The sequence below is a fragment of the Emydura macquarii genome, unplaced genomic scaffold (genome assembly GCF_026122565.2).
Source record: "Emydura macquarii macquarii isolate MOO-44397 ecotype Brisbane River unplaced genomic scaffold, CSIRO-AGI_Emac_v2 contig_499, whole genome shotgun sequence".
Lineage (NCBI taxonomy): Eukaryota > Metazoa > Chordata > Testudines > Chelidae > Emydura > Emydura macquarii.
In genome coordinates, this window is record NW_027130636.1 from 14,409,956 (window position 1) to 14,698,313 (window position 288,358).

General features: G+C 42.2%; 4 protein-coding genes and 1 long non-coding RNA gene across 6 annotated transcripts; 2 read left to right on the top strand and 3 right to left on the bottom strand.

The window, feature by feature from the left end:
- Positions 1–17,706: 17,706 nt before the first annotated feature.
- On the bottom strand, positions 17,707–21,581 carry RNF228 (ring finger protein 228; the record flags this gene model as incomplete). The annotated part of the gene is made up of 1 exon (XM_067538675.1): positions 17,707–21,581. A coding segment is annotated over one exon (897 nt), but the record flags the coding sequence as incomplete, so codon positions are not given.
- Positions 21,582–21,654: 73 nt separating this feature from the next.
- On the bottom strand, positions 21,655–39,707 carry LOC137147141 (uncharacterized). The gene is made up of 2 exons (XR_010918157.1): positions 39,227–39,707; positions 21,655–22,266 (listed from the first exon to the last, which is right to left on the bottom strand). It is a non-coding gene; the product is annotated as an uncharacterized lncRNA (long non-coding RNA).
- Positions 39,708–52,197: 12,490 nt separating this feature from the next.
- SGPP2 (sphingosine-1-phosphate phosphatase 2) lies at positions 52,198–122,807 on the top strand. The gene is made up of 5 exons (XM_067538965.1): positions 52,198–52,536; positions 80,918–81,076; positions 107,191–107,364; positions 109,852–109,941; positions 119,573–122,807. The coding sequence occupies exons 1-5, from the start codon at positions 52,294–52,296 to the stop codon at positions 120,113–120,115; spliced, it is 1,209 nt and encodes a 402-aa protein (XP_067395066.1). The 5' UTR covers positions 52,198–52,293; the 3' UTR covers positions 120,116–122,807.
- Positions 122,808–130,994: 8,187 nt separating this feature from the next.
- FARSB (phenylalanyl-tRNA synthetase subunit beta) lies at positions 130,995–193,410 on the bottom strand. 2 transcript variants are annotated; one of them, XM_067538966.1, is made up of 17 exons: positions 192,778–193,399; positions 190,603–190,658; positions 189,540–189,694; positions 188,661–188,733; positions 188,033–188,148; positions 187,358–187,508; positions 184,789–184,897; positions 181,132–181,202; positions 178,919–178,980; positions 178,780–178,831; positions 177,048–177,109; positions 176,425–176,632; positions 175,925–176,005; positions 165,483–165,575; positions 162,803–162,920; positions 153,050–153,202; positions 130,995–132,145 (listed from the first exon to the last, which is right to left on the bottom strand). In XM_067538966.1, the coding sequence occupies exons 1-17, from the start codon at positions 192,833–192,835 to the stop codon at positions 131,994–131,996; spliced, it is 1,770 nt and encodes a 589-aa protein (XP_067395067.1). In that variant the 5' UTR covers positions 192,836–193,399; the 3' UTR covers positions 130,995–131,993. The 2 variants fall into 2 exon arrangements, with proteins under 2 accessions (XP_067395067.1, XP_067395068.1); XM_067538967.1 differs by lacking the exon at positions 153,050–153,202 and having other exon boundaries at positions 192,778–193,410.
- Positions 193,411–202,508: 9,098 nt separating this feature from the next.
- Positions 202,509–234,442, top strand: MOGAT1 (monoacylglycerol O-acyltransferase 1). The gene is made up of 6 exons (XM_067538655.1): positions 202,509–202,904; positions 215,328–215,506; positions 220,425–220,629; positions 225,334–225,508; positions 229,644–229,843; positions 233,474–234,442. Exons 1-6 carry the CDS (start codon positions 202,811–202,813, stop codon positions 233,626–233,628), a joined length of 1,008 nt encoding a protein of 335 aa, XP_067394756.1. The 5' UTR covers positions 202,509–202,810; the 3' UTR covers positions 233,629–234,442.
- Positions 234,443–288,358: the final 53,916 nt, after the last annotated feature.

Here is a 288,358-nt window from a genome sequence, read left to right on the forward strand (position 1 = left end):
AAGATGTGGCAAAATATATTTGTGCGTGTGTGTGCGTGTGTCAAAGTAAATCTTCCTAACACACATTTGTTCCCAGGAATTTATTGTAGTATTCAAACTAAACTGCTGGAAAAAATAAAAGAAGTAAAGGCTGAGTAGGAGCTGAAGTGACCACAGCAGGATATGACGCCAGGAGTGTTGTAAAGACTGTCTGTCCTTAAAGAAGGTACTATTGTGCATGTCCTTTTATTTATAACTTGGTAAGTGCCAGCAAACTCGCCTCCTTTACACTCTGAAGTGCCAGCCCAGCTTTCCACAGTCCTCTTTATTTGCAATAGTCTATTCAGTAACTGTCACTCTCGAGCCTCAAGTTATTCAAGACCTTAATCAATCAAAAGGATGAGAATCGTTCAGGTTTTTCCCCCTTTGAAATAAAGGAAACAATGAGTTCTAGGCTTAAAGTCCCCCCTTTCCCTTTACGATTTTGGGAATTTTTCTATTGCGCATTCCATTCTCTTTGAGGATTAATGTTAGTTTAAAAAATGTATAACGACTCAGATGAATCAGCCTGCAAAATAAAAATAAACAAAAAAAGAAGCCGTTACAGGTCTCAGACTTTACCCAGTGAAAAATAAAGAGCACAGTAAAAAAGAGTTTTGCGCAGCAAAATGAAGATAGTTTAGAGTGGTAGGTTTGAAGAAAGAACCCTGCACAATAACTTAAAACTAGAGTCGCGCAAATGACATAATGATGAGTTATCTGTCTCCTAGATGTTTACGAAGTTCCAGGCTGTTGATTCTGCGCTCTCAGACCCTGCCTATATCAGAAATAAAATAAAACAAACTAGATCATTTTTAAAATGCATCATATAAAATTAATAAACCCTTTGGACACCGACATTTGGGAACAGAGCCGGTAGGAAAAACTTTTCTTTTTTAAAAAAAACAGGTTAATAATAAAAGTTTACATAATAAAAACTATTTTATATATTTTTCTACTGTGAAAGTATTATTATTTAAGTATTATTTATTTCTACTTAAATACTGAGAGGAAAACTGCAGCTGTATCTGAAAAAATACGGAGAAATATTGTTTATCAAATTATTCTGGTTTTTTCTTAGGTATCTATATTCCCCATACATTGCAGTACTCCTTGTGGTCATATTTTTAATGCACACCCTGATATAAAGATGTTTTTTGAAAGTGATATGTGTAGCTTTTCTAGAAAGTTTCCAAAAGCTTAATTTAGACCACATAATTTGCCATTTAATTTTAGATTCATAGAATGGATATGGGGCAAACATTAAGTTTTGTTTTAAAAGCTGAATCATGCTTTCAAAAAATCTAGAGCTAAAAGTGTGTGCATGAGGATTAAGATAGTCAATAGTAAATAGATTCCAATATTTCATAATAGTAAGGATTTCAGTATATTGGCCTCACTAATTGTACATTACAGAGAACTGAAATGGGAAAGGGCATACAGATATTATTTCCACATTGCTGATGAAGTACAGCACAATAATTTCACAACACCTGAATCTGGAACCTAAGTTTGCAGTATGATATAAGGATGCAGATATACACACTATATAATATGGTACCACTCTCCGTTTTATAAATAAGACGGTGGGAACTCAATGAAACTAGCTCCACTGCACTGGAAGGTGTTCAATGTATGAACTACATTTTTTTCACTTTCCCCACAGTATATCTTTTTCCTTTTGTCACAGTGTATATATGGACTTACCGGTGGGGCGTGATAGCTGTACAGCTGTTATCAGGAGACAGAATCTCATGCCATTTTAGGCCGGTCGGGATGAATTTGCTGAAAGTCATTGCTTCGGTAAAATCTACAATGACCAGGGGCCGATTTTGCTCCCCTTCAAATCAACGGGATTTTTACCATTGACTTCAAAACCAGTAGGATTAGCCCTCAGAAGTGTGAACTTCCATTTACCGCATACAACCCTCGCCCATGATGTTGTGTTAATGTAGCAACTAGCTCATCTCACTACCCTTCTGTGTGCAAGTTGCGGGTGCAAAAGGAATTGGTTATTAGACCAAACCCATTGCTAGTAAATCGCTCGATGTTCTCTCTACCGACAACTTAAATAATCGCTATCCATCTATATCATCAGATGCCTTTCCTGGCTTGTAAAACTGTCACTATTCATGGCAAACTAAACTGGGCTGTATACCCACCCAGCCACTTCAAGTATCACATGATAAAACTCTCCTCTCATTTTCCCTGCCCAGGCAGGCCGCATCTGCCAGTTACAGGATGGAGCCTTTTCTAGCAAGGAAACTAGTTGCTGTGTTGCTGTTGTGCCAATTTCTGGGCTTCTGTACCAGAAACGTTAGTCCCCTTCTCTCCGCAATGTCAAGGCTCCGCTTACGTGAGTCTGAACCCAACAGCTACAGGAAACAGAGAGAGGCTGGCTGGAGTTGGAGCTTAGAACTGGAAAACTAGTATCCCATTAGGGCCCACAGACTTAAAAAGTGATCTCCAGTGAGCAACATTGCCCCAAGCCTGCATGCAGCTTCAAGCCTCTGCCAGCTGAAGTCCCAGCAGAGTTTTCCAACGAACAGACTGATTTGCTAGAAATGGGGGGAGGAGGTGGGAAGAAATAGATCTTAATGCGTTTTGCACCTCCTGGTCATATGGCTGTGTGTTTTCCCATGGTACGAAACAGCCCCAACCTCCCATATCAGGCATGGAAAATTGTTGAATATACTTGTCTTTCTTATTCAGTCTGACGCTCCTTTCATAGACCACAATTAAATGGGTTCACGGGGATTCCGAAACCAGAAAGTTACGAAATAGAAAGGAAAAGAGGAATAACAAGACACACCATTCATGTGAAATAAAGGCAATAAAACATTTCCAGGGTAAGGTACATGCTGTCTTTTTACTTGCTAGAGTCCCTCCCTGGTGGCTTTTTTTCATTCAGAAATAATATGGCCAAATGTCCAAATAAAATGTGGAGCCTCCCCTCCCCTCCCCCACCACACACACCGCATATAACAACCGTTTGCTTTGTGGGAGGGTAATGAATATGTTTCATTGACTTGGGGCCCGATCCTGCGGCCACTAAAATCCGTGGCAGTGCTCCATGGGTTGAATGGGAACAGAATCGGGCCCTTCCCCATATTGTATAGGCACCACGTTCTATCTGCTTCCCACTCACGACAATATACAAATGCCCATTGACTCGAGTGGGGCAGGGTCAAATCTACGGAGTGTGAAAATTATTTTAAAAACCACTTGCCCTGGGAGTTTTGCCTGAATGTGCAGACTCCGGCTCCTGGATATTAATGCCACAAAAGAGGAAATAGTCCCTCATCTTCCGCTGCACATGAACTGTTCAAATTCCAGGCAAAATGATTAGACATGAATGCCTAGCAGCCCTCATATTAGAGTCTTTTAGTCCAGCAGAGAGGATTTCACGGTTTTCTAGTGGAAATAGCTAAAAATACTCCGACTAATTACAGAGCCCTTCCAGGCCAGGTGCACTTTTAATTGGATTAGTAACTGCTCTATATTAAACCTGCAGCACATCAAATGGGTAGTGAAAATTAGAGCTATTAGGAACAGAGGCAATTATTTATGAATGATAACAGTACTGTTTTCTCTTCTATTAGAAAAAATCAATTATAATGTTTTCGGGGCACTGCAAATGCAGTGTGAATTTTTATTATTCTTATTTCTCAGGAAGATTGTTTAGCATAAATTCACCATACAACTACTTCCAGGGCGGTAAAATTTATCTTAAGTGTAAATTAAATTTGAAGCAAGTTTTGGGAAGGAAGGAAGGAAGTCCCCTTGGTAGATTTCATTTTGTACTCTGTGCATAGTTGATTTTTTTAACAATATATTCGATTGCAAAGCAGGAAATAATTTCTAGAGACAAATTCATATTTGGAATTGTAGTTCTAAATTGCCCATAAAAGATCAAGACAACTTTCTGTCCGGATGATTTTGAATTTGGCTACTTTTTTCATAAAAAGGAATTTGCTGGCTTTTCCTTTCCCTGTTGCCTGAAGATTTTGTTGTTGGTGATGGTTTTGTTGTTCGATTTTTACTAAGAAAGAGAGTCCTGTGCACTCCCCTCCACCCCCCATATGCCCGTTGTTTTGTTCTTTTTGTATATCTAGTAATAACAGACAAAATAAAAGAAAACATAATTCTGGACACAGAGGATGCTTTGTTTCCAGCTAGGGAACTTCTGCTTTGGAAGTTTTCAACCACAAATCTTGGATAAAGGATGCACCTTCTTCTTGATTTGAGGATGTTCCAAACCAGGCGTTGAGGATTGTCTGTGGTTAGCAAAAGAGATGCTAAGGTTCACAGAGAAAAGGATGCCTTTGATCCTGGACATCATTCTGATACATTAAGAATTAGAAATCCAGATTTAAAGTGTTTGCTTTTGGTAAAGGGAATATATTTTACCAGATAAAATCTGGTATTTTTGTGCTGTAACAAATCAGAAGCAAGCTCCACTGAACAAATATCGACCCTGTTGGAATAGAATTAGCGACATATTAGTGCGAGCTATAAAAAGTTACTGAAGATAAACTTCAAAGAGAGACCAGTAAATTGGGATTGGGATTGTAAGAATGTTCACAATTTCCTAGGTTTAGACTTTGAACTAGATACATTTCCATCACATATAAATGAAGTGTAGAATAGCCAGATTTGGATTAGATTAGATTAGATTAGATAGATAGATAGATAGATAGATATTATATGATTTATGACGTGGAAATTAAGAAATTTCTGCAATCCACCAGCAAATTTCACTAACACACCAGCTAAAACTATTAATAATCCAGTCCCTTCCCTTAAACTGCAGCAAGTTGTGTGCAACAGATGTTGCTATTAACAGACAAAAAAGGAGCAAGATTCTGACGCCCTTCCTCGCATGTGAATAAGAGCTTACTTTGCAAATGGTCTCATTGATATCTATGGGGCTACTTGTGGAGTAAAGTACTATTCAAGGTAAGAAAATGTGGCAGAATTTGGTCCTTAGTGAGAAAAAAAAAAGGTCCTCAGGGAAAGATAAATGCTATCCTATGCAGAAGGTAATGATTAGTGAACTATAGAATGAAATAGGAAATGTAGGACTTTCCTCTGGTTCTAGAATTAGGCAATTTCCATAGCCAATTTACACACATCAGGGTATCTGTATTTTATAGACTTCAGGCAATAACTCCATGACGCTAATCAAACGAGTATCCATAACAGTGGGCAGGAAAAATTAAACAAGGAAGCATCTTTTAGATTGACAATTGGGCTGAAAAGAATCCAAAGTCTTGACCGATTTTCCAGTTTTCGAGAAGCAAATAAATCTTACAAAAACCCAACAGTTCCAACCACCAACAACACCGCCACCGTTAATCTACACTGTCCGAAGGACTGAACTGGAAAGCCCGTCGTTGTGAATGAAGTGTGTGTATGTTCAAAAGTATTGCTCTTATCTGCTCAAGACAATGCAAAGCAGCGGGAGAAAGTTGCAAGAGACAACATGTCTGTGAAAGAATTATCAAGTGACATGTTCCCTTTGGAATGGTTGGGTTTGGTCCGGTTTAAAAACCCATGCTGGGTTAACAGCTTCACTAAAGTTTAGTAAAATACCAAGCATAGAAAGATTACCTCTGTGGTATCCACTGGAGGACACACTGTCCCCCCTTTGCTTCGTCCTGTCTGGTAGAAACGTGACCAAAAAGGGGGACCCAAACTCCAGAGATCCTTCTTGCATTTAACCTTAGTAAATATTTAGAGACAAGTAGCCTAAAGATTAATTGTTTGAAGGGCTTTTTCCCCCCCCGAAACATAATACTATTTGGAGAAAAACATTAACAGCAAAGGGCCAGGAAGATTAACATTTGGAAACTTATGAAATGTAATCTGCATATCTAATTGATTCCCAGCATATCAGTTTAAAGGATAAAGATGTATATCTACGTGATGGATATTGCATTAATAGGCACATAAATGAAGGTTGAAAAGTCACCATTGAAGCCTTTGAAGTTTATTCCATCGCTTTTATGTCGCATCCACACGTCTCAGCGCCGTCTTTGCTCCAGTTTTTCAGTTAGTTGGTTTCACAACTTTTAAAAGTGTTTGTAAAATAGCAAGTTAGTTTGTGAAGAAAGAGCTATCAAACACTCACCTGTGGGCGACGGGAGGGGGCGAAGCTGCGGTAGGTGTACAAAGAGATCGGCACATGGAGTGGGGTGAAACTACACTCAGAACGGCCCTGCAGTTGTGAGGCAGAGTGCGTTTTGGAAATGGAATGATCAGCTGTTTGTAAAAAGGAAATAGTTTCATACTGGGCTGAGGAATCTATGTGTGCGCGTGGGGTGGGGGTAGGGACTGAATGTATACCGAGAGCACCTTTAATTCAATTTAAAATCGAGCCCATCTGAATCAGTGGCAGCTGTTTCCAGAAGGGAATGCTAGATGGATGTGTTTTATTTATTTATTTATTGTGATGGTGGGGGAAGGCAGTGTATTTTTTCCATCTGTAGAGCTCCATACAATATGGCAACATGGAGTGAGCTATTTTGGACAAAATCCAGGGTTTACACTTTTACCATGAAAAGGAGGAAATAAAATAAAAGCCGACTGAATAGTTGTCTAAATTCTCAGTTGAAGTAATATGATTCTATTATCATTGCTAGGTGGAGAGGAGTTGGATTCATCAGGATATCCATTTGTGTCTTTATGCTAGATATGGTCAACTTTCTGTTCTCAGGGACACTGGGAAGTAACTCCATTGAATCTGGCTCACACTTTCACTGCTTAATAATAAACAGTGAAAATAATAAAAAATAAAAGCTAATCGGAGGAGAGAGAAGAATTATTGTAGCTTTAAGTTATCTGAGGACCCTTTCGTTCTTGCTGCCTGCCTGGAACAATGACTGAAACTGTACGATTCTGGGAGGCGATTCCTTGTCAATATTTCTGTCTTCATTGTGAAACCCGATTCCACGTTGCTGAGAGGGATTACCATTATTGAAAGGGCCCTGAAACACTTAACCCTACAAATGACAGGACCAATCTCTTTCTAGCATCTCTTTTTTTTAAATAACTGCAATAAATGCAACATGTATTTCACTAACTCCTCACCTTTCTGATTACTACCAGATCCTCCAGTAAATGATACTACAGCTGCCACTTAATAATAATAATAAATGCCTTCTGGGGTGAGTACAGAGGTGCATCTATGATCTTATTGCTGATAGGTACGGGTAGAAAGTAGTGTATGTGCTTAATATGCCCTCCATTTAAAATCTATTAAGAGAGAGCACGTTTCTGCTTAGGCTGTAATGGGATCCATGCGCTGGAAACCCTGAAATTGCTGTCCAAACTCTCTCTCTTTTAAAGGATCTTATTTTATTGCTTCTGCAATCTGGACTGGAGGAAAGGCTTGCTCCAAAAAGCACCTTCCGAAGAAATCGAATTGATCTATAGTTTGCGTGTATTTTTTGCAGATAGAAAAACACGTTCAACGAAACCTGATTTCTTCCAAGCCAGTATTAAAGGGCAGGATGTTGAAAGAAAAACCTGTTGCGCTTTTGTTATTTATTTCAACTGCACCGGCGTCGCACTTGGTGGGAGGAAAGGCAACCTTTGGACAAACAGCAGAAACATAGCAAAACCTTACCATCTACTGGTACTGATGGCATTCTTCATGGAGGTGAAGCTGCAGGGTAAACCCAGCAGTTTTGTTTCAGCCAGGAAAATAAAAGGAGGACTTCTCTTATTTTTTGCAAATAAATCGGAGGAATAAGCATTTTACAAAAAAGGGAGTTGAAGTTGAACTCAGAGGGAAAAAAGTGAGCCGTGAGGAAATCAAAGACATTTTCATTTCATACTGCATGTATGTCCCAGAATAGATTACCACAGCAACCTTATATCTGTAGCTGGCAAATAGGATTTCGTCGATACAGAAGAGAAATGCGTGGACGAGAAATGTTAATCAACCTCCACGTGAAATTGTAACAGGGGCATTTTGAAATGATCTTTCTAATTCTCGTTAGTTCCTTTCCTATTCGTTGTAACACCAGGAATGGCAATTCATTCCTTCGGAATCACAATAGACTTCCATAGGGTTTTATTGCAACAAAACAAAGGAACCACTAGGGTTTTATTAACTCGAGGCTCGGATTGATCAAATGCGTTTGTATTCCGAACGAGGGATTTTCATAGAAGCGAAAGAAACACGAGGCATACATCTGGCTCTTTTTACCTATGCCTAACTTAGTTGAAATCCATGCCTAGGCATTCCGGGTTTTCCAGCAGGTAATAGGAACAAAAGAGTTTCTGACCCCTAATCTGAAAGAGTTGCTGCCATGCTATACGGATACAGCAATGCTTTTTCTATGATCCAACACGGCGCAGGCAGAAATTTGAAGGGGAAAGCAGTTTTTCTAGCACAGTCATTGAATTCATGTATCTGTACGTCGCCTTCAGCTATACGATTTCACCGCGTATTTTTTTAAAGACGAACTAGATTAAAATCGATTTAGAACAGAAAAAGAAAAGATCTCTTCGAGACGAAGGATTACGACGGCTTTTCTGCAGTTCTACACCGCACACACAGAGCTGAGTGTTACCGCCGCTCTTTGGGAGTGGGGAGTTTAGGGGCTGCAGGAGACACCAATATAAACGAGGGAGCAAAGCAGCTGGGATTCTTAGGGCCAAGTCCTCGTCTGGTCTAAGTCAGTCAATGGAGCCATAACGATTCACTCCAGATGAAGCTATTGGCCCGTTCAGTTGTTCCACAGGTGTTTGGCAAAGGCGAGGAATACCGGGCAGAGCTGATCGAATTTCTGCCGCTTGAAAAATGCTGGGTTCACGCCGATGTAACTGAGATCAGAATCTGACCCTATATGGACTGGCATTTATGCGTAACTGAAAGGAGCTTTCGGCCTGTTGGGTGAATTCTTGGGCCTATTGAAGTCAATGGGAATTTTGCCATTAACTTCAGGGGGGCCCAGACTGTCACCCCTAACTGCAGCTGGCCCTGGGATTTCTTCAGCTACATATTGCAAAATGACTACGCAGACTAGCAGCTAGAAGTCTGATTCCTTTTTTATGGGAACCTTTCAGTACGACCATACATGGATCACTATTGACAGCGTTTAAGAATCCAAATGCAGAATATATTCTCTGAAGCAAAGAAAGCAAGCTGCTCATTAATTTCTGTTAGCTTTGCTGTTTGAGTCTCTCTCTGCAGGAATTCACATAGCTAAAAATAAATTTAAAAAAAAATCTAGATTGGGGTCGTGGACCCTAAATCACGAAATAATTGAAAATGTTCACTTTAGTACAACTAAAAGGGAGACCACAAAAAAAAAAAAGAAGAGGTAACAGACAGTCATCACGAAAGGGATTTTTTTGGGCAGACCAAAAGCTAAAGAAAAAGCCTGGCTCACAAGAAAACCACTCACTTGTATTCTTTCTATAGGTCCTATTCCCAAATGAATAGCGGTGAAAGGATCAAGTAAGAAGTCCTCCTTTCTCTGCTAAACAGATCTCACTCACTCCTCTTGTTCTAACTCACTAACAAGTCCTAATTGTCATCATACCTATTTCCCTCCGCAACAGATTAAGACCGTTTTAGCTGGAACAAAGGGAAAGAGAAGGCCACCTGATATGAGGAAGAAACCCCCTCCTACCAAAAATTACTCTGAAGAGCCAGTTTGGACTGACCGAACTGAGACGGTTGAATCATGATTGCACTGGAGCAATTGATTTCAATTGCCCAGCATCGGGCTCCGATTTCTCCTCTGCTGAAGGAACATCTATGTCCATCTGAAAAGAATGTTGGTTGCTCGTTGTAAAAGAGACCTTAGTTTTTCATGTTGCCCTTTAAAACCAGAATTGTAGGGAACAGTAGTAACCCCATAAATGAACACAGAGGTTTTGTTCTCTCCTCTTCTCTTGGTTATTTAGAGACTTAATTTATCATGGGCATCACAGATACACACTATTTATATGGCCAAGGAATATTTTCAGAGCCATAAAAAAGTGTCACTTAAAGTAATACCTTCTGTGGTTGTTTTAGAATGTATAATGCACTTCAGAATATCTAATATGTGCTACATAGATTGTAATAGTTATTAGAGGAGCTCACTCCCCACCAAAACTAATTGCAATAGCATAAGAGACCATTTTTATAGCTTTAATATTAATATAGAAAACAAATAATGTTTTGATCATAGTAAAAGTTCAACACAAGGTATTTGAGAATGGGGAGAATTTTTTTCTTGCATACTTATAGTATCCTTCTGTTTTGTGGGCAGCACACGTTTTAAAGGCTTAATTCTGTAATTCATACAACTGGATTTTTGTTGCTCGACTTTCTACTTCCTGAGCTGATTGGATCAGATTTGCTCACGTTTGTGATTTCAGCTTTCCATAGAAGACAATCCCCTCAGCTAATTTAAAAACAATCCTGAAGCTACAGCTGTATTTCTGATCTCATTTTCACTTCAGATTTCAGGACATACCTTCTTCCCTGTGGAAGAAGTTTGAAATTTAAACATAGTACTTTTCCCCACTTCTCAGCTGTTTTATCCAGAGAGTAGGGTTGTTTTTTTAAAAGTAAGAGTAAAGATAACCTAATTTTTTTCGGAGGGGGGACGGGAGGGTGATTCTGAACCCACGAAAATAAGTGGCAAAATCCCAGAGGCTGGAGGATTGGGCCAAATGTTGTGGAATATTGTTTTATTTATGAATTGGCCAGCAGAGACCATGCTGGCAGCATCTATTCAGAATTCATTGTTAGTTACTCCACATATTTACTTCATTAGTAACTTTGGATGAATCCGTGACCACCTCTCTCTCCCCTTCCCCTCTTGGCTGAAAAAGAGACACTAATGATGCAAAGTGCTTGCTTTCAGAAGTCATGTGTGGAGGTGGACTGGCCTCTGTTTTGAACCTATTGGACACCACATATACTATACAGGCAGCAAGACTTCTCTTCCTTATATAATACACCTCAGTTATTCTTTTTCAAGGTTGTGGCTAGGGAGTTCTGAATTTTATATGGAATTAAGGACTTGATCCTGCAAGATGCTAAGCATAAGCTGTAAGTAGGTAACTTCAGTGGTACTTAAACAGGTGCTTAAGTGCTTTGTTGAGTGGGGATGGATTTCAGTTTGTGCTTAAGTGTTTTGATGACTCGTGCCCTACTATTGCTTGAGTGAGTCAAGAATAATATGAACAGATGCAATACAAGATTCCTAACACAGCTCTCTTGGCAAAGGCCCTTCCATCCTGACTGACTCATTTGCTAGTTCTTGAGCCAAAGATGCCAGTTTTGATGAACTATATAATGGTTTTATAAGATGCATACTTCTATTTAGATTTTAACACTCTCCTCATCCCCAGGATCTGAGTGTCTATTCAGGCTATCACCTTCAGACTTAATTTAACATGGCAGCATATGATCCAAAGATTCCCAAGGTAAAGGTATTAATTTATTACTCAGACTCTCAGGATATGGGCCAAGCCCTGATGTACTTAATCCTTTCTCAAGCAAAACTCCCACTGATATCAATAGCAAAACTCTCATTGCCTGAGTAAAAACTGAGTAAGAACTTCAGGATTTTGCTGCATCGGTTTTTAAACAATATTGCAGAGTGAAGATAAAAGATACACACCTGACCTGGTATTGCTGGAACATGACTAAATTACTATCCTTAAAAATACCTTTATTGATCTTAACCTAAACAATTCTCCTTCTCTTCCCTCTCTTTCAGAAGTGAAAAAGAAAATCATTTCAAGTATCGCTAGCATGGAACACATTTCCTGTTTCATTTGTCTATTGCAATAATATGTAAGAGAGGATGTGGATGTAAATGGGTATTGAAAATGTAACCATGTTTAACTACCTGGGTAGAGGTAAGAGTAAGGTTTTTATTACATTTATTTCAAGTGATTTCACCCAATTTTTTTTAAATTAGTTTCCAAATGATACAAGAGAAATAATTTGTCATGGACTAATTACTACTGCTAGCTAATCAAAAAGGTTTTATTTAAAATGTGGTGCTAAAGCTAATTTAACTTTACTTTCACACTTTTGTAACTCATAAAGGGCCTAATTATACCCTCAAAATTTAAATAGAACTCTTCATATGCAAGTGTAGAGTTTTGCTTGCTTGAGATTCCCCCAAATGAACATTTTTTGCAAATTTCAACTGTTGTAAACAACAAAGAAAATAAAACCTAAAAATTGTACTGTAGGTGTACTGGGGTTTCACTGGATTAAAGAGTTAAAGAAAAAAGAAACAAATTTTTAAAAACTTTTTTGTTTTGCTACCCAATATGCTAAATAGGAGAGAAAGATGGGCTGAAGAGGTGCTGCATCTGAACTTACATCTAAAAAATAATCCTGGATCCAATTCTGAATCAAAGTCGCAGGAGCAGTTTCAAATCTCGGTATTGTAATATGAAACACACACCACACAGAGGCTCAGTTTTGGGCTCTCTCTTTAAAACAAACAAGTGAATATCACTGTGCATCAAGGATTAAAAGTCATACATGCCTACATGATTCTTCCTAGATACATACAGAGAGCTATGGGTTTCTGGTTGTGACCACCTCTTCTAAATATTGGCAATTTCTAAATGGCTCAAGTACAACAGAGAGAAGGAGAATCTGCAGCGCCATCACAGGCATAACAACAAACACAGCTGTCGGAACTCAGTTATAATCAAGACCCAATCTGCACTATAATTTGCAACCCTGTTGTACATAACTAGGCTAATGTTTTGGGCCACTAAAGTCCCAACACCACTACAGATTGTGGCAATGATGTAACTGGGTGAAGGGACAATTACATTGAAACCACAGCCTTACTCATTCGTATTTGTAGCCGGAGAGGGATCTGTATGTAGTTGGTGTGACTGTGCGCTTTTATTATGTAATACTGCAGCTTACCTGTAGGGACCTGCTCATGTCTTGGGTGAAGTGATTTCAGGTTAATAAAAATATGTATTTAGGTGTCTTGTGGCAATCAATTATTTTAGCAATGTATATTGACTTTCCATGAGATAGAATATATTTGCTATAGGTCAGCAAAAGGGATCTGGGCAATATTCTTCTGTATGTATATTGGCGAAGCTCTCACTGATTTCAATAAGAGGTTAGTCAGAATCAAGAGGCCTGGGAAAGCACCTTAATTTGTATTTCTGAGAGTTTAATTAAGGTGGTTGTATATGTGAATGTGGCTCTGTATCTTTTTGATCACTTGTCACAGATACCGTAATTTCAATCTGCAGAAATTTTATACTGGTTTATACAAAATAAGGGTTCAATCTGCAGTGCTTCCACTGGGAATTTTGACTTTCGGACCAAACTGAGAGCTACTTGCTGACAAAGGACAACATGGACATTAAAATAAGAAAGAACACTGATGTGAGAGTCAAGTGGATTTATAACATACACTTATGACTTAAAATATATAAACAAGAAGTTATATCAGTAGAAGGAGATGATAACCGGTTGTGTTGAAAGGTGAACTATCAGACTGAAGGGAGGTTACTAGTAGAGCTCCTCAAAGATAGGTCTTGGGACTGATCTTATTTAATATTTTCATTAATGACCAAGGTGCAAAAAGTAGGAGTGTGCTAGTGAAATAATTTGCTAATGACACAAAGTTGGGAGGCATCAACAATACAGTGAAGGGACAGAATATTATATAGCAAAAACTGGATGACTTTGAGGACTGGATTAATAGAAGTGGGATGAAATTTTAGTACCAAGTGCAAGGTAACACATTTAATCAGAAGAACATGTACCCCTGGCTGAGAATCATTGGTACAAGGCCCTGGTGAGACCTCATCTGGAATACTGTGTACAATTCTGGCCGTCCATGCTCAGGAAAGATTAATTCAGATAGGAACAGGTGCAGAGAATGCTACTAGGATGATCAAGGAAACAGAAAACCTCCTTTATCAGAAGAAACTGGACTAGCATGGGTTATTTAGCCTAGTCAAACAAAGGTTAAGAGGATTATGATTGCTCTCTATAAATACACCCAGGTGTAAACACGAAGGTGGGGGAAAAAGCTATGTCCGATGCTCCTAAAGGGGCCTGATTTTCAGAGGGTGAGTAAGTAAACACTTTGGGCTAGATCCACAAAAGTACTTGTGATTCTAACTGCCACATTAGGTCCCACATTTAGGCACCACAGAGATCCTCAAAACCCCTATTCAGCTGCTGCTTAACCCTGGAAGCCCTAAAATTCCCAGATGCCGAAGTTTTTGTGTTCTATGGTTTCTAGGCACCAAGTTTCTGCCAGTGAGCATGCACACAGCTGCCTTAGCCTAGGTACCTGAGCACCTACCTCACCCCTAAGTGGGATCATCACACTAGGAGTTCCCCTGCCTTGCTCACCTGTGGGGTCCAATCCTGTAGGCACTTTCAGAGGATGCTTAAACTCACATAAAATGGTGGAGGTGAATGAGGGGAAAGCCAGGAAGAGGAAGCAGTCTTCCTTAGAACCTTTAGCCTGGTGGTTAGGGCTCTCACCCATGCTGCAGGACACGAGGTTCAGTCCCCCCGCTGTGGAATAAACAGCTGAACTTGGGGTTCCCCTTTCTCAGGTGAGAGCTGTAATTACTGGAGCATGGGATAGGCTGGTGTGGGTCTCAATCTCTCCTCAAGCTGTTCTACTGTATAGAAATAATTAAATATGCACAAGGCCCAAAAACATGATAATGACAATGTAGTGAAGTTAAGCCCTTCTCCTTAGCATTTCTTATTGGCTAAATTATGTATCATGTTCCAGTTATAGAGAAAAAGTAGATGAGCCCTGAGCGTCAAGTGCTTGCTTTAATTTAAACAGTAGAGAGAAGTAAATGAGCCAGCCGAGGTAATCCCTGCAAGTAGTAAGGGGCCTGGCCTCCCTGTAATTTGAGCACTGCTTATGCAGCTCCCCACTCAGCTTGCTGCCCTTTTTGGATCCTGTTCTTATGCCCCTAACTCTTCCCTAGGGGTCTAAGAAGCCTAGGGGCCTGACTCAGGCCTGTGTTTTCCAGTGGGTGGCAAGGCACCTAAAAGTTAGCTGTTGCAATGCTGAAGGACCTTTGTAGATCTAGCACTTTCTGAAAATCAGACCCCTTTAAGGTACCGCAAATTGGGCAAATAAAGGCACTATATTGCTAGAGCCCTTTGGAAAAGCAGGCCATTAATTTATGTTCTAAAGCAATGTTGCTTTTTTATAAGCAACCTTTTTTATAAGTGTACCTTGGTAGACCACGCCCTTGCTTGATAGCCACTTTTTAAATGTTGAGCATTTTTAATTTTCATGAATACAAGAGTAACTACCAAGGGTTCTTAACATCTCTGATATCACTCAAAAAGCAACATGAGCAAAGGAATAGAAAATTAGTTCAGTAAGTAGATTTTAGAGGTTTAGAAATAGAATAGATAATTAAAGGCATTTATCCTTTCCATACATTTATGAAATCTTCCACGGTTTTCTAACAAACATGTCTTCTAGAATATTCATATCTGCAATTAAGTAATTAACATTGTGTGACTATATTCTAATGTCAGGCTACTGATGTGAAGATCACATTTAAAAATTTAATTTCTCCCCTGCAATATGGTGGTTTATAGTCAGAATATTTTCAGGCCCTTTCAAAGAAGGAAGCAAAGGCAATTGAAAGTTTCTAGCTGTTAGGAGTACTACTGAACGTGCACAAGTGTTATGGTGTTTTAAGTAAAGAGGGATGCTAGAATGCAATTATTTTGAAAGGTGCAAATGAAAAGCAACTCTATGACATGACGTGCAAGTGTTAATCCAGTCCCCCAAAACTAATACAGCTAAGGAAACAGCTAAACAGCTAATACAGCTAAGGAAACAGCATCCAAGAAGTTTAGCTTGTAAATTTAACATGTAACATGCATCACTTTCCAGTTTTTTAAAAAAATACTGTTTACTTGAGGAGACAGTCCTGCATCCCCACTGACTTCAGTGAGAGTTTTTCATATGTAACGACTGTAGCATATACCTTAGATAGGACAAGAAGAAGGCAAAATCAACACCTTTTACAACATTTTATCAAACCAATTGGCCTCTTGCTGTGTTGACCAAAAAGAAATATGGTATATTAACTCCCTGCCTTACACATCTATGGGCCAGCTTCTGCTCTCAGAGACACTGGTTTTACTCTGGAGTAAATCAAACTAAAATAAATCAACTGATTTACTCCAAATCATCTGTGTAAAAATCTGACCCATACTGTTTAATTATTTTGGGTTTGGAGCACCCCCTCTCAGGGTAAAATCATTAAAAGAAAAATCATTACAAGTTCAAGGAAAACTAGGAGGAAATCCTCATGGAGAGCCCACTATGTCAGGGAAAGGGGAGGGATTTATCCCAGGCAGAACAATAGGCCATGAGGTCTGACCAGAAACTCGAAGATCTTTCGGGATCTATGTAGCCCAGAAACTTGTAGAAGGTCAGAGCCTTTCAAAATGAACCCCCATGATTTTGCTGAACCCTTGTGCTTTGCTCTGATCCTTGGCCATGACTGACCTTCCCTCCCACACCCTCTTTAAAATGTGATCTCCACAGCGGAGGGTTTCCATAGACCATACAATACTGCCCAGCCTGTATTTCTTGTGACTTTCCCTAGGGCCTAAAGAGGGAATAATAAGCCCACCTACTCCTGTCTCATGCTGATCTCTGGAGTCTGGGATCCATGAAGATAGAGTCACAGAGGCAATTCCCTTATCCTCCTATATTTAACATTTTAAAAACACTAAAAAAAACATGAGTTGTGAGATTGAAACAGTTAAAGTAAAATACACTTCAGTTCGGTCACATGGGTTTTCTTTAGTAACAATTTTACGTGACTTTTTTATTCTAATTGATATACGATCAAGGTTAGATTTAACATAAGTGATATGTACTTTCAAGAGAATCCGACAGACAAACATAGTGCTGGGATTCTATAGAATTCAGAGACTTATACAGATGAATTCTGCTCTTAGCTATGGTGGTGTAAATCCAGAGTAATCCTATTGAAATCAGTAAGTTATTCTAAATTCATATAGATCTGGTCTATTGTCTGTATTTCAAATACAATTTTAATTTGGCTTTGAAATATTTTCAAATATATAGATAGAAAAAATCATGAAAAGAACTATGTAAGTGTATAATTTTATGAAAGGAAAAGAAAATACATAGATGAAGTGTATGCTTCCACCTGGGAGAAAATGACACTGTTTAAAACTGCAAATTACTGGCACTTCATTAATAAAAATACTGATAAACGAGTGCTATATTTGCATTAGAAACATATACAATTAAATTATAAATTAATGGATACGGTATCCTTAAGAACGTATATATTTTAAAATATTTATTTTTTCTTAGTAAACATTACTGGGAATTATATGTCAGCTAATTTATATACATTTATTCTTGCTATTATAAATAACACTTTACAGTCCTATAGCATCTTCCATTTGAGGACCTCAAATTGTTTAAAACTTTATACAGCCTTAGAATTTACCTGTGAGGGAGGTTATCCAATTTTACATGGATTAACTGAGGGACTGAGAGGTTAAGGCCAAAGTTTTCAAATGTTGCACTTGAAGCTGGGTATCTCAATTATCATACAGAAACTTAAATAAAAGTGGTCAGATTTCCTTAAGAGCAGAATATCCATACCTACTACTCAAGTCAATGCTAATGCTCAGTTTTCAAAGATATATTTTTATTTAGCTGCTTAATTTATTAATCCAATTTTGAAAATACATGAATAAACCTGACCAAAGTCACACAGATCCAGAACAGAATCCAGTAATTTATCTCCCCATAGCATTTATATTATCTGTTGTGTTAAAAGGCTGGCGCAGATTTATATATTTATGAACGTAAGTGACACAAAGATCACATAGTTTTCATCAAATACTTTCATTATAATAGATCTTTGTACAAATACTACATTTTTTACAGGTTTGTGATCATCAAGACAATGCACACTACACATCACTTGTGCAGTCATAAAACACATCACTACTTAAAACAAATCTTCAGTTGCTGTCTTTCTGCTCCTAAATAGTCAATACATTTCTTTTCACTTATCATAGATAGAAGTGGTCAAGTAAGGGTCTATTAATAGAATACTTGTCAGGATATCATGCAGATAGCTTGCATAAATACACAGGGAATAATATACAACCACCTTTAAATTCTCCAATTTTGTTAAGCACAGAAATAATCATTTCATTCTAATACAGTACTGCGTAGAAATATGAAATAAGAAGCAGTCTCTCATTCCAGAGATAAAGAGATTATAACTAATTAAGTTATATATTTTTTTAAAAATTTAGGCACCAAACAAATTATTCTGCAACATACAATAGTACTTATATAGAATGCTTTCCTTGGTACATTACAAAACCAATTATATGGCATTATTTTTCATCTCATTATGAGTACCTCACCATATATGAAATGTATTAAAGTCCCAACCTGACGTATACAAAAAGTGTTCTACTGGCCTTCTGAGAAACTCATAATACAGAAATGAAACATATCAGGAAGGGGAAAAAACACTTTCTAGCTGTAACTATCCTGATAGCTAATTAGCAATATGCAAATGATACTATTATATTCCACTTTTACTCTGCTGTTGAAAATCACTATTTTTAACATGGGATTTCTTTCACTGTATGAAAGTTTAAATTAATGGCCAATCAGTCAGTCATTATTCTGTGCCACAGAAATCTCTCATCCCAGTTTTAGAGCTATATTCTATTAACTAAACCAGTACATTGTTTTAAATGCACAAAACTGTGTTTAAGTTTCCCACAGTTAAACAATGAGCTCTAAAAAAAAAAAAAAAAGAAAAGAAAGGAAGAAACAGGCAAGCCTATTTTAAACAACCACTGGGTCTGGAAAAAATCAGTTGCTTTATAGAGGTTGTCTTCTTATACAGGTGGAACAAAGGTGTGCTCAATACATGTGGGGATACTTTGGTGCCATCTCTTTAAGACAGGAGGTTGTTTAAGACAGCTCCTTTGTACACGTACTGTAGTTCATTTTTAAGGTTAAGAAGGAAAAAGTACAAAATACAATCAGAGTAACATTACGGTGTTAATTGTAACAACAATGCATCTCTTCAATTATCTTCCAGGTGGGGGCAACAGTAAGCCAGTTTTCTTTGATAAATGGCTTCATCCCCTCTCCATTAGCAAGCACAGAAACAAGGATATGCTGATAATAAAAGAGGGGAAATGGCATGTAACCCTTCCCTGCACCTTGACTATTCCTGATTTCCCAAGATGCCAGGCTACTGTATAGCTGTTGGAGAAATGTATCTTACCCTCCAGTTAGCAAGAAGATAGTGGATAGATCTTCTTAATTATCCTGCCTTCATTGCCTTCTTCCATCATACACACATCGGGCCCCTTATACATACACACAATGCATTCATGTCAAACTCATTTATTGTCCATAATAGAGCTGAGGTATCATTCCCTCTATTATCCTCCATTCCTTGATGTAGTGAAAAATAAATAATAAATAATACTTAGCACTTATATAGTACTTTACATTTTCAAAGTGCTTTACAAACATTAATGCCATCACAACATGCCTTTGAAATAGGTAAATAAGAATTAGTATTCCCATTTTACAGAGGAGGAAACCAAGATGCAGAAAGGCTAAATCACTTTCCCAAGGCCACCTATCAGATCTGTAGCAAAATATGAATTAGAATTCAGAATTAGAATTAAGGATTAGAATTCAGAAATTCCTGGCTCTCAGACTGTGCTCTAGCCACTCGACCACACTGCCACTCAAAATGATGGCCCTGCATCCCCATCCACTGAACGAGATCTTATTCATCCAGAGAAGGATTTGCCCTTCAGGATTGAATACCAAAATAACCATCCCTCTCCTCCAATTCTCCCACCCATGGTCTTTCCTCTTAGGCTAGGAATAGAAGGGAGAGGGAGGTAAGGAGTGTGCAGATGTGGGTGAGTAGCAAGGAACAGTTGAAGTGAATTTGGAAAAACATTTCACCTCCCTCCATTACAAGGTCTTTCCTCCCACCCACAGAATGGGATCAAGGACTGTGTGCGTGACTTTGTGAAGGAAGTAGCAGGACAAGTGCATTGAGGTACATTGGTCCCACTTCCTCAAGACCCCTAATAGGGTCTTTCCTTGCATCCTCAAATCTGGAGCACACAAAGGAGGAGGTGTGCCCCGGGTGTGTAGGAATGAGGGCAAGTGCACTGAGGTGCACTAGTCCCACTTGCTCCAAGCCTCTTGCCTGGTCCTTCGTCGAGGGCGGAGCACAGACAATGTAAGGCGCGCCCTCACGTGCAGAATATGCAGAGAGGAAGCCAAGTAGGCGGCGGGCCAGCAGGTCCCCCCGGCCCCGGTGGCCCCCTTGTAGCCCCCCAGTGGAAGCCGAATGGCACAAGCTGTGCAGGGCAGGGGGTGTGGAAGGGAAGGGACCAGGCCAAATGCATGGAGGCGCAGTGGTCCCCGTTCCTCTAACACCTCCCCTCCGCCCCGCCTGCGCCCCCCGGGAGCGGGGGGAGGGCGGCGAGCGCGCCGGTGGAAACGCCCGGGCAGAGTCCCCCGGGGCCCGCCGCCCGACCGCCCAGTCTCAGGCGGCGGCGGCAGCAACAGCAGCAGGCGGCGACCGCGGCCCCGGAGTTACGTGTGGCTCCTCCTGCCAGCAGCTGCCCGAGCCCGCCCCCTGGGGGTCCCGCTCCCCGGGGCCGCCCCGGCCCCAGCCACCGCCTCGGGTCGGTACTTGAGCCAGCAGATGAGCCAGGTGACCACGACGGAGAAGAGGGCGAGGATGCTGGCGACCGAGAGGCAGATGGGCCCCACGGGGGAGGGCGAGGCCGGGCCGCCGGGCCCCGGCTCCCCCCCGTACTGGTTGACGAAGATGAGGCCGGTGAAGAGCAGCACCACCATGGAGAGGAAGGAGAACACTACGCACACGCAGCCCGCGCTCAGCGCCGCCCGCTTGCAGCTCTGGCAGCTCTCGTAGCCGCCGCCCGAGGAGCGGGGCCCGGGGCGCTGCGGCCGCGCGGCTGGGCCCGCCTCGGCCGGCGTGCGGGGCGGGGGGCCGGCGGCGGGGCGCGGGGCGGGCGGCAGGCTGTCCTGGGGCAGCGGGTCGCGGGCCCGCAGCTGCAGGGGGAAGGCCTCGGCCAGCTTGGTGTTGACGGGCAGGCCGTGCACGCGCTGGCCGGGAAGGGTGGTGCGGTGGCGGCACACCGGGCAGCAGATGGCGCCGCTGGCCCCAGGCCGCCATGGCGCGGCGCCGGGCGGGCCGGGTGGCGGGCGCTGGGCGGCCCGCAGGTGCAGCTGGCTCAGGCACTCCTGGCAGAAGGTGTGCAGGCACTCCAGCAGCTTGGGCGCGCGCCGCTCCAGGTCGAAGTAATTGTAGCAGATCTTGCACTCGTAGTCCTCGTAGCTCTGGGGCTTGGCTGCCGCCGCCTCCTCCCCCGACCCCCCGCTGCCCGCCGCCCCATCCTGCTGCAGCCCGCCCGCCGTCCCTAGGCTGCCGCTGCCCTTCTCCGCCAGCTCGGCTATAACATCTTCTCAGCCTGAGGGAGCGCCACCCAGAAAGAAAGGCTCGACCCTCCCCCACCGGCCTCGCTCCGTTCAGCCCGACAGCTGGAGCCCCCGGCCCTGCCGGGGGTGCAGGCACCGTCGCATCGGAGGATGCTGAAGGGAGAGGCGGCTGGACGGCGGGATTGGTCTCCCTCCTCCTTGCCTTAGCCCCCCCTTTAATGCATGTCTCGTAACTCTTGCATCCTTCTCTAGCCGCGGGATTCGAGCCTCTGCTGCGTGCGCGGTCGTCCCTCCGCAGCAGCCTCCTCGCCCTTTGGGCTCTTGAGCCTTTCCCCTCTCACCATCAGCAGCAGCCCCCAGGAGTCGCCGCCTTGCTCCTTTCCTCCCCGGGAGCGTAGCGAGCGAGCGAGCCTGTGATGTAATGCGGGGTTCCTGCTCCGAGCAGGCTCCGTCTCGGGCGGCAGGGGAGACACACGCACACCAGCGGCTGCTCCTGCAGCCCTTCCCTTCATGATCAGCTGTGAACTCCGTTCTGTGTTCAAGGACGAAAGCCATTGATCACAAGGCCAGCTTAACCTTTTGCTTGTAATTAGGAAGCCAGGGGCCAGGCTGGAGCCGTTACGAGAATTTTTTTTTCCTGTTTTTGAAAATAATCTCTTACACATGCTCTTACACACTGCTGCTGGAGGTGTGTTTCTTTGTTAGAATTGATCTGAAATATAATGAATAGATCAGCCCTGAGCCTTGATGTGCGTCTATTTCAGAGTCAGAACAGGCATTGGTTACCACATTAGAGACGTATTTAAACCATTTTGTGCTCTCCCTGTATTCAATTACGTTTTAGAAATTCAGTTATGGGGTCATTCCCATTGAAGTCAATGGGATTTTTGTTATTGATTTAATTCAGAACAGAATTAGACCCCCTACATAGGATTTTTTCCCCAAAGCACATTACTAGCCTTTCCATTTACTGGTGCCTTTAGTGGGGATCCACTACCATAAGTGTGATTTGTTTGTGGGTGTGGGTCTGGTTCAAGGATAGGTTCAGCTTGTTATGCTGCCCAATATTTATTTTCAGATCAATGGCAGTAGATTGCATCCATTCTTCACATAGTTTTCTGCCCAGACCAAATATGGGACTAACTCCTCTTCAGCATGTTCCTGTGAATGTAATACCATAGATTTAATTTATGAGACTTGGACCATGTTCAGCTAAAGGAAGCAGTGCTGTTATTTTTTAAAGTTTGTGTTTTGTACTGACTTAAAAAATCATATTTTGGGAATCTTATATGCAGTCATGAGTATTTACATTTATCATATGTGGATTTCATGTAAGTAACAAGCCATTTAGCAACTTTACAAATACGATCTTTTTACCCCTAATTTTGCTTTTTTTGTGCTTGTATCTAGCTCTGTTGTTCCTCCAATGTACCTCCCATCAGCTTTCAAAATACCAAATGGACTGCCTGGTCTTTTCTTTACTAACAATAACCATCTTACTAACTTTGCATAGCATTATGTGAAGAATAAATCAGTGGTCCTTTGAAACTCAAGGGTTAATCTAAAAACATTAATTGATGGGGGAATCCTGGATAAATTCTCCCAATCTTTAATTGTGTTAATGGTGTATTGATTCCATCAAAGATACTTCCACTAGGAGTATAATTTAGGATTAGTAGTTGGGATCTGATTTTCTACCCAACATTAATTATTCTTTGACTAATGCTATCCACTGCTAGTATGATGTTGAGTATAGTTGCAGATACACATTTGTTCTGCCACATAGCACTTGTTAGCAGTATCTAATGTTTTCTTTTGGGGGAGCTGCAAGGAACAGTGTGATTGACCTTCCTTATGAGTGCTGGAAATGCAAGGTATTTCATGTATCATGGAATCTGGAGATGGAAGTAGCTTTAAAGGTTACCTTTTTCCACACTCTGCCATTGCATTACAGCATCAAATACTTTGTCTAGTCTCATTTAAAATGACCCAAACCATGATGCTTTTGCTACTTCCAATGAGACTATATTCCACAGTGTAATACGTCTCACTAAACTAAATTTTAGTGTATTACTTTTGTATAAATCTGGACTAACTCCACTGACTTCAAATATTATATTATGGACAGGGCCCATTAATTCCCTCTGTGTGGCTCTAGTGAGAATGCACAATGCTGCTTGTAGTTCTTGACATTTTAGTACCAAAAAGGTTTGGACAATTTGGAGGGAATTGAAGGAGGTAAATACATTGTTAGTTGTTCAGAGGGATTGATTTGTCAGAATATTAAAACAAAAAGGTAGATATTATTTGCTAAATAATAAGGGCAGATTTGAAAACTCTACATCTATCTAAATGGTGAAACAGAAAAATTTGTTTACAGAAGGTAGTCGTAGCAATCTGAAGTAATGGGCTAAAATTTAGTAGAGGAAAGTGAAGACTGAATATAAGGAACGAGGCAGTGTAGTCTAGTGGATAGAATACTGGACTGGTACTCAGGACATCTGGGTTTATAGATTCCAAGGCCAGAAGGGATGATTGTGATCATCTGACCTGACGTGCTGTATAATACAGGCCATAGAACGCTGCCAAAATAATTCCTCGTGAAGTAGAGCATTGTTTTTTTTAAATCGAGCTTTGATTTAAAAGTTACAAGTGAGAGAGAATCTACCACACACTTGGTAAATTGTTCCAATGGTTAGTTACCTTTCTTGTAAAAAATTTACACCTTATTGCTAGTCTGAATTTGTCTAGCTTCAATTTCCAGCCCTTAGATCTCGTTATATCTTTGTCGACTAGATTGAAGAGCCCATTATCAAGTATTAGGGCAGGTCTACACTACCTCTTAAGTTGATCTAATTTACATTGCTCAGGGGTGTGAAAAAGACACCCTGGAGCAATGTAAGTTACAGCAACCTAAGCACTATCCACACTGATCCTTCCGCCTCTCATGGAGGTGGAATAATTATACAGACGGGAGAGTGCTCCCAATCAGCATACAGCTTCTTCACCAGATGCACTGCAGCTGTGCTGATGTAGTGCTTCTAGTGTAGACCTGCCCTCAGTTCCCCATGTAGGTATTTATAGATTGTAATCAAGTCAATTAATTTGATTTGAACGCCTCAAGTCCATCACTACAAGGCATGTTTTCTAAAAACCTTTAACCTCTGTCATTCTGTTTCTATTGCTGGCTGTGGCTGTGTGGGTGACCTTTGACAAATTGTTTTGCCTCTGTCTGTTCTCCATTGGTAAAATGGGAATAATGATGCTGATCTTTGTAAAATGCTTGGAGATCTGCTAATGAAAGGAGCAATACAAGAGTTACGTATTATTCTCCAAATAGTGAGCCATATTTTTCTTATTTACCTCAAGATATAAATTCAAAGACACTCTACTGAATTCTGTAGACCAGTAGGTTTAGTCTCCCTTCTCTAATACAGAGAAAGACTATTGCTTTCATGGTCCAGTGTGCTATTTCTACATCATCCCAACAATCACACTTTTAAAAAATGCCATATTGATTTGCAGGCCCATAGCTAATCTGCCATCCACAATCACCTTCACGTCTTTTTCAATATTATTGTTTTGCCGGTACTGCATCTCTCTCCTAAAAAAATATATGTTTTGGATTATTTTCCCTCAGATGCCTTGGCTTAAAATATTTGCTGTAAGAAAAAATGTATTTCCTGTACATCTTTATTCTTATGGTTTCCTCATATACTTTTTTCTACCTCCCAGTTTAGTATTATCTGCACATTCAAGTAGTGCATTGTTTCAGTCTTCCAGAGCTTTAATGCAGCTATAAATAAAATCATCCTTGACACCACCAACTTGATATTATTGTCATTTTGCATTACTCCATGTCTCAGTTAATTTTCAAGCCATCTGAAAGTGTTCAAACCCAAGTCACTTTGAATTAATTTTTCACATAAGGTTTTTTTGAAGCACTGTATCAAATGCTTTAATGAAGTCCAGATCTATCTACTGCATTCTCTTGTTTTAACTGTTTGGCCTTTATCTGTATGTCATGATTTCTTGTATCTGATTTACATCTGCTTTGAGGTCAACTGAAGCCACACCTAATAAGGATATGCAAGCTAAAATTCAGGAAAGCCTGTTATAACTCTGGCTTGAAAAAACACATGGAACAAATTGAAAAATTTTAGCATAATAAGATCAACAGAAAGAAAGTAATTAGCCAAATGACAATATGTAACAGATAAAATTCACATTTTGATAAAACTGAATGCATGAAAAGAGGCATTCAATGAGTAAAAGCTTCTTCACCTTAGCTACGGTGATTGCTGGTGTGAACACTATGATGTGTAGCCACATTCTACGTCAGCAATGCTTATTGTGACATGCTCTTTCACAGATCATTAGAGTATTAAAAATGTAAGCAACATGGAGAATCACACTAGCCACTGATTTCTCTGTGTACAAGCTATGGGATATTCCTTCATATATGGAGGAATGCAAGTTGTTAATCACCTTTACCCATATAACCCACACTAGTTAATGTCCTTCTCCTGTATGGTGATTCATACAGTCACAGAGGCTCACAAGGTAACTACTTAAATATTACATTAGAATATGGAACACAGATATTACAAGAAAGATTAATGCATGCATCAGTTCACAACAATTCAATAGTGTCTAAACACTTTATAATTCTAATACCTGCTTTATCAATATTAACCCACAAGGGAACAAGAGATTCTAACTATGCATCTAGCAATGTTCAGTTGAAATATGGGGACCTTGGCATTAGCTGGCACGTGACCTGCCAACAGCCCAGTCACAATAACTAGTACATATGTTAATCTGAACAACAAGTATAACATGCCAGGCCTTCCTCAAAGGCCCCTGATGGCAGGAAAGGGCCCAAAGGCATCCAATCTCAATTTTTTCCCCTCTCAGAATCCCTCCAAACACTGTCTTGGGCTGACAGGACCCATGTCACAGGGTAATTTATTATACATATCCCAAAGGAATAAACTAAAGTCCCATATCATAACTCAAAACACTTTTAGATCTGCTGTCTTTTATCACCCTTAACTCTTCTTTAGTCCCACTCTTCCTTCAAAAAGGAAGTATCCCCATGCACTTCAATATAGCTAAGAGGCTCAGATGAATTACACAGTGTCCACCCATTCCAGCCTTAATGAAGAATTACATCCCTCCTGGCTTCTTTCCTAGCTGCCTGCCCTTGGACAGGATAGTGGTCACAAGACTGTTCCCCTGGGTGTTCCTTCTGTACATAGAGACTTGCAGGAAACTTCCCCTTCACTGCTCTGCAGCCACTTGGCTTCCTTCAGCTTTGGTTTTCTCCTAGTTCTCTACACCTTATACAGGACCATGGCCACAGAACCACTCCTTGGGCTGGCTTCAGCTTCTCCACCATCCAGGTCTTCTTGGTTCTGGCTTGTCTCTCCTTCTCTCTGACCAAGACTCCTTATATAATCTCCTAGCCCCAGGTTCTACCCTGCGCCCTAATCAGAAGGCACCTGTTCACTCTTCCTTAAAGGGGCTCAGTCACCCTATGACAGTAGGTAATTAACGTAGACCGTTGCAAAACTGCCATTTGCCTTGTTCTTCTGCTTCACATTGTTTTGGCTGATTCTAAGTTCAATACTTGTATAAATGTAAAAGATGTTTACTGTGTATCCACATTACATATAATCCCCAAAGACTTTATAAATTAGGACTCCAGTCCTCCAGACACTCACACGCTTTAGTGCCACACTAATGAGAGCCCCACTGAAATCAATGAGGACACACACACACAAAGATATGTATGAGCAAATATTTGCAAGATTAAGGATTATATGCACATACCGAACTACAGGGTAAAGAAAAAAAATGGCACACAGGAACACTGCAATTCAGATATTTATCAAGCTGGTTTCTTACTCACGCATCTAGTCTTCACCATCCTTGCACCTCGCAGACATTCATGGATTTTATCTTCACAACTCCACTATGAGGTAGAGAAGTGCTATTCCCAGATTAATAGGGAAATGAGACAGGATAGATTAAGGTCAAACAAGACTTCTGTTGCTGAGTCAGGAACTGAGTTGAGGGATGAAAATCCTGACTCTACTGAAATTAACAGCAAAACTCCCATTGACTTTGAGGAAGTCAAGATTTCACTCCACATCTCTTGAGGCCAAGTCTAGTGCCCCTCCTTGTATACATAGCAATATTCTGGTCCAGGACAACCCATGGGAAATCTTTTTTTTATTTCTCGTGACCCTCCAAAAAATGGCTGTATCCCTCTATCCACTGATGAACTTGATTACTTTTTCTAGGTTAATATTTCTTTAATTTTTGAACATGACTTTTCTAGATGCTTCTATTGCTATTTCATGGATATAGCCAAAGAAAGGGGGTTGTTGGGGTCAAACCAATCATGAATAATCTCTCACAAAATTGTAAAGATCCATAAATACCTTGCCTTCCATAGTGTTTTTTCTGAACAATAGTTAAAGTGTTTCAGATTTTGCACTACGAGAACCTCTCTTCCTAAAGAGTTGGATCTGTCCCCCACTCTTTTACTGTTTCACTTATAGTGTGTATCTATTTTTTTTTATTTGGGCTTTCAGCTTGTTCAGACCAGTTCTTGGGGCAAAATATATTAATTGAAGAAAAAAATCAAAATTTAAATATCTACAGGAAAGGACGAGTTGACTTTTGGCTGAACCAGTGTCTAAGGCTTTGGATGCTAGTCAACCTAAGTCTTGTTATCAATTCTGAGCAAAAGTGGCAAACAACTTTTAATGAAATACAGATTGTTCACTTTGCAATAATCTTTAATATTTTTCATCCTGAAGCTTGGATGAACTGAATTGTAATGTTGGGCCTGATTCGCCAGTGCATTGCTCCAGTTTTATGCTGACATAACTCCATTGATCTGAGTGGAGTTACACTGGTGTAAAATGAAGTAAAGCATTCGGTGAAACAGTCCCAAAATGTAATAAAAGTAGTGACATTTTTCACCCAGCCTGTGTGACATAAATCCCCACATTGAACTGTTTCAGCTATACACAGTCTCCATGTTGTTGTACTATAGACATATTAAAATACATTAGGTTTGAGATCTTGCTTATTTTTATTTTCTATATGAAGGAAGCAAATGCTAGCTGATAAACACATGACCCAGGAACGGACCTGATCCAGTCCAGACACAGATCAATCTCCGCTGAGATCCATCCATGTGTTAAGACTGTAGCATCAAGCCCAGTATGGTGTATATATAGAGAGATTGCTATTTGCCCTCATATTGAATTGTGAAGACAATCTGCTTTGGATAAGGCCCTTAATGATTAAAAATTCTTTCCAGTGACATCAAAAGTGCACAGATGACATTTTAGTATCAAGGGGAAAACATTTTTACGGTATTCCTTTGTCTACATCTCTAGGCTGCATTAAGTAACTAAACCCAGGGCTCACACAGTAAATATTTAACGAAGAACTCTTCTTCTCTTCCATCTTTTCACTCAACTAATTCATTAACATTAGCAAGACGACCTGAATTTCCCCTTCCTATCCAATTCCTTCTGGCTTGAGGATTGACTAAAACCATGTATTGTTTTTCATGATGTCTTTCTATCACAAGTTTTAAGAGATCAGCTCTGCTTTCTTCATGGTAAGATTTTATTTTATACTTTGTAGTTTTTAATAATTTATTGTTAAAGTGCCTTCTTACTTTTCCCCCCTTGGAGCAGTTGCAAAAACTAGTATAAATGCTTCATACTGAATACAGTATGCCAGAAAAGAATTTGAATTTCCAATAATGTTTGCACTCTATGGTGGGAAGGCAAAGAAAGAAAGGTCACATTTATAACTAATCTAATAGATTTCAGAGTTTAAGGCCAGAAGGGACCATTAGATCATCTGGTCTGACCTTATGTATATTACAGGCCATTAATTTTCACCCAGTTCCCCTATTTGGCATTTAAAGTCTGAGGTTGAAATTTTAATTGCAGTGTAAGTGATTTAGACACATCCTCTATTGCGATCAGTGGAAGGCAAGTGTCTAAGGGCCTAATTCAGTCTCACTTCATGCCTAACTTTAAGCATAGAAATAGTCCCATTATAGTAAATCCTCTTTTATAGAATCTAAGGCCAAAAAGGGCCATTATAATGCACATTTTAAAATCAAAATGCCACATGGTATTAATGCCTTGGAGAAATCCCAGTTTATTATGACAGCACTGTTACCTTTATCAACCTCACCTGTAAACTTCTAAAAAACCCCAAAGCAAACAGTTTGACAAGACCTACCTTCCACGAGCCCATACTGACTGGCATTAATTATATTTTTATTATTATATCACATTAGCCTCTAATTTTTTGTTGATAGAGTACTGAAATAATGGTTTGGTTATTTTACCTGGGACTGACATCAGGGTAACCAATTTATAGTTGCCTGGGTCATCCCCTTTACCCCTTTTAAATATTGGAACTACACTGGAATTTCCCCAGTTTTCCAAGATTTGTGAAAAAATTAATATTTGTGGTCCCCTTAGTGATTCTTCAATTCAATAAATAGTCAAGAACAGTTCCTGCCCTGCCTGATCCTTACCCCACAGCTGTGTATTGCATTGTAGCTGCTCAGTATGGCTCTGTTTCAATTGTCTCACAAACAGAATAAAAGATCCAAACTTTACTTAAAGCTAAATTGGCTGTTTTTGGAAGCAGGCTGTTCCCTCAAAATTTGTGTATGCAGCCAAATAAATACCCATTTGTACATGCAGTAACCTGGGTTGTATGTACAAATATGGGTTTGCCAGTGCAACAGGTGCAGGTAAAACCTAAGTGTCAAAATTTGACATCTTGGCTCTTTATTTCAAAGTATGATTGGCTCCAGTGTTTCAGTCATGACAGACTGTTTTAAGGATAGCGACAGATCCTGAGCTGAGTTCTGAATTTCTCAAAATTGGACAGTTCTCAAAGACAGAGTTTTGGCTTGGGCCTGTGTCTAGCTGAAGAGTCATCACATTCATGAACTTTGAAAAATTCCTAGTTTTAACACTAGGAGAAGAGGTGATCTTTTAATCTGTCTAGTCTAGGTCTACACTACAATCTAGGGGTGTGATTCCCCTGCTTGTGTACACATATTTGCACTAGATCTCAATGAGCTAGCACAAATATAAATAGTGTAGCTGCCTAGGTTGGGGTGGAGAGAAGATCTGCAAGATGCATTGCACTGTCTTATGTCACACAACTCAAGGAGTTAATATGACCCTAAGCATTGTTTTGCCTGTACATTTTTATTAGTAGTTCCCTGAGGCAAGGGACCATGCTATTCAGTTTTTGGACATTTAACTAAACCTGTAGAAAAAACAATTTAGTTACATTGATATAACTCTCTAACAGATGCAGTTATACTAACAAATGCATTGACATCAGTATAGCTTTTACTGAAAAAACTATACTGATTGAAATCACATTGGAGGTTGCATTGATTTATTTAAGTCATTTTAAACAATTTAGTTAAAAAGGTGCAAAATTTGAGTGTAGGCAAGCCCTTTGTTTTGTATACCACTGAGGATGCTGTCAGCACTAAAATAAAATAAATAAATAAATAATAATAAGTCAGTGTGGCTTAGTGGATAAAGCACTGGACAGTGACTTAGGAGACCTGGGGTCTAATTCCTGGCTCTGCCAGTGGCCTATTGGGTGACTTTGGGCAAGTCATGTCACCTGTCTGTGCCTCAGTTTCCCTATCTGTAAAGTGGGGATCAAGATATTGACCTCCTTTGAAAAGCACTTTGAAGATCTGATGAAAAGTGCTAGATAAGAGCTAGGAATCATTATAACACCCATTTTCAACTTGGGTGCCTGAATTTTTAGGTATTTAAGTGTCCACTTTGGTACCGATTTAGGCCTGATCCTTCAGGGCTTAAATTGGCACACACCGATGTCAATGGCAAAGCTTCATTCACTTTGATGGTGCAGGATCAGCACCACAGTGCTCTTCAAACAGGCACATGTGCTGGTCTTCATGGCACACACTGCGGGATCAGGACCTTTAGAGGCTAATTTCCACCCGAGATACTCCCTACATTTTGCTACTGCAGGAGGCTATTCTCTAGGTAATGACAGAGTAGTTTGTTTGGCACTGGTGGGGGGAGGGTTTGCTTGAAAGGCCCTATATAAATGTCAGTTGTTATTAGCATCATCACTGTCCGTCATTTGCACTGTTGAATGAAGATAAGAATTATATTTGAGGTGAAATCCTGCCCCACTGAAGTCAATGGGAGTCTGGCCATTCACTTCGGTGTGGCCAGGATGTCACTCAAGATATTTATAAAGACAGAGTTATTTTTTAAAACAGTTTTTAAAGACTTTCTTTGGTCCAGTCAGACCACCATATTACATACACATGTTCATTCAGATTTTGGCCAAGAGAGAGAAAATATTGAAGGATTCAGGTGTTTTTGCACTCTGACTATCACATCCATTCAGGCATTAAAATTACAATTGCTGTGTTTTGAGCTGAAATGACAGTTTGTGGGGTTTTTTTAAATTGAAAACTTTCATATCCACCCACCAAAAACCACAAATGTGTTAAAAAATACCAGATTTAAAAATCACTTTAAACAGATTAAGCACAGAGTGCAGGATCTAAAGCCCATTGAAATCTATGGGCGTCTTTCCTTTGAGTGTGATGGACTTTGGGTCAGCCTCTGAGAACCTATTTTGTACTCTAGAAGTGTCTGCATAGAGAAAAAACTCTCAAGTTTGACCTGGGTGCGTTTCTTTCTGATTCTTCAGCTGTGAGGTAAGATGTGAACATAGAATTTGCCTCACCTCCAAAATGTCGGAGTACGTGCCCCACCTCCAAATCTTCAGGTTTTAGTGGACCTGCCAAAGGCAAGTGTTGAAGTCTCTCCACTGCCATGCCATATCCCTGCAGCCCATGGATAGTATAGCTCCTTGCACCAAGTATGCCCTCCTGCCTCACTGTGGCTGTTCCTGGATTATCTTGAGGGGAAGCTGTTCAAGTTTCTTTTGACAGTCTACAGTTACTTCGGATGTGTTGCCCCATTGGTTTAGGGCTGTGGAGTACTTGAGTAGAGCATTGCCAATACCCTGGGCTTTCCCCCTCTCAAATCAGAGCAGGCATTCACAGAGTACCCATGTAGAGACTTGCAGGGGATTTGAGGTCAAAAGGGAGGATGGCAACGCCTATGCCCCCACCAACACCCTCCACAGGGGCTGACTCCCTTCTGCTCCCACATGTAAAGGGAAGCATGGGGGCTCTAGAAAATAGCTCACAAAATAATTATGGGGAGGTTAGCTAAGTGAGGCCTGTTCTGAAGTGCTTTATTTAACACATTTTAGTGATCACAAAAAGGGAAAGATGGTCAACCATGAAGAGTAAAATCCCATCTATCCAAAGAGGAGAGAGACAATAGGCAGTGCCAGTGCTGGGTTCTGTACGCCCTAGCATGGAGGGACTAGAGATAACAGAGCATTCATGCTCTCTGCCCACTCCATCCTTAGCCTCAGCTGAGATGGCCAAGAGTGCCATTAAGTATCAGTTATGGTGATGCTGGTGTGGAAACTTCACCATTAAAATTTCATCTATGCCTGTAAGCAAATCTTTAAGGTATGCCTTCACTGCATAGTGAACCAGGGTGATAGGCAACCAGGCCTGAGCACCTGGGTTAGCCTAGCTTAGATGTAAGCATCCCCACAACAAAACCCTACCTGCATTATACATAGTCTTCATGGTTTTTGCAGTCACTCATGAGAGTCTGGGGGTGTATCCCATAGGCTGAGGCACGACGGGTATTTCTACACAGCAACCCCCCACCCTCCTACAGCAGCAAGTCTCGGAGCCTGGGTCAACTGACTTGGGCTTGTGGGGCTAAAAATAGCAATGCTGCTGTTCAGGCTCAGGCTGAAGCCTGGGCTCCAAGATCCTCCCCCTCATTGGGTTGCAGAGCCCAGGCTCCATCCTGGGCCCCAACAGCTACACAGCTATTTTTAGCTGCACGGCTCGAGCACAAGTCTGTTGAGCTGGGCTCAGACTTGCTGCCAAGGGTCTTTTTTGATGGGTAGATATACCCTTGCCTTCTTTCCCAGTCAGTTGTGGGAGAACTTGTCTGTCCTTTGGGAGGGAGAACTGTGGGAACAGCACTGGAAGAACAGCACCCGTGTGATTTAACCTGCATTCTTACTGCAAAGAGGGAAGGTTCCAGCTCAAGTTAAACCAGAGCTCATGTTCTAACCCACACACCCTCAACCTGGCTGACTTAAAGCCTCTTCAAACCTGCATCAGAGGTATTTGTGTCTGCATGGTAGAGGGCTTGGACTAAACCGCAGGTAAAAGCCTGGGTTAACTGTGCAGCAAAGACATACCCTCTGCCACTACCACCTTGGTCTGGATCAAGCAACTACTACCACCACCAAGCTCTTATATTGTCCTTTTCATCAGTGGAGGATAATGGCTTAATATAACTGTATTAATCCCCTGGTTACTACTCCTGAAATATCGCAAGAGGCCAGCAGGAGGAGCTCTATAAACCATTTATTGTCAAGGTATTCTAGAGTGGTTGGTCTTAAATGATTATTATTATGATAAAACAGAACTCAACTGAGATCAGAGGCCCATGGTGCTAAGCACTGTACAAACAGTTCTGTTAGACAATCTCTGCCCCAAAGAGCTCTAGTAGAAAGTGACAAAGTGGGAGTGGAAGCAGAGGCTCAGAGAGGTGAAATGACGTGCCCAAGTTTAAGCAGCTAGTCAGTGTCAGAGCTGTGACTAGAACCCATATCTCTAGACTCCCTGTCCACTGGGCAATTCACCAGACCATGCTGTCTCCCATAAAAGGTAACTATTAACAAATCACTGCTTTACCCCTTTGTCCCTGGCTCCCCCAGTTTTCAGCAATTCTATTAATGTTTAACTCAGAACTGCCCACCTGGGCCTGACAGTCCACAAAATAAATCAAAAGTCTCTCGCTGACCTAAATGCCAAGTGCACTCAGGCTGTGATCAGACCTGGCTCCCTGGGCTATGGCAAAGGGAAGGCCCTTCCTGCCCAGTCCCAGTTTCACCCAGAACTGCCATTTGATAGAAGCAGCCAGACCTTTTTATCTGGTTTGACCTCTGGCTGTACCCAGCCATTCTAGTCACTGGAGGACCAAGTGTCACAACTGACCATGGAAGGCCTTTCTAGGTAACCTTTGGAGGTCCAAACTTGCTGCCCTTCTCCTTAAAGGGATGCTTCCTGGGGTCAGGATGCAGCAAGGCAATTGAGTTTCTGGCAGGAGGCAACGAAGGTCTAGTGCATCCTGTAGCACTCTTACAGAAGTGTATGACTTTATGGAAGTTACTAATTTAACCTTATAAAACCAAGACATGTTCAGCAAGAACAATGAACTTCTGATTCTATTAGACAAGCCTAGCAACTCTAACATAGCTAACAAAACCCCCAACATTATAAGGGGCTGAAAATTGCCAGAATAAATGTCAGAACAACTTTTCAATCTTCCCAAGCCAAGAATGACTATAATACTAGATGGAGAAAGACATCTAATCAGAGACTTGGCGTACATTCCTTGCATACTCTGCTAGAATAGCTCACTAAATTTCACATCTGAAATGAAGAACAGGAACTTATTTCTATCGGCTTGATAGGATATTAAATACCCCAACACAAACCAAATTAAGTAACAGTTGGAATGACTTTCTTATGGGAGTGAGAACTAAGGTTTCTAAAATTACAAAGAAAAATTCTCCAGTGATTAGCAAAAGATGTAGCTCCAGCAGAGTCAGCAAGAAGCTCCTTCACCCCAGACTTGAATGATAAATTATTTTCTTTAAAAAGTATTTAGTCCCTAAGTTCTATAAAAATCCTACCACAAAGCACTTGACATTTTGGGAGTGCAAATAACTGCACAGACATTTTAGGTAATTATGCCACTAATGACATGAGTTGTGTCCACCACTGTTTGGCCCACAAAAATTCCCTTGATGTCACTGGAGTTACTCTCAGAGGTGAGAATCTAGAGTTTAGAAATTGGCCATGCACTGAAATTTTTCTCCACTTGAGAAACTGCGAGAAAATAGTGGAAGGCCAGGTTGAAGTACTAAGATTAGGATTAATATGTAGATAGTAAAACTAACAGAAAACAAATCTGGCACAGCATTGATTTAAAAAAAAAAAAAAAAAACACCTTTAGACAATTTTTCTCTTTAGTATTGTGATGCCTCTGAGCCTGAATGCGTTAAACTTGAGTTACCTCTACATCTGAGCCTGCTTAAACCTGATGAGTCATCCCTGAACCAGAGGTTGTGATGAGTCATCAGAGGTAATTACCTGCAGGTCTTGTGATAGGCCCCATGCCAGGCAACCAGGGTTCAGCCAATCCACAGGTGAGGACCCTCTAAGTGATCCCAAGTCAAGTATACAGGCTCCTAAGGGAAGTAGTCTCTCTAGTCTGCTCAGCATCATCTCCATTGGCCATAATGTCAAACAGTGCTTCTGCTCTTGCTCTAGCCCAAGTCTGTTTCCACACTAGCCAGTCCCTATTTTAGCCAGCATATGCTCCTGCCTCGGTTAGCCACCTGGTGACTCTAATGAGGCTGTGATGTCTGATCTTTAGACTGAGAGGAAATTACCAAATTTGGGGAAATTATTCCTTATGACCATCTAAAGGTGTTGGAAGCTATCCTTCTTCTCAGCCCCTTTCAGTCTACCCTTTTTCATCATCTGCCACAAGATCCCATGTAGCACTCTAAGTCTGAAGCCATGCCTCCTCTAAAATTTCAGCAAGAGAGATAATTTTAGACAAAGATATTGACCCAGTGCATTTCAGTGTTCATGTATTTTTACAAACTGGTCTGATCTATTTGAACATCTGAAATTTCAGATAAGATTCCAGAAAATTTGCCCAAAACTGTTTGAAATTCAAAAGGGGCTTGCTATTTTCATTATAACAGAAATCTGGACCTTGAGTCTCAGTCATTATTTGACTTTGTGCCGGGTACATCATTTGTTTAAGCCCATCTCCCTGGGGGCAAGATGACTGCTCTCCAGCCACTAAAAGGAACCAGCCAAGGGCCACTTCTATCAATGCCCTGCCCACCTGGTGGCTGGTGAGCAATCATGTTCAAAGCTTTGCTCACTTTCCAGGTGCTGCTACTGTGTACAGGTGTACCTGCAACTACAATAGATTTAGTTGTCTTCCATATACCAATCAACAGACACCCAAGCCCTTTGTTTTCATGTCATATCAACATACCAGGTGTGTAATGAAAAACACACTGGGAAGCACAGTTCTGAATAGGCAATAGCTCTGTAAATTTAGTAGAGCTAGCATGAGAATGAGCAATCCAACTTCTTCAGCTTGGGTGCATGGTCGAATTGTCTGGGTCACTCACAGGCCAGGATGCAATACTATACGCACTGGACCAGCACACTCATCTACTCCCTGGTAAAAGCAGATGACCATTCATTTTCCTTTTTTAAAAGGATGAAACAGCTTCCTTTATTCCAGATTTGGAAAAGTAAATTGCCCCTTGGCAGAGACCTGATACACCAAATTTTGATTCAGAGAAAATAGTTTTGCTAAGATGATCAAAAATAAAGATAATTACTGAAATGTTGATACCATTTAACTATGGATAGCATTTATACATTATAGAGGTGATAAGCTCCGGTAAGCGGAAGCTGCAAGTATTTTTTTTAATCCAGAAAATACCATAAAAATACTTGCCATTTGATGAAATCGAACGCATTCTAAAGGCAAAACATTTGCTCCTTGGAAGTATCTTTATGAACCAAGAATAGCAAACAACCCTCACAGGGCCAGTTATCGGGGGTCGGGGGGAATGGATAGAGGCTACTTCCCTCATTTTACTTCAAACATTAATTACAGGGGTATGAAAAATGCCATTAGTCTAGAAAAGTGTGGTTAGAAAAGGGAGAGAATAACTTGGGCCTCGTCTACTTGAGAATTTGCCCTAATTCCAGCAACCAACGTACCTGAAGGAGGTACACAGGTGCAATCCCAATGCAGGTAAGAAAAGCCGCAGCTTGCAACACTGACACTTATGCTGCTTTCATTCTTGATACTGATGAAAAAAATCACAGCTTTTCTTGTTTACATATGGGGGCTGCACCAGTCCAGCTACACTGTGAGTTGGCTATCATTTGCTGCAATCAGGGCAAATTCCTAATGTAGACAAGGTTTACTGTGTTGTATAGTTCATTTGATATTTTATTGTGATCAAATTGGGTGATCTACATTATTCCTAATGGATGAGGACTGACATTTTTAGACTTGCTAATGACCAGTTCTACCAACAATACCTTCCTTACATATAAGGTGAAAAAGTTTTATCCTCATGGGTTTTACTGCCAGTCTATCAGCGTTCAAGAAATATATGACAGGATATTTTTCCCTCTTCCCACAGGATCAGTGGCATTGAGGAGGATTTTTTTTTCCTCCCCTCCCCCCCAAAAAGTCCAAATGTTGCAAATAACAGAAAGCTGAAAGTCATTAGCCATGGGCTGTTTTAAGATGACATCTGTAATGTGGGCGGACGCAGAGCTGCCTGGTTTTCTGAGAATGGAAAAGTCAAGAGAGTTTTGAGATTCTCTCTCATTTAAATGAATCAGTGAAATGTTTGGGTTTTTTTGGTTGCTTTAAAATATATTAGTTATATTAATCTCATGTGTGCAAACAAAAAATAAAATATGAATTACAGTATTGCTGGTGAAAGATTTTCAGAACAAATGAAAATGTGAGTCATGAACATTTAAAAAATATTAGTTACAAATAAAAATAAGAACATCTTTAGTATTCCAAAAAACAGGATATGTAAAATGTATAATAGAAACAAAAGCTGGAGTAAAAGAATTGTTCAACAGCCCAGTCAGTTTATGGACTCAGTCCTGCCTTTATGAGGATTATACAAGGATAAATGGGCAAATTTGCAGGCTAGTAGGTCCCAAACTTGAAAAAAAAAATATCGTCACTTCTTTTTCCTAATTAAATTAGCTGTTGGAAGCAGTGACTATTTCAGTGGTGAACTGAGGGAGGGGTTTGGAGAGGGCCAGGCCACCGGAGAAACCACCCCGCTGACATCCTTGGGAGCCACAGCGATCCAGCCCCTCTGCTTCCCATCCTCCTGGCCCCTCCACCCCTGAGCTGGGCTCAACAAGGGAGCCGCAGGGACCCTGGCCATGCAATGGCGAGGCAGCCCCCCCGCCTGGCAGGGGGGAAGTGGGGGAGAGCATGAAATAGGTCTGCAGATGCCCATCCTCCCCCACAGGGTGCTGCTGCCACTGCCACCAACGGGGAGGGGGCAAATACAAGTATTGGCCCCTGGGCACCAAGACCCGTGGTACACCACTGCTCTGTTTTATGTTTGTACAACATGTACAGTGGGACCCCAATCTTGGCTAAGTTCTGGTCTCACCTGTAATACAAATAAGTCAATGATGTGTCAGTGACACTTGCCAAGTCCTGTGATTGGTCAATCACTGTTCAAAAGTAGTCAGCCAGATAGGTTTTTGTGTGAGGGCTTCTATTTCTACCTTGCTTGCTACACAGTGAAAGGAAAATAAAGCAGGTTATTGTTTGGGAGATTGTCTCTGTGGGTCTGATTCTCATTTACACCAAGAGCTTGTCATGGGGTGTGCCACTCACTGCTGGGCTGGCGCCTCCTCTTGGTACTCTGGGGATTAGCTTGAGGCTAACACTCCCTCACTCACAGTTTACACACAGTTACTCCATTCACCCACAACTCATCTTGCAGCCTCAGTGTCCTCTTCATGACTCATCTCTCCAGCCATAGCACCATCAGTGTGTGTTCCCCCCTCCAGGAGGAGGTTGAGTTCCTCAGTAGTCCTAGGTAGTTTTTCTGCTTACTGCCTTGGTGCCACTTGTCCTCCGGCTCATAGGGGAACCTGGGCCCACTCTCTTCTCCAGGTTCCAGCCCAGAGACCCTCAGCTCAGAAGTCTGGGCTACCTCTCTCTAATCTCACTGCTTTATTCGTGAGCTTATTCCTACTACTGGTTCCCCTTCTCTTCCTGGGCCAACCAGTCCCTCTTTTCAAGAAGTGACTACAGTCTCCATTCACTTCTCTCTTTCTCCTAGGAGTATCTGCCTTTTCTTAGCAACCTCTGCTGCTTTCAGCTCCTGGGCTTTATAGACCCTGCCTATTCCAGCCCAGCTGTGCCTCTTTAATCAGCTGCCTAAATGGGTTAATTGGGCCTTCTGGCTGCACTGAACCCTGCAGGGTGAGTGTAGAGAGTCACCCCATCACAGAACCCTTTATATTACTCTGGCAGAGAGTAAAGATCAGGCTCTGTAAGCCTATGGCATCTTGCAAAGAGTGCTGTATGGATGGATGAATGCCTACAATCACATGGAGTCCCATTAAAGTCAATGAGACTCCATGTAGAACTTTTTGCAGGATCAGGGCTTTTTTCAACAAAAGTTTACTGTACAGCATTCATATCTGCAATCCGCTTGGGCAACCTGGTGTCATGCTGTACCCCATTAACCATATAGAAATCAAGCACCCTGAGGTTTGCCAAGGCACTTTGCAAAGATTCAGCATTATTCATTATTGTTTATTACAATTTTATGTGTATTATAGAAGAACCTAGGAACATCAATCAAGGATTGGGGCCCCATTGTGATAGGTCTCATACAAAGAAGATTGTCTCTGCCCCGGAGAGCTAACAGTCTAGGTGTCCGACAGGACACATCTGGGGTGGTCAAACAGACAAACAGGTTGAAGAGATGTAGGGGAAGGAGGGTGACATAATTAAGCAGAGTTTACCACAGAATTAGAAGTGTCAGCTAAGAAATGCTTGACAACAGTGATTCACAGCAGAGATAGATTTTAAGTAGGGATTTTAAAACAGGTAATGTACCAGCTATATGATGTTGACAGAAAATTTTCCCCAAGCCCAAGAGGCAGCATAAAAGAAAACATGGAGCTGCCTGAGGGAGAAGTAGACAAGCCTGTGTCTTCGAAACATTGTATCTTCAGAATAGTAATGCAACCTCAGCTTCACATGCTTTAATGAACTATGGAAGATTCTGAAACCCAATGGAGGCCTTAGGAAACTGACTTCCCCACGGCAAAATAAATTCCCACTGCTTCAGGTGAGGTAATATCTGTAGATGATCAACCTATTTCTGTTGTGGATATCATATGCTTTGGGAGGCTCATGAAAGTACTGGATCTTAATTAACAGCTCCCTTCCCACAAATTTTGTGCTAGCAATGTTTTATCTTTGATATCTTTCACACACAAAATGCTATTTCTTTACTTTTTGGCATATGCACACAAAACAACACTGGCCTTTCCAGGATTTCACAGCATTCTGGAAAGACAAAGAGCTCATAAGAAGACAAGAGGTGCTGCATTTTGAGTCTTTCAATAGCAGCTGCCCAGGAACTGTCACTTTGTAGGCATTTCTCAGCATGCTGAATACATGGCTGTTTACCAGCATCTATGTGGCGCTCAGAGAGAATGGAGCCAACAGAACAAACGCGTGTGCAGCTTGAGTTCCTTCACTCACACACTGCAATTCTGTGTTAATGGTGCAGTATCAGAACCACCATCCATGGGAACTTGATTATGATTAGCTGGAAGCTGTTCCCCATTTCAAGAACTCATTTTCCAATATTCTCTAACTGCACAGCAAACAAAGGGAATTAGTCCAAGCAGCTACACAGCCAATTCTGGTTGATCTGGTGAAATTCCACTGTTTTTATACCATCCTACTGCTTCCATCCCACAAGAGTCTCACAGAGTGTAATCCAAGTCCTGAAGCTATTGAAGGAGCTAATGCAGGAGATCAGCCCTGATCAAGACAGCATTTCTGTGGTAATATCTGCAGTTAGAGTGCTGACAGGTTGCCTAAGCAGTGTAATGCCAAATGACAACACCAGAGTCACTAAAAGAAAGATTCTAAAACCCATTTCACATGATTCCAAACATACCAAGACAAAAGTCGCCACTGGCTGCTGTCTGAAGAAGGGCAATGTGAGTGCCACGGCAGTCACCCAGGAGGAGGCTGCAATAATCAGTGCAGGGGATGGTCAGGAAATGAATGAGAGTTTTAGCTATTGAGAAAGATGTTGTGTAGGGAGAAGGAGCATGATTTGGACCCCACTTGAACGTGTGAGGAGAACGAAAGAGGAAAATTGGAGATGATCCTCTGGTTACAAGTCAGGGAGATGGTGGTGCTAACAACAGCAATGGAGAAAGGAAGAAGAGAAAAGGACATAGGTGGAAAAATAACAAGCTCAGTTTTAGCTCAAGTTGCACTTAAATTGTTATTGAGACATCCAGAAAGAGATTTCTGAGATACAAGTTAGGATATGGGATTGGACAGAAACTGGAAAGAAATCAGATGGTGTAGCTGTTACAGATATTTCTAAAAGCATAAAATTATCTGTATTGCTCTTGGAGGATAAGATAATAATTACTTATTACATTGTCATTAAATTCATCCCCGTTATTTCTCACAAACACTGAGCACAGCCATAATATTGAACAGCCTCTGAATAGCTGTACATTCTTAGAAAACATGTAGGAATTTCTGTACTAGCGTAATGTGAAACTGAACCATCCTAACTTTCTTGTAAAATTAAAATCATTTGGTGAAGAGCAATTATTTAAATGGTATGCTAATCATCAATGGAAATTAGCAATCCCATTTTAAGTAATGCAAATCATAAGCAATTACATGGCATTATCTGGTTACTTACACTACAAACAGTAAAGTTAATTACTTCTACCCAAGACAGATACATTTGCAGCAGGCAGAAGCTTTGACGCATGCTCTGTTAGCAATTTGTGAAGGTGCTTTCATCTCACTACATTCTATAATTCACTCTGGTTTTGGACCTACATTACCTAAAAATAAAATTCTGAACCAAATATATAATGTGTGATTATAATAAAATGACATCAAGAATTATTATACTCAGGGCCAGATTAAAGCACAGGCAACCTAAGTATATGCCTAGGTCACAATGCCATTCCCTCAAATTTGAATCATGATGGAGAGGTGGCAGGGCCAAACCTGAGACGGCAGCGGGGAGGTGTGACTTTAACAGCCCTTTTATACCCACTGGCAAAGGATGCACCCAATGCGCTATTGTCAGAATATTTAGCCAAAGAGTGTCTTGTAAGGTATCATATGGTAACTGGTGACTCGCTGGTCATGAATATTGTGATATATTATGAGTTGTGTACAAAGTGACATTTGTGTGCTGGAAAGATCTTCTTAAAATATGGTCTGAAAGCAGCTAACAAACAAGCCTGCCCTAGATAAAGGAATTTGGATTTACCTGTCTGCATGGATCAAGCTAACAGGCAGATGAGAAAAGAGCATGGCTTGATTACAAGCAAAGGACAATGAAAGTACATTTGCATCTAAGGTTAACAAAAGATCAAGTCAATAAAGAAAGAGGATGAAGAACGGGTTTGGAGCCTGCACCTTCAAAATCAAGCAGCAGGGGAGAGCACCATTGTCTGGGCTTACTTATCAAAGGATACATTTCAAAGGCTTTCTGGGCTTTAAAAGGGAAGAAAGGGGACTCATTTGTTATCCATCTCTGAGGGAACAAAGGGATCAGCGCCCTCAGATTCTGCGAATGGTGGATCCTCCAACCTAACAGGCTAGAGATGCTGATAGCTTGATGTGAGAACGGTTCTTAGGAAAAGACTGCAGCTTGTTGACATTAAGTTTTAGATACTAGAAAGCATGTTATTTTTGTTTTGTTTGTAACCTTACCTGTCTCTTTTTTCTCTTGTTCAGTATTGCTTAAATCTATATTCTTTATTAGTAACTTATTCTTAGTTTTTCTATAGACCTGTGTTTCTTAGCGACCGGTCTGTGGACTGGCGCCAGTCACCGAGATCTCTCTGACACAGTTTAGGAAGGCAACAAGCCAGTCTCTGGTATATAAAAGGTTGAGTAATACTGCTATACACCATCTCAGTGCTGCGTATTAAAGTAAGGTTTAGGTCTTTAGCTAAACGAAGAGACTGGTCTGTGCACTATCTTTTTGGAGGCAGTGGATTTAGTAATTTCTGTGAGCGTCCAGTGATAGGGATTAGATACTGCAGAAAGATGTCTCTGGGAAACAACAGAGCTGGGGATTACTGAATCTTACATGCAAGGCAAGATTTAGGTGTGATGTACAGAATACATATTTATTTCCTGTTTACCTTTAAAATCTTTAAGGACTCTGTTTTCTGCAAAGACAGTCAGCCACTTTGTGTTTAGTTCATTGCAGATCGTTATAGGAGAGACATACACTCTATTGCTCAGTCATGGCAATTTTAGTTGATTCAAAAGATTCAAAAACAATGAGTGGGGCTCTGAAATACAGAATTGGTGAGGAGAGAGAAAAGAAATGATACAAAGCTCAGAGAGAAAATTTGTTTTAATTTGTTGTGATGGAGTGCATACATCCCTCAGAATGCTCATTCATGAGGGGACCAAACTCTTTCTCCAGAATAAGGGGAAAGAACTTTCTGCTCCCTCCAGATATTGCCTTGGCTTGCAGGATTGGGAATAAGTTTCATCAGATGGTGAAGCAGAGGAGTTGCTAGCTGAACAGAGCTTGCAGCACTGCACTCCCGACACCAGCAAGCTGTTATTGATGTAGTCAAGAAAGCATGAAGTGAACTCCAACTAGCAGTCCTATAATAACAGGACATTGCAGATACAGGCCAGTGAGACTGCTTGGCCTTTGACTCAGGGTAAGAGTGAATGATCTTTAGGCAGGGTCAAAAACTCTGAGAACTAGGTCTGTGGTGCCCATGCTAGTGCACTTTAGTTCCATATTGCCAAATTTTCCACAGCATACTGGGCATGAGAGGAAAGACATAAAAGAGACATTTTCCCTAGTGCTAAACAAAGACATCTGATATGCATTGTTCATCTAGGGCTGCTCTCAAGCACGTCAGCTGATTGTTGCTCTATTTGTAGCACACATGTTCATGTCCATATGAACCCCAGGTGTTTTGTGTTATTTATTTTGGAAAACTACAGTTCTACTGTTCTGTGCATAATTAATACAGGTACCCTTTTTTGATCTAAGCAGTTAGCCATGATTCGGGTTGTTTAGTTAGAAGAAACTGATGTTGGAGTAAAGTATATCTTTGAAGCAATCCTGCTTATTTATAAAGTCTTGTTTCCCTGAACACAGCATAAATAAAACAGCAGGAAACAGTTTCTTTGCTCAGAGTTCCAAGCCCTTTTCCAGCCAGCATTTAGCCCAAAAAGCTTTCTTTCTGGGCTATCCACAGAGTCAAGTTCCCAGTGTTGTTCTGGCTGTATCCTGGGCTTTCTGCTGTTTCTTGTGCTTCTGCCATGCTTTTCCCACAGACACACAGCCCTCTACTATAATCAATGCCCTAGCCTCTGCATTTGCCACATCAGTCCCCAAGGAAACTTCTTTGGCCGCATGGTTCAGCTTCTACTCAAGCCATGCCACATGTCTGTGTTTTGGGCAGAGCTCCTATTGTTTTAACTAACTAAGTCCATAAAGGAGCTCAACAGCTTCTTATAAATATCTTAAATGAAGGGCTGTTATGCTCACCAGCTTCAGTGAGATTTCACCCAACCCAAAACAATAGGCCTGCTCTTGAATTCAGAGAACATGGTGCTGGTCGGATTGGGTGCTGGCTGATATAATTTATAATAAAGGACCATCGTCTCTAGTAAAACAGTTACTGTCTGAAATTTGACTCCACAAATGGCATCTTGGCATCCATATTTGTTCTCCCTGAAATATTGTGGGTTTGTTAGTTTACAAGTCAAAACAAGACTTGCCTAACTGCCAGGACTGCAAGTTCAAGCTGGTATTTGAAAATTGAGCTGAATTCTTGCATCATTATCCGCCCCCAGTTCTGGAATTTGTACTAAGCTGTTAGCTTTGTTGATGCTGGAGGCAAAATTATATAGCATCACAGTAATGACACTACCTATAGTTAAGGAAGTAGTTTCATTGTAAGCCACTGTTTTCAGGGGCTGAAAGGTTATCCTTTGAGTTCTAATCTCAAATCTCATCTGAAATTCTAATCTCTAATCTCATGCTTATTCTCAGCCCCAGGTGATTTTTACTTGTGAATATTTAGTCAAACTCTATCTGGCCATTTATGTGTTATTCAGGTAGTAAAAAGAGGTCGTTTCTCCAGTTTTAAAAGTTTTCTTTGCATCCGGATAATACATCAATAGCTTCTCTTTAAAACTTCAAACTTGCCATGGATGTTGTCCTCCATAATGACATTGTTTTTAATACATTTGAAGAAAGTTTCATTACTAAATACAGGAAAATCTTGTACTATACATGTGAAGTATGGGCCAAATCTTAAAGTTTTTTCTAAACTTATTCACTCAATTTATTCAGTGCTGCGTATCTTCGGCTGCCATTGATGACAATGGGAATTGGAGGAGTTCAGCAGGAACTTAGCAGCAATCAGGCTTTTGCCTGAATAAGGAGAAAGGATCCCTTCTTTTGCATTGAACAAGAATAAATAAAAGGAGTAAAAACAAGAGCAAATCTTAGTGATGAAGCAATAACTTTCAGTGCTCCTGCAAAAGAGCTCTATGTACAAACTTCCAGTCAGAATGATTCTGTCAATTCAGGAATCCCATCTACATTAGAAATATTTATCAAAAATTTCTCACTGGTGTAATGACATTGGGGGCCATTGTGTGTACAGGCCACTGGTTTCCACCACCAGTTTAACCACCATAGGCCAGGTATTTATAAAGATATTTAGTTGCTTAAATATGCAGATAGGTGCAAAGGAGGATTTTCAAAAGTCTTAAGCAGGTTAGGTGCATAACCAGCTCATATTAGTTCTCGTAATATTGCTTGGACAGTGTAGAGGCTACTGAATACATTATGTGCCTCCATGATGTCCTGTTCTAAGCTAAATCTGCTGTGTTATGGAGTAGAATGCCTGTGAGAGACAGCTATCTGTTGATGCCATCCACAGACATCATGTTTTAGGTCTTCCAAGGGGGGCTTTTCTATCCTGCTTTCCTTGGGTCTAAGTCAAAGATGATTCTCACAGGGAAGTTGGTAGGCATTTGGAGCAGATGACTATAACACCTTGGAGAGCATTGGGCAAACATATGAGAGTGGGACTTGTTTATTTAGAAAGTGGATTTCTTCATTCATCTTGAATTCGTACCATGTGATGTTTTTGATCTTTTGGTGATGCTTCATTTGAATGGCGTCCAACTTTTTTTCAATCTTGACAATGAGAGGACACGTTTCGGGGAGCTACTGGCCATTGAAGCATTATATATCCTCAGCTTCATCTCTCTATTTCTCAGGATGTTTGATTTGCAAAAAACATTCATGATGAGGCACCCCATTATTGACAACACTTTTGCAATGCAGGCTTCAGGTTCTTTCTCAATGCAGCTCATCTTATCAAAATCAGAGCTGAGGTAGGTGAAATCACTGACTGGATGGTCCCCACTTCTCTCCATTCCCCCACCTCACCCGGGGGAAGGCCTGGCTTGTATGTACGTATATATGTATGTATCTATCTATCTATCTGGGGTCTTATATGGTGCCCATCACTATGGCTTCTGCAGTGATGCTTCTTCACTACTCCTTGGGAAATGAGGCCACTCTCAGAGTAGCTCCTGTTCCCCTCCTATCTATCCACCCACTTCCTGAAAGGGAAGGGGGGGAGGGGAAAAGCAATGGTGCCTCTTTGCATCCACTCCACCTCTTATGAGCATCTCTTGGCAGCATCATAGAATCATAGAATCATAGAATATTAGAGTTGGAAGGGACCTCAGGAGGTCATCTAGTCCAACCCCCTGCTCAAAGCAGGACTAACCTCAGCTATATCATCCCAACCAGGGCTTTGTCAAGCCTCAGCTTAAAAACCTCTAAGGATGGAGATTCCACCACCTCCCTAGGTAACTTATTCCAGTGCTTCACCACCCTCCTAGTAAAAAACTTTTTCCTAATGTCCAACCTAGACCTCCCGCCCTGCAACTTGAGACCGTTGCTCCTTGTTCTGTCATCTGCCACCACCGAGAACAGCCTAGCCCCATCCTCCCTGGAACCCCCTTTCAGGTAGTTAAAGGCCGCTATCAAATCCCCCCTCACTCTTCTCTTTTGCAGACTAAACAAGCCCAGTTCCCTCAGCCTCTCCTCATAAGTCCTGTGCTCCAGCCCCCTAATCATTTTTGTTGCCCTCCGCTGGACTCTCTCCAACTTGTTCACATCCTTTTTGTAGCGGGGAGCCCAAAACTGGACACAATATTCTAAATGCGGCCTCACCAATGCCGAATAGAGGGGAATAATCACTTCCTGTGACCTGCTGGCAATGCCCCTCCTAATGCAACCCAATATGCCATTAGCCTTCTTGACAACCAGGGCACACTGCTGACTCATATCCAGCTTTTTATCCACCGTTACCCCCAGGTCCCTTTCTGCAGAGCTGCTGCCCAGTTCGTTGGTCCCCAGTCTATAGCTGTGCATGGGATTCTTCCTTCCTAAGTGGAGGACTCTGCACTTATCTTTGTTGAACCTCATCAGCACCTCTCCTCTTTGTAGTCCACTACCAGAGGTGCTCCTGCTGAGCACCACAGGCCCATGAATTCTTCAGCATGCATGAAATGTTTGTGTGGGTCACAAACAATCGAGTGAAAATAATGACTAGCAACAAAACGTTGAATCCATTATAATTCTAAAGTAATGGAAACATCACTTTTAACAGAGTTTTTGAAAATTCCCCTACTCCCAATCTAAATCTTAGGCCTGATTTTAGTTGCTAGTCTTCCTTTACAGCCTTAGGCCACTGCAAGCACAATTTTACACTTACAGTTGCATTTAGGTGTAAAATTATTGTTGCAGTTAGCTATACTTCTATTTTATACTATAGCCGGCACCCAAGGGAAAGAGGATGGGTGATGTCTTGTTTTAAAACAGTCAAAAATGAAATAGACAAAATTCGCTGCTTGCAAAAGTAGGTGCACCTGAGGAGGGTAGATTTTCATTTACTTACACCAGTAGTAAACTTGATCATGAAATTTCCAGAGGTTTGATGCGAACTTTCTTGGAGAACTGTAGTGAGGAGTGGGCAAACAAAGACACTGAATAAAGTTTATGCTGAAAAGGTAGAAAGGAAATAAATGCAGCCCCTCCCCACCCCAAAACAAAAAAAGACATTTTCCTTAGTGAATCTTTGGTTTGTTTTCCCAGTGCCTGCCAGGATCTTCAACAGCCAGTGCTTTCTGTAGTTTCCCCAAAAATGTATTTTCCAATTTTTCTTTATTAATTTTTGTCAGTTCTCCAGTTATATTTCTTGAAGATATATTTGTTTGCACTGGCATTATGTAACCACTTTTCAGGCTGCCTAATTCGTCCTACTGCTACTTAGCCAAACACAACCATCCAGAGAAGAAAGAAAAACGTCTAAACAAATACAAAATAAAGCTGGAATTCCCACAAGCACAAACATCCAGCAATCCATGGGTTCCTTCTAGCTGGAAATACTGTAACAATAGTCTTTCTTGCAGTATTTTAGTTAAAACTAAAAGTGCATGATAAATAATATATATTTTTAAGTAAATAAATATTCATCCAATATTTTTTAGCCCTCCAGGTTAGGTTCAAGGGTGGGATGCAAGTTTGGGGGCAATTCTTATATGAGCTAATTCACTCATCCTTAATTTAATGGGTCAAATCTTACTGTCTGTCTTCTGGCAAACCTCTCATTGATTTCAGTGGGCAGTTTATCAAATAAGTACTGAACAAAAATTGGGTAAGAATTTCAGGATTATTATTTCTATTTGAAAATAATTGGGAGGCATTCACATATTATGATGCTAGGGACAATATAAGTATCTACATAGGCAGATCAGATAGATATATTAAAAAAAAATCTGTCCAGAACTGTCCCACCAACCTCATGCTTTCACACTGAAAACTATTTTGTCATCTTTCTGTCATTGCACTTTTTCCTACTTTCCACTGAAGGCTGTGTGTGATATTCTGGCCTCACTGAAGTCAATGGCAAAACTTCCATTCACTTTATTGTGGCTGAGAACCCACCCTTTGAAACCAATATGGTTACAACTTTTCACATACTTTTTCATACTGATGGATAAAATGGGAATGGAGTGTGCTGGGAGATATTTCTTGTAATACAAAGAAGCAGCCATAAAGAACATATGAGGCAAGTTCATCTCTGGTGCAAATTTATGGCAATCATTCCAGGGATGAATTTGGCCCTATAGCTGGATTTGAGCAATATGCACGTATTTCTTTTGTTAAATATTCCATCCCTTGCAGGTTTCCTGAGTCCTAGAGAGCACAAAGGCAGAGCAAAAGTTTTCCCAAGTATTTATGAAAGCATCTGAAGTATTATGCAGCCTCAAAGCTCATTTCATAAAAATAATTTGCATAACACCTGCTTTTACAGATAATACAGCCTGAATGGATGTCCTGAACCCTAATGCTTGGTGAACCAGTTCTGCATGAAGCAAGAGAAACTCCATCCTGTCTTGCAAGGAGAAATCATGCCGACAAACAAGCTGAACTCTTTAATCATGAGAGCAGATGAGATGGGTACACACAAACTATTTAAAATGCAGTTCTACTGGAAAAGTGACTTCAACCACAGTTGTGGTGGATCAGCACCTCTCAATGTCAGACCCTAGATGTCTCAGTTTTGGGGACCCAAAATAGTGACCCTTTTTGAAAATGTATGCCTAAATTATTTGACCAAGGCCACAAATATCCACAAAAGGATTTAGGTGCCTAATTGCCACTTTAGGTGATTTGCTTAGGCCTCACCTCTCCTCAAAATTTCCTTTGGCTTGTAAGGGGAATAGGCAGACCTAGGTGTGACGATGGTGATGTTATACTGGTGCAGAGCAGTGGGGAGGGTGCATACACCTGTTTGAGGGAGGATATGCTGAGGCTGGAATGTGGTGCATACACATATACAGAGAAGGGTGAATGCTGGTGGTGGGGAGGTGCTAGGATTGCTGAGGGGTGGAGTATGGCTATATCTTTGTGAGGCAGACACACTGGGGTTGACTAAACACTGGGCCAAAGTGTGGCATGGGGCTCTCTCACACAGAGAGCTATCTATCTAGATCTTTCCTCTAACTTTTCTTTTCCCATCACTAAGTACATTTCAGGTAAATTCCTTAGTGAAATGCAAAGCAGTTCACGTGCTTCTTTCTTCCCTAGATAAGGAGGCTCTGCTTGGGTCCTGTATGTGACATGTCATGGTGGAAATGCTTTGTCAACAATGAAGCTTTTGAGAGTGCTCTGAAAGTGGTCAGGGTCTAGATTAGTCCAATCCCCTCTAGAAACTTGATCTACCGCCAAACTCCCTTGAACAAAAATATTTTATCTCCAGCTAACAAGCTAGAGCTTTGTAAACTGCACAGTCCCAGAGGAGCACAGCTGTCTTGGCAGGTTATGATTAGAAGTATGGACACAGGTGTATCTCAGTCCTCAACCTTTGCTTTGAAGATCAGGGCCAAAACTTTTGCTGGGCAATGGAAATAGTCTGGGCGCTTGAAAGGAATAAGAGCACAGGGGTGATGTGCTCACAGCAGCTTGTACCACCGATAATGCAGACACTACATCCCATACAAGTTGCAGCCTCTGCATTGTATCCTGGTTCAGTCACAGACAGAGCGAGTGTCAATAATCTAGTCTGGACATACCAAAAGCATGGATTGTGATGGCCAGGTCCTCATCCAGTAAGAAAGGGTAGATTTTCTAGCAAGTTACAGACAGAAGAAGGCTCCCCCCCCCCTTCCCCCACTATTGATGCTATTTGATCATCAAGGCTGAAGGATGAATCAACCAGAACAGAAGATTCAGTTTTGGCACAGTTGCCCATAACCACTCCCCAAATCCTCAGATTCAGAGAGTGGCTATGGGCAACTATTTATCTTTGTCTTCACAGGCTCACACCTCTGGGGGGAGGCAGCCTATCTCCCTCCCTTGTCAGCCTCAACATTAGGTCTCTCAGGCAGGTGGAGAGATTCCAAGGCTTCACTGCCCCTCTGCAACATTGATACTAGCTGTATCTCCACTTTGCCCTCTGGGAGATCTCACAGCACCTTCAGGAGACTAGCTTCTAGCTGGAGAGCAGCTCTAATAAACCCAAGGTAACACTGAGACACCAGTGGTCTAAAGGGGAAATGGTTTGAAAAGCCAAGATTGTCTTGCTCTGACATGAAGGGGGGGGAGGGGAGTTGGGGGTGTCTCACCTGGGTGGGGGAGAGGTGAGGAGTGAAGATCAGCAGGGATGGAAGTGAGAGAAGGGCAAGGGCGCAGGAAGGGAGGCCGTGGGGCGGAGAGAGCCGTGTGTGGGAGGAGAGGCGCTGGGAGTCAGGGGCGCACACACCTGTGCACGAAGGGAATTACTGGGGTTCTGAGGGGCGAACCCACCCGTGGCGGGAGCAGGGGGATTCCGAGGGGCGCACCCGCCCGTGGCTGGGGGGACGCGGGCACCCGCGGAGCCAGGCGGCGCTGGCACACCGCAAGCAGCCGTGTAGGTGGGGCGGGGGAGGCCTAGCCGCGCGGGGCGGGGCGGGGCGCGGCGGGGCGGAGCTCGGGCCGCGGCTGGCGGCTGCACCTGTTCTGTTGCCCGCGGCCGCCGGCCTGGGGCGCTGCCTGTGCCGGGGCTCCCGGAGCGCGCAGACGGTTCGGGCGCTCGCCTCCCTGGAGTATGGCCCGAGTGCTCCGCAGCCTCCGCGGCTCCCAGCTGGTCGCCCGCTTCCAGCGCGGCTGCGGGCTCTTTCCCGTTGTGGAGGAAGGAGCCGGCGCTGGGCTGGCGCGGACCGTGGACGGCGCGGCCCAGCCCCCGGCCCGGGACACCTGCAGCGGGGGCAGCCCCGCCAGGCAGCGGCTGCCGGCTGACCCCAGCAAGCACGGCCACAGCAACGGTGTGAAGAGCAGCCCCCAGCCGCAGGTAACCCAACCCAGCCCCCGCGCCCCGCACGGCCCCTGCCCCGCAGCCCGGGGATGGCGGCATCGTTCTCATCCCAGCTCTGCCCCCGCTTAATGGGTAAATGGCGGCGGGGGGCCATTATTCCCCCTTTTGCTGGTACATCAGTGGCTTGGGGAGAAATAGGGGGTTTCCATCCTCCCTTCCCCCCCGCCCTGGCCGCCTCATTCCTCTTCCCATAGTAAGTGTGGGTGTTTCAATGATCTTGTCCTAGGCTTTCCTCCTCTCCTCTGACTCAGCCGTGCTGTGTGTGTGTGTGTGTGTGTGTGGTGGGAGGGGTGAGTGAGTGTGCACCCCTAGGGGAGTTCCCTAATAACCTGGTGCTGTTAGAGGATGCTTTACTCTCCGATACCTGGCTGCGGAAATTCATCATGATTTACAAGGGTGACGCTTGACTGGGAACTTTGGAAAGAGGAACCGAGGGACCCGGACTGTATGGGAGGGTGGGAGGGAGCGTCACTTAACACAAGAGCTAGTCGGAAAGTCAGAAAACGAAATTTCAAGTGAAAAATTAAAGAGATTCTGGTTATTTTCCCCTTATCGGACCAGTTCTATTTTACACACGTTGATTGAAAAAAGGGTGCAATCCCTTTAAATCCTGCAGTCAGATTCACTCTGGCAGCCCCCCCCCCTCCGTTTTGAAATCAGAGGGGCTCTGGGTGGGCATATGGGCTGCTCCTGTGGCTCCAGTTATTGGATCAGGAATTAAGATTGCCATTGTTACTGTTTAAAAAAAAAATCAGAACTTTTGTACCCTTCCTATACACTTACCTGGAGAAACAGGAGGCACATTTGCAAGTGGATGGGAAAAGATTTGAGATAAATCACATCTGTTCATGCATGCATAAATCAAAGAGAGTCACCTGGGAAGATTCTTAATTTCCAGGTACAGACACCCTTCGGAAGACCCTGCAGCCTTTACCTAGGCACAGCTGCAATGAATTCAATGGGAGTTATGCTTGGCTGAGGCCTGCAGGATTTGGTCCTTTGTATAACAACTGAACTTTGCTTTTTATTGTTTTTCACTGACTTAGTCTATTAGGTACTAGGTGTACAGTATCATTTCTTGACCCTTGTAAAGTCACTAGCTATGCAACCACATGTACATAGTAAACATTGTATAATTGTTACTAACTACTTTCTAAACCAAAATACACTCTCTTAGAATTTCTGTTTGCTAGGTCTGTTTATGCTAGTGACTTTCAAAAACAAGCATGAATAAATGAATTTCACATCTGAAATTGTCTGGTCAGATTCTCATTTGATTCCTGCCTAGTGTTTAGCTTTGATACCATTATTTGCTTTCTTGCATCTATGCTGTTTGTTGCCATGGACGGGGCTAATGTTATAGTAAGACAAACTGATCAAAGACAGCAGTGACTTTTGTATACAGCTGAAACTAGAAAATGAGACCAGTGCAGTCTGTGTATAGACTGCAAAACAGATGGGGCACTGGCTGATAACATGTATGAACAAATAAAGACTTGTGGCATTTGGTTATGGTGAGGTATCCTCTTGAGGAATGCTCAAATATGGAAAAGTAGAAGGATGTATTAAGATGTAAAAGAACTTCCTCAGAAGTGGCATGAATGTTTGCTGAAATTAAGATGGTGACAGTTTCCATGCTTAGATCAGAAATGAGGGGGTTATTGAGGAATCAAACTTCAAATCACCTAAGGATGCCGCATTTATAAAACTTTTCTGATTTTCATTTTCTCTGTTTTTTTTAAACACATGGAAAAATATGATCTAAGGAGCATGACCAAGATTGTCCGTTTATAAGAGAATGTCAGAAGAGGGAAGGGTGCACGAGAAAGAAAAGCATTGGGGATATTGTAGAGAAAAAACTGGCATTTGGGAAGGAGATAAATATAGCTGGTTTCTGTCTAGGAGTTAGATAACATGGTCCAGATCCTCTGCTGGTGTGAACTGGCATAACTTCATTGAAGTTAATGGAGTGACACAAACTTACATGGCTGGGGATGTGACCCCATAACTCAAAGGCTGTATAACAGGTCAAAGCCACAATTGGAGAGAGATGATAATTGTTAAGCATCTGGGGGTGGTGCGGAGGAAAGAACAGAATAAGAAGTGAATAAAGGCTTGATCTAAACACAGTGTTGCACCAGTTTAACTGAAGGGATGATTTTTAAACATTTAGCTAAATCAAGCAACTTTGTGTACTCACACATCAGTCTACATCTGGTTTATATCTGTTTTGCTTGTTCCTGTAAATTCATGAGCCACCTAAATTGATACCAATTTTAAAATTGGTTGAAAGCATATCAGCACAGGGATTTGCACCATCATAATTACATTGGCTTAATTAAACTGGTGCAAATTTGTGTGTATACAATCCCTAGTAGTGATAGTCAGGAAGGAAACTAAAGAGCTGGAGTGGGGATAGATGATGAATTATAGAGGAGAATTTTTAAGGGAAAATCAGAGTGAAGATATCTTAGTTAAAAATAGAGCCTGGGTCAACGAGGTGCACAGCAATAACCTGGGATACTAATTCAAGAAATTATTCATAAATTCTTATTCCAATTCTAAATTAAAAATAAGTGTCTTGAGTGATGTCTGAGTTACCTCTACATTTTTAAGAAGACTATTCTCTCCCTCCAACTATTTTTATTATCACTGAGAGATGTTGATACCCCTGTCACTTCTAGACTCCATTCTAGATTGCAACCAGCAAGAACATCCTAAGGTCACTGAGCAAGACTGATATAACTCATGTATACTAGGTTTCCATTAGTGTAGCTACCCCAATGCTGCTAACCCCCAATTGTGGTTGGTCTACCTTAATCTGCTCTGACTATTGCCATTATGGCTGTATACAGGTAGTGGCATCCCTCACTTTTCCTTCCTTTATCTGGTCTTGACCGAGCAGGCTATTGCCATTTACAGTGCTCATATTTAATCTTATAAATTTGTATTATCACATACACAAAAATGCAGGAAGGGCATGGTGCAGTGTGCGTGTACTTGCTTATCTCCCATTGCACCAAATTGGATTGATTACAAATCATCCAGGAAAGGGCTGGGATTGGGGTGTGTACAGAAGGAGAGGTAGTGGTAATTCAAACTCAGATCACAAAATAAGCTCACCCACATCAAATTGTGCAAGTGTTCCAAGTATGCTCATGTATGCTCTTAGTTCTTTGGGCTTAGCTCCATTTACTTGGGTTCTATATACACGGGCTCTGTTGTTTCTCCCTGCGTGGCTTTTCTTCCTAGAAGCTTCCTGAGCTCAGCTCCCCTTTGGAGGTCATCAGATCCTTCTTGATTAGAGGATCAGGAAGACTCACTCATGGTATTCTTCTGAGTCTGCTAATTTGTAGTGCCAAAATGATCTACAGTCACAGTAAATTATGCAGAGCTTCATAAAAGGATCCTCCTGTCCAAAAATAGTTAATACAGAGAAATAGTTAATACTTTGTCAACATTGTTACAACTGGTTTTCTGAGTTAGTAGGCACTGAAATGAATGGGTCAGTTCACACCTCTGACTTATTGTTTCAGATTCTGCAAACAAAGGCAGAGGAAGGATAACATAGTGGTTAGGTGCTATCCTAAAATTCAGAAGACTAGTGTTCAGTTTCCTGCTTTGCTACAGTCTTTGTGTGACTTTGGGCACATCTCTTTTTTTTTGTACCATCTGTAAAATGGGGTGAATAGTACTTCCTAGCCTCACAGTAAAGTTGTGAGGATAAATACCTAAAGATTAAAGTGCTCTTTGGAAGAGGAGCTGAGAAGCCTTAGAAATAGAGATGATTATACACTTCCTAGTCTTTAAACCAACAACCTTTAATACTTCCTGATTTACTGCACTTCTTTGTGATTTTAGCATAACAGACTAATTGGGGATTCATTTCTGACATTTTTTCCTTTTAGTGAGTTTAGTTATGAGTCTTTCTAAAGTCCCTGGGAGTTGAACACACAGACATTAGACAATCCTCTGTAAGTAACATGGGACAAGAAGTGTTCGGATTCCAAATCAAATGGAAGCTCTAGACAAAAACTACAAGTACATTTTTAAAACAAGATTCCCCTTGCTTACCCTGGGTGTCCTGATTTCTGGATGATTTTCTTCTATAGCTGATAAGCTCAAATAAAATCTTCCTAAAGTTTTTAAAGTTATCATAACAATAATTTACAGATCTGTGAGGAACATAAATGTCCCCAAATAAATGGTTTGAGTGAATGTTTTCTTAACTTTGATGTCTTAACATTTCAACAAATGTTCAAGGGTGTCATTGAGCTATGGAAGGATATCTATATTTACTCTGTAGATACAAATTGTCTAAAGGAATCCTGACTGGTGTAATGTTTCCATACTGGTAGCTGCCTGTATTTTTTTTAAGTGAATGTATAATGCTGATCTTTGATAAAGATGTACTCTTGGTAGGGGTCCTGTAAGTTGGCCTGAATATGGCCTGATAATTAGAAGTCTGTCCATAACTAGAATGGGCTGGCAGGAATTGCCCATCTGTTAATTCTAGATGTATTTCAGTCACATAAATGCAGTAATCAATGACTGACTACCTGCGGACTAAGATATTGCTTAATGTAAGGATGGCTGGATTGTGTTTTGGAATCTGAAATGCTTTGATTTTTTTTTTTTTAACAATAGATTTTTAGCTTCTGTCCTGCCCCTATATACTTCCTTACCCTTTTAAAATTCAGACATAGATGCTTTGCTATATAAGGGTCTAATTTCATGTTGGGCTTTCAGGTCTCAAACTTGGCACTTTTTCTAGCTCTATCAGCAAAACAAGTGCAAAAGAAAACTCCCCTAGCTGGGTGGTGTACTTATTATTATAGTGCCAGCAAGCAATACACCCATGTAGCTTTTGTTATTGGAACCATTGTTATTGCCAATGCTCTGTGTACTTTAAATTTGACCTAAACTCTGAAACAAGACCCCTCAATTCTGTGGCACTCCAGTGCAGCAGAATGGAGATTCTGCACCAGCTTCTGAAATTAAAAAATGGAGGTTTCTTATTAGATAAAAATATTACCACTATTGGTAAAGCTGCACCTTCTGTTTAATTTATTTTACTTGGTCATTCAGGATTGGTTTGACAGTAGCTGAGAAAGAAAGGACCAGCAGATGGTACAAAGAGACCTTGACTATAAAATAAACCCATAAGCCTCATTAAGAGAACTAGAACTAAGATATTTTCAGCCAGAAAGGCAAAGAGATACTGCTACTGTAATTTAGGCCACATTTTTCAAAACTAGCCTCAGATTTGAGTGTGCTGTTGGAAAGACTTTGGGTCTGATTTTTTTTCAGAGGGGCTGCTGAGCACCTGCATATCAGCACTACTAAAAATCAGGGGCCCAAGCTGTCTGTTCATCCTTTCCTTTCTTAGCTATTGTCAACCCACTGTGTCTGCTTAGGAAACTCGTCCCTCTGGTATGTATCCAATTTTTGCTCTCACCTCAAGGTTAGGAGTTCCATTGTTTCTGTGGAAGGCAGCTATTATAGGAAGTCTTAATCATGCAGAATGAGGAGGTCCCTCAGGTAACTTGGGCCAGTCCTATAGAGAATTTGAAAATGGGGATTGAAGTCTTGAATTTCATCCAAGATTCATCAAGGGGAATGTCTGACAACCCTTCCAGGGGTTGTTACACAGTGGGCACTGAACTCAGGACTTCTAGTTCCAAAGCACAGACCTCTGGGACTTAAGCTAAAAGACTAAATTCGTTAGTTGGGAACAGCCATAGGTTGCTATCCTCTGTCTGACTTCATGGCTGGTCCACATACATTTGTTACCAGTGTTTGGTGATCTTAAACCTAAATCATGGATGGGCTCATCATAATCCACCAGGGCCACTGTTTTAGCCCCATCTTCTCTCCTGTCCTTCAAGGTAATTGTCTTCATTCTAAAACCACATCTGTAGTTCTGGAATCCTAGCAACTATTACTGCAGGCATCACTACTGGAGGAGGTAAATTGCTTGATTTGTGTAATTTTACTGAATGTCTTAAGCTTTTATACTTACGTTTACTGCCTTGCAGCTGAGCTAATGGTTTCTCATATGTCATTCTACCCCCATACTCCAGAGATTCACAGAAGTGGATTATATAGGATGGGTCTAGAGGAAAAAGGGTCTTCCTGGAAAAGTCCTCTGGCCCAGCAAGTTACTTTTTTCTTCCTGCCATATGTGGTGATGGTCCCTGCAAGACACTTACTGCTCATCTGAGCTTTGGGAAAGGATTACTGAGTGCTGGAGTTTCACCTGCTGGTAAGTGTGAGCTCTAGGATTTCTTAGGGGTGGGAGATAGCTTTGCATAGGTTTTGTTTACACATGCACAAGTTGCACCATGCTTAATTAAAATCTTTTTAGAACAATTTAGCTTAAACTGGTGCAACATCCATGTGGAAACCTGTTAAAATGGTTCTGTGTAGCTTGCATATTTAAACCTATCTACACAAGCTAAATCGAAGCCCAGTTTTAAATCTAAATAAAAGTTACACATGGGGTTTTGCGCTGGTTTAAAAATAGTTTAGTTTATCTGGAGAAACTCTCTGTAGGTCATTGTTTAGTGACCATTTTATTGTTTGTCTCACTGGAGGTCAGCTATGTTCCTTCTGTTTTTTCTCAAAGCTGTTTGGGATGTGTAAATTGCTGCAAAGTCAGTTCCCTGAAGTCTACCAAGCCTGATTTGCATTAAGATAAGTTTTAATGCTGCAATATCAAATTACATTGTTCTCTCCTTCCCTGCCCTCTGCTGTGTAATATGTAAAAGGAGTCTAATCAATGTCATCTTTCATTTTACAGGAGAAGACAGTACCATGGCTTTCACCAGTTCAATTATATTGTATTAAAATATATATTAAACATTTGTATTGTATTCAGTGGTCTGTTTCCAATAAGCACTGTTCAGTAATGACAAAGTTCCTCCTTGGTTAGGATTAGTCCTGTTTAAAAGGGGAAAGGAGATGCTGTATAGAGAAGAGGGTACAACGTTCTAAGCTCTAAGCATTGTGAGAGAGAGCTGGAAGGATCAGTTACAACCATGCAACTACAATACCAGTTTTCCTCGAGCCTGGCAGCATGCTGATGTATCGTGAACTGGTGTATTGTTAAGGCCTGATCAAGAAAGCACTCCTGACATTGGCAGAACTGTGTAGTTAGGAGCACTCATGTATGTGGAGTGTAGCCACCTTGCAGTTGCCTGAATTTGTGGTTCCAATGGCTTCTCTTCAGTGTTGATAGATCATTACGGTCTCTTTATAGTGGGAAGCTGACTCAAGCCTGACAATGGATGCTAACTACTGCTCTCCCGGCATTCAAGGACACTTCCTGTAACTTTTTGAATGAGTTTGGCCTGGTGTACAGTAGCAACTAAGGAGTGAAATGAGGACTTGCTGTCTGCAACTATCATCACTCTCCCAGGGCAGAGGAAATTAAGGCACATCAATGCTACTGTCACAGTTACAATTACAGCAGTGTCCACTAAGCTGGTTATAACATGGCTTTGTCTACCTGTGACCATGATTATCTTAAGTCATGCTAAAGTTTTACTTAGCCCAGGCTTAGAAAAATATTGACTTTTTAAAATCTAGCAGCAAAGGAAACCAATATTTCCCTCGCCCCATCTATGAACTTACAAAATGGGTTGCACTGCACTGGAGGAAAGTGGAACTGTGTGACTATCAAATTTTGCTTTGCCAGTTCTCTGAAATCCTTCTGCCATGTGCCACTCAATTTCAAATTGCCATGAAAATAGAAACCTTGTCTAATAGGCAAAGAAACAGTATTAATTGAGCCACATGATAAATATACATCACAGGTGGTAGCAAATGACAAACTTTCATAGTGAAATTTCAAACTTATAGTTTACGCCTCAAGCCAAACATTAGGTTGAGAAAACTTTCTATATTTTTTAAAATAAACACCACCAAAACCTTTGCCTTCCATGTTGGTTTTACTACCAGTGAATGATGATCCTCTTACACACTTGCCCTGTGTCTTCCATAAAAAGCCAGCAAACTCAGAAATAGCAAACACCTGGACATATCAGAAAAAGTGAGCATATGTATTCCTCCTCAGGCTCTCCTGAGGTAACTTGTAGCCTTACAGTTCTCCACAACATGCCCGTGAACTTCCCCCTAAATCCCTGCCAAAATAAAAACCAAAGAGGTGGTGAGATGAGGGGAATTGAAGAGTGGAGGGGGAGTCTTGCTAGAGAACAGATTGAGAACCACTGGTCTAAAGCAAGAACTTTTCCTGTCCAAATATGCTGCTGGTGACCTTTTAATTTTAGTTGTCAAATATAAATAATAGTTGATGTCTGGAGCACAACTGAGTTAAAAAAGTTTCTTCTAATGGCCATATCTTGAAATCAGGAGGATGGGGATTTGAGTCTAATTCTATAATCTCTCTCCCAATGTCTTAAATTTTCACCATCTAATTTTTTCTTAAAGCAGGATTTTTTTCCATTCCTCAGATGTTTTGGCTCTTCTAATAGAAATGGTATGTTGAGGAATGAGGAAAACACAACTTACTAAAACATTTCACATGTAGGATCCTAGGTTCACCTCAGACTATGGGACAAACCTGTTTTTCCTCTCTAATGAAAATAGGGAGGAATAGTTTTTTCTGTAATAAGGAAGTAACAAGGCAACTTAGGAGCAAAGAAACCATCCAACTCCTTTCCATTCTCTTATTCCTTCCAAAACAAGCACCAACTGGCTAGACAGATGCTTAAGAATGTGGAAAGCCCCCGCTTTGCTATGGTATTTCCTACAGTCTAACAAGGTTGTTCAAATTTTGTGACCCTGAACACCACATCGGATACCTCCTAGGAGGCTGAGGGATGCCGCTTTCTTAATCAGTAATAAAAAAAACCCTAAAATATTGAATAGATTTGTTTTCACACTGCAGTTTCAGGGAAGAGGTGACTGGGGGGGAGTGGGTGAGAGGGAGAGAAATATTCCTAGTTGCACAGGCTGTGTCCTTGGCCTGACACATGACCTGGTAGAAGAGACAGTTGGTATGATTATAGACTTCTCCAAATCTGGTTTTTATGTTAGAAAATTGTCCGTTGATCCTGCTAAATGAACTCTGCTGAGTATTATTGAAGGCCTGAGTTTTGTGGCACAAAACTTTTTTTTTTGTTGGGACCAGAAATGAAGGAAAATCTTAGAACTGATTAAGCATAGAAAATATTACATACTGAAAAGTAGAAATGATGTGGGGAATGGAAGAGTTAGGCTGAAGCAACTCAGCCACCTGGACAGAACAGGGTTTAATAAAGTTCCCTTGTTCATTTGAACCTGTATTCAGCTTCACTCTGAATGAAACATGGTCATACTGTCTGAACTCTTAGTTCTCTGAAGTGCAGTAGCTGTCAGCATGAGCCATGGAACTTGATCTAAAGTCTTCTAGAGCCCTGGATTTTGCAAACACAAACCTTAGCCCAGTGATAGACCCTAGTTGAGGGGTTAAAGCTGTAGACCTGGCCATTCTGGAAGATGACAACAGCAGGAAAGTAAAACTGTTACATTGCTGTACTGGGGAACAAGGCAGAGAGGTCTGTACCACTCTGGGGCTCATCACTGTCTCAAGCCTCAGTTCTAGGAGCCCTGGGAATCTGTTGCTTCCCAAAGCAGAACAAAACTGTAGAATGACAAGTTTTTCACTAGACACCAATCCAAAGGGATAGACTCTTATGCACAGTGACTGCTAAATACAATTTTGGGGACTTAGACTCCCTAATTTTGGACTGAATAGTCTGCAGCACTTATCACCACCTGATGAAAGCAGCTACTCCAGGAAGGTAATCTCACTTTAGACAGATGGTTAGACAATAGGCATGTAGCAGAAGCCTCGAGAGAGGATGAAAGCCCTGGGAGGCACAACCCTCCCGCCCCCAGAAGTACATGCAGTGAGACAACAGCAAAGGAAAGCAGGTGGCCAGGGTTCCATAACCATTGTGAGATGCATTTACTTTGGGAGTCAGATGAGCAAGTAAATAAGTGCCCCACCAGGACAGCATTGCCAAGTGAACCAATGTGGCCAGCTGAACCATTTAAGCACCGTGTGCAAGAGTAGAGTTTCAGTTAGACTCGTGTCACCGTGCTCTCGTACATCAGTCAGTATTATGACATCATGACTCAAGTCCAACAGCATATCAGGTTCAGATTGTTGGGACAGGAAAGCAACAAGGGACAATACTAACATCTCTGTATGAAGCAATGTTAATAGGGAAACACCCTGTGCAATTTCAGGTGGATAGAACAGCCTCGTGCAATTTGATTCCTTGGGGTAAATTGGAATACACACACACGAAAAGACAGTCACAGTCTAATAATGTACAAGGGGAGCATAATGTAGCTGGTAGGAAAATAGTAACTAACCTGAAAAATAAGACTGTCTACTTAAGTTTGTGGTGGTGGATGGTAAGCACCATAAATACTTCTTGGGGAATAGTCATACAAGCCATGAATCTGATCAGGGTGCAGTGTTAGAAGCAAGTGCAAGAAGCAAAAAGGGGAGTCCCATGGACAACAGAGATAATTTTAAATTCATGTGGAGATGTTTTCAAAGGTGATGGTTGCCTTGAAGGAAACCTGTGACTGGATATAGCCCCTAGAGTGGAATCTGTATGCTTACTACAGAATAAAATTCCACTGGCATACCAGTAATCTATTACACAAGGATTGCGAAAGTCTGCAAAGCTGAAGTATTGTAGTACCTATAGAGGGGAGCACAGCTTAGGTAAGTAACATGATGGTAGTAAAGAAGCCATCAGGTAAGTTACATATCTGTCTAGATCCAAAGTCATTGAATGGACTTCAAAAAGATACTGTTATCCACTGCCCACAAGTGATGGCATCTTGCCAGAATTTTTATGTCCTGTGAAGTGAAGGAATGGGCATACAAGTGTGGATAAAGAGTCCAGCATGTTGACTATCTTTGCAACAACATTTGGTTGCTACAGATGGCTGGGCATGCTGATGTGCATAAGCCCAGCATGAGAAGTGTTTCAGAAAAGACTCACTCAAGTGCTGAAAGGACTGTCTGTGACGAAAAGAATTGTATACGATATCCCTCTTGTAATCAAAGGGATCTATGATACAGAAGTAGAACAAGACCATGACACAAAACGACAAGCTTTTGTACTGCAATGCAAGGACAAAAACAAATCTCAATCCAGAAAAAATGCAGTTCAGTGTGAGGTGACATACATTGGACATGTACTTACAGCAGAGGGACTGAAAGGAGATCCCTACAAGACAAAGGCAGTCAGAGATATGCCATTTCCGGTGTCGGTGAAAGAGGTACAGCACTTCACTGGAATGATAAATTTTCTGTCCAAGTTTGGTCAACACCTGGCTGCAGTAGCGGAACCCATACATCAGCTCACAAGGTAGGATGTTAATGGGGACTGGGCAGGTCCCCAACCACCAGCATTTGACAAATAATGAATGCCCCTGTCCTGAAGTATTGCCTGCCAGGAAAGCCACTAACACTCCATGATGCATTGGAGAAAGAACTGGTGTAGGTCTTCTGCAGGAGCAGCTGGTCACTTATGCCAACAAAGCCCTGTCAGAGATTGAACAGCGGTACTATGGTATTCAGAGAGGAGTGATTCCATTAATACACCCAGTAATAGTACAATCAGACCACAAACCCCTGGAGACAATCATGGCAAAGCCCCTTCTTAGTGCTCCAAAGAGATTGCAGCACATGAGCTGCCAGGTGAAGATCAGATATTGTCCAAGACGATTACTGGTGTTGGTCGACACCCTGAGCAAAGCACATATACTCAGCATCCGTGAGTTGTGGGAAGGAGATCAGGACACAGAATCCATTAACATGCTGCATTATTGCCCAGTTTCAACAGCAAAGCTGATGTAAGTAAAAGAGGTTATGGAAAGGGACATCCAACTATAGGCAGTCAAGACAGTGATACTGTGTGGCCAGCAGACAACAGCCACACACCAGCAGGAACAGAACCATATTTTCAAAGTAAAGATGAGCAGAGCATGCAGGATGGAATCATATTTTGAGGACAGAGAGCTGTTGTCTCTGACGCATTATATAAGGAGATAATACAAAAAAAAATACAAGCCTCACTCCTGGCCATTGTCTTATGTGGGCTCAAGTGTGTGTTTATAGGCCAGGAATGAGTACACAGCTCCACTCCTGGATAGAAGGACGTGACACCTGCTAGTTGTGTGATAACCACCAGCAGAAAGACTTACCACATGAGCTGCCCACCTGATCATGGGAAAAGGTGAGAGTGGACTTATTTACCTTCAGCGAAAAGCAGTACTTGATTGTGGTGGACGACTATTCAAAATGTTGGGAAGTTGATGACCTGCCTGATACAAGAAGAAGGTCTACGTTTTGGAAACTGAAGACCCACGGAAAGAGAGAGCATTCTGGACACAGTATTAACCCACAATAGACCCCAATTTGCCTTGAAATAATTCAAGGAATTTGCATGAAAATAGGAGTTTGGCCACCACACCTCCTCCCCAGCATATTCACAGAGTAATGGCAAGGTGAAATCAGCAGTGAAAACAACTAAGAGTGTTACACAAGGCTGTTTCTTCGGATTCAGATCTCTTGTGAGCATCTTTGGCACATAGGAATATCCCTTCACAGGAGTGCCAAAACAGCCCAGTGCTGGCAGTGATGGGACAAAGGCCCAAAACCCTGCTACGAATGAGGCGGCCTGTTGCAATCAGAAGGATGGAGAGGAGATAGAGAACAATCAGAGGAGGCAAGCACTAAAGTACAACAGGTCAGCCAATGACCTACTGGCTATGCAGACAGGAGCTCCTTTCTGTGAGGATCCAGCTATTGAAAAAACACTAGGAGGAGTGAACCAAAGGAGTCATGAGGGGTGCAGTGGCACCCAGGTCTCATGAGGTAACTGTGCAAGAGGGACAAGTAAGTGTCTCCTGTTCCTTCACAAACCAGCAGACAACATCCAGAGAAAGCTACATTGATCATTACAGAGCAGAGACACAGGGAATCATCTGGAGACCAACTCCACAGAGAGGGAAGAGACTCCACAGAGAGAGTTTGCAAGAGTGGGAGACAAAAAACCATACCATCTCAAATACTTTAACCAGCTGCGTCAGTGGTAAAGACTAGACTTCAACTCAGCTTGTGCTAGCAGCCTCTGGCCAAAGGGACATGTAAGGGGGGAGAGGTGGGGTCTGGGCATCAATTATTTGTTTTAATGTTTGTATTAAAATGTCTAGACTAGGGAAGATGACTCATTAGTGGAACTAGAATCAGAGGGCCCATGTTCCTTGAAGGGATCGTTATTGAGGGGACACCCGTGGAACAGGGAATGCAGGGAGTTAGGCTGAAAGTAACACCATCATGATCAGAATAGCCCACAAGGTTTAATAAAATTCCACTTATTCAATTTAACCTGCATTCAGCTTCACTCTTTCCTAATGAAAGAGAGAGAACCAAATTAAGGTTGAACAGGAAGCTTTAATTCTGGCATTTCCTATCTTGAGTGCCTCTCTTTGCAATCTTAATATTTTAATGTGGGGTTTATTTAATTAATGTCCTATTTTTAAAAATACTAAAATAGGAATTCCATTGCCTGGAATACGAACCTGGGTCAACAGCTGTTTGGATCTTTACATCCACAGTACCAACCTCTGCCTCTTGTGCTAACATAGTAATTGGGAGCAGTAGTAGGCTGACTGCGGGGTAGATGCAGCACTAAGGGGGAAGAGATACATGCACGAAAGCTTGTTGGGAATTTTTCAACTTTTTCATTGGAAAATACTCATTTGTCAAAACAAATTTTTTAGACATTTCTATTTTGACAAAACTCTTGTCAGGAAGGCTTCAGTTGGCTCGAATTTTGAGAAAGGGGGAGAGAACCACCGATACACAGCAGAGACTTGCACCCAGGTGAATGCCCTGACCACTGGGCTATTGGCTGTGCTGGGTGGTCTGTGTCTGTGTGACCAGGCATGCCATCCTGGACCTGGGAAGCCTTCCTGTTGAAACAGATTATTTATGTGAAAAGTTTCAGTTTAGACAAACCAGTCTAGTTTAATTTTTCATTGAAATGAAAAGTGTTGAAACCTCAGTTCTTCACAAAACTGCATTTTTGTTTTCTGGTCAGCCCTAACACACACTCCCAGGGGGTTTTACAGTTATCTGCTGACACAGCAGGGGAATGTAGAGACTCAAGACCTTGGGCTAAATTCTGGGTTTTGGTAGTGAGTGTGCTCTAATGGTTAGTCCTTTCTGCTTCTGTTTTTCCCTTTTCCAGTCTCCTCCTAGCCACCCTCTCACTTCTTGTCTCCCTCCTCTTTACCCTCTCCCATGTCCTTCTCCCCACTTTCACTGGGAAGCACAGAGTGCAGGAGAGAGAGTCTCCTCCTATGGTACCGTAGCACCCTGTGCAACTAGAAAGAGCAATTTCAGGGAAATTTTGCTCAATCCACACTTTTTGGGATTGAAACATGCCCAATGCATATGGAATCTTTTTAAAAAATTAGTTGCTGAACTCTAACAAGCCTCTACTGACCATGTGAGAACTGAGTTCTTTCAAGAGCTTATAACTTGGCCAAATTTAGGCAAATTTTCATGGGACGTGAAAAGATACATCCCTGACATATTCTCCTCAACACCTTTTCAGTTCTTGCTTCAATGCATGGAGGTTCTTGACCCTGTCCAAAGAAATGTTGTGTAAGAATTTAACCCAGGATAACACTTCCCCCTAGTCTCATTCTCTGAAACAGATAAACCATTTTAGCAGAAAAATACCAAAAAACATTCAGCCAAAGGCAGACACCCAGCATGGGAAACTTCAGCCTGAATGGTTAAAGTCTGGCAAATTTATAAACAACTGCAGTGGGGTCTTATAATGGGAACTGTTAGGCAAACATAATTATAAGTTATGATACTAGCTCCACATATAGTAAGCCTTTCAGCTGTCTAGCATCTTTCTTGGCATTAGATATTTGGTTTCAATACCCTAAACAGCAAATGCTTCTGTAATCTACATTGTGATTTATGCTTTTGAGCTGAAAGTCCTGACTTTCGTAGCTCTAGCAATAGAGTCTCCTTAGATCCAGAGGTCTGGGGTTTGATCCCAGCTGCAGGTGGCCTACCCAATGTCACTTCATTACACTTTCATGGACATCACAGTGACTCGAATCTCATATTGTAGGGGAGAGGATGAAACTGATTTGTCTCTACATTTCTGTATAAAATGATTAAATTGATAAATGGCCACAGTCCTCTTGTAGGAAGCCCAAAGCAAGGGCTTGCTATAAGGTAGGTTCAAAATTATTACAGTTAATGTTATCGCTAGTCAAAGGATGAAGTCATGTAACAAATGCTAACTAAGCATCTGAAAATCCTTTATGCAAATTCCTAGCAATGTCTCCCTAAGGCTTCAGTGTAAAGAATAAGTTGTCCTTCAATGTTGTTGACCTTCAGACCGGACATCCTAAATTTTAATCATACAAAGTACTCAGCAGACCCCAGCTAGGTCATTTAAATTATACTTCTATCAAATATGTTTCCAGGATTTCAAACATCTCACAGCAAGTATAGTAAATGGAACGCTTTATGTGATCTAAAAAATTTAAGTCAATTGCATACAACAGCACTGGGAGCTGCATTCAGTTCACTATTCAGTGTTTCTCCTCCCCACCCTAAGATATCATTTGCACACAGAACTTCAGCATTGGCTGGTGAGCAAAGGAGGAATTGACTTTTTACATTTGTCTTAAAATGACTGGCTTTTAAGTCCTAAACATTCTGATAACAGTTGAATTTTTAATTTGAAAAGAACTTTTAAATTGTTACAAATAAAATGATGCTTTAACATCTTGGGCACATCTAGATCCAAACCGAAGTATGTTCCAGTAGAGTTCACAGCTTTAGCAGGCTGGCCAGACCATGCGGTGTAAGTGTGTGAGAGCCTACAGCACAACCCTGATTTTTTCTGAACCATGTGGTTAACCATGAATGATGGTTATGTGCACTTCATTTGTGCTGACTGAATTTTCGTCTCAAGGAATGCAACGCCTTTTCAGCTTAGTGGAGGAATCTGCTTCACACAGGCATCAATGATTCTGAATCAGAATTGCTCAATTTAGAAGAAAAATATTTATTTCTTACTGTTAACGCAAACTCACCTGGAAATCAAACTCTATTTTTTCCCCTGCTCATACATAATTACCCATAACCCTAACACCTGGATTAGAAGTATTTTAGGTGAGCAGCTACATTACATCTTCTGACATCCTCGGTAAATCTTTGCCTCATGGACACTCACCAGACTGCTATGTTTGAGGACCCATGCACTTTTAGGATTCTTGAGACTGAGCAGAGTCCAAGAACTGCCTGTTGCTTGGGGTTGCTAGGCACCCACTCAGGGGACAGATCCTCTGTCTAGTACTCCCTTCAGAGAGAGCTGAGACCCCACAGTTCTACTCCCTAAGCTCTGGGACTAGGATTCCCCAGACTCCCCAGGAGCATAAGTATACCCTTTCCTAGAGATCCAACATTTTGGGTTTACCAGTTACCTTTCCAGCGATATGTGATAGTTGAAGCATATAACACACAGATTTTGTAAAGGCCCTACCACAGTTAACACAATAAATATACTGATCTAGATAAAACATCTGTATGCATTTGTCTCAGTTTCCTCACCACCCTTGACCATTCTTTGGGCTCATCTCAGGAGTCTTTAAAAGAATCCAACATCTTTTATCTCATTCATCCCTCCTGCATGTAGCTTCTCCTTTGGAACATGTAATCTCCTCTCATTCCTGTAGCCAGCTTTCTGCTTCTGGTCTCTTCTCCCTCTCTTTCTAAAATGGCTACTAAGAGACCGCTTTCTCTTATAACTGCCAGTCCCCTTTGTCAGGTGACCTGCTGATCAGCTTTTTCAGATGATCAGTCCCCATCAGGTGATTTGTTGCTTCATTACCAGCTCACCTTAGCAGACTGGTTTTTCTCGGTGATAGCCAACTTTTTGTCCAAGGAGGCTTCTTTGTGAATAGAGGATCATCAACATTTAGCAACCCTCCATCGTTAGTCCTGTATCACTACTCCTTGGAATGTCAGTCCACCATAGAGATTAAAAGATGAGAGATGGTAGACAAGCTCACTATCAGTCTACAGACTCCATTTTGAGTAAAGATATATAGGCAGAGTTCAGAATCCCCAATTGGAATTCATGTTGTACATGGACAAATTCTCCAAATCATGACACACCTTAATAAACTAGATCTATAATACATTTCAGCTGGGTTACAGTCACAGATAGACATTTTTTGCCCCCAGGAAAGAAGACTTTTTATTTTGAGTAGGGAAATGATAAAATTGTCATTATAATAAAATTATAACTGCCTTCATTTCATCCATAATCCTTTCAGTTAGGGAGAAAATATAAACTAACAGGGATAAAGAATATTTGATCTGTAATTATGGACTACTGATATATTTTCCCATTTGCATGTGAGTGTGTCCTGATAGCCTATAATAATGGTTTGAGTAGGGCTCTGCTGGAATTTGTTTTGCCACTTATCCTTTCACTGCAGGCTTCTGCCACAGTTTCTGGGCAACAGAAGAATTTAGTAACATTATACTGAAAGGTAGATGTTCCACTGGAACATCAGCATATCTGGTGTTGCATTACACCCAGAAATAGATGTACATCTTCCCCACTCCTACCTGCTAGTGAATTAGGAAGGACACAAGTGGTTAACTGGTTTCTATCTAAATACTCTAAGAATGTGGTTAACTTAACCAGCTTCATATTCAGAAAACACTGAATCTTATGAAAGTGGAATTTTGTTTTTGGAGTTGATATTTTTCAAGCTATTTATGGTGGTCACCAGATGGAACTAAATGTCTTCTGTGTATGTAAATGTCCTGTGGTTTACACACAAACCATTTCCAAAAATTCCCATTTCCACTATGCTCTTGCACATGGTGTTGTAACTTAGCTGGATGCGTCTCCCTCTCTGAGCTGAGCAGGCTAAATTATTAAACATACCTCATAGAACATTAAAGATATCAAATCACTTCAGTAGGTTAAATACAAACAATTTTAGACAATCTCAAGAGACTCACAAATTATTTAAATGAGCTATTCTTTGGATGGATAAACTGAACATGAGAGAATGACATGTTCACACAAATTAATTTCAATAACTTTCTGCATAAAGTAGTGATTCAACAGCTTCAGTTGTCTTAAAATGTGATTAACTTCCACAGAAATCCCATGCCACGGTTAAAGTGGGAGTAAAAAGGGGACTGTACTCTACCAAAGCTCCTGCCATGATCCCAGCTTTATTCTGAAATGATTGTCTAAGAAATAGTAAATGTCACTATAAAGTGTTCAGGGTTACCATCCTATGGAAATGAATGTGAGAAGGTTCCACCTCTTAAAGGGACCGATCTAATTTTTCTTATGGGCCTCCCGTGCTCAGAGTATTTCATAACCATAAGGGTTAGAAACAGTTTTTTTGAAAAAGGTTATTCTATGCTGAAACTGCTGGGGCCACCAGAGAAGTGCTGATAAAGTATTAATAAAGTGATACATTGCTGATAAAGCTTGAAACTTGTTCAATTCTACTATGTAATCTTATAACAGATCATGTTACTGTAAGCCAGTGTTTCTCAATTGGTGTTCCGCAGAACCCTGGGGTTCTGCGGGAACACTGTTAGGGTTCCGCAAGAAAGTGGCATTGCGCCGCCGAGAGCAGCTGTTCTCCGCGCCGCCGTAAAAGGGAAGATGTCCCGTATTTTTCGGCGGAGGGTATCGAGTATGAGTGTAGTTTCCCCGCAGAGCCTAAAGAGTTCCGCAGGGAAATTTAATTGAGAAATACTACTATAAGCTATCATTTCCCTAGGAAGCAAATAGATGTGGATGCCAGAACTATCACACCACACTGTGAAAAATGTGCTAGTGGCATCAATTAATGTTGGATCAGGTCAGTATGAGCCAGCTGAATAGTCCTCATGAATCTTCAAGGATTCCAAAGTAGCAGTTTCAAGCAAGAACTTTTTTCTTAAAATGTTATCTAAATAAAGGAAGGTAACAAATAATCCATACATGAATAAACCTCCAGAATAACAAGTTCCCAAGCCCTATGCTACTCTATCTTAAAGCATGTTAGGTAGAGATCAAATGATGTAATAAATACCTGAAGCAGATTTTGTTTGTGTATGGTGCCCATGCTTTGAGGCTATTTGAATTACTGATATTGGGAAATTAATTTAGTTTTTGAAAGTGGATGAGGGGGAAGGGACAAGAGGAAGAAAGAAGAAAAGACGATATTGGGGAGGAGGAAATAATAATACAAGAAAATCCCCAGACCTCCCAGAAGGGTCCAGATCAAATTCTGAAAAGTCAATAAAACCAACATTTTTCACAAAACTTTCCATATTTTGGCCAGTTCTATTTTTAAATAATAACTTATAATTACAACAGTCTTTATATGATTTCTTAAGAATAGAATAATTGACCATGGGTGTATGCTGCTCATTTTCTATTTCAGACACTTGGGCACACAATTCCTAACATATCAAAAAGACTGTTGCTTAATTGGAGAATTAGCACATTAAGGAGTGAGCATTCTCTTGGGATAAGCCTAAGTATTTCCAAATACGGTATAATGATAGCACTATAGTTGCTAATAAGTCCATGGTGTGTTCTAGTCTCAAGATATTTAGCATGATTCTGCCTTAATTCATTTAGTGCTGCAGTACTGCTAAATTTACTTATAGAGATGTCTGTTACTAATATATGATCTATAATATTAATATGTGGGGGAATAAGCCCATCACATTGGTGTTTCAAGAAAACTGACTTCCTCTTTTATGTCTTTTGTCTATCTAAAGTGAATTTAAATAAATGACCTTTTCATAAGCTAGGTGAATGGATGTGGCTCCTTTTGGTGTCTTGCTACTATCATCTTCATGCAATTACTGAAAGAATTAAGGCTGCATGACATTCCAGGGTGCAATCCAGACCAGTGAGGGGCTGAGTCATCACTTGCCCTGCAACCTGGGGTGCATCCCAATACTTTGCTACTGTAGCTCCCAACCTGGATTCCTCACAAACTTCATGCAGGTTGCACCCTGAGTGTCTATGTACAGCCACAGCCTGTTCCAGAAGCTCTGACCCTAGCAGCCTGTCAGCAAACACCAACCACACTCTGGCTTCCAGCAGTCTTGATTACTACTTGCAGGGTGACCTTGGCACACTCCCAGTCCCAAATTTCCCCCAAAAAACGTGCTTTGCACTGTCCATCCCTCTCCAGGACAGTCCAGTTATATTAACTCTGTTACCCCTTTAAGAGGATCAATGTACAACAACGTACTACTTTAAATTAAGTGACCTGAACAAGTCACAATACTGGATTAGTTTTAATGACAGACTAAAAGAAGTTGATTTACTTACAGAGAGAGATTTTAAATGAGTATAAGTAATGAGATATTAAAGTCAGAAATGGTTACAAGGAAAATAAAGATAAAACTCTTTCTAAACTTAAACTAGACTTGGTTCAGGGTGAAGTCCCTTACCACATGTTGCCAGTAACATTGCTGACCAAACTCTCAGGCTAGGATCTGCTCCCAAAGTTTAACAACTGCTCCTTAGGAGAAAATAGAGAGAGGGACAGGGAGAGAGAACTTGGGGTAGTTTTGCCCCTCACTTTCCAAAAGGTTACCCCACAAAGCAAAGTTTATTCAAACAGTAAAGGAGGTGACATGGTGCCTGGTAGTGAAAGAGGATGCACCCTGTTTCTTGTCACCTGTTTCCTGAAATGCAGATTTTCCTTGTCTCCTGTCTTTCTCCTCTCGCTGTCTGAGGACCCTGTTTGCAATTTATATGTAAACTGAGGTAAACACACACTCCCTTGTTTAAGACCTGCTTGACCAGTTCTGCCTCATTGGGGCTATGTGGGTTTGAACATGTGCCACCAACATCATTCAGGGGGAATTCATAACTTTACATATAACATTGCTACACATATTTCATCATCATGTTATTGATCAGTGAGTTAATTAGTTTCCAAAAGACAACTCACAAGGCATATTTTGCACAAAGATTATTACAATAGTGTCTTGGGTGTGTATACCAGGGTGCATTTGGTCACAGGCTGCTATTTTCAAAGCAGATTAAGGGATTTGGCCGCCTAATTCCCTTTTAAAATTAATGGAAATTGGGTGTCCAGATTCCCTAGAAGCTTTGAAAATCTCAGCCAAAACACTATCAAGAAGGTGCAGTTTTGCTGGAGTTGACTTTGAACTGCTCCCTAGTTTCCAGTTGCTTATTCTGTGGGGTCTTGCTATTGCTATGGTATAGGCTTGTAACCTAAACTACTTGCTGTCCACTAGTATCTTCTTCCATAAACAATCTGTGCCCCAAAAACCTCTCACACAGAGTAGGGGCATAGTGATTACAGGTATCTCCTGAATCTGGCATGTACTTTCTAGTTCACCAAAGAGGGTCATGTAAGGTCTCTAAAAAATCTTGTCATACTAATTCTCGTAATCATTGTGTGATATATGTATGGATGATATTTGAGTTGTGTATATATATGGAAAATATTCTTTAAAGTCTCTCACGAGCCACAGAGAAAAACGGGTTTCTTCCAGATAGGAAGTAAAAGGCATAGCTCTCTGTCAAATGTAAAGTAAGCTTTGTAAAGTAACACAATGGGGACTCATACTCATTTACATACAAAGTCAGCAGTAGGATATGAAATCCACAGGAAAAATGAGTGATGGGTTCTGCTGTCGCTGAGGACAGACCGCGAAATCTGAGGATAAAAGCAGAAAGCAAGGAGACACTCCTTAATCCTGCACCAACGAAGGAAATGGATAGTGCATTTACATTCATGATAATGGGATCCCAACCAGCCTTAGTTGGAAACACTACAAAGGGCATTTGGGAAGAGATACACTTCTTTAGACAGACAATTTGCCTATTAAAGAAAAGCTTAGTCTCTAAGAAACGTGCTATCATTTTGTTTTATATGTAACCCTTCTGTTTCCATTATCTGTACCCCTTAGGTCTTAACTCTTAATCTTTAGTAATAAACTTATAAATATAACTCAGTACTGATCCTGAATTGAATCATTCAAGCTGGTGTGTACATGGTTCCCTTGAGGGCAGCTGACCGGGTAAATCTTTGAGTGTTCAGTAGATGAGAAGCTGAATACTATGGGAGAATGCTTCAAAGAGACTTAGGTGACTGCGTGCACCTATTGTTAACCTGCAAGGCAAAATAGGGGCTGGCAAAGCCCTGAGGAGAGTGGTTAGGTGGCTGACAGACTAGAGGGCCAGGAGCTGACATCCAGTTAAACACAAGCAATTCTCTTTTCTCTCTAGTGGCAGGGAAGGTGACTCACACCCCTGGATACCCTAAGAACCATCATAACATCACAATCCTTTCTCAACTCCTTTCCTTATAAAGTTCTCCCTAACTTTCCATCTTTTTCCAGTCTTCCCTTTCCCCACCTGAAATGTTTGGAGAATGTAGCCTATTTGAGAGAGCTGTGTGAGGAATAGTTTTCTTGTCCTGCCAAAATTAAAAACAAACAAAAAAAATTAAAAATTGAGATTTCAAAAATTTTCCTGGGTCACAATGGGAGAAAACTGAGACTTTTTGACAATTCCACAAGAAATAGTATGGTAGTAAGGGCACTCACCTAGGATATGGAAAACCCAGGTTCAAATCTGTGCTCTATCTGACTTAGAGAAAAGATTGGCACTCACATCTCCCCTTTCCCCGATGAGTCTGTCTAACAAAAACTCTCCTGTTAGAGCTCTTCCACTGTGTATAAATAATTATTCACTGAGCCAAAGAGAGAGGCTGACTCTTTAGTCCAGTGACCAGGACACACGTGAGATGTGGGAGACCTAAGTTTCATAAAATGAATATTTATTTATAGAAAGTGGAACAGCTCCAAACAGGAGAGATTGAGCGAGACCTACCCCAGAAAAGCCAATAGGTTATGCCTCCGATGAGTGCTCAAACCACTGGGCTATTGCCTCTTCTGGGATGGGTCTTTTGTCTTTCTCCATCCTTGTACCTGAAAAACCTTTCCCTATGAAAGTTGCTCTGAAACAAGTATGTTTCTGCAAAATCTTTGCTTTTGACAAATCAGCATTTTCTGATGAAAAACCATTTCACTGGAAATCTCCCAACCAATTCTACTATTGAAAAATGATATTGTCACAGTCAGAAAATTGCATCTCATAAAATTTCAAAACCACAAGGATTTCTAAGTCTACTTTGTGTAGGTGGCGGATGGCTGTTCTCAGATATAATTGATCAATTTAACATTAAATTGATCAGTTTAACATAAACTGAGTCCAGCAGCATAGATATAGCATCTACTCCTTTGTCCAACGACACTTACACAACGTCTAGTAACTTGACTTAATCTTAATAGATAAAAGACACACACACACCCAGACATGATCTCCTTTCTGAAATCTAATTTCACTGGAGTCAGGAATGAGATTTTTTAATCCAGCTATGCATGTCTGCCTGCTCAGCCTGCATTTCCCTGACATACCTTATCTAAAAATGTCACCCACATCGGACACTTCACCATTATTCTGCTTAAATGAATTTGTGCATCCATCTCTTGTTTTGTGCAAATTCGCTCCTTTACCAGTCCTAAGTTTCCAAACTACACTGTCTACTGTCTATTACCAGAGTTTTCTAGCATGGCTACTTTGTGAGTTGCCCATAGAGGTAGGGGTGAGAGACATCATGTACTGAGTTTGAGGAAGTAGCAGGGGCTTCCTCTAGTGGATCTCTCGCTTCCAGGTAGATTGTATCTTCGTGCTGTAGTGGGAATGGTGTGACTATTTCAGATCCACTCATAGATCATCAGTTTAGTCCTCAGCATGCTTTTTGGCAGCTAGTTTTGGTGACAAACGTCAGTGGATTTGGATGCTAAGTGTGACAGATGTGATGCTTTGGGAATGTGAAATATTCAGAGATTATTACGTAGAGAGCTGTGACAAATGTTTTAGTCAAAGACTACTTATCAAATTTATAAAAGTTGTGTGACTTTATGGGCTTGTCAGGGGTTGTATTCCTAGCTCAGTGGGTGAGCTAAAGTTAAAAACAATGCTTCTGTAGGAACTAAAGATAACGGAATAATTAATGCAAATCCCAAATGCAGAAACAATACAGGTAACACAGTTGTGGAAGTTTTACACGCAGGGCAAATAGCATATACTGGTTTGATCTGGCTCAAAAGGCTGGGCAGATAAAGGCCTAGAAACTGTATCGAGTGATGTCCCTGACCTAGGGAGGGAGGTCATTTACACTCAATCCAAGAACTGACATAAGATTGTGATAGGGTCATCCCTTGGAAGATGGGTGACGGCTTGGTAAACTAGACCTACATGTTAGCTATTTATTGTTTTATTATACCTTTTCTCTGTAATGCTTTTGTTCTGAATAAATAGTACTTTGCTTTATGAAGGCTGATTGGTTACCCCTGCCACTGTCCCTAAGAAAATGGGATTGCAGGTGATGAAATAAAGTCAGACCTGTTGAGATAATCTCAATGAATTGCAGGAGTCTGCAGCCTAAGTCTATAAATCTGGAGGGAGAGAATTGCAGAATCCCGCCCCTAGAAAGGTGAGGGCCAGAGACCTGACACCTAAGTGAGATGCTTTCAAAGTGGGCACCAAGGGATCAGAGGTGCAGTTAGCTCCAGAACTGTGACAACATGTACATGATTCCTCCTGCCTCCATCCAGGCAGACAGAGGCACCCTGCCTATGGCACCAACACACATACCTGCATCTGAGCTGAGATGTCATGCATACAGTTGTGGATGGCTAGAGGTATTTGCCTGCAGTCCTGCCTTTTGACTGCCAGAGGCCCCTATAGTGCCTGATGAGCTGGCAGCCAGAGGTAGCCTCTCCCTGCAGGCTCAAGGCTGGGAATGAGTAGCTGGGAAGTGGCAGCAGCGACAGCAGCACAAAGTGAGAGGCTGGTTGCTTGTAGCAAGCTGCCGGCAGACCCTGCACACACTGCCCCCAGCATGGTCTACCCCCAAGAACCCTCAGCCATCCCTTGCCCCTAGCAGTACCAACAGCCCCAGTAGCCACCTGCCCAGTTACTCCTAGCTTCCCACTCAGATTCTCCTTTCTCACCCCACTGTCCTGGCCCCAGGCACACACCCTTCAATAGCTGTCCCACCAAGAACTGCCAAAGTTTGTGCAGCTCCATGTCCTACTCTGCCACTGTTTGGGGCAGAGTGTACTGGTCGTAACTATACATTTATGGATATATGCAAATTAGTTCATTTAATAATTTGCATAAATTGTCACCTGGAGCAGGCCAACATGTGCAGGTATGCACCATGCCTTGTGGTTTGAATCCTTAAGGTAAGAGGCTATGCTCAAAACACAGACAGATTGGAGCATCAATTAGAGAGCTGCACATAAATATTTTTGGATACACACATGGATCTCATTTGCCATCAGTTTTTTGGGTTTTTTGTTTGTTTGTTTTTTGCCAACAACTTTAGTAGTAGTTATATGCTAGTAGTGCCCATTGTGTTAGACATAGTACAAATACATAGTCTCTGCCCTGCACAGTTTAAGCCAAGATGCAACAAGTAGTTGTAGGGAAAAAATCAGAAGTACAATGGAGGAAGGGGAGGGTAACTATAAAAGGAAACACAGCCTTAACCAAATTAGCTGTGTATAAAACAGAGTTTAGTAATTGGTGTTCAGATGTTTTTAAGGGACACCTAGCACATCTTTGGATGCTTAGAAAATAATGCCACCCCCAGGAAAGTAAGGAACTAAGAGAATTCAGTAACCCCATGTACCCACGATATGGTCTTTTGTGTTCACACTACCTCATGGTCAACAGTATCAAAGAATGTTGCTCCCAGAACATCACTGGTTTCCAGCAGTTGTGCTTGGTGTGTCCTTTCCCTACCAGTAAGTTATTTTGTTGTTTTTATTTAAATAGGAACCAAAACGGCTCTGTCTGAGGTAGTTGCTGCAATACGTTGTTTCCATTAAAACTCAAAGCTTCTGATTTCACCAAGGTTTCTGGGTTTTCCCCTTCTCCTTAGAGCAGTTTGGGGCAGTCTGAGTGCTGCAGTGGTGTGTCAAGCCCTCCTTACCCATCTGCATTGATAAGCTAGACCATTAGCTGCCTCAAGTCCCCTTTGGAACTGTTTATTTCACCTTGCTGCATTGCATTGTTGTGCACTAGGCTTCAGCCACTTCACTTGGCTTCTAGGTACCAGCACTAGCTCAGGGCTTTGAACCTAGGAAGCTCTTGCCAGATTCAGGTGCATTCCCATGGATTCCAGGAATGATAGTGCATTAATGAGCATTTGGTAGGAGCAGCTTCACAAGCAGCCAAAGCATGGACTTCTGCACTGGGAAAAAGGGGGCAAAATGGGGCCCAATTGGGCTTAGGAACTGTTTTAGCTATAGACAAACTAGCCAGCTGCCTAGGGCAGCAGATTTCCATCCAGTTGCCATGGGCAGCAGATTTGCCCCAGCTATCATGACAGAGGGGCATCCGGGTTTAAATTGAATGGTGCTGTGACCCAGTGTGTCAGGTCACACCACCACTCACGCAAATTTGGCTCAGCCACCCCACCATCATGATGGAGGGATGGCTGAATCAAGTCCTGCCCTAGGCCTGGGGGGAGGGGAATGGCACACTGATGTCTTGCCTAGGGCAGTAGATGGCCTTGAGCAGCCACGTCTCAGGCATCAGCCTCCTGCCCCAGAGCTATGCAGTGGAGACTCCTTTGGGGAAACTAGCAGGCAGGGGATACTACTACTACTCTTCTCCCCTCCTCTCCCACCATGTGGCCTTAGAAGAAAAACTGCAGAGAGGAGCCAGCCAGAGACTCCAGCAGGTATGAATAGCTGCACAAGCAACCAAAGCAGGAACCTTTGGACATTCAGAGCACTTCAGTTCTGACGGGATATTCTCCGCCCTGCATTGATTAGCTGTTTACTCCAACTCTTTCCCCCACCCCCACAATAGTCTCTTCACCTCAGCTTCACCCCCCTGCTCCTCTGCTCTCCCACCATGCTCTCAGCTCCCGTCCCTTCAGTGTCCCTTCTCCACTTTTCTTTCCATTTAACGGAGCCCCTCCTCACTAAACATACTGTCCCCCCTGGAAAAAAGTGATGGAACGAATATGAACCTTGCCATCACATTGTTCACTCTGCTCATCTGTTCTAGCCCTTCTCCCACCCTGTTTTCTCTCTGGTCTAGTTAGATTGTGGGGCCATAGGCACTACCGCAGTAAACAAACATTCAAGATGCACATCTTCAAAGGGCAGTTACAGGTAAATCTGTGATCAGAGATGGGTGCTCTGAAATGTCTTGTTCTGTAGAATCCTGCTGCCTACTGACATACAAAAAGTAGGAGAGGGATGAAAAATAGGTAGCATTAAAGCACTTAGTTCTTCTAGTGCTATTTCTTACCCCTGGTTCGCTGATAACCACCTCCTTTTGCAATCTGTTCATGCAGCCCTTTTCAAAGTTGAATCTAGTTGAATTTAAGCAATTTAGCTAATAAATTACCTCTGTCATGAAGCATAGCATTTATTGAGTTTTTAAAAGTTTATGTCAGTCTTCTTGTCCCACTGCAGTAACTTGGCAGCACCTCCCATGGTGGAGAGGATATGCTGTTTCCAGCGTTGCGGAATCCTCATGTTGAGCTAAAGGCAGAGTTTGTGGCCGCCTCGATAAGAGAATTAGAAACAATGGAGGTTTAAAGTAAAAAATGGTTTAGAAAGGAGGGATGAAGAAAATGACATGCCACTTGCTATCCTAGGGGGCAAATTTCAGGGTATATAAAGGCAACTGTTAATCCAATCTCCTTAGCTAGAGGCAAAGCTCAAAACACTAGTTGTTTATTTTACTATTCCATTTGATTTTTGGGGTTTGCTTTGTCTCCATCACATTGTTCTGTCAAGAGCAATGGTTCTTCCTTTTATCTAAAGCTGTGTAAACTCCACCGTAAGGGTCAGGGCCAGGGCCCAGGAAGGTTCCACCTCTGAGCCGCCAAAACAGAGACTAGTCTAGGACTGAACCTCTTCACTGTGTGTGTGTGTGATTGGGGAAGGAGGGGAGACATTTCATCTATGCATCAGTTAGTTATAAAATTCACTTTTGTATGAAAAACTAAACCTTCAGTTCTTGAGTTTCACTTCAGCAAATTACTGTTTGAATCAAACGGGTTTGTGGAATTCGGAGCTGTAGCCACACTTGTTTAAATTGCACTGCTAGTTTCTTAACTTTATTCAATAAGCTTACTGAAACTTGCTAAAACATTTCTCTTTCAGGATTGTGAACAGAAGTATGTTGTGAAGAACTATTTCTACTACTATCTATTCAAGTTTTCATCTGCTTTGGGTGAAGAGATTTTTTATATCACCTTCCTTCCATTCACCTACTGGAACATCAGTCACTATGTGGGGAGGCGGCTAATAATGATGTGGTCTGTAAGTATTGCTGTGATTATTAAAACATTTATTATTTCCATTACTGAAACACCATAATAATTGACTTTTTCTGGCATGACTGTCTTGTTTTTATTGAAAACTAAAGGAAGATGAATTGTGTTTCTAGAAGCACAAGTATAATTTTTCAAACTAGTGTTACAAAAGAATTTTCTGTACACTGTTTCCGATACACACGATCGGCCTTATATCACTCCTTTTTGGAATATGGTTGCACTTGCAACTGGGAAGAGAGGTGACTACAAGCTATGAAAAAAATATTGAGTGCATCCACTCTCCCTCCACACACCTCCTAAGTAGCAATGAGCAGTCTAAAGTATTTGGCTATTTCTTTCTACCCCCAGCCTCTAGTATGTGATTGATGTTCATTTAAAACTCAAAATGATCATTTGGATTGCATGTTAATGTTGCTCTTCTTAATCAGTTATGATTTTAGCTATAGATAAAGCCTTATCTGACATCTCAGTTTTAAGTTCCAGAGCCATCAATAGCCCATTGCATATTATTTGTGTTTTGTCCAGAGGAACAGTAATAAATAGTTCTGTGCTCATAGATGGCTACACATTTTATTCAAAGACCAAAGACCTACTTATTTCCACGTTCATAGTTGTCTCTCTTTGCCATTCCATCCATTCTGGAAGTGGGGTTTTGTAAGAAAAAGTAGCTGTAAAAATAGCATTTTAGAACCCCATGTCTATTTTCAACCCGTGACTCTGTATCTCATACTCCGACAACAAGCAAAAAACCTGTTGTTGTTTTCAGACTGCCAGTGCATCAAACTAAGCCTGGGATCTGAGAGTCAAGCTGGGTTCTTTCCTTCTCATGCATCATCATCAATACAGATTTTGGAGGCCAAATTAGTTTTTTTTATTATATCCATGCAGTCCCATTGCCATCAATAGCTTTGCACAGGTGTAAATGACTGACCCAAATGGAAATCAATCTGGGAAGCAATTCTGCTGATGCACAGGAAGACAAGGAGTCTAGCACATACTGTTGGCTGTGCAGGGTTAACAAGAATAAATAGTAGTAAAAACATGTTTTAGGTCACTATAGTAAATCAGATGTCACTGAATGCACTCAGGGAGCAGAGCTATTGAATAAGGAGATGCTGGTTTTACAGACCTACTTTTGGGAATAGAATTGCACTTTAAAATGCTATCCTCCCTTTTAAAACCTCCTCACTTTAGCATAGTGAGCTGACTTGGGTATATGCTTAGCAGTGACCTCTGCTGGAGCAAGCAGGCCATGGACAATTGTTCTCTCTATTCAGCGAGCCAGATGAAGAAACAATTTTGAGAAACGTATTGTTTCTGATTGATACTGCATGTCTCATGTAGGTGATTAAAGACCATGGTACGTAAGTCGGAATAAGTCATTACAATACGTTTATGAAGCAAAGGTAATAAGAAGTTTGAGAGAGGAAAGTATCATTACATGGGGGAAAATGAATCAGTCTTTAAGGTTCCAACATCTAGTTACTAAAATTGGTTTATTCCTTCCTCACCTTCCCCACCCCCCATTTGATAACCAGGTTGCTCCCTTTTTAAAGGCTCTCCAACAGGGCAAGCTAGGAAACATTCGTTTTCCACTATGACAGATTTGTTCAAGAACTTTCCAGTTTGTACAGGAGTATTTTCTCCGTTACCTTTATTTCTTTCATTTCACCTTCTCCGTATCCAACTCATGCTAACAGAATCCAGTGTGCAGGCCTGAGAAAGGACGATTCAAAGCCTGGATCTGAATAAAGAAATAACAGTCCTCTCATTTTAAAACAATAGGGGACCTGATTCTGTGCCCATTGAAGTCAGCAGTGAAAAGTTACTTGACCAGTGAATCATACCCCACAGGAGTAGACTAAGTCCCTTTTCAGTCAGCCAGCTTCTGAAGCTGCTTGAAAGACAACACAGTGGTACAATTACAGGCTAGTGCTAACAAGAGTTAATACAAGAACAACAACGTACCTGGTTACCCATTAATAACTGCCCTTTTGTTGATATCATTGTTAGTTCTGTTTTTATAATACAGTAATCCTATTTGTACAGCAGTAATCTGATCAGGGTGAGGGGAGAGACATCTTTTCATTTTAAGTACAAAAGTAGAGCATTTAAGAAGATGGTGAGTAGCTTTTCAGAAATGTATTATCTGGATTAGGTGTGAGGCTGAACCAGGCCTGACACTCATCTTTTACCATTTTGAATGGTTTGTTTAATTACAGATGAAGATTTTTATTATCCAGCTATTTTCTATAGTATCTCCTACAGTGGATCTGGTCACTCATTCAGACTAGCCTTGGGGAAATCGGATGTCAGTGAAAACTTGTCTATGATGTATAGCTCAAGCCCCTTGTGATGAGAGTTCTCCCCATCTTTCCCATGGCTCTCTGATATTTTTTGGATGAAAGGCACCACACAGTATAGTCTGAAGTAATTTGATTTACATACATCTTCCACTAAAATGCAGCCACTTCTGGAGTGGAAGGCAACAGCCATTCTTTGCCTGTAATTATAGGCAACACATTTTATGAAGGCACGTTAAGAAACAAATTCTTCAACTTAAACTAGGAGTAGGGGGACAGCGTATAATTAGAGTTGGGTTCTGGTCAGGAACACTCCCACTCTTTTTGGAAAAGTGCCATAGAATCTCATAATAAATAGTTAGTGCCTCTGTTTTACATCTCAGTCAAAAGATGGACTCAGACTTTAAGGTCAGAAGGGACCATCATGATCATCTACTCTGACCTCTGCAGGCTACTGCACCTCACCCACCCACTGCTGTAATAGACCCCTAACCTCTGGCTGAGTTACTGAAGTCCTCAAATCATGGTTTAAAGATACAAGTTACTGTCCAAGTTACAGAGAATCCACCATTTACACTACTTTAAACCAGCAAGTGACCCATGCCCCTTGCCGCACAGGAAGGGGGAAAAAAAAACCCAGGGTCTCTGCCAATCTGAGCCAGGGGAAAATTCCTTCCTGATCCCGACTATGGCAATCAGACTCTGAGCACATGGGAAAGATGCACCAGGTAGAGACCTGGCAAAGACCTGTAGTAACCCAGAGCCCTCCCCATCTAGTGTCCTGTCTCCGGCGTTTGGGGATGTTTGCTACTGGCAATCGCCGATGGACCACATGCCACTGTAGGCAATCCCATCATACTATCTGCTCTGTAATCTTATCAGGCTCAGTCTTGAAGCCAGTTAGGTATTTTGCCACCTCAGCTCCCCTTGGAGGATGGCACTTCCAGCACCACAATTCTTTCTAACACCCACATAGGCATTGATTTGATACTGATTCAGAGGAAAGAGTGATGCCTACTGAGCTGCTAACATCTCTTCTCACGCGACACATCGAAGAAAAAGCAGGTACTATTCAAGTACTGACCAGGCCTAGGTCTGTTGAATTCAAGGGACAATATTCCAGCCTTGAACTAGGTTGACTACCATTGTTGCTTGTTTCTGACTGCTACACGAGATGCACAGTGGTTTGGGCACTGAAAGGAAAAAGGGAGCTTACTTTTAAAATAAGGATTTTTCCAGGTTTTCATTTTTAAACATTTTGTATTATATTTAGTTGTTGAAGAGTTGAAAGTGTCTGTATGAATACTAGGCGTTATTATACATTAAATTTGGCAAATGCAACTGGACAGTTTGTTTTGCAGACATACAGCCTTTGAACAGTGTTTATTGTACTATCCATGGCCTTTGTAACCTGTGCTAAGGGTCCTTCTTCATGTAGCCTATGGTAGCCTAGAGAAATGGGAAATATCAGGGTTGTTAGATTTTGATCCAGTTGGGAAAAAGTAAAAAATAAAAAAAATCCTTTTTGTAGGGGAAAAACACATGAATGTCTTCTAAAATGCAATGCAGACTACACATAATATGTGATTCACTTTGTCCACCTGTTTATTCCAGAAAAAGGCGCATATGTTGCCAAAATGAAACATTTTCAATTCTGTAAGTAACACACAGACATGCTAATCAAGTTTCCAGCCTATTAACTAGTTAGGATTATCACTCTTTTGTATCTGCTCTTAGAGAAGAGTACATTTTTACTTACTTACGACCCGCCTTCAGCACTTGGCCTGTTACAAAGTTTTAACCAAACCAATCTGACTGTGCAACACTGACTTGATTGATGGTGAGCTAACTGGGCAGGATTGTAAATCTTTTAAAAACTGACAGTTTCAAGTCCCATTGTCTTGTCTTTCATGATTTTACTGCCAAAACTTCCTACTATTTTGATGTAATGATCTGTGATGAAATCTCCTTCTCAAACATAGTCGTGGAATAGAAATTGGCATCTTCAATTCTGAATGCTAAAGGAGATGGGAAGGCACTGAGAATTAAGTTCCATCAGCCATGTCATTTTCTCTTCTATGCTTAACCTGTGCTTTTTATATTCAGGATCAGTCATTAGTTAAGAACTGAAAATTATCTGTAGCTTCTCTGAATCATTTTTCAGTTTTGCCCTTTGGTGGTTCCAGTTCTCAGTTAATTAGATTGTACATGATTTCCACTGGAGGGAGTGAAACAGTAGTGTTATCAGCCAGTAACGTGTCATGATCTTTCAAAACCACCATCAATTTCTTTTTGTAAATGTAGTGCCTCCCTGTTAATGAAACCACACAGTGCATTTTACACAAGAGTAGAGCTGGTGACATTTTACAACTGAATATTATTTTGGCAAAACCAGTCTTTTTTAAAAAAGTTTTTTTTTTTAAATTTATTTAACAAAAGGTTAAATTTTTTAAAATGTTTAATTTTTTCAACAAAATTGGAAAAAAAAATATTGGGCATCAGTTTTTTTCCTTTTCTCCTCCCTTTTTCAATGATAAAGGGGGAACGAAAGTACACACAAAATTTTGAAACTAAAAGTTTTCAAGAACAATTCTCATGAAAATTTTGAATCAAAGAAAAGTTGTCCCATTTTGAGACATGCAGAACTGTGACTCTGACATGTTTGCAACATTTCCCCAGACCTGCAATTTTTTTAACCAGCTCTAAATCACAAGTCATCTTTGTTCGCAGTGCAAACTTCAATAAACTTATCATAATTGGATGACAATGAAGGGATAAAATCTTCCTGGCAGTTCCACCAGTGATTAGTGGGTAGGTATATGAATAATCTTCTTTCAGTCAATCAATCAACAGTGAGGTTGATGGTGGGTGTGGAAAAAAATCAATAAAAGTTCTGCATTATGCTCTAGGACAGAAAGATTTAGATATAGGGTGCTGAATTCCATCCAGCTGAAGTTTTAATCCTTAGGAGGGTAAAACAATACATTGCACTGTTATAATGTGGTCCACCTGAGGATCTCAAAAGACTTGACAAATGTTAATCAACAGCATCCTATTAAATGCATAGGTGTTACCTTTCTTTCTAAAATGGAGATAATTATTTGCCCAAGGTTACAGAGCAAGATGGGCTGTGAAAACAATCCAGGTGTCTTGACTCCCATTCCTAGGCTGTAACCACCTGCTTCATCCAAATTCTCTTGAATCTACACAGCTTGGGCTGGAAGTCTGAACAATGTTTGTTGTGAGATTTTTGACACGACTGCTTCTGATCCCTGCTTGAACTTGGAATTTTAAAAACAAAACAAAAAAAATCTCCTTACAATTCTTTGATCCTCACAACAGGTTTGAGTTTAGAGGGGGAAATTTAGGACAGTTATTTTATCTCAACTGATTTGCCAACACAATTGTCAAAGTGAGCTCTGCATATTGGTGTATATTCAGAGACAGATCAAGAAACTACTTTGCTACACTTTACCCTGTTGCTTATCATAGAATCATAGAAGATTAGAGTTGGAAGGGACCTCAGGAGGTCATCCAGTCCAACCCCCTGCTGAAAGCAGGACTAGCCTCAGCTATATCATCCCAGCCAGGGCTTTGTCAAGCCTCAGCTTAAAAACCTCTAAAGATGGAGATTCCCCCACCTCCCTAGGTAACCCATTCCAGTGCTTCACCACCCTCCCAGTGAAAAACTTTTTCCTAATGTCCAACCTAGACCTCCCCAACTGCAACTTGAGACCGTTGCTCCTTGTCATCTACTGCCATTGAGAACAGCCTAGCTCCATCCTCCCTGGAACCCCCTTTCAGGTAGTTAAAGGCTGCTATCAAATCCCCCATTTTTTTTTTTAAACAGACTAAACAAACTTAGTTTCCTCAGCCTATCCCCATAAGTCCTGTGCTCCAGCCCCCTAATCATTTTAATTGCCCTCTGCTGGACTCTTTCCATCTTGTCCACATCCTCTTTGTAGTGTGGGGCTCAAAACTGGACACAATACTCCAAATGCGGCCTCACCAATGCCGAATAGAGGGGAACCAAATGCGGCCTCACCAATGCTTAAGATTATATTGTAAGAACAAACAAAGGAATAAGTTTAACACTGTTACCCTAGTACTTTTTATTTAGGTGTTTTAATCTGAGTGTTGTGTACACACCTTCATGGGGGTAGAATATGGACACAATGCATATATATGTATATGTGTATGCATACTACATACTCTCTCAGATCCTGTAACATGTTGACACCTCCAGCGGTATACAGAATACGTGACCAGTGTGGACTTTGCCAGGGGAGTGTTTGAGGTTGCCTTTGTGTCACAGAGATAAGCTGGTATTTACTGAAGAGCTGGCATTTCAGGAACAAGCTGGCATTCCTGACTGGTATACAGTACGTATTATGATGAATAGAACTGAAGAAATAGGATCAGGTTTCAGAACAGGAATAGTTTGGTGTGAGACCAGGGGCTTGAGAATGCAGACTGGGGCCAGACTTTCCAAAAATGAAAAAACTTGCTTTGTATTTACATAAACTGATAATTAGAGACCATGAATATCAAACTGGAACTAAAGTATTCACAGATTCACATTAAAAACATAACTTACATTTTACAATTGTTTTTGCTTTCTTATTTAGATTATATAACATTTTTCATAGAATTCTAAGAGTTTGAGATTGAAACTTCAAATCTGAATTCCTGCTAAATCCTTAATTTAATAGATTTAATTTAACAGAAAAAAAAAAAAAGAAAAAGAAAGATTTTCCTCAGGTCAGGACAGACCATGGTGGTCATCTAGTCTGGCCTTCTGCATAACACAGGCCATAGAACCTGATCCAAATTTCTGCACCAAACCCATAAATTCTGTTTGCATTAGTTCCAGAGGGGCAGCCGTGTTAGTCTGTATACAACAAAAACAACGAGAGTCCTGTAGCACTTTAAAAACTAACAAATTTCTGCAGTCATAAGCTTTCATGGGCTGCAATCCACTTCATCTCTTAGAAAGATATCCTGTCTTGACTTAAAGATTTCAAATGATGAAAAATCCACCAAGTCCCTAGGTAAATTTAGGAGGGATTGGATTCAAAACCCTGATCTGAACATGCTCCAGACCAAGTGGTCTTGTTTTTTATATCTGATTTGGATGTGAGCCAAGAAAGTGTAGATATCTTGGAAGCAATACAGATTTTATGATATTTGAGACTAAAATTATGGCAATATTGTTTAAATAAATGGTTAGAGACGCTAGAGATATGAAACGTGAACCATTAGTCCCAGTTTGACTTCAAATCCAGATTCTGAATCCTCACCCAAACCCAATCTCTACTATATGTAGGTTCTTATACTGCCCTCATCACTAGTATCTGACCACCTTCCAGTAGTGCATTAAGCAACATGACTAGCAATATGGATCTGTATGCTGAATTCGTGTGCATAGGTTACATTTCAGGGGATTGAGTGAGGGATGAATAGGGGAATTAGGATTAATGTTCATTCACTGTAAGAATTTCATCAAGAATTGCCCTCTTTCAGAATGCTACATAGAATCATAGAATCAGTACAATAACTTTGACTATTCTGTGTGTCCATTGCATCTGTCACATCTCAATATTATATTTAATATTCCAGGCTTCCAAAGCAGCATATCTGTCACAAGAACGACTTTGAGCCACTGGTGAGTGGGACGGTTTAGCACCAATGAACGCTCCATACCCCATTGCTGAGTCACCCAGTATCCTTGAGTAATCCAACGCCTTGTATTCTGGCTTTCTGGCTCTGAGCAGCAGAAGTTTTTCAATCCCTGACTGCTCTGCTGTGACTGCAAACAAGAGAGCTATTGACTCATGGGATCATGGAAATTAAGGATTCAAAAGACCTCTAAAGGTCACCTGGCTTGTAGCTTGGAGCTGGTGCAGGATTGCTCCATACATGCTATGCTTCAGTGATTTCTCTGGCCTAATTTCAAAGGTCTCGAGTGATGAGGCTTCTACTACCAAATTATATAAATGAATGCCCTGAAAGTTTCTTCACAGTTTATTTTATTTAAGCTTAACATTCAGGGTAATTAGGACACCATAGGAAACACACCAATGATGCTACATGCATGAAGGTCTCTGCCTCATGCAAATACCACATACTGCCCCAGGATAATCCTTTTATAAGGGAGACCTGGATTAGTGGAATGGTCCCGCCTTATTTTTGCCTTTCTGTGCGTGCCTGGCACAGGAGAAAACAGGACCATGGAGCTCACCTCAACAGCATTTCTCACCTGGAGGCGCCACCATAGAGTATCTGAAACATCAGTGGATGAACTGAACTCACGCTCCTGCTCACCATTCACCAAGGAGGAAGGCTGAAGACACCCATCGCAGGCTGTATCCCCTGGCTGTTCGGTTCCACACTTTGTGTGCAGCCTCCCGATGGGCAGAAACAAGTTTTCACTGCTGTCTCAAGGAGTGGCCAACCCCCTGTGTCCCTGTCCCGTAATCTGTAAGTGCAACATGCCTCTGTGCCCATGAAGTACAGGAGCCCTGGCAAGATGGACAAGAGCCATGAGTACCCAGGAAATCTATTTCCACTGCCAGGAGCTAGCATCAGATATAACTCCCACAGAGCCACATGCCCCATCACCCAGAAAGCACCTTTACTTGCACAAACCCAGAGGTGCTGCTGAAAGCTAACCAGGACCCAGAAGCCTACAACCCACTGGCATACAATGAAGCAGACTCAGCCATTTTTGCACTGTATGTTCCCAGCAGGCAATGCAGCCAGGCCACAGCTACTTCGGTCCGCTGCAACCAACAGCAAAGAGCACGAGGACCTAGCTACTCTGTTGGTGTCAAGCCATTGAAGTCAATGGTGTGTGGCCAATCTTAAGAGGTGATGCAATGAGCAGTGTTCAGCAAAAAGTTTTATTGGGCCTTCAACACCCAGGAACAATACTACATATTCCTGAGTGCTCTCTAGTGGCAGCTTAGAATCATAGAATCATAGAATATTAGAGTTGGAAGGGACCTCAGGAGGTCATCTAGTCCAACCCCCTGCTCAAAGCAGGACTAACCTCAGCTATATCATCCCAACCAGGGCTTTGTCAAGCCTCAGCTTAAAAACCTCTAAGGATGGAGATTCCACCACCTCCCTAGGTAACCTATTCCAGTGCTTCACCACCCTCCTAGTAAAAAGCTTTTTCCTAATGTCCAACCTAGACCTCTACCCCTGCAACTTGAGACCGTTGCTCCTTGTTCTGTCATCTGCCACCACCGAGAACAGCCTAGCCCCATCCTCCCTGGAACCCCCTTTCAGGTAGTTAAAGGCCGCTATCAAATCCCCCTCTTTCTTCTCTTTTGCAGACTAAACAAGCCCAGTTCCCTCAGCCTCTCCTCATAAGTCCTGTGCTCCAGCCCCCTAATCATTTTTGTTGCCCTCCGCTGCACTCTCTCCAACTTGTCCACATCCTTTTTGTAATGGGGGGCCCAAAACTGGACACAATATTCTAAATGCGGCCTCACCAATGCCGAATAGAGGGGAATAATCACTTCCCGTGACCTGCTGGCAATGCCCCTCCTAATGCAGCCCAATATGCCATTAGCCTTCTTGACAACCAGGGCACACTGCTGACTCATATCCAGCTTTTTATCCACCATTACCCCCAGGTCCCTTTCTGCAGAGCTGCTGCCCAGTTCGTCGGTCCCCAGTCTATAGCTGTGCATGGGATTCTTCCTTCCTAAGTGGAGGACTCTGCGCTTATCTTTGTTGAACCTCATTAGATTTCTTTTGGCCCAATCCTCCAGTTTGTTTAGGTCACTCTGTATCCTATCCCTACCTTGCAGGGTATCTACCACTCCCCCCAGCTTAGTGTCATCCGCAAACTTGCTGAGGGTGCAATCTACCCCATCCTCCAGATCATTAATAAATATGTTGAACAAAACCGGCCCCAGGACCAACCCCTGGGGAACTCTGCTTGTGACTGGTTGCCAGCTAGACACGGAGCCATTGATCACTACTCGTTGAGCCCTATGCCCTAGCTAGTTCTCTATCCATTTTATAGTCCATTCATCCAACCCATACTTCTTTAACTTGCCGATAAGAATACCGTGAGAGACCGTATCAAAAGCTTTGCTACTGTCTCCTATTGCTCTCAACAGGAGTGAAGCCTCATTGTGGAATTCTCTGTAGAACATTTGTGAGCCCTTGTGGAAGAAGCTTTCTTCTGGCCAGTCTTCATAATTGAAAGCAAAAAATAATCAATCCTAATTTTTTTTTTTTTTAAAAGCACCTGTTGCACCAGAACTACAAAAGGAATATGGGAGATAGGAGAGAGAGAGGGAAATCAGTGTATGTGCTGTGGAACATGGGAGTAGGAGAATGTTGGGGTGCCAAAGAAAGTGGTAGAAGGGAGGAGGAAGATGGAAAAACAATTAAAGTTTGGGTGTCTTAATTGAGCATTTTCATACCTTACGGTTAAAGTTAAAAGGAATACAGACAAGTTAACTCTGAATTGCTTGGGAGTGTAAAGCTTGAGTTTTGGATAATTAAACCATCCCTGTAATGTTTTACCTTTAAAGTTAGTTTTATGTAGCTTTTATCTGGGGAATTTTGCACAAGTCTTGCGAAATTAGCAAAATTATCCTACTATAGCCTTGCCTGCATTAAGAAGCTTTCTTGGGTGTTAAACATGGTTTTGAACAATTGAGTTAGCGAACATGATTAAGACCAAACAGTGTAGTGGGTGCAGACAAAACCAAGTCAGTGAGGTTATGCTGATTTATGCTATCTGAGGACCTGGTTCATGGTTTGTGGGTGGGTAGAAGATTCCCACACAGAGTTAATAAGAAAGTTTGAATGACGTTACCTTGCAATAAAACAGTAATAAAAAGTGGTTGGTTTTTACAAGACTTGTGAATGATGTGTTTTGAACTTTGTCTTTAAGAGTAAATATTCATTAACAAACTGGAATTTAGCTGTATTCGTGGTTCCAATTGACATTAGTGCTGTTGGATTCTTGAAAACTTTCAAACTTTGAAAACTTATTTATGGATCAATTGTGATTTCATTGTGATATATTTTTAAGGCTTGGAAGGATTAGAGTTTTATTAGTAAATGTCAATTTCACTGTACACAGAATACGTACATATTATTTCCATCAATGATAGAAATTTACAGATAAAAAATGCTGCTTGAGAACGTAGAGTTTGATTAAGGATATTTACTTTGTATAATTTTGACATGTGCTGTTGACATATGTATTTGGACGGTTATAAAGCTTTAACTTTTTTAATCTCAACATCTACGGTCATTAAATCATTATTGACACCCCCTTAATTTCCTTTAACTGTGAAAAATGTTAAAATAAAAAATAAAAATAAATCAGAAAAAATGCTTAAAATCCATACTTTTGTGCAACTGTGAAAGTGTAAAATTGATACAAATTACCTTAAAGCTTAAAAATAAACAAACCAATATCTATCAAAATTATACAAATCTAATTCTGCCAAGCCTACACATTTCTTGGAGTATCAATACTTCCTCAGTAGTCTAGGGGAGACTCTCTCATAAGCAGACAAATGCAACTGCAGGCATGCTGATAAAACACTTCCACGCAACACTGTGGGCCCAATTTTTAAATGTGGGTCCCCAGATAGGACATCCAAAGCCTGCTTTTGGATGAATAGAACTGTGCTTCATGTGTAAATAGTCATGTACGTACTTAATGCAGTATTGAGCATCCAGCTGTGATAGTTGGACATCCACCTTGGGCCCCCCAAAGAAGTGAAGAGTCTAAAAATTATTAAAGTAATGTTTAAAAGTAAGTAAAAGTATAAAGTAATGGGTTAATTACTAAATGTCCATAGTACTTGGGGACCAAATACTACTACTTTCATCTCTGGATTACTTATCTTCAAAGTAATAAAAAAGCTGTGGGTTGGAAATGATTCTGCAAGTGCTGGGAATTGCTGTCTGCTCACAATAGAAAGTGCAACTAAAGTTCCCACAGTTAAAGCAATAATGTTTTATCTGTCTTCATACAATATGTGTCTGATGTGGAGTTTCCACTGTGTTAAGCTGCAACAAGTTGTTTGCTATAGAGTCAAGCCTTGGTGAACAGGTTCCTGTTATGCTTTTCTTTAAGAAAGAAAAGAGTTTCTTGGAACAAAGTCGCTGTTTCACCAGAACGGCAAACTGCAGCAGTTTTACAGTTTGATGGCGGAATCCAGTAATACACAAAACCAAAGTTACAATAACTTATGTAGCCGTTCTGCTGAAGTTGAGCTTGATCCATTGTCAGGTGTAACTCCACTCAATTCAGTTAAAATACGCCATAGATGAATGTAGTCCGTCACTTTTTCCAATGGAATTTTAAAGACTTTGTGAAACTTGAGACATTTCTTCTCAAGATGACCCAAGGAAAGACAGATTTAATTATTTATAGATTAAGGCTTTTGTCTGTTCTCTTCCTGTTTCCGTTATTTCTGAGCTGGAAGAAGCTGAAATTTTCAAAAGTGAGGGAAGGTGAAATAGACTCCTAGATGTCCCTTCGTGGCTATGTGGGAGTTGAGTGCCCAGGGGGTTTTCAAAGCTGGTATTGGGCCATGTCCAAGTCTGAGACTCCTGTGGCCGGAGCACTAGAAAGTGGCAGGGTGGAGGCGTGATCTGAGAAAGGGGTTCCCAAACACTATTTTCAGGAAATGCTAAGGTTGTTCAGGGGCTGTTCCAGGTACTGCTCCTCCTCATACTTTCTGACCTCACCTGTTTGGCAGTTCTCTGGCAGTATCTGAAAATAGCCTGCCTTTAAAAAAAAAAAAAAAAAAAAAAAAATGCACGCCACGAGGGTGTCTAGGCCTCCTTATCATATGTAAAATGCAGGCATGATTTTGAAAATCCCATCAAGCAGTATGTGCTCAGGCAACTTGAATGCAGCCAGGCACCAGTTTGTAAGTCTTGGGGGAATCCAACTCTCACTTAGCTTCCTAAGTGATCCTGTTCAAGCTTTTGAAAACGTTGGCCTCAGTGTACAGAAACTACCCCTTGTCTGCTTCACAAAAAAAATGGGTGAAATTGTTTTAGGCTAGGTCTATACCATGAGCTAGGGTGTGACTGTCCTACTCATGTACACATACTTGCCCTAGCTCTCATCGAGCTAGCATAAGTATAAATAACGGGATAGCTACAGTAGCACGGATAGTGCAGTGGAGGCATAGTTTAGCTGGTTTCAGTGGGTTTGTACTCAGCACAGCTAAGCCGTGCCTGTGCTGCTGCTGCCCAGGCTACCATGGCTGTGGGAGGAGGAGAACTAGCATGAGTATGTGTACACAAGCAGGAGGGGAAAAAAAAAATCACACCCCTTACTCATAGTGTAGATACAGCCTTAATGTAATTTAAAGGCACGCACGCACGCACGCACACCCCTCTCTGACACTTTTCAATCCAGTCTGGTACTGGTGAGACAGTTGTAGCACTGTGCAGCAGACCTATAGAAGCATTGGGTGAGCTTGTACCACGGGGAGCCAGTGATATTGCACATGGGGTGAACACTAGTACCTTAACCTCACTGGTATATGATGTTGTGAAAAGCCCAGTAGCTGGGGACCCTGCTGAGCATCAGCCGCCAGACAACTTGTGTATCTACTACTGTGAGTATTTCCACAGACCAGGCAGCACCTACATCCTCCTGTGAAAATTCCCCTTGTTGTCTGAGTGTTTGATCTTGGGCAGAAAGCCCTTTTGAAAATTCTCCTGAAAATCTCTCTTAAACTAGACTATTCTTCTTCTTGCAAAGCACTTGAGTGCTTATCTTGGATCTATGCTGCCTTAAAATTAATGCAAAAAATTCCCCCAGAAAAATAGCACAGTTCACAAGCTCTGGCTACACAGTTGTGTGCCAGAGCCACTCTTTTCTCTTTTGTTATTTCCTGGTTACAAGTAGACTCTTTGGATCTGGTTAAACATTAATTTAGAATTCCAAGGGGATGTGCTGCAAACAAAAATGTTTGGCCTTTTTCAAATCACTGAGAAACAATAAGGGATGTTTCCCACTTTTGCCCTCCTACACACCCATCCACCCACCGTCCTTCCCTCCCTCCCTCCCTGGCTTGATGACTAGAAACCTGCACATTTCCACAGAACCTACTCTCAGCTGTCTGTATGTTTGATCAAACAAATGAAATCTACAGGCCAGCACTCCTCATGCTTTGTTTAAATTACTCCTCTGAGTGGCTATGAAAAGGTGGGTGTTTTTGTTTAAGAAAAGCTTGTTTAAACAAGTCAGTTGTTCGAAATGCAGACGTCCCAAAGACAAGGTAACTTAAAAACTCTTTTTGATCAGACAGGTTAAAAATCATGTTAAGAACTAAAAGTCCTTGCAGAGTTTAAGCAGATTTCAGTAGTCTCTTTGCATTTTTGCCTTTTCCCCCTCCTTATTCTGAATGCCTTTGTTGCATCTCTAAAGAAAGCTAGCATACCTCTATCTCCCAAATCTAATGCAAACCTGAAACCTAATTACTCTTGAGACAAACAAGCCCTGTGTTATCTCACCAGTTGCATTGAAAAACCATACCTGACAGTATAAAACATTAAGTGCAGCAAGTAAAATATTACCCCTACTCCCCCGCTATTAAAAAATAAAAATAAAGAAATGTACACTCTTTAGGGAAAGAAAAAAAAATAGCATCAGCCTCATTAGTTAGTGTTTGAGGCTATTTTTTTTAAACCATTCTTCATTTTGAGTAAATTGTATTAGAGAACATTCTCTGAATAAGTTACTCTTTCATTTTCACAACTAAGGTGTTCTTAAAGAAAATGAAAACTGAATGATGCACAATTCCAAAGAACCAAATATCATTTAGAGGGTTATGTAGTAAGATACAGCTACAGAATTGTCCAAAATACACTAGGACGGTATCCTGCTTTTCTACTCCCTTCTCACAATGGCTTTGGTCCTGCTTTGTTACATGTAGTAATAATTAGTGTCACTTATTTAAGGCCAGAAGGAAGCACCATATCATCTAGTCTGATCTTCTGTATGTCACAGGCCATCACTGCCAACTGCACACTAAACCCAACAACTGAAATGAGACCAAAGTATTACAGCCCACAGGAGACTCGACTATGATGTGCCACAGGCAGAAAATAGAAGGGACTGAGGTGCACTGGAAGTGACATACCAAAATAATTCCAGGAGGTGACTTACACCCACATGCTGCAGAAGAAGGTGAAAAACCTCAAGGTTCCTGCCAATCTGACCTGGGGAAAATTCCACATATGAGAATCAGTTAGACCCTGAGCAAGACCCAGTCAACCAAACACCAGAGAGAAGCTATTCAATTCCTGATGGGTTGGTTATTTGTGATTGAAACAGATCTTGCACACCTAATTTAGAAGTGCAATATTACAAATTGTGTATTTTTCTTATATCTTCTAAAGCCTGTCATCCCCCCCACTGCCACTCTCCAGAGAGAGGTCAAGGAGAGAAAATAGTGGCTGACTGCACCATAATGTCATAAGCAATCTTGACCCTTTTGCAGCCAATGGGAATGCTTTCATACACTGTAATGGGGTTGGGCTAGGGTGACCAGATGTTCTGATTTTACAGGGACAGTCCCAATATTCAGAACTTTTTCTTATCTAGGCGCCTATTACCCCCATCCTTTGTCCCGAATTTTCACATTTGTTATCTGGTCACCCTAGGTTAGGCTTCTACCCTAATATACAACTGGGAAGTAGTTGTTCAAATCCTTCCCAAGAGAATACTCTCTCTCTTTGGGTGTAACAGCTAGAAATGTCTCTTTAGCAGAAGGGTTCTATTTTTGTCTTTCCTTCACACAGTCACAAAATAGCTCCAGCTTTTTCTTCTTTTTCTCAGCAAAAGAATAAAGTGTGTGTGTGTGTGTGTGTGTATAAAAAAGCCAGTTCTCACCTATTTGTGTTTAGCTCCTCTGATAAATCCAAGTTCTAATGCATCTGAACTCTATCATGGGTCAAAGTTACAATGTAAGCTTCAGGCAGGGATGGGGTTTTCTTCCAGCACACTTACAACTTTATCTCCTCTCACTGATATTTGTGTAAATCACTGAAGTCAATGGAGCCACCTCAGAACAAATGCTGTATAAAGTAGGAGAATCAGACCCTCAGTATTCAGCCTGTCTAAGAACTCCCTAGACAAGGGTCAAGATCTCTTGGTAGAGGCATTTGTAGATTAGTTAAATCCTAGTTTTGTTTAGAAAAGCTTAAGTGTTTTCTCCTAGCATTAACAAATTAATTTACAGTAATGTGAATTTCTTTGGCTCTCCCCTATATTCTCATGTTTGCCTAGTATGTAAGCTGCTCTGGAGACAAGGGCTGTTTTAATTACACACATGTACAGCACACACCACAGTAGGGGGAAGGCCCTTGGAACCAATATTATCTCTATTGCAATATTTCCCATACTGCATATTTGGAATATATCAATATATATAGGTACAGTCCCAGTTCCTTGAAAATGCATCTTATTTAGGGAGCTCATTCTCCAAGCACCTTGAAAACAGAACAGCTCCATCCAGCATGGAAGTAATCAGTCAATGGCATCATATCTCCTTTATTTGCAGGAAAAAAGGGTGTCTTAATTAATTAAGAGGGCCATAGAGGAACTCATGTCTTTTTCAAAGACTAGAAGGAGTCTGCCTGTGCAATGCAGTATTGGGTGTCCATTTAAGGTTTCAAGCTCTACCACAAGGAGAAGCACTGAATGGACACTGAATCTGAGAAAGTATTCTGTCACAAAATCTTCCATTTTACGTGTGGTCCACAGTTTGCAGCTTTAATTACTGCTCTGTAGAATTAAAAAAAGATCTGAATCTTTTATGAGGAAAAAATGGGCAATAAGATATTTGTCAACCATGAGCTGATCTCAGATGAAAAATCTGAATGATACAGCTAATCCTGTGGTGACACACCTTTACTATCTAGTTGCAGCAAAATCTTGAGTAAGTGAGGGTGAACTCACTGTCAAATTTCAAGACCCTGCTCCAGAACACAGGGGGGCTAGAGATTCTTAATGAAAGAGTCAGAAGACTTTAAAAAACAAAAAGAAAACAGCCAGGGCAAAAGAACATTTTTCCTGGTCTTGTTCTTAAACAGTTCAATCATTTTAGTTGAAACTTTTGAAACACACAAAAACAAAATAACCTAAGGCAAACAGCTTGCATGGTAGGCTTTCATCCCAAATGGTTTGACAGCAACAGGGTTTTATAATGAACAGTGTCAGCTAGTCTTCACTATAGACGTTGCTACCTGTACTGCCTATAATAAATGTGTACAGGAAACAGATTGTGTATTGCACACCCTGAAGAGTGTTTGTTTAAGCTATTACCTCTGATTCACAAATAAAGAATCTAAGAAGAGCTTAAAAAGGTGATTAGTTGGTGGGTTTTTTTGTTTTTAAATATTCTGTTCATCAGAAGCTGTATGTTATGCCTAAAGCAGTTCTCTCTTTTATAGTGGGATGGGGAAACTCGAGCGACAGGGGGAGCAATGGTTGCAGTTTGAGCTGTTTAACTGGCCTGAAGCCCTTGGCTAGGTGTGGCAAAGCATTTGTTGCAGGAAGGTCATGAAAAGGTCACTGCTCCACCTCTCTTAGAGGATGACTACTGTGTGTGGTAAATAGCCCTCTTATGAAATGGTTGTATTTAATAACTCCCTGTCAGTTACAAAGGTTAAAAACTGGAGCTCCTGGAAGAGTTAATGGTGCTTTCCCTTCTTTTCCATTTTGAGTTTTTTCCAGGCCTTTTTATTTTAACCAGTGAATAAGGGTAAAATATAGAAATGTTGCTCCAGCAGTCTCAGCAGTTGTAGCTACCGCCAGCCACTCTGTTTCTTTATTGTAAATCACGAGTGTAAAAAGCAGGTAAGGCAGGGCCTGTGTTTAAAGAAAGCTGCCTAGACCTAGAGGAAATGGCACATCAGTGCACAGTTGTGTGAGGCTGCAACTTGTTTCGACCACTGTTGGTTTCTGAGCATCCTTTAATGAGGAGGTAAAAAGCTTTGGGCAACAAGGAAGAGATGTGAGATGGGGAGAGCGGAATGAAGTAATAAGTGGGAGTTGTGTGTAAAATTGCTACTGTCACAGCCGAGGAATAGTGAATTATAATGGTCTTTATGGAAGTGACTAAGGAGCAGTGCATTTAGAACGGATTTATCCAGTACCCAGTGTGTGGCAATCACGCAGGAAACCCTCATGACAAGTACTGTGTCTGTCTCTAAAAACAATCCAGTCCATTTAAATAAACATCAACTACTTCAGTGCTGCCCAATATATCTTGTTATCTTCACCTTATGCGCAATGCACGAAGGGACTAATCCTGCTGCATATGCAGCCACTGAGAGCCCTGCTTATGTAGGAATTTGCATAGCGAGACACGTGCAGATGGAAAGGAGGGCGTCATGCAAGGGAAAGAATGCCAGGATTTATTCAGGCATAATGGAGATCAGGTCCTCAAGGGCACCTTGCTTGTTTCTTTGGACATCTGTAGGGGGAAGACAGAGAAAGATGGATGGCTGGGAAGTCAGTGAATCTACTCCTAAATGGATCCACTAGCCCTTCCCTTTCTGAGGGGATGGGTAATCGTCAGTGCAGGGGCTCTGTACCCACAAAACAGGTCTACAGCTATGGATTTCTCCTTAGGCCAAACCCTTGTTCCTGGGCTTGATACAAGGGACCAAACACCCCTGAGAGAATATACTCCCTTAGTCACGCCACAGTTTCGGGTCTCCCTCTCAAATGAATCAAGCAGTTAAACATACGAGTTGCACTGTTCATCTATTAACTCAGGCTTTTGCCTGAGAAGGCTGCTAGCATGATCGGCAAAGCAACGCTTCCTAGATTCTTATTTTAATCTCTGTATGTGCACCTAAAGTCAGACGTATTTTATAAATCTGAAAAATAAATACTGCTTGTAAGGGGATTTGTCTTTCTACCATTCCCTCTCCTAGCCAGCTAATCTGCAGCAAATGCCAATTGCAAATGAAAAATCCTGACATCATCACTCTCCAGTGTGTTGATGCCCTAAATGTCCCTCCTGTCCAGATAGAACAGCCACATTAAAACAAAAGCAGCCTGATCGCTGATAGTATTGTGTTCATCTAGGGAAGAAAGTGGATATGCAGGATTTCTGGTGCCAGTCTACGCAAATGCTTTAGAACAAAAGCAAAACCCACAGGTTCAAAGTCAGGCAGCCAGAATAAATAGATGCCTCAAGGAAAAATTTACCAATGTCATTGACCCCCCGTATATTCTCTTGAGTTTCATTAATGGATCAATGGATCAGATACTAAGAACTCAAAATAGAAAGCTGAAAATAAAATACAATGGATGCATTCTGGCTTTTTTATTAGGCAGCAAAAGAATATTTCAGAGTGTAAAATTAGAAAAGACCGATCAAAGTGCTCTGCCAAGTCTTCGGACATCTGAGGAACAATGGGCCTTTCTAGCTCACATACTGAAGACCTCACAGTAGATTTTCTTGGAGACCTCAGTGATAAGTAAGTTGCTGATTTTATATTGGGATAATGTTCTGCATAACAGAATAACTGAGATTAGATGTAGTCGCTCCAGAGATTGCAAAAGTAACAATTGACTTCAGAAACTTGGCAATACTGTGCAGATATTGTAAAAATGGGAAATTACATATTCTTTCACACAGAAGAAACTGCAGCAAAAGTAGTGCTATTTATTGTATTAAGGTACCAAGTGGCTGACCAGATGAATTATTTTCTCTATTGCAGTCTCAGACTTTTTTCCTCCAATAGTTATGCAAGTGGAACTTTTGTGATGATTTTATGGAACCACTGTAGCAATATGAGGGATGAGAATTTAGACTCCCTACCTCTTCCCACATCATATATCACCTGTATGTATTGACACACACACAGTTTGTATATGCATATGGGAGTGTATATATAATAACGCCTAGCTCTGATATAGCTTTTTTCAAAGTACATCACAATCATTGAGGACATTAACATATATCATGTGTGTCACTACAATTTGCATGCATCCTGCAGAGGAAGAACTGTTAAAGGCAGTGACTGATTAAGTGACATGTGAGAGAACTATTTAAAAAGGCAGGATAATTTAGTTGGGTATGAACTTATGAAGATATAGGAGAACCCTTTTTAGAGGATATAAAGCAGGACGGATATGATATCAAACACTGACAAAGGTGCTGAAAACAAAAAAACCTACAAGTAAATGATGATGGAGAATTGTGGGAGCCCATTATTTTCTTTATGTAAAGTGGTAAAGCTAGGCCCGCATAATGGCCAAGCGGCCAGCTGCACACTGGGGAGCATTCTGGCACCCATGAATGTTTCTTGGGAGGAACATTTCAAGCTATGGAGATGCCACAGAGCTGCTACTGCAAATTAAGGGGCTGCAGTGGCCCTCTCAGCCACTACATTTCCCCCTTTCAAAGGTGGCACTGACCAGTGGTTCTGCCTAGTAATGGATTCCTCAGTCTCCCCCCAGGCCTCCTTGTAGGCAATTCACAAAGGGCCCATTCTATCTTCCTACACAAAATACCTGCTCTACTAGATTGAAGGGACTTGGTTATTTCAAATCAGGATTTTCCCCAATGGGCATATTTAATACAGTTTAGAAAAGATGTGGGGTGTTACACAGAAACACAAAACACGCCTTTTTGTGTAACATACATATATAAACACAGAACTAAGCCTCGATAACCCATACTCAGCAATTCACAAGCGAACATTGTGCTGTCTCTCATTTGAGGAGCAATGTAATAAAGGGAGTTCCAAGACTTTATAACCTCTACAGAAGACAAAATACCATTTTTATTGCACTGAAGCACTATGTATTAACACAAGAGTTGTCAAAGTAAATTGTACATAATGGGTATGTTATCCATGTTCGATAATTGAATTGTGAAAAATAGGGAGTATTTTGCAACAGAACTTGCAATCACTAGTTAGAACTAGCAAAGTCACACCATGTTTTTTGTTTTTAAAGTAGCAATTCTTAAAACAGTAAAGAATCTTGTGAGTTCCAAGGTTTGTATGTGTGTGGAATGGCATTAACTGGAAAGCCTAGAGCACTGCTAAATTCTGAGGAATGTCAAAAGTGCTTATTATTGTCCTACTCTGCTTCCACTGAAGTGAATGGAAGTTCAATTAGGACAGCATTAGGCCAATGTTAAAAACCACCATCTGAAAAGCTTAAAACAACCAACCAACCAACCAACAACATGGTTCTATAGAGGAGTTCCTGGGATCCCATTAGATCACAAAAGGATGGAATAGACCACTAGGTCACTCCATAGTTGGGATATCTGGCAAATGGTGGAGAAATAGGACACCCACAGATAAGACAGTCCCCAGATGTAGTCAATTAAGGTACTCTCCTCATTTACAAAGCAAATTTCAACTCCAGGCTGATTCACTCAGTATCACTGTTGCTGTAGTGTTGTGTTCTTTCCTTGACTGTGATCAGGTGGCTGTTTCAAAATTAAGGAGTTGCGATTGCTAGAGGTGATGACATGTCAACGCATGACTTGCTGTTACCATCTTTTTGTTGTTGCTCATTGCCAAGTTCTCAAGTATTCCCCTCACGCAGGTTTGGTTCCCCTCACTGACCTCAATACAAACTCACACAAAAGAGAATGCAGGTTTGAAAACGGACAACCTTTGACGTGAAGACAAACTCATGAGGCACATTTAGAAAAAGTGTGCAGCAGTTAGTTGATTCTTAATTATTTTTGTAGCATCCCTGTAGGAACACTGTAATTATGGTTGATGTAATAAAGGTGTGACATGAGTGTTGACAAGAAACTAAATTATTTCCTGGTCTCAGTCACCTGATGCATCAGGATTATAAAACGGTGTCACACAACACAGGGCTATCAACGGTCACCAATGACTAATGTTACAGTTGAGAAGGCTCCTCCATTTTGAAGCCCTGGTTTCAGCTGCTTAAAAAATTGCCTTTGGGACTGAAATTTTATATACTCATCTCAATCCAGAAGTGAAATATTTAATTACATTAGTTCAACTATTTGAATCCAGTGTGGGGATGGAAGTGAATGGGACAACTCTCACCTAGGTAATTTTTCATACTTCTTGCACCCAGTTCAAACAACTTTAATTTTGAAAACTTCAGACCTAATACATTTATAGTCCTTTATATGGAGGGTGTGGGGGTGTCAGAGAGAGGGAGGAAAAAAAAAAAAAGAGAGCGTGCTAGTTAGAAGAAATTTGGCTTTGAAATAGAGATGAATGTTTGGTAAGAACAATCTGAGCATGCTTTGACTTCAGAAAAAAAAAATCACTGCAATGTGATGCTCAGTATCTTCACACCTGCATTGCAGCATGAAGAAAGCAGAACTCTCCTTTTCATAGAAGGACATGAAACTGACTTGGGTGAGGCCAGGGGGAAGGAGAATAACATCCTCTTTCCTGTAACATTCAGCAGGCCAGCTTCTCAGTAGTATGTACAAATGCAGTGCTAATAGGATAAAACTCAATTATATTGCAGCTGTAGAAGGGCATCCTGTGAGTTATGGGCATCAGAAGCTACATCTCAGGCACAGGTGAAGACTGAGGCCAGACTGCCTGCCATTTCACCTCCTGTGCAAAGTAGGTCTCTAGTCATGATGCCCCTTGTTGAAAGCTAAAAGTAGGATACTGTTGTGATCCCTTTGGGCTTTTACTATGTAACAAGCTACATATAAGAGTCCTACAAGGTGTACTAGACCACCTACTTTCTTCAGCTGTAATTGCAACATACTCTCTTCAAGCCAACTGTTTACTATTCTATAACTGATCTATTTGGGAGAAGGAGAGGTAGGAGTTTGAGTAGTAGTATGATAGATTGGGGCCTCATGCGACTCACTGTACAACACTTAGTAAGAGTTGGCCCCTGCCCGGAAGAGCATACAATCTAAGAAGATGAGACAGAAAAGATACGTTATCCCCATTGTACAGATAAGGAACAGAGGCAGGGTGAGATTAAGTGACTTGTTCAAGGTCATGCTGGGAATCTGTGGCAGAAAGAGGAAAATGAACTCCAACATCTTGAGTCTCAAGCCAGTGCCTGAACCACAGGCTCATCCTTCCTCTCAAGTACATGACAAGCACTAATGAGTCCCCATAACACCTCTGAAACGGAGGTAATAAAGGACACAGATAAGAAGCAGTACTGTGTGTGCGCGCGCACATGCCTTACTATGCAGAGGGGGCAAAAAGCCTACCTCAGCTCACTCAACCTTCCCCTTGTGAATATCCAGCTAAGCCAAACCTTAGCTGCCTTAACCCTCCCACTGTGCCCTTGGACATCCACTCCATTCTACAGTCCCACTTGCCAGATGCCTCAGAGTTTCTTCTGCTCCTCATCCCTCCTGCCTCCCAACTCCATTGCTTCCTACTAAGCTCAGCAGTACCATTTGTCTTTAGAACTTGCATCCCAACCTGGCTTGCAAATAATTCAGGCATAAAAGAGTTAAAATCACCATGCTGTAAAAGCAAAACAGTTGGATACTGTGAGGTACCTTTATTTAGACACACTTCCTTAAGTTTTCAAAACAATTCAAAAGGGAATTAGCCATGCTCCTCCCACCAAATTTCATGAATCACTCAACTTAAATCCCCATGCATTGCTTTGTAACTATCTCCCCAAGGTAATTATGTCTTGCACAATCCATTACGTTTCTTGATTTTGTTACTTCAGTAATGGAAAAGAGGAGTCTTGAGGTTCAGACAAATTCCACATGCCAAGACAAATAAAATACACTTATTAATGTGCAAATTAAAATTTATGCTGAAATTGCCTGTATGTTGTTTTCCACCAGAACTGCAGAAAAATGCAATTGATCTACATCACTCAGAAATTGAACAGAACAGAGTGCATCCTAGAAATAAAACTTAGAAGCAAAGCAGTTAAAGCCAAAAATATAATTTCTTAGCGAGGTGTTGAACACTAGCCACACACGAAAGAAACAAACTGAGCAACAAAGCAGAGAGATACTTCATTTGGGCAAAGGTTTCTTTCTGTGAGGATCTGGCTCATTCTTTCCCTGTATATTCGTGTATTGACAAATTCTGTCTTCTTTTCACCTCAACTTTTCAAAGCCTGTTCCTTTTTCCTTTCTAAACTTTCAGGTGTGGGCCTGTAGACAGAGTTACCAGGAGATATAGATGGAATGGATGGAAAGTTTTGCAGGCATGTGGACTCTGCTGGAATGTCTTTTATTCACAAAAACCTAGAATTTCTGTAAGATTGGCAAAAACTTTGTCAGAGGCAAGATCAGTAACAATGAGAATGTTTCATAGTCAGCCCCACTTAAAAACCCTACCGAACCTACATCCTAATTCTTTCTATACTCCTGTGAAGAAACTGGGAGATATGTTGAAAATCCATAGGTGGGCCCTGAGAAAGTATATACAGTGCTTACTCTTGTGGTGTATACTTTTCAATTGTAAAACCACTATATTTGTTGGTCATTGCTGTAGAATATTTTTCAGGCTTGACCGTCTCTTGGCCACGTTCTCCATTGTTAGGCATGTGTAAATTTGGAGCATCGCCACTGAAATATACCAGTGTAACAAAGAGAACCTGACCTACAGTTCTATGAGAGCTGTACAAGAGCAGTCCTTGTGCAAAGTTTGAGATGCCTCTGGAAGTGTGAGCAAATGTGTTCCATGTAGAGTGAAAAATGACTACAACTGTAGAACTTCCATGGAAATGCCAATTTCTCTAGATGTGAGCCAGTCACAAAGGACCTAGTTAGATATGCCTGTGATCTTGATGTTGCCACCTAAACAATCCCAAAATTACTTGTTGGTCCATGGTTGTGGCCATTTCTAGCTATGCTAAACTTGGTCCACAGCTAAAGGTTCTGAGACACTTTGCAAATTAGTGATTAAAGATGACGTGCCCTGATCCTTAGCTTGGCCCTTCCACTCCCATTCCTCCAGCTTTCCCTTCCCCTCCAGTTATCTCAGCTTTCACTCAATGCTGCCTTGTATAGAAAGGTTTCTTATCAGTTAGGTTGTAAAGGAACTGACAGCAGACCATTGGAGATATTAGGGCCCTCTCTCTCTCTCTCCGGAGCAACTATAGAATTAATCCAAGGGGACAGAGAAAATGTAAAAATAAGTGCGGGAAATAATGAAATGAGATTTAACCTGGAGGAATGGAGGCAAATGCATCTAAGTAAAACTAATCAGAAATACAAATACTGGCTGAATTGAGAAATGCCAGAAATCAGGGTGGAAATAACCATTGTAGAGAGCCAGTGGTTTGGTTTGTTTGTTTTTAAAGAAGAGTGGACATTTCAAAGATGAAAGGTTGTGATAATTTCTTGGGCATGAAAAATAAGTGATAAGCAAGTTTCTCATCTGCCTCTTTCCTCAGAGTGGAGTGGTTGTGAAAGGAGGAGGTAGGAGAAACTTTTACATTTAAAATAAAGGTTTAAACATGTTAGTGGTGGGGAAACAAATGACGTCAGAGGATGGGAGCCAGTGGGCTCGTACTGTGACTATCTTATCCATGCTGTACCTCTTCCTCTTCTGAGTAACCTCCTTCTGGTCCCAGATCTGATCAAGTGACAACACCATGCAGGAAAACTGCTGCTCCTCTCCCTTGCTAGTATAATGGAGTACTCTTTAATTATTTAGAGGATAAATTCTGATCTCAGACCAGTTGTTTTTACACAATATGCTGCAAGAGTCTCACAGATAGCTGAGACTGAAATTAGATCTCTGGGTGAGAATTCCCTTGCCGTAACAGGTCTAGCTAATTGTGTGCTCCACTTTTCCCCAGATTGTTATGTACATAGGTCAAGTCTCTAAGGACATCCTGAAGTGGCCTCGTCCTCGTTCACCTCCTGTTGTGAAGCTGGAAATGAGAGCAGAATATGGAATGCCATCCACCCATGCCATGGCAGCTACGTCCATTTCCTTCACATTTTGCATTGCAACAATAAACCAAACCACGGTAGGGAGGAACAAGATGTGTCTGATCCATTGCAGTGAACATGAGAAGGTCCCATGCTTTTACCCACCAATACTTCCACCGTCACTCACTCCTACCTGCCATTGTTGTATTGGGCTAATAATAGATGTGACAAGAACTAATGTGGAAGTTTTCCCAACTCAGCTGAGATGGCACCAGCTCGGAGTCATTGTGTTACTGCGTTAAGCTTCAGGGAAGTTTTCTGTGTTTTCACTGAATATTGACCACTTGAACTATGTAGCTCAGAAAGAACGCTCACAGTGATCATAGTATGAAGTATGCCTTGTATTGTACAGTTACACTGAAATAGTTACTCTGGAGCAGTTGCAGTGTTCACTTTCAGTGTTTTAAGAATGCACAACATTGGATGTGAGGAACTGCAAAGTCCTGTGGACATCAGAGGGGCTCTATACTACCATTGACAATGATAATGTCAGATGCAGGAGAACTATTTGTTTGAAATGCCTCTCAAAATAGGATCTCTTCAATAGTCCTATTGCACTTTTCAGATTAATATCTTATAAAATATTTCAACAACCAGTACTGGAAAAATATTGATCAAGACCTGATCGGCAAGTAACACTATCCATTTCATTGCATAGTCACTATTGTTGTGGGCTACTCAGAGAATCCTCACCAAAAAGGCTCATTAAAAGAAGTCAGATTTGAAGACCGAGACTGCATGTAGTTTTTGAAAAGATTTTCCTCTCCTTGTTACCATGTACCTTTAAAAATATTGACAAGAACTAGAGACACTCATTTGAATAGTACCTAGTGAGGGTGTGCTATACGCTCACAATGATTGTACAATGGGTCTTTCTTCCTGCTCCATTGAGGACAGAACCTTCGAATAGTGGCCCAATTGGCAAAACTGCAGAACACCTGCAGCTCTATTGATTTCAAAGGGAGTTTGCAAGCTCAGCACCTTAGAAAAGCAGGCCATGTGGTGGTGTTCTTTTAAAAATAAAGAAACTGTCACAAACTTGTGACCACTTCGGATTTCACATTTGCCACTGTGCTGTATGACATGGCTACTAGGACTTCATAATGACAGCATGCCTCTAGCTCTGGTCTTACTGCTGCTAAGCCCTACTGCTTGAACTAAAGGGAAACTTCTTCAGCTATTAGCAGTACAAGGCCAAGGCAGACAGTTAGGCAGTTCTGACTCTGTCCAGCAGAGGACAGCAGTACACATCTATACTAGCTTAAAACTTCAGTTTCACCCCTATATCTTCTGATTAGCTGTATTGTACTTACTGTAAAAATACAGACTACCATAAAACAAGTTTTTAAATTGTGTCCATTAGAAGATATCTACTGGTACATTGCTTTGATGTCATCTAGAGCCGCAATTGATCATTAGTAATCCTTCATCAGTATGGATTATTTATCTGTGCCAGCTCCTAAACTAAATGATGAGGAAGGAATAAATTGGGAACACTTTAAGAGGTAAATCTGAGGCTCAGGAAAGTGAGGGGAAAATAGCACATTAGGCAATCAGACCCGCTGTGTGCAGTCACAGATCAAGCTTTTCTTGGATCCTACAGTGACTGTGGCGCTGCATAAGTAAATTGTCAAATGTAAGTATCCCCTAGCAACAAAGAGGAGGCCACCAAACTCATTAGCTTGGATGACCTAAGCCAGGATTTGACTGAAGGGGTGAAAGGCTAATACATTAACCTAATTCTCCACCACACATTTCTCTCCTTCTATAATCTGAAAATACTTTAGCAAATCATTTCAAATAGTTGATTCCATGTTGATAAGGCCATTCTGTGAGAGAATAAAATCAATCAGCCTCATAACCAAGATTATTAAACCTTAGAGCATCCCAAGATGACACAAGAAAGTTTGATCTTACACTTAGACGGCTGTAATAACTGGATTACAGTTTTAAGATAGCCATTGATACCCTCACCCTCCCCCCCGTCCCTGCTTTCTCCTCTTGAGAACTATTGATCAGTTTTTGTCAGACTCTAGGGGTATCACATTTCCCTCTCAGGCAATCACTGATCACTTGAACAAAGCTCTGTACCCCCTCCTTTTTTCTTTTTAAAGCGTTTTTATCTCTAATACATAATCACTTAGTGCAAGAGCTACTGGATTTTGTGGATGATCTTCTATTGTACATTAAGGAAAAATAAATCTACAGCTGCCATATCCTTCATAGCTCACTCATGCCATCATTAGACCCAGCTTCCAGTTGGGAAAAATGGAATCTTAATGCCTTCCACAGGCTGCAGGTAATAAAGTAGCTTCCAACACGACACAGTGCTGCCAACATTTAGCCCGAGAGTTCCTGGATGTAGAACTCTGATTCATATTAGCTCTCTGGAGCATTAGAGCCCCAGAGCTCTCTCTAGATTACCATCCAGGGAATAGCCATTGGATCATTTATTTTTAGGTACTTATTGACAATATATGTTCTTCATCTGAATGCTTGTGACATTTCTCTCTTTCTTTCTACAGTACACATTTGTGCTAGGACTAACGGCAGCATTTGTATTTTCTACCCTGGTGTGTCTCAGCAGACTTTACACTGGAATGCACACTGTACTGGTAAGAATAAAGATATACTGCCCTTCTGTCTGTGTTATATTACTGGCACCCATCACTTTAGTATCTAAGCACATCTTATGAGTGAAAAAACCCAAACAAACAGATATCTCTGGCTTCTTTCCCTGCCAGTAGGAGGGAAAGCTGGAAATTTTTCTGTAAAAATATACAAAAAAAATATTTTTTACATACACTCAGACACAGATGCAAGTGTGTGAAATAGCATTACGGTGATGGTACTCTTCTAGGAACGGTAGGACTAAAAGGTGGATTCACTCTAAATATGGAAAGGCAAGTGGTTGTTTTAATTGTAGTGAGTTCATTCCATAGTGTTGGTCCTGCCCCCATGAAGCTCTGTCTCCCATGGTCATAAGCCATTTTCTGTTGGTTAACAGTTTCATTGACTGTGTGGAAGGTGGCTGTAGACTAGCCCAATACCTAGCACTTCTGGAGGCGTGCCAGCACTAGTCAGCATGGCTATCCCATGCACAAAGCATTGTGAACTTACAGTTAAAAACTTTTCCAAATGAATTTCTGAAACTCAATCATTAAAAAAAGGCTAGGAAATTGTTAGTTAAGCAATATTTCCACACAAACCAACCTCATTGTTCATGCCTTCCCTGCAAAATACTCCACAGCTCTACAAAAAACTCCCTTTGAATGCCAACACCTAACCAACTGTACTACACCCATCCAGTTTCTCACAATCATACTCAAATGCACAACCGGAATTCTGACCACATGCTTTTCCACATACAAATGGCTCATTATACATTTTCCTCTACCATATGTCTATAGGGAGAGATCTAAACATAGCTGAAATCAGGTTTAAGCTTGTGTATGTGAGAAACTGGATTGTGTGGCACTTTGGCTGTTAAATATATAACTGAAAGCGAGTTTGGTGTGCAGTTGAGGAGCCTGGAGGAGCATTGAGTATTATGGCTTTTGGGTAAAAAGGCATGTGAGATGAGGTTGGTGTGAATGTGAATCTTGGTGTAATTGTTGATGTCCTGGACTTTCAGCAATTGCATTGATAGGAAATGCAGTTGAACAAGTTGCAATTCTGTGCATGCACACAATGTTTTCATTCCAGAGGTACTTGTTAGGGATTGATTTAGTCAGGAGGGATATGTAATGAGCAGAAGTGGCAAATCAGTGAGACACGCTGGGCACCACTGGACAACTAGAAGTAGCTGGCACAGCTTGACAATTAAAACTACTTGTGTATGTGCAACTAAGTTAGGTTATGACAAATAAAGGGAATAGCATTTTTCTGTTTAAGGTCAGATTTTTAAAACGGTCATATCCATGCAAGGTCTAGAAAAACGTGTGGGTTTGTGAAGTTGTGAAGTGATTTTTTTTTTCCTTTAAATCTATAGGAGACTCAAAAATGTTAAACTCTTAGGGGAAATTTTTAAAAAAGAGCACTTCTTTTAAGTCTGTGCACTTCCAACCAAAGGAATCATGAGAAATTCAGTTGCCCTTTGCAGAAATAGTATGTTAAATTTGGAGACCAAATTCACATAGAAGGATTTTAGTCCTGCATTGAATGCAGATCTAAATGTAAACCTTAATTTACAGAGTCATTAGGGCCTTCATAATAACGGGAAGCTTTATGCTATATTGTACGTAGTTAACAGATGAGGAGCAGTTTCCTAAATATGAAATTCAATGAATGAAAAAAATTTTCAACTTTCATAATGCATCATTCATAGAATATGAAAATTTATTATATTAGTTATAATGAAGTATATTCTGAATTACAATCACTTTATTCATATTAGTTGTAATGAAGACATAAATTTGATGCAATGTAAAAAAATAAGAGATTCCTAATAAGATGGTGGCTTTCCATGAAATATGGCCTGACCTTTCCTTCCAACCCTACTGGATCAAAACAAGATCTTTAAAAAAGGATGTCTCCAGTCTAGATTTAACTGGTGACCCTAAGTCAATCAGTAAAAATTCTTAGCATATTTCCTGTGGGGTTCAATGATAATGAAAGAGACTTTTCTAAATTCAGATAGAGTTTGGGGTAAAGAAGAAAAAGCCCTTTGTGCCTATCTCAGATTGACTCTAAAACCCCTAACTCCTTAGTTTAACAGCAAGACGTGTACTATGGTACAGAGTCTTTATCTTAAAAAATGTCATGGTAGTGAGTGGAGCTGAGGAAATGATTCACATAGAATCATTATTTCACAAATGTAGCCTCTTTGTCCACATGCAATTCAAAATTCTTCTAAAAATTTTACTCATTATTTCAGAACAATTTGCCAAATTTCTATGAATAATTCTGTCTGAAAATTGTTCCCCAAGCAGTTCACTGCAATTGTTCAGTATTCTAAATCCAAGTTTGGACACACAGGTCACATTATATGCTCATCATGGAGCAAAAGCAATAATTCTTAGAGTCAGGTTTCTGGTATAAATGATCACATTTGAGCTCAGAGTTTAGTATACTCTACTCAAAAGGTTTTGTCCACTTAATTTTTTTCACTAGACCATTGATGGAAAAACTCACACTGAAGGTGAATCAACACATCTGTAGTGAAATCAGTATTTTCTTCAAGCAAATAAACACACTGCCTCACTGAGTTTTACTGAATTTCTCAAATTTAGCAAGTGAATGAACACGTGTAACTTACAAAAACTAGCAAGAATATTGCATCACAGCATATACCTGGTGTCTGAGTTTTAATAATAGCATACAATGCAATAACAAATGTGGTAGGGGCTGTAAAAGTAAGAAAATCTACTGTCTGATGTATTCTTGCAGTTTTACTGGTAGAAGTATGTTGGTTAGGTGCATAATGGTTTTTGTTTGTATTTATTTTATTGCAATAGTTATACCTGTATAGGGACTAACATGGATGCCATTACGGTGATTTACAGAATTATAGTTATTCCCCATTCTGTAGGGGAATAGCTATACTGGTGTAAAAGTACCTTTTTAATCAGTAACTGATTTCACATCTCCCCAATAACTGCATCCATGCTTTTGTACTGCTTTAACAGGTATAGTTAACTATAGCAACTTGCTAGTGTAGAGAAGCCCTAAACTAATATGAGAACCTTCTACAACATATGGTAATAAATCTTTGTTGAGAAGTGGGGAGATGCCACTGTTTTGGGGGCTTGCAAATTACAGGGTATGAGGAGCTAGCAAAGTGGGAATTAATGACATTCTGTATGTAAATCAGAGAAACTATCACTCAAAGCCTCAACCAATATCTTCATTAGTTTTGGAGGCAGAGATTCTGTAATTAGGAGAAGGTTTTTAAAGACACAAAAGGCAGTTAGGTGCCCCACTCAAAAGTCAATGGGAGTCTAGTGTCTAACTCCGATGGCACCTACGAAAATCCCCCCAGACTCTGGCTGAAAACTGAGCCAATTCCTGATATCCTTGATCACTGACTTCTATTGCAGTAGTAAGGCAAACAGGACTTGGTGCACTGTCTAAAGATCAATAGAGCAGGTGTTGGGGGGTGGGTAAAGCTCATCTGCATCTACTAGGATTTGAAAACAATGCATGCCAGCTTTAATTTGTGGGACAGTAGAACATCAAGGCATCAGGAATCACATCACAGACCACATCAGGAAGAATTTAACTAGCTGCGGACAATATTCAAAATACACAGCGGGAAGGCTTTTATCCTTTTAATCTTTCAGTGCAGGTATTCGGAATTTCTTAATGCATCAGACTAACCCATTTTGCATTAGTGATCACTGCTGTACAGTCAAGGGAAAACTGAGCTGTGATGTACACCTTCTTGTCTCCAAGAAGCTGCATAAGGTGGTAGAGGCAGACAGTCGCTTGAGTGCCACACTTGTGACAGGTTACTAATGCCACAGTTTATACAGCCATGACTTAAAAAGCAATACTATCTTATACTAGCCAGTATTTAAGGTAGGATACAAGTCTAAAAGAGAATTTTTATGACTTTAATTCTGAAAAAAGTTTCTTCTGAAAACAAAGTAAATCATTTGCTTTGTGTAAGAAATATAGATCTAGGATTTATGCATTTATTGCTGATTATACAATTAGAAAGATGAAGAAAAGCAGCAGATTATGTTCTGTAATATGCATCTGAAACCTGCACCCATCTTCTCAGTTACATCTTGCTTTTTTATAGCACCATTAGTCCTGAAGAGATTTTAAATGCCTTACAAGCTGAAATACAAACTCTAAACTAGGGTCATTTCATCCACTGTGGAAATGCAGTCCCCACTGCAATAAAACATAGCTTTTTAAGAGTATGAAGCAAATATTGTGCAACGGTGCAGTGCAGCGGAATATCATATCCAAATGAAACCATATGAGGAATTAAAGTAAGCAGAAGACTACCCAAGATTAAATAGCATTAGCTTTCTTGAGACACGTGTCTCCACCCAAGACAGACCTGAAGAACTCTATGTAAGCTCCAAAGCTTGTCTCTCTCTCTCTCTCTCTCTCTCCAGTAGAAGTTGGCCCAATAAAAATCATCACAATTGTATATAAAAAAGATGTTTATTGCTATGTTGAGCTTTTGGAGAATTTATTTAAATTATAAGCATCATGTATTTATTGCTCACATTCAGAAGACGTTTCAGTTTGCTATCAGTAACATTTTGAAAAGCACCTATATGACATAGGAGCATAAGTTCCATTTTCAAAAATGACTTAAGCACGTAGGAGCCTAAGACGCATTGAAAGGTTTCTAAGTTATTTAGGGGCTTTAAAAATTTGACCCTTTATTATTATTTGGGATCAAGATTTAAAACTTTCTCTGTTAAAATAGAAAAATCATGTACAAGTTAAGATCTGTTATTTTAGATCGAGTCCAGTCTTGTCTGTCATGTCTTGTGTGTGTGTGTGCTCATACACATATGTCATTCTCAGGTTAGTTATAATGTGGGTCCTACAAATTTAGACCCACCAAAAATGTGTACTGGATGAAAATACATCTAGCATAGATATTATAGCGCAGCACACCAAATTATTTCAGTCAGAATTTAAAAAAAAAAAAAAAAAATCCAATTTCCCATGAGAAAAGAAAGTCAAAACCCCCCTTTTTTTCCATTATAAAATGACTGACAGAATAAAAATGTGCACAAAAGAAAATGTAAACTAATCAACCCAGCAAATAGAGGTTCGCTATTCAGAAGTTATTATCCAAATTTAAGCAGTCTTTAGTGATCATCTAGTGTAGATAGCAAAATAGGTATTAACTAGAAAGAGAAGCTATTCATATGCAAAATGGATGAATCTTACCATAGACCTATTGCCACCAAAGCTGAATCCTTTCTTCTTATGTGGTATTCTTTAAGAATTAAGGAATCTTTGACTTCATATAGAAGCAATATAATTCAGATTCACAAACATATTCCTTGAGTCACCACTGAAGAGAAATGTATCTTGGAAAGTATAAGAAGCTTTTTGGATTTAAGTGTGCTAATAAACAGTAATATTTGCAGTTTAGGTAGCTAATAAGCTAATTAAAGACAGTCTGGGTTAATGAAGAACCATAAACAGGTGCATAACTTTCTCCTTGCATCTCATTTACCTATAAAATTTAGATTTCTTTTCTGTTGTGTTTCACCCAGCTTGATGCTGATCAAACGTATCAATCACACTGTGTAAATGTAGCATTGCCATAGGTGCATTCCTAAATAAAACAGTGATCTGAACAGAATGACCAGCACCTGAATGCAGAAATTGAACAAAGTATTTCCTCAATCAGATTTTTAAAGCAACTAATTAAACCCTTGCTCATCAACCCCTTTCTCTCAGTCCCTGAAATCTAGTATCGGGGATCACTTTCTGTGTAGTGTTAACTGTTGACAAATAGAGATAAAATTAAATTGCATTTACTTGTAAAAGAAAAAACCACAAGTAAAATCAATGTAGGAGGAAATGGTGAAGAATTAAGATTTCTATAGACATCCTTTCGGGCCACATCACAACCTCTCTTTTTGATGGAGGATGGAAGGAAGGTAAGTTTATTCATTGCAAATGTTTTACACATTTTTGTGTGCTATGACTTCCAAAGTCAAAGTCCTCCCGCTATATTCCCCATGTATCTATTGTTCAGATCAGGACATTGCATTTGGGGCATATATAGTTATCTGAGTAGGAAAGGCTCTGTCTAAAATAACCTCATGTTCCAAATGAGTAAACAATATTCTTTTGGTTAACAATGTTTGGTTAATTAACCAATACAACATCAGCCAACACTGCTGAGTTTATCAACCACTTGCTAATAGTAGTCCAAAACACCATGCATGTTTACCACACAAGTACTGTGACTAATCATTCTGATCACCATACACACTACTGAGACTCAGCCTGGGTAAGTTGGACACACTCAGGCCTTTAGACCATGCCTCAGTTTTATTGTTGTTTAATAAAAGGATCTGTCTGTAAGGGGTCCTCTGGTGATTTTTCTCTACACTTACTTGTGTTCATGTACATTCAGTGTTGGAGAGTTGACAGCAATAAGTGATCATCATCATGAACTTTATGTAATTGACTTGAGGACAGGGTGGTGCATGCCTCTAAAGTGAAGTTGAATTTGGGTTTGCTTTTGATGCTTGATTCTCTTTTTAGCTACTTATTAAATTATAACTATTTAAAAAAAACAACATTGAATTTACCGAAAGGTTTTGGTGACTATGGTTGCTTTGGTATTGCCAACCCCAACTATTTAAAAAAAAAAAAAAAAAAAAAAAAATCATGAGTCACCCCCCAAAATCATGATTGGCTTAAAAATCATGAGATTTATTTATTTGCTCTGTTTTTTCAAGCTTTTTACTTCAATCACAAGGGCTAAACACTTTTTTTTTTTTTTTTTTTTTAAATGAAAGCTGAGGGTCTCATATAATCCCAAGACTCCAGGAGCTGGAGCTTTCAGAAATGCATGATTAAAATTGCAAGAGTAGATGCTGCTGAAACTTCAGTATCAGACTATATAATGAGCAACTGAAATTGGGGCCACATTGTGCTAGATACTTTACAAACATGCGAGACGGTCTCTGCCCCAAAGAGCTTACAGCCTACATACACGGGACAGACAAAGAGTGGGAGAGGAAACAGATGCATGAAGAGATCTTGGGAAAATCACACAGCAAACCAGAGCTTGAGAATACAGCTCTCGCTTCATTTCCAGGCCAGGGCCTTCTTTGCTAGATCAAGGAGAGCCTCATCATATTAAGTGTTAATAATCCCTCCATTGATAGCAGTTTATACTTAGAGAGCTGTGGATCCTTGACAGTAAAACAGCAGTACCAAGTTACATCTTGGTAAACAACATCAATATTATGTATTTACATCATCTCTTGTAATTGCAATGCCAACCTTAATGGAAATTTGTACTGAGCATATGCAAAATGGATTCTTTGAATTTTTTTTTTTTTTTTTTTTTTTAATTTCAAATTTGCTTGGAACCTAGCAGGTGAAAATTCCAAGCATCTAATGTTCACCCATGTTTGAGTTATGTGTTTGTCACAAAATATTTCTGCTGCCAAAAAAAAAATCTAGCCTTGCATGACTCTAAATGGAGTTTGCTCAAAACCAGTACAACTATGGGCTATGACCAGGCATAGACATTTTTAACTCTCAAGAACTTTCTAAAAAGTTATGAGCTTGTGAAACCAGGGAATTTTAGTGGTTACTTGACTAGAGCATTTGCAATATCACAATGAGTCTTGCAATTTATGCAGGGTCTTCAGCTAGATCATGATGACAGAACTGTGTTTATGAGGGAAACAATCGCTGTATTGCTTGTGACCTACCTACCTGCAGCAGACTGCAAAACTCCAGCAAAAGCATTTGTCACAGGATTAACGTATGTCTCCTTTCCCAGTATCACTGTTGACAACAGCATTATAAAAGTCCTCAAATCAGCTTATTTACTTCAGTTAATAAATTAGGTTTTAACTCCAGGGTCTTGCCTCAGGCAATTAACTAACAATCCAGACTTCAATTACTGGTATAACAAGAGTTCTTCTGCATTGTTATTGCCTAAAGGAGCCTGTGCCTGGCCAAACTAAAGAACTGCATCATTTAAATATTTTACATTGTGTCTCACATCTCTGTGGTTGTTTCCTCCCTCAAATTTAATAAGATAAAGTTTCTTTTGTTAAATGAACCATATAACCTTTCTCCTGCTTGTGCAAACTAAGAAATCATAATCCTGTTGCTATGGAATGAAATTAACTTTGGGATTATGGGTGGGGAAAGGTTTGCCTTAATAGAAATCTGCTGTTTAAACTTGTTTTAATAGAGACTCTGAAAGTAAGTATGCAAATAGTTTCTCTCATTTAATTGATTATCAAAAGTTGACTAGCCGCCAAAATACAAGTGTACAAGGAATAAAATCTTGCTTACCATACTCAGAGGGAAAAGATCCCCTCTGAAGTCCAGAGGAATACTCATGTCTGTAAGGCAAGAAGGATGAGGGCCAATGTATGTTTTGTCTGTTATAAAGACGTGTATCTAATCTGTGTTAATATAATCCATGCATCAGCACAGGATCTAGACCATGGCTACAAAACACTAAGTTTTACAATGAATTAAACCTGAAAAAGGACAGTTTTAGCCAATGGATTCCTTTGCCCAGGGAAAGGTTTCTTTGATTTACTTTTACGTCAGTATTATTGGAAAACATATCAAAAGAAAGGGGCCTTGAAATGTGCACTGAATGTTGCAAACTTGGCATTCACGCTGATCTCCTGTAGCAGTGTTCTAGAATTCAGCGTCTGCAACACTCTGCCACCCTACAGCGCTTCTCCTACCTCCCTTGTTTAAAACGCCATATACAACCCAGTGGGCTTTTGTGGGATTACATCATTGTCTGAAGTGTCCTAAGAAAGTCCAGAACAATGGCAAATGTTGCAATGTTGTTAAATCAGGGAGTAACTGAAAAACAGTAATTAAAGGAAAGTAAACACAAAATAATTGCTGGCTGTTAGAAGTTAAGATGGTGGCCTGTTATGCAGTGTGTTAAAAAAACATATATGATGGCAGTTTAGGACAGCAAACTCAGTATTTAGGGTATGAATTTGGAAGTCAGCAGTTTTGATTTCAGCCAGTACTGAAATGCAGCAGTTTATCATTGAGCAATAGTTTATAACGGGTCAATAAGTGAAAAACACTATCCTGCTGACCCCAAAGAGGGAATTTGGTTAGGCACAATCTTTATGTGGCCAGGATAAAAAGTCTGTTTTGGAATATAAAGTGTTATGGAACACAGAGAATTGCAGCCAGTTGTTTCACATGCTTAGCTGGACATTCTGACACCTCTCTTTTTGGCGAGCAATTCATTATTAGTGCACTGGAGTGGTGGGGAAGAAGGTAGAAAGCATTTCATTTGAAAACATGGTATCTGATGCTCCTATTGTTTCTCACTTTGTTAATGCTTTACTTCATAGTTAACTGTATTTTGCAAAAAACCAAAACCAAAAAAAACCCCAAAACAAAACATATACCACCACCGTAAAGTATTCAAAAATTAAAAAAAAAAAAAAAAAAAAAAAAAAAATTGATTTAAATCTAAAGACTGCATCTTCTTAATTCACTCCTTACTTTTGAACTGATAATCTGTTTATATGTCCATGTTTTAACAAGATTTTTTTTTTTTAATTCCTGTCTTTACAGGATGTGATTGGTGGAACTCTGATTTCAGCTGTGTTAATTGCACTCACATATCCTGCATGGGATATCATAGACCACCTGATGCTAACTAGTCCATTCTGCCCTGTACTCTCCATAGTTGTGCCCCTCGTCTTATGTTACAATTATCCCAAACTAGAGGATTACAGCCCTACCCGTGCAGACACAACTACCATCCTGGGAGCAGGAGCTGGAGCAACTATAGGATTCTGGTTAAATAACCTATATGCAGCACCAAACTATCCCAATGAAAGTCTTCAGCTTAGCCTTCCTCCAATCTGTGAAATGATGAAGGTGGCACTGGTAAAGTTCTTAGTAGGGATTTTTATTCTTTTGGTCATACGTTATTTCATCAAATGCACGGCGCTCCGTGTGTTGTGCTCTAGGTACCAGGTTTCCGTCAACGATCTAGAAGCCAGACGACAACTGGAAATAGAAGTGCCCTACAAATTTATAACATACTCTTCAGTTGGCTTCAGTGCTACAGTGCTTGTGCCGTTACTGCATGAGTTATTAGGATTAATTTGAGTGCTGTGCATTTTTAGAAATAATTTATGGCAAAACCATGTCAGAGATGCAAAAAATATATGCAAAGGGTAAAGACTTGACCAAAAAGTGTGTTCTGCCTTTCTGCACTGGCCTAAAATACATATTATTGAATCTCCCAGGAAATCACTGCATGTAAATAACTTAGGGTTAGAAATTACTGGCTATTCTGTACCTACAGCTACAGACCTGTGACCCAGATGGTTAATATGATGAGTACAGGAACAAGAACTGCTGCTTCTATATAAGGCTTTGCTTACTTTCCAAAAAGTTAGCATGTGCTACAGTGTCAATGCAGTGTTTACTCAGGATTCAGCCTCAGTACTTCACTCCTCAGTTTTGGAAACATCATGAAGGTGATGCTCACATGGTTGGAGAATATGGTAGGTTTCCTCACTACATCCTGCAATTCCTGCTGCTCTCCCACACTTTGAGCCAGGGATTCTCACTCCATGTCAGGTGTAGCAGATGCAAGGTCCTCAGAGCAATCCTGCTGAAGGGACAGAACCAGCTCCACAGCGGTCAGGAATTGGAGTTAGTTAGTTACTATTAAGGAAAAAAAGTTGTGTGTGGCCACAGGGTTGAGAAGACCCCATGTGGGGAAGAAGCTGCCAATCAAGTATTAAAGCTCCATTCTCCAGCCTATCCCAGCTCAATATTGTGTTCTCCCTGGTAAGTAGACAGCCAAGAGAAGAAATTGCTGTGGGGGGCAAATCCACAGGGAAAGTGGCAGGAAATTAGAAGCAACCAGAAAGGGGAAAGCCTGTCCAAGTGGGTGGCCAGCCAGAAACAAAATGAGAAGGGCTTGAAATGTAGGGCCTGATTCTGCTATGAAGCCGCACTTTCAAACTGTCACTGATTGAGTGGCAGCGTCCTGCTGACTAAGATGTCAGGTTCTCTAAACAGATGCCCTTGGGAATGAACATGCACAGAAACCATAAACCTAGATAAGGTCACACATGTGTATTGCCCTGTAGCCTGCTCTTAATTTTTAAATGTTGAAATTGTCACTTTTTGTACTTGCTACTTGACATAATCTCTCTTCTGACTACACAGACAGCTTTCCTTTTAATTCTTCTGGGTGTAAGACTGTTTTACCTTGGTTTTTTAGTCAGAAAACTTAACTTTTTTCTTTTGTTTCATACCAAAGATCTGACTTAAGTATTACTGAAAATTCTGCTTGGATAGTCTTCAACTAGGGAAGGTAGTTTAGTGATGTGAACACAGAACCGGGAGTCACATGATCCAGAATCAATATCCCAGATGACATGGATTCCCTATGGGGCCATGGGCAAGTCACTTTTCCGCCCTGCCTCAGTTTTCCCATCTGTAAAAATGCAACCGTGATTTCTGCCTACCTCACAGGGATGTTGTGAGGACTAATTAGTGTTTGAAGTGTATTATGGAAAGTGCTATGTATTAATAGTCAAGTGACCACAAAATACACTGGTACAATGCCATCACTTTCTGGTGCTATGCTCCACTACGATTTGTCTTCTATGCATTTTGCAATAGTACACAAGAATAGTTGTGTTCTTAACCATTAATAATTAAGGGTGGCTGCTGCTGCTGTGACTGTCAGGCCACTAAAAATTATTAGCAGTTGCACCAATAAGCTGCTCGAAGTTCAGCTGTGATTGTGGTTTAGTGTTTTTTGTTGTTGTTGTTTTTTTTTTTTAAAAAACAACTGAATGCTGCTAGACCTTGAATTCCATCCCCACCCCCACATACACATTATGAATGTGCCAATCTACTTATTATACTGTTGCATTTATAGCTTAAAGCATTGTCTGGGGGCCTTTTTCTTAGATCATTTACAGTAAGTAGAGCCACCACTCTTTCCTGTTGGCCACTGCTTATTTTTTTTATTTGTGTAGGTTTGAGCTTCTAGACCATTAAAAAGGTTAACATCTTCTTCTGTAAAATAAATGTTTCATTTATGAGCAGAGTTAAATGTGGAATAAGAATGTAAGTAAGTTGAATAGCTAGTTGGCAAGTTTCAGAATCATGTATTCAAACAGTATGATTTTGCACTGATCGCCACTATAATGGACTTGGAACAGATTCTTGCTTTTAAAAAAAGTTTGCAACCACTCCTAAAGGAGATACTCTGACGTTTAATATTATGCTTCTTTTAAGATTTGTAAGGGCCATAGTTTAACTGAATTTAAAATTATGGTGTACACACACACTGCCCACCCAAAATTGAATAGCAATTTAGTAACTATGATCACTTCAGTACCAAAATGCATAACACACTGTAGCTAAATCAAGCTGCACTTAACCCCTACACCAAGAAATACCTTAAAACACCTTCCAATGAAGGTGTTTCATGATATAGGGCTGCATGAAGGCAAGAGATCTGATGCCCTATAGAGGTGTTATTTCATGTCATAGTAGAAGGGACTAAAGCAGAAAAAAGTTACAGTAAATAGAAGGTTCCTTAACTCATAATACCAAGTCAACTAGACACAAGGTGGCCTAAGTTTAGCTGCGGCTTTCATGCAGTTTTAGTTAAAATATTGCTTTTCTGAACTGTGGCAATTCTATGGTTTTCTATATTTTATAATATGTATATAGGTTTGGATTTATAAAGCACGTACACAATCTTTCTATTTATGTGATTTAGGCAATCCATACAAACTGTTTGCTTCCAGAAGTCTTACGTGGTTTGGTTCAAACTTTAAAATAAATACATTTTCAAAAGCTGGTGGGTTTTGTTTACTTTATATCTTGCCACACATCTTTACTGTTCTTTTAAATTGGTTGATGAAGTAGGGGAATGACTTGCAGTTTGAAATGGGTCCATTCACTGTCCAATCCATTACCACCTCCATCTGCAGTAAACCTGTAATCTCCCGCTGTAGACCTGTGGTGGTCACTAATGTAGAAGAGATTCTATAGTCACAAATATCCCAGCAAGGTGTTAATAAAGATCTGAAGAAGAATTTAAAAAGTCTACCAAACAGTATAAAGATGTTGGCCATAGAATAGTAAACATTTTTTAATTCAGTGTGCAAAGTTTTAAATATGGGGGAAGCAGTGATGAACAGTGGCCCTAAACATCAGGGATTAGAAAATTCCTCTGCATAGCCAGGCTAGATTTGGAAAAAGAGGGTGATTATTTTTCTTAAACAGCACTAGCTAACACAATCTTAAATGCCACTCACAACCTAGTATACATGAGATTTAACACTTCTACAACTGTGGTAACAGATCATGATTAACCCTATGTGGGCCCTAGTGTGTAAAACAGCATGAGTTTTACATGAACAAGTTTTACATGAATGAGTGTTACATAAACAGTTCATAATAGGGTTCCAAATCTCCTGCAGCAAATCCCTTCTCTTCCTCAAGCTACATGTGATCTTCTCCTGTACAGCTTCTGGGCACAGTCATGTGAACGTATTCTGCGTCTGTTGTGGGGTACTGCTTTTGCAATGTCTCAGGATACGTCTATACGGACGGCGGCAAAGTCGTTGCCATCAGATGGATCTTTCTGGATCTATTGAGCTATCAGTGTAGACCTGCTCAATCGATCAGGAAGTCGACACTGGTAAACCACCCCCCTCAAGTGGTGCAGTGCAGTGAGGATGGCGCGCAGAAGGGAAGCACAGCAATCGACGGGAGTTACGCAAGCTACTCTGCGTAGCTTGCGTAACTCCCGTCGACTGCCGCCAAATCTCCAGGTAAGTGTAGACCAGGGCTCAGTAAGACTCTTTGCAGTCATTAGTCCAAGTACTAAACCCTTACTGCTCAGTTTAACACACATCCTCACTGTTATGACTTCACATAGACCTCTGCGGTGTATGTGACCTACAGTCAAGTGAGGGTTTCTTTAGAACCTCTCCCTCTAGTCAGTATGCTGCTATTTCTCTGTGATGGACTACAGGCATGAGAGGTGGGAGAGGATTCCTAACACAGGTAGACCTATGACACACCTGAATTTAATATCTGGTGTCACTGATTCAGATTCACATTTGGTTGGCTAAGATGGAAAAAAATTATCTAATAGCTGTTTGGTGACTTACATGAAAGGCCCATTTCTTGCTCAACAGGTGTCCAGAGTGCACATACTACTTCTGCAGATGGTGCTAAATGACTTTGTTAGTTTGCTGGCAATCTCTCCAAAGACAGTGTTGCCCTTTTTCAACCAGAGCAGCTAGCCAAATTTTGGACGTTCCACTAGGAATCAGAAACTGAGGGTGTCTTGTATTTGCTTTGATACAATCTTATTTACATGGAACACACAAAGTTCTGCTTCTCCAAAAGCAAGTGCAAAAGGAACAAATTCTTAGCTTCCAGCCCCAAGCCTCATTAGCCAACAGACCCCAAAGTTCTCACTCTAGATTTTCCCAGGGTCACACTGTGCTCACAGCCTACGGGTTGGCTTTCTTGCTTTTTGCCGGGGCCTCAATCTCTCTCACATGCCCCTCCCACCCCAACCTGATTACAATCCCCAGTCAAACTATTAGCCCAAATGGTGGCAAGTTTCTTGGCAGACTTTGTTTTGCCTTATTTTAGGTGACGGTCCCTAAAGTGTTTCCAACAACTATGCTAATTGAAGGGTGCATTCCTACCAATCAAGTCTCACTGCGGTTTTAACTCAATCGTAATAAGGCGTAACCTAGCTCAAAACAATAGCACCAACTGTGTCTTGGCTTCCTCTGCACACCGGTCTACACTTAAAATGTAAATTGATCTAGCGCCATCACTCAGAGATGTGAAAAATTCATACCAATGTGTGATTATAGTTAAGCTTATCTAACCCCCATGTAGAATTTTTCCATCAACTTTGCTACTGCCATTCGGGGATTACCTAAATTGACAGAAAAACTCATTCCGGCACTGTAGGTAGTGTCTAAAATGGTGCACGCCAGTGGCATAGCTACAGCTGTACCACTGTAGAGATTGTAGTGTTGAGTGAAGATATACGAACATGCCTCTGCCTCACTAGGCCCATTCCTCTGCACCAACATATCAATAAAGGGCTCACTAGTCAGAGAATCCAGAATGGCAGCAGTGCAAATCTCATGCTGGAGAGGTTAGTTTTTTTATGTTTGGTATTTAAGTGTGTATGTATAATTTTTACATCAACACGATGTCCCACAATAATTCTCTACTAGCTGATGCATTGTTTCCCATAGGCTTAGATATAAGGCTGGTTGCGCCGATTACACAATGTAGTGCCACAATGGGCAGTGTGATGTATCACAACACTGCCATTCTTGTCTTGCCAGATAAAGGTTACCAATTTATTTTCAAAATATTTGTGGTGGTTGTCATCCCGTGTGAATGACAGGCGGGAAGGCACCACTCACACGTCCCTGGGTTTGTGAGGAAAGGAAGCACTAGACGCGCTTATGCTTGTAATAGCGGCCTCAAGTAGCTCTGTGGTCACGGGGATGTCATTGATTTTAAAGGATCATATGCAATTACAAGGTGAAGGTCCATAAATCGAATTTATCAGAGTAAGGGAAATAGTCTACAAGATTTAAAATAGGGGGAGTTAGTCATGAGAGATGTTAGGACTGGATCCTCCTGTTAGTGATGCATTTCCGTGAAGGAGTCAATTGCTCCTGGAATTTTAAGTAACATTAGTCACTACAAATGACTTTTCATGTATTTGGGTTACTGGAAATGCCTGTGAGCTAGCTCTAAGGCCTACTCAGAAATTCCAGCTAGCGCGAAAAGCAGATGCCTGCAACTAAGTGGTGGCCTATGGATGGAGCATGTGTTGTCTGTGCTTCACAGATTCAACCAGTTTTTTCTAGGTTGAGTTTAAGGTATTGATGTATAAAGTTGTATCCATACTACCCTAGAGCACTCTCTCCCGGTGCACCATTTCAGCAGTAAGTGCACTTACGGTAAATGGATTTTGCACACTAGGAAGTTCATTTTCAGTTGACTTTTCATCTCTGATGTACATTTAGTAGTGTAACCACAGCTGTTGACTATTGCTGGGTCACTATATACAAATGAAACGAAGTCTAGCCTCTGTAGGGAGGGTAGGCTAGGAGATGGGTTATAAGTCCCCATGAAGCAGGGCATAAGGGGATCACTAGCTGGGAGTAGGAAGAGATTTTCTCCCATCATATACTTAGATCTAGTGCAGCATGATGCTTCCTTGTATTCTGAATACTACATGTGTTTGATTAGCTTTTTTTTTTTTTTTTTTTTTAACAAAACTTTACTGTGGTCAGTTCCCTAGGGCAGTGTTTCTCAATTGGTGTTCTGCGGAACCCCCTGACTGTTAGGGTTCCGTGAGAAAGTGACATCGTGCTGCCGAGAGCAGCTGTTCTCCACGCCGCCGAAAAAGGGAAGATGTCCCAGATTTTTCAGCGGAGGGTATCGAGTATGAGTGTAATTTCCCCGCGGAGCCTAAAGGGTTCCGCGGGGAAATTTAATTGAGAAACGCTGACCTAGTTGTTTGTATATAATTTGCTTATTTCGACATTTTTTTTGGCCCCATATGTAAAAATACTGTTAAGGGTTTGGGGGGTTTCGCAATTATTTATCGAGTTCAAAAGGGTTCCGTGGCCAAATTTAATTGAGAAACACTGCCCTAAGGTAAACTCACCTTATGGACCCAAATCTCCCACTCTTTCTACCATCTACATGCAACCTTCTCACATTCCTCTTTTGTTAGGGGGATTCTAGCCCCTTGCTGATATGGGGGCAAAAGGAAGGAAGACATGGAAATAACATTCCTATTCTGTATTCTAGTTCTGAGCTTTATGCTCCCTGAATAGGGAGGAAGCCAGGAAATGCAATATATACAGATGCTAGAGCAGTGGTTCTCAACCTTTCCAGACTACTGTATGCTGTCAGGAGTCTGATTTGTCTTGTGTACCCCAAGTTTCACCTCACTTAAAAACTACTTACTTACAAAATCAGACATAAAAATACAAGTGTCACAGCACACTATTACTGAGAAATTGCTGACTTTCTCATTTTTACAATATAATTATAAAATACATTGATTGGAATATAAATATTGTACTTACATTTCAGTGTGATACTTGACTTAGTTTTTTACTTGTGAACCATGTCTGAAGCCTGAGCCCCCAGCAGCAGGGCTGAAGCATGTAACTTAGCTTCATGGGGCCCCCTGTGGTGTGGGGCCCCAGACAGTTGCCCTGCTTGCTATCCCCTAATGCTGGCTCTGCACTTGCGACCCCGCAAATCTGTCCTGTGACCTCACCTAGGGCTGCAACCCCCAGGTTGAGAAACACTAATTTAGATGAGTTGATGTACCCCCTGAAAGACCCCTGAGTACCCCCAGGGGTGCATGTCCCCCTGGCTGAGAACCACTGCGCTAGAGGGATATTCACAAAACAGTCAGGAGGGGAAGAGAGAACAAGACGGTGGGAGTGCTTTCATGTGTGTGCTTGCATAAAAATCCAATTTAATCCTATTTCTGTCAAACTACATTTATGCTGCATGGGAGGGGTGGGGCTGGGCTTACACATGGTGTGTTTGACAGCAAGGAGAAAACAATCAAGGAAAAATACACATATATATGCAAATCCCCTCCCATATTACCTGTGCTGGCCCCTGACTCCTTCCCTACCTATCCTAATTGGCATTCCCTCACAGAGGACATCTAGTCTGAGGGATTCCGATCACCTGCTGTGTGGAAGTCGGAGGTTGCCAGCTTAATAGAGGCTCCGTAATGTGCACAGCAGTCTTTCAGCTGAAGCAGGCACTACGGCCTGGCTCTCAGATTTCCTGCTGCGCCTGCTTAGCACCCCTTAGCAAAGCTAAGAATTATTTAACCTGTAAACTACGGTGGCACCTGTCCAAAAGTAGGAACTGTCCGGAGAGAAATGTTACCTTAATATAGACATCAATACCTGATAGAAATAGTCATTGTAACCATATAAATAGGGGAGACCTATATCAGATAACTTCTCATTTCTCCCATTTACTGTATACAGCAAATTTCAGAGGATCTCTTATATTACACCTCACAACATATCAGAGCAGTCAGTTGCATTCCTGTTTTACAAATGGTTGAACTGAGCCATTTTGAAAAGTCATCCAGCAGATGAGTGGCAATAAGACCCAGCAATCCTGACTCACAACCTCCTGCTCTGCCCATGAATTCATCCTCCCCACTTCAATCTGTTAATTGTAAAAAAATATATAAATGCAGGTTAGTCAGACCTTGTAGATTAGGGAAAAACATTCTAAGTAGACATTAAATACAGACACCCCCTAGTGAACAGTGCCACTGAGCCTCCTATGAATTATGAGAGATGGTAGGAAAATGAAATGTCAAGTGCAGGAATTCTAATGAGTATGGTAGTTACAGTTATGTTAGCAGTAAGGGGAACGCATTATGAGGTGTTGCTATGTTCCCCTTCTCTGTGCAGAGCTTTGCCTTGATTTTTCTAGCTCTTTCATACTCAGCACTAGTATCAAATTCTGTCAATGTCTTAAGGGTAAAGCCTGTATCTTTAATTTTTTATTAACTGGTAAAGAAATATGCATACTATCAGACAGTAAGGGGACTGTATCCTGAGAAGGAATAAAATGTAACATCTTCCTCTCCAGAGTTTGGATAATCGGTATTTGCTTAGACAGTAGACTGGCATAAACACTTGAAAACCCAATGTAAGTTAAATATCGTGACCAGTTGGTAAGCCTCTCTGTTCACAACAGTAAATCTTCTGTTACTCAGCCTGTGACCTCCTTATACAATTCAACTTTAATTTCTCTGCAGACATTCCTTTCCAGAACCCATGTTACAAGGAGGTTGAATTGTTTATGAAGCAAGATGGCTAGTCACCTCTTCTGTTTTGTTCCTATCATTGATCACCTACCCGTGACAAGGGCCTCCTGAAAACTAAAATCTCTCTCTCAAAAAACTGAGCTTTGCTCTCTAATCACTTTGCTATCTAGGCATTACTGCTGCTTGATTGAATTCTGAAATGTGCTATAAAAAGGATCAGCCTGCTAACAGTTATCTGGAATAAGAAAAGAAAATTGAACCCTTTTTTTAATTTCTTATCAGTTTTTTTATCACTTTTACTGTATAGTTCACCCTCCAGTGCCTTCTGTCTCTGACTTGTACAAAACACAGAATCTTCAAGATCCTTCCCTCCCGATAATGTAAGTCATTTACCAGTTTCGTCTCACTTATGGCCAGAGCTCAAAGCTGACAATGGGATGCTCTAGCCATCTCCAGTGGATTGCGCTAGCAATACTTGTCTGGGATCAGTAGTGATGGACAAACTAATTTTGAATCTCTCTAGAAGTCATCAGTTCAAAAGTTTCTTATCGGGTTGATGTTCTGTGGTGCCAGGGAGAGGTAGTCAGACGAAGGGCAGCAGCAGCAAAAATAATCTACTGCAACAAGCCTCATCACCATGGCTTCCTTTGGCAATGAATGCTATGTTAATGCAGTGGATGCCGGGCCTAGGAGTGAACAGAGGGTCTTTGCACAGGGACATGGGTATATGGATTGGAGACTTACTGCTGGTGGAAAAATGGTATAAACTCTTGCAGTACAGGCACTGGACTGGACTGCAAGAGAGCTGGGTTCAATTCCCAGATGACAGATTTCTCAGATGACCTGGGACAAAGCACTTCCTAGAACCTTTCGGTTACTGAGCCCCTGCAGTTCCCATTGAGTTTAATTGTGGGGATCCAACAATATTGAAAAGCAGCCTCAGTTTTCTCCCTGTATCAAGTATAATCCCGTCACAAGGAATTATTGGATACCTTGACTCCTTGTGAGGCACTCAGATGCCATGGTGATATGTAGCCAGAGGGGAAAAACCTGACTCATAACCCTTCCAACAGAGACCATTGCCGTACAACCTAATTAGGCCATTATTCAGTACAGGGTAAGCTCAAAGGAGAATTGGGACACCCAGTGTCCAAAACCTTGTGTGCAGAAGTATATTTAATGTACAGAAGTATGCCTGTGCTATGCTGAAATACAAATCTGCCTTATTGTGGTTCTAATCCCCACGTATAACATACTAATAAAAAGGGTTTTTTTAATACCTACCATCTGTGTTCGAGATTGCTTCCCACACTGCAAGCTTGCCTGGTTACAGTTGTGTAGGCATCACAGAGAATATACCTTTCAACTGACAAGACTTGATAATCCCTGAGGGACTTTAAACTGCATGCTGCGGTTCTCTCACTGCGCGGTAGAATCAGTTGTCTTATGTATGCAATAGCTACTCCTTTTGTTTTTGTCATGCAGAGAATTAAAATCTACACTTTCATCTGATGGTAATTGTAACTCATTGACAGTAGGATTTCCAGATGGGTAGCTGTCATGCATTTTCCATGATATATTAACAGAGCCCCCCACCTGTTAAGAATAATGAAAGATTTACCATTAAAAAGACATCATGATTCCACGCATGGGGGCTTTGAAGTAATGCAGCTTGAAAGACTGAGCTGACCTGCCCACCACCATTTTGTGCACATCTCCCTTGTTATTTACCTGGCAGTTGTAACATTCTTGTCCACCACCACTCAGCTGCTTACGTTTATATTGTCTTTCCCTTACAGGACTATATCTGGCAGGTTCTCCCAGTAAAAATAAGAGTATACTGAATTTGTGCAAGGTGTATAACAATCCTAACAGGCAACTTTAGAACGGGTTATATTGCAACATGAACAACTGTCAAGTTTATTAGAATGTGAGTAAAGATCTTCCTTAAAAGCAACAGGAGGATACTTTATGCTCAAATGGCTATATGGAGAAATGCTGCAGCGGGAGTCAGGCTCATTGTCCAAGCTAGGGGAGGGAGTGAAGGATAAAACTGTTGTGCTCTCTTTGTCAAAAACGTACCTACATCAAGAGCAACACCTCTATCACACAGAGGTTCCAACAAGTGACCAGAGCCCATTATTAAAATGACAACCAGACTAGGAGGCCTTGAGGTTTGGCAAGACTTGGAAGGTAACACAGAGGGCAGTCATTACAGCAAACCTACAAGGCCGGGTAAGGAGGTGCAAAGCAACTATATCAGTTCCCGCTCTCATACGCTGCTGCAGGAGTTGTGAAATCCATTGCTACGGCTATGCAAGTGCAGCATGGAAAGTATCAAGTTCTGCAGACATACACCATAGCCTCCATCTCATAAATCCGCAGTATTTTTGGACTCTATGCAAAAAGGCCACTCTGGTTTTTGGGGGGTTTTAAAGTTTATTTCTCAAATTTGGTTAGTGTAGAGTTTTAAAGTGATAAGGCTTATACCTACCAATTTCAACTTTGATTTTTCTTTGACTTTAGAAAGATAAGAGATCAAAGGTTTTGCTTACTGTATTGCAGCAGATATTGTTTAAGTCTTGCTTACAAAATAACTCTGGTTTTCATGAAACAAAGTTTATTTTTCTCCCCCAACCACTGATGAGAATATGACAACCGTACAGAAAAAAAGCTCAATTCCTTAGTTCTGCTCACATTCGTTCAACATTTGCTCTAATCAATTATCTTATTTCATGCAATAAGAAAGGAATGAAATTCCTGTTATGCAGCCGTAATCAGTTACAGTATGAAGCTCTGTCTGTGAAACATTTTTTATTTTGAAAACTAATCACGTGCTCTGCCATTACATTTCTCTTGTAATACATTCGGATTTTACCCAACTTTTCTGGGGAGGTGGGTAACCATATTGATGGCACATTTTAGCCCTAGATATCACATTCTTGCATTGCAAATGCTAGCCTATTTATAATGTAAGGAACATATTTACTCATGGAGCCAGACCGTGTTTTTCTAATTTATTAGAACATTGAAGTATAAGTGGATGTTCCCTGCAGAGAAAGACTAAAGGGTAGGATTGGATGTGAAGTGGGTATTTGGAGGAGGTATAACACAGTCTTGTCTTCACAAGAAAGACTCAATATTGATCTCTAGGGCAGAACATGGCATGGTGAGCTCAAATTTGGTGATAACATCAGGGTGAAGGACTCCAAGCTTTCCGATATTTTGACCTTTAGCAAGGATCTCAGCACAACGGCCAGGGAAGAAAGCAGAGTCTGAAAAGAAAACGAGAGAAAAATCAATATTTCTCCAGGCCAAAAAAGTGAATAGACATTTAAGAGTGAGAACAAAGCTTTTATTATTCAACAGTTTTCTCTGCTAAGGACGGGTTCTCACACTTTTGAGCATTAATAGATGTGCTATGATTGACAAAACAAGGAAACACTTCAAGTTAAAAATAAAATGTGGAGCCCTAACCTGTGGACATTTCCCCCCCACTTAGAGTTGTTTTGACAAGTGTTTTTCCTAAAATAGAAATAAGTGCAGATGAGTAAAGTCAGCAGGGACACACTGAAGTTAACAAGAAATTTAGCATACATCAAGTATTATCCAAAACCTGAATGTTTCCCACCTTATTATGTTTAGGAAAATAGAGCTTGCTGTCATCTAAGGGGTGAGCAGGAATGTCACGCTTGATTACATGCCACATTACTAGTAACATGACCTACATTCCTTATCTGGAGAAGAGCTTTTAAGCAGTTTCATGTATACTGTAAAACCACAGCAACAACTGACCCAGAGGAAGCTTGAGATCTTCCTCTATATAACTCAACTCAAGCATCCAGTTTTTAAATGTTATTTGGTAATTTTAAAAAAATTGGTTGTAATAGTAATAGAAGAAGTCAGCAAAACATCTGTACAACTCCCTTAATGGAAGAAACATGAGGACTTCTCACTGGGAGCCCTTACAGTCTGCGAACTTTTACACCAACTTTAAGGTCTTGTCTACATGGAAAAATTATACCAGTATAAGCTAAATAGTGAATTTAAACCAATATAGTTACCCAAGTCTATCCCCCCACATTATAAAAGTGGGTTTATTTCGATTAGTTAATGTCACTTTGGAAAGTTTTTAAGCTACACTGAAAAGAGTCACACTCATACTGGATATAGTGTCCACGTGGGGAGTTGTCTCGGTATAACTACACTGGTTTAACAGTATTGATATAATTATAGCAGTATAACTGGTAAAACGTTCCTGTGTTCACAAAAGCCCTAAATGCTACAGACGCAGAAAGTTCTACTCTGCTGACAAATTTATGAAACAATTGATAAATATTTCCTTCTATCTTCTCTAATAATGAAGTGCAGAATTCAAACAACAATCAGCAATGGGAGCTTAAGAACAATGTTTAGAACCATTGCTAGTTCTTCCCCATGACTGCTGTAGGCACACACTGTTAAGAGAAAGTATTCCCAAGTTAGTAAGATTTAAGATCCCCAAAATGCTTTTTTTTAGATTCAGGGAAAACATGTTCCAGGAAGAAGTGGAGAAGGGAGGGGAAATACCGGGGAAAAAAATTCTACCCTCTCTTCATGTGAGATCAGTCCAAACAAAGCACTGAAGTGCACCAGTAGAGGGGAACTATTTTATTACACAGAAGGAGCCTGCAAGGGTCTATGGTCTATCGTGAAGCTTGTGTTTTCAATGTGACATCTTAAATCACTAACAATGAGACCTGTGACTCATGTCCTGGTATACTGGGATCTCCTGGTATCAAAGCATGCATCTCTGGACCAGAGCAATTTACTCAATGGGACCAGGAGAACTGTAGCTAGTAGGTCTAGCAGAGTTCCTTGCGTACAGTCCCCTCAAAGGAGGGGAGGGGTATAAGGAGTAGGCAAGGCCTCATTTCCATTGATCCCCACACACACAGTTTTGCTGCTGCCCTCCTACCCAGGAGCTATATGTCTTTCAGCTATATTAACATTTGACTAGATTTCCATTCGGAAGTCTGATGAGTCATACCAGGACAGTACCAGAGTCTCAACCCCAATTCTACCTCTTCCTATGCTTCTCTTCACAGAGTTAAAAAATCCCACCAAACACCTTCTATAAGGAAATCCAATGGAGTATCACTTGTAGGGTGAGAGAGTCACAGCAAAGGAGAAGCTCATCTCCCCACCACCCATGTCTGCAGATGAACATCACATCCCTGTGCTGAAGGGTCATTTCACAGACACACCCTGTGTGGCAAGAGGTCTCCGTTTTATTGACACTGCACTGACTCAGCTCCCTCCAGGCTAACATGCTCTGGACACTGCATAAAGCCTGAGATAAATTCCCTAAGGGCAGTTTCCTCTTTGGTTGCTCCAAAGTGCTATTAAAATGCTAGAGGGAATAGGCCCAGGTCATTATAAAATGCCTAGGAAGAACCATTTAAAATGGCAACACCAGGTCAAATTCAGCCCCAAACCCTGGATAAGTAGAAACATCTTTATATGAAATGCAAAGGGCCAGCAGACACCGGGCCATGAATTATTTTCTTCTTCAAAACAAATTTCCATTAAGAAGCTCCCTTGTAGTGTTTGTAGACAAAAATTACAGCTGCCAGAATCTGAAAGTAAAATCAACTATTCTATTTTCATTATCCAACCTGTGGGAAATGCTAATAGAAGTAAATGTACTTTTCACTCTGTACTGTTTGTTTACGAACACTTTTGGTTTTAACAATCATAGTAACGTAAATAAGGAAATGCTTTTCAAAATACTTTGAATAAGAGTCTCTTTAAACCTAATCACACTGCTCTCGTCTTAGAGATGAGGGTAAACCAACTTTAGCATATGTAGCTATACTGGACATATAGAACTGAAATGATGTGGACCCTCAATTCTGCTGAAATGCTGATCTAGCTAGTCTTCTTTCGCTGCCTAACTGCTGTAGCCAGAAGGGATACTTAAAGTAAAACTTGACAAAATAAATTTAGAAAATCAGAGCAATAGTGGCGTATACCAATTTCTCTTCCACTTTCAATGAAAACCTAATCAAGAAAAAGTATGCTTGCAGTCAATGACAGACTTTCCTACTTTGTGAGTACAGCTGGTATTGCACTAACTTATATGAATGGGATACATTGATGTTTCTCTTCAAGACTTGAGTTTTAAATTTAAACTGGCACAAGAGCAATGTATCAATATTCTCTTATAGCGGGAGACTGTGTTAAGGTCATTAAAGCGTAGCCAAAAAACGTTGTTAACAACGTTGCCTAGTGGTAAATCTGGAGCCAGAGTTGGGACTCCTGAGATCTATTCCTCCAATTTCTGTCTGTGCCACTCAGTGTGTAGGAAAGTTATTTTACCCTCTTGTGCCTCAGTTTACTGGGTAGACCACCATTCATCGTTAGGGTTTGAGATCTTTGGGTCATGCTATAATAATACTGTACTGAGGTCACCCTATAACCCTATCAATAACAATATAACCAATATAACCAACCCTATAACCAATCAATTTTTGTCACTGCATCATCATCATGGCTATACAAATTGCCCCTTCATTAAAAGAGGGATATATAACCTTCAATGAGTTAAGATAGTCATATTTATGCAGGGGCCTGATCATCGCTGGGCTTAATAAGGACCATATTATACCACATTTCTCTACAGGAGTACCAATTTATTTATTTGCACAGCAAACAGTAGTCCCGTAGAGTTCCAACTACAAAAAGGCATATGTATACTGGATACATCTCTGCTAGAGGTCATAATGAGCAGGGTTGCTGAATTAATTGTTTTCAAATTGGCTGCATTACTGGAAGGGGGCTGCTATTAATACTGAAGTTAAACGCGTTATTAGCAAAAGCTTCCATAAAGTTTTCCACAGCCAGGCCAGTATTTTGTTTTGGTTCTAAAACTACTGCCTCCGAAGAGTTAGAATCACATACACATTCCAAAAGATAGCACACTTCCTTCAGAATATAAAGCACCAAAGCAATGCTACATGTGGAGTTTTTTACTTGGACTTACTTAAAACTGTTATAGTATTTGCTGATATAAGTCTGCAGAGAGCTTGGGGGCACATAATCAAAAGTGGTCACATTTCTCAGGCTGTGTGAAGCTTCTCATTGTGTGAAACTGACTTACACAGGAATGCTCTACTAGCCAGGCATTTCTAATATGCACATCACCTAGTCAGCAGTTAGGTGGGAAGAAAAAAAAAAGTTTGCTATGCCTAGCTTTTCCATACCCAAAAGCGGTATTTTTAATGAAATTGCGTGTGTTTTGGAGAATGTCAGTGTTTTTGGAAATACCTAACACCCTAAACATGAAACTCTAAAACTTGATGATGCCATGGGATGAAACTCTAAATTGGCTACTTTCCCTAACAAAGCAATAATGTGTAATTTTACCATAGTCAGCCTCATATAAAAAGAGCTAAAATACTGTATGGTACAAGCATTCATTTGGAAACTCTTTAGGGCAGGGTATTTATCTCTGTTTTGCAAAGGCACTTCTTTAGCACTACATAGGTAATGAGCAATAATGTAATAAATTAGTGCACTAGCAGAAAGAAAAAAGGTCAGCTGGAACCTGAACACTGATAGAGGTTTAGTCCTTCTACCCATCACTGGCTGAGAATAGAACAGAACTTACTATGGTTCTGGGAGTTCTCTTTCAGACTGTATGTCAAAGTCTTGCTCTCATTCTCAGCAGCTAGGTTTGGAGAATGCACTCTGACTTCATATCTTATTTTGAGGTTCCAGGTAACCATCAGTGTGAGGATTTAGACACAAAACTCCATTAACCGGGTCATTCCATGAACTCCCAGCATGTGGTCCTGAGAATTCAACCCCCCACAAACTAGCTTTTTACCAGCCTGGGATGTCCATTATTTGGATAATGCAATAGGTGGGCACGCTACTTTACAAACAAGACACTCACATAACAGAGGTTATAAAGGCAAGAGAAGATTTGCTAGAGTAAATAAGCAACGAGAACAAAGGGGTGGGGATATAAGCTTCAGGGATCTGCCCAGGGACAGTTAACTGCTCAACCATGCAGTGGGGAGGCAAGGGTTCCTCTGTCTTGTTTGAATAAAGTAAGGCCCAGGACAGTTTACATATGAAGTTGAAAATTGAATACCATTTAATTTTAACACTGCCATTTCGACGCCGTCCTGCCCAGAGGCTTTCTCCAAGCAAAGCTAGCAGCAGGCGACTCGTGATCTTTGTGTAGGCATGCAGGATCAGCAGTAAGTAACATCTGTGGCATGGTTATCTACACAGTCACTTCAACAGTTTTATGGTTGTAAAAAGCTGGCAAGTCCAAGTCTCTTTAGTGGAGAGGTTTTACTAGTTAAGCAGTCACTAAACTTCCCCTCAAAAGTGTCTGTAATGATCAGCCAGCATACAGCCAGTGCCTTAACCCTTGGTTGTAGGTGAGATTTTACATCAATAATTACTGAAGCAGTTATGCTGTAAGTCTCCTGAAGGAGATCCTGGCTGCTTGTGCCATAAGCTTATTAAGAGCCCACATTTAGTTAAAGATTGTAATTTACTACTCCATTCACATTTATAATTAACATTTATTACATTTGTATCTGTCTCCTGATTTAACTAATCCCCTCATGCTCTATAAACAAACCTGTCTAACTAGGAGAAATTCAAAAAGCTTCACTTGCAAATACCATTTCAGGTGTCTAAAATTCAACTTGAAATCCAGTTAGAGAGCTAATTGTCATTGCTGATAGACTCCTAACATGTCAAAAGAAGCCAAACAAAGGTGGTAGTGGGAGAAAATAATCTTTTAATATGTCAACATTATAACCAGCAGCTATGACAGGGGGTGGGGTGAAATGCAGTACAAAGCCTTCTGACAAAAAGAGACTCTAAAGCCCAGTAATATCTTAGGCTGATATACTACACGCAAGCAACAGACAAAAGCCGTATCTCATAGGTGCAAACAAGAACTTAATTTCCAGCACTCAGTGAGGTGGAAATAATTCCTTTAATTAAAGCTTTTGTAGCATCTCCTCAAAATCTATAATTGTCTTTCTGTGTTCAGACAGTAGGGCCACTTTGATTGCTTTGGGGGTAATTCTTTGGCCAGTAATCCAATGGAGTACCTAGTCTTTAGCACATTTTCTGGCTAATTGACCTTCAAAAGGCTTGGTGAGCTCTTTATGCTCTTCGTTGTCAAACACCTTGCACAGTTTCTTTTCTCTGCCTATTCCTGGCCCCTCCCCCCTTTAAAAAAGCTTATGGTAATATTATAGGCCTAGAGTTGGGATAAGCTTTAGAACATACCAATTCATTCCTATAATTTAAGGGAACATCGGAAGTCGAAGCTTAAGAGGGTAACTGAGTGGACCTTGAATTCTAAAACAACAGAGCTGTGTTATCAAGCATGTGGCTTCTAAAGTCTTTCATCTTAATTCCCATTGGTTATTTTATCTGCACATTCACTTTCTTATCCTTGATTCCCCTTTTTAAGTGTCTCATCTGCGCTCTATATTTCCAGATTTTCATTTAGATCATGTTCTTTACTTTACAGATTTCCTTTTTCCTTGCAAATATACAAAAAAGTCATGAACCTGACAAGACAAACTGGCATTCCTTGTGCACTCTATGCAGGGTCAGGCCCCATAAACTTAGACCTCCCTGTAATAGAGAGTCAGTGGAAACAATCTCTTCCCCACTCCAGGGAGAAGATAAGTTTCTATACTCATCTTGATTTTGGTTTATTCTTAAAAAAAAAAAAAAGGATTTACTAATACTGTAATTCCGATCATCAGTTTAAGACAATACATGATCTAGATACACAATATATCTGCACAAATTAGCATCGCTGTATGCAGTATAAACAGAATAAATACTAATTAGATGTCAAAATGCACTATCCTGTATGACCCCAACTTGTCATGATACAATTCATGGTATCCAAAATAGAACCCTAAAATAAAGTCCCAAATCCTGCTTGACTTTTCAAAAGCATTGAAACTCCAAGAGCTCCCATTAAGGTCAACCCGTTGTCACTAACCCCCCTGTCACAGCTCGTGAATACAGTGTATTACTGAGGTCAATGGCAGCTGCTGGGGAGCTCATCAACTTTAAGCTCCTGGTTTTGAAAATCTTGACCTTTCTCTTGACAAGATGTGTCATATAGGATACCCCAAATGACTCAATTGTAAAACGTGGCTAATAGGGCCAACAAATCAATATGATCATATTAAGCATGTTCCTTAGTCATTTTTTTTAAAGGGTAAAATTAAATATAAAAATTTTAGGAGGGAAAAGCAAAGCCACAAAAATTACTTAAATAGCAACACAGCCACCTGCAACTTCATACTGCTCTAACAGATTCAGAGCCTGCTGTGCTAAATTAAGTGTATATTTACCATCCTGGTTTTCTCTTACACTTTCACAGATATTAATACAAAAGGAGTAAAAGAAGGGCACTGGTAAAATCAGTTATCTACCTGTGTGATATACTGGATACCCCCAAATAGGGCTCCACCTGGAAGTCCTGATGATGAGGAAAATAAGCTCAGGGACTGCAGAATCATGGACATATTTGGAATTATCAGCAAACTAAAATATTCTGTTCACAATGCCAATTTTAAGTAAGAGACTGCATTTTTATGTAACTTATGTGAAAATATAAGCGCTCAGACAAAAGGTAAATCATTTGCATGTCACTAGAATCTCAAGATACAACTCTAATATATATTTGTATTTGTAAATAATATTTAGATAAAATAGAAGATTACTTTTTTATATAACAGTGTATCTCTGTTATTGGTAATAATTTAATTTCCAAGGATGTGTCTGCTTTAAAATAACTCCAGCAGATCTGGGTATATTTTGCCGTAATATGTTGACTGAAATTCTGTTTATTATTTAGGTGCTGTCCATACTAGGACTTTTAACAATGCCTGAAACAGTTTTCAAACACAGTTGCAGCCCATCGTTATAACACTGTCTGGGCCCACAGTTAAGGATTACAACCATGCCAAAGAACTGTGTTATATATATAGGTTACAAAATCTTCTCTACACTAGTGTTTCTCTTCCAGTTGTACTGGAGTACAGAGACACCTTCCATCCCATCTACTCCAAACGCTAGCCTAGTATTCTTGCTCCCCCTGTGGCAGTAGTAGTTGAAGTGCTAGAAGAAACTGGCTGCTGGTACTTTAACTATGTCATCTAGTAGCTTAGAAATATAACAGACAGGAGACAAAATGAGAGCAGTAAAACAGTGTTGTACATATAGATACAATAACTCCAATGTCATTCAAAATTATCTGTAAAAATAATGTACTCCTACCACTGCCACAGGAGCCTGATTATCTGTGGATGTTGAGGATGACTAAGGGAAGTGAGTGATTTAGATCACTGATTTCAATGACAGGATTTAATTTATTCACTGAAAGTGGAACAGGATGAGTGTTTAAATTACATGTCAATGGAAAATTTTATACTGGAGTATTGTAAATACTGAATACAAATCCATGGGAGAATTCTCTCACCACTTCTCTATGTTTCTTCAGAAATTTGCATGTGTATGGTAAATACACTAAGATCACTTTGCTTTGGTGAAGCAGTTAGGACAAATGGCATGCCTGAATCAGAACTCACCTGGTTATAAGCTAGTTTTATGAAGAAGCCACACCTTTGCCTATTTTTTAAGGACCATTCTGAAATCTGGATCTCAGTAATACTGTACATGATTAGACAGTGGTTTTGCACTGTAGTACATTGAAATCTTTCATCCTGTCTAGTCCCAATGTTAATCTAGCATTATTTATGTTATTGCTCATTTATAAAACTGGAGAATTCCTAATTCCAAACAATAACAAAGACTGATTTTTTTCAGATGTATTACCATTTAACTTACACTTGAAATGAAATATTTAGAGAACCTGAAGTCTTTAACATTAGAAAGCCTAATCCCCCAACTCAATGGCTACCTTTCATCCCCTTTTGAACATCAAAAGGAAGAAAACACTCCCAAAACATTACAGTCCTTAGAATCTGTCAGAGAGACAGACTGGGGAACAAAGAGCATTATTAAGCCTTATTTTCTAAAGCTATTTGGAGCAGGATCTGTAATTTATTATATGCTTGTACAGCACCTAGCACAAGGGGACTCCAACTGGGTTGTGGCCATTAGGCACTACCCCTATATAAATGTTAAATAATAAGGCTAGAGTCAAGTTAAAGTCTACATGTGCATCAGAGGGATATTTTCCTGTCCGGTTTAAATAAACTATTTTATTTGGTTTATTTTATTTCAAGCCACAAAGTAAATCATCTTCCTTTTGTGATCTGCTGATATTACCTGTTCTGAAATTCATAGAACCACTTGTGATTGGACTTTCATGACTCTCACTTTTCCTGCTGTTTAAAAAACAGCTTAGCCAATTATCCTGGAGAATGCTATATAATTGCACTGAAAACCTCAGCCACCACTCATCTTTAAGGGGAATGTTTAAGATTATTAGGACTAAGATTTTTAACTACATTAAGGATGAAAAACCATTTCCAACTTGAAAATTCAGGGATTCCAAGTGAACGTAAAATCAATTCCTCCATGACAGGCCTGAAAAGTGCTAAGCTCAGGAGTCCATATTTCCCATTCTTTACAGAACAAGCTTGAAGGGAAGATTTTCCTGAAAATTACTCTATTGAATCAACTGGCGCAAGGAAGACAGAATCCTGAACTCAACACTTGCCAGCTAAGTGCTGGAGAAGTGTGTGCGTGTTCTAAAGAGAATGATTCAGAAAGTTCTACTTAGGTCCGGAATTCTACAACAATTTCAAGATGAATGATTTTCCTCAGGCATTTATTTAAAAAGGAAAAAAACAACTAGTTTGAATGCTAACTGTTTAATTGTATGTTGCATTACAAGCAGCCTGATGCTGTGTTTTGTAGCATACTTCAAGCTGATGAACCCAAACTTCAGAATCAGAATTTCACAGGACAGATGGCCAGCAACGTGTCTCTACATTTCTGCACAACAGATGCATACGTGGGAAAAGGTCTACGCCAGTTCTTAAAAAGTTACACTGAAGAAAAAAAAAAAAAAGCAGAATAAACAGGGCTAAGTAAAACTAGAACTACTTTAACAAAGAGTATTTATACTACGCTGCTTTCTACATCCACACATTCTATGCACTTTTAATTTGGATACATAAAAATAACCATTATTTACATTTGTATTGCAGTAGACCACTGAGGTCTCAGCTGAGATCAGGGCCCCATTGTACTAGATGATGCACAAAATACATAGACACAGTCTCAGTCCTAAAGAGCTTAAAATGGAAATTGGCAAGACAGACCAGGGGTCAGGGGGCAGAAAGCAGAGGCATAGAGAGGCATAGAGTGTCTTGCATAAGATCACAGCAGGTCAGTGCAAGAGCTGGGATAGAACCGAAGGATGAAATTCTGCCCTTGAAGTCAATGGGAGTTGCTGCCTCCCCAAAAAAGGGAGATTTGTAATCTGGATGCTATCACTGACATTTAACTACTTAGATAAATCATCTTTTTAGGGGGAACACAAAACAGTTGAAAATACAGTAACTGGTCTAACTATGAAATAGCTTGCTATTTGAGGAGGGAGGGGGTTGAAGGAGGAAGAAGGAATGACAAACCAATATTTAATATGTGAGCCAGGCTAGAGGTTCTAGACTTCTGAGACTAAGGAAGAGACGTTTCTTATTAAACTTACTGTGATGTATTAGAAAAAGATAGTCACATTCGGAAAGCAAGAGATTAAACTCAGAAGTCTCCACAATGAAGAAACAGCAATGAAGCAAAGAATAAAGGGCAGAGAGAAGAAAAATATCAGATCCAGATCAGAACTAGGAATATCAGGGTCATAGATGGTTTTATGGAAGACCTCTCAAATGGAACAGGTAGATAGTGAAACTGCTGCTTCAATATACTAGATGTAAAGGAGATTTTTATATTTTGGAATGTTTCTACCCAGTCATGCAGAAAACCAAGATGGGTATAGAAACAAAGGTAATCACCACACTTATGACAGAAAGAAGGGGGACAGAACATTATTTTTAGCTCAAAAGGTAATTTGATAAGGAAGCCAAACAAGCACCCTTCCCACTGACTTTTCACCAGAAGTCCTTACTCAGATGCATCCCACTGCCACTCCTGTGCCTGACCATAGACAGATACTACTAAAGACACCAATTCAAATGACAGCCATTCAGTTTGAGAGAGAACAATCTTGGGAGAGTTTTGTCTTCTCTCTTTTTCTTCTTTGTTCCACAGTCTTAAAAGAAAATACAAAACAAACCACTTTACCCCCACCCCCAATGATATTATGCTTGCATAGGTCACTATAAGAAGTTGCTGATGGAAATTTTAAAAACAAAGCTATCATCACTTTATTGTTCTGTGCTGGGCTGAGATCAAAACCTTTCTTCCTGTCTTCTCTACCTGAAAAACTTTCCTTTCTGAGATGAAACCTCTGCAGCCAGACTACTTGGAGAATATAAGACAAGAACACTCTAGTCAAAAAACTTTCAGAGGCAGACAAGAAACAACATTAAAACAGTCTCACTAGCACCTCGTTGTACTTCTTTTGGTGTATCTATGATTGGCTGGATAGCATAAAGCTACTAAACGCAGTTTTGTTTTGTTTTTTTGCACTGGATGCTGCATATTTTTCTTAGGTTCCCATACACCTTGAAATTTGATTTCCACAGACAGAATCAAAGTGACTACAGGCCACCACAACAGCTATTTGATAGAGTAGTAGTTTTCAGGCTGTGATCAGTGGACCACTGACCTTTCCACAGTGTTTCAGGGGGTTCGACATAACTGCTATCATTACAATCTTCAAACACCCGCCAGTCAAGTGGCAAAGCTCCCCGCTACTTGCAGTAATTCAGGTTTCTCTTGGAACCTCTAAAGACTTTTCAGCCACTTAAACAAAAAACAAAAACAACTTTCCACATCCAGTGCAGTTGCTTCACATCTTTGTTTGGTGTTTCCCAAGTTCAACCATGATCAGATTTGTAGCACCAAATTGGAGGGACAATACACAACAGTAGGTCAAACTAACATGACAACAGGCTGCAAAGATTCGAGCAGCTGCGGCGTAAGGAAAGAAGTGAAAATTTGGTACTGGTAAGCATAAGTGTAAAGAGGACATAAACAGATTTAAAAAACCGGGACAGTAAGAAAGCGGCCACACCCATCTCATTAAAGTGGGTTTAGTTTCATCTAGTCTTCTTAAAACTATCCTAATCTTATTTTTTCATAAAACCAAGCACTATTGGTGACACAAGAAAAGTTGCTCAAGAGAATTAAATTGAGAGATTAGTAGGGGAAGTGGGACACAAGAAATCCATCTAAAAAGTAGCCCACAGTTGGAAAAGGCTCGAGAACTAGTGGGTTTTTGTTAGAATCGATGAAGGCCTTCATTATCTGAACACCTCAAGCTGTAGGTGCAGACCACGGGCTCGCCACCTCATTAATAGTGGATAGACATCTAGTACCCAGGACAAGCTTATGTTTATTCTTTATGGTGTACTATTTAATGGTCTCAATACTAGAGCTGCGCATATTCTACATGTTAACAGAAAAGATGGACTATAACTAGAAAGGGCATAGTTTATACCAGTAGAGGCATAAACAGGATTTATTATTGTTTTTAGCAACACACAGATGTACTTTCAGAAGCCAGCATCCATTCTACTAGGCACCAAATACACACACACACACACACACACACACACACACACACACAAGCCCATATCACAAAGACCTTGCAGTCATGAGACATTGGCAGGCAGATGATACCCCCAACAGACAAGGGAGCAAAAGGTAACAATGAGATGGTTATGAACTGCAGATTAAACAGTGGTCACAGCACACCAGCAGTCTAGCTATCGTACATACATATTTTAGGTACTTATGTGGCCCCCACTGCAATAGTATCTGAGCACCTCTCAATCTTTAATGTATTTATCCTCACAACACTCATGTGAAGAAACGAAGTGCTATTACTTGATTTTACAGATGGGAACTGGGGCTTGGTCTACACTTACCTCTGCGATTCAGCGGCAGTCGACAGGAGTTATGCAAAGAACTTGTGTAACTCCCATCGACTTCTGTGCTTCTCTTCTACGCACTGTCTTCGCTGCACTGCGCCGACGGCAACGCGTTACCGTCGACGCAGCACTACACCACTTTCAGGGCTGGATTAATAACGTCAACTTCTGGATCGTCTGAGCAGGTCGTCACTGACCGCTTAGTCGATCCAGATAAGTCGATCTGACGGCGGCGACTTTGCACCGTCAGTGAAGACATAGCCTGAGGCACAGAGACTAAACTACTTGCTTAAGGTTACAGGAAATGTGTAGCAGAGCAGAGAAATGAACCTGGCTCTCCCCCAAGACCTAGACTTAATCACTGGGTCATCCTTTCTCTCGCTCAAGAGGTTTGTGGACATCACATACAGATAGTGGACAGCTTGTAAATTAAGGTCAACCTTAAATTTGAGTCTTCAGTTCTGTTGCATGTGTATTATGAAAAACCAAAAAACAAATGTTCATCACATTCTTAGCTATGGATAGATAGCTACTACACCTCTATAATTTCACAGCCAAATATTATTAGATGAAAAGCTATTACTATGATTTACTGTGTCATTAAAATTTTCAACACTTTACCACACCTTTCATTTAATTAAATGGGGGCAGGTGAAGGAAAGGAGTGTAGTCTTTGTAAAGATTAAATGTTATTACACAACTGTCAATTAGTGACAGAAGCAAAACTAAAGATTTTCTAAGTATGTAATTTTTAAGTTGAATCCAAACTGGCTCGTTTCCCAGCATATCTACAGTATTAAGCTGTTGCATGCCCTGCAAGAATGACTGACATGAACTGAACTCTTATTTAAAAGGCCCTATGAAAGCTTTGTTGAAGTTCTACCACACACAAAAACCATACGAGCAGGAGTGTACAAAAGCAACATATGCTGTGGGCTCTCACACAGAAAAAAAGTTTTAAAACCTTTTTGTTGAATTCAATACTATTCCCAGACTTTCTGATAAAGCTCACTATGGGGACACACAGGACTAAGAGTCAAGCAATCTGGTTTCTATTCCTAGCTCTGCCACTGACTTTTGCTGTGAATCTCTGTGCCTCACTTACCTATGTGTAAATTGCACATAACATCACTTACCTTCTTCAAACAGAGGTTGTTAAGTTTAATTCATTGATGTTTGTAAAGGTGCTGGAGGGGCACATTAAGATGCGTGTAGGGAAAATAACTCTTTCTAAATATCTGAATTTTAATAACACTCCGTATAGTACCATAGTTGTGCCCAGCAAGTAAATACTCTGCACTTTTAATACTATTACACCTACCGTTGAGGATTTCAAAGCAGAACACTTTGCTAATATTAATTAAGCATAAACCTCCCTGCATTTTAAAAAGTTTCAGGACTCCACTATAGAGTAGCATGAGTTAGAGCCCTAGTAAAGTATCATCTTTTGCAATACTAGCTTCAGCTACTGGAAGGAAGGAAAATAGTTCTCTAGTCTGCTGATCCAGTAGGAATAAAAGATGACCAATATTATCAGAGAGTTATTTTACGTTTAAGAGGAGATTACAAGTTTGCATTTACATTACACCACCTTTCAATCCATCTATGTAAATGCCTTTAGTTTCCACTTCAAGACAGTGAAACAACAACAAAGAAAAATTAATCAGGAGTGAGGGTATTTCATACCCATGCACACTGGAAGGCTCTTCTCAACTTATATGGTTTTGTTACTTCTTCCTTGGACTGGTTACCTGAAAAGGGTTTAGGCCGCTTATTGATTCTGTTTTTCTGCTGGCTGTACAGTCCATAAACTTTGATCTTTACATTACTAATTACATGGAACTAGCTAAAACGTCAATAAGGGAATTTTATTTAAAGAAACAGCACTAAAGAACAAACAGATTTAGAGAATCAATACAAAACTGTGCTCTTTTTAATCCATTTAAAGTTTGGCTATAGACGTATGAATTATCTACTACAAAGAGAAGAAAACATTTTTTCTATGCCACTAGTTATAGGATCCATTAGCCTACAAACAGGCCAGTACTGTACACTTTAAAAAGTGGTGTAGAACTTACATTCTTAAAAGGGGGAAAAGTGATCATTTTAATACTACTATTAATAGTAAGAAAACATTAACTAGCCCAACAGCATCCCTTCAGAAATTGAAATCACTAAATATAAGATATATGTTGAAATCCTCCACCTTAGTCGCTTAAAAATACCCTATTCTGCAAGGCTGCTCACGACATTCTTTTTTTTTCCCCTTTTATTGTACAGCTCAGATTACACTAAAGACTAGTGTGAAGGCCAGAGGAACATCACAATTTCACCCATATTTTCTAGCATCTGTAATTTTTCCACAGGTGTTGCTACAGGGGCAAAAAGGTTATGACCCTAAAGGTCAAGCCAGTGAGCATTTAGGTGTTAGTATAACAGAAGGTGCTTAAATAACCATGGTTTGCACATATGGCGAAGAACTGAACAGACACACAGCACATAAGCACTTCACTTTAACAAACTGTCTTCTCAGACACTTTCTGAAACAAAATCAGTACTTTATGTTTCATATTAAATCAAAACCATTGCAATCAGTTAAACAAGGAATAAAGGACTGTTAGACAACTAAAACACATATTTTTATATTGTACCACAAATTAGTTTTAAGATATGGCCTCCAGGAGGTATTCCATAAAATCCAAAAAATCACTCATGCAATGAATGGTGAAACAAACTAGCCAAGGCAGAAAAGATGAGATATTCCTGTTTTTTGGTGAAGACAACTAGCCCTTCCCTTCAGAAGTAAGTGCAACAAACTAGCCAAGGCAGAAAAGAGATAAGTCATCTTTAATAAATAATTCTCCGATCTAAAGCTCTACTGTAAATTGCCTACGCAAGAAACAGAGGAACAAGAATATACTCCAGGCAGAGATCTCAGGCCTGCTCTATACTGGTAATGGAGGTCGACACAATGCCGCTTATGCCGATCCCCTAAAGTATGCGTCTCCCCTGGCACATAAGTTCCGCTGGAGTAAAAATCAATTCGCAAGTGGTGCAGCGCTGAAGTCAAATTCCATGGATCGCATTTGCATCAGTGTAGGAAGAGCGCAATGTAAATTGATGGCACTGGCCTCCAGGAGGTATTCCATAATGGTCTATTGAGACCGCTCTGGAGATTCGCGCTCTGCTATGATGTGGCCACGTAAACAGGAAATAGCTCCTCCCCTCAAGCCCCAGGAAATTTTGAATGACTGTTTCCGGTTTGGACAGCATGGAGAGAGCTTTGTAGCTGAACCACTCATGGCGAGTGCACAGCCCAGATACGCTCCAGCATAGAGTCAACCAGAGGTCTTGGATCTCATCAGTCTGTGGGGTGACGAGTATGTTCTGGCTCAGCTCCAAGCCAGCAAAAGAAATTTAGATATCTATGAGAAGATATCTTGCAGCATATTGGAGAAGGGGCACAAGAGGGACGCGCAGCAGTGCCACATTAAGATCAAAGAGTTGAGGCAGGCTTATCAGAAAGCTAGAGCTAACAGCCGTTCTGGCTCCTTGCCCAAAACATGCCAGTTTAACGAGGAGCTGCATGCAATTCTCGACAGCGACTCCACCGAGCCACCACACAACATCAATATCTCTGCAGAATCCCAGTCCAAAATGAATGGAGGACAACCTCTGTGGATGAGGAGGATAAAGATGAGGAGAGCAGGGTATCCATTCTCCCTGAGAGCCAGGACCTGTTCATTACTCCAGAGCAGCCCTGCCACACACAGGACAGTGGGACTGATTGAGATACCAGGAAGGCATATCTGGTGAGTGTGGGGCAAATCTAATTTTTGCAGTTATGTCCCCAGTCCAGTCTCTTAAAAGGAGTTTGTGTTTTTGAAGGGATGGTCTTCCTGGATGTTGCCAAATTTCAGTGGAGGGTTACTCCTGGAACAGACTATGTGCAGAGGTATGCTCCAAGAATCCTCTGTGGGATATCTCAAGGAAACTTTCATGTAGATAATCTGTAATCCTTTGCAGAAAGTTTCTGGGGAGGGCAGCCTTATTTCTTCCACCACAGTAGGAGACTTTACCCCGCCACTCTGCTATTAAATGAGCAGGCATCATCGCGGAACACAGTATAGGGGCCAGCCTGTAACCCGCTGCTTGCAGCAAATCTTCCCTTTCTGCTGTGTTATCCTCAAGAGACTGATATCACACATGGTCACCTAGGGAAGATGGCACGAGTTTAAAATATTGGATCAATACAGTCACTCCACGTTATTCCTCTGCCGTGGCCGGTGTCCCTGTGACAATTCCTGGTTCTGGTTTTGTTGCTATGGGCGTTATGGCTCGGGACACTGGTTGCCCTATGTTTTCTGCTGCTACACTTCACCTGCAGCATCCTCTAATCCAGGGTTGTCAAACTCGCTCAAAGTGACGGGCCGAAATCACAGAACCTCTACTTTGAAGGGGCCATGCAATGCTCTCCACCGAATATTTCAGGCAATCTGCCCATTTTTGGCGGCGCAGCATCAGTAGCTTTCAGCGCTGCCCTTTCGTAGTGGGGACACTGACATTGCCACTTTAAGAGATTTCTAGGAGGGATACCCGCTGCAGAAAAACTGAGAACTAGTTCCCCTTTTCGGCAGCAGGGTGCTGGAGCGAAAGGTATTGCCGCTTTAAGACGCTGGCCCCACAAATCTCTTAAAGTGGCAATGCAGACTTTCGGCGGCTCCACTACTTACTTTCGACGGCCGGGATCAAAGAGGTTCGCGGGCCACATAAAAAAGGTTCACAGGCCAAATGCGGCCCGCGGGCCGTATGTTTGACACCCCTGCTCTAATCTGTTTTGCCCACCTCCTCCCAACTGGTCCTTGGGATGTTACAGGGGAGCCTGGTGATCCCTCTCCTTGCTCAAGTGTGGATTGTGGATTTTAGCGCTAATTAACCCTCTCCATAAAGGGATGCAAGGGCCCCTTGCTTACCATGTCTGAACACCACTCCGACCCCATCCGCTACTTACAGATTGGAATGTGGGTCTCACTTAGCCCTGTGAACATGAAGGGGAGTTCTTTTTACATTTTAACATTTCTTTTACTACTTTAGGTCTGCTAACTATGGCTACCTTGTGATTTGTTTTTCTTACAGTGGACACTTCGACCTTCAGCCCACTTTGCAGAACTCCTGCTGAAAGACTCTCTCATATTAGGAAGCGGGGGTGGGGGGAATGCAGAATGACATGTTCAGAGAACTAATGAATGCCTCCGTGGCTGCTGACAGAGCTCAGAGCCTGGAGGATGTCCTTGTCTGAAAAACTAGACATGGGAATGGAACACAGAAGATCAGTGCAGGAGATGTTGCTTATTATGAGGGATCAGTCCGACATGCTGAGGTGTCTGGTAGAGCTCCAGAAAGAGCAGTGGCAGGACAGACCCCCTCTGCAGCCCCTGCAAAACACTCCGCTGCCTATAACTTTGTTATCAGCCCCCACCGCCAAACCCTCTAGGAGAAAGCTGAGCAGGGTGCAGCATGTGCTGCACTCCACACTGGTGGAGGCGAGCAGAAAGACGCGACGGCCCTTTTAAGAACTGCACGCAATCACAGTTTCTTGCACAGTGACACTTTATAATGTTAACTTATTCTCCTTTCCCCCCATTGAAACGGGTCACAAAACATTGCAGCTTTAAAAAAATCAGTCTTTATTCATTCATAGCTTGGGCGGGTAAAGAAGGGGAGGAGGCTGCTAGTGCGAGGGTGGGGGATGGGAAAGAGAAAGGCACAGCAGAGACATACATTACTGCAGTTCATTGCAAAACCGATTTTTCAATGCTTCCCTTAGGTGAAGCACTCTGCAGTTGGCTCTGAGTGTAGCACTGGAATCTGGCTGCTCAAAATTTGCAGCCAGCCTATCAGCCTCCACGGCCCAACCCAGCGGGGTATTTTTCACACTTTGTTTCACACAAATAATGGAGCACACGGCACACAGATGTAAGTGATGGGATATTCTTTTCACTGATATCAAGCTTAGTAAGCAGACATCTCCATCTGGCCTTTAAACGCCCAAATGCATATTCTACCACCATTCTACACTTGTTGAGCCTGTCATTTAAATGCTCCTTTTCGCTGTCCAGGTGCCGGTGTAGGGTTTCATTAGCCAAGGGAGCAAGGGGTAGGCAGGATCCCCCAGGATCACTATTGGCATTTCCACATCCCCAATATTTATATTTTGGTCAGGAAAGAAAGTGCCCACCTGCATCTTATTGAAGAGACCAGAGTTCCTAAAGATGCACATTTCCAGACCAGCCCACATTGATATCGGTGAAACGTCCCTTGTGATCCACAAGGGCCTGCAACAACATTGAGAAGTATCCTTTCCGGTTTATGTACTCTGTGCCAAGGTGGTCAGGTGCTAGGATAGAGATATGCGTACCATCTATTACCCCCACCCCCCAGTTTGGGAACCCCACTGCAGCAAATCTGTCCATTATGTCCTGCATGTTTCCCAAAGTCACTACCCTTCTTAGCAGAAGTCTATTAATGGCCCTGCACACGTGCATCACAGTAGCTCCAGTGGTGGATTTACTGATTCCCAACTGACTGGTAGCAGTCTGGCCTTGCCAGCTTCCATAGAGTGATGGCCACTCGCTTCTCCACTGTCAGAGCTGGTCTCAAGTGAGTATTCACGCACTTCAAGGCTGCAGACAGCTCCGCGCAAAGTTCAAAGGAAGTGGCCTTTCACATATGAAAGTTCTGCAGCCACTGCTCATCATCCACACCTTCATAACGATGCGATCCCACCAGTCACTGCTTGCTTCCCGGGACCAGAACCGGCACTCCACGACTAAAGATGATGTGTGACAACCTGCAGCAAACGGGAATTGTTCCGTTCTATGGCTTGTAGCAGGGCAGCCTCAGTAACATCGCTATTTTCTGTGCTGTGGCTTCTGTCTTGCCTTTGAAATTACTGCAGAATAAGCCATGAGGTATTTGTGATGCTCACAATGATAATGAAGAGCTGAACAGGCTCCATACCTCTCCGGCAACAGCATGCACGCGGCATAGAAAAATGGCACGAAAAAGCGTTTGCTGTTTGTTTGGGACAAGGGAGGAGGAGGAAACATGCTGCATCATGGGAGGATGACAAGCTTCCCAAAAGCCTCTGTGGCTAGTTGCACTATAGGATAGCTACCCACGGTGCACTGCTTTGAACGTCGACTCAAGTGTGGCAAGTGGGGATGCAAGAGCCCGATGCAAGGAGCGTGTATGATCACGCTCCTGCTACTTCTACAATTCAGCAGGTGAAAGTCAATTTAAAGTAAATCAACTTCACTCTGCAGTGTAGACATACCCTCGGTCTATTCTAGGCCTTCTCCTAGCCCAGAAAGTCATTCAGATAGCAAACATGTTTCCAGCTAATTAAAATACATTGGAACAAGTGCTGAATATGGGACACCAACCCCAAAAGCAACATTGCCCTGGGAATGCTGCAATCCTCACTTGAGACCCTGAGCTATATAGTGCTATCTTTGGAATTTAACAGATGTATTGATCTTTTTCATTCAAAATTGGGAAAATGTAGCACAAAAACTCTCGATTTTTCAATCATCACCTAAGCTATTTGTGGCATTCAGTGAGCCAAGCTGCAAGTTCAAGATGGTTTATGAATTGCTTAGGCACTGATGTACAGGATAAATCTTTGCTCAGCTGTTTAATAAACACCCCTCCCTCACAACTGAGTTTTGCAAGTTTGATGGTACTGATCAAGGAGAAAACTTTAGGTAAAATTCTCCTTAAAGATATATTTATGGAGGGTTTTTTTTTTTGTTTTGTTTTGGTTTTTTTTTAAATAAAGCCAAAGAGAGACACAGGCGTATTACCACCACAGAAGTTGGTAAAAATTCTGACGGGAAAAGAAGTCCATTCCATTCCCCAGTGAGTAAAAGGCAATGAGAATACAAAGCCCTATTTGCACCACAGCATTTTGCAGCATGCCAATACCCAGTCAAAACAACTCATGCTGTAGTGCCAACAATTAATGACAATATCAAATTAAAACCACACAGTAACAGAATCATAGGACTCCTTAATAGGTCCCTTTTCACACTATGTCTCTCTTACCTTCAGTTGCCTTGATTAGATAGCCACTCTCTTTGTTTGGTGGCACAGCCAGCAGCTGCATGACTCTATCCAGCAACCCATGGATGACCTCAAACCCAGGGTTCTTGTTGTAGTAAATGGCACAGAGATGCCTGTGGTTCCTTGCACCTACATCTGCAGAAGAAAAACAGTTGTATTTTCTGGGTTTTGTCACAGGTTTATCCTTCCCTTTTGCATCAGTTTTTACAGTTGTGCACTGAGATATCTGTACCTTAAGTGGGTTGATGATAAGCACTGGCCATGATTTAACTCAGTGGTCTCCCATCATTTGGAAACTCATATGGCATAGATTTTAAATACTGTACTTTATTAGGAAGGAATGGAGAAGGAGTTTGGTAAGGAGAAACATCTAGAAAAGTAAACAGCAGTAACAGAACTCAGAATGATTCCAACACATTACTAAAGGCTAAGGGAATTAAAAAGCAGATTCACCAAAATATATATATATTCAACAAGAATAAACAAGATCTTGATACAGTAGAACCTCAGCGTTACGAACAACAGAGTTACAAAGTGACCGGTCAACCACGTACCTCTTTTGGAACCAGAAGAATGCAATCAGGCAGCAGCAGAGAACTCCCTCCCTGCCCGCGCAAAAAAAATACAGTACTGTACTGTGGTAAACGTAAACTACTAAAAAAACAAAGGGAAAGTTTAAAAAACACTTGACAAGGTAAGGAAACTCTGTTTGTTACATTTAAATTAAGATGGCTTAAAGCAGCATTTTACTTCTGCACAGTACAGTTTCAAAGCTGTATTACATCAGTGTTCAGTTGTAAACTTTTGAAAGAACAATTATAATTTTTTGTTCAGAGTTACAAACATTTCAGAGTTACGAACAACCTCCATGCCCAAGGTGTTCATAACTTTGGGGTTCTACTGTACTTACAATCTATTATTTTTAACATTTACAGTTTAAGGCTGGTGGCGAAAGTAGATATTTATGGAACAGGGAGACAGTCTTTTACCACTACAAAACTAGCCTACTTCTGTAAGTAGCCAAATGTAGTTAAACTATCATGGATGTTAAGGGGTCTTTGTGAACAGAAATCCTGGTTTGAGTTTAATTCTAAGCAGACAGGTTTCCACATCACAGAAGCCATCCACACAATGAAACTTTCCTTGGTAGTCTCAGAAGCTCCAGAGATCAAAGAAGAGTGCACTTCAGAGCGTATTTTCATATCAGCTTTCAGGACAGGATTGAGATATTGGTGGAGCACAGTGGTTATTGTTATCATGTGTGCTACACCTGTTTTGTGAGTATCTATCTCTAAGGGTATGTCTACACTGCTCCAGTGGCAGGTATCAATGCAGAGGCATCAATTGAGTGGGTCTGTGTAGACCTGCTCAGTCGATTGGAGAGCGCTCTCTGGTCAACTCAATTAGTCCACCTCCCCAAAAGGCGGAAGACAGCATCAATGGGAGGGCGTCTCCTATAGACGCAGTGCCATGAAGATGCCGTGGTACCTAAATGTAAGCATGTCGGCCACTGCCGCCAATGTAGACCAACCTTAAGACTATGAAATCAAACACCTCACAAGAACTCATGTATATTTTAAAAAGCCTTGTAATTTCCAAAATTAGTTACCATGCATCATGTGTTCAAACAAAGCACTAACTCAAAACACCAGCTATCCTTCCCTTATTTTAAACTACTTTTGACTAGACTACTCATTTTACCAGAATAATTTGTCATTTTCATGTCATATGGATACATTTTAGACACACAAATGTATTACAGTCTCATTATATTCCTGTGTGTCTCCAGACTAGACTACTGCAATGCACTTTGCCTGCATCTGTCAATAGTTACTCAGAAGATTCAACTAATGCAGAATCCTGCTTTTAATTTTTTGAGAGCAAAAGGATGATACATGTGTTCTCACCATCTGTCAATTCACTTCTGGTGAATGTCAAGGTACTGGCTAATATAACACCATCCTAAGTTGTCCACAAAATTTAATATTTTTCTTTTAGAATTTCAACAGATAATATCAATGTTTATTTTTAAGCATTTTCCCTTTTTTATTGATTGACATGTTCACAGTAGTGTAAAATTATGGGGTTTAAACGTTTATCTTTATCCATTTAAATTTTCAGTTATGGGAAATAATGGGAGATTAGATAATAGGGGGGATAGAATTTATTAATGACAGTAGAAGTTGAGATTCAAAAAGTAAAAGTTTAGCCATTAAAATATACGAAGTAAATATTCTTTAATCAAACTAAGTTCTCACACAGCATTTTTTATTTTGTCTATCTGAAATTTCAATCATCAATCAATGGAAATATTTTTAATCAATTTGTGAAATTAAAACAAATATGGTGAAGTCAACATTTACCAGCATTTATTAATGAAAATCTAATCCTCCCAAGCCTCTCTCTATCCCAGTTCTCAGAAGTCAATTTTTCCACTTATGGTGCACTTAGCAGAAACCCCTTCTGCCAAGGGTGGGGCTTGCAGAAGTCAGGAAGGGCTCTTTCACTGGCAGTCCCTTTCTTCTAGAACAGAATTTGTTCTAGATCACTTGTACAGCATCACACAAGATACATGGATTTTTTCAAATTGTGTAGAGTCCTCCTGCATTTAACCTACCGGTTAGGTTTTGCTCCCCCCCCCCCCCTGTGTCTATCTCTTCTCCCTTAAAGGTGGTTAGATGATGGGCTGGGGGGGGGAGGGAGAGGGAAGGGTTGTCTTTATGCTCCTTTTGGAGAAAATATGTTATGAGCCATGTTTATATAAGCCTCCAAAATTAATGTTGCAGTTATTTATGAAGGTAAGACTCATTTTACTACACCATGCAATTCAAAGGAAGGTATACTTAAAAATGGAGATCCCAGTGGGACTTTACAGTGCTTTTCTCATTGTGTCTTTCATTCAACATCTGTGTGCAGCCAATGGGAGAGATCAGGAGATGCTAGAGACTTCAGAGGAACCACAGGACATTTGGATCTGAGCCTGTTTTCTATCAAACATGGACAACAGAGCCGTGAATATGAAACAAAGCCCAAAAGAAGAATAGCAGTCAGGGTTACCACAGGTAACATACAGATAACGCTGGACAGAAGGATGAAACGTTTGGAAGAAATGGCTGAAAGAATAACCTCATGCGTCACTGAACACTACTCCCTCACCCTACTAGTCAAAGTGGAATGGGGTCTTACTGGAGCTTTTGCACCTGGATGCCCAAAGAGCAGCAGTAGGCAAAACTATAAACTCTCTCTTCCCTCAACCCCATCCTAGACCTGACCAGACAACTCTGTCCATTTGTCTCTGATGCAGACCTAGCAGCAGTGATTCATACATTTATCATCTCAAATTCGATTAGTGCATACTTCTATATACTGGGCTGACGCTGAAGAACACTCAAATTGCTGCTAATGTTGATGCAGCAGGCAACAGGCAGCTAGGCAGAACTGATCAACAGGAACTCATCACACTTGTGCTCCACACTCTACACTGGCTGCCATTCCCAAATCCCAGGTGCATTCTTAAAGAGATTTGGAATCCATGTCAAACAGAATTAGGGTTGGACATTGGACTGGTCCAAAAATAATTGATCAATTCAGCAAAATTAGGTCAAATAATGTCAAAGATGGTCAAATATTTTAAACCACTAATTTATTAGAGCAGTAACAAACAAAAAACTAAGATTTTATGATCGCCTAGAGGCTTAGATAGATATTCATGCCTAATTAAAAAAACAAGTTACTTAACTGAATTATTTTAACTCAGAAAAATGCAAAACACAAGGAAAGCTCTACAAAAATGAAAGAATAATTATCTTTTTAGCAATGTTAGGTTAGCATTTAAATGTCAATGTTATTCAAGGCTGAACAGTTACAAAAGAGAAAAATTAAACAAATAAAAGAAACCCATAGCAACTATAAAAGAAAAAAGGTATTTTTAAATGCACTTATGCTAGGTAGGCAACAGGCCAATTCTTCAAGTGTCTTGCTTTTTATTAATCTTCCTTTCTTTATCAGCTTCAATTACATCTTTGCATTGATGGCTTGGTAGACAAAGACATACATATAGTGTCTGGCTTCTTGGACAATCAAGATGCTCAACTTTCAATTATCTTTCCCCACCCCCGACTCCCAAACAGGTGACATTAGTGTTTAGCAAAGTAAGTGATCAAGACATTTGAGTAGGCTAGCTAACAAATGGCACCATACCCAAAACCAAACAAAAAGGTAGGCCACTGCCTACATAAGGGCATTCTTGCTGGAATATATGACAGTATTTGACCATCGATAAATAATATGTGGTCAATTGATCAGCTTGCCAAGCCTAGACAGAATACCAAAAGTTCATGCCTCTTCACCAGACATTGGGATCAAGGAGCAGCCTCAACATGATAGCTCAGATAAGTCCAGTAAGCCTTTTCCATCCCTTATCTCTTCTATCAAAAATGGTGGAGACAATTCAGTTGGAGAGGACCATCAGTAATTCTAATACCACCTTACCAGCCCCAGAGGCCCTATCTGTCTGGCCTGAAGGAGCTGGCCCCTACAATCCTACTTCATCTCTTGGAGTGGGAAGAACAACTGTTTCAAGGCCCCCTACAGCACTCACTTACATGCAGGGAGGCTTGAAAAATCCCCTAACTGCTAGAGGTCGAGCAACTGGAGAATAGCTTTTTAAATAAGAGTCCTGATGGGCTCAGAAAAAGTTTCCAAGCTCAGAATGTTCCAAGATCCCTACTGAGCTCAGTACTAAATAGTATAGAGCAAGTAGGATGAAGAAGGATAAAAATCATCTGGTAGCTATCACATCGGCATGCAGAGTATCTGAGCTGTATTCCACAATCTCAGGAGACACCTCTCCTTATTCTATACCAAGCCTAAACACAACAAGGAGAAACTCTCCATATGTTGTCAGTGGTTAATATCTACAAGGCAAGAACTCAGGCATATAACAAATCTACACCTTCTGTACCATCTCCCACTTAACAACAAAAAGGGTATTTAAAACATCATTACTGGGAGGCTAAAGTACTGCAATAAAGAGGAATTCAAAGTACAGGAGTAGAAGCTTATAGGGAAGATCTAAACTCATCCTTGTGGACCAAAAGTCATTCATGTCTTCTGAAAATATTTACAAAGCAGAAGGCTGATAATCTAATCATGTTTGCTAAACTCTGCAAGCTAGACATGCAGGCCTCTGTAGACATGCCATCAGTAAAGGATATTCGGTTATGCAAGAAGCTTTTAAATACCAGAATTGTAGCTTTCAGCTTGTAAAAAAAACAACTGGGGGTTCACTAGGATTAAATCCCAGTGCAGGAATGACAAACCTAGACAGATATGATGCTTGGTAGATCAGATCTCTCTCCTCTGGCAAGGTTTGCCACCCCAACCCAAAACTTTCCTCATTTATATAGGCATCAGGTAGAGATGAGATAACAACTATAATGTTACAGTTGTAGGATAATTTGTACATACATATGCCATATACAAATAACTGATAAGAAAACCTTGTTTACTATTTCCTCTTTCCCCTTTCCTTGGTCTGTTTTGTCCTTAAGAATGCCAGCTTTTTGGAGATGCTATTTTGTACAGTATTTAGCATATTGTAGGTGCTATTAGAAAACATAGCAACAAAGTTAGGCTGAATTTTACTTCACAATTACTCAGGTAACTTATGCTAGGTAGGCACCATATATAACTTCTTCATATTGTCATCGTGAACAAAAAGGGTGTCATGATAAAAACACTTCAAATTCTTATACTTTCACATTTTCAAAATGACTGTATAAATCTTAACTAATGACTATATTTTGTGTTCACTCAACCCTTCCAAGCTTTGTAAATGCTTTAAAGCTCAGTCTTTTAGAGCATCAATACATCAGATCACAGGAAGTTCATTCACTGCACACTACAGGAAAAAAGTATTCTGAACTTTATGCCAAAGCTGGGGTTTGTTGGAAATGCCTCAGTTCTTTGTAACTCATTTAAGAGAGCACTTGTGTCATGCCATGAAACAATTCGGTTTTTAAGTGAGCCTGCCAAATATGTCAGCCTAAATTATATATGTATTTCACCGACTTCAAAGCACTGCCTGGAGATGCTGCTCTAAAACCATTTGAAGGATGGGCAGCTGGCTAGGACTTTATGAGCCAAAAGAACGTAATGAAAGATAAAACTGTGGTACATGCTGCCCCCTAGTAATTTAAGAGGCTTTAGAAAAGATGGGATTTTTGAAAGAATACACCTGCTCAGTTAGACACTTGTCTTGCAATCAACCAATTTTATGCAATTACAGTAAGGCACGCAAGTCAGACTGTTTGGGAAAATGCATGCAAACAAGTACAACTGCATTCTCAATTTATTTCAGCCATGTTAGAGGCAGACTATTGCAGTCTTGCAAAATTCCACTAGGTCATTGGGCAGAAAACTCGGAGGGGGGGATGATGTATATTTTCATCATAGTAAGAGAGGATGTGACATTACGGTGCCTGGCCTAGTATGATTTGTAGACTCCAATAGCGAAGACTTTACCAACCTAACAATAAGACCAAACTGCAAGACAATATTCTATATAACTCTGCAGACGGGGCACAGCACTGTGCAATAGATGCGCAAACCCTGCATTCTCTCTCTCATCCTTTAAGAAGAAAACTTTCTAGTCAGATTTGGTTTTATTTTTATTGAATGTGGCATGAATTTTCCATATTTAGTAAGTCAACCATTTATGTCTGATATGTTAGGACGACAACAATGTTCGGTTCACCTTAGTAAAGATGAGTTCTGAGCATAAAAATATTTTTATTAAAGAACAGTGCATTTATACAGCTATATTCATTCACACACAAAATGACTACGGGATGCTACTTCACAGTCTGAGTGTGTCAATGCTCTTCTAACCCATACTTTCAAACTAATTAGAAATCTTGCATGCCAAAAATATGATATAGTAAAATTAATCAGACTGATAACATAAGCATACTACAGAGAATCTCATTCCATATGTGAAAACAGGACAACCAGATATTGTTTAATGTCTACAGAACTATTGCTGATTTCTCATTCCTTTTTTCCCTTGAAACTGTGAACATGGCACATTTAGATTTAAGGCCTGAAAATTAATCTGGAAAAGACACTTTAGCAGATTTACTGAAAGTATATCTAAAACACAGTTTTATTATTTCTATTCTGGTAATTCTCAAACTGTACTGCGCATTGTCCAAACACATAGAAATACAAAGTCCTTATATCAAAGAACATATCTTTAATTTGCAGCAATGGTTACTGCTAAATTTTAAGTACGTTGTAAGAGTAGACTTTTATAAAACTGTTAAGTGACCATTTGTATAAGTGGAAGCTTAAAAGATCTACAGTCAGAACCCATGAACAACAGTAATTTATTTAACTGGTACATTTAAGCAGCCAGAAGGAATGCTGTCTCCCCTCCAACATAAATAAGCCTTACACCAGCTATGAAGAATGCTTAAGCTATTCTGCCATCTGTACCATGTTTTGTGCATGTTGGCAGCCTCGCTGCCCAAAAGGAATGAGCCTAGATCACCAAACTGTCTGCATTTAATAAAAAGAGTCCACATGCTTTGCTAAAATTGTTTGTTTTTCTTGGCTATATTTTTTAAGCAATCTACAAATTAAGTCCATCAACAAAGCAATTTACTTGCTATTTTGTTTGTGTCTTATGTAAACCTGTGTCTCACAGACACCAAATAGGTTAAACACAGCATTACAAGCTGAAACCAGATGATATAGCAGCACCCATTTCTGCTACTGTATTTAAGGTAGTATTAGTGTTTTTCATTATGAAGTGGCAAAAATTTGCTCCAAGATTGCAACTCAGCACACAAGGTCTTGCCAGCAGAAAAATATATCCACATACACGCTTTCCCACCATGCACCATGTAAAGAAAAACAGATTCAGTAACTTGAGGGTGGTTTTTGTGTTTGTTTTGTTTTTGTTTTTTAAAAAAAAAACTAACAGGTTTAGGTTTTTTCCCCCTTTACAGTTCCAACACTTTTATATATTTTCCAAATAAAAATTATGCTGTTTTAGGCCCCGATCCTGCACCCATGCAGAATCCCATTAAAATCCTTGAAACATGAACTAGCTACTTTGGCTATTTAAAATATAACAGAACTAAGACTGCAGTGATACTAAAGGAGATATGTTTCTATCTCAACACATTGCATACAACGGAAACAGTTTCAAGAAGATGACTTGATAGATCTGTGGGAATTTTATAACACCAAGAATTTCGTGGGTTTTTTGGTTTTTTTTTTTTTTTGCATATGGACTTGCCCCAGTCTTCACCAAGAAACAGCAATACACTTGCAAAAAAACCCACTTACACAAAGAAGGGTGTGCACAGCCCTAGTATTGATATAACATAGGTTACAGATCTATTACAATGGTAAAGTAAAGTAGTCATTAGCTACTGAGTAAGGGGTCACAAAATAGAGAATTTAAACAGACAAATCTGTCAGGTCAGATAATCACTGAAAATGTCAGGTCAGAATCACATTTTTAGTAAACCCTTAAGAGGAAAAAAAGTTACTATCAAATCTGCAGAATTATAAGTATTAGCCGATAGGATTGTCTCCTTTGTCTCATGCTCCCAGTACAGGTCCACCAGGGCCTCAGATATGGTAGCTCAGCATGAGCCACCTCCCCATCCCCCACTAGGACCTGAGCACCCATAAAGATTGTCCCAAGTGAGATTTTAAAAATACCATTGCAGTCATCGAGTCCAACTTCTGTAGCATGATCTGAGCTGTCACATGATGAGCGACAAATCCTCACTGGCAAACTTACTGTGTCCTGGACTCTGCCCTGGGGCAAGGTGGCTAGGAGTTGAGCTTTTTCTTACAGATCTCCTCACTTATTTGTCTATGTGGGACAAGCCAAGACTTCAGAATCACAAGATTTTGTGATAAGTGACCCAGCTCCCTAGTGGTGACACAGCAGGTTTACAATGGCACTGCACCTCAACAGCATCAAGAAGAGTGCCAAGGCCTCATCTGCAAGCATTACAAGCAAAAGGAGCAATATGCCTGACCAAGATCAACAAGAAAGATGCTGGTAGAACTAAGGACTTTCAAGGACTAAGGCAATGGCAGTTGTTAGGCCACAGAAAGCAAGTGTGTCTGTTTGCATCCAAAGTGGGGAGGTCTCAATCTGTCATAACCACTAAGTCTCAAGGGCCTAAAGAGCTCTGGGCCAGATCTGTAAAGGTATTTAGGTGTCTAGTGAGCTTTTCATAAGCACATAGGAACCAAACTCACTTTGATTTCAGTGCATGTTAGGTGCTTATCTGCCTCTTTAGATGCATAAATACCACAAAAAACTGGCCTTTTGACCAAGGGAGTTCTACTTTTGTGCTGTAAGCATGAGCTAAGTGAGAATGAATTCTGTAGCAATATTTTTGATGAACAGAGATTTATCCACTACCAAACATTTATCAAGTAAATAAGCATTTCTTGAGAGGTACTTGCCCATGAAGTTGGATACAGTACAGGGTCCTTGGATGTCCAATTAAATGGCTGGACATTATAAAAATTAAAATAATTAACACTGTAGGACATGTTTTAATAGAAAAACATGTTACAGAAATAGCACCCTCTTAAATTGGAATAATTTAAAACAAAGCAGGCCACGGCTTTTTCAGAAAATCATAAATACTGTCACAGAGGAAATTAAAAGCTATTGTGTGCTCAATGGGCTTCTCTTACCTTTGGTGGAATCTTTTACAACAATGTCAGAGATTTCAAAAAGTTTCAGAGGCAAAGGCATTTTCTTATTAGCAGCAATGGTCTTCAGGAGTCCAGGCAGGAGGCTGGTGCGTGCCACCTACAGGTCAAACATGAAATTGCGTGTGTGAAACCACCTGTCAGATTGCTTGTTAACATAAGTGCCTTATCTTTTCTAGGTTTGCTTATTTGGAATTAGCATTTTAAAACAGCCAGGTGAAATAATGGAGTAATTTTAGCAGTTTATGTCTATTTTAGAATTATTAAACCTGAAAATGTAGATATTATGCACTTTCTGTCTTACGAACACACATGAACATTCAGAGCCACATTTTGCAGGGGAAACTGAGGCAGAGTTCTTCAGCAGCTTGCCTGAGTTTGTACTGCACCTTCATGATGCAGCAAGGAAGAAAAACCCAGGACTTCTCATTCCCAGTCCCCAGATCTAACTAGAAGACAACCCTGCTTCCAAACAAATAGATTGAGAATTTCTCTAAGGAACTAAAATAATTCATACATATTTCTTATGCAAAGTGACATGTATCATCAGTTACACTTTTAAGGAATGTGTTGCCATATTGCAAGAGTCCTCATGAATTTTAAAGCAAGAGAATGGCAGATGCAAATGATTCCTCTTCTACTTCTCATTGTCAGTGGTGAGAGCTCAAAGGGTTCCTGCTCCAGAATAGAGGATCTGGTGGTTAAGAGTTCACCCGCTCCTTTGCTTTGTTGTAGTGGATATATAATGGACAACTGAAGCTATTTATTTGTGAGCCAGCTGTGAACAAACCTTAAAAATTCAAAACAATAGCCAAGTGATGGATGAGTGGTGCAAAAGCAGGAGCAAAAAGACATGGCAAGGTGGCAGCCAGTTACATGGGAAAGTTAAAATATGGGTTTAAACTAAATTTTGAAATTCGGATTTAAGATGATGGGGGCATAATATATCAAGTTTAACCCTACAAAGACAATTCCTATTTATACAGAAGGTAAATACTAAGATGAATTCTGAACAGTCATCCAGAGGCCTGCTGGTGTCTGTCAAAGGCACAGGTGATATTGTAAAATACTGCACTATAACAAGCTTAAAATATGTGGAGACTAGAGTGACAGACAACCAGAAATATCCGATAAATACACAAGGAATCAAACACCAGGTACTCACATTAGTGAGTTTTCAAATGCAGTTCACACACATTTACTGTTCCTGCCTTCAAATCCAGCCTTAATAAAGTGACCTAATTCTTCAAATTGTCTCAGTGTGACTAGACTGTCCACTGGAATTTACAAATGATGGCAACGCTTCTACGGAATTTAAATTATCAAAAAGCCTGGCTTTACTAACCTATATTTTGAGTGAAACTTGATCTCTCTGTTGAATTCTGGACTCTGCAACAACTCTAGATTCTGCTGATACAAACTGACACTTAGAGATTTAGGACTTAAAGATCACAATGGTGGAAATTACTATAACAAAGCAGGGCCCAATTTTGTCGCCCCCAATCCCATTGAGTAGTACCTCATTCCACTAAATTAACATTGTTTAAAATATTACTCAGTATGAGGGAGACAGAACTGGATCCTCAGAAGTGACTGCAAACAACTGTATCTTAAATGTGCATAATCTCTCTATTGACTTCTAACTGAATTAAAAGTGGTCACCACATTTTCTATATTTTATTTCCTTTTGCTATTTAATTTAATTAATTTTTGCAAGCCTTAAATGTATTTTTGTAATGTTATCTTGCTGACTGGTTACTACTGTGATGCTGGTGGATTAGGGGGACCATTTATGACATTTAACATCAATGTCAAAATTACAATAATTCATATGAGATATGCTATGTCAGATACCATTAGAAAGGTTATAATTTGCTACATATGATATTGTTTATGTGCATGTATCATATTTGTATTGGAAGTTCTGGATATGTTTGAAATATCAGTACTTCAACTTGTGCTGTGTTTCTGAGTGACGCCCCAGACAGGATGGCTGCAGCACTAGCTGCTTGATGGACCATTAAGGGAACTCAAAGGTACAATAAGCCCAGGGAAAGAATGCAGGGGCTACACCTGATGAGTCACCAGGACTTACTCATGTGACCCTGGAATCCATCTTATTTCTGCAAATTTCCACAAGCAGCATGGCAGAGGCCAAGGGACATAAAAGGCAGCTGCACCACATCCATTTGTCTTCAGTTGTCAGTCTTCACCTAACTCTGGATCAACTCATCTACAACTGAAGTTGTGAATCAAAGGACTGAAACCCATCCAGATACTGATCTGGTAATGTGCCTGACTCTCTGGGGTCAGGAGAACCTTTTTGGTAAAGAGCATAGAGTTTTAAATAACTTATCTCTTTACTGGACCTAGTGGCTGATTGGGAACCAGGGACTGAAATGCAGTAAAGGGGGCTGTATATATTTTGTTTTAGCTTCTTGATAACCAGTGTGGAAAATCAGAAGCATTGTTCATGGCTAGCTAGGAAGTCTGACTTCGGATTCTCCCAGCACTGGTGGGTGATGCTGTTCTCCTTTTGCAGCCTGCCCTGACCTTGGCATTTTCAGGTGGCTACCCTAGGCATGGACGGGTCACAACTACCTTCTCAGATGTTTGGGGAAGCTGGTAATATAACAATTAGACTCGAAATTAATCTATTTACCTGAAATTCTATTGTTTTGGGATTAGCTATGTGTACTGCTTTTGTTGCAGAGATGTCCACACCAAGTTTATCAGCAATATCTTCTTGGGAACACTAAGGGGAGAAAAATAAAATACCACAGTCAAATGGTTAAAATATACAAAAAAGCAATGATGGAACTTGATATCAAGAACAAACAATGCAAGATCAACAATAGCTCTGTGGCCCCTTAACATGACTCTCTTTCTCTGATTTGCACCACTCACTTGTAAGCACAAAAGAAAGTGAAGAATGAAGCCTCAGCCTTAGATTTAAGGGGGCTGGTTTATTTATGCGTTAATTGCTAACCAAAATAATGCTAGTTTGACAGGAAAAAACAAGAGTTTTATTAGCTTTTATCATTGATAATTATCTATTTTAAAAATAAGAGGACAGATTCTTCCACTCTGATTTCCATTGAATAGTAACTTCCTGTGCAAATGGTCCCAGTAGAATCAGTCATACAATTAGCCTTCGCACAGAGAAAACAATTCCACTGGGACTACTTACAGAAAATAGGGTTACTTACCAGTAACCGTTGTTCTTCGTGATGTGTTGCTCATAACCATTCCAATACAGGTGAGTGCACGCCCCATGCACTGGTCTCCGGAATTTTTTTCCCCTTAGCAAGCCCCGTAGGTAGGCTTAGGCGCCCCCTGGAGTACCGCGCTCATGCTGCGGTATATAGGGCGCTGCCGACCCTACGGGCCCCCCAGTCCCTTCTTTCTGTCGACTCCAACAGCTGGGACAGAGGGTGGGTGTGGAATGGATATGAGCAACACATCTCGAAGAACAACAGTTACTGGTAAGTAACCCTGTTTTCTACTTTGAATGATTGCTCATATCCATTCCAATATAGGTGATTAAATAGCCATACCTTGGAGGTGGGTAGGAGTCAGCGTCAAGCAGCTCTCATGAGCACGGTCTTGCTGAAGCCCGCGTCCTCTCTCGCCTGCTGCACAATGGCGTAGTGGGACATGAAGGTATGGACTGAGGACCAGGTCGCTGCTCTGCATATGTCCTGCAGGGGCACTCTCTCCACAAAGGCCGCCGACAAGGCCTGGGCTCTGGTTGAGTGCGCGCTGTCACAGCTCCTGGAAGCGGCACCTTCGCTCGCTCGTAGCAGGTCCTGATGCAGGCGGTGATCCAGGTGGAGATGCGCTGGGTGGAGACAGGTGAGCCCTTCATCCGGTGCGCCACTGCTACAAACAGCTGCATTGACTTCTGGAACGGCGTGGTCCGCTCGATGTAGTAGGCCAGGGCTCATTTCACGTCCAGTGAGTGCCATCTCTGCTCCTCCTCCGAACCGTGCGGTTTAGGAAACAACATGGGGAGGAAGATATCCTGGTTATAGTGAAACAGACACCACCTTAGGTAGGAATGCCAGGTGGGGTCTCGGTCGCACCTTGTTTTTATAAAAGACCATGTAGGGGGGCTCCGAGATCAAAGCTCTTATCTCAGAGACCCTCCTAGCTGATGTAATGGCCACCAGGAAGGCTACCTTCCAAGAGAGGACAAGCAGTGGGCATGTAGCCATTGGCTCGAAGGGGGCTCCTGTCAGCATGGTGAGGACCAGGTTCAAGTCCTAGGGAGGCACCGGGTCACAGACCTGCGGATATAGCTTCTCTACCCCTTTGAGTAACCTAATGGACATGGGATGTGAAAATAAAGACCTCACCTGCATCGGCTGGTGGAAGGCCGAGATGGCTGCCAGATGCACCCTCAGGGAGGCCAGTGCTAGGCCCTGGAGCTTTAGATGGAGGAGATACTCCAAAATCGCCTGTATGGGCAAACTGCTCGGTGGGATACCCAGGGACTCCGCCCAACAGGTGAAACACTTCCACTTGGCCTGGTACACCACCTGAGTGGAAGGTTTTCTGCTGCCCAGCAGAACCTGTTGGACCTGCACCGAGCAGGCTCTCTCTCTCTCCGTCAGCCACAGAGTCTCCATGCTGTCAGGTGGAGGGAGTCCAGGTCTGGATGCAGCAGGCGCCCCTGGTCCTGGGAGAGCAGGTCGTGACGCCTCGGGAGCGGCAGCGGCCAGGCGATGGACAGGTCCAGCAGCATGCTGAACCAGTGCTGTGTCGGCCAAGCTGGGGCAATCAGTATGATGTCCGCCTTGTCCCTCTTGATCTTTAAGAGGACTTTGGGCGGAGTGGAATGGGGGGAAATGCATACATGAGGGTCCCCGCCAGTCTATAAGGAACGCGTCGGAGATGGAGCCCGGCTTGCGACCCCTAGGCGAGCAGAACCTCGGGCACTTCCTGTTCCAGGATGACGCAAACAGATCAAGTTGGGGAACACCCCACTTGCAGAAGATAAAAGCTATCACCTCCAGGTGTAGTGACCAGTCGTGTCGGGGTAGAAACGACCTGCTGAGGCGGTCCGCCTCGTCGTTCCTGACCCCCCGGGAGGTGAGAGGCAGATATGTGGAAGTCGTGCCTCACCGCAAAGTCCCAAAGATGAATGGCTTCCTGGCAAAGAGCCGAGGAGCGCGCTCCCCCCACTTCTTCATGTAGAACATGGCCGCCGTGTTGTCCGTGAGGACCTGTACCATTCTGCCCCTCAGAAATCTGAGGAATACCTTGCAGGCCAAGTGGACTGCTCTGAGCTCCCGGACGTTGATGTGCAGGCACCTCTCATCTGACGACCAGAGCCCCTGGGTGCTCAGGTCACTGCTGATGTGGGCCCCCCCCATCCCACACCTGAGGCGTCCATAATCAAAGTTATGGAGGGTGTCAAGTCTCTGAAGGGAATACCCCTCACTACCTCCTCCGGGTCCCTCCACCCATCCAGAGAAGTCAGTACCTGCGTGGGGACCATGACCACTCTGTTCCAAGAGTGCCTGGCCGGCACATATACGGAGGCCAACCATGCCTGGAGAGGCCTGAGTTTGAGGTGAGCCAGTCTCACCACATACGTACAGGCTGCCATGTGTCCCAACAGCTGAAGGCAATGCCTGGCTGTCATCGTGGGGTACCTGTGGAGGTTGTCGATTATGGCAGCCATCGCCTCGAAGCGAGGCTGTGGGAGGATGACTCTGGCCTGGGTGGCATCCAGGGTGGCCCCGATGAAATCTATGCGCTGCACCGGGGTGAGAGTGGACTTCTGCTCGTTTATGAGCAGCCCCAGTCTGATGCATGTTGCACAAGTGAGTTCCAGGCTGTTCCTCATATGGGCCCTGGACTTGCCCTGGATCAGCCAGTTGTCCAGGTAGGGGAAGATCTGGACCCCTCTGCGACGCAGGTGGGCCGCCACCACTGCCATACACTTCGGCCTCTCGTCCGCCCCCAGGGTCTTCACAAAGTGGAGGGCCGAGAACTGGTAGTGGCAGCCAGCTACCAAAATCTGGAGGAACCTTCTGTGACTGGGGAGGATAGAAATATGAAAGCAAGCATCCTTTAAGTCAAGGGTAGTGTACCAGTCCCCTGGATCTAGGGCGGGAATGATGGAGGCTAGGGAAACCATACGGAACCTGAGGCATCTGATAAATTTGTTCAGACGGCGGAGATCTAGTATGGACCTCAGGCCCCCCCTTGGTCTTGGGAATGAGGAAGTAGCATGAATAGAATCTCTTTCCCCTTTCCTGTGGAGGAACCTGTTCCACAGCCCTGAGCAGGAGGAGGGAGTTGACCTCCTCTATGAGGGGGTCCCTGAAGAGGGATGGGATAGGGAGAGAGTCCGGGGGGAAGGCCATAAGTTGGACGACATAGCCCCTGAGGACTACACCAAGGACCCAACGGTCTGAAGTGATGTTTCGCCACTCGGTGTAGTACGGCCGTAGTCTGTGGGCAAATGGCCAGGTGAGATCCAGGGGAACAGAAGAAGTGCCACCCTCGTGCGCACTATCAAAACTGCCTTTTATTATTTTGCCCTTTGGCTGGGCCGTGTTGAGGGCCCGCCGATGACCCCGAGCGGTCATGGCGGTTAGGAGCCCTGTACCTGTCCCAACTTCTCCTGGGTTGAGTGGGTCTGGGAGGCGGCCTCGGGGGAGGCTGAGGCTGCCGCTGGGCTTGTGGCCGAGACTGACGCCTCGAGGCCTGAGTGGTATAGAGCCCTAGGGATCTCAGTGTAACTCTCGAATCCTTGAGGGTGTGCAGCTTATCGTCGGTCCTGTCCGAAAAGAGTCCAGCACCATCAAACGGGAGATCCTGGATGGCCTGCTGGACCTCTTGGGACAGTCCTGAGGACTATAACCAGGAGCACCGCCTCATCACAATGGCCGAACCATGGCCCTGCTGGTGTTGTCCGCTGCATCGCTGGCTGTTTGTAAGGAAGCCCCTGCCACAGTAGCAGCCTCCTGGATCACTGTGGCAAAGTCCGCTGCCTGGTCCTGGGGCAACGCCTGTGCAAACCTCTGCAGTGAGGACCAGAGATTAAGGTTATACCGGCCGAGTAGCGCCTGGTGATTCACTATCCTCAGCTGCAGGGCCGCAGTTGAATAGACCTTGCGGCCAAAAAGGTCTAATTTTTTGCAGTCTTTGTTCTTGGGGGTGTTTCCCTGGGCCCCCCGGTCTATCTTGCTGGTTGGCGGCCTCAACCACGAGTGTTCCCAGGGCAGGCTGGTTGTATAAAAATTCAAACCCCCCTGCGGGAACGTAGTATTTTTTCTCAACGCCCTTGGAAATAGGGGCAACCGAGGCAAGGGTTTGCCAGAGGGCCTTGGCCAACTTCAAGACTCTCTCGTGAACCAGCAGGGCAACCCTCGATGGCCCTGCCACCCCCGACTCACCAAAGAAGGGGTCCTCCTCCTCCGACAGCTCTTTGAGCTCTAGATTTAAATTGCTCGCAACCCTCTTGAGCAGTTCTTGGTGTGCTTGAAAATCGGGCAGCGGTGCCCTATGGTCCCTGGCGGCCGCATTATCCGGGGACGAAGAGGAGGATTGTGGGAAGGGCCCTGTGGAGGGACCCTCCTCAGGGTCCGACTCCTCCTTGGAGGGATGACCCTTGTCTGGCTGGCTCAGACGGGGGGGGGGGCAAGGGGAGAGGGGGAAGAGGGGGAGCTGGTTGGGCCACGGACGAGTGTACCGACACGGTGCCCTAGCCCATCTGGGCCCGCTAAGGCCCCCAGTATGGCCACTGCCAGGGGCTTTGTAGCCAAGCCCGGTGCCGGCATCGGTGCCGACTGGGACGCCTCTTGATGGAGGGCTCGGGATCCAGAGCCGCTGGATCTCTGCTAACGGCCCTTGGCTGGTGAGCAGCCCCAAGAGGACGACGATGAGGACCGTCAGTGCGAAAGCCTACGGTGCTGGTGGGGGACAAGCTGCTGTAGGAGCTGGATGACGACTGCCTCCTCCGTCTCGACCGTTTGCGGCAGCGCTTGCTACCTCAGGACTGGGAGCGGTGCTGACGGTGCTGTCGCAGTGCCGACTCCGAGGACCGTGACCAGCTGCATGGTGCCATAGTTGCCGGTGCCGAGGACTGCGGCGCCGGGATCCTCGGACTGCGGACAGGGGATCAGGACCGGTGCCTTCGTATGTCCTCCAGTGCCGGAATCCCCGCCGGGCTGCGTGCCGGTGATCTGGACTCGTCGTGCACTGGGACCTGCGCCGGGTCGCATGCCGGGGATCTCGACCGGTGCCGTGCAGGACTCGCTACTGGGGTGCAAGAGCTGTAGCTACCACCACTGCACGAGGCGGAACTGGAACGGCATCACCTCGCGCGTGAACCTCTCGATCACCCTTGGTGCCGCAGTGTCGAGGAGCTCAACGACTCGATGTCAGAGCTGGGAGGGGAACTCGCACTCTCGACCCTCCGCGACCATCGGGGGAGGGGGAGAGACTGGGACTAGTGTCTCTGCTACCCACTGGGGCCACCCAGCGCGGGTTTACCCCGACACGCCAGTCCCTGCACCCTGAGCCGAGGGGGGGGGGGGGGGAGAGACGGAGGCATGGGCATGGCCCATGAGGGCACATGTTGCAGCGAACACCTCCGGCGTCGAGGAGTCGGGGGAGGCTCCCTGCGAGGAGATGCCGGAGTAATCTCCAAGGCACGTGGCTGGGGCATCTCCTGACTCCTCGCAGGCTGGACAAGCGGAGCGGGGGAGTCTCAGCATGTGGTGTCCTTCCTCTTCTTGCGTTTCGGCACCGGTTCCTGATGGGTCGACGTCGGTGCCGGTGGAGCGCTCCACACTGAGGAGACGCTTGGTGCCACAAGGGAACGCACCGGTTCCGAGTCTGGCCGAAGTGCGGACTCCATAAGGATGGCCTTCAAGCGCGCGTCTTTTTCTTTTTGCGTGCGGGGCTTGAAGGCCTTACAGATAGAATCATAGAATCATAGAATATTAGAGTTGGAAGGGACCTCAGGAGGTCACCTAGTCCAACCCCCTGCTCAAAGCAGGACTAACCTCAGCTATATCATCCCAACCAGGGCTTTGTCAAGCCTCAGCTTAAAAACCTGTAAGGATGGAGATTCCACCACCTCCCTAGGTAACCCATTCCAATGCTTCACCACCCTCCTAGTAAAAAACTTTTTCCTAATGTCCAACCTAGACCTCCCCCTGCAACTTGAGACCGTTGCTCCTTGTTCTGTCATCTGCCACCACCGAGAACAGCCTAGCCCCATCCTCCCTAGAACCCCCTTTCAGGTAGTTAAAAGCCGCTATCAAATCCCCCCTCACTCTTCTCTTTTGCAGACTAAACAAGCCCAGTTCCCTCAGCCTCTCCTCATAAGTCCTGTGCTCCAGCCCCCTAATCATTTTGGTTGCCCTCCGCTGCACTCTCTCCAAATTGTCCACATCTTTTTTGTAGTGGGGGGCCCAAAACTGGACACAGTATTCTAAATGCGGCCTCACCAATGCCGAATAGAGGGGAATAATCACTTCCCGTGACCTGCTGGCAATGCCCCTCCTAATGCAGCCCAATATTCCATTAGCCTTCTTGACAACCAGGGCACACTGCTGACTCATATCCAGCTTTTTATCCACCGTTACCCCCAGGTCCTTTTCTGCAGAGCTGCTGCCCAGCTCGTCGGTCCCCAGTCTATAGCTGTGCATGGGATTCTTCCTTCCTAAGTGGAGGACTCTGCACTTGTCCTTGTTGAACCTCATTAGATTTCTTTTGGCCCAATCCTCCAGTTTGTTTAGGTCACTCTGTATCCTATCCCTACCTTGCAGGGTATCTACCACTCCCCCCAGCTTAGTGTCATCCGCAAACTTGCTGAGGGTGCAATCTACCCCATCCTCCAGATCATTAATAAAGATGTTGAACAAAACCGGCCCCAGGACCGACCCCTGGGGAACTCCGCTTGTGACCGGTTGCCAGCTAGACATGGAGCCATTGATCACTACTCGTTGAGCCCTATGCTCTAGCCAGTTCACTATCCATTTTATAGTCCATTCATCCAACCCATACTTCTTTAACTTGCTGATAAGAATACTGTGAGAAACCGTATCAAAAGCTTTGCTAAAGTCAAGGTATATCACATCCACCGCCTTCCCCACATCCACAGAGCCAGTCACCTCATCATAGAAAGCAATCAGATCTTACACCTGTCCTTTCGGTGCTGTTCTCCAAGGCAGTGATCATGAGGGTCACTCATGGGAAAAGCCTTTCCGCACGCGGTGCAGGCTTTGAAGCCAGTTGAGCCAGGCATGGCCCAACCTTAAGCCCCTGAGGGATATCTATCTAACTCTAACTACTTAACAACTATACTAACAACAACCAACAGTTCAAAACAAAGGGGATGCTACTTGCTGAGGCAAGAGGCAGACGTTCCAGGAACTGTCACAGGTGGAAAGAAGAAACTGGGGGCCCGCAGGGTCGGCGGCACCCTATATACCACGGCATGAGCGTGGTACTCCAGGGGGCACCTAAGCCGACCCTACGGGGCTTGCTAAGGGGAAAACAGTTCCGGAGACCAGTGCACGGGGCATGCACTCACCTATATTGGAATGGATATGAGCAATCACTCGAAGATAGTTCAGGGCTAGATTGTGTAATTCTTATTAATGCACAGTAGTACCTTATTCTATCATGTCTCCACTAAGCTCAAGGTATTTTTAAAAAGATAGTTACTAAAATAGTACAAGCAACCTATTGAGCTCATTGATGACCTGTGCACTGAGTGACAGAAACTACCATTAAGATTCACAATACAGATTGCCAGAATTTAGAGTTCTACTAATGCATTAGGAAACTGATACACGAAGACCTTGCATGTAATTGAGGATTTGCTAGTATTCTGTAGTCCTCTTAGAACTTTCTATTTGTGTTAGCTGTGCTCCAAAAGGGGCGTTGATTGATCATCTGTGAGCAAAATTAGTACCATCGGAAAGAGTGGACTTTTGAATGGAAAAAAGTTACCTTAAATTATTGCTGATCTTCGCAGGAATTATTTGTCATCAAGCGTTTTCACGTGTCTAGCTAAACTGTGTTAGCTGACTTTTACGTGACTGAATAAACTTTAGCTAAATCATACAGAACTCAAGGTTACTCTTTTGATGCTATAGTTTTGGGCTCAAACCAAATAATGGATTGCATGTTAAATGATTAATGGACATTTCTCATCCAAAACATAACATGAGGTTGCAGAAAGGTGCAGCACGCATGACACTGAAATATAGATGTGTTTCATATTTGTGTTTTAAGAACCTGATAGTGATGTGCCAGAGTTTAGATATCCTAATGCCAAAGCAGAAACACAGACATATAACATGCATGACACAACGTAAGTGCCTGATCCCACAAATCCCTACTTATGTGAACAGTCCTTATTAGTATGATCACCTCTGTTTGCTGTGGCAATTCATAAAGGTCAGATACTATGTACTGCTGGGATGCACATAAATTCAGCATTTTGAAGTATCCCAATTATTTGATGTTGACATTGAAGAGACATTCATTGAACTAATGCATGAACAAAATCTGTGAAAGCTTTGAACAGCCCCAGAAACACATATTGTGCTGCCCCTATCATCGTGCTACTACAGATAATCTTACTACATTTGGCCCATATCGGTACTGTGTGATACAACTGGTAGCTACTATCCTGGATAGTCCATTAGGATTGTAGACTAGTTCGGTGTGCCAAAGTTGAAAAATCTGGTACAGAATCACATCGGAACTGCCTGGAAGTCAGGAGACAGAGAAGTTTGAAGCCAATTTTTCTAGTTTTACATTATCCATTGGGATTGTGGTCTGTGGTTTCAAAGGGTAAATTTTCAAAGGCACCTAAGTGCTGTCAGAGCCTAAATCCCATTGAAATTCAGTGTTATAGGCCACTTAGATGCTTTTGAAAATGTTATCCAAATATTGTGAATCACATAATAGTCTCTGAAAGGAGCATGAGTGTACTTTTGTATGCGTGCGCATATATATATAGATTTATATATTAGTGCCACACATACAGAGTCAGCTACTGACTATATTAGTCTCAGGCATTTCTGAAAATCCTTTCTATAGCTAGATCTGCTCAAATCTAAGGCCATAATCTGGTACAAATTAGCCACATTAGCACATGTAGACCTGCCATAATGTTCACCTCAAGGATTTTTATCCTAAAGAACATATTTAGCATACTAAACAAATTTTTTAAATCAGTTCTGAAGAGTTGCTGTGTATTGATAATACCTGATTCGCTAAACTAAACATGGTCATTTATATTTACTATTTTTTAAAAACAGTTATTAGTCTGTGTTATCAACAAATTGTCTGCACAATTCCAGTTTTCAAAACTACACTAACAGCAGTGATGGACATAACTGTAGTAAGCACTACTCTGTCCTGTGGGACCCTGATCTCTTGTAAGGGTCTATGGGCATTACTGTAACAACTATAAGAGTCTATATCTGTGCAGGAAGCTGAAAGTGAGACTGTTGTAGAGGGACATAAGAGTATAATTAATGCACAATTTATACTTCTAAAATATGCTTTTAAAAGATCTGTAAAAAAATTATTGTTTTGATGACTGAGGCCTGGCATACCACCATTACGACTCAAGCAAACATTCAAGGACAAGTTACAATACCCAAGAAAGGGTTCAGAATGGAATGCTGTCAATTCTGAACTGTAGTGAAATATACTGGGCATCCCTATTCATTTTGTTTTCCACATTATTAAACTATAAACAAATATATTTGGTTTGTTATTAAATTCCGGCAATCTTGAAAAACAGTCTTGCAGTCTAACTCAGTACTATTCATGTTAAGTTAAATGTCAAACAGTCCATTTCAGCATCCATATTTCACCTCTGCCTGGCATTTAATTTAAAGTATAATCAGCCATTCAATTCCTAAGGACATGAACGCGCACAACACGCATTGTATTGTAATATCAAAACACTAGGAAACAAGGATATAAAAAAAACAAGATCACATAATGTAGCTTCATTTACCCTGCATGACACCATAAGACTAATATATACCGATTTGGCTCCATAATTGTTTCAACATACAACCAAAAAGCCCCAAAGTTAATAAAATATACCAAGGCGAAAGTGAGTGCTTCAGTGAATCCAGCAGCTGCCAAGTCCAGTCTCAGAAGTTCTGTGAGCTTATTGAGAGGAAACTGAAAGAAAACAAGACAGTTTTCATCTTCAATCTGAAAATATATTTTATGCTTTTCCTGGATGATTCTGCATGTAACAGAGTGAATGTCGCTAGGGAGGTAACTATAAACAACAACAACAACAAAAAGCATCAACTAGTTGACTGAGAAAACCCATCTCCCAATTAGAGATTAAATATGGGATCCATGCTTAAACCCTGTCTTTTATCCAAGCACCAGCAACCATTGGTCTTGGCCCTACTCAAATCAGTTGGGCATCTGTTTTGTATCCAATCCTTAGTAAATGCCTCTCATGGGGAAGCATGTCCAAATATTGTTTAATTCTTTGGGGGAGGGGCGGTTTCCCCCCCAAAACCCTTCTAGCATACATTAGTCATTTACTAACAATACAGAATATTTATTTATGGGGGCAATCTTACTTGATTGGCTATGGTGTATGTTTTTGGAATAGTCATGGGAATGTTGTTATAACCATAAGCTATTGCTGCATCTTCTATGATATCACATGCATGGATAATATCCGCTCTGGTAGGAGGGATTTCAATTTCTATATTGTTCCCATTCCCTGTGACATGCGACTTCAAACACATCCTGGTCAGCAGCTTTGCAAGACTTGATGGCGTTTCACTAAAACAAGACAGAATCAGTGTTACATCACATTGACTGGCTTTTAAATAAGATCCTACCTTTAATTTGCATACTTCCTTCCAATGCTAAAGGATCTCAAAGTACTTTCAAACTGTATACGTATGTCTCACCCATCAGTGCCACCTTTGAGATAAAACATTCTCTGCCAGTAACATTACACAATAATTATAGGAGGGAATGAAGAATTATTCACTTAGTTGAAAGTACACAGGCATCATTAGGTAGTTGATCTAATTACTCAAGTAAACATGCACGTTTTTAGTGCATTCTAAAAAAAAAACTTCAACTGAACACACAAAATACACAGTATAAAAGTATCACAATAACCAGTATATTTTACCACAGCTCATGTATTTCAATTAAAATTTTTAAAAAATTTGTTTGCACAACATACCCGATTCCAATTTTCTTGTTAATTAAATCAGGTTTCACCTTTTCTTTTCGGTAAGCTAGTTCCTACACAGAAGAAAAAGGTTTACATACAAAATTACATAGAAAGTTACATTTCTGACTACTAGAATCTGGCTTTGACATCTTTCTAATCCAACTTCTTCTGACATTGTTGTCAGCCACTGAGAGAAGTCTGGAATGTGGGGTTGGGCTCAATATTTTAGAATAACCATAATACAGAACTCAAACAATATCCTGATATGCTAGAATAAAGTTACTTTTAGTTAAGCTGTAAATTGATATGCACCTCGAAATACCTTTCGAGTGAACATTTGACAAAGAGAATACCAAAAACAAAGCACTGACACAATGAATGGTCACACATGGGACCTCAGGTTTCCGGGACTGACTTTAGAACTCTGCTGCTGTGACTGGGGCAGATCAAACTACCAAGAAGGTAGCAATCATGACACCTTGTGCAAAGAGATGACATAACACTCTCTCCTTGTTTTACCAGACGTACAAATCAGATCAGACATAGGCTTCCGTAAAACTCAATGCAGCTCTTGCATCCAGAGAAAGATGCAGGAAAACACACATGCACACAAAACAAAACAAAAACAAGACCCTATGATAAATTTGTTAGTAAAATTCTTTAAATACAAAACAAAACTCTCCTAAAATGTTACCTGAAGAGGGGAAAAGTGAGCTAGTTCTTTTTTGATATATAGAGGCCTGGAAACTTGGGAGGTTAAAGGTTTTTGTTCTGCTTTAGGAATATTTGGCATGAGAAGTCTGGTTTTCTCTGTTTTGCTGGAGGTCTGACCCAGAGATGTAGATTCTGAATCCTTAATTTGAGGGGGAAGTATTTGGAATCTAATGAGAGGTTCCCCCCCCCCTACTGTTCATGTACCACACTCAGTCAAAAGGACATTAACAAAACAAAAGATACCAACAAAACACTATAAAAAGTACGAATATAAATAAAAGTCACTTCTCTCTCTCAATTAATCAAATTTCACTTGCTTGGTATCTGTGCTTTAATGAACCTAACTAGATCTCCAGGTATACACAGCTGCTTTCAGGAAAAACGTGGGATCATTTCCATTCTGCTTATTTTTAAGCAAGCAAAAAAGCAGTAGCTATGCCCCTGATCCTGCCAGAAGTCCGTGGATGGGCACTTGTGCACATGCAGAGCCCCTCTGAAGTCACTGTACAGGGATCTGCCTATGCGCAGTTCCTTACATGATTGGAGCTTCCAACAGTAAAAAAGCAGCATTAAAGTTATGTAACTGAAAGGCATCAAAAACTTTCCACGTTCTGATAAATCAAACAAGTTAAACCAAGGCTGATTTCAGTTGCCCATCAGTTTACAGTGGGTGCCAGCTGGAGGGGAATTCCAGATTAAGCAATGATTGCAGGAAAAAGTAGGTTCTATTGATATTGAACCTAGATTATGTGCCTTGATTGCAGTTATACTTACTACTGAATCAGGCATAATACATTTCAAAGGGGTTCTAAGCTATAGTAATAGCCTCAAACACGTTTCAAGCCTTCCCTTTCTTTTGGGATACCAGACTACTTCAGCAGTCCCATGTTTTTAGCTGACAGAAATGGAATGTTCACAGTGAAAAGGCTAGTGGGTTTGCAGGAAACGAGGACTGTGCCACCTTCTTTTACCAAACCCTCACGGGTACAGAAATCCTTTTTCCTCCAGTCATCTCTAGAATACTTACTGGATAGATGTAGGTTTTTCCATTAAGAGAAGTTACTTCTACTGCTTCAACGCTGAGGGAAAAGAAGCCAAAGTGTTTAAAATGTAGTATCTGACCAACAAGTCCGATCTCATGGACAGTAAAGGATTATACTACTCACGTGAATTGCTTCTCACAATATTCACTAAACATCGTGACTAAGATATCGAGGACAATTTTTGCCTACAAGAATAAAGAAATATGAACCACATTAAAATCTATGGGTTCTGCTAATTACTTTAAATGAGGCAACATATTACATCTGAAGCATGACAAAAAATTTTTAAATCTTGAGCAGTATTCACTTTATTCTGTTTATTCCTTTAAAAAAAAAAAAAAAAAAAGATGGAAATCTCGAATGCAAGATACAATTTTACATCTCAACTAAAAAAAACAACTGTTTGGCTTCTGTAACAAAGTCGTCCCTTCAAAATCATGAAAAATGGCTGTTGCTTTGAATGGCACTGAAGTAGACAAAGGTTTTAGCTAAACAGAGCTCCCAAAGACAAGAGTCATTATTACAGTATGAGTCTGGATCTTGCAAAGATTTACTCTAATGAGCAGTCCCACTGAAGTTAAAGCAAGGAAGAATTTAAAGGTTCTAGGACTGTGCATTATCTGTAAAAACACCATCAGATCAACCTAAACTGTAAAATCTGTTTTTAAAGGAAGCTATTTTGAGAAGTTGGTGTAACAAATAAGATTCAAATCAGTTTCTGTGGTATGTCAGAAAACCTATTTATCCTGACAGACATTTTCTTTACACATACTGAACACCCCCCGTTCTAGTTTTCATAAGTGCTAAAGAAGTAAAAAAAATCCACAATGAAGTTGTTTATTGTTGGGATTCCCTCCAAGACCTCTTTCCACTCAGCTTCGCAAGAATTCAGTTCAACTCCGGACTTTGTCACTCTGGTATCTTTATTTGGTATACAGCAGTGCTATGCTGAGTTGACCACACACAAAATGCAGGAGGGATGGGTAAATCAAAGCTCCAAAGCTACACAAACTCTCCCCTTTCATATACATTACACAACTCATTGATTTTACTATACACTGCACCACACATTTTTGGATTAGCTTGGTTACTATGCAGGAACCAATTCCTGTGCAGCATGGTTTGACTTCCTCTTTACCTCCTCTCCACATTCTTAACTTATTTTGTCCCTCATCATCTAGTTTCTAGTAAATAGGTCTCTGGGTCTTCTCCCTCTTATCTTACTCAGAACATAAGAACGGCAATACTGGGTCAGACCAATGGTCCATCAAGCCCAGTATCCTGTTTTCCAACCATGGCCAATGCCAGGTGCTTCAGAGGAAATTAACAGAATAAGTAATCAAGTGATTCACCCTGTCGCCCATTCCCAGCTAGCTGTCTTAGACATTCTGTTTTCTTAGCCTGCTGATCTATTTACTTATGTTGTTTAGCACAAACATTCTGTTTTCAAATGGATGATTCAATTACTTCCTTAATCCTATCTTCCAAAAAAATAACGCCACGCCCCTTCCCCCCCACCAGCCCCGGTCCATGTGTTAATTACATTTATCAGCTCTGAGAATGAACACACAAAAACATAATTTTACCTTTGTAGCACGCTGATTAATTTTGGAAGTGTTCTTGCTTAACAAGACACTGCCAAAATTCTCAAAGAAGTGAACAACGTGCATCCACAAAAGCACAAGCACAGCCAGTGGGAAATTCATGCCTAGTTAGTTGCTTAGACTTGCAATTACCAAAACTGGGTGTGGCAAGGCTGCCTTTGGGTTGACACAATGAGAATTACACTTTTTTGTAGGTGTATCCATGCTTGGAGAATTGGTCTTTAATTTCATTTGACTCTTCCTCTATCAACAAATTAGAACAGAATTATGAAGAAGAAAGGCATCCCCAACAAGTTTTAATGCTAGGAGATCAAAGGGAAAATGATTCTTTACAAAGAGAACTCTGCTAATACATAATCTCAAGGTATTTTTCACTTTTCAGAGCTTTTAAAGTACAGGACATCAACCAACAAGAAAGAGTATTTAATCTGAATGACTCTTTCTCAAACTGAACACTTATTATCCATGCAATGACAAGAATACCTGGCCCTGAACAAATGGAACTAGAAATATTTTTAGAAATTTAAGTTCTCTCAGAGCAATCATAAAAATGAAGTATGAGGAGAAGTTGGTTAATGGCTCCCCAAATGACTCATTCTTTTTAAATGTTGAGCCTTCTCCAAGATGTAAAATATATGCTCATCTATTGTATTTGTTTGCCTGATGGTCCTGTTACCCCAGAAGAAAACAGCTACATGTACACCATATCAAAGGCAGAAAATCTTCATTTACCTTTGTAATATCAGTGGCTGTGCATTCAACAAACACATTTCTGCTATTTAGGCTTATTTTTGTATGGTCTCCTACAATAAAAAAAAAATACAAACATATTAAAAGACATTAGCACATTCCTTGGAACAACACATAATTGACCTTATTCACAATTTGGTGACATTGCTCTTGTCTTCTACTTGCCAGAAAGTCACTTTTCCTGCTGCACCAACAGCTCTTACATGGAAAATGTATCTCTCGACTTACAAATCAAAGTAAGAGTGCAGGATTAAGAGCAAGTGAACTTGGGACACCCATTTTTGGGAGGTTGCATGAGTCTGTGGGAGCTATGAAGTTAATATAAGCCTCTAGTCAGGGAAGGCAAAATAATGCCCACGTCGTGGTTACAACTAGTACTGCAATCTCAGAGAATTTGGTTTGCTCTCCTTACTCTACCAAGTGCCAACATCATGATTGTGGCTTATTAGGCCGCACGGTTAGGAAAGCACCCCAGAATAAAGAAAATGAACATTTTAAAAACATCACTCAGATTGACAAATAGCTTAAGGGTATGTCCACACTTGTGGCAATGTGTACAGTACAGAAAGTGCACACCCAGCTAACATAGGCACAAATAGCAATGTAGACAGAAAAGCATTGCTTAGGTGAGCTGAAAGCTTGAATTCCAGGGTAAGACCCTTCATGGCTCTCTACACACCAAGCAGTGACTCCCACATCTACACTGCAATGTTTTGCAGTTTAGTGTCCCACTGCTTGAGCCTTTCCCCTGCCACTTTGAAAAACTTTGGCAACAAAGAAAGGTTCTGGCAGGGAGGGAGGCAGTGGTGAAAAGCTCCAGCAATTCCCTGCTGCCAGAGCCTTTCCTCGTTGCCTCCCCACTGCTGGCACCTTTCACTGACACTTGCAGTTAAACATCACAGAGTGTGGATGCAGCCTGCCTTTCACTGGGATTTGTAGCTACACATACCCAACATGTCACCACTAGTGTAGGAAAGGCCTAAGTCACAATTCTGAAGAGCTGAGCTTTTTCTTGACATGCCCTAGCTGAAGCCTACTGGGAAGCACATTTGGATACATAGGGTCTTCTTCTGCTTTAAAATAAGAGAAAGAAAACAGATTATATCTAAACCAAGAATTTAGGTCAATATTTACTTATCAGTCTAGTGGTCAGACATTCTTTATTTGTGAAAATTCAACAACATTACCCACCCATCCTCCTCCCCAAAAACTGCCTAAAGGATGGAGAGGAAGGATAGCCCACTGGTTAGGGCACTAGCCTCGGACTTGGGAGACGTGTTCAATTCCTTGTTCTGTTTCAGACTTCCTGTGTTACTCTGGGCAAGTCACTTAGCGTGTCTGTGCTTAAGTTCCCCTTGCAATGGGGCTAGCTTTTGGAAGAGAGGAGCAATTGAATGTAATTTTTTTTTAAAACAATTCTGTAATTTCAAGTAGCATGATGCATGGTTTGCACCAAAGCACCAGAAAAACTGATGTCCCGTGGTTAGTTATAAATTGTTGGGTGTGGCCCCATCCCTCATACTGAGGTCATGTTGAGAAGTGAAGAGGATCGAGGAGTCACACATCAATGTATCTTGTGTTCCCTTCACCAAATGGCATCTGTCATGCACCCTGCACACTGAATATACTTAATCATTCTGGGGTCAGTTCAAGGCAAATATAACATCACGTTGCAATAACATCCTGGTGGAAAGCGGTTTTTCCATCCCACAAAAAGTTTGAGATTTCAAAAATTTTCTCATTCTATATCAGGACAAAGCTGAAACCTTTTGAAATTTTTTTATGATAAACCAGAGAGAAATCCATAATAGCCAGTTGCTACAGCACTCACCTGAGATAACTGGAGCACAGATTTCAACTTGCATCTCCCATGTCCCAAATGAGTGCCCTAACCACTGGGCTATTGGCTATTCTGCTCTCTTCGCCCCTCAGCCCCATCCATTCATCCTGGGCCTGAGAAACCTCTCTCTACAAAAGTTTTGTTGAGACTGGTAGGTACTTGCAAAAAGTTTGTTTCAACATTTTCCAGCAAAAATATTTTAGCTGAAAAACTCCTGATCAGCTCTAGTTCACGTTCCCACAATAATCCAAAATGAGCATTCAGATGTTTACATTTCAAGAACTCTAAGATGAGTCAACTTTAACCTTGAAAGAGCTCTCAAATATCATCCCTTAAAATACACTAAGGTATGTGAAATTTAATTGTGCCTTTTGAATTATTAAAACACATGCAATTGGAATGTTTACAGCTAGAATAATCTGAAGCTGGTATGAGCCTAATCAAGAACATGCCCAAAAGGACCAGAGACTGTGGCTGACATCACATTCAAATTTGGAACACCTGTCAAATGTCAGGGATAGATTAAAAAAAGCACACTGCCTCTTAAAATTCAGGTCATCTGTTTAAGATTTCTAGGGATGATGGGAGAAACACATCCAAAGTGAGAATGTCATGGGCGATCACATAATCACTGTAGAGAGAGTCAGACCCTGATTACATCAGAGAGTTACTGACTCTTGGTCTAAACTTTTATTATGGGTATATTGACACTACTTATCTATTTTTGTCTAAGGAAATGTTCTTGCCATTATCATTGATTTGCTTCACTAGTCATCAGGAATGCATCTTCCAATCATCCATGAGTCCCTCTTATGTTAAGAGGAAATGCTTGGTTAGAAACTGTGCCAACAAAAATTCCAGCCCAAATTTATTTATTTAATCAAAACCTTGTGGACTCATTTTTTGTACACCAAATGCTCTCACAATAATTGATTCATAGTGCAGATAATTACACTGGATTCACGTGCAGGCAAATAGATCTGCGTCCACTGTTACTTACAAACACAAATTCTACCAGTTGTTGATTCACCTTGAACTAAACTCTTCAGCAAATGTCCACTGAGTAAGATTCAGATTCTGTCACAGGTATTTTTAGTAAAAGCCAGGGACAGATTATGGGCAATAAACAAAGATTCACGGAAGTCCTTGATCAGTCCCTGGCTTTTACTAAAAATATCCCGGGGGGGGGAGGGAGGGGAGGAGAGGAAAGGAAAGGAGGGGGGCGGCGGGCGCGACAAACAGAGGACTGCTGGGGCATGCAGCTGCTCCAGCCCCACCCCTGCTCCAGGCGTGGGGGGTAAACCCAACCTGGGAACTGCTCCGGTGGACTGGGTCCCTGATTTGGCCACCCATCAGCTGATCAACAGGGGGAGGGAGATGTGGGCTGGCCACTGAACAGCTGATTAGGTGCCCCTGAGCAGCCACTGCTCTGGCAACCCCGAGACTGACAGCTGCACAGTCCTATCCCAGAAGCAGTCATGGAGGTCCTGGAAAGTCACATAATCTGAGACTTCCACAACCTCCATGACAGAATCATATCCTTACCAGTGAGTAATAGGCCTGTGTCTTTTATGCTTATCTCACAGGTGCTCATGAAAGTCCTACCAAAGAAGTCCATCATTTAGTTTTCAGCTGCAAGGGTACCAGAAACTAAATGCATGGCATTTGTGGTAAAGAATAAATAAAATGGTGTGTTGATTTCTTTTAAGAAAAATGAAACAACCTTTACAATACTCAAATGTTTGTCAGATACACCATCAGAAAAATAATAGTGACAACGTGACCAGACCTAATCTTACCATTGATGATTGGTGGCATGGAAAGAACAACTCCGTTGCTATCGTAGATAACTGGATAAACTGGTTTGTTTTCAATTATGTGCAAAAAATGCCTAAGGTGGCTGTCAGTCTGCAGAAATAAAGCACAAGTTGAATTCCACATTATCTTAAACATGAACCATCGCTGCCATATGGCATAATCCCTCAACTATGGCATTAACAGGAGTTTTGCCTGAGTAAAGGATCAGGCCCCACAAATACTACTTCGCTACAAAAAGTTGTTTAAAGAAGCAAGGACGCCAAGAAACCATTATCTATTTTCTCATTTTAACACTAACTTAAAAATATTACTTCTCGATCTACAAGGAGGAGGATCAAAGCCACACTTATCTTACGCAAGCCAAGCACTATGATTTCATCTTATAGGAACTTCCATTTACTGTCCTAAGCACATAGCACGCTAAAGTAACTCTGTCTTTGCTTTACAGCAATTTGTCTTAAAGTTGGCAAAAGTTAGCTCCAGAAAGGAAGAAAAAGATACTATAGTTTGCTTAATATTGATAGGTTTACACTGAAATGCTCTTTGGTATGTGATCCAAACAATTTCACATTAGAAGAGCCATGATGGGGAGGAGGAGGAGGAAGGAATAAAATATAAATATCTGTTGCAAGAACACAAAGCATACTCTACTAGACACCTCAGTTTTCTTCTGTGTATTCCTTCAAGCCTCTCTATTTCTCCTTGCTTCTTCTCTCCCTCAGTATCCTGTAATGCCAGTTTAGACAGAGCTCAGAGGCTCTCTTTACTTGCTAGGAAAAGCTCATGTGCCCCATGGAGCTTTACAGAAATGATGAAAAAAGTTACTATTTAAAACAGATTTGATATGACTCCTTCTCAAAATTCATCAACCCACGCATGGGGTTCTTTTAATTGGGGGAGGGAAGCAACAACAGCATTGTGTTAAGCTTGAGCACTTTAAATAGCCACTGTCTCCTGCTACAGCCTGGTGAATATTTCAACATCTTCTGCAAACACATGATCAAATAAAAAAAACTGCATTTGCTTCAGCTGTGCATTCACCTTCACGTATTCAGTTTCCTGTCAGTATGCTCATTCCTAGAATATTCATGGGATGTTCCGGATCCATGAGCATTAAGGCAAAATGTTCATGGAAAGCAAATTGTGTTGATAAATGTGACTATCTGCATAAAAAACCTGATTCTAAGAGTTATGTTTATCCAAGAAACAATACCATGTTACTTACATATTTAATAAAAACTGACCACCATACCTCAAGTTTTGAATCTCAAATACAACCAACTGCTCACAGACAATTCAAAAGACCAAGGGTGAAATGCCGGCTCCGTTGGAGTCAATGGCAAAACTCCCATTGACTTCAATGGGGCTGGATTTCACCCCAACAGCTAGTTGCAGAAATTAGGTGAGTAATTCAAAATAAATGAGAAAAATGTAAATTGCTCAATTCAAAGTAACAGTAAGAACTCAAACAGAGAGAGATTAAATTATTTCAGTCAGTCACTCACACTGTATAAGCCATCACAACAGTAAAAAAAATGTACTGCAGTCAGGGTTTTGTTTTTTGTTTTAAAAAGGTAAAATCCAGATGTTGTATTAATTCATAGAATATTAGAGTTGGAAGGGACCTCAGGAGGTCATCTAGTCCAACCCCCTGCTCAAAGCAGGACTAACCTCAGCTATATCATCCCAACCAGGGCTTTGTCAACCCTCAGCTTAAAAACCTCTAAGGATGGAGATTCCACCACCTCCCTAGGTAACCTATTCCAGTGCTTCACCACCCTCCTAGTGAAAAACTTTTTCCTAATGTCCAACCTAGACCTCCCGCCCTGCAACTTGAGACCGTTGCTCCTTGTTCTGTCATCTGCCACCACCGAGAACAGCCTAGCCCCATCCTCTCTGGAACCCCCTTTTTAGGTAGTTAAAGGCCGCTATCAAATCCCCCCTCATTCTAGTTATAAGAATTCATCACACAATGAAAAAACCTCAGAAATTGTAATAAAAATACAACTGCAACAAGACTTCAAACCAGTTCCACCAACATATGAGACTAATACTTCATTCACTAGAATAGGTTTTGATGAGCACAAATGGGAATTTTAAGGTATTTTTGCGACAACTTGCGGACCTCTATTTTGTCCCATGGAAACAAAAGGAGAATACTGAGATAGAAGTAAAAAAAAAATAAATAAAAAGACAGCTGAATACATAGGTTATAATCCTTCAAATAAAATGTGTCATTTCATACAACCATCTCCATGATGGAGATAACTGGGTGTGGACCCTTTTAGCTAGTATGCCATTTCACATTTCGCTCTGTGTACATTAGACTGTGATCTCACACCGGCAGTAGATAAAAGTTACCTTTTCATGTGTCTGTTTGGCTCTGTATAAAGTGGTTTTGTGGTCCAGTTCCTAGTGGAGAGGGGGCCACAACACAAAATTACCCCTACAATTGGCAGTACCTGCAGAGGTGCCAATCTCAAGCCTTGCTATCCCTCTAGAAATGGAGATTTCAGCACTGCATGTGAAGAGTTGGAAAAGAACACCTACCCTATATAGATCCATAATTTCAGAAGCAGTATACTCCTTGGCCTGATTCAGAGGCTTGAATTTAATTTCTGAAGGAGGTCTAGCTGTGTAAGTAAATGGACCAGAGATGGTGTCCAGGTCATGGGTACCAATCGCTACTAACGCTCTTTTTCTACAAAGGAAACAAGGCAAAACAACAATGACTTTTCTATTTGTATTTAGAATTCCTGAAGTAATGTCCTCTGAAGCACTACAGTCTCAAACACGCACATAGCTAATTATAGAAGCAGAATAACGATTTTTACAAGTGTGGAAGCAATTACATCTAGCACTCTGCCTACAGCATGCATGGTACATTGGCTTTGTAACAACACACACAACAGTCAAATGTAAATATAATGGGACTGTGGCAGAGGGTTTATCCAAGAAGCTTCTTCCACTACCGATGTAGCAGATGTCACCCCCTTACGGTGAAATGCATTGAGAATTGCCAGCATCAAGCAAGACAAATGAAGAACGTCGAAGAGCATTGCTTAGAAAAAGATTTTTAAGCATGAGTGTAAACATAAAACCTCTTTGGAAAAGGGAACAGAAGTCTACTTCAAGAATAAAATTAAATATTTCACAATAAAAAAATATTAAATCAACATAAATGGTTATGTTTATGCTTTATTCTCACTAGATTTAAAAACTAACCTGCAGATGTTCTGATGTAGTTTTTCTTGTAGGTCAATTAAACTATCATAGCGATCCTTGGAAAAAGTTATGTTACGAAGAATTGCAGCTACAGCATGAGGACGGACTTGGGCAGTCTGCAATTTATAAGAGCAGTACAGTTACAAATGATAAAAATGTCACATGTAAAATTTATAAAAGTCAATTCTCATTTTTTTCAATGTCTATCTTGAACTTTTTAAAGTGCTTAACACTCACTTATAAAATCTATACGATAATGGAAAATGCACAAAGTACTCATCTCCCCAAAGAAAATAATTCACTTTTATTTTGTTAAAGGAAAGAGAATTTTCTCTGCAGAAAACCACTAGAGATGAACAGGTGTGAATTTTCCTGAAATTACATGGTTATCCTTTAAAAAGTTTGTTCTAAAGCGATTTGTACAGTATTCCCCTATCAGCTAGAATGAAGACCACTAGTTACGATGTACATCACTAAATGGAGAAAACATTCAAACTTCTATTGCATAGGAAATAAATTGTAGCCTTAGCCTGACTATATTTTAAAACCGACTCAATTACTACAGAGTACACTTGTTGGGATGATGAAGCTTTCAAGATATGGACAAAGGTTCAGCAAATGATTTCACCTCTTCAGTAATAATCAGCCTCTGAACTTCACCACTGGCCGGTATAATCCTTTTGTATCTAGGAGCCTTTATCCTAAAATAAAAATGGAAATAAAGTTTACAACTCAGGGTGAAACATTCTTCCAAAAAGAAGACAAGGAGGAAACATTAGGAAACTGTAAATTCACTTTATGGTGAAAATATTACCAATTTTTATTAGCATTTAAAATTCTGTAAAAACTGTTAACATACATGTAAAGTCTCCTACCAGGATATTACTAACTTAAGTAGAGCGTAATATGAAACATATATGCTCAAAAAGACAATCTTCACTGCAGTCAAAGATTCGTAAAAAACACAGATTTAAAGAAAACAATAAATACACCCGTAAAAAAATGTTTCTGTAACAGGGGATCAATCCTGAGCACCCTCAACTTCCATTACCTTCAAGAAGAGGTGAGCGTACTTTGCACCTTGCTGGATCAAACCCAAGCTGTCTAACTAGCTCAAACATTAATGTTAGTGGTAATTACTTGCACACGCTAATAAAAGAGAAAATGTCAATAACATTACCAATAATAATAATATTTCAACAACAATCTTAAAGACCTCCTTTAGGAAATTAGGAGACGGAATCATCATTGTTATTCTCAGACTATGCATATCACACACAGTTGCTTTCTACTCTGTGTAAGAGTGCTGCTGTTAGCCTCTCTGGACAAGATTTGCTGGAGCTTAGAGAACATTTTGGCAACTACACTAAGTTATAAATCAGAGATCCCTCATGGGCCAAGCAAATGGCAGTTTTATTAATTAGCTGCTTGGTGTTTAAAAAAAAACAATGCATGAGTTTATACTTCAGTGTTTGCTGAGGCTAAACGCCTCATAGTGCTACAGTACCTTTCTTTAAAGACCTGAAGCCCTCGGACCAATCCTTCCAGACAAAGAAGATCATATCTGTTAGCAGGAACATCGATTTTATAGAGAATGATATCTGATGCACCCTCTGCCTTTCCATCACCTTGTTCTTTGCTTATTATGTCCTTCTCAGATGTCTACAATTAAATAAAAACTGAGTCACTATAATGGAGTAAATGAGCACTGAAGGTGCTTTGAAACTAGTATAATTTTAATGTAAAAAATATAAAAAAAATAAAATTTTATTATTCATTAAAAATGTGTCTTAAAGGGTATAATGTGGATTTATATATTAAATGAGTGCTTAAAACATCAGAAACTGTACTAATCAAAGGTACCTCTCAGATTCAGAAGTCTTAATACGATAGCCCAAAGGAATGTTTGTTTATCATCGGAACTGAATTACCGGAAAAAAAAAAAGAGACTAACCCAGGCAAAAGTGGCTAGGCTAGCAGATCCCAGTACAGAACTGGGGCTAATTATTTATTCCATTTTGGTTGTAAATCAGTAAAGTCTTAAGTCTATTCTGAAATAGAGCATACATGAAAAGAACCTTTGAATACACATAATTTATCTGATTAGAAGATCAACTTAATCACTTCAGATAAAATCAGAAATAAAAAAGCACCAACACAATATCCAAGTCAGCAGGACTCTGAGAAGATGTGAGTGCCAGTGCTAGAAAATTCTGATGCAGGTTAGAGACATTAACCACTACTTTTCAGTCAAGATATAAAATGCCCAAAACCTCAAGTTTTTGTGGAAGTTGTACAACCTTGCATAAAAAAAAAAAAAAAAAAGAAATGAAGCCAAAGTAGAGCCTGATTTGCTGGGAAGCCAACATTAGAAGTTCTTGACCATTACAACAGCATCTATGGATCATATAGGCTACTTATGAGATTCAGGAAGAAGTCTCTTTTACCATTGGAGGGCAGCTAAAATGCCAGACTGGTCCCCTCTACAAAACAGAGCTGCAATCAATCCCCCAAAGCCAAAGGGCTAGACAGACAGACATAAAGTGACAAATGACGACATATTAACTTACAATTTCATCAAGCTCCAGACCAAACTCAAAGCAAAGTTCATCAAATTCTTCATCAGCTAAGAAGAAAGAAAAACAAACAAACACTCTGGTTAATTCTGGTTTCCAATAAACAGACCTCAGACTTCTGAAGGCAACTTTAAAAAAAAAAAAAAAAAGACTTCTTGAATAGAATGATAAATGCTATTTGTGGGGGCAGGTGTCATTGAGAATTTTATCTTTACTTTAAATTCAGCTGCCGCTGGATGTGGTGCAAGGGACATCAGGAACTGGGATTCCTGGTGCCACAGGTCGAAAACACTGAGCACGTGATCGTCACCCCGAGAGCCAGGAGCATGCTAGAAAGGACTCTGAAGGATGCCGTCCATGCGTAGTATGTGGAAAACCTCAAGCAGAAGCTGGACCAGTGCAAGGCCTTTGAGATGATGTGCAAATGGGATGCCAGCAACCACTTCCTCCCAGGGGCAGCTTTACCCAATTCACCGACTAGAGGTTCCATCTACCGGCCCTGGCTCAACTGTGTCCCGCTGAACGGAACTGTCCACCATGGGAATCAGCACAGTGATGCAGGAAGTGCCACTAAGCCAATGAGACCCTGCCCCATGTCCTGTGTAGCTGCAAGTCCCATTCCAGAGCCTGGCAGCTATGCCACAATACCATCCAAAATCATCTGGTGAAAGCCATCCCACCAACTGTGGGAAGATGGTAGTAAACTCCACCATCCACAGAATGGACAGTCAGCTGTAACTGAACGTCATCATCACCAGTGATGAACAGAAGAGGATCCTCATGGTGGACGTCATGGTCTCCTTCGAGAACAGGACTCCAGCCTTCCATGACACCTGAGCTTGAAAGGAGAAGTACACTTCTCTGGCTGAAGCCTTGAGAGCAAAGGGCTATGAGGTACAAACGCATGCATTGATTGTCAGAGCCCTGGGTGCATGGGACCCAGCACTCTATGTACCTTTGATTTTCAAACCAAACTTTGTACCTTTTGGATAATCCACACGTTGTTCCCAGATGTACAGAAATGCTTTCCTTAAAAAAAACCTCTGTATTTGACCATTTTTTATTAGCTTTAATAATTTCTGTTATACATATTGTATTTACTGATTTATGGAATGCATAGCAAAAGATTTAGAAAACAATATGCTAGAGTTTGTACTGAATACGAGTGGTTGCATCACTAGCTTTTTTTCAGGCTAGTATAACAGAACGGAAACAAATAACATCAAAGGAACACACAAGCCCATGAGAAGCAATGCACTAGCATCAACAGTTATCTTCTCATTCAATCATCTTAGTATAAATTAAGATGCATGACCCACTGGGTCCAGTCTGCTACAGAAAATGGGAGAAGGAAGGGCTGGATGAAAAGATAATGTGGCTAAAATATCTTGTCTGCCAGGTCTACCTATCTTCCCTTGTTTTTTTTTTAAATGTATTGCTGAACCCATCAACTATTACAATGAAATACAGAATCCAGAACTCAGGGTTCAGAAGCAAATTAGAAACTGCTTTCCCCCATACACTATTTTAAAGTAAGACTGTAATTTAAGCATATACCTACCTATACGTTATCAGTGATTGGGAATCAGATAGCATGTATGTATACGCAAAACCTGAAAAATCCACCAAGCAAGAAGCTTTCCCAGGCAAATGCTATGAACCGCTGAAGAAGTTAAACTTTAACTAAAAGAGTTTTTAGCCCTTATGGTTGTGCAAATACATCTAATTCCCATATGGGAGTGTAAGTTATTACAGTGACGTCTTTCCAAGCCTACGTACAGCCAACTCCACGGGACAGACTACTTAGCGATTTCCCAATGGAATCTACCCCGAGCCTTGTTCGTTTCCCTGTGGCTATTGCAGCCAGGACACGCAGATCAGGTCGGCAGCAACATGCAGCTAACTGGGATAGCCCCGGGCGGAGCATGAGCAGAGGTAGGCACCGGAGCTACGCAGTGGGGAGCCCGCCCCAGAAAGAGAGGCTGGAAGAGGGGGGAGGGCAACTGAGACAAGGGGACCAGTAAGTCCCCCGGCGGCAGCGGCCCGACAGCTAGTGATAGGCCAGAGCAACAGGGAGCCCCCTCGCCCGCGGCGCTCACCAGACCCTGGGCAGCCAGGGGCTCCATACGGCCCGCCCGAGCCCAGCAGCCCCCGCCCGCCCGCACTCACTATAGCAGCGGCCCAGCGCCTGGAACAGCAGCTCCTGCTTCACGCTGACTGTCGGCATGTCCAGAAGAAGCCTGCTACTGCGCGTGCGCCGTCCACACACGTCCGCGGGAAGGACCCCGATTCCTGGGGCTGCCAAAGCATCGCCTGATCTCCCCGTCTCATGCAGCCCTGGGGACCAGCTCTCACACCCTCTCCCCGTGCGGGACCCGCGTCGTGCGAGCGGAGCGAAAGGAAAGATGTGGCTGGTGTGATCAGGCAAAATCTAGGGCACCTATGACCGCAGGACAACACGTCAGCCGGGTCGGTGTTAGGTAGAGCCTCCCAAGCTACTGGTGATTTGAACTGAGGGCGCGCAGGGCAGCTGGGGGTTCTGGGCTGGGCTGGGCTGTGCGAAGCGTCCACCGCCCGGCGAGCCCATGGCCCCTCTTCGGCGGCTCCCTTGTGCTCCTGCCACCCCTGGCCCCAGAGGGGCCGCTGCCGCCTGCTTGGTGGGAGGCCGCTGGGCCCTGTCGTGAGCTGTGCGCCTGTAGTGCCGAAAACTGAGACCAGAAGTTGTGACTCAGACTGTACTGAGCATGCGCACAGGAACTGAGCATGCTCAGTAACATTTGCTGCAGCCGCTGCCCTCACCCTGCCCTTACTCGGAGTCAGACTCCCTTGGCCGCTCTTTAGAGGGGCTAAAAAAGGGCAAAGTGGAGGCGGGGTTGGGCAGGATCTGATATGGGGACAGAATTTTACTGGCCTGGGGGTGAAACCGATGGAGGTAGGAGTAGGAGAGGGACTGAGGAGCAAAATCGGGGGTGGGGGATATGAGCCGAGTTAGCCCAGGGGTGAGGCGCTGCCAGCCCATGGCAGAGGCAAAACTCCAGCACAGGGAGGGGCAGAGAGAGGCAGCAGTGACCCGCTGGGATGAGCCATCTGTGACCTGCCCTGTTTGCACACAGTGTGGGGTGGGAGGGCTGAGGGGCTTTTTTTGTTTCCCCTTTCACAGGAGTCTGCAGAAACTGTGGCAGCACTGCAGGGGTCACAAGTTTTGTCTGGTTTTGGCATCGGGCTTCCTGTGTGCCAGAAACAGATGAGACAAACTGTGGCGGTACTGCGTGGGGGGGAGGGGTCACAGGTTTCAACATTGGGCATCTTATGTGCCAGAAACAGACAGGTCACACACTCTGCCAGACAGAGTTTTTGGCACTACAGCGGCCAACCTCGCTGTCCTTGCACCTGCTAAGTTCATCTCACTCACAGCTGCTTCTAAGCAGACACTGTATAATGAAGCCATCCCCCACGCAAACCCCATCATGAATTTAATAGCTCAAGGTGCTAGCCTACAACCCTGGGACTTTCTAAGCAGTGATAAGGGGGGCGTGGCGGTAACAGCAGGGTGTTCTTTAGGTGGCTATTTCAAGTGAGAAATAGTGTAAACAGAAGATGCACCTGAGGAAGGTTGTTTGCTTTGAGCTCTGCATGTTTTGGGTTAGGATTGCATTTGGAGAGCTAAGGCTGATTCTCCGTTACCCCTGCACATTCTCTAGTAATTTGCCCAGTGCAAACTGAGCATAAAATACTGCTGATCTGATAAGATAGTGTTTATGCCCATTGTGCACTCTGCTCTGGTGTAAATGACTGCACAAAGTGCCAGGCAACAGAAAATCAAGCCCCAGGACCTGAGAGAAAGACTTCTTTCTGGAAGGAGTGGAGTTGTGACTCTCCTCTCATGCTAGTGTAAATTGAGAATAATGCCAATGAAATGAATAGGCCTGTTAAATTAAAATGGTGTAAATCAAGAGTAATTGTAGTAAAGTCAAAGCTACACGGATGTAAAACAGGTGTAAATAAGAGCATGAGATCCCTACTGTTCATGAGTCCTGCAGAGAATCGTTAAGAAGGAAAATTCTGGATATTGGTCTGATTCAATTGCCAGTCAATGGGTGTTTCCATTGATCTGAATGGCCATTGAATTGAGCATTACACGTCCAAGAAGGAATGTTAGTGAGAAGTGTGAAGGCTATTTCAGGTTAATCTAAGACTCAACAAAGGTAGTAAAAGTTATTACAACTGTAGAAGAAGTGAGTCTAGTTGTCTATCACTTACGTATTAAGACAAAAGCTGCATTTTCATATATTTAGTGTTCGTAACTGAGGTTCTATTGTATTAGAGTTAAGAACTGATTGGTCAACCACACACTTCATTTGGAACTGGAGGTAGCAATCAGGCAGCAGCAGCGAGACATGCACAAAAAGCAAATAAAGTACAGTACTGTATTAAATGTAAACTACTAAAAAAGGGGAAAGTTAAAGATTTGACAAGGTAATGAAACTTTCTGTGCTTGTTTCATTTAAATTAAGAAGAATAAAAGCAGGATTTTTCTTCTGCGCGGCAATGTTTCAAAGCTGTATTAAGTCAAGGTTCAGTTGTAAACTTTTGAAAGAACAACCCTAATGTTTTGTTCAGCGTTACGAACATTTCAGAGGCTTGGTCTATACTGATAATGTAGGTCGATGGAATGCTTCTTCCGTCAGCCAGATAAAGTATGCATCTCATCCCGGTAAAATTTGACTTAATGAAACCATTTCCGCAAGTGGCCTAGCGCTGAAGTTGATTTCTGTGGGTCGAATGAGCTTCAGTGTAGGCAGAGCGCAATGTAAATCGACATCATTGGCTTCCAGTAGGTATCTCATAATGCTCTGCTGTGACAGCTCTGCACGTTTGCAGTCTGCTGCACTGTGGTCACATAAACAGGAAATAGCTGCTCCCCTCAAGCCCCATGAAATTTTGAATTCCCATTTCCTGTTTGGTCAGTGTGGAAAGAGCTTGCCAGCACAACTGATCATGGCGACTGCGTGACCCAAACGCACTCCAGCCTGGAGTCGACCTGAGATCTTGGATCTCATCAGTCTGTGGGGCGAAGAGTCTGTTCTGGCTCAGCTCCGAGCCAGCAAAAGAAATACGGATATGTACAAGAAGATATCTTGCAGCATGTTGGAGAGGGGGCACAACAGGGATGCGCAGCAGTGCCACATTAAGATCAAAGAGCTGAGGCAGGCTTATCAGAAAACTAGAGAAGCTAATAGTCATTCTGGCTCCTCACCAAAAACATGCCGCTTTTACGAGGAGGTACATGCATTTTCAGCGGAGACCCCACCATTGTGCCACCACACAGCATTGATACCTCAAGGAAATCAGAGGCCAGAATGCACGAGGATGAGTCTATGGATGAAGAGGAGGATGAGGAGAACGGGGCAGGTGAGTGGGGATCCCTTCTCCCTGAAAGCCAGGAGCTGTTTACAACACAGGATTAACTCAGCCAGACGCAGGAAACCGAGACTGACCCGTCATGCTGGGGAAGACACATCTGGTGAGTATGTACTGCAAATTGCATGTTTTTAGTTATATCCCCAGTCCAGAATCTTGTACGAGCAGGAAAGTGGTGCGTGTGGCGGTGGGGCTATGCTTCCTCGTACTTGGTGTGCTTAAGCATGTGGTTCACCCCGGAAAAGATTAAGATTATTATTTATGTGCACAGGGATGTTCCTAGAATCCTCCATGCATATCTCCAGGAAGCTTTCATGTAGGTACTCCGCAATCCTTTGCGGAAGGTTTCTTGGGAGGGCAGCCTTATTTCTTCCACCGCTATAGGACAATTTCCCCCACCACTCTGTTATTAATTGTGCAGGCATCATCATGGAACACAGCATAGTAGCATAAGGGCCAGGCCTGTAGCCAGATGCTTGCAGCAAATCCTCCCTATCACTTATGGTTACCTGGGGAAGATGGGGCACATTTACAGCACTCACCCACGAAAGTTTTTTAAAGTGTGTGTTATTCCACAGCTGGGGATGGTTTCTTGGTTCAGCACACCACAAGTCCCTAAGCAGGATGTTGTTGCTATGGGCCTTGGGCATCCACAAACGGGTTCTGACTTTTTTCCTCCAGAGCTGGTTAACCCATACCCATCCCTCATCCTTTCTACCACCTGTTAAAAGCCTGATCAATGGGAGCCCGACATCCATGCTGCTTTAGGGAGCATGGACTTGTGCAGCATGGGCACCAGGGATTTCCCTAACATAGATGCAGTAGCCTCTTACTTAACGAGTTAACAATGGGTACCTTGTGCTTTGCTTTCCTTACAGTGGGCAATGTGGCCTTCAACACACCATCTCATGCTCTTGCAGAGCGCCTGTTGCAGATAAGAAAGCAGGAAACATGTTTAATGAGCTAATGAACGCATCCGCAGCTGCTGACACAAAGCTAACAGCGTGAAGGATTTCATTATCTGACAACCTGGACATGGATAACAGAAAGGCAGTACAGGAGTATGAGTGTTTAATGCAAAATGAGATGCTGCATATAATGCATGATCAGTCAGACATATTGAAGTGGCTGGTTGAGCTTCAGGAAGCTCAATAGCAAGAGAGACTCCCTCTGAAGCCCCTAAAAAACTCTGAGCTAACGCACTTTTTCCTAGTCCCCACCCCCAAGCAGTCAAGGAGGAGGTTGAGCAGGGTGCAGTACGTGCCGGTTGAGGGGAGCAGAAAGAGGTGACAGCCCCTTTAAGGAGTGGGAATGTGTGATTATTTTGTGTGTGCACAGCCAAAATGGGCTCCGTATCCTCTCAAGCTCCACACAATGCATGAATGTTCAGTTATCTCCCTTTTCCCCCTGTGCGAAGGATCACCAATAAAAAAAGGTACTGCTTTACAATTTGTTACTGTTTATTGATAAGAAGAATAAAGGGAGGGGAAAGATGGGAGGGAATTGGAATGGTGGGTTTGTTGGAAGAAGGGGAACTGGATTGTTGGGGGATGGGTATAGGATGCAAAGTGAAAGCACAGCACATATAAATGACGCATATTACCGTTGTGTCTTGCTGCAAAAGCGGTTTTTCAATGCTTCCCTGAAGGCGCAGCACTCCGCGATTGGCTCTCAGCGTTGTAGTGGCATTGGCTGCTCAAAATTTGCAGCCAGTCTATCCAACTCCACAACCCAACTCCCTTTGTCACACAGACATTATGGAGCACACAGCAGGAAGAAATAACTGTTGGGATGGTTTTTTCTACCGAGTTCTAACCTAGTGAGCAGATTGCACCAGCGCACCTTTAAATATCAAAATGCACATTCCACCACCATTCTGCAGTTGCTGAGCCTATTATTAAAATGATCCTTCTTGCTGTTCAGGTGCCTGGTGTATGGCTTCATTAGCCAGGGGAACACGAGGTAGGCAGGATCCCCCAGGATCACTGTTGGCATTTCAACATCGCCAATATTTATTTTTTGGTCAGGGAAGAAAGCTCCTGCCTGCATCTTATTGAACAGACCTGAGTTCCTAAAGATGAGTGCGTCATGCACCTTTCCTGACCACCCCAAAATGATGTTGTTGAAGCGTCCCAATTGCCATCTGTGGCCCTCCCCCACAGTCTGGGAACCCCATTGCAGAAGACCCTTCCACTTTATCCTTCCTGTTTCCCAAAATCACTATGCTTCTTAACAGAAGTCTATTAATGACCCAGCACACTTGTATCATAGCTGCTCCCACGGTGGATTTGCTGACTCCAAATTTATTCCCAACTGACCGGTAGCACTCTGTGGACGCTAGCAATGCCAGACTGATGGCCACTCTCTTCACTGTCAGAGCAGGTCTCAAGCGAGTATTCATGCATTTCAGGCTGGGGTGAGCTCTCTGCAAAGTTCCAGGAAAGTGGCCTTTTGCATTTGAAAGTTCTGCAGCCACTACTCATCATCCCACACCTTCATAACGATGCAATCCCACCAGTCACTGCTTTTTTCCGGGACCAGAAGCAGCACTCCATCGACTGCAGATGGTGTGACAGCCTGCAGCAAACGGGAATTGTTTTGTTCTGTGGCTTGTAGCAAGGCGGCTTCTGTAACATTGCAATTTTCAGCACTACAGCTCCTGTCTCACCCCTGAAAATACTGCAGAATAAGTTGTGAGGTGTTTGTGATGCTCACAATAATAGTGCAGAGCTGAGCAGGCTCCATTCCTCTCAGGCAATGGCGTGTGCACAGCAGAGTGAAGGGTTTGGAAAAATGGCACAAAAAGGCGATCATCAGTTTGTCTGGACTGACAACAGGGAGGAGGAGGGAGGGAGTCCGCTGCATCATGGGAGGACGACAACCTTCCCAAAAGCCCCTGCAGATAATTGCACTGTGGGATAGCTACCCATGGTGCACTGCTTTGATTGTAAATGTAAGTGCAGACGGTGGGGACACAATCCCCCAATGCAATGAGCGTGATGGGATAATGCTCCTCCAAATTCTGCAGCTCGCCGGGTGAAGGTAGATTTAAATTAAATCAACTTCACTCCGCAGTGTAGACATACCCTTATGAACAACCTCCATTCCAGAGGTGTTCGTAACTCTGAGGTTCTACTGTATTAGGCCTTGTCTACACCCAAAAAATAAAAGTCGACATAATATATGTTGACTTACAGCCACCGCAGCATGCTTGGGATAGTGGAGTGTGTCCTCAGCAGGACCACTTCCACTGACCTAAGAGGGGCCATATGGGGAGCTGAGAGACGGGGCTCAGCTCCTGGTGTGCTGGCCCCTTCCCCCCCCCCCCCCCCGTTCTCTGCCAGGAGTCGGCCTTGGGCTTCTCCCATCTCCATTTCCCACTGGGACCCAGAGGAAGCCACAAGGGGTTTCCCCCTCCCAGTTCCCAGGGGGAAGCAGCCCAGTGCTTCTCATCCCTGGGTAGTGGGGTCCAGCTGCCCTAACTTTGCATGGGGCCCATGCATGCTTCCGGCCAGGAGCCAGCAGCCTTGTCAGTTTCATGGCTCTGCCATGAAATTAACAAGGCTGCCCAGTGGGGAGTGGGCAGAGAAGCTGACCACAGCCTCCCAGCTCGCAGACCAACCCTTAGTGTTTTCTCGTGCATATTGCCCCTTGTTTTTCCTGGTTTGTTGCTTTCTTTAAGGAAAAGTGGAAGAGAGGTATAAACTTCATTTTTAGTGCATATATCAATTAGTTAATCTACTGATTCATCCTATATCTATGTTCAGCAATATTTAGTGTGTAAAAGAATATATAAAAAATAAGAAGCCTAACATTGAACTGCCCTTTTAAACACTCTACAGTTAAACCAGATAAGTGATTAAAGCATTTCAATTCTGCCCTAAAGATCTAAGAGTGGCTCATGTTACCTTCAGCTATTACAAAAACTGTCTTCACAATTGCCTTGTTGTGAATGGATTATGCTATCATGGAGACATCTGTGACACTCCTTATCATTGTTTTCTGAGAGGTGTTTCACTAGTGTTGGTATTCTTTCTTTTCTTTATCTGTGTAGAAGATTCCCCTGTAGGGGGCAGTGCCGGTGGCTCTCCCTCTGCATCAATCTCAGAGGGAGGCCACACCTCCTGACGCCTATGCCCTTTGGGGAGTCCGAATTAAAGGGGCTGCCTCTGGCCCTCAGTAGGGCGAGCCTTGGTTTAGGCTGCTCTTTGGGGGAATAGCCTCGTGCTCCACGGGGCGTCAGCTGTCTATGGCCCAGCCCTTAGCCCGGGATGGGATGGCAGTGGGAGACAGCTCTCAGCAGGGCGAGGGAGCAGTCTCTTGCTTGGCCTCTCAGGAGGGCAGGCAAGCAAACACTGTCTCAAGCCCTGGACAGGGTGAGTCAGCAGTCTATTGTCTAGCCCCTCTGGAGGACAAGCTGGCTAGCACAGGCTTGAGCTCTTGGCAGGGAGAGCATTTATCTATGGCCTGGCCCTTCGGTAGGGCAGGCAGACAAACAACGCAGGCTCGAGCCCTTAGCAGAGCGAGCAGCAGTCTATAGCGGGTGAGGAAGTTGTACAAGGCCCTGGCCCGTAGGCAGGGCAGAGGGACAGCAGTCTCTAGCCCATAGCAGGGGGAGTAAGTAGTCTAAACTTGACCTTTGGCAGGGCGTGGCAGGCAGTAAGGGACCGGCTCTGGTGTTCAACGGGGCATTCACCCCAGGTCGGGGTAGGGAAGGGGGGAGGGGGATGCAGGCCCACCCATCTCCACTGCATCCCAGCCCAGGGCCCTGTCAGTGAAGGGCTGTCCTGTCACTGGGTCAGCAGGGCTCCGGCCAATATGCGCTGACTCACAGCGAGTGTCAGCTCAGCCGGACCATAGTCGGCTTACCTGGGCGTCTTCCTCCCACCCTCTCCCTAGACCTGGGGCTAGTCGTCTCCCTCTGGGTCGCTAGGGTAGATGGCGTTCAGGAGTCACATGGCAGGTCCAGAAACTGTGCGGGGTCCTCTGCGGAGGCCAGTTCCTTTAAGTCCTCAGGCCCCCAGGCAGTAGGCAGGTCTGGCAAGCCTTCCTTCGGGTCATAGGATCTAGGGGTCTCCCTCCACTCATACGGTTCAGGCAGCTCCTCCAGATCCACAGGGCCCCACATCATGGGTAGATCCAGCAGCTTCTCCTTTGGGTTAAAGTTGGGCGCAGCCCTAGGCGCGAGCACTTTCTCCCTCAGCCACTGGCCCCTGAGTGAGCGGGCAGGCCTGGGTTTTAAAGGCCTAGCCCCACCTACCTGCTTCCAGTCAGGTGTTGCCTTCCTGGGCAACAAACTTTATTTATTTAGTAACTAGGAAAAAAGAAATGGGAGAGTAATCACAAGGTTAAAGCAAGCAAATTTATATACACAAATGAGTTAGTCTGTGGTTTTAAAAGGTGACGGAGTTGTAATATGTCCTCCCCAGACCCACACTCCCACCCACATGCATGGACTAACTTGCTCCCCTTGCCAAATACCTCCCAGGGATCCTCCCCACATGATGGATAGCGTTCCCCCTCCCCATATATCTCCCTGCACGCCATTGTACTCCCCAGACCTCCACTCCCACACATGGACTCGCTTGCCTTCCTTGGCAAATGCCTCCCAGGGACCCTCCTCCCACACCTGCAGCCCTCCCCCTGCAACCCTCAAGTCCCACACTTCCAGCCCCTCCTACGGGGCCACAGCTCATCAAGCTGCTGCCACCCCCGATCCCCGATCACCCTCCAACCCCCCCACTGCATACCATCCCTGGATGTTGTACTACTGTGCCTTTTAAACCATGACCATTGCTTTTTTGTTTTTTGCTTAAACATTTCCTAATAAAACATTTAAATCTGTCAGTGCTGAATGTCTTTTAGGACTAACCCAGGTTGATCCTGGGGATCTTGGCTTCTGTTTCATATCTCTGGCCCTGTCAGAGTCCAAACAGCAAAAGAAAAGAGATGAAAAAAAATGGTCAGCTAGTTTTATTTCCTTCTTCCAGATTCAAGCTAATGGGAGGAACCCTTTCGGCAGGTAGCCTCCTTATGGGCATTAAGCAGCAATTAACAAAGTCATTGTGTTGTGCCTTCCCACAATGGCCCATTTAGTTGTGGTAGCTTTCTTGATGAGCAGGAGAACGCCTCCTCCTGATAGGTTCACATGGTTTACAGATACAGAGCAAAAGCTTAAATATGACCTTCTAGCAGGCGATAAAGATATTATAAGTGAGATTAAGGTGTGCAGCAATTTACAGGCATTTCGTGAAGCCTAAACACTCAGCACCTCACATGCCTTCAATATCCCCCTTTGCCATAGACCATTTTGGTGCTTGGCTGATGCCTAAAGCCTTGGTTTGGAAAGAACCGGCCTGTCCTCTCTTCGCCTTCATTGCTGCCCCTCCTGTTTCTGCCCAGAGGCGAGTCCAGGGCAGCCCCCTCATCTTGCACTGCTGCTCAGAGCGCCACCATCCACGCGGCGTGTGCGAGTCACATGCGAGCCCGCCAGGCAGCGTGGGCTGCACCCCACCCACTGCCTGGAGCAGGAGCTGATTTGAACCTTCACTCCGGTCCTGAACTTGCGTTGCTTTCCAACGAAGGCTGTCTGCGATGGAGTAGCGGGGGCGGGGAGCTGTTTTACTTCTGCAGGGATCGGAGCTGGCTGGCGGGGGGTGATTGCTTTACTCTTTCTGCTGCTGTTCGCCTCTCTCTTTAATTCAGCCTCCGGGAAAGAGCGAAGGTTTTACTTCTGCTGGACTGGACAGGACAGGACAAAAAGGACAGACAGACAGACAGCATGAAGGTCGAGTTTGCTCCAGTCAACATTCCCCTGGCCAGGCGAATTCAGACAGCGGCAGTGTTTCAGTGGGTCTTCTCCTTCCTCTTACTAGGTAACTGCCTGCCTTCTGCTTTAATTATTTTCCCTCGAAAATGTATCTTCGTTTTTTTTAAACAGCAACTGGCAAGATTCCTCCAGCCTCAGTCGCCACGTGGAGACCAAGCCGGGCTTGCTGAATGAAACAGTAAATGTTGGTGAAGTCGGAAAGTTCTTTCTTCCTATAGTATTTACTCTCAGTCAAGTGGATAGGGCATTTGAGGAAGAAGGATTAAAGATCACTTCTAGTTTTGTTGTCTCTGTGTAGTCTGAAAAGCTGTTGTTTTTTCTTCTACATTATTTGTATTTTTGTTCTGTATGGATTTTAAAAAAAAACACACAACAGCTTCAAATAATGTATTTCACAATGACAGTATTTTTTCCTTAAAACAAATTCCCCACTCCCAGCTAGATTTCTGATGACTAATACCCCACACACCAAAATAATTCAGAATGTCAGAGGTAAAACTTGTATATGGCTTTGATTATTATTTAACTGTTTTGTAGACAGGGCCCAAGCATAATTTTTTGGAGCCCAGTACAAACTTATAACACGGCCCCCTCCCGTAATGGGGTTTGCAGCCTGGACCAGGCCCCCAGGGCCTCTGGGCCCTGGTAAAGTGTCCCCTCCCCCATGTGGGGGCCCTGTTTGTAGGACAGTTTTCTCTGGGGAATCTCAATGCAAATCTAACTTAAATCATGTGATAAGGGACTATTCTGTCATTAACCTCCTGCTTCAGGGGATGGGACTCTAGATTTTTCATGCACTTGTTTATTTTTATCTAAAATTAACTTAGCATCACAAACTAGGTTATCTTACTAGGTAAATTAGTTCCACTGACTGACATACCTATTTGGTGATTTTTTTCCCCTAATGTCCCAGTTAGGAGTCTTGCCATTAAATCTTTAATCTTAGGAGTAAATCTTACTTGATCCTCTGGACCAGATTCTCAGCTAGTGTAAATTGGCATAGCTTTGCTGAGAAGGCTCTGTATTCTATGTATTATTGGTGGTGGTGAAGTGATTGCAGTGTTCCCATAGCTTGAGTTTTACAAACAAATCACAAATATGCCTTCCTTACAAATCCAACAAATATATTATTTTATTTTTATAACTCCCAAAATTGTGTCTGGATCAGTATAGCCATTTAGGTATGTTCTGATTACCTACAAACAAAAGGATTAGGGGGAAGAAATGTGAGTTTAACTTTTTTGGGAGGAGAAGAGGAGTTATTATTTGGTGTTTGGTTTTTTTTTTAACCCTTATATATTTGCCTTTAGCCCTTTACAGTTTTAATGTACTCTTCAGATAACAAATAATGGTACAGATCTGAACAGTTTACACCTATAGTCGCATAATTGCCCATTGTCCATGCATCTTTTATAATGTTGGGTCAAATCCCAGAACCTTCATACAACCCAAGTATAAATGTCATGTGCAGTGGAAGTCTGCAAGGGAAGAATTAACAAGCCTTTCCCCACTCAAGGCCATGGAGTGACAATGCTGTCACCCCCCAAGACAGATACAGTAGATCACATTCTTTGGCATGCTGGAAACGTAGATTGCATAAATATAACCAGCTTTGTTGCTGCAATCCTAAAAGCAAGCAAACAGCTGTGTGTTGCAACTGCTGCAACCCATGTATCAATTTTAAGGGAAGGCCACTTAGAAGTTTATTTCCGTAGTCTAAACTGGATATAACAAATGCACATATGCCTGTGAAAAAGTCCATGCTAGCAAGAATCAGTCTGATATTCTGGATAAATTGGAGGTGGCAATAATAGGAATTCTCCGCTGGGTGCCATGCTGAGAGAGCATCCATGCTGAGGGAGCTATCAAGGTGACCTCCACATTTGGTGTCCATAATCTCTGAGTAATGGAGGCACAGGTTGTCAACGAGCTCCTCAAAATGCTTCACCTTACCCAGGAGCATCACCTTGGTCTTGTCTGAGTTGAATCTTAATCAGATGTCTCTAATCCATCTAAAAATGTTGGCTGGATAGTATGAGAGTTGAGAGACAATTCATAATGAGCTGGTAAAAATGAGGCATAGGGTTGTGTACTGTCAACATTCTTTCGTGACCTGGATGTCCAGTAGAGAACCCTTTTTTCTACGAAACTGATATAGATGTCCCAAGAGCTAATCATTCAAAAGCTCCTGATATACAGATCTCAGAAATGACTTTTTTCTTTTCTTTTCTTTTCGGAAATCATTCAAAGGTTGAACAAGTACAACCAAAGTAATGTGTGAATTTCTCACTGGGGAGATAGGTTTTTTACTGCAAATGTCTTTAGCAAAGCCAGAGATGGTGGCTATTAGTGCTTAACAAATGAAGAGTTCTGTTGCTTCAGCCCTAGTTCATACTGTGGAAGTACTTGGATATGTAATAACTGTGAACCAGTAATGAGATATTATTTTATTTTATTACTAACTTCATGTATTGCAGTTGCATGTAGGAACTCCAGTAGAGAATTAGGTATTGTACAAACAAATAATAAAAACACAGGCCTACTCAAGAAAGCTCACAAGCTAGTGTCTGTTAAGATACCACTGGTGAATAAAGCAGATTTATGGGGTGGGTGAGATAACATTAAAACAGTTCTTAAATTAATGCTGGGAAAATGACAAGTTAAAACAGTGAAAATACGCAATACACTTCAATATAGGCACTGAAATGTGGAAATCTGACTTGACATGCTGAGTAGTCACAAGTAGGAGACAATTGATTATAGCCCATCATAGAATGAACCCTCAACTAATAAGACTATGTCAAAGGCTCTGGTTTTAGTTTTATTAGCTTTTACTTACCCATGTATGGGTTTTAAAAGTACCTAAAATAAATGTTAAAAACATGTTAAAGATAATTCAAAACTGGTCTTTTTCTTTTCTTTCTAAAGTTCTTCTGTGATATAAATGCAGCATACATTTCTGAGAATACAGTGCTGATGCAATTTCTGACATTTAAGAATGTAGAACTACTGTTCTTGGTTGCTATCACATGTTTTATATTTCAACCTCTTGTATGTGTGACACAATCTGGGAAAGTCTGCTATTCCCATCATCCCATGTAGGACCCAGACACAGAGTACCTGCAATTTCCAGATGTCATGAGTACGCAGACTTCTCCTTGCTAGTGCCCTTGGGATGCAAATCACTCCAAAAGTGAATGGAGAGAAGACAGGATCATGGCCCTGCCTGTTTCTTCCTCCAGCACAGGCCGGGGAAGGGAACTGCACCCCTCTTAAAGAAAGCAACAGGTGCCATAATCTAGTCTATTCCCCATTTTGGGATTGTTTCCTACAGTATGATTGCTAGAGCACTGTCCATTTATATGATACATTGCTATTGCATTGGGTTTTAAACATCTCATTTGACGGGTGCATCTTGTGTAATGAACTAATTACAAAAAGCATGCACCTAGCTACTGATTAATTGCAATGCAAATTACTAGTGTATGAATGAAATTGACTGCTGTAAGGGCAATTGCCAGGCTGCAAAATGTAGATTACATAGGTTATACCAATTGCACAGAAATTATTAAAACAGAAATCACTGGAAATTCTTCTGTCTCTTTGCTCCTCTATATGCTTAGAAAAAATGGCTCATTTCCCTTTATTGGTAGATTTAACTGGGTAACATTTTATTAGTCACAGGGTAGGTTTAATCATCCAGATCTCCTACAGTGACAAGACCTCTCCTATGTAAAGCAGTTTGTCCATGACCAACACTAGCTAATCCCATATGGTTTAACCATTTAATTAAGCCAATAAAACCTCTTCATAATTCTGGATCCAAGTTCCTTTGCCTCCCTTTTCCTGTATTTTAAGATGCCACAGTCTATCTAGAAAAATACAATAAAATAAGAATGGCGGTACTGGGTCAGACCAATGGTCCATCTAGCCCAATGTCCTATCTTCTGATAGTGGCTGGTGCCAGATGCTTTAGCGGGAATGCACAAAACGGCAATTTATCAAGTAATCTCTCCCCTGTTATCCAGATTCAGCTTTGGGCAGTCTGAGGTGTTTAGGGGCAGTAAGATGTTTTAGGGATACCCAGAGCATGGAGTTGCATTCATGACCAACTTGGCTAATAGCCATTGATGGATCTATCCTTCATGAATGTATCTAATTCTATTGTAAGCATTTATTATATCAGTTATTCTCCTATTAATCATCTATAAAGGTCTGGGACATGGCATCAATGAAGACTAACCTAAAAATATAGGGAGTGGTGCCTAGAAATACATAGATCAAATAAGAGGAATTTCCTTCCATAAGCTCCTCTGAATTTACTAAAACTACACTGTATGTTTCACTTCAATATGCATCATCATGAAAGCATAGATTGCTGTAGATTAAAACAAAGTTTGGTAAAGTTTCTAATAGCTTATTTTTATTTTCAATTTTTTATTCTGTTAAGTAAGTTGTCTTTTTAAAAAGATAATACAAATTTGAAATCTAGTAATTTGAAAATATTTAAAATTACTTTTGGACTCTATCGTGATCCATGAGTTCCTCCTGGTTTTATAATCACATTTTCTATTTTAAAAGATGGTTTTACCGTGTGTACCTTCATGAAAGACCTAAAACAAATAACATGGAAAACTGACTGTACTGAAACAATGAAACTAACTGCACACAAAGTGCTGTAAAATCCACAAAGTTAAACTGAAAAAAAATAGGCAGTCTTTTTTTCTCTTGGCTACCTCTGTTGTAGTATTCATCAATGCTACTTTTAACAACAGAAGGTCAAAAAACTTCAGACAAAAATGTGATTTTAAAAACAAAATTGATAGCATTCCTTCGATAACTCATTACACGCAGTTTTGCAATGTATTACCAATGTGAAGTTTTGGGTATTAAATAAAGAAATAAGTTGAAACAAACATTATTGATAAGAAACCTAACTTTATTCCTATAAACCGTATACTAAAACAGCACCCATGTCTCAAAAAGCAGCAAGTCCTTTTGAAAAGTGGAATCTGCAGATTTTTGAGAACCACATCATCATTGATGGGCAAGTAAGCGTTGGAGTCAGATTTTTTTTTTTTTTTGTGACTTTTCTCTTTAATCTTACAGAAAAACTAAATGGATTTTTAATGCTTCTGAAAAGTTCTGGCCTGACTGAAGCCCTCTGTTTTTGAGCTTGGATGCTTTGCCAAAAACTTTGTTGAAATGTGATTAGCTATGGCTAGTAGTAGATCCCACATCCTCTTGGTGGGAAACCCACTAGATGACAAAATACATAACTCCTTCTCCCACACAATATGTTCCTTATGGGTCTACTATAGTACACAATGCTTGTCTCATGCACCTGAGGCTCACAGGTTCAGTACGGCATGCTGAAGTGAGTGGTGTAATACTGCAGATCTATTAATGATAGCAAGCCAATTTGTATCTGCCTGCAAGGACAGAGAAGACAGGGAAATCTAAATCTTTCTGCTGTGAAATGAAGAGAATTTAATCACAGTAAATAACATCTATCAGGTTTGGTTTTATAAGCTGTTCTGAAGATGCAATAGTTGTTTATTTCCCTTCATTTTTTATCCTTATTTTGGAAGAATCAAATTACAGAAGAGCATTGAAAGAACTAAAGATAAAAGACAAGCTGGTGAGTTAGGTCGGCAGTAACATTCTTATTCCTTTGCTTGCCAACTTTTGTGTACCAGGTGCCCACAGAGACAACAGAAACTGCTGTGTACAAAGATAAATACAAAACTGTGCAACTTATTTGGGGTCCTCACTCCACTTAACAGGGAGGAGCTTATAAAGCAAAGAAAACAGTGCAAAGGGCCCTTAAGTCTGCAGGTGAGGGTCAGTGAGTGAGTGGAGTCTCTATGTCATGCTCCCACTTAGCCTCCACACTCACATCCTGTAGGGGTGAGGAGCCAGGAAGTGGCTGCTCTGCATGGCATATTTCCTATCAAACAGTGACCTACCATGGGTCTTCGGCACCTGGGGGACACGCCTGCATTTGCGGGGGCCCCCCCCCCCAGGCTTCACGCACTCCCCGGCTCCCACCAGACGATGCTGCCCCTCAGGTGCCCTGTGAAAGAGAGAGTCTGTGTGGGGGGAACATGCCACTTACCTCCTCCTCCTTCAGAAACTTTCTGCGGCTCATTGCAGAGTCGGGCACCGCCGCGCACCCTCCCCCCGCACTTACCTGCTGCGTGGCGCCCGCCTCTCCCGCTCCAACCCCATAATCCGGCACCAGCTTGGGAGGGGCATCCTTGCTCCCCAGCCTGGGGGGGAGGTGCCAGCCCTTCATGACACGCAGGGGGTGGGTCATGAAGGGCCGACCCGGTGCCCCCCTGTGGGCCTGTGCCCAGGAGCCAGGCCCCACCCGCCCCCCTTGGTACGCCACTGCTATCAAATCTGGTGGATTTCCAAGTTGTGATTCATGTGGGGACTGATGCAGCTGGTTGCAGCACCTCTGTGTTTACACAGCAGCCAGCACAGTGGTTTTCAATCTTTTTTTTTAATTTGCGGACCCCGAAAAAATTTCGAATGGAGGTGCCCCTTTGGAAATTCATCCTGTGGTCTATGAACCCCTACCATATAAGTCTTAGACTGAAAACTGACAGAACTTAATTGAGCTATAAATGTTGCATGTGCTCGGCCCAGCTTTTGATGCAGCATGAGAAAGGGTGCTAAACTGGGGGCTTCTATGGTGATGATAATACTTCTGGGTTTTGACCTGCTGGTGGGGGTATTCACATACTTTTGATTGATCAGAAAAATGGAATGCCTTTTCTGGGATCCGAAACTTTATTTTCATAGTCACCTGTCACGGACCCCTTAGACATTGTCTGCAGATCCCCAGCAGTCCATGCACCACAGGTTGAAAACGCAATGGCATCCTGATTTTGACTGTTAATATAAATATTTAATGATACAAAAGCAGGTAATGTAATAAAAGCTATGACTTTATGATAGATTAGTAGATTATCTCATGATCATTAAAGTAGCATGAACTAAAGCACCTCCGCGTCTCAGCTCTTGTCTACGTCCTGTGTGTGCAGCATATGTAGAATGAAACACTACACCAATTGGATTTAGCTGGAAATAGAGTCCAGTATTGTGGCTCTGGCTTCCATAAAGGAACAGAAAGTGATGAAGGATTTGCCAAGGAGCTGGATATGGCTGCTGGAACAATAATTCCCTTGACTGGCAAAGAAGAAGGCAAAAGTGCTAAAGGAAAGAATAATTCCTTTTTCACCAACTGTTTGCAACATTTTATTGTCTTGTACTGATTTTTTTTCTTTTGCTGTCTAGCCTGCTAATTTTTAAGCAGAAACTCAGAGCATCCCTATTCAGGATGGGTATGTAAGCAGGTACTTCTGTGCTTCCTGAATCAAGTGTAGCTTGGTACCTCTAGCTATTGGCATTTATATCAATGGGAAATTTGCGGAATCAAATTCTGCAGTAATCTAGGCACTTATACTACACTACAAATCATTTGCACCTGCTGGCTCATCTACCTGTTAATGTGGTACAACTTTTGCTATACGGATATAGTGGTACAACCCCCTTAGTGTGGATGTAACTATACCAGCATAAAGATGCCTTACACTGATATAATTTATTCTGGTAAGGGAAAGTACACCCGTATCTGACAATTTATTGGACCAGTATTTACCGGATCAGTATTTAAATATACACCAGTATCGGACAATTTATACTGGTGAAGCTGCACACTAAGAGTTGTATGGTGTAACTATTTTGGTAAAAACTCACAACCCTAACTGAAATAGTTATACCAGTACATAAACTGTCTGTAGACCAGGCCTGAGTGCCTAGGACTCCAGTTTAACAAAGAAACTTCTCGTAAGATGTTAATGCAGAGAAGCCCATTTCATTTTCAGATTATATTTTATTAAAAGAAACAAACTGAACCCTGGGATTCAAACCACCCCTAGCTCCCGATTTGAATTTTGCATCTTGGCCCATTTCTATGTTACTAAAGGTGTAGAGATGCTCTGATTAGTTCCCACCATATTTTGCACATATGGTTTAAAATGGTAGAATTTTCTCAGTGTTTGGCTAGAATGCAGTTCACTTATTTTATTTGCACGTGTTCTTGCATTTTTCTTTTAAATTAATTCTTTATTCATAAACCATTTAGAAAGTGATGTTAAAATTAAGAGCAACTTTGTTTAACCTAGGAAAGAGTCATTCAAGCAGGGATAATCGTCTTACACCTACTATTAAACCACTACGTGGGCTAATAATTTCCTGGGTCACCCTCACTTCCTCGTTGTTTTATTTGTGGTGTCCTGCTTTCCTGCTTCCAGCTCTGTTGGTGATACTTGGTTATTTAACAATTTAGTACATGCCTGTTGCTGTCATCTTTGGGCACATTGAGTGTTTGATATTATATATATGTAATCAGTACTGCTTATATAGGGTGGTATTGATGGTGATAATAATACCTAGCTCTTACATAGTGTGTGTGTGGTTTTTTTTTTTTAATCCATAGACCTAAAAGCACTTTTTATAAAGCTTTATTATCCCCATTTTACAGATAGAGAAACTGAGACACAAGGCGATTAAAATGACTTGTCCACCTAGAAAACCATTGGCAGAGCCAGAAATAGAACCCAAATATCCTGAGTCCCAGTCTAGTGCTCTCTCCAGTTGGCAACATTTCCTCCCTTTTACCAACCATCCCAATTCACCACATGAATAAAACCTCCGAAGTCCGAGTCCAAGATCAAACAAGCATTTAGACAAAAAAAAAATATGTTCCTGGCATCACGCTTTGAAGACCAGCAAACTTGGACTCAAACATATTAAGGTGGCAAGTCCTACACAGCCAGCTGCCTTCTGCCAAGAATGTGCTTATGATGTTGTCTAAGGTCATTGTCATTTGTTCTCTGACTTCCTTCCACCTAATGTCCTTGGAGAAAAATGCCATTTTTTGTGCTTAGAGACTTATTGGTTAGATTTATCAGTGTCATTGTAATTTACTCATTAAACCTTACTTTACAGACCATTAATGCATTAAAAATAGCAGGTGTGATTTGATGGTATTTGTGTACTCTATCTCACTGTAAGTACAAGAGGCATTATTGTAACAACACAGGCCTTGTCCAACAAGAGAGGTGTTGACCAGACACTCTCAACCCCCTGCACGTGCCCACTATTTAAGGCCCTTAATGGGAGGAGGGCTGCTTAGTAGCTCAGCACCTTACGGGACTGGACCCTGCTTCAGAAAACGCAAAGCAGTAAGCTTGCTGATCTCTGTAGAGTGTGATGAGTGTGATCCTTTGCATAGTATTGAATAGTCTTACATGGTATTATTTGTAACTGCTGTGTTTAACTTTCATACAGCTGACAGAGTTACCCAGTCTATTAAACCATATGCTACTGCACTGAATCATTACTGTGCCAAGGAGCCACTCAGAACAATACTGGAAAATATTTCTGCTTATCACCTTTTGGATGAGACCTAAAGTTGGAATCCCTTCCACTTGTGGCAATTGAAGACCCCACGACATTTTTGCAAAAGTAATGGTGTTGCTTGGCCCGATTCTAACTCTGACGAAAGTACCTCGAAATTCCCTTCTCATTTGAAATATGGCAAAGTTGTTCTTCACAGCCTTTCCTAAACATATTTCAATTCTCTGCTGTATGTTGTTGCCGGTGTAGAATAGCCCCTGCTACACCCCCACTCAGAAGTTGCTGCATTTCTTTCTATAAAGTGCTTTAAAATTGTCCTGGATGAAAGGTGTTCTCTATGGGCTTGATTTAGAACCCACTGAAGTCAAAGGGAGTGTTTCCATTGTCGTCAGTGGGCTTTGGACCTAAGTATGTTGTTTTCCAGGGTCCTGATTATAGCCACAGAGATAGCTTACACAAGAAACCTATAGACATATATCCTGTCAGGCTTTAGCTTAAGCAGTTAGCATAAGGCTTTGAGGCCTATAAGCCTTAGCATAAGTAAATGGCCCAAAGCAGAGTTTTGGGGAACAGGGAACATTGGGCTTCCAGGGGAGGTATGTAACTGCAGGAGCATTGAACTGATACTCAGCTTGAATATTTTAGGATAGAAACTGACAGATTCTTAATCACAAACTTGCTTGGGGATGAATTGATGTATATAAGTTAAAATTATTAATATACTAACCTACATGATAAAGACACCCCAATATTATTAGGGTGAGGACGTTAGATATGGACAAAGATGGGCATTTGTGTGAATATTCATGACAATTACTAGACTCTATAATAGGCTATACCACCATGTAAAGGGGAGATCTGGACCATCAGACTTGTTTGGCATGCCAGGGTGTTGCCCAATTCTTTAGTGGTTATTGAGTTTCATTGGTTTCCAGCTAATTACTAGGATAAAGAGCTGGGGGTTGTAGGGTTCTAATTCCAGAATCAGGCACAACAGAATTCAGGGTAAGTTCCATATCTGGTTGAGAACTCTGAAGTGCACACTGATGACACTCACTTTAAGCAATTTTATCAGCACAATTAGTAAAGATACCAATGCTCCAAACCACATACAAAGATAGCAGTAACAGAATATTAAGGTAATATTTTATACCATACCTTACATATATTCACACCCTTTCTTGGCAATCTGGTGGTAAGAGATAATCAGTCATCCACGGGAGTCCTGCTCTCTCCCTGGCATGCCAAAGGAGTCTGCTGCTTAAGCAAATGCCATACAGGATATAGGTCTGTAGCTTTCTTGCACTGCTGCTAAATAAAATGCTAAGCTAGCTCAGTGGGCTACAAGGGACAGGGTAGGAACTTCATGGATGACTGCCTGTCTCTTACCACTAGATCTCCATGAGAAGGTGTGAATACATGTACGGAATGGTACAAAACATTAGCTTAATTCTATATTATTGCTCCTTTTCATGTGCCTTTCCTACGTATGCTAATACAATTGTTTAAAGCTTTGCTTTGCCCTCTGTGTGAGTGTCATCATTGTGCATAGCGGGGTTCCCAACTTGAAACTGAACTTGATAACCTGAATTACCCCAACACGTTTCACTGATACCTAGGTTTCACACTGACTCTATAGTGATTCACCATCTGCTGTGAAATCCTCCCCTTCCAGGTACCAGGCTGACAATCAGGTAGATGTGGTTCTCACAAATTACTTTTCTCTTCAAAGATGAAACATAAAAGCTGGTTTGTAAAATATCCTTGTTCAGCCAGAATAATGCTTAATTACTATTATAACGCAGGAGTGGACAGAGAGTCCTGTCATGTTCGGGGCCTCATTGTGCCAGGCACTGTACAAGCACATACAAGACACAGTTCCTGCCCCAAAGAGTTCACAATCCCAGTTTACCTCTTTCTACTCTCTGATATCTATATGCAACACCCTTTGTGGAAGTCTTGTTGGGTACTCTAAATTACTCCCACAATTTGCTGCTTTCTCTGCCATGTAGTAGAGGGTAGCATGTGGCCCAGAATTTCATTTTAACCAGCTTTGTACATCACAATCAGAGTAACTCCAGAGCTTCTTAATATAGGGACAAATCCTGCAGGCCTTACACAGGCAATATTTCCATAGACATAAATGGGACTTTTTTCTGAGTAAAAATTGCAGGAGTTGGCCTAATATTAATATATCCTGGCTAATACTGTATTACAAATCCACATAATTCAGAAAACTAAGGAAATGGTATATCCTATGTACAACAGTTATATTAGGATGTTACAATTGATTTACAATTAATTTGAGTGTCCCTTATTCTGAAAGTAACTGGCTTAGGATCACTGTCATGCTTCCGTAGAAATGTGTTTTGTTTGTTTGTTTGTTTTTGCTCCCAGTGGCAAGCCTGTAGACTATTATTAAATTAGGTTCATTTTCAATAACAATACCTAGCTCTTTTCATCAGTAAAATCTCAAAGCACTTTACAAAGGTAATCGGGCAAGTCTGTGGTAGCGCCAGGAGTAACATTCAAGTCTCCTGAGTCCTAGTCCAGTGCTCTATCCACTAGGTCATGCTGCCTCCCTCCCAGTCAGCCCTGCGCCATCTCCTCACCAACCAGAATATATGACATCATTGCTCATTCTTGTTCCCTCTCTTCCCCTACCCTGAAGTGACCTTCTTAATTGCTGCCAAGTGCTGGAATACTCAGCTTTTACCTGAGCTCCTGGTTAGTTCTGTTAGAGCCAAAGTGCTTCAGCACCTTACAAGATCCACTCCTCACACATATGCTGGGGTACAAATAACACAAGTGAATACCGTCTTTGTCCAGCAGTGTCTCTTTTAACTGATGGAGACTCCAATGAGCCAATTTCAGTTTGCAGTTATTCTGTATATCCACCAGTGTAACTTCTATGGAGTTCCTCTGGTTTTACACAGGTGTAAATGAAAACAGAACTGGGTCCAAGGACTCTAGGTCTTTCCTGTCATGAGATAGCAATGAATAATCTTCACTGTGGTTTTCTTTTTGTTTCTTGTAGCACAGTGTTGCTGTGGAGTCTTTATTATCTTGCTTTTGGGAAGCTACTGGTTCCTACCTGTCCTCTATGCACTGTGGCTCTATCTTGATTGGGAGACACCCCAAACTGGAGGGAGAAGATCAGAGTGGGTCAGAAACTGGACTGTTTGGAGGTACTTTAAGGATTACTTTCCAATTCATGTAAGTAAAAAGTTTCACACTGAATTGTGAAAATGCAGATCAAGATGGCTTTGTATCATGAACGTTTGGGGCCAGATTCATCTCTGGCATAGCCCTACTGAAGTCAGCGGAGTTATACCAGGAGTTATACCGAGAATTTGACTTCTCTTCTGTAAAACAAGTTCTCTCTTCGAGTGATTGCTCATATGCATTCCACTATAGGTGAGTGCGCGCCCCGTGCACGAGTCTGCGGAAGCTTTTTTGCCCTAGCAACCCCGGCGGGTCGGCTCCAGCGCCCCCTTGAGTGGCGCGCGCATAGTGCGGCATATAGGGTGCTGCCGACCACGTGGGCCCTCAGTTCCTTCTTTCCGCCCGTGACGGTCAGTGGAACGCCTGCCCCTTGCTTCGTCGCAAGTAGCAACCTCTAATCTTGTAGATAAGTTCTCTTTGTTTAAACTTAGTTAGCATAGTCAATTAGTGTATATAGATAGAAGATAGTGTAAATAGTTAGCCCTTAGGGACTTTTCTCCAGAGCCATGCCGGGCTCCACGGGGTTCAAGCCATGTGCGGCCTGTTCCAAGGTATTCTCCACGAGCGACCCGCATGATCGCTGCCTTAGATGCCTCGGGGAACAGCATCGCAAGGATAAGTGCCGCATTTGTAAGTCGTTTAAACCCCAAACACAAAAGGACAGAGATGCTCGCCTCCGGGCGATCCTGATGGAGTCAGCACTGCGTCCTGACTCGGAGCCCTCCAGGTCACCGACGGCACTGAGCATCTCATCGGTGCGTAGCGCTCCTTCGGCACCGACATCGGCACCGACAACGGCACCACGCAAGACGGTACCGAAAAAGAAAAAACGGCCGGTGGCCGTAACTATGGACTCTATGGCGGCGGGCAGAGCCATGGCATTGGGTATAGTCATGCGCCGATCGTCCTGGCTACAGTCCTCAGGCCTGTCATCCGAGGTACAGCAGGCAATACAAGATCTGCCCTTTGAGGGCACGGGCCTGTTCTCGGATAAGACGGACAACAAACTACATGCCTTGAAGGACTCAAGAGCCATACTGAGGTCCTTGGGCCTGTACGTGCCTCAAGCCACAAGACGCCAGGGCAGACAGCAGCCTCAGAGGCAACAGCAACCCGCTCCCAGACTACCCCCTAGACAACTTCAACCTAGGAGAGGTCGTGAGCGGTTTAGACAGCCCAACCGCCGGGACCGCCCAGGGCCGCGGAAAAACAATAAGCGCCCCTTTTGATGGGACGCTCGAGGGTGGCACCTCCCCCATTCCCACGGCTCTCGTATCCGACCTGGATCACACCCTGCCCTTCAGAGACAGGCTGCGGCCGTTCCTCCGAGAGTGGCAGGGCATAACCTCAGACCACTGAGTGCTAAGTGTGGTGTGGAGAGGTTACGCCTTGCAACTTTCGGCCTTCCCTCCGGATTCTCCCCCTACCCCGTCCCTCTTCAGGGACCCCTCTCATGAGCAACTCCTTCTCCAGGAGGTCCACTCCCTGCTCCGCCTAGGGGCAGAAGAGGAAGTCCCCCTTACGGAAAGGGGTAGGGGGTTTTATTCCTGGTATTTCCTTATCCCCAAGGCAAAGGGAGGCCTCCGGCCTATTCTGGACCTTCGCTGTCTAAACAAGTTCATCAGACGGATCAAGTTTCACATGGTCTCCCTAGCCTCCATTATTCCCACACTGGATCCAGGGGATTGGTATGCTGCCCTCGATTTAAAGGACGCATATTTTCATGTTTCTATCCTCCCGGGCCACAGACGTTTCCTCCACTTTACGGTAGCTGGTGGCCACTACCAGTTTTCAGCCCTCCCCTTCGGCCTTTCCTCAGCGCCCAGGGTGTTCACAAAGTGCATAGCGGTGGTAGCAGCCTACCTGCGGCGCAGAGGGGTTCAAATCTTCCCCTACTTGGACGATTGGTTGCTTCGGGGAAGGTCCAGGGATCATGTAACAAACAGCTTAGCCCTAACGTGCGCGACATGCAACAGGTTGGGTCTGCTCATCAACGAGCAGAAGTCCATGCTGACCCCTGTGCAGCGCATAGAATTCATCGGGGCCACCCTAGATGCAGTGCAGGCCAGAGCCTTCCTCCCACTACCCCGGTTCCAAACCATGACTGCCATCATTTCCCAGTTACAGAGGTCCCCCACAATGACAGCCAGGCACTGCCTCCAACTGTTGGGGCACATGGCGGCATGTACATATGTGGTGAGGCTGGCTCGCCTCAGACTCAGACCCCTTCAGGGGTGGTTAGCCTCAGTTTACGCCCCAGCCAGACACTCGCTGAGCAGAGTAGTCACTGTTCCGCCCCAGGTCCTAGCGTCCCTGAACTGGTGGACAGACCCGAGACAGATAATGACCGGAGTCCCCTTTGCAGACCTTGTCCCCTCTGTAACACTAATTACAGACGCTTCCGATGTTGGTTGGGGGGCCCACATGACCCGCGACCTCAGTACACAAGGCCGATGGTCGCTACAGGAGAGAAACCTTCACATAAACATTCGAGAGCTCCGTGCAGTCCTCCTAGCCTGCAGGGTTTTTCTCCGCTTCCTGAGGGGCAGGGTGGTGCAAGTCCTTACAGACAACACCGCAGCGATGTTTTACATCAACAGACAAGGAGGAGCACGCTCCTCGGCCTTGTGCCAGGAGGCGCTTCAACTATGGGACCTAGCGGTGAGGTACGATTTTCATCTGGTTGCCTCTCACCTCCCAGAGGTGAGGAACGACGAGGCGGATCGCCTCAGCAGGTCGTTCTTACCCCGCCACGAATGGTCACTTCATGGGGAGGTCACAGAGTTTCTCTTCCGCAAGTGGGGTGTTCCCCATCTGGACCTGTTTGCCACATTACAGAACAAGAAATGCCCGATGTTCTGCTCGCTGCGCGGGCGCAAGCAGGGCTCCATTTCAGACGCATTCCTGATACACTGGGCGGGACCACTACTGTATGCTTTTCCCCCGGTTCCACTGCTTCCCAAAGTCCTCTTGAAAATCAAGAGGGACAGAGCAGACATTATCCTGATCGCACCGGCATGGCCGAGACAGCACTGGTACAGTATGCTGTTCGACCTATCCATCGCCACACCGATCCCGCTCCCGAGGCGCTACGATCTCCTCTCCCAGGACCAGGGTCGCCTGCTCCACCCGGACCTGGACTCCCTCCACCTGACTGCATGGAGGCTCCGTGGTTAGCAGAGGGGGAACGAGCTTGTTCGGAGCAGGTCCAGCGCATCCTCTTGGGAAGCAGAAAGCCTTCCACTCAGGTTGTATACCGGGCAAAGTCGAAACGTTTCAGTTGCTGGGCGCAGTCACGGGGTATCCTGCCGCTGGGCTCTACCATACAAGCCATTCTGGAGTATTTGCTACACCTAAAGACGCAGAGCCTAGCCCTGGCCTCTCTGAGGGTACACCTGGCGGCCATTTCGGCCTTCCATTGCCCCGTGGAAGGGAGGTCTATCTTCTCTCACCCAATGTCCATCAGGTTCCTCAAGGGGATAGAGAGGCTGTTCCCACAGGTCCGCGAACCGTTGCCTCTCTGGGACTTAAACCTGGTCCTTACTATGCTCACAGGTCCCCCCTTTGAGCCTATGGCTACATGCCCACTGCTAGTCCTCTCCTGGAAGGTGGCCTTCCTCGTAGCCATTACATCGGCTAGGAGGGTCTCTGAGTTACGAGCCTTGACCTCAGAGCCCCCTTACACAGTGTTTTATATGGATAAAGTACGACTGAGGCCCACCCGGCCTTCTTGCCTAAGGTGGTGTCCCAGTTCCATTATAACCAGGATATCTTCCTCCCCGTGTTTTTTCCTAAACCGCACGGTTCGGAGGAGGAGCGGAGATGGCACTCGCTGGACGTCAGGCGAGCCTTGGCTTTCTACATAGACCGGACCAAGCCGTTCCGGAAGTCCACGCAACTGTTCGTCGCAGTCGCGGACCGCATGAAAGGCTCACCTGTCTCCACTCAGGGCATCTCCACCTGGATCACCGCCTGCATCCGCACCTATTATGAGAGGGCGAAGGTGCCTCTCCCGGGACTGGTAACGGCACACTCAACCAGAGCGCAGGCCTCCTCTGCGGCCTTCCTGGAACGAGTGCCCCTTCAGGATATCTGCAGAGCGGCAACATGGTCATCGGTCCACACTTTCACCTCTCACTACGCCATCGTGCAGCAGGCAAGAGAGGACGCAGCCTTCGGCAGAGCCGTACTGAGAAGGGCCTCTCGCCAGTGACTCCTTCCCGCCACCAAAGGTATGGCTATCTAATCACCTATAGTGGAATGCATATGAGCAATCACTCGAAGAGAGAAAACAAGGTTACTTACCAGTAACTGTTGTTCTTCGAGATGTGTTGCTCATATCCATTCCACACCCACCCTCCGTCCCCACTGTCGGAGTTGGCAGAAAGAAGGGACTGAGGGCCCGCGTGGTCGGCAGCACTCTATATGCCGCGCTATGCGCGCGCCACTCCAGGGGGCGCTGGAGCCGACCCGCCAGGGTTGCTAGGGCAAAAAAGCTTCCGCAGACTCGTGCACGGGGCGCACACTCACCTCTAGTGGAATGGATATGAGCAACACATCTCGAAGAACAACAGTTACTGGTAAGTAACCTTGTTTTTAGATGAAGAAAATCTGGGGTTCGTGACAGGGAGAATAGTTGGGGATGGGTTATTTTGAGTTGAATCTTTCTAGCCACAAGAGAGAAGCTCAGATATTGTAGCGATTACAGAACTATTAATTTGAGACAGAACCGAACTCTTTATACTTACTTCGCTTAGGATTGCCTAAAATGCTCAAAACAGGGAAATGAAATATCAGTGATCTACACACTATAACGTGCAGCCTCCATGCTCTTAAAATTCTTCCTATGTTTATGAATCACGGTGATGAAAATTGTTTTAAACTCACATTCCATTTATATGATTTTCAGCTCATAAAAACATCAGATTTGGATCCAAGCCAAAATTACCTATTTGGATTTCACCCTCATGGTGTCCTTGTTGCTGGAGCCTTTGGAAACTTTTGTACAGAATATACAGGTTTTAAAGAATTATACCCTGGTTTCACTCCATATCTTCACGTCTTGCCCTTCTGGTTCAGATGCCCTTTCTTCAGAGATTACGCTATGTGTGCTGGTAGGTAGAGCCAAGCTCTCTAGCCACTGCTTCAGGTATGGCGTTTGTTTAAAATGAGTTGTATAAAGTGGTCTCTGCTACATGGCCTCCTCCTGTATCTATTGAAGTCTATGAAAAGTTCTGCCATTTAACTTCAATAAAGCTAGATCAGGCCCTATAGAAAACCTGTTTATAGTGAACAATTGTTTCAAAAGCAATTCAGAAGGCTTTATTGTACTTTTAATGAACACTGATATAGTGAATTATCATTTAAAGTGACTTGTAATGAAATTCCTGAATTATTTTAATACATCATAATGTGAGAATTGTAATTCCAGTTATAGAGCCCAATCTTATACCACTGACGTCAATGAAAGCTTTGCCAAGGGAGCAGAATCAGGTCCAGAACAAGTCTATCTTGTAGTGAAATTGTTTGGTGAAAGGGTGACTATGCTATAAGAGGGAGCTAAGCTAGAAGACCTTTTGGGGAGCAATGCAACTTTAATTTTTGAAAACATAATTTTAGTTAAAACAGGTAAATCATTACAGGTTGTGTATGCACTGGTCATGATAGATAATATTACTATTTCCTTTCACGTGTTTTCTTTGGATTTATATTTAGTATTTTGCATTGGCTGTACATAAAAAGAAACTCAGAAGCAAAATGTCATTCAAAATATAATGGCGGTGGATACTATTTATTCAAAAATAAAATCATAATATACAAATGCCATAATATTTCACATTATATAGGAGCAGGACACTGATAACAAAAGAATTAACCAGTTGTCTACAGCGGCAAATTCAGATCTGTTGTAAGTAGGTGCAATTCCATTTACTTGAATGAGTTGCACTGGCTTACACAAATTCCGTTGGCTCATCCACACCCTTACTAAAATGAGTAATCCTTGCTCATGCAAAGTAATCCCTATTGTGGTCAATAAGACTGCATGCATAAGTAAGTGTAGCAGCATTGAGCATCTTCCATAAATATTGATAATTAAGGCCTGTCTCGCCTGCACAGAAAGAACTCACTGCCACACCTAGAGACTTTTTCCAGGCGCAGTTTTATTCTCCAAATGTATGATTTAGGCAGACCTCAAATGCAAGAACAGTTCCTCAGCCTGTCCTGTGCTACAATTCCCACGGGGCTTTTCCCCTTTGCCTCTCTGTCCTTCCTGCTTTAGGGCCTACTGTAGGAGCCTGTCTCCCTCCTGCCTCTCATCAGTCCTCCATTAGGCCAGCTACCTAGGAGATAGTCTTCCTCAGGGTCTCTACCAGAGGAGCCAGTTCTACAGCTTCCCCCACTATCTGAGCTCTCTCACTCTTTGAAGGCATCCCTTGACCCACTTTCCCACCACAGCTAGGTCTAATAACTGAACAGGCTATCTGATCCCTGGATAATCAAGATCAGCTGGGAGGGTAGGTGATCTGTTGCAGGCAAGGCTGGGCCTGATTTCCCTTAAAGGGTCACCCAGCCTGTGACAAGGCCACATTCCTATAATCTGTTCTGTGCCGATAAACATTTTTACCCATTGAAATCAGTGGAGCTCTGACTGGGCCCAGGGGTCTATCCACAAGGATCAGATTGCAGGATGGGAGTGTAAAGCTTTTATTTATGGCAGGATCAATTTTTTAGTTGAAGGAGAAACTATCTATTTTAGATACTTGTATGGCCCCCTATTAGCATAGTATCTGAGTGCCTTACAATCTTTAATGTGTTTATCAGAGCTGTGTTTATGAGGGAAAGGTAACCTGCTTCATGGAGAATTTAGCTATTTCTAAATTTGGGTTTGTTCCGATTCAGAATGGAAACCAAAAATTTCAAAATTTTCCACAAAAAAAAGGGACGGAGCTCCAGTTCCAGGGCAGGCTGCCCCAGATGAAGCCCTTCGAAGTCTGGGTTCCCCATCAGTATGCTACATCGACTACTGAGGAGGCAGGTTGGCATAACTCCAGGCAGGTTTCTATGAGAACTCTAGCCTGGTTTCTAGAGGAACTTCATCAAAATCAAACTTTCTCTGCGGAATGTTTTAATCTCAATGAGTTGACAAATTCCGAAAAAAAATTTTCATCAGAATTTTTTCAATCAGCTCTGGTATTTCTCCTCACAATCCACCTGTGAGGTAGGGCAGTGTTGTTATTCCCATTTTATAGATGGGGAACTGAGGCACGAGAAGGGCTAAAGTGACTTGCCCAAGGTCAGACAAGAAGTCTATGATTGAGCAGGTACTTGAGCCCAAGCGCTAGGCTAGGATGCTAAGCACTGGACAATCCTTCCTCTCTGACAATTACTGAGCTTTTTCTATTATTTTCCCGTGCCTACCCATGAGCTGTCTTATTCCAGTCCTTAATACCGGTTATGTTGGAAGAATAGGGCAGATGGAGTGAAGTATGGTATTGTTTATCAATCAACAATACTATGTTCTGTGCTGTTGAATAACAAGCTTGGAGATAGCCCCTGTCCCAAGAAGCTTTTAGTCCTGCTCTTTACACACATCTGTCCAGTGAAGTACTTGATTACTTACCTGGGTCTGAATGGCTTCTCACAATTTTGTTTTATGTGTAATTACCCCATAAACTCTAAGCTCCTGGGGGCAGGAACTGTCTTTTCTTTGTTCCATTTCTGCATAGCACCGATCAGAATGGGGCTTTCATCCATGACTAGGGCTCCTAGGTGTTACCATAATATAAATAGTAAATTATAGCAAAAGCATGAAGAATGGAAGGAAGCATGAGTCTGCTTCTCCCTGTGCTATGGTGTGAATCAGGAGTAATTTTATTTAAGTCCATGAAGTTACAGCAGGAAGGCAAAAATGGCCTTATTGACATGGTGTTATGCTAGGAGCCAGGAGACCTAGGTTCTATTCCTGCCTCTGATCTTAAATCACTGTGCATGACTTAAGGCTAGTTGTTCAACCTTGCTGTGCTTCAGTTCACCCACTGCTAAAATGAGTCTATCTATACACTTTTTTGCCAAGATCTGCAGATGAAAAGAGCCAATTATTGTACGTGAGAAGAGAAACATGCCTAATATGTAGTACAGCACGGTATGAATGTACTTACAATTATAATCCTATAACGTCACAAAGTAATCACCTTCCACCAAGATATAATTTTTCAGGGGAGTTTTGTTGTGCTTGCACAGATAAGGAATGGGTGGTAATGGAAACTGAGCATATCTGACCTGACAGAATGTTATCCACAATCTAAATATAGCTCAGTACAGAAGTGTTTCCACACTGCTTTGCCTATAGGAACAATCCTTTTACTTTCTAGAGGAGAAGTAATTTCTACGTGCCCAAAAAGTGGCAGTGCTGTAGAATAGTCTGAGTGATTTTATAGACACATAGCTCAGAGGGGACCATTTGATCATCTCATCTGACCCCCTACATATTATAGGCTGTAGAATTTCCCCCATTTCAAACAAAGTAATGACTGCTGTGTACTTTGTGAGGACACAACTAGAATACCGAAAAATCTGTTTATTGAGTTCTCCTGTCAGCGTTTGAAGCACACTTGTTCTGTTTAGTTATTCCTGGTCATACTTACAAGCCTCCCTGGAATGTTAGTTACACTTAATTCAGTGTCTGTTAACAAGATATTTCTCGTAGTGTGTAGCTTCCAGAGTAGCAACACAATTGCATTACTTTTCTCATATTATAACTTCCCCAGTAGCAGAAAAGCTGGGTAACAGCAGCTCAAGTCTGGGCCATTTGTTTATTTGAATCCAAAAGCAAAGGAATTCAGTGCCAGCTTTAAAGAAGCACAAGCTGGATTTGATCCCTAGACCATTCTTTTAAAAACAGTACTCTAAGATAGTGTGATTGCACAAAGCGCTAGTTAATATTCTGTGGGGAAGAATCTTGCAGGTGATGGGTCAGACAAAACTGTGTTTTCTGCTCTAATTTCTGTGATTCTCATTCGTCAAAGGGCTAGATTAAGTCCAAATCTGTCAAGGGTTCAGCTGACATGAAGGGCCCAGAAAGTCAGCTATGGAAGTGGGATTGGTTGTATCAGCAGAGAAGAAGCCAAGGCCTCCTCTTTGCCTGGGAGGGGTTATGTAGAGAGTCAGTGTAGTTCAAGTAATGGGATGGGCAGTGCAGGCTTAGGAGGTAGCAGGGCCAGGAAACCCAGAGGATGAGCTCATGAAGTAGTTGGAAGTAGTTTAATTGAGCCGATTCTGCTCCTTCGTCCACTGTTATTCCATTGACTTCAGTTCTGGCACTATGGGTCCTAGTTTAGGTTGCGACATCCTGTATCCATCCTGCCCTTCCCAAATTCTCTGTGTATTTGTTTATATTCGCCTGCTTCCCAATTAAATTCCCTACCTGCTTTAGCTTCAGTCCATCAACCTGTCCATTGTAACCGATGTCACATGATTCTGTAGTCTGGCCTTTCTGATAAAGAAATGTATTATTAGAATGGCAGGGATGAGAAATGCCTGGTTATTAATAATTTGTATTTATATTGTCTGGACCCCTCCCCTCTGAAGATCTCACAATATTCCTCCATGGTAGGAAAATAGAATTTAGCCTAAAGGGGAAATAGAGGCACAGAGCATTTTGCCAAATACAAATCTTTTGCAGAACCAGGATCAAATCCCATGTCGCTTGACTCAATCCCATGTCTGAGCCATTTAAAATATTTTTAAACTATTTTTAGTTTCCATTTGTGTTATGCAAATGACTGACTGATCCCCTGTTAAAACATTTGATCCTCAAGGACTGGTTTCAGCATCCAAGAAGAGTGTGTCTCATGTGCTGAACAATGACAGAGGTGGAAACGTTGCAGTGATTGTGATTGGAGGAGCAGAAGAGTCTTTGGATGCACATCCTGGAAGCTTAATTCTGAGCATCCTCAAGAGGAAAGGTTTTATTAAAATGGCTTTGAAATATGGGTAGGTTTCCCATTAGCATGGTTGGCTTTGACAGCATTTCTTGCAGAATGAAGTATTAATGCAGCACAGAAACTGTGAATCTGAGAAGGTTATTTGTGCATTAAGGGATATGGGATGCTTCTGTCTAGAATAAGAGCCAGCACCGATGTATTGCATTTAAACAGAATAGAGAAATAATACAAGTGCAGTTGTGAAATCCCTTTTCTCATAATTTTCAGAAATAACCCAATGGTAGATGGAGATATTGGCACACTCTGATTATTTGGCTGACTTGTTTTAAACCACAGTATTAAACAAATTGTGAAACTCTGTGTGGTAACATTTTTCAGTTCCTCAGATTTTGTTGCTGAGTCACTCAGACACACTGTTTACTGGCCGGCCAACAGCAGTTCTGCTGGCCGGCCAACAGCAGTTCTGCTGACCTTACCATTCCTGTACTTCTGAATGCTACCGACTTCAAGGAATATTTTTTCTCTTTGACTTGATTTCCTCATGATTTTTGGGGAAGAGATGGGCCCTGATTCAGCAAAGCACAAAAACGCGTGCTTAACAGTGTTGATGAATAAGGATGAACTTAAGCACATGCTTAAGCGCTTTGGAGAAACAGAGTCAGAATCCAGAAATAAAAGGACATCCTTTTTTCTTAAAGGATGCAAAGTGAAGCAAGTAAAAGCCAAACATACAGATGCATTTCAGGCCTTCTTCATAAGTCTATATAGTAGTAATATTAATTTGGTTAATACTAAGAAATAATAAAAAATGCAGGCCAATGTCGACCCTCCTACCCCTGTATAAAGCTCCCATTTAAACCAATAGCAGCTCTGTGTGGTACAGTGTGGCTCTATGTTCTCCTTCACAAGGGTGAGCTGGCCAAGGCAGTTCACAAAATGTGTCACTATTTCATTGACACACAGAACTATAGATAGGGAGCCAAATCCTGCTCCCTTTGTCCAACATCTATGGAAGTCAAGAGGTGTCTTTCCACTGATTTCAGTGGGAGTTGGATCAGCTCCCTTAAGCACTTCAGTAGTTCCCTTACCTCTAGCGGGTGTACTGGCAAGGACAGTTGGGTCAAGATCATACAAACGTCGAATACAAAATAGAAAAATCATAATGACACAGAACAAGTAGTGAATCAGCTATTTCCTCCTGAGTTTCACAACCAAAACTCCATGTTACTTATTTCAGTGTAGCAACCCTCTATAGGAAGTCTTTCAGATAGAAACAAAAGCTAGTCTATTCACAGGACTTATATATTGCACCACAAGGTTTTCCTGTTCATTATTATTAATGGTCTAACAAAAACTTGGCAGCCTATAAATCCACTCTGTTTTCAGAATTTTCAGATGTTTCTTTCAGTGGCAGCTGTATGATGCAGAACTGTCATAGGCATGGTCTACACCAGTATTTCTCAATTGGTGTTCAGGGTTCCGCGAGAACACTGTTAGGGTTCCACGAGCAGCTGTTCTCCGCGACACTGATCAGATGTTCTCCGCGCCGCCGAGAGCAGCTGTTCTCCGCCGCCGAGAGCAGCTGTTCTCGGCGCCGCCAAAAAAGGGAAGATGTCTTGGATTTTCCGGCGGAGGGTATCCAGTGTAAGTGTAATTTAAGTGAGAAATGCTGACCTTTGCTTATTTCGACATTTGAAGACTGCTAAGAGTTTGGGGGGTTCCGCAATTATTTATGGAGTTCAAAAGGGTTCCGTGGCCAAATTTAATTGAGAAACACTGGTCTACACTTATCTTGAAATTCAGTGGCAGTCGACGGGAGTTACGCAAGCTACACAGAGTAGCTTGCATAACTCCCGTCAACTTTGTAACTCCTCTTCTATACAGCATCTCCACTGGGCTGTGCCGATGGGAAATGCGTTCCCGTCAACGCAGCACTCTGCCACTTGACTTCCGGGTCGATTGAGTGGGTCTTCACCGACCACTCAGTCGATCTGGATAGATCGATTTGACTTGCCGCTGTCAGTGAAGATGTACCCATTGTTGAGAAAGTTGCCTCACAATTTTACGCCAAGCAGGCACCATTCAAGGGGCAAGAGGGAGTGATGGAGGGGAATGGTATTCCTTCTGAATCCCAAGGTTTAATAAGGCACATAAATAGTTGTCGTTATTTCACGCAAGCAACTTATTATAATCCATTGTACATACCAGACAGCTGCCTCCTTGCTTCGGGAGGATTCGTTTTCATTATTCTTATTAGCATATCCAGCTGATGATTTCCCAGTTCTAAAACCTTCCCATTGAGCAATGTTGCTGCAATACTGCCATTTTAACAGGCATGCACCATAAAGATAGATTGTCAAACAAGGTGAAGATGCTTAGGAAAGATAGCAATTGCCGACGATTTTAGTGCAAGAAAACAGAGCTGTCAAACTTGGAGAGAACGCTTAAGATAACTGTTTTAATTTTATACAGTGGTATTGCATTGGTTCACTCTTTCTAACAGCCACCTAAGTTTAACATACTGACACCTCAGCTGTAGCAGCCAGGGCTTTCAATACAGGTTTTCCCTTTCACACTGACAACAGCAGAAGCATTGCAGTTCTGATGCTTGGGATGAGGGAGGGTTAGGGGAATTTGTGTAGGTGCTATACAACCCCTTTCTAGCCACAGATTCCCACTAAGGAGAAGAACAAAAACTCCTTATATTGGGGAGAGGCTAAGGTCTGAAGTGAAGTAGATTAGAGCAGCTCCTGTAAACAGTATTCAGCCTTTAATGTTAAAAGATTAAGACGGATTTTCGCAGGCATGCCCAATGAATGTCACCTACCTCAAACCTAAAAAGACTGGGTTTGATTCTTTGCCATCTTACCTTGCACTCTGTAATTATTTATGCTGGTGCTAATTGAGTGCAATTACTGCATCAGCTGATGTTACCAGATTAGCAAAGAGGTAGAAGGCATGTAGGCCAAGCATCTATTTTACCAGTGTTCAGAAGGCAAAAGCAATTGTGACATCCTAACATCCTAGACTCTATTGCTGTAATCATGTTTACTTGTGTTTAGGAACACAGTGATTGGAATATCTTGCAGTTCTGTGTGCGTTTTGTTTGTAACATCTCAAAGTTCCGTTTGTTGCTTAGAAATGTTTTGAGACCTTTTGTTACACAAGCAACAGTCTTGCTCATATCTGAGAACAGTTACTGTGAATGTGTTTTGTTATGTTATGTCAGTGGAATAATCCATATTGATGGCTAATTCCACCCTAGCATTTCTAGTATTACAATAACTTGTACTCCCCTCTTTTGTGAAAACATACATATATTATTTAGGGGGAATGCAGCTTTAAATAAAAGTTCTAATTTTTGTTTTAAGTTTGCTTTTTTAAAAAAATTAAAGTTAGTTAAGGTAACTAAAAATATATAATAAAGTAAAAAGCAACAATCCAAATGGTCAAAAAACATGGAATCAAAATAACCTCGGGTCGAAAAAAATCAACCCCCAAGAACAAAGTGTAAAAGAAAAATCAAAAAATAAAAATAACTTTAAGTTCATTCTGCAAACATCCAGGAGCATCGAATTTGCAACCAACAAAGTCCTCGTGTTCAGTCCACCTGGCCAGTGGACTGGTTCGAGCAATTCAGACTGTGTGTGTGTGTGTGTGTGGGCAATTGCTTATTAAAATCTCTGTATTCACCATAAAAACAGCATATTGCCTTGTCCCCCGAATAAAATCCTGCTGTTTATTTCATTTATAAGTAGAACAGGTGCTATGGTGCTATCTCTTCCAGAAGATAAAAGGTGCTATGGAACCACAGCAAACTCAGTGAAATTGTGATGGCCAAGATCCAACAACTGTTTTTCACGAATAAGATTTTAGCAGTTGCCTTAAAATCAGAAGGATTCCTCTGTCTTTATTGGAAACCTTTACTTAGGTTTGCTAGTATTTGAATACTGACCAGGAGGCAGTAGGTAGTCTTGAGTTGTATTTTTTTTTTTGATAACTAAATATTGTGTATCCCTCCATCTGCACAAAGAAGCATTTCAGTGATGTGTTGAATGCATGAATTTTATAACCAGCGATGACATTATCTGCATTGATTACTGTGACTCATTATGCTGTTGATGTGAGTTGCAAATCATGCTTCGTTGAGTGCCCTGTGATTACTAATTCTGTTTACTTTGTAGAGCTCACCTGGTCCCAGTATACTCTTTTGGTGAAAATGAACTATTTAAGCAAGTTGCAAACCCCAAAGGATCATGGCTCAGAACTCTACAGGAGAGACTGCAGAAGAGACTGGGGTTTGCTTTACCGCTGTTTCATGCTAGAGGAATATTTCAGTACAGTTTTGGCTTGATACCTTACAGGAAACCTATTCACACTGTTGGTAAGTTCCTTAGTGGTTTATGTCATTCTTATGGAAATATGCAATTTGTGGTTAAATTCAGTTAAGTGTTCCTTTACAAATCTGCTCTGACAGAAAGAATTGGTTGCTGTGCATCTAAAGGTAAGCATGTGAGGTTTGAAATAAATATTTGCCTTTCCTAATATCATTATCCTGTTTTGTTTTGTTTGGGGGGGGGAAGGGAGGAGATGAAGGCAAAAGGCTCCATAAGTAACTTCTGCAAACTGGGCTATAATAAATGATTGCAGTAGATTGAAAGAGGAGGGAGAACTGTCACTGCATTTCCCCATGGGGGAAGAACACTGTTTACACAAGCCAGAGAGGGGAAGAGGGAGCTCCCATCTGCTTTTCCTTTACTTTAATCCCTGGTAAATCCTTTCCTCCATGCACAGCCTATCTGAGGTGGCTGAGTGTTCAGGCATTCCAGTTCAGGTAGTCAGGGGGATGTTCCAGTCCGTTGAAGAGCAGTGGCACATCTCCATAGCAATGCAGTTTCATCACAAGCTATTTAGCCCCTCTACCTGGGCAAATATGGCAGTTGGATCCACAGCTCCCCACCCCATCCACAGCAACACACGTAAGACAACACATAACAGCCCCAAGGCAGAGTGCGTGCCTCCTCCTGTCCCTGAAATCTCTGTTCTGCACCTTTCAGGGTCTTCCACACCTGCAGGATGCGTGTAGCATGGAGGTTTTGTAGCTCCATAGAATCGGTCTCTTTCTCTTAAAAAAGAGTTTTTAACGGATGCATAATTTAATGTATACTAGAAACACATGACTACAAATATGGGGGGATTTTTTTTCAAAATTAGCCCAGCTCTTCTCTCCCCAGAGACCGTGTTGAACTGCTGTGGACTTCAATGGAGTTAGGCTAGTGCTGAATGCTTTTGAAAAATTCCACCCTTAAATCATGGTTATGCTGCAAGCTACCCAAAGGCAATGGTTGATAAAGCCATTTTCTGATAAATTCAGGCTTCATTCCAACACACAAATCAGTCTGTTAGTTTTATTTCCCTTCTTCTGTCCTGAATCCCACAAGGACATTTAACACATCTTGAATTTACTTCAGGTAGGTCGTTTTGATGCAACACCAACACATAAGGTACATTGCACCAGGATTATATGAAGCAAATGTCCTGTTGCAATGAGAAGATTTTTGTCCCATGGGACCAAAGAAAAAAGGTGACAACCATACATTCTGTAGGCCTCTTGGCTTTAGAACCCTGTGCTGTGATTGGATGTGGTCTGTATTTGTATCCTGGACTCCCAGGCCACCCCATCTCAATCCCCTTCTAGAGGCTGATCTTGCAGCCCATACTCGAATGAGCAGTTCTATTGGCTTTAATGTAGACCTAGTCACATTAAAAATAAACAGTGTTACTTTAGTTTTCCACTAGAAGTGTACTTAAATACTCATTTTTATCAGTGAGTATTGTTTGTCACTTTTAGAATAAGAACTGTTTGAAGTGTGTTTTCATTTTCTTGTAAAAACCTTCCAAGTGACTAAGCTGGGCCAAAAAACAATTTTTCCTCTATTTTAAAAATGAAAAAATGATGATCCTTGAGAAAACTTGAATGCTAGATAAAAAAATATTTTTGTGCAATTTTTTTATTTTTCAATAAGCTCTCCTTTAATGGGACTTACTTATGTGATCAACAGCTGCATGATTGGCCCACACTCATTGCGGCTTCTGGGAGCCTAGAATGTTCTTTACTTTTGCAAATCATGTTCCACAGTTTGATGCCGATACTTTATGAGGCCGAGGATAGTCTGAAGCTAAAGCACAACATCTGGAGTCAGCAGATATGGGTGCTGCTCGTGGCTGTGCCACTGATTTGTTGGGTGACATTGGGCAACTTACTTAATAAGTCAGTGCCTCTGTTTTCGTGACTGCAAAATGAAAATAACAATGCCAGCCTTACATTAATATTTGTAAAATGTTTTGTCTTCTGGTGAAAGGTGACAGTATTATAGTACAGTATTACAGTAGCAGAAGGCCTAAGCTGGAAAAAATGGTTGTTTCTTCAATGGAGTTTGCTAACACCTGAATAATAACCTTTCTAATGCTGGAAACAATTCAAGGGCCTTGTTTCTCTGAGCAATAGTTCGTTTGTTTTTTAAAAAGATCACTGGGGTAGATAGCCAGGGTATTCTTTTGTAGCAGATTGTTCTGTTCTTGAACAAAACTACTACTGCTTTTAGTAACAGAACATTGCAAAATAATTAACCAAGCATTGGCTTATTTACAGCTGTTAACCAAAGAACGTGTAGAATAATTGGATGATTAGCCCATTTTCCAGTTCTTTCTCAACATTCATTGTGAACTGCATCATACTAAAATAGGGCCTCCTTTGAGGTCGGAGGAGTCTAAAACTTGTGGAAAGTCCATATTTCAGGTACTGTGATGAGAAATGGATTTCATCCCCACCATGCCATTTTGCCATACAGGATAGAGTCTGCCCCTCCTGGCACAAGGAAATGTTAATTCCACCACACTGACTGTGCCAAAGACATCTTTCTATTGTTGCCAGAGAAGCCATAGTGACCCTACTGGCTGCTGCAGGAATATTCGGAGTCAGTGCAGCACATTGGGTATCCCAGCCACTGCTTCCTCCTCTCAGTCAACAGACACTCACTAGTTTGGAGCGTCTGTGGTCATTAGACATCAAAGGATTGCAAGGTGGGTTCACATACTATGGTGATGTGACCATATAAGAACCTAAGAGAGAGAGATCACAGGAATATACTAAACTAGACTGCTATATTTTCTATGGTAAAATTTAACACGTTCAGGAGAAATTATTCTACACATTCACTGCTGATCCTGCTCAGGCTGCAGAGGTGCCTGGCATCCCAGACCAGACTGCAGAACTCCTGTGGGCTTCTGCTGCAAACACGCACTACAGTTGTGCTTAAAGAACTCTTCGATTTGGTTGATCTTTATTTATGAAAGACAACACACTTAGTGGTGGTGTCCTACAGGTGGTGGTAAAGTGTTACCACTCCTGAGACTGAGGCTAGGCCTACACTATGAGTTAGGGGTGTGATTCCCCTGCAGATGTACACACATGTAGTTCAGAAGTGAAAGATCAGGCCCATAGAGAATAAGTGAAGGCAGGGTATAGTGTAAAGTTTTCCTGTAAACTGGAACTAGTCCAACTTTTTAGGATCTGATTCTCTTCTGCCTTGCTGCCAAATCAAATTGGTGTTGTCTTCACTTTGCATAGGTGGAACTGACCACATAAGGTACAAGGAAGTGGAGGACCAGGCCCCCATGGAGTTAAGTTAGTGTTAAATCAGAGTAAGGGGAGGATCAGGACCAGAGAGTCTGCAAATGAGGAATGTGTTGCAAATCTGAGGTTCCTGTACGTTATGGTGTAGTTCTCTTATCATGGTGGGAAGTGGGAGGAGCAGGGAAAGAAGGCACTGACATCCTGGCCCCATTGACCTCAATGGGAGTTTTGATGGTGTCTTCAATAGAGCCAGGATTTCATCCATCATCTGTAGAACAACAAAACTAAGCATCTGGCCAAGATGGAAGAGTACTTTTATCTGCAATAAATAGATGTCAATATAGCTATCTTCATTTCTACCTTGTTTGTTGCTTGCAGTGGGGAAACCTATCACTATAAAACAGAATTTGAATCCCAGACTTGAAGAGATCGAGCAGCTGCATCAGACATACCTGCAGGAACTAAGAAAATTATTTGAGGAACACAAAGAAAAATATGGGATACCAGACCATGAATCTCTCCTCTTTAAATAACTGCAAATTCAGGGAATCCAGATGTAAGAAAGTGGCCATGTGATGAAACAAAACATTTTCAATCTGCAACCACTCTTTTACGAGAAAATGGTGTGTGTTAAAGTAAACTGATCGAATCCCTTCCTAGCATCCTTAGTTGTAGAAGATCCTTCTTCATTTAGGGTCTGATCCTGCAAACCTGCCTGTGAGAGTGATCCCTTTGGCTTCATCTACATTGAAAATTGTAAGTACTTTTCCCACTATTGGCTTTGCAGCTCTGCTGGTGAGAATGCTAGTGTAGGCAGAACACAGGTGTCTTGAGCATCATGTGGTCTAACCCTAGGTTCAGTAGGTGGAGCTGCACTGGTGCTAGATCAACAGTGGGAAAAGTGTTAGTGTGGACAAGGCCCTTGTCTGCAGCAACTTTGTTCCTAACTTTTACCCCAGGAGTGTGTAACTTAAGGTTAGGGGATTTACTAAACTTCTATTCAGTGTGGCATTGAGTTGTTCTTTGTATACCAAGAAAAATGCATGCTAATCTTGAGTAGAAATGAAACTATGTATATAGAATTCACAGCCATCAGGAACTGAACCTGAATATGCAAAAATATGGATCATTTGAGGTTGCTGCCCTAAATGGAAACTACCTAAAGTAGTTCACCCAGACTATAAAATATTTAACAAATTAACCCCTCATTTTGAAGGGCTGATTAGGCTTTGTGGGGTTTTAGTATTGGGGGTGTGTGTACACATGCATATGTTGCATGGTGGGAGAGAAATAACTAATTTTTAGTAAAGGTTCAATTTTGGATCCTCAGTTTCTAAAGTACAATAACTTTATAGGAAATAGCTATTTACAGTATAGTGTCTTGCCGTTTGTGTGGGAGCTACTTTACCAAGGAGACCTGTCGGAATCATACAGGTTTTGCATGAATAGGCAGGCTGTGACTGTTAAAATAATACAAAACTCTTAGGTCAGGCATCTTTAATAGAAGGAAAACTGCCCCCATTTTGCTAAGTACAGTTCTGAAATATCACTGAAAAAAACCTACATTAGTTTATACTTATTTCCAGTGATGGAAAAGATTGGAGTCCAGCAGCTAGACCAAGGGACTGGGAGTCAGAAACTGAAATGTTATTCCTGCTGCTGACTTGCTTTTTGACTGAGCAAGTCACTTAACTGCTCTGTGCCTCAGTTTCCCCATCTAAAGTAGCAGGCCCACTGCAACAGGGAGACAATAAGGGTTGCCACTTTCTCCTCCAGTGCAGCTAGTTCTATGTGAGTAAGGATCATGCTGGAAAGCTGTTCTTTCTCTCGTCTGCTGCAGCTGCTCAATATGTGACTCCACTGTGTGGAATCAAAGAAATAAGCAGTACATTTATTAATAGAATGCTTGGCCTGAAACTGGTCATGGAAGGCCTGGCCTGAAGTTGTAGCCTGAAACTGAAATAGAAGCCCCAGGCTAAACCATTAACAGAAGGCCTCAACTGAAATTAGGATAAAGAGGTTAAAGTCCCACAAGAGGTCTCTGAACCACACCCGAGAGGCAAGTTCTCTGTTGAGCCTTAAGTCTTATTGAAGTCTGTGAACAGACTTCACCTGTTTGATAAGTACCAGTACTTGTCCCTTTGTCTTACCGGCCCCACAGAGACTCACACCATTGTACACTCAAGTGACTCATTGGGCGTCTCTGGGAGGGCGTCTGGTGTGCCCACTATGCATTGTGATTGTCTTTTCCGTTAAGTATAAATTGTTAATCAAATTCCACTATACGATCAACATGTTAATGAACCTAAGCAACCCCTATATAAGTCTTTTGTATCTGGTAGCCAGGTGAAGTACATTTGCCCAGCATCCAGACATGCTGCTTGACTTCCCTATAGCCACCTGGGTTTTCCCTCTGGCTATAGTATTCCCCATAGCTATGGTTATGTGATTGTGTGTGTCACAATTAAAGCTGCACCCGATCCAACTCTAAAATGTAGCAGTGTGATTCTTTTCCACGACAACTGTTTGCCTGTCATATGTAGATTAGAAGCAAGGAGGAAACAGAGGGTCTGGCTGCTCTGCTCTGGTGGCTACCTATCTGCTTCCTTGCTGGGCAGTACTCAGGGAAGGGTGCTCCATTGCCTCTGCTTGGACCCAGCGAAAGAGGAGAATGGAATGCCTAGCACAAGACTTTTCGCCTACTTGCAGAACAGTGGCAGCCAATTTAGGGGCGGCAGAAGGAAGCTGTTGAAAACTGACTGTCCTTCTCTGACGTGGTGGGAGAGGGGAGCCTGCACACAAGTTGTCTGGGAGGAGCAAGGGACACAGGATCCATTTGCTTGGTTTGGCGGTGCAGCATTCATTTTGGGGGTAGAGTGAGGCTGAATTTTTAGGAAGTGAAGAAGGTGATAAGTTTTCTGGGGAGAGGAAGGGAAGGAAGTAGAAGATGAATTTGGTTGGGGAACCTGGGAGGGAGGGTCAATGGGGTGAGCAGATGGGGGTAGGAGCAGAGCATCAGTTGGATGGGGTGGGCTGTGGATCAGGGCATCAACTGATGGTGGTGAGGGCTGGAGAAGAGATCTCCTCGCCCCCACATCCCCCTCCCCTCCCCCCACACACGCTGCACCAAACGGTGCTCAACCAGAACTGACAGCTGGGCTCTGGGAGTTTAAGAAATGCTGGGAGGATGCCCCTCAAGTGGAGTTCTGAGCAGTAAAATTCCTACATGAATTGCATGTCTTACTATCAAACCGTAATGCCTTAACTTTAGGGACACAATTCTCACCAGAAGTGACCTTTTGGAATAGTGCACTGAGCAAAATAGGGACGACATGTTCGAATTAAATTTTGAAAGCAAAATCCTCACAGCACCAAAAGTCTGCACTGGAAGGAAAATGGGATAATCTAATGGGTCTTTCCCATCATGAATGGTCAAAATTGTATGGAAATCTTTGAAGTGTTCAGATGCTGGGGAAGTTGGACTGCTCCATTCCCACAATCTCAGAGCAGTGACATTCTCTTCAATATCATATGTTGTATTCATCATTCAGAAGAAAGGTTAGTGCTTCATGAATAGATTCATTTCTCCCTAATACAATGTAAGCCTGCATGTTCCTATGTACTGCAGAATCTACAAACTGCAGTCTATACTATGTACTTTATCTATATACTGCAGAATCTAGTCTGATCTATGTCTCTGTGGTGTTATAGTAAAAATGTCTTAATGAGCCATCCAAAAAGTTGGGGTTGTGCATGATCTGAATACTGTAATATGTATCTTGTGGTTTTGTAAGTGCCTAATCATCGTGAGAACAAAGTTGGAGTGTAAGTAGATTTAAGGGATATTTTCCCCACAAATCAGGCCATATAGTTAGAACTTAAATATGGGTATTGGAGCCTTACTTTAGGTACTTATTTTGGAAAATCTTGGCTTAACTGTCAGGTACCCTAATGCTTGGGTCCCAAAAATGATGTGGGATGAAGATAATTATATTAATATTTGATATGTGTGAGTTTTATATATATGTATTTGTCAACCTTCTGCACATGGAGGAAATTCTTTGTTTACAGTTTCATTCAAAAGAATTTTCCTTGCTGCAAATAGCTCTCCTACTTGTTGATGTCAACTGCAACATAAATTAGAGCTGACCTCATTCAAGTGGTCTGAACAGCTGTGCATGATGGGTCCTGAGTTTGATTTCCAGTCCCAGGCTTCCAGGGCTGTCTGCCACTGGGCATGCTCTGGAAGCAATGCTGTTGGGGTAGGCAAGGGTAGGGAATGCATCATATCACTGGACAATTAAGCAGCTGTCTGACAGGCTCTGAAGGGTGTCTCAGCAGAAAGAAGGTGGCTGTGATTCATGTAAGTGTTAAAACAGTAGAAGAAGGAGGAAAATAAAAGATCTTTTCAAGACACATGACATCATGGGGGACTACTAATACAGAAGTAGCCAGCATTAAACCACCTGCAATTAGTTAACAACAGAATCCAGTACAATTCTGTGACACTAAGCACCCCGTGCTCACCGCGTATTCTATTATAATAATCTGTTTACAAAATATGCCTTGTGAGGTATAATTTGAAAACTCATAATTCACTGGTCATTAATATTCTTTGTGATGTATGTATGTGGTGATTAGTCAGCATTACAAATATATGCTGGAATTATGACTAAAGTGTATGTAAACCAAGTATGTCGGTGGAGCTGTTAAACATGTCTATCTTTAAAAAAGGAGTGGATGTTTACCTCAATTTACATATAAGCAATAAACAGGACCATCAAGACAGCAGGGGTAGGAGATTGCTGACATGCAAATTGTTTTGTTTCTTGCCAACACAAATAGGGGAAGAAAGAGCATGGAACTTCTTTCACCATGGACTCTGTCACTTTCCTCACAGCCTGAATAATCATTACTTTGAGGGGTAACCTTCAGAAGGATCCACTGCAAAGGTTTACTGATCTGTAAAGACATGGGGGCTGAACCTCATGTGATAAGCAATTGAATCAAATGATTGTATGCCATATTATCATATTAGAACAGTGTATAAAATGTGGTCTTTTCTGAAAGCTAATGACACCCTGGTGATTGATGTAATGGTGAAGTGTATGTATTCACACCATATGAGGAAATATGGCTATTTAATGATGATATGTTTTAAAGTCTGTAGCCAAAAAAGGAGAAACACGTTCCCTCCCAGATAGGAGAGAAGGCAGCTCTATACCTGTCTCCTATGTAAAATAAGCATGGTAGAATAAAAAAATGGAAGCTTCGTTTGCATGCAGGGGAATGGGAAACACATAGGAAGGGAAGAACAGCATGAGGTCACCCTACCTCTTGAAACAAAGTCACTGAACTTGATAAGCAAGGACAAAAGCCATCGTCTGCATCCATCATTAGACAGAAACAAGGGAAAAGATCTCTTGCAAGCTTAGAAAGGTGAGCCCTTCATCCAAGGGAGGGTTGAAATCTGGGAATTGAACATAGGTGAGAAACCATCTTGAACCAAGCCTATATCATGCTAGATTAAGTTTTTGACTTTCAGATGCATTTTCATTTTTGAGTTGCTAGTAACTTTTTCTAACTTTATTCCTTTTACTTGGCATCACTTAACCTATGTCCTATTGTTTTAATAAACTTGTTTTATTTTTACTATAAACCAACTCAGTGCTGTGTTTAAATGGAGGGTGTATTTACCCAATTAAGTTAATAATCTGTGATGTAGTTTTGTGTCTTGAGAGCAGTGGGCCCCAAAATGTGGGGCACTCCACCCTAGGGGATGTCAGAGGAGAAGGGAGCATGGTAGGGCACAGTCCAGCCCCATGTTTGGGATTTGTCTAGGGCATAAAATTAGCCAGTTGGGAAGAGGAGGAGAAGATAGAAGAAATGAAATGGGCAAAATAAGTTTGACACATTGGGTCCTGGACCATCTGCTTTAGGTGCTGGTATCTTTCTTCTCGCCGTGGTCCAGGAACCTCTGGCTGTTCACCAATTATTTCTCTGCCACGGGCCTTGATGACATTCAATCTCAGATGTGTGAACTTAAACACTATGCAAGTGTAAAGAGAGGGTACAGAATGATATTGGGACTCCTGTTGCTCAAATTAATCACTGATTCTAGGGAACATTTGAGCACTGATTCCGATTCGTATATCTTGTCAGGATGGTATAATAGATGTAGATTCACCTTCCAGTTAAATCTGAAGGCTAATCTTAGACTAAGCACAACAGAGCTGGGACAGTCAGACTAAGTAGGAATCGTGTTACTGTGGCTAGGCAGCAGGATATTTTCATTAATTACAAAATGAAGGTGAAGAAGAAAAAAAAACAGTCATCAAGTGCTGTTTACTGACAGGAATGTGGACTGCAGATCCTGCTCTATCTACATTTTATTAATACACATTCCACTTAATTTGTGCTAAATTTCCCCCAAGCTATTTTAAAACAGAATGTTGGTCTCTAAAATCAATATGCATGTTACCTTCTGGCATATTGCCAATGCCTGTTGCTATTCCAATGGTACAACAGCCCTGCAATGCTGGTATGAGCCCCTCTGCTGCCCCTCAGCCAGTCAAGCAAGCTGTCAGACCAGTCACAGTAAGTGCAGGATTGTAACAAAATCCAGGCATTGATTCTACCATCACTGAAAGTCAGTGGGAGTTTTACTACTTCCTCATTAGTTTGCTGCCAATGTCTTCCGTCTGGGTGCAGGGTCTGAGCAGCACATGGTACAAAAAGGAAGAGGAGCAGGCCAGATAAGAAAATGAGTGATCCCCAAACCTATAGGTGAGAAGGGTATGGGAGACCGCATTGATTTGGCGAAAGAAGTCAAACTTGTTTTGTGCATGATTTTGTGGTCCGCCTTCTCCTTCCAAAAGAATAGTATCACTTTTATCTGTCTGGTGATGTTGGCAAGGATTCTGCTCTGTTAATGGATGTCTGCAATTGATTCCTCTCCGGTTCCCTTTCTGGTCCTCATTAGCTTATTCATAGAACTTGTGCCAATACTATTAGTTCCTTTTACACCTTACCAGTCTGGAGTTCTCAGATCTGCCTGACACTTTATTTTTTCTTATTGCCACGCTTATTCTTCACCCAGCCCAATGCCTTATGGCACTCTGAAAGGCTTTGAATCCTGAGGTCCCAAGCCATTTGTTTACCACTTCCAGTGAACAAATGGGTCTTTCTTTCAAGGAGCAAGACAACTCCATATTCCAGACAGGTGTGCAGAGTGGTCAGCTCTTATGCAGCCCTGAACATGCCCGGCATGTGTGTATGTCAGATTTCCAGGACAGTTATCCTGCATCCCCTACTGGGCCAAAAAGCTGACATCAGTCCCACTCCCTGTGAGAATAAAGTCCCCACTCGCTGATAGCGCCTGCTGACAACCCTGCAGGGCTAGCAGCTGGAGTGTATTCAAGGTGAATGCAATGGGGATTTGAGCCTAGCAGACAAAGCCTGCTTACCTTACTTTCACAAAGAGTCTCATTGATGCCAAGAAAGCAATGGCCCTTGAAAGGGACAGCCTTGCTTTCTTTATACCCTGCAAGTGAGTACTGTGAAATCTGCCATTTCCCCACTTGCTCAGGTTACTAATGTCCATATATTCCCATGCGGATGGTAACTATAACGTCTTCGCTCACTAAATACAAGTTGCAAAAACTTTTGAAAGGAAGTATTGATCCTTCCTCCACCAACTGGGTTTTACTTCTTAACCTACCAGTCGTGTGTCATGCCCCCTTTGCTACCCTTGTCGCTTGTCATGGAAACGGTGAGAGATGAATTTCCGTTGTCACTATATTGTTTCTTCTATAATTACAGCTGTGGTTGTGAGGTGTGAGGCAATTAATGTGTTTTTGTACCAAAGTAGGCTTGTGTTTAGTTGAATGTAAATGTTTTATCATTATCACAGAGTGAACTGGCCCTTTGGGGGTTTGGGGCTCAGCTGCATCTGTGCCTGGCTTAGCCCCCCTCCCCAGGGAAAAAGAGTCCAGTGGTCATGTGATGTGACTCAGAACGAGGCCTGCTGAGTTCAGGAAGAGATTCAAAGCAGAGTGTGGGGTGGGGTGAGTTGCCCTATAATTGCCTTAGGTTCCAGGTTGGTGGCCTGAGGAGTGAGACCGACCTGTAGTGAGGATCCTGCAGGGTATCTAGAGGTAGAAGAAGGAAGAAGTTCTGCATACCAGCTCCATGGCTGGAGCTATCTGTAGCAAGACACAGGAACAAAACCTTTTAGAGGACTGCAATGGACTGAAGAACCCAGGACGCACGTAATGTCTGGAGAAGCAGATTGAGAAATCATTTGAACTGTTTTGTGTTAATAAACCTGTCCCTAGAAAGGGAGAGTAATTACAAAGTATCAGGTGTGAAGTTTTGTATGGTTGTGGAAGTCGGAGATGGGACACAGTAGCAGGATTTGACACTAGCTTGACTAAAACCCTGTTGCATGCTCTTAATTACTGCTGATAAGGGAGAAGAAAGAGATTGACCTGAAATTCATGATTCTCTATGGCTGTTTCTTTACTACAATATCAATGACAAACTGTTTAGAAGGGCAACCGTTCTGCCAAGTTCATGTGTAGACATTTCCCAAGCTCAGAGTCCTTTTAAAAGAATTGGGTCTCTGTCTTTTAGTATTCTTTTATTGGACTCTACAACAAGCTGAAATGCACATTAGGAAAGGAAAGATTTCATAAAACAGTAAAAAACAAAACAAAACAACAACTGCCTTCAAATGTCAATTTGAAATACTGAGTCATATTTGGAAGGATGAAAACAGTTGTATACCACAGTACCAAACACTCAGGTTTAACAACAGTGCATCAACATCATATCTTGTTTCTATGGAAATACAAACTAAGCAGTACATATGAAAGAAGGAAGTAGAGAAAAATGATGAAGTGAGGGTGACTGGTGTCTTATATTTTCAAAGTGCTGTAAAAACATTAATCCTGACAACAACCCTTTGTGGCAGGTAAGTAAATATGACAACATTTTACTGAATGGACATACCCGAGCTAGCTAGCGGCAGCACAATCCTAACTCCACCCACCTGGGAAGCTGGATACACTGGAGTGGCTAGCTTGTGCCGCTACCCATGCGACTGCAATTGCAGTGTAGACACACCCTCAATAAGGGGGCCACTCGTTCAAGCACTTTGCCAGCTGCTGCAAAACAATAGAAGAGGTGCAATCTCTGAGGTATGTAGGGCCAAAGCCGTTTCAGACTTTATCAATATTTAAGGAATTTAAGACTTCATTCAGAGCATTGCTTATTAAGAAGGCAGCCATTCACTGATAGCCTTAATCCACCCTTTGGTAGACACCTAGCTGTTTCACGGAGGCAATACTAGGCAGTACCAGGCAATGGTGTTGCCAGTATCAGTAAATAAGCCAAAGGCTGAATGGAGATCAAACTATTCTCTCACTCCAGGAGGGAACTGTTCTTGACTGGGGAAGCTTACGCTGCCATTTTCCACATGTTTCTGCTGTGTAGATAAACGGAGGACTTCAGGATCTTGGGTTTACATCAGACACCTTTCACAAGCCCAACAAAATTTTTGGGAAGTTCTAATTCAAAACCAGCTATGATGGATGTGTAATATCTTAAGGGACCTTGAAAAGCATACAACAGTGATTTAAAAAAAAAGTTATTGTGGAAGTTAATATCTAAGAATATTTTAAGTGTCCAGTGCTTGTTGCTGTTTATATTCAAGCTTGAGACTGGTTTTTCCAGTTTCCTTGTTGGCACAGAACTGTTTCTCCAATGAAATAAAGGAATGTAGCCTTTTCCCATTTATTTTGTTCGGTAGGGTGAATTCTCCTTTCCATTCACATGTCCTGCAATTTATAAATGAAATTTAAAAATGGGTATTTAATTATTTGCTTGTGTTCTTTAGATCATATTTTTTGTTGTTTAACGGTAGAAAACTGATTGTTTTAATGTTGACCTTTTATTTTCTAAGTTTACCTTTCCACAGGAAGAAGGATAGTGCCAGTTACCTGTCTGAGGGATTCTATATCATGCAGACTCTCATATCAAAGCTGTTCAAGGATAGTGAACAGAAAGCAAATTTTTCACATGGTCATTTCTATATCTATGGACTAACTAGTTAATTTTTATGTAGTGCTTTGAAAATGGACAGCTCTACTGATGGGCCAAAACCTAGGCCCTGGTTTAAGGAGAACAAGAGATGCACTGAGCTCTTGAACCAGCAGAACCAAGCTCAGCAGTGGCGCAATGAATCCTGAACCACAAGCGTCTAGTGCACCAGAATGTACTCAGTGCACTGCAGCTACTGTGTAGAAAGGAAAATGTGGAACATCTTGAGCAGAGAGCACATGCATATGAGTTTTCTCAGCACCCCTGTGTTAGCTTTCTGAATAGCTTGCTTTTCTTTTTTGATAGTACAGGTCTCTGCAGTTGTTCAGTGGTGAGAGAAGGGTGGGAGCCATGTTCTCAAGTTTCCCAACTTGTCGCCTCTTTCCCTTCTTGTTACTTGGTGTGAGCGTGTATCTTTACATGCCTGCCGCCCCAAAGTCTGTCTCTTTTGTGGCATGAGGGAGACCCTGGTGCACGTATAGTGGGAGTGCGCCAGATTACAGCCCCTATTCTGGCTCCTCTAGAACCTACTCCTGAGGTTCTGACTGCACTTCTCCGCACACCTTCTGATCTATGCGCACCTTGTCTGTGGCCCTACAAAGTCGTGGGAACTCCTCATCAACCTCCTCCTCACCTTGGCCAATGTGGCCATTGATAATGTCAGGGAGAGGATGTTGGCTCAGGGGGTGCTCTGCAACTGTGAAGCCTACTTCCGTTCCTCCATCCGTTCACGCATCCGGGCAGAGTTCCTCTGGGCCACGTCTGCTGACTCCTTAGCTACTTTAGAGGAGCAGTGGGCACTGTCTGGGGTTCTCTGCTTGGTGTCTTCCTCAGGTTCCCTCCATTTAGCCCTTTGACCTTCACGCCTGTTCCTGTTTTTTATTCATTGTCCCCCATAATCAGTTGAGTCCTGGGCTCAGTAGCTCCTCCCCTGCGGCTGGGGGAGGAGCTTTTAGCTGTAGGTGGGATTATGCCTGTCTACATCCTGGAACCCAAATAGTCCTCTGTAACCCAGCTGCTACCTGGTGTGATGTGTTCTGTAGCTGAATGAACTATGTGCTTCTCCCAGCATTCTGCACTTTCAGGGGTGAGGTAGCCCCTTTGCGGTCCAGACTTCCTAAGTAGCATGTGTCAGACAACTTGTTTTTCAAGTTTTCATAACCATGAAATGACATTAAGCCAAAATATCCAAATAAGTCAAACAAGTAGGACCATTCAGCACTTGTGTAACACATCTCATGTACAAGTGACTGATTTCAAAGTTTTTGAGAGGTTCTCTAGGACAGATAACTACATGCTGGCTGAATCATTTCCTCTGCTGACTTTTCTCTTGTGCTCAGTCCAATGGCAATGGAACAAATGGGAAAGTAGCTTCACTGCAGGAATGATCATAGCTGCTAAAGACCAGTTAATTTTCTGTCTTCCTTAGTGTTCCCAATGCAAGAGCCTGTTTAAAAAATAACATGCATTCAATAACATGTCTAGAAGTGAATAATTTCAATGAAGACATTGTCTTTATGCTTTTAGGATGAAGTTCACCTTTTTCTACAAACCTGAAGTAGAAAGCTGCATCAAGTTCAGACTATGGGTTGCAATAGCCACCCTTCTCCACTTTCTTTCCAGGATTGTTGCTGTCTGCTTTGTAATGGCTGACCCCTTCCACCCCAGAAGGGGATGTGCTCTCCTCTTAGCCTATGCAAGCTCCACTGTCCCTTTGCAGGTTAGCAATAGATAAGCTCCAACCCTCAAGTTCTCTGAATGTCCCCCTGGTGTGTCCGGCTTCTGGTCCACTGGACAGTCACAGATCCGCTGTTCTCAAAAGAATAGTAGGCACCGGCTTATCGGTTTCACCTTAGAATCACCACTTCGCTTAATGCACAGCACTTAAATATGTTTGTATTGGAAACAAGAATATGTTTATTTAAAAAGGATAGAGATTTGAGAAGAAACAAGTAGGACTAATAGGAAAAAATGATTATATATCAAACAAAATCATAACACACATTCTAGAGCATAAACTCAACTAACAAGATGCCCTCTTGTTAAATAAAGTATTGCTTCACCTGCTGACAATTTGTCTCCCCAGATGAAGGATGCCCAGGTGTCTCTCTCTGCAGCCCTGTTTTGTTCTTCAGCTGCAAACAGAGCTCCTTCTCTCCCTGTTTACATCTTACTCTTAATTTCTGCACCTGAAGTCCTATGATCTCTTTATTAGCATTTGACTCAGTATGCAAAATGTTTACCTTGGTCAGCCAGGAAGAATAAGTGTCTCCAACCTCCTGCCTGATGGAACCTGTTTAAGGCATGTTATCTCTGGGTGACCTGCTTTTACGTTCAAGGCTTTAAAAACATAATTTCCAATATATATACATATCTCCTTACATATCATCCACACATACATTTCCAAAAAGGTTTTGATGACTAGTGTGACACAGACTTTCAATAGAGACTGTACATGCCACTCTTTGGTGGACTAGTATGTAAATATCAGACCTAGGGGATCCCTGTAACCAGTATGCACCCACTGCTCTCTGCCAACTGGAATCAAGAAGTCCTTCATTCACATATGAGAGTGTCCTCCAACAGTCCTTTTCAAAGGAAAATTTTACCATCCATGTGCCTGCTTTCAGCTGTAGGTTTTTATGATCAATAGAAAAGATTAGTCTGATCTCAGAATATAGAGCATGTGATGGATTTTCTGTTTAAATCACTAAGCTCCACGAGAAGCTGTTCTCTGCTAGAGCTCTGACAAAACTCTTTTGTAGAATAATTTTCAATTTCCATTATTTTCCAGTGATTACTTGATCCAAAAGGAATTTCCTGCATCTCCTGGTGAAATCATAGAGCATATGTTCCAGTCAAGGGTCCTTAGTGATTTTCAAGAAGTGGGAAAGGCGGGCAGTGTTTAACATTTTTACCGATGCTAGACACCCTTTTTCAGTGTTGTTCTGCATACCTTTCTCTTGACCCAGTTCCTTTGAGACCTCTTTACTCAGATTTATCCAGAGATGTTTGTCCAGCCTTCTTCCTCCTTGGTTGGATATGTAACAAGGTAGATGTAGTGCGGAGTTCAAGAATTGTTTGTTTGAATGTTGTAAAGCACATTAGTACTTAACAGAAATGGTCCTGAAGCAGAACACTGGATCTGAACTCTGGGAAAGTTTCAGTTTGGATCTGATTCTAGCCTTGAGCATTACAGCATGGATCCCACTTTAGCACTGAACATGGAAATTCTCCAACCACCAGCAGAAGAATGTTAAATGAAATGAAACCACTTTAAATCTTAGGGACTGAAATATTGTGTCCCCCCCCCTTTAGATTCCTTTACATTTTTCATATTCTCCACTGAAGTACAATCTGTTCTGTATGTCATTATAAAATGCAATGGTACCATCATATAATTTTTATCCCTGACATTTTTTCACTACACTGTTGAGAAATAATTTTAATGTGCCATTCTATTCTGAAAAGAAGCTATGTACAAATTTGTACCCTTTTCAATGGATCTGCTCCCTTCATGTATTCAGAGTCATAATAGCTACTAAGATATAGTTAAATTACTTTTTACTTCTATTAGCACTTGAGATTCATCAGAGTGAAGATAGAGGGAGCTGGATTTAATTCCTCATTGCATATGAAGAGAATGGCTAACAAGTTCCAATTGCAGGACTATTACACCATCAGTTACGACCCCATGAAAAACAATAGGTTGCACAGGTATAATTTTGGCATGATTTGAAGAGACCGGAGTTACACATTTGGAACTGAAAGCCTAATTTGGCTTCGCAACTCTTTATTATGATTGTTGATGGATAAAAGAGAGAGAATCTAGCATGATTTCCTGTTTCCAGATTGAGTTAGCTGGCCTGGCAGCTAAAAGAAACATCTTTTTAATAGTAAATTGAGCAAAACTGATCAGGAGTCCTTAAGTGATAGTGAACATAGAACTTCTGTGTGCCATTTTAGTGTCACTTTTCAGACTACAGTGGTAGTCTAGATCCAGAAAAAGACTCTGATACCCCAGATTACAAAAAAGCTTGTAAAACCATTAGAAAAGTTCTATAAGAAGCAGATTTGGTAAAAAAAATCTTAGCATTGATACGGATGCAGGTTTTGCAATAGCTTACATTTATTACATTTTACATTTCTTCCTGAAAAATCTCCAAAGTGCTTTATAAGCTAATGCATGGCAATATTACTTTCATTGCTGAAATGCATCTATCTCTAGGGTAAAATGCAGTTAGTATTTAATAGTTACAAAAAACAACAGTTTAGATTAGGCACTGAAGAAGAAAACCATATTGAACAAAATACTAGGTTACCGGAATTTAATTACCCAAGTTGTAATTTGTTCAGTTTGTTACAATCCAAGTTTTAATGAAATTCCTGTATCTGTATTCTAGATATCCATTGTTCTGTAGAAAGAGATTGTCAGAGACAGGCCCAGAGCAAACAGAGGAGCTAAGAGAGCGAGATCATCCAACAACAGCCAGGAAAGAGAGAGTATGTAATTATTAGCATACTACATAGCACAACATTTATATGAAGATTTCCTACAACTGAGGATGTGTCTACACTGAAAGAAGGAGTGTGACTGGAGCATGCATAGACATACTTAAGACAGCTTGAGTAACAACAGCAGTGAAGCCGCTCGAATATATATGCAGGGCCCCAGGTGAGCTTGTACAGCCTGTGCTGCCACGCATGCTATTGTGGCTTTGCTGCTGTTTTTACTTGACATAGCTAGACCAAAGGTAGCTCAGGTACGTCTCTATGTGCCACAGCCAGACCTCTGAGTCACAAGGCAATGACCAAGTGGGAACTGAGAGGACAGAAGCAGCAAGGTAAGTTGAAAGTGGGGAACTAAGGGTTCAACTTAAAGTATGTAGGCAGCTAGAAGAAGAACCGAGGTGTGTAGAGGGGGGAGAAGATCTGGGATTGATAGAGAGAACATGGAGCTACTTAGGGAAGCCATGATGCATGACTTGTTCTCATGCTACACTATCTTACTTGCTATATCATACACATATGAAATGAACACCTGAGTACAAAGTTGCTAAAATGGTCCTGTAGACTGACTGGGGAAGCTATGGTATGTGGCTTGTTGTCAAGCTCTAACTCATTATATTTAGTTCTCAAACTCCTATTGATTTCAGCATGAGCCGAATACTGGGAGCTTGATTCTGATTCATTAACACTTGTGTAAATTAGCAGTAACTCCGCTGAAGTCAAGGGATCTATATGGGAGTAAGTGAGTTCAGATTCAGGCCATGGGACACTGAGGTCTTGAAAGGTTTTTCAGTTTTAGACATCAGTCCCATTTTGTATGGATTTTTTTAATGATTATTTTGTACATGCACCCTGAGCATTCCCTGGGCAAGTTATATATGAATGATTAGGAATAGCAGGTGTTTGCAGCTAAGAGGGAGGGAGGATTGGAGAGACATGTGATTGAATGCATTGTATAGTTGGCAAAGGATCTGACAGAGAGAGAGAGAGAGAACTGGGCTAGCACACACTACTGTAAAGGAGCACGGGGACCTCGGTTAGTATCAGATAAGGGATTATTCTATGCTAGCACTGAGACAATATTTGCCTTCTCTCATTATCCCTCCAGTTCCACTAGATGGCACCTCTAATTCCATTTCCACTTCTTTCATTGCTAACTGATTCAATTGACTTTGGGAGAAGAGTCAGGGTAGGGAGAACTGGAAATTGTGGGTGTATGTCCATATGATGATATCATTTATTTTCTCATCCTCTGGTACCATTTTCTTGCAGCATCTTGAAATCGTGTCTGCTGGTATGTAACATCTTGTGTAAACTTCATCTGTCAATTCTAATACTGTGTCAAAAGGAGTCTGTGGCCATTATGTTACAATATGCAACAGAAGATTAGTTCCCTTGACATGGTATGCAATAATCCATGGCCACTGCCCCCACACACTCAGTCAAAAATGTCATCCCTACCTTCAACAAATTGCATGACCTTAACTTTGTGAGGATTCTTGCACCTTATTTTTTGTCTTAGAAACTTCTGAGGCTAAGAGAACAAGGAGTACTTTCTTTCAATGATTTATGCCTTTGGCAATGTAAAAACCTGCAGCAGCTTCTGTTTGCTTTAGTTTTTCTATGACGTAGTGTACAAAACGTGCCAGGGTGTTCACTATTAAGCTTGTTCTCTTTTTCTCATTGCCCTAGATAGTGATATATAATCTTGTCTTTGTGATATATGGAACACATCCTCTTGGGCATTTATCTGGTAGACAGACTTGGCAGTGCCAGCTGCCAATGTGAGTCACGTGCATGTGTGTATATACTTTAGGCAGAATACACTGAGTGTAATTTACTTCATGGCTGGGTTAAAGTAGTAAAAGGCCTTTGGATGCTACAGATTTAGGGCCTCCTAAATTTCACATAAAGTTGAATTTGTGTTGGGACACTGCTACAGTACATATTAAACACTATGTGAGGCTAGGATCTCCATTTGCCTTCACAAGCTCTGTCCTTGATTCTGTTTACTTCATGAACTACAAGCAGCTGTGAACATTATTAAAAGTGTTATTTGCCAGACAATAGATTGAGGATGAGGGTAGGGAGATTTAAATGGGAATTCTTTTTGTGAGCCAAGTTAACAAGAATATTTTGTAAGCATATTTCGTTATCTAAAACCTAAAGATCTTGGGTACAGCTGGAGTAATTAAACTTTGTCTGATAACAGTTCACCCTAGGAAATATGTTTTTTTTTTCAGCATGGAACCTCACAGCTGTAAGCTCTAGTTAGAATCTAGAATCTACAACCGCTAGCTGTAATCTCGCAGCTAGAACCCTTTAGAGTTGCTGAAGGGGGCAGAACGTAATGTTCCACCCCATTTCTATTAAGAATCTCTCATTGTTTATGTTTAAACTCTCGTCCTTTCTGAGGTTAAAACTTAATCAATGATATTTAACATTTATACAGTGCTTCTTATCCATAGATCCCCAAAGGCCCAGATCCTCCAATGCATTTAGGTTCCAAATTAGGAACCTAAACACCTTGGAGGATCTGGGCCAAAGCACTTTATAAAGATGGCTACATAATACTAACCTCTTTTTCCAGATGGGGAATCCCAGGCACAGAAAAGTAAAGTGACTTGCCCACTGTTACACAGCAAGTAAATGGTAACTGTGGGACTAGAACCAGGTCTCCTGACTTGGGCTTCTGCTCACTCTTGTGGACCTCGCTACCATTTCACTTGTTAATTTAGGTATATGAAATCTGAACCTTGATCAAACTTATATTTATTCTTAACAAAATTTAGCATACATTGAAGTCACTTAAGCATTAAGGGGAGGCCAGGAAAAAATATGTAACGTATTCACTTGTTCTTCTTCGAGTGCTTGCTCATGTCCATTCCACTATAGGTGTGTGCACGCCTCCATGCATGGTTACCTGGAATTTTTTTCCCCTTAGCAGATCCCGTAGGGCCGGCTCTGGTGCCCCCTGGAGTCCCGCTCACATGCTGCGCTATATGAGGTGCTGCTGGCCCTATGCCCCCTCAGTTCCTTCTTTCCGCCCGTGACGGTTGCAGGAACTAGCCTTGCTCTCAGCAAATACTATTCCCCTTGTTTGGACTTGTTTCGTCCTCCAGTCCGCCCTTCAAATGGCCAGGCGAGACCGTCGGCGATGCGCGGTGGCCTAGCTGGACCTGGCCAACGCCTTCGGGTCCATGCCCCACCAACACATCTTCGCCACCCTGGAGGAGTTCGGGATGCCCGGTGACTTCATCCGCCTGCTCCGAGAGCTGTACGAGGCGAGCACTACCACCATCCTTTTCACCGAGGGGGAAACAGAGGAGATCCCGATCCGGAGCGGTGTGAAGCAGGGCTGCCCCCTCAGCCCCATCATCTTCAATCTCGCGATGGAACTGCTGATCAGGGCCGCCACCAGCAACCTGAAGGGGTTCAAGGTCCATGGGGAGAGGGTCAACATCCTGGCCTATGCGGACGACCTAGTCCTGATCGCAAACGACCCCGAGAGCCTCCAAGGCATGCTGGCCGCCACCAGCCAGGCCGCCGACTGGATGGGACTGTGCTTCAATGCTAAAAAGTGTGCGTCCCTGGACGTCGACGGCAGCTGGAGAGCCGCGGTGCGGGCGGCCGTGTTTCGGATCCAAGGTGACCCCATGACCCTCCTGGAAGAGGGCCAAGTGTACCAACACCTGGGCACCCCCACGGGCTTTCGGGTACAGCAGACCCCCGAAGAAACCATCAAGGAAATCCTGAGCGACACAGACAAGATCGACAAGTCCCTACTGGCCCCCTGGCAGAAGATCAACGCCCTCAACACCTTCCTGATCCCCCGCATCTCCTTCGTCCTGAGGGGCTCGGCCGTGGCGAAGGTCCCCCTCAACAAAGCTGACGGCGTCATCAGGTGGCTAGTGCAGGGATGGATGTTCCTCCCCAAGAGGTCCAGCAATGAGCTGACCTACATCGGCCACAAACGAGGGCGCCATGACTTCCACCTGCTGACCTGCCTGGACGCCACCGTGAGAAACATCACGTCCGGAGCCCTGGTGCAAGCAGCAAGGAGGCGGATCCGACAAGAACCCACCAACCATGACATCGCCACCTACCTCAGCGGCTCCCTAGAAGGTGTCTTCGGACGAGATGGGGGGTGACATCGCCTCCCTCTGGACTCGAGCCCGCAACGCCACCCAACGCCTGGGCAAGCGCACAGGCTGCCACTGGACATGGTGCGAGAAGCAGCCGGAGCTGTTGGTCCTGGTACACAGGATCAGAGCCCCCAGCCACACCATCATCCCCCCCACGCTCGAGGCATGCTGGAGAGATGCCTGAAGGCCTCCGTGCACTCACTGTACGTCAAGAGCCTGAAGAAGAAACCAGATCAGGGTAAGGTGTTCGAGATCACCAACCAGTGGGACACCAGCAACCACTTTCTGGCGGATGGCAAATACACCCGCTTCGCCGACTGGCGGTTCGTCCACTGGGCGCACCTCAACTGCCTCCCGCTCAATGGAGCCATCCACTTTGGGAACTGAAACAAGCGCTGCAGAAGGTGCGGGTATCCCAATGAGACTCTGCCACACGTCATCTGCGACTGTATGCCCCACGCCCGAGCGTGGCAGCTGAGGCACAATGCCATCCAGGACCGCCTGGTGAAGACCATCCCCGCCCACAGTGACCGTCAACTCTTCCATCCCCAACAGCCAGCTGAGACCGGACGTCATCATGATGGATGAAGATCGCAAGAAAATCGTCCTGGTAGACATCACGGTCCCCTTTGAGAACCGCACCCCGGCCCTCCTGATAGCTCGCGCCCACAAGGAAGAGAAGTACGCCCCCTTGGCCGACACCCTGTGCGAGAAGGGATACGAGGTCCAAGTGCACGCCCTGGTCGTCGGGGCCCTGGGCGTCTGGGACCCCCGCAACGAGCCCGTGCTCTGGGCCTGCGGTGTGGGTCGGCACTACGCCCAACTCATGCGACGCCTCATGGTGTCAGACGCCATCCGGTGGTCAAGGGATATATATGTCGAACATATCACCGGACACTGGCAATACCAGGAGGAGCGGGCCGGAGAGGCCCCCCTGGAACCAGCCGGTCCCACTGACTCCACCCACCTGAGCGGCCTCGTTGAGGGGCGCACCACCGGAGGTTGCGGTGGGCGCAACAATGGACGCCGCGAAGACCACCACAGGAGAAGATGGGACTGACCTGCCAATCGACTGTGAGGGACACTGGACTAATGAGAGACATTTCAACCCGTATAGACCTATGTACCCTTTCTACTGAAACATGCCCCCAATGGTTCTGCTATACATTGAAATGCTCCCTCATGCCCATATATCTCCCTGTAAACCTTAAACCTAACACCACCACCCCTCATCCAGGATACTGCAGCCCATCCCACCATTGTCCTCCCCAGACCCACACTCCCACCCCCATGCATGGACTCGCTTGCTCCTCTTGGCAAACACCTCCCAGAGATCCTCCCCACACGATGGATAGCGTCCCCCCCTCCCCATATATACCCCTGCTCGCCGTTGTACTCCCCAGACCTCCACTCCCACACATGGAATCACTTGCCTTCCTTGGCAAATGCCTTCCAGGGACCCTCCCCCCATGCTGGATAGCGTCCCCCTCTCCCCACATACCCCCCTGCAACCCTCAAGCCCCATACTTCCAGCCCCTCCTACGGGTTACATCTCATCATGCTGCTGCCACCCCCTGATCCCTGATCACCCCCCAACTGCATACCATCCCTGGATGTTGTATTACGATGCCTTGTAAACCCTGACCATTGCTTTTTTGTTTTTTTTTGCTTAAACATTTTCTCTAATAAAACATTTAAATCTGTTAAGTGTTGTTTAGAGTAGTTAGAGAAAAGGCAAGTCCCTATGGGGACTTAGAGCGACCGGGCCATGCTCCGACCACCAGGATTCAAGCTGTATGCCTCCTGTGGAAAGGCCTTCCTGCTCAGCGACCCCCATGACCACTGCCTTAAGTGCTTGGGGTAAGCCCACAGGAAAGAGAAATGTAAGATATGCAGGGCTTTTAAACCGAGGACTCAAAAGGACTGAGAGATCTGGTTGAAAGCCCTGTTGACAGAGGCAGCACTCCGCCCGGCCTCCGAGCCGTCCCACTCCACCTCGGCACCAAGCGTGACCTCGGTACAGAGTGCACTACCGGCACCGCCCTTGACTTGGCACTGTGCAACATCGCCGGCACAGAAGAGGAAGAAGCAGCTTGTGGAGCGCAAACACTCCCCTGCGCCGTCGGTATGGGCAGGGTCGAGTGCGGAGATGCACCGGACCTGGCCGGTCAAGTCTTCTCCAGTGCCTGCATCTCTGGTCAGGGAGCCTCCCCTGACTCCTGGGAGTGGGAGAGTGCCCCTGGTGACGCTGTCGACACTGGAGGCTTTTCAGGCGGCAAGAGTCTTGTTAGCCTTGCCTATGCCACCTCCATCCCCCCCTCCGCCAAGGGAGAAGCAGCCAGTGTCACGGGGGAAACCCACATTGGATCGCCTTGAATGGTGGTGGAGATCCCTGGTAGGGGGAGGAGGATCTCCTGCTGGTTGGTCCCTGAGGATAGAGCAGAACTGTTCCCCCAGCAGTCACTCCAGGTCGGCGTCATCGAGCTGACCTGTTCCGACACAGGACGTGGAGTCCCTCTCTCGGCGCTGACATCAATCCCCAGCACCAGAGGCAGCGTATGCCAGGAGGCGGCAACGGTCGAGGCCCACCAGGTGGTGCTCAGACAGCTCCCATTCCAGATCCTTGGCACCGAGGAGTTCACCCGCACCGAGACAGCACAGAACCCGGTCACTGTCGGAAGACCCGGTACCGTGAAGTCCACGATGCAGAACCAGGTCGCCAGAATCTAGCTCGGTACCGAGAAGCTTGGAGCGGCGCCGACCTCAGTCACCGAAGGTGTCTGCAGGGCCACAAGGCAAGCAGCAGCGGAAATCATCAGTACTGAGATGATGCTCCAGTACCTCTAGCTCTGCGGAGCGTGCCTCTGTTCGTCCACACTGCTCGTAGAGATGGAGGCAGTCCTTGTCGTCCTCCAGGTCAGAGGTGTCAAGAGGGTGGTCCCCGGCATGGAAAGGTGCCCAGGACCAAGGATGTACACAGCACCGCCAGGTCCAGGGCCTCTGACTATGAGGATGGCTTGGGGTCTTCTGGGCGGGGAGACAGTCGTCAGGAGAGCTGACTCCCCCACAAAGCATCACAGCCTGTGGGGCAGTCAGCCCTGGGTTGGCCCCAGGGACAATGGCCACAACAATGGCCTTATTGGGCCCCATGGAGTATCCAGGTGGGGCCAGGACCCCAATCCATTATGTCATCAGGGACGCAGTCTGTGCCTCTAGCACAGGAGATGGCCCATAGAAACCACTACTTGGACGAGGAGTCGGACCCCATGGAGGGACCCTCAATGGGTGCAACCCTTCACCAGGCTTAACAAAGAAGTCTTTGGTAAAATTAAACACAAAAAAGAAGCTTACAAGAAGTGGAAGCTTGGTGAGATGACTAGGGAGGATTATAAAAATACTGCTCGAACGTGCAGGAATTAAATCAGGAAGGCCAAAGCACAATTAGAGTTTCAGCTAGCAAGGGACGTGAAGGGGAACAAGAAGGGTTTCTACAGGTATGTTACCGACAAGAGGAAGATTAGGGAAAGTGTGGGCCCCTTACAGAATGGGGGAGGCAACCTAGTGACAGAGGATGTGGAGAAAGCTGAGGTACTCAATGCCTTTTTTGCCTCTTGTCTTCAGAGACAAGGTCAGCTCCCAGACTGGTGCACTGGGTGGCACAGAATGGGAAGGAGGCGAACATCCCACAGTGCTAAAGGAACAGGTCCAAGACTATTTAGAAATATTGGACATACGCAAGTCCATGGGGCTGGATGCAATGCACCCGAGGGTGCTGAGGGAATTGGCTGATGTGATTTCAGAACCATTGGCTATTGTCTTTGAAAGCTCGTGGCAATTGGGGGAGGTCCCTGATGACTGGAAAAAAGCAAATATAGTGCCCATCTTCAAGAAAGAGAGGAAAGAGGATCCGGGGAACTACAGACCGGTCAGCGTCACCTCAATCCCTGGAAAAATCATGGAGCAGGTCTTCAAGGAATCCATTTTAAGGCACTTGGAAGAGAGGAAGGTGATCAGGAACAGTCAACATGGATTCACCAAGGGAAAGTCATGCCTCACCAACCTGATTGCTTTCTATAAAGAGGTGACTGGCTCTGTGGATGTGGGGAAAGCGGTGGACGTGGTATACCTTGACTTTAGCAAAGCTTTTGATATGGTCTCTCACAGTATTCTTATAAGCAAGTTAAGGAAGTATGGGTTGGATGAATGGACTATAAAATGGATAGAGAACTGGCTAGAGCATAGGGCTCAACGAGTAGTGATCAATGGCTCCATGTCTAGCTGGCAGCCGGTCACAAGCGGAGTGCCCCAGGGGTCGGTCCTGGGGCCAATTTTGTTCAACATCTTCATGAATGATCTGGAGGATGGGTTAGATTGCACCCTCAGCAAGTTTGCAGATGACACTAAGCTAGGGGGAGTGGTAGATACCCTGGAAAGTAGGAATAGGATACAGAAGGACCTAAACAAACTGGAGGATTGGGCCAAAAGAAATCTGATGAGGTTCAACAAGGACAAGTGCAGAGTCCTGCACCTAGGACGGAAGAATCCCATGCACAGCTACAGACTGGGGACCGACGAGCTAGACAGCAGTTCTGCAGAAAAGGACCTGGGGGTAACAGTGGATAAGAAGCTGGATATGAGTCAGCAGTGTGCCCTGGTTGCCAAAAGGCTAATAGCATATTGGGCTGCATTAGTAGGAGCATTGCCAGTAGATCACGGGAAGTGATCATTCCCCTCTATTCGGCATTGGTGAGGCCGCATTTGGAGTATTGTGTCCAGTTTTGGGCACCCCACTACAAAAAGGATGTAGACAAGTTGGAGAGAGTACAGCGGAGGGCAACAAAAATGATTAGGGGACTGGAGCACAAAACTTATGAGGAAAGGCTGAAAGAACTAGGCTTGTTCAGTCTACAGAAGGGAAGAATGAGGGGGGATTTGATAGCAGCCTTTAACTACTTGAAAGGGGGTTCCAGGGAGGATGAAGCTAGGCTGTTCTCAGTGGTGGCAGATGACAGAACAAGGAGCAACAGTCTCAAGTTGCAGGGGGGGTGGTCTAGGTTGGACATTAGGAAAAAGTTTTTCACTAGGAGGGTGGTGAAGCACTGGAATGGGTTACCTAGGGAGGTGGTGGAATCTCCATCTTTAGAGGTTTTTAAGCTGTGGCTTGACAAAACCCTCCCTGGGATTATTTAGCTGAGGTTAGTCCTAGAGTTAGGACTTCCAACTCTATGATTCTGTGACACATCTCGGCAGTCCTCTTCCTCCTCACCTGACAAGTCAGTCTCCTGGGATCACTTGGCACCACTGGAGGATTTCAGAGCGCACCAGGAGCTGCTTAAGAGGGTGGCCTCCAATTTGGGGCTGGAGATAAAGGAGTTAAAAGAGGTTGAAGATAGCATCTTTAATGTGCTGGCAGCGGCTGCACCAGAGAGAGTGGCCCTCCCAGTCCACGAAAGGGTCCTTAAGGTTGTAAAGGCCCTGTGGCAAAACCCTTCCTCGGTCGCTCCTACGTCAAAGGTGGCTGAGAAAAAATATTACATCCTGGTCGAAGGGTTTGAGCATTCATTCACTCACCCCACCCCGGGAACCCTGGTAGTAGATTCAGCTAACCAGTGAGACACACAAGGTCAGTCAGGGTCCACTCCCAAAAACAAGGAGAATAAAAAGCTGGACTTGTTTGGGGGAAAGGTTTATTTCATGGCAAGCCTGCAGTTCAGGATTGCCAACCATCAGGCCCTCCTGGGCAGATATAATTTCAACTTGTGGGACTCCCTCAGGTTATTCACTGCGGCCCTGCCACAGGACCAGGACACAGACTTTAGCACCATCGTGGAAGAAGGAACCACAGTAGCTAAGGCAGCACTCTAGACTTCCTGTGACGCGGCTGGTTCAGCAGGCAGGGCCATAGCCTCCGCCATCAGTATGAGAAATTGCTCGTGACTGCAATCCTCGGGCCTGTCCCAGGAGGTGCAGCAGTCTGTTCAGGACCTTCCCTTTGATGGATCGTCCCTATTCTCCGACCAGACCGATTCGAAGCTGCACAGTCTGAAGGACTTCATGGCCATGCTTCGCTCCCTGGGCCTTTACACACCAGTTTTCCAGGCATCAGTCATGGCCCCAGGTGCAGCAGCAGCCAAGGCCTCCATTGAGGCCTTTTCAACTTTATAGGGATAGGGATAGGAATAGGGGGGTTAGAAGGAGAAATCAGCTCCTCAGCTCCCCAGCAGGGGCCCCCCAGGAGGTCAGGCAACCAGAGGAGACAATTTTGATGGTGCGCCCGAGGGTGGCACCCTGACTGCTCTCCTGGATCCGGGGACTTAGAGTGGCCGGGCTATGCCCCGGTCACCAGATTTCAAGCGATGTGCCTCCTGCAGGAAGGCTTTCCTGCTCAGTGACCTCCACGACTGCTGCCTTAAGTGCTTGGGGGAGGCACACAGAAAAGACAAGTGCTAGATCTGCAGGGCTTTTAAACTGAGGATTCAGAAGGACCGAGAAATCCAGTTAAAAGCCCTGCTAATGGAGGCAGCGCTCCGCCCGGCATCCGAGCTGGCCCGCTCCACCTCGGCACCGAGCATGACCTTGGTGCAGAGCTTGCCATCAGCACTGGCCTTGACTTCGCACCGCGCAACATCGCCGGCACTGAGGAGGAAAAAGGCACACGCAGCGCACGGACACTCCCCTGCACCATCAGTATAGGCAGGGTCGAGTACAGAGATGCATCGAACTTGGCCCGTCAAGACTCTTTCTCCAGTGCCTGCATCTCTGGTCAGGGATCATCCCCCAACTCCTGAGCGTGGGAGAGTGCCCCTGCCAATGCTGTCTACACTGGAGGCTTTTCAGGAAGCAAGAGCCTTGTTGGCCTTGCCTATGCCACCTCCTCCCCTCCCCCCTGCGAAGGGAGAAGGGGCCAGTGTCACGGGGGAAACCCACATTGGGTCCCCCTGAAGGGCAGTGGAGATCCCCGGTACGGGGAGGAAGATCTCTCGCCGGACGGCCACCAGGGGTAGAGCGAAGATGCTCCCCCAGCAGTCGCTCCAGGTCGGCATCGTCAAGCCAGCCTGCTTTGACTCAGGACGAGGAGTCTCCCTCTCTGCACCGATGTCAATCCCTGGCACTGGAGACAGCACAGACCAGGAGGTGGCACCAGTTGAGGTCTTCCAGGCAGTGCTCAGACAACTCCCGCTCCAGATCCCCAGCATGGAGGAGTTCGCCTGCACTGAGGCGGCACAGAATCTGGTCACCGTCGGAGGACCAGGCACCATGCAGTCCACTGGAGGAAGAAACCATGGTGGCTAGGGCAGCGCTCCAGATGTCCAGTGACACTGCTGACTCAGAGGATGGGGCCATAGCCTCCGCCATCTCCATAAGAAGGTGCTCGTGACTGTAATCCTCGTGCCTGTCCCAGGAGGTGCAGCAATTGATTCAGGACCTCCCCTTTGATGGGTCATCCCTATTCTCCAACCAGACTGATTCGAAGCTGCACAGTCTGAAGGACTCCAGGGCCACACTTCACTCCCTAGGCCTGTAGATGCCCCAGGCTTCCAAGCGTCAGTCATGGCCCCAGGTGCAGCAGCAGCCAAGGCCTCCGCTTATGCTCTTTCAGCCCTATAGAAATAGGAATAGGAATAGGGGGTTTAGAAGGAGGAATCAGCCCCCTAGCTTGTCCTTAGCTCCCCAGCAGGTGCCCCCCAGGGGGTCAGGCAACTGGAGGAGACAGTTTTGATGGTGCGCCCAAGGGTGGCGCCCCAACTGCTCTCCTGGATCCGCCCTGCCCCTTCCTAAACAGGGTAAGGCCCTTCTATCCCGAATGGGCAAAGATCACGTCAGACCGCTGGTGGAAATGGTCCCTCAAGGCGGAAGGGGTTCTATTCAAGGTAATTCCTCATCCTCAAGGCGAAGGGAGGTCTGAGACCCATATTAGACCTGCATCGTCTAAACAAATATGTCAAACAACTCTGGTTTTGCATGGTTTCCCTAGTCTCTATAATCCCTTCCTGGGATCCAGGAGACTGGTATGCCGCCCTCGACCTCAAGGACACATACTTTCATGTGTCTATCCTCCCCAGACACAGGCGTTTTCTTCACTTCATGGTGGCTGGCTCCCACTACCAATTTACAGCCCTACCTTTTGACCTATCTTTGGCTGCAAGGGTGTTCGCCAAGTGCATGGCGGTAGTGGCTAACAACCTGAGACGAAAGGGTGTGCAAATTTTTCCTTACCTGGACGATTGGCTGATCAGGGGCAGGTCCAGGTCTCAAGTGCAGGAAAGCATGACCCGCACTTGCTCCACGTGCAGCATGCTGGGACTGCTCATAAACGAGCAGAAGTCCACACTAACCCCAGTGCAACATTTAGAATTCATTGGGGCCACCCTGGAAGCTTCCTGAGCCAGAGCCTTCCTGCCTCAACCACGTTTCGAGGAGATGGTCTCTATCAGCTCCCAGCTGCACCGATGCCCCACGACAACAGCCAGGCACTGCCTACAGCTGTTAGGCCACGAGGCGGCCTGCACGTACGTAGTGAGACTGGCTCGCCTGAGGTTCAGACCGCTTCAGGCGTGGTTGGCCTCAGTATATGTGCCGAGCAGACACCCACTGGATCGGATGGTCACAGTTCCCCCGCCTGTCCTAGCCTCCCTAAACTGTTGGCGGACTCCCAGGGCAGTGTTGAAGGGCGTTCTGTTCAGGGAACTGCACATCAATGTGAAGGAGCTGAGGGCCATTCACCTAGCGTGCAAGGTATTCCTCCTATTCCTGACAGGCAGAGTGGTACAAGTGCTGATGGACAACACCGCAGCCATGTTTTACATAAACAGGCAGGGGGGAGCGCGCATCTTGGTCCTTTGCGAGGAAGCTATCTGTCTGTGGGACTTTGCCATGAGGCACGATTTCCACTTGACTGCCTCTCACCTCCCAGGAGTGATGAAAGACAAGGCGGCTCGCCTCAGCAGGTTGTTTCTACCCCACCACGACTGGTCATTGCACCCAGAGGTGGTGGCTATGATCTTCCAGAAGTGGGGCATTCCCGAACTGGACCTATTTGCGTCGGCCAGGAACATGAAGTGTCCAAGGTTCTGCTTGCTCCGGAGTTGTGAGACTGGATCGATTTCCGACGCATTCCTCATGGACTGCATGGGGACCCTCGTGTATGTGTTTCCACCCATTCCGCTCCTACCAAAGGTCCTGCTGAAAATAAAGAGGGACAGGGCGAACGTTATACTCATTGCTCTGGGCTGGCCAAGACAGCACTGGTTCAGCATGCTGCTGGACCTTTCGATCGCCTCACCCCTGGAGCTCCCGAAGTGGCATGACCTTCTACCCCAGGACCACGGTTGCCTGTTGCACCCGGACCTGGACTCCCTGCATCTCATGACCTGGAGGGTCTGTGGCTGACAGAGAGAGAGAGAGCCTGCTTGGTGCAGGTACAGCAAGTCCTGCTTGGCAACAGGAAACTTTCCACACGGGTAATGTATCGGGCTAAGTGGAGGCAGTTTACCTGTTGGGTGGAATCCTGGGGTATTCCGCCCAGCCTCTTGCCTATACAGGCGATCTTGGAGTACCTGCTCCAACTAAAGCTCCAGGGTTTGGCGCTGGCCTCATTGAAGGTTCTCCTGGTGGCCATTTCGGCCTTCCATCAGCCGCTAGAGGGGAGATCACTGTTCTCCCATTCCATGTTGCTCAGGTTCCTCAAGGGGGTGGAAAGATTTTATCCGCAGGTCCATGATCCGGTGCCTCCCTCGGATCCCAACCTGGTCCTCTCGAGACTCACGGCCCCCCCAGTCAAACCCATGGCTTCATGCCCTCTGCTCCTGCTTTCATGAAAGGTAGCCTTCCTGGTGGCCATTACCTCAGCCAGGAGGGTCTCAGAGATTAGGGCCTTGACCTCGGATTCCCCTTATACAGTATTCTATAAGGACAAAGTTCAGCTGAGACCACATCTGGCCTTCCTACCCAAGGTGGTTTCCCAATTTCATTATAACTAAGATATTTTTATCCCTGTGTTTTTTTCCCAAACCTCACGGTTTGGAGTGGGAGAGGAGATGGCATTCGCTGGATGTGAGACAGGCCCTGGCCTTCTACATAGAGCGTACAAAGCCATTCCGGAAATTGACGCAGCTCTTTGTTGCAGTGGCTGACTGGATGAAAGGCTCACCTGTCTCTACCCAGCACATCTCCTCGTGGATTATATCATGCATCAAGTTCTGCTACGAGCAGGCGAGGATGCCTCTTCTGGGAACCATCACAGCGCACTCAATCAGAGCTCAAGCCTCGTCTGCAGCCTTCCTGGAGAGAGTTTCTATGCAGGACATCAGCAAAGCCACCACCTGGTCGTCGGTGCATACCTTCACGTCCCACTACGCCATCATCCAGCAGGAAAGAGGGGACGCGGGATTCGGCAGAGTGGTGCTGAGGGCAACTCACCAGTAACTCCTACCTATCTCCAAAGGTATTGCTTGTTAGTCACCTATAGTGGAATGGACATGAGCAATCACTCAAAGAAGAAAACAAGGTTACTTACCAGTAACTGATGTTCTTCGAGATGTGTTGCTCATGTCCATTCCACAACCCACCCCCGTCCCCGCTGCCAGAGTTGGCAGAAAGAAGGGACTGAGGTGGTGTAGGGCCGGCAGTGCCTCATATAACATAGCATGTGCGTGGGGCTCCAGGGGCCACCAGAGCCAGCCCTACGGGATATGCTAAGGGGAAAAAACTTCCAGGTAACCGTGCACGGAAGCATACACACACCTGTAGTGGAATGGACATGAGCAATACATTTCGAAGAACATCAGTTACTGGTAAGTAACCTTGTTTTTTGGACAGTTACTTGCACCTCCTTTAAAGAGCGTTAACTTAGTATTTATATAACACTTTTCACACACCAACTCATCCTTTAATCCTTTGTGAGGGAGTTTGACAGATGATAAAACAGAGACAGAAAGATTAAGGTCCAAATGTTTTGAAAGTGAGCACTCAATAACTCCAACTGAACTCATTGGCAGCTTTGAGTGCTCAGAACGTCTGAAAATAATGATGTACAGACCAGATTTTCCAAAGAGCTCAGGAACAGGTTTTGAAGCCAGATTTTTCAAAAGAGCTTATCTTCCATTCCAAAATAAGGGGTCAGATTTTCAAAAGAGCAGTTGGGTACCAAGTTCTTTGGAACATCTGGCTGTAAGTGTCACAATGGGAGCTTCTGGGTGCTGAGAGTATCTGCAAATCTGGCGCCAATTGAGAGAGCAATGAGTACCTGAAAATCTGCCCCCCCAAAATGGAGGCATCCAAACTCAGAGGCTATTTTTGCAGATAGTCATGGAAGTTCTTTGCTGCACTCTAGGTGCATGTCTGCATATTCCGAACATGAAGAAAGAGTGTTTCCATTGCCTCAGGAATAGGAACCAAAGCTAGGTGGGACAGATTGGATGACAGAAGGATGGCCTACGCTGCTGCTCCTGTTTAAAAGAGCCATGGGACCGTCTCATTGCATTGATATCTCACTGTAAAGCTTAATAAGTAAACTCTTTGACTCCTTAACCCTCCTCATATTTTGTACCTTGACTCCTCTATTGGAGAAGCACCTTCTCCTCTAGTGAACTGCCCTCCCTGCTTCCAGTATATCTTCTTCTACCACCTTAACTTTCTTGCTTTTTCTTTTTAACCCTTTTGGTTGGAAACTTCCTCTCTTTTTCCTGCTCTGCAGCCTACATTTCTTCTGGAGAAGGGAGACCTTAACACTATCAGTCTGAAGAAACATACTTGCTGTTGTGGGGCCTAACTGATAAGTGACACTGGAAGCCATTTGCAGTGTATAACAACAGCTTTTATTGGTTCTAGAAAACTTACAAACTATGCTGCATATTCATCAGCACCATCAACTAGAACCTTATTTATCGACTGGGCAGGATTTACTTTCCATTCTCCCTGTCCCTATTTTGACATTTTAGGCCTCACCATTCCCCCTTTAATTCCCATGAACCACCTTAGTGGTCCCATATTGTCTTTTTAATCTATAAACTGTTTACGGTACAAGAGATGCTGCAACATCTACAGTGAATCCCATCAGAATGGTCATAAAGTAACCCTCTCGCCCTTGTAAGCCCCTCTTTCTAGTGCTTTGTATAAAGAAGGCAGGGTAGCAGGCGGCTGCCTGCCACATGTCCCTAATCAGATGTTGTGCCTAAAGGGCACCACTTCTGGCAACTTCTGAGCCACTACTTGTGAAGGCAGAGTCACTCCCCACCTCGCTCCGACTTTACACTTGCAAGCTGCAAATATCATGACTGCTGCTTTTGCACAACCATTGTGTTCTGGCATGCTGATTTCTGAGTACCTATCTACCACTTCCAACTAATCCCAGATGGTATTAGCCCCACAGTAGTCCAGAGCAACATACTTATATAGGGCAAGATCATATTTGGCTGCTCTTCGCTTGCTACCTCCACACCATTACACGCCTTCCACTTTGTCAACGGGATGGGGTTCGAGCACCAGCCTAAAGTGAATGAGCCAATCCAGATCCACCTGGGGATAGTTGGGCAGCAGTTAAATAGGTAAGGCGCACCTGTGCCTGACAAAGACTTATGAGCGTTCAGAAAGTCTATCCTCAGAGAAGAGGAAGCTTGTGAACAGACAGATAACTCACCCACAGAAGGTAGCTGGGAAGTGGGAAGCTACCCCCAATACAAATACCAGAGGGGCAGCCGTGTTAGTCTGTATACCGCAAAAATAACGAGAGTCCTGTAGCACCTTAAAAACTAACAAATTTCTGTGGGCATAAGCTTTCATGGGCTGCAACCCACTTCCAGATGCATGAAGTGGAAATCACAGATAGGAGGGATCTATATACATCCAAGGGTGAGAAACATAACAATGGGGAGGGCAAGGGCTAACAAAGTCAGTTCAGTTAGGGTAGATGAGGCCTATTCACAACCGTTGATTAGAAGGTGAGAATGTGTAAACAGTGACAATTACTTCTTGTAATGAGAGAACCATTCCAAGTCCCTGGGTCTGAATAATGTCTCCCTGGCATAGAGGCTCATGGAGAAAAGGAACAGGCCCAGGGAGAATGTGCTCCCAGGCAAGGTACTGGAGCTGCCTAGGAGAATGAACTGGGTGTGGGACGTCTTGGGGTGTTACTAGAGACTGGCTCAGCAAAGAGTGATGCATTGTCAGGGGAAGACTGACATTTGGCAGAGTGCTATACACAAACAAGCTCCAGGCAGAGAATTCAGCTTGAGGGCGCTCTGGGGATAGAGGAAGAAAATGAAGAGTGATTAACTCCAGGCTGGAACATTTCCAGTGGAGTAGCTGACTAAAGTTTTGTTTGTTTTGTATTGTCCTTTTCTGTTAGATAAATGAGCCCCTCCAGATAGGGTGCTCTTTAAAAGATAGGCAAAGAGAAAGGGATTCCCAAGTAAATCCCAAGATGACTGACAATGGTTGATTTTATTGCAAAGCCCACATACAAAGCTATGTTATTTTCAACACTCAATAATGTGCACATGTCCTTTATTACTGACTACAACAAACCTAGTTTAAACTTACCACGTTAAGAAAGTAAAAGTCAAGCAATTCAGAGTTAGTTAACACACTTTTAACACTCAACTTTTTCTCCTTCTGTACTAAGTTCTCTCAATATGTGGTTGCTCAAGAGAAATACCATATGTTACATAGCTGCCTGTAAGGTCATGAGAAACTCTTCAGTCTAAATATAATGAACAAGTATTTAGGTTGTTTACCCACTCTTCCTGGAGAAGAAGGATTTAAATTCAGTTTGAACATATGCTGAAGAGCTGGCACAGTCACCAATGAAATGCAGCTACGGCAGTGAGTGCAGCCAGGATGGAACTGACTGGAAAGTTCTCAGGGGGAATCTTTTACAGTGGATTTGGAAAGCTCTGTTGTAGTGGAAGGAGGGTGTGCCATGTCAATGTGAGGAGTGTGCTCTGCCCTGCTAACTGTCCCCCTACCCTACCTCCCAGTAAGAGTTTGGGGAGTTCTGCCATTCCTACAGTAAGGAGCTAAGACCAAAAGAGTGAGACTGCTGCTCAAATGGAATCGTTAAAGCAGCTGATGTGTCAAATTTGGTTATCCTTGGTTTAGTTGGAGACTTTCTTGGGATTCTCTGGAGATGTGTAGCAGGAGCTTTCACATTTTAAGGGGCAAACTGCTGAACCTTTGAGATAGATTTCTTTTTAATGTCTGTTCAGCATTGGAGTTAAATAGGTGTTAGCAACTCCCGCTCACCCTGAAAAGCAAAGCAGTTCGAGCACAGACTAAAAACCCCAGATACTTGTTTTGCATTTATATTCTCACCTCGTGAGATGTCACAATTGCACTAGTTCTCCAGGATAAAGAAAATCTGAACTTCTTATGTAAAAACCAACCAAAAAATTCACCCACTTCAAATGTGTAAAGAGGACCAAAAAACCAACAAAAATAAACCACACAACCCAGTCAGTCCTTCTTTATACTTGTAAAGAACAACAATAAATAAATAAATAAATAAATAAGGCGCAAGCCTTTTTTTTCTTTACAAATCACCTTTAGTTGAGGAACAGCGGTGTTTAACAAGTTGCCCAAATGTGTTGGCATAGCCAAGAATAAAATTCAGGACACCTGACCCAGTCTCAGAGCAATGCTTCAGCCACTAGACAAGGCATCCTGGGGTAGAGAATTCAAAACTGTCAGCAGTGATAACACTGCTCTTTACATGTGCTAAAAGAGAATCTCTCTTAGAATCTATGCATTAAAGCTTACATTCTCTCTGAAGGCCAGACTCTACTGGGCAATATAAGTCCTAGCACAGAGATACTAGCTGGTGCACTGAACATGTACAGGTACTTGGGATAGCTGTCTCCAAAACCAAACTATTTTTCCCAAATGTAGATGATGTCATTACTTTTCTTATCCTTCTTTATATTTTTATCCTAAAATAATGCAACTCCACTAACCACAACTATAATGTATATATTCTGGAAAAGGTATTACACATTTAAATTTTAAAAAATACATGAAGTGTATTATCCTATGTTTCAATTCACACCTAATAAGGCCCAAAATGAGCATTATTTGCTAATAATATTATATATTGTTACATTAGCAGTTTTATCAGCTTTTTGGCTATAAACCCTGATTTACAGTGGTTTATGACTTGACTATAAAAATTTGATGATGAGGATAATATCTGCTTAGTTATTGTTAAATAATAGGAGATTAGGGGAGAAGAAATGAGAATTATTATTGCATGCATTTGTAAGATGTCCTTCTTTATAGCAGCTGGGCTACAGATATTATGACATGAAATATTGTTTCAGCTGCCATTTATTTAGAGAAATAGTAGAATTGTTTGCAAATGAAAACCAGAATAGTTACTTTTTAAGACATTCTAAAATACTGCAGCTCATTGGTTTATAAAGTATAGTTGTGCATTTGGAACATTTGGTTTAAAGAAAGTTTTGGAATAAATAGGTCCTTTATATAGAAAGATGTCAATGGGAGTTTTAGCCTATAGGGTTAGTTCCGTTATATTTAAATAGACTTATGCTAGTGACAGAAATTGACAAAAGCTAAGGAATACAAATTTAAGGAATTTAAATTTAAGTTGATATTGATCTTTCCCCCTTCTGTTTTTAGTGATTTGGTTTTGCCATTAGATTGTTGCATTTATTTATCCTATGTGTATTCATTCAGGTGAATATGTGTTTTAGGGATCAATATGAAACTGATGACTTGTCTGTCATGTTGCCTTCTGCAGCTGTGCAATTCCTTGGAGCCATGGGCAGCATCTGTATGACTGTTCTGTTTCTACCTTTGGAGCGTTGAAAAAAAAAGTTTTTAACCAATACAATTTGATATGAGCCAGGAGAGGATATTGGCTGACAGTTCATTATACTTTCTAGCCCCATCATGACTCCAAAGCCTGGCTTTACAATTTCCTCTTTGTCTATTTCTATTACATTCTTACCCGGGGTTCTCAAACTGGGGGTTGGAACCCCTTAAGGGGTCACGAGATTATTACAGGTGGGTCATGAGCTGTCAGCCTCCGCATATGCCATGACTGCAGCTGTCAGCCCCTGCATGATTGACAGCTAGAACCCTTCAGAGCTGGGTGGCCGGAGAGCAGCGGCTGCTAGCTGGGTGCTCTGAAGGCAGTGCCGCCCACGGCAGCAGCACAGAAGTAAGGGTGGGTCATCACTTTTTGGGGTGACGTCATCACAGCCTGAAATATTTTCAAAGAGGGTCCCAGAAAAAAAAGTTTGAGAGCCCCTTTATATTCGTGCACCACATACTGATTTGTAGCACAGTTTGACACATTTCCATTCATGGTATCATTCAGCATTCTCTAGCTTCAAGCTACTCTGTTGCTCTTGAAGGCAGAGGCTTCTCTAATTAAAAGGACTGAATGACAGCGGATCTGCCTGTTGCATGAATTACTCTTGGAACAGTATGTAACAGCACTAATCTGCACTATGGGGGATTAAATAGGCACAGTAATTAACTTGCATAAGCGCTTTAGCAACTTTTGGCACTTGGAACTCCAGCTTCCTTTACAGTGTGATGCAAGGAATGTATGCAAAAAGTGGGCAGTGTGGTGGGAAGAGGAGCAGAAGAAAACTAAGATGAAATTAAAACATCGCCATCACTGGGTGACCAGATGTCCCGATTTTATAGGGACAGTCCCAATACTCAGGGCTTTGTTTTATATAGGCATCTATTATCCCTCCCCCACTGTCCAGATTTTTCATACTTGCTGTCTGATCACTCTACGCCCACATGATGAGAGAAAAAGTGCTTATCAGCTGCACCCAGTCAACAATTAGTATCCTCCTTGTCAGTTTCAGATTCTTATGTAGCATTCAAAATGTACTAAATCTTTTACAGGTATATTGAAGGTACAGGGCCTGACCTTTATAGGTATTGAGCACTCAGAGCTCCCATTGAATCAAAACATGAGGGAGTAAATCTCCATAGTACGCCCACATTGTTGTCTCTTTGTAGAGCAGAAGGGTGGCAGTTAGGATGTCAGTCCTTCAGCTTGCAATCCCTGTGCAGCACAAACTGTAACCCTTATTAATGATTATATATGTGTATTGCAGGAGGGTCCAGAGGCCTCATTGTGCTGGGCAGTGTGCAAATTATATTGTATTAAGGATAAAATCATCCACTCTGATTTGTAGAAACCATCTCCCCCAAATCTAGTCCATTTCCTTCTGAATCCCAGGCAACACCTAAAGGGAATTAAGCACAGTCAGCAAACTCTGTACACTGTTGCCAGGCTGAAGAATTCAGAAGTCACGAGTAGGCTCCTAGAAATCAGAAGGTTGTCTTAAAAAACATGACACTTTCTAAAAATAAATAAATAAACGTGAGGCTCCCTTGTTTCTAAATCTGCACTCAGCTCATGATTTCAAGCTTTTTTTTTTTTTTTTTTTTTTTTTTTTTTTTTTGGAGCAATCATGCTAGAAACCTACGTTTTCAAAAATGAAAGCTGAAATTTTCCTGTAATCACTTGACCTCAGGAGCTGAGTCTTTAAGAAAAACACCCAGTATTGCAAGATTCATGATAAAATCATAAGAGTAGGCAACATTGCTCTCTAAAGTGCTTGTGGATCAGCGGGTGCAGTTTGTTCATTCTATTTTCTAGAAATAACACAGGACATGAAAGAAGAAAGGCAGCAGAAAGACACTGAAAACATCGAGGCACCCAGGTAAGCATACTGGGTTCCATCTGTGCTAGGAAAATGACCTATCCTTGACAACAGCTGTCAACAACTCGTCCCTGATTTAGACAGTAGAAAGCTATTACAGAAAGTATCCAAGCATCCATTCCTAGAGTACACAGACTCTTAATAGAAAAGGCCTAATTCAGCACTGCTATGACTGAGTGGAGCTGCACAGCATAGAAATCTGCATAGAATTTGACCTAGCACTTTTTCTCCCTTTCAAGGGGAAGGGCTTAAAGCTAGCAGAAAAGCTCGAGAAAGTTCCACTTCCCCTATATATAACATGCAACTCTCAGTTTGGTAACAGTGTGAAGCCCAACACAGTTTTGCATCTCATACAGATATTAAAAAGGAAGGTAACTATGTCATTTAGACTTGTTTTTTGCTCCAATTTGCCTCTTTTAGAATATTTCTCTTCAAATATATGGTCCTCTTGCAAGTTGTGGTCTCAGGCCTTTCTACATTGCAAGAAGTGTCTCCTAAGGAAGTTGCACATTTCAGAGAAAAGCACTTGAAATGTTCTCAGTGTATAGAGATAGCCCAGCCCAGCCCAGCCCAGCTTCAGCTGTTTTGAAGCTATTTATACCATTCAAACTACTGAAATATACAGAAAACCTATGAAGGTTGGATTTGAATATTATTTCACAAACCCTACATGTGAGATTCTAACACTTTAACCATAAATTTAAATGCTTCTGTGCAGTAACACTGGGAAGCTACTTTAGAGAATGTATGGATCAGTTAAATTCCACATATAGGCAGTGATTGTATTTTAGAAAATAGCCCAAATGCAGTAGTTCTAATAATAATTGCCCTTGGCCCATGTGAAAATATTATTGGGAAAAAAAATCTGCTGCTGATTCTTGTAACCATTCTAACAGGTTGTTAAGGTTGAGAAGGATGTATGGTCTGGTAGTTTGAGCTAGAGACTGGGAGTCAGGATATGTGGATTCTAGTCTCAATTTGCTGTATAATCTATACAATTGTCTTACGGCCTGATCCTTCTGCTCCAATTGAAGTAAAAAAGAATTTAACAAGTGGGAATCTTAATGGGACTAGGATTGGGCCTTTATGCTCCAGATGCCTCAATTTACCAGTCTGTAAAATGGGAATAATACTCTAGCTAACCCGGTACCTCTTGCAAGTTGCTCTCCCTGTAATCATACACTTAACCTTTTGGAATCCACTAGCACACAAGGTATGTGATGATTGCAAAGAAAGACAAGCACTGCAGGTGTGTCAGATGTTAGCCCCTCCTCTTCCCTTGAGGGAATTCCCAGTAAAATGCTCTCATACATCTAATAATGAGTCATTACTAGGGTTGGTGGAAAGATGGGGTGTAGTAGGTAGAAGAGATAGAGATAAGTTAGTTATTAAAGATCCTAGGGGGTCTGATCCTGATGGGTACTGAATGTCTTCCTTGCTGTCAGTTAACTCCACTTTTGGAAATTGGAGTAGGCCCATAGAGTCAGTAAGTGCAGGATAATGTTGATTCTAATATCCTCCTCCTGTCCCCACAATCTCCGGAGTCCAAACCAGCAGTAGCTTGTGCTGTTGCATCAGCAGAATAGAAGGAATAACAGCCCAGCTGGGTGGGTTCTTTACACCCTATGCATACCTCTGACAACACTGGAGCCTGACATTTTGGTATTGCCCCTTGATACTCTTCTGATGACCATTAAGAATCTGACAGCATATTTTCTATAATACATTAAAGCTACCTTCTTTAAAAGGCTGAAGGAAAGCTTTGTATCAGACAGTGAAGAAAGGAGGGCTTTGAAGATTTCCTCATCTGGTGTCAGAGGAGATGAATCACTTGACATTTGCTCAGAATCACTGCCCCCTCATCTCTGCTGTACAAACTTTAAAGGGAGAGAGAATGATTAAATTCACTGAAGCAGACTTAAACATTGGGAAAGAAAAATGCTGTGATGGGGACAGATTGAAGCAAAGCATTTTAAGAAAATATAGTCATCTGATGCTTTCTGAATACCAGCAGTGGTGAGAACTGTGTATCTTGGGTCATGTATTGGAGTAAATTGTAATCTTTTGAGCTTACAAATGAGGGTCCTGATGTCTGAAAATTACAAGTCTTCTCATTATTACAGTTTAGGTTTGCTCAGTGTTTTTTATGTATTCTTGGTGACAGAGTAGGTATAAAGTTATCTAGAAAGATATTGCTTTCTGGGAAAACCAGTTTCAGTTTTTCATCTTATCAAATGTATATCATCTGCGTAACAGCATCCAGTGATCTGATCTATCTAATCAGACATATATTCAATGCCATTTACTGGACCTTTCAGTAAAGGTAAAACAAAAAATATAGGTTTTACTATCACCAATGTAACCCTTATTTTAGATATCCAAGTTTAGCTGGGTATGAGAGAAGCCTTCTAAGATACCTTTTTAGATACTGAATTGTTTTCATGGTCCACTATCACATTAAAACGCTATTACTGTTCTTGCCAGTAAAGCATTCTCCCCAAGGTAGGAGAAAATGACAACTTATTTGCAGAGTTTATCATTACTAAAAGGCTATGTACAAGAGGAACTGACCTACACTTGAAAGAACAACAAAAGATGCTATTAAAAGACCCAGCACAAAATGATATAGAGGTATAAACCTGTTTTCTGAACTATAATCCTAAACTAGAGTTTGTTTACCCCATATAGAGTATTTATAATTGGAGATGCTTCCTCGGGGTCGTCTAGCAATCAAACATGCTGTTCAAACTGCAGTTTGCTCCCTGGTTGAGACACTGAAGCAAACAGGAATAGTAGGTACTCACCATCTTTGAAAACCAGGCACTTTAGGTGCCTAAATATGGATCTAGGTGCCCAACTGGGAAGATGTAGTCAATTGTACTGCAGTACTTCATGGAGTGCTCCGAATGATGATTGTAAAGCACTATGTAAATAGTGAGGGCTAGTCTACACTCGGAACATACATTGGCATAGCTACATCTTTCAGGCATGTGAAAAAATCCACACACCTGAGAGACATAGTTATAGTGACCTGGGGTTGAGAGTAGATAGCTTCCTGGGGAAGTGGAGTACCTACACCAATGGAAGAACCCCTCCTGTGGCATGGGTAGCATCTACACTGAAGTACTACAGTGGCACAGCTGCAGGTGTGCCACTAAGCATAGACAAACCCTAAACATTATAGATGCCATTGGCAGAAAATAATAATCTTTCTATTTCTTCATTAAAAGTAGAGCACTATTGCCTGTGCTGTATATCTTAGTATCCTAACTGGGTAGACATTTGCCAATCAAAATTATGCTGTATAATTAGGGACATAGCTAACATTCACACTGTTTTCAGACACTATCCATATTTTCATTTAAATTTGCTGATAATGTTCCACTGAATTTTTTTGCCACATAAGTAACACTACTACATCAAATAACTCTGTTTGGCAATGGTATTGACTCCAGCTTGCAATGATGTGGTGGATCACAGGACCTTGCTAACCCTTTCTGGAATGAGCCCAACCACTCTGCTTACAAATACAAAGTAAACTTTCCAAGCATGCACTATTTCAGTTTGTACTACTGCTTAAGATAAAGATCCCACTCACAAAGATAAGACTGCTGTGATTTTACGTTGTGCCTGCTACTTCTTTCAGAATTCCTGTTCTGCCTGCACTGCAGCTACTGATCCTTATCTACAGAGCATGGAGACCTCCTCCTTGGAGCAGCACCAGGGTACTGCTGGCATAGGTTTGTCCCTCTATTAGATATTTGTATCTCATATTTATATCATTGGGGTATGTAAATGTACTTTAAAGAAACCCATTTAAAATGCATTTTAAAACTCCTTCTTATTGTCTTTAACTCTGCTGGCCATAAATTTCTCCTTGTGTCCCTTGATTTCCCTCATCACTAACTTCTGATTTATATTAGTTACCTTCAGAACAGTTTGGGCTTTTTAACCAGCATAGCCTTTATCCTCAATTGGGGAGATTGAGGCTTTTTTAATGTCTAGTAAGGTGTTCTTAATGATTTCCCAATTATCATTCACGTTTTTCTCATTAAATTTTTCCTCCCTACTGATTTCGCTCATAACTGTTTTCGGCTGTGTGAAATTGGCCCTGTTAAAGCACCAAACATATATTGCTGGTCTGGATTTTATTCTGCTTGCCTATTAATTTTTAGTTGTGTGATTAGTTCTTTACCTGTTAGGACAAGATCTAATAAAGAATTCCTTGCTGATGGCTGCAGTACTTTTTGAGTTAGGAAATTGTCATCTATAATATTTAGAAATTTCAAGAATGTTTTAACACTGGCATAATGAGACCTTCAGTATATGTCACTCAAATTGAGTTTCCCCTATGATCGCACAGTTCCCCCCTTCCCCCCACATTATAGATAAATGCATAAAAAGGTAGTCATCCTATTCACTAGTGTGATTTTGGTGGTTTGTAACAGACACAAGCTAATACCCCATCTTGTGCTTTATCTGCTAGGATATTGATCCATAAGCATTCAAGTTCATTGTCTTCTAAGTTATCAATGGCTTGGAAACAGATATTGCCAAAGAGTGCCTCTCCCCTTTCCCCTTTTGCCCACTTGATCCTTCCTAAATATGTTATAATCATGGATTTTAACATTCCAAACGTGCGAATCATCCCACCAGGTTTCAGTAATACTAACTAGATCAAATTTATGCTTATAAATGAGCAAGTCCAGCTCCTCTTGTTTGTTACCCAGGCTCCTAAAATTGGTGTATAGGCAATTAAAAAATTTCTTCTCTTATCCTTTCATTTCTTCATTAATTTTGTTTTCAACATCTCACTTTTGTGCTGAGTGCTCATATCTTCCCTCTTTTTACCCTCCCCTTTTGTTATTAGTTTAACCCCCTCCTAATTACTCTAGCCAGCCTGTTCCCAAAGAGACTTGTCCCCCTTCTAGTGAGTTTGAGGCTATCCAAAATATGTGGTCCTCTCACCCCATAGAAGGAGAACCAATATTCCACAAAACAAAAACCCTCCACCCTGTCCCACTTTCCTAGAAAGCAGTTCACTTGCAGAATTTTCTGCCTTCTGACTTCCTTTGCTTATGGACAGGAAGGATCTCAGAGAAGATTGCTTGGAAATTCTTCTTCTTCAGGATGCTTCCAAGTTCCCTGAAGTAATTTACTATCTGCAAGATATCCCACGATGTAATACCATTAGTGCCAATATGAACCATCATCAATGGGTCCTTCCCAATGACTTCAGAAACCTATCCAATCTTAGTGACATCTCGTGTCTTGGCTCTGGTAAGACAGCATGCTGTCGTGTTGTCCACCTGTTTGGTGCAGAATGTTCTTTTGGTTCTTCTGAGTATTGAATCTCCAACAAGGATCATCTGTCTTCCTTGCAAGCAAGCTTGATTTTCGTACAGGTTGGGCCAACCTGCCACCCACATGTATGTCCTGTATGTTTCTCTATTCTCTTGGACCTGCTGGATCTAAAGTTTCTGTGTTGAGGACCTAGTATTGATTTTAAATTTCTAGCTGTGTACAATTCCTCCTAGTCCTCTTTTCTCAGATAGCCAGAGACTGCCCATTCTGATCTGTTTCCAGCCATATAGAATGCTGCTGTGACCCACTGCCTCTGGTGATTATGATCCTCCAGGCCTCCTCTCTGACTTCTTCTCTCTTCAATTCCTTGATGGCCAACTCCATTCTTCCCTGAACCTGGGGTGTGACACTTTCTCAGGGCACCAAAGATTGAAAACCACCTTGTTAACTCTTCGCCTCCGCAAAAGAGAGTCTTGGTGCTAAATTGGATGTCAGTTCCCTGTCACCCCAGTCTGTTAGCCACCCAAACAATCTCCTCAGAAGCTCTGCTAGCCTTTTTCTCTGCCTAGCAGGTAACACTGGGTGTACCCCAGTTCCCAACACCTCAGAAGCCCCTCCTTTTAGTGTCCAGCCCCCGAACACTCACAGTAATGACCAAGTCTCCAAAGAGACAGTGTACATACCAGCTTGCTTGATTCAATTGAGGATATACACTGTACTTGACATCACAACACTGAGATGAATTTATAAAAAAAGAGAAAAAGTTTATTAACAAAAACAGATTTAAGTGAGTATTGAGTAAGAATAAAGGAAACAGACGTGGTTACAAAAATAAACAAAAGTATAACATGCTTCTAAGAGACTAATCATAACTTTGTATGCAGTGTTGTTGTAGCCATGTTGGTCCCTGGATATTAGAGAGACAAGGGGGTTGATAATATCTTTTGTTCAACCAACTTCCGTTGGTGAGAGAGAGACGCTTTCAAGCTTGCACAGAGATCTTCTCCAGGTTTCTCTCACTAACAGAAGTTGGTCCAATAAAAGATATTACCTCACCCACCTTGTCTCTCTAATCGAAAATTTGACAGGCTACAGTCCTTTGTCTCAAACAGTTTCTCACCCTCAAAGTCCTTTTGCAAAGCTTGCTGATTTCAGTCAAATCAAGATCTAATTGTTCATAAATCTTCCCCACTCCAGCAAGGGTGTTCCTCAGTGAAATGGATAATAAAGGGGTTCTTTCCCTTCCGCTTATAGTCCAGTAAACTTTTGAAATGTATCTTTTTGAAGTCACCCCCGGATACAACTCCCCCTCCTCCCACTGTCTTCTTGCTTGTTCTCCAGTGTGCAGGCACCATGCTGCCTTCACATCCTCCTGTTAATTTGTTTTTCCTGTTTACTCCACTTACAAATCTAACTTCCATTGTATTTGTCTGACAATGCTTAATTTACATAGAGACAGGGACATTGGCATAGACATGCTTTTGTCTGGCAGAATACCTATTTGTCCATTCTGCCTTGTTATAGACTTTATAGTGTGACATCACAATAGGCATATATATTATACAGGTATATTTCTTATATAGTGTTAATACACGCATTTCATAATGATACAGATGACCAGGGTGGCATCAGCTTTCATCTGACACCTCACACAACGTTGTTTATAAACAAATACTATGACAGCAATGTGTTAGGTGAAGTGATTTTGTCAAGTCTGGGAGTTGCTGACACAGTAGTGAATCTCTGTCCGGTTCCAGTGCTTCCTGAACCTGACTGTCTAGGAACTCTTCAGCTTCTCTGATTCTTAGTCGTGTCTCTGTTTGCCCCTCAAACCAAGAATCTTTTCCTCTAGCTCAGCCACCAATGTGCACTTCATGCACATGATATCTCTTCTGTTTTCAGGCAAGAAATAGAATGTGGCGCATGCATTGCAGGTTACCGCACTGTTCCATCACTGGCCTTCTTGATATCACATGTAGTGCTGTACCTGAAAGGAAAGCCTCTTACTTTCCCTCTCCAAACTCCTTCTGAAACGTCCCCATCGGAGGCCGATGATAACACTCTTTCCATTCCACTAGTATCTCTGGAGGATGTTAAACAGAAGCTTCTAAAGGCAGGCATTTTAAAATCAGCAGGTCCAGATACTTGCATGTAAGACTTTTTAAAAGAACTGACTGAAGAGCTTGCTGGACTGTTCATGTTGATTTTCAATAAGTCTTGGAGCACTGAATAAGTTCCAGAAGACTAGAAGAAAGCTAATGTGCCAATTTTTAAAAAGTGTAAATGGAATGGCCTGGGTAATTATAGGCCTCTCAGCCTGACATCAATCCTGAGCAAGATAATGGAGCGGTTGACATGGGACTCAATTAATAAATTGTTATAGGAGGGTAATGTAATTAATACAGATCAACTTGAGTTTAAGGAAAATAGATCCTGTCAAACTAACTTGATATCTTTTCTGGAGGAGATTATAAATTTGTTGATAAAGATGATAGTTGACGTAATAGACTTCTGTAAGGCATTTTACTTGGTCCTGCACAGCATAAAAACTGGCTAATTGAGAGATCTCAAAATATCATTGTAAATGGGGAATGGTCATCAAGCAGGTGTGTTTCTATGGGGTTCCTCAGAGATCAGTTCTTGGCCCTCCACTTTTAAACATTTTTATCAGTGACCTAGAAGCACGGGTGCGGGCACAGTGATAAACTCTAGGAATTATTTTGGGGAAGTTCTATGGCCGGTGTTACACAGGAGGTCGGATTAGATGGTCTTGGAATCTATGAATCTGAGCACGTAGGGTCCCCAGTATTTTCTTCCCTTTAGAAATCACTGATCAGAATGAACATTTGGTTGGAATGGGCCAAGCCATTGAAACAATGCTTGGTTCTTTCAGTGGCTATCAGAAGACTTGATTGGCTTTGACTTAATCTGGGAGCAAGAGTGGAAAGCAGCTGTCATCTGAATGTAGATGGACAGCTGTGTTTTTCATCTATTACATTCAAAAATGAAAATGGTTTGGAGTGCAATATGTGACCCCTCCCCCACAATGTTAGTGTGCTACCCCCCATCACAGCCTGCTGCAAGACATTACATGTTTATTTTCACACTTCTAACTGTATACGTGATTTTTTTTCTGGCTCCTTTAAGCTGAGGTACTGAAACCAAGCGAAAACTGCATACTTGCCTATCATTCAGAGTTGTAACTCAGTTGTCAGAATCTGTGGGGAGTGCCATATAATTTAATCTTGTCTCCTATCATGAAAGCATGAAAGGTATAAAGGTGTGTTTTTTAAAGCAACATGGCTCAGTCCCAGCAAAATTCCAACACTGTAGTTTTCTCCTGGCATTGAGTTTAGAGGGTCTTTTAATTAAATTTCTGGGGGGAAAATACTTGTCATAGAATTGTGTGTTCACTAGAAATGCATAATTTTGAGATGTCAAACACTGAAGTGGTAATATTAAAATAGCATACAGAGGGCTGGATATAACTTGATATTTTAGTCTGTCATGGTTTTCCAACTTTCCTCTTTTAACATATTATTTATAAAATTATTAAGATTAAAAAAATACAAAAGTTGGAGCATATTTCTGGGCTCTCTTAATGCTCGACATGAACTTTGCAGCTGTCTCTCTTTACATTTTGGTAATGATCTACAGCTGAAAATGATCATATAAGGGTGATATAATTAAGCTCAAGAGCCTGCAAAGAATTTTGCAACTTTATTTGCATGTGAATAGTTCAACTGATATATGATAACAAATGAAATCTTGATCCAGTTTCCATTCTCAAACCAATTTTAGAGCTTTTGAAAGATGGATTTTTATATGATACCTTGACTCTTATATAGTGGTTAAAGTTCCACCCAGTTTATTGCTTGAAACTAATACTTTAAAATAATCTGAATGCAGCAGGAAAATGTTTATCTTCAAGCCTGCATTAGTAATAATAAATTGAAGGTTTACTTCTAAGATTGAAAATTAGTGACATCAGCCAAAGGTGTGGAAACAACTATCACTGATCTTGGCTTAGTTGCATCTGTGACCCTTCCATGCTTAGGGTAACCCCTCTGAAAATGCCAAGGTCAGGGCAGGCTGCCAAAGGAAAGCAGATTCTCCCAACACTGGTGGGTGACACTGAAGTCAGGCTTCCCAACCAGCCACAAACAGTGCTTCTGATTCCCCACACTGGTTATCAAGAAGCTAGTATACACACAGCCCCCTTTACTCCATTTCAGTCTCTGGCTCCCAATCAGCCACTAGGTCCAGTAAAGAGACCAGTTATTTAAACTCTATGCTCTTTACCAAAAAGGTCAGCCACTGTACCAGATCAATATAAGTTTGGATCTTACTCAAAATACCATGCCGCCAGCCAATCCTTTAGTAACTAAAACTAAAGGTTTATTATAAAAAGAAAGAAACAAACTATAAGAGAAGTGTTAAAGGATTAAATCAATCAGATACATACAAATGATTTGAAAGTCCATATATATCAAGATTCTAGAAGAATTGTGGAGCTTGCAGGCTTGTATAGTCCCTCTGATGTACATTCAGTACCTGGATGGGTCTCAGTCCTTTGTTTCACAACTTCAGTTGCAGATGACTTGATCCAGAGGTAGATAGGTGGCTGAAGCTGAACAGGATTGAAGACAAGATGGATCCCAGACCTCTGCCTTTTTATGTCCTCTGGCCCTTGCCATGCTGCTTGTGGAATTTCACAGGAACCAAAATAGAGTCCAGAGTCACATGAGCAAGTCCTGGTGACTCATCAGGTATATCCCTGGCTTCTCCCTCTAGGCCCCTTGCACCTGTGAATTTCTTAATGGGCCATCAAGCAGGCTTTTGTTCTGCAGCCATCCTGTCTGGGGTGTCGCCCAGACACAGCACAATTTGAAATACAGATATCTCAAACATATCCATAACTTCCATTACACATATAACACATGAACATAAACATTATCATCTTACTTAGCACATTATAGCCTTTCTAACAGTACCTGACATGGCATATCTAACACGAATTACTACGATTTTGACATACTGATGTCAAATAATATAATAAATGTCCCGCCCGCCCGCCCCCTTTCCTCCCATCCAGCCAGCATGACACCCCCTTTACTGCATTTCAGTCTCTGGTTCCCAATCAGCCACAAGGTCCAGTAAAGAGACCAGTTATTTAAACTCTATGCTCTTTACCAAAAAGGTTTCTTCTGACCCGAAAGGGTCAGCCATATTACCAGATCAATATAAGTTTAGATCTTACCCAAAATACCACACTGCCAGCCAATCCTTTAGTAATTAAAACTAAAGGTTTATTATAAAAAGAAAGAAACAAACCATAAGAGAAGTGTTAAATGATCAAAGCAATCAGATACATATAAATGATTGGCAAGTCTATACACACCAGGTTTCCAGTAAAAACATGAAGTTTGCAGGCTTGTATAGTCCCTCTGGTGTACATCCAGTACCTGGATGGGTCTCAGTCCTTTGTTTCACAGCTTCAGTTCAGTTGTAGATGAGTTGATCAAGAGGAAGGAAGACTAAGTAGTCCATGTGCAGAGTTTGTTCAAATTCTCCCATGAGAATTAACAGGTTGATTCCAGGCTGGTGCTGGCATCTCAGTCTTGCGATGCAAACTTTCCCTGACAAGCTTGGACAGATTTGAGATAAAAGGATCAGTCCACTAGAGTCTTTTATAGATCCATGAAGGCTGACTGATACTTTCTTGACAGCAAGTATCTCCTTGAACAATTAATAGATGATTACTTGGGACTCTGAAGTACGAACTCCCATGTCCTGAGCACACCGGTAACTAGTTACTTTAGCACAAGGTAATTGGCCATTTACAAACCGTTCACAGGTGTTTACTACTTAAACTTCAAAGGGAAATATAAACAATAGTATTGTTACATTCAAAGTTCCATCTAAATGTTCATATGTTCCTTTTGAACTGTTAATCAATAGAACAGTGACAGACAGGAAAGCAGTTTATCTACATTGCTAACCTTTAACAAGAGATACGTAAATAACATCAAATAACTACGAACAATATACTTGCATATCAAAGCTCTAGTCTACTTATAAGGAATGATCCTCACCACCATTGTATTTTCCTATAATATATCTTGAAAGGCCAGAGTTGGACCACGCAACTTGCAAAGTTGCTTGGCTGTTTTGGGCCTAGCATATCACAGCATCTTTTCAATATGAATCAATGTACCTAGTGCCCCAAGGGCACCTCTGCTTGTATTATGAGTAGAGCTGGGTGAAATGTCACTATGAAACACAAAACTACTTGAAACTCCACTGGTTTTGTGTTCATTACAAACATGAAACTCAGCCCAAGTTCCCCAAAAGGTTCATGAACCTTGATCCACTTTCAAGCAAATTTGGACAAATGAATGGTTTTACAAAAAAAAATTAGCAATGAGACTGAACTGGAACTCCCCATCTAAACCCCTATGAACTTTGTGAAAGCGCAGATCTGGATCCAATGATTCCCTACACTTCCCCTCCCCCTCACCCTCTCTGAACTTCTCCATCACCCCCCAGTGGTCAAACCAACTAAGATGAAGAACATATACAGAACCAAGAATATACCAACTTGTTATCTGAAGGTTCAAGTGTATTTCAAGAACAAATACAGCTATCTACTAGAGAAATAGTGTCTCCACAACCGACAGGCAGTTCCCAGTGTTTGTCGGTCAAAGTTTTCCCATTTATTGACGTTACAAAAGATGGCTACTGGTGCACCTCCTGCAAAAAAGCTTAAGGAGGAAAGCTTCCCACTGCCACAATTGTTAAAACTGGAGGAGCTTAGTTTACCAGACCAATCAGCAAAGCCAATGCTGACAAACTATGTGAAAAGGCAGCAAAGCAACATGCCTCTGGATTGCATCGGCATGCAGCAAGCCTTATAATCCAGTCACTATCATAGCCAATTTTAGAAGTACTTAATGAGGATGTTAAGAATGCTGGAGATACAACACAATTTAGATGAACAAACATGGTTGTCGCATCATATTTTCTATTTAAACAAGAGATACTACACACTACAAACTGGAGGCCAGTGGTAAGTGCATTGCCACTTGTTAACCTTGAAGTTGGACACTGGTTCTGAACAAGATCAGCAGATGCTCACTATTTTTCCTCAAGAACCACAACTGACTGGTTAGAAGCATGCAGTGCCATGGCAGCTGAAAAAGCGAAGAGCTGTCTCACCCCATTCAAAAAATTTGCATACATGGCTGATGAATGGACTGATGTAAATGGGTATCAAGTATTTAAGTCATTGTATATGATTTCTTGATGTCAGTAGGTTATAGAAGACACATCAGCTGCATCTACCTACATCTTAGAAGAGTTAAATACTCGTAAACTGGATCCCAAACAGATGGCTGCTTGTGCATTTGATGGAGCTGCAAAATTCTCTGGAAGACATGGTGAAGTACAAGCATTGCTCAGAGAAAACTGTAGCCCTAATCTCTCCTATACACACTTCAGAGGCCATCTTAACTTAAGTATGCGGGAAGATAATGGAACAAATAATTGAGCAATCAATTTGCAAACACCTAGAAGATAATAAGGTGATAAATAACAGCATGGATATGTCAAGAACAAATCCTGTCAAACCAAACTAATAGCTTTCTTTGACAGGGCAACAAGCCTGGTGGATGGGGGGAAGTGGTAGATGTGGTATATCTTGACTTTGATACTGTCTCACATGACCTTTTCATAAACAAACTAGGGGGAATACAATCTAGATGCAGCTACTATAAGGTGGGTGCATAACTGGTTGGAAAACCATTCCCAGAGCGTAGTTACTAGTGGTTCACAGTCAAGCTGGAAGGGCATATCAAGTGAGGTCCCATAAGGATTAGTTCTGGGTCTGGTTCTGTTCAATATCTTCATTAATGATTTAGATAGTGGCATAGAGAGTACACTTATAGGATTTGTGGATGATACCTAACTGGGAGTGGTTGCAAGTGCTTTGAAGGATAGGATTAAAATTCAAAATGATCTGGACAAACTGGAGAAATGGTTTGAAATAAATAGGATGAAATTCAAGAAGGGCAAATGCAAAGTACTCCACTTAGGAAAGAACAATCAGTTGCACACCTACAAAATGGGAAATGGCTGCCTAGGAAGGAGTACTGTGGAAATGGGTCCAGGGATCATAATGAATCACAAGCTAAATAGGAGTCAGCAGTGTCACCTTGTTGCAAAAAAATCAAACATCATTCTGGGCTGTATTAGCAAGTGTTGTAAGCAAGACACAAGAAGTAATTCTTCTACTCTACTCCTTGCTGATTAGATCTCAGCTGGAGTATTATGTCCAGTTTTGGGCACCACATTTCAGGAAGGATGTGGACAAATAGTAGAAAGTCCAGAGGAGAGTAACAAAAATGATTAAAGGTCAAGAAAACATGCTGTGAGAAAAGATTGAAAGAATTTGATTTATTTTGTCTGGAGATGAGAAGACTAGAAGTGGACATGATAATATCTTTCAAGTACATAAAAAGTCGATACAAGGAGGAGGAATAAAAATTGTTCTCATTAACTTCTGAGGCACGGGCAAGAAGCAATGGACTTAAATTTCAGCAAGGGAGGTTTAAGTTGGACATTAGGAAAAACTTCCTAACTGTCAGGGTAGTTAAGCAGTGGAATAAATTGCATAGGGAGATTGTGGAATCTCCATCATTAGAGATTTTTAAAAGCAGGTTAGACAATCACCGGATATAGAGGGATAGTCTAGATATACTTAATCTTACCTTGAGTGTAGGGGACTGGACTAGAAGACCTCTCAAGATCCCTTCCAATCCTATGATTCTATGATCAACTCAACAAGCACTAGTACAAGCTGCAGAATCTTCAAAAGACATTAAAATGCCATAAATTTAAGGTCTTTGTTATACTCTTTTTTTTCAACAAGAGTCCAAAAAGACTGATCATCTTGGAAAAAACAGAAGATGCTCTGGGCTGAAGTTCAAATTAGTCCAAGCTGGGAAAACCCCTGGCTTTCTCATGAGTGATCCTTGGCTGTTGTCTTAAAATTACTGCAACCATTATTACTGGCTTTCGAAAGTATCTACCAAGATGGGGCGGATCTAAGTAGTGAGGCTGGTGGACTATTTTTGCTACAACTCTCAGAGAAGACAATCACCACTCTCTCTCTTGTAAGTCTACTGTTGAAATCACTTGGATCATTAAACAATACCATTCAAGGATCTTAGTAGTAGATCTTTGTCCAGCAATAGAAGCTACACTTGGATTGATCAGAGAGATATGCATTGAAAACATACTGGAAGAAGCAAAGACTTCAGTCCAGAAGTTGACCAAGGAAGGTACTTATAGTCAATCCTTAAGTGAAGAGGACAAGAGGTATTTGTTAAACCAGCTGAAAAAGTACACAGATTTTATTGTTACAAATCTACAACAGTGACTTCTGAATTCTACTACTCAACCTCTACGTAGCTTTTACAGATGCCTGTCTTATAAAACACCTACAGTTGAAAGGAGTGAGGTACTACTAGCAATGGGGCTGCAATGTGATCATGACACAATAGGGAATTTGAACCCAGAGTAGAATGTCATATGATGAATAAATGAAGATTTGACTTCAATTTCTTTTATATCATCACTAGTGGCTTGACCCGATTTTTGTGCTATATTTCCTAGGGTGAAAGAAGTAGGAATTCATCTCTTGCTACTTACAGTCACAACATCTACAGTTGAGCATTCTTTTTCATCACTGAATAGAATTTTATGTTCTGAAAGAAGTCGCCTTCTGCATGATCATGTGCATGAACTAATGATCATATCAGTTGAAGGATTGGAAGCACCACACACATGAAAAGCCACCAAAGATGAATGCACCGCATTCGAGAAGTTAATTACCAGAGTAGTACAAAATTACAAGAAACCAAGAAGGATATAGATGTAATGCTTCACAGTAGGCTTGAGTAGCCAACTTTAATTTTATGTGGCGATTTTAAAACATGAGTTAAATCTTATAAAATGGTCATGAAACATTTTTCAGTTATTACTATGGTGCCATACAGCCCACCTTTGCCCTCACGATCTCACCCCTCGGCCCTCAGCCCCCTGTAAATTCAAACATCTTCTCTAATTTCAATTCTTGGGGAAAATACTGTCTGGATCCTAACTTTATGGCTAGCTGAACCTGTGAATTGTTTAGCTGCAAACCAGGTGAATGGCAGCAGTTTCAGGTGAGTTTCACTTGATTTGCTGGGGATAATTCTACTCAAATCAATGACTGAGAATAAAGTTTGCATGAATCCTTGTGATCCATAACCACCAAGTTATAGACAATCCTAATTCTACAAAACCTTATGCAACAGATTCTGGGCCATAAAGCTACAATGAAGCAGAATAGTTCTATCCTGGACGTAAATAAGATATCTTACATTCAGAAAGGAGTGTCAGGCCTGGATCTGAACTTCACTAAAATCTGAAGGTGTCTCAATATGGCATGAAATCCTGGCCCCATTGAAGATAATAGCAAAACTCTTATTGATTTCAGTGGGGAGACAATTTCACTTATAATGTTTTACTTCAGCTCTGTAGAAAGGGAAGGCCAAGCCTCAAAGTATGGATCTAGACTTCAGCAGAGGTCAGAGATGTACAGCCCTCTCTGTACTTACAATAAACAATACAGTAAACTTACACTGGGGTAGCTGCGTGTAGCACTTGGCCTGCTGACTTCAGTGGAAATTTTCTTGAGTTTGGGATGAGAAAAATGTAAGGACTTTGGGATTTGACCCCATAGTAAATGGAATATGTACGTTTTTTGGTCTAATGTGCAATAACATTTTTATAAGCGAACTAGTAATTTTTTAAAAAAATGTTAACATGACTAGCCATAGGAGAAACTTCAGCTGTGTAATTAACAATGTTTTCTTTGCCTCATTTGCCAACCTATTTGTGTATCTCAGGACTTGTCTATACTAGTTTTTTAGTCACTGTTGTAGTTACATCAATATGGCTGCACTGGTATAGACGTTGCAATGATGGAAATGGTGACCAGTGCAGCTTACCCTGATTTAAAATACATGTGTTGTGTAGGTGGAGAATCCATGTGGATAAGGCAGATTGTGGAGCTCTTACATGGTGAGTACTTACTTGCACAAATAGTCCCATTGTGTTTTGTTTGTTATTTATTACTTAAGGGATTGACTGGAGGAGAAGAAAAAAGAAAAAGAAGAGTTTGGGAGTTGTTAGGCAGAGGATACAGACAATGGGGTGAGTCATCCATCCTCAATAAAAATATTGATAATTACAATATGCAGAGCAATGTTGGAAAAGGAACCTTTCCCTCCCTCAGTATTTGATATTTAGATCTGGAAACAGTCATTTGAATAGACCAATATCTGTGGCATCTCTTCACATATCTAGGACCACATTCTGAGTTTCTTAATTGGGCAAAACTAGTGAAGTCAATGGGAGTTTTGCTTGATTAAGAACTACATAATTTAGCCTTCAGTTAGTATGTGTCATTTATAGTGGAGCCCACAGGAGAGGGGAAATGTTGAGTATAACACCCCCTGGCCCAATCTAATAATTCTCTGTTTAAATATGACCTTAATATGGCTAGTTTTGGGAGAAGCAATACTTCCGCTGACCCTCCCCCCCAAAAAAATATTCTCCTGCCAATGCTGGCCACAAGTCTTGGAGAACCAGGAAATTATTGCTGTGAACAAATCAAAGGCCTATTATCCCATCCTCTCAGTCATCCACTGAATGAAGGAACAAAAACCAACAGCAAGAGCTGTTCTGAGCCAACAAGAACTAGTATTGGTTGGTAACACTTCTTTCTGTCTAATTTCAGCCAAACCAATCTGCCACCCAAATAGGGGAGAATTCAATAACAGAGTTAGGGAGCAGAAGATATAGTCATTTAGACTTGATAATTAAGCCTGTTATGAAGGAGAATTATTATTATAATTAGTGTTGATGAACATGAGTATGAAACAAATGGAGCACCAGGCTTCCAGTTGTTCTTAAAATGTATCACACTTCCTGCACATGCAGGTTTGCTCTCCAATTCAGCAGATGCATGGCCAGTTCTTATTGCCTACTTGGGACACCTCAGCCCACAGTGTAAGTAAAAATATCAGGCACAGGTGTGTGTGACAGTGAAAGGAAATTATTAATTTTACACCATCATAAGTGTTTATACTGTGATGCTTTGCTTCAGCCCAGACCAGTAAGGGGTTGAGTCACCACCTGCCTTGCATCTCTGGGTGCCTTAAATGCTATGCTGCTGTGGCTTGCAGCCCTAACACCAACAGCCAACCGACAAACATGCAGCTTCCACTGTCCAGTTACTATTTTCAGAGTGATCCCAGCACCCCCCCATTCCGAAATTGTCTCCCAGTAATGTCCGGCTGTCTTCTGGGACACTCTCAGAAGTTAGTCAGTTTGCTGCTCCTTTAAAGAGATCATGCGCTACAGTCTGTTATCTTAACTGGGATTAAAACGCCCCTGCCTTCAATCAGTGCATTGAATTGGTCTATAGTAAAAGTAAAACAAGTTTATTTAACAAAAGGACATAGGATTAAGTGATACCAAGTATAAGGCATTAAGATAGAAAGAGTTACAAGTAAACTTAAGTAAAAATATACTTCTAAGACTAAAACCCGATCTAACAAATTAGACACTTGTGCAAAGAAATGTTTTCAACCAAGTCTCTCTTCCAGCATGGCTCACCAGACTTTCTGGCCAGGACCCTTCACAGATCACAAAGTGCTTGGTTCCTTTGTCTCATCAGGTGAATGATGCCAAAATAGCCTTTTCTCCCTGTTTACATCTTCCCAAAGTTCCTTGACCCTGCTTCAAGAGGCAGGAAGGCTTCCTGGAGATGCAGTCTACAATTGCCATCAAGATTAAGTAATCTCACTTACTCTCCTGGTGACTTTGTTTGCCTTGTATGTAAATGTGTTTTAATTTGTCTTTGGTCACATCTTGCCTTATTTACACTGGAGACATATTCAAGCAGGCAGAACTACATTCCTTTGTCTGGAGCAGGTGTGACTTAGGCACTGTTTGCCAAACACATTTTAAAAACTTGTTTGCAATAAGGGGTGTGATGCAAACTGAGTAGAAAAGAGTGAGGTAAGGCAGTAAAAGAGTCATGCAGGTGGGTGAAATGGAGGTGCTGGTAGGAATGGAAGAAGACAGGAATTGTGGATCTAGGCCTTGAGCTAAAAGAGGGGTTGGTGTATACACAAAGTATGAATCCCAGGGTGGGCAGTGGAAGCTTTGATGGGCAGAGAGTCAGGACTCCCATGAATATGTTTGTGTGTGCGTGTAGTGGGTCCTATAGTTGGATTGGTTCCAGGCCCCATTTAGTCTTGGTCAGTCACTGGGTGTTGGGGCTGCCTGGTATCAGAAGTAACTGGAATCCAATGTCCCAGGGCAGCTTGTGCTATTGGTGGGGGGAAGAAGGGGCATAGAGCGAGCAGGCTTGGCTCTTTCCTCTA

What these genes read in the sequence shown, in the direction of transcription:
- SGPP2 (XM_067538965.1), top strand. Translation starts at nt 52,294, where the DNA reads ATGGCCCGAGTGCTCCGCAGCCTCCGCGGCTCCCAGCTGGTCGCCCGC. An exon ending in AGAGCAGCCCCCAGCCGCAG is followed by an intron (nt 52,537 to 80,917) that starts GTAACCCAACCC and finishes TTTCTCTTTCAG; the next exon opens with GATTGTGAACAGAAGTATGT. An exon ending in CTGGAATGCACACTGTACTG is followed by an intron (nt 109,942 to 119,572) that starts GTAAGAATAAAG and finishes CTGTCTTTACAG; the next exon opens with GATGTGATTGGTGGAACTCT.
- MOGAT1 (XM_067538655.1), top strand. Translation starts at nt 202,811, where the DNA reads ATGAAGGTCGAGTTTGCTCCAGTCAACATTCCCCTGGCCAGGCGAATT. An exon ending in AGGATTACTTTCCAATTCAT is followed by an intron (nt 215,507 to 220,424) that starts GTAAGTAAAAAG and finishes TATGATTTTCAG; the next exon opens with CTCATAAAAACATCAGATTT. An exon ending in AGATTACGCTATGTGTGCTG is followed by an intron (nt 220,630 to 225,333) that starts GTAGGTAGAGCC and finishes TTGATCCTCAAG; the next exon opens with GACTGGTTTCAGCATCCAAG.
- FARSB (XM_067538966.1), bottom strand. Translation starts at nt 192,835, where the DNA reads ATGCCGACAGTCAGCGTGAAGCAGGAGCTGCTGTTCCAGGCGCTGGGC. An exon ending in TATTGTGAGAAGCAATTCAC is followed by an intron (nt 178,832 to 178,918) that starts GTGAGTAGTATA and finishes CTTTTCCCTCAG; the next exon opens with CGTTGAAGCAGTAGAAGTAA. An exon ending in GAAAAACCTACATCTATCCA is followed by an intron (nt 177,110 to 178,779) that starts GTAAGTATTCTA and finishes TCTTCTGTGTAG; the next exon opens with GAACTAGCTTACCGAAAAGA.